This window comes from Brachionichthys hirsutus, chromosome 20 (genome assembly GCF_040956055.1).
Source record: "Brachionichthys hirsutus isolate HB-005 chromosome 20, CSIRO-AGI_Bhir_v1, whole genome shotgun sequence".
In the NCBI taxonomy this organism is placed as follows: Eukaryota; Metazoa; Chordata; class Actinopteri; order Lophiiformes; family Brachionichthyidae; genus Brachionichthys; species Brachionichthys hirsutus.
This window is the reverse complement of record NC_090916.1, coordinates 5,301,478-5,589,835: the sequence shown is the minus strand read 5'-3', so window position 1 is coordinate 5,589,835 and position 288,358 is coordinate 5,301,478. Positions and strand designations below refer to the sequence as shown.

Sequence of the window (288,358 nt, the reverse complement as noted above, 5' to 3'; positions counted from 1 at the left end):
AAAGTAAATGTGTATTTCTAATACCTTTTTATTGGGTATTTACACCTTGCACTCTTCGACCATGATTGTTTTGGCCCTTGAATCCTTCCAGCTGCGACTGTGCTTCTTCTTTTGTCCCCTAGAGTGCAGCAGCCACCGCGGCAACCCTCGCTTTGCCCACGGGGGTCACCCCGTACCAGCAGCTCATCACCGGCCAAGGTAAAAACACAACACTGTCTATTGGACGGTCTGTTGGATATATAATTGCTGAATGATGCGCTCACTCGTCATTTTCCCTGCTGCCTGCTCCCAGGTCAGATCCTCCAGGTGGTGCGTGCGCCCAACGGCGCTCAGTACATCCTCCAGCAGCCCCAGCAGCAGATCCTCCTGCAGCAGCAGATGCAGCCCGGCGGCGTGCAGGCGCCGGTCATTCAGCAGGTGCGCACGTTCAGACGCTCGCTGCGCAGAGGTGGGCTGCTCAGCGTTGTTGTTATTTATCTCGAGCGCGTTGTTGTTGTTGTTCCCCGCCCACAGGTCCTGACTCCTCTGCAGGGAGGCCTGCCCCAGCAGACGGGAGTCATCATCCAGCCGCAGCAGATCGTCTTGGCTCCAGGAAACAAAGTCCAAGCCAATGCGCAGGTGAGCCCTCCCTCACCTCCGCCGTTTACACGTCCGACTGGTCTTTCCCTGCGTTTAACGGATGCGTTATTGAGCGGGCTGCCTGATTTAGAACGGTGTTTCCCCTGCGGCTTGCTTCCCGTCAGGTGATGCAGGCAGCAGCCATGGTGCAGCAGCCCGTACAGACGGGCACGGCTCAGGTGCAGCAGGTGCAGCAGGTGCAGCAGGTCCAGCAGGTCCAGGGCGCGGTCGCACCTCAGGCTGCACCGCAGCAGCAGCCTCCCATGATGCTGCAGGTGGACGGCGCCGGAGACACCTCGTCAGAGGACGACGAGGATGAGGAGGAGGAGTATGACGAGGATGAAGAGGAGGAAAAGGACAAGGACAAGGACGGCGAGGACGGGCAGGTGGAGGAGGTGGGTACCGGTCAGACGCCAGTACATGCCGGGGTCCTCCTCACTGGGAGGTCTGGTTCGTCGCACCGCAGCCAGAACGCCGAACAGAACTTTATTGATCTCGTCTTTGCCGTTTCCTCGCCAGGAGCCGCTGAACAGTGGAGACGACGTCAGTGACGGGGAGGACAAGGAGCTGTTTGACACGGACAACGTCGTGGTGTGCCAGTATGACAAGGTAAGAAACGGATCCGCTCAGGTCGCGTGACGTCGGCACGTTTCTATAGCGACGAGGCCACCAATGACAGAAGAGCCTCTGATCTGGCCACAGCTTTGTTATGCAGACTTTTGAAAAAGGACATAAATATCATTGAAGTAAATTTTCTTTGTTAATCATTTGGGGAACCAGAGATTTCCAGGCGTCCCCTGAAGGACATTATTCTGGACTTTACCTTCCATCAGTGTTTGGCTGGCTCCCCCGGGGTGTATTAATGCCGTGTCATCCGGTCCCTGCTGCATTAAAACACTAATGCAAACTCGGTGCCTATAAAAGGTCCCTGCGGGGAACACCGGCTGATATCACAGCGCTGCATCAGCTATTCGTCTGAGACCGTGTCCACGGCGTCCATTTGTCCCCGACGCCCACAGACATTCATTTCCTCCCTTCCTTCCAGATCCACAGAAGTAAGAACAAATGGAAATTCCACCTGAAGGACGGGATCATGAATCTGAACGGGAAAGACTACGTCTTCTCCAAAGCCATCGGGGATGCCGAATGGTGAAGTCGTACAGAGACGGGCGAAAGCAACAGGAGCAGAGACTGTAACTGCTTCAATCCAGTTAGCAGACACTTCAATATCCTTCCATGATCCTGCGACCGGATTCATTTCAGGAGTCTCCCGAGAACTCTGGGAAACCTAATGGACTGTGAGATACCCGGGCGCAGTCAAAAAAAACACGCGACTAACCACGCTGGATGAGAGACCTGCAGGGGGGGGCGGGGGGCGTCTGTAAACTGAGTGTCCTCCCCCCCCCCCCCCCCCCCCCGCCCCCCAGGCTCCTATTCCTCCTTTCACACACATTTAATGTCCTACAGGTGTAGCGGACCAGAGTTCAGGTTGAACTGACCTGCCCTGCCACGGGAGGTCAGAGGTCATTCATGACAAACACCTTCATGTCGTAGATTGGCTGGATTGACTCGCGTCTACATTTACGTGTAAACTTAGTGCCACTAGTCGAGACCGCTGCCTTTTAGAACGGCCAGAATAACCTTTTTTGGCTCCTCGCTTTTCTTCGTGGATCGTAATTTGTCTCGGACGCTTGTGAAACTGGTGCTCCAGGGTTTTCTATGTCGATGACGACCTGTTGTTTTAATTTAATGAAGGAATACGGCGGAGAAGATCACAAAATGATTAATACGTATCGATTGAAGGGTGTCCCCCCCCCACCCCCATATATTTTACTTACTCAAATGCTCTGTCTTCACTGGAGCTTCATTCCCCAAATGTAAAAAACAAAACAAGAAGGAAGAGCCGATCAACGCTGAGTTAATTTAAGAAGTGTAGCGTCGTCGTCGTGTTCGTGCTCCCTCCTTGCTCTTCCTTTAGTTTCCTGCAGCCGTCTGAAGATTTGCACTGTCAATTTATTGATGTGTTGTGAGGTTAGTCAAGTCAATCAATAGCCACAGCGTGCTCTCGTGTGCGTGTGCGTGTGTGTGTGCGTGTGTGAGAGACAGTCGGTAACTTAGTGGGTCACGTGTGCGTGTGTGTTCAAGATGCGTATATTGTCACCATTTTCTCTGGAATTATGTGGTTTATTTTCCTTTCAGACATTCTCAAAATGTCACCGAGTAAAATGGGTGATTAGATTCCTTTGATGGGGATGGGGGGGGGGGGGGTTGTTTTATTGTTCAGGAAGCATTCTGTTTCCAAAGGTTGGAAAGCCGCGCCAAACTGTGCTCTTATTATCTGTGTCCCTTTTTTTTCTGTCGGCTGGACAAAGCTGCGTCGCGCCGAGCTCCAAACCGTTCTGTTCACCGTACGTTCTGCGATTAATTTTAGCCATGACTTTTAAATGATAATATTTTCTACTGAAGTGAGTTAAACTGTGTGTGTGTAGATGTGTGTGTGTGTGTGTGTGTGTTTGGGGGGGGGGGTTCTCTGCAGCTTGTTTTTAGCGCCCCTGTTGCAGCAATTTGAAATAAAGTTTGTGTCTTTTGGCTGCTGTTGGTTTGCTTTGTGAAACCTCACCAGTGCCTGCAGGTACGAGGCGACTGGTGGAACTGGGAATGAGAAAGAATCAAATCATTTTAATGTCAGATTTTAGTCTTTGTTATTCGCTGAAGCCAACAAAATGCTTCTGTCTACATAGGCATTGGTCCGTCACCTTCAAATCAGAGTCAGACCCGCTTACACGAGCTTCGTTTGTTCGTGTTCATTTTACTGAAGAATGCTGAGTGTGCCTTTTTGAGTTTCCTCCACAGCGCTCCGTTATTTGCAGAAGATCGATGAGCTTTTAAGAGGGCTGTCTGTTATCACGCTTTCTGACTGTTTTTGTCGTGTTCTAGCTGTTGTCCTGATGATTAAGAATCTGTATTTCTATTATTTTAGTTTTTGTTTTTATTAAATCTAGTCAATTGGAAACAAAACTTGAAGGGTTTTGCTTTGAATCCATGAAATGACCTTTTCAGCAAAGAAGGAAGATGTAAACGTCACTTTATTTTCTTCTTCTTTTAGCCCAGATTTAAACCGATGAATTTAAGTGCTCAGATTAATTTATTCAGGTCAAATAGTTTCGGAACACGTTTGTTTAGTAAACTACAAAGTCTGGTTTAAAACTACAACAGCTACCATGCTCTGATTGTGTTTAACATTTACACTGTTGGATGTTGTTGTTACAATTTCTTTATATACAAAGAATGTTTGAATTGGCTCAGGTTTAAGGTTTGACCACTTGGATAGACGCTTCAGCCATTTAGTTAGTTACATTTCATCATTTCATCTTCAATTTTGCCCAATCTCTGTCAATAGGTACATTTTTTTCAGCCATTCATCCCAGTGTCACTTAATTAACGCTATTAATTAATTAATTTTTAACTTTTTTTCAGGTATTTCAACTGTTGAGTCTGGAAAACATCTATTTCAGAATTCATCCTTCCTTTTATGACTTGCTATTACCTCTCCATAGATGAACTCGAGCAGTTTAATCCACAAGTTTTCTCTGCTAAGGCATAAAATTCCCAGACGGGGTTTGTGACAGTCATGCATGTCCTTAAAAACAAAGCAAAGTTAACATTCGGGGACTTTGGATCAGTGGGAAGTAGGATAATTATGCTAATGAAAATTCTGTACCTTCATATCTGCAGTGAGGAAATGGCGGCAAGGGGGGGGGGGCTTGCAAAGAATTCACTGCAAAGCCATAGAGAGTAAAACAGATTCCATCAAGTATCAGGAAATCCTAGAAGAAAACGTAACCATTTATGAGTTTGGATGACATGGAACATTCCAAAAGGACAATGATCCCTCAAAGACCACTAGAGGCTTGATTTCAGGAGAGGTCCAGGATTATTTTTGGAGTGGCCATTATTCTGGCCTGATTGAAATTGCATAGAAAATTTCTGATGATGGGATTTGAAGACGACATTCGCGGTACTTCAACCCAGGTTTATGAGAGGCGTTGCCGCCTTTGCTCGTGAAGAATGGGCCGTTAAGATTCAACAAGAGCGTTAAAGAAAGATGGAGTCTGGCCGTGCATCACATTTGCAGCAGGTCAAAGCGGTTTAAAGGTCTGAATCCAGTCTGGATGTCTCAGGGTAAACGCAGCGTGGGCATTCTCTGTAAGTCCTACCCAAACTGATACAATTCCACACACATTTCCTCGACGCTAAATTATGAGATCTGGTATTAAAGCTGAATCAGAAATAACACGGCCATTTCTTCCCTTGATTGTAAATGGATTTGAGGCAGATGTAGTGGAAGTGGAACGTATCCTGGGGCTGCCTCTGATGAAGTGGGCCCTGAGACAAGAGTCTGAGCTGCTGGCCGATGAGGCTTATAATGAAGCCCTGGAGATGTCTCGTTTAGACTCTGTAGCTTTCTCTGCTTCCCAGCTAACTGGTGGTGACTGCCAATCAGCTGCATGGCAGAACAGAGTTTGGCCTTTTCATTGGAATGTACCGAGCTGGTTTGTTTTCAGTGGCAGGTTGAGTTTGCTCAAGGAATTTCTAGTGGAAACTTCTGCCTTCCTGTTTCAATCGTTTGTCTCCCATCATCAGACACCGTAAAACTCAGAAACATTTTACAAGTCAGCTAAATTTCAAGTGAAATCTTTGGATCTGACTTATAAACCGGGGTCTGAACATGTAGTTAAGCCTCAGACCGAGGCCCTGGATTGGTGTGGGCTAAGCTTTGATACGAAGATGGGACTTGAACTTTGCCAGACCCCTGTTCTCGACGGAATCTTCTGCCAAATTTCATTAATGATTGTTTTTTTAAGGGAAGCAGCTTATTAATGCATCAACTCTGTCATGGCGAGATGTAGCAAAGGGAAATGTAAGGCGTGTGTTTGTGTGTGTTTAAAAACAACAGAGGGACAAATGTTTTTTCCATTGATTTCAACACTGTGATTTGCTCCAGAGGTCATTCAAGAGCTTTCTGTGAGAGAAGCTTGAGTCTTCAAGGACGTCCGTGCCTCCCGGCCCATGAAATGGCCCCATGGTATGACGTCATAAACCCAGGGATCTTCTGCTCGCGAGAACAAAAGCTTGGGTGGACACTTGAAGACATTGACCTCTTCTGACCAGTCAGGTTCGTCTACATTTCCTGACTGAGATCTCTTTCTGTCTGCTCAGTCCTGAATCATAGATTGCTTATTTGAGGAACGGCTCGGTGATCGGGTTTATTTGAAATACCTGGAGTGTAACGATCAGAGAGGCCTGAGAACCAGATTCATGAAGAATTTGAAAATAAATTCAAGTGTCAATCTGATTTTTCGACCCCTTCCTCTGTGTTATTAATTTATGAATGTCAGTACAACCAACAAATTCTTTAATTGTTAATGAAAATGTGATTTTGATTTCCATCAACCAATGCTGTTGCACACACTTGTGAAACAACTATGATATGTGAGTTAACATGAGCTGGCAGTGGAAGGCGGGAGGCCCTCACAAATGCAGCCAGCCACATCATGCTCCAGCTCATGTGTGCGTAGCATTTGAAGGGTCCACACTGGGCTGTTGTCAGTGTGTGATTGGAAGAGATGGAAATGAAGCTGTGGAAAATATTCTGCTGAAAATGATGTCCTGTTAGTTAGTCTGCAAGGAATTTATAGCGCAAGTCAAAACGGGAACACCGGGAGAAGATGCCACTCGTCATTTTTTCATCTTTAATGCTTGAAATCCTTCCAGTTTTGAGGTTTTGACCAATTCAAACTCACCGATGTTTGAGGGTGCATTAGTGTGGGAGTCGGGAATGCTATATTTTTCATACTGAAACAAATTGTCTGCAGTCTGGTCAAATACCTTCACGGCTGCTTTGCAAGAAGAAGAAAAAAAGTCCCTGTAATGATCCTTATTTCCTGGAAAGCCCATTCTGTTCATCTATATACTGTATTTCCTTGAAAAAAAATGTCACCCACCAGATAAAATGCTAACCAGATGTTAAGCGCGCAATTGGAAAAGTGTTTTTTAACTCATAACGGCGCAGTGGTACAGCTCGCACGTGTGTCAACTGGTACTAACCCCCCCCCCCGCACAGGAAACGCTATCGCTGCTGATTACATAAGTCACACGTTACCAAAATAGGATGGAAAAATATCACGATCATGCTGGAAAAACAACCGAGACATTCCAAAGGAGAGCCGGGGCTTTAACAGTATATATTTGTGGTTATCATACCTGTCTGTAATATGTAGAAAATTGGTAATACTCAAAATGCATCCTGTGTTTACTTTAGTAATTGGATCACACCCTCGTGAGAGATGAGGACTCGCCTCTGCGAGGCGTGTTCACGGATCAAGTAACAATACCTGGTTACGTACGGAAAAAAAACTCAGACCGAAAGTAGACAAATATTTTATGAATCTAAGAAAAATATACATCAATTAGGTGCAGGTATATGCCAATAAAAAAAGGACAATTTCAGATTCCAAATTCATTGTAAAAATACTATCCAGTTCTGTAAAGTAATTGTCCACATTTACTTTTCACTTTTAGACAGAGACAACATAACTGCAAGAAAAAACCCCATAAAATATTCAAAAATTATAATGTACTTTAATTTCATGGAGAATTATTGAGGACATATGAGACAATGTAAAAATGTGTTTTTGTGATCTCTTAAACTGGATGAAGTTTACACTGAACCAGCAGGCTGTCATTTCACACAATAGTCGAGTATAAATAAGGTTCCACAGAAAGTGTTATATTTCCTGGGATGTGATAATAATAATAATAATAAGAGATGGAGACAGACCAAATAGACAGAAATATGAGTGAGATTAAGTGTGGCTGATATTTCAGTGACGTGATACGACTGTGATAAAATCATCACAGACGAAACTGTGACAACAGCTGAACTTGGCCCGAGAACCGAAGCGGAATACTGGCGCGTTCTGTTATATTTCCAAACAGATCTGTCCACAAACAATTCAAGGCCTCCCCCACCCGAACCCGTCTTGCTTCATTAGACCTCATGTGTTGAGGCTCCGGTTCTCTTCGGGACTCGTGTGCTGGTTGTAGGTGTGTCCTGAACATTTCTTCAGTTGCATGGGGGCCTCTTTTTGACCTTTCCCCACCTTGTCCTTGTCTCTACGAGCCTGAGACGTCCCACTGCTGCCCTTCAATGAGATGGTCTGGCCTCTGAATTGTTGGGCTCGTTTCTGACAGAGGCCCACCTTGCTAAGGAGAATGAACACGTCCCCCCTGAAGGCTTTGGTGAAGATGGCGTAAAGGAATGGGTTGGCACAGGAATTGAGCGGGTAGAAAAGCACCAACAAAATCTTGGAATTGGAGACTGTGATGAGTGGCCGGTTCAGCGCAGCAGACACGGCGTAGAAGGAGATGGGCGCCATGCACAAGAAGTCAGTGAAGATGAGGACAGCCATGCGCTTGGCGATGTTGGTGTCCTTGGATCCAGAGCGGTAGTGAGGGTTGTGCACTGCACAGTAGATCTTGAAGTAGCAAGCGCAGATGACAAGAAAGGCCAGGATGTTGAGGACCAGGACTGACAATATGTAGGCCTGAGCTGCTGTGGACTGGGTGTCCATTGGGAGACAGATGCTCACCTTCTGGTAACTGCTTACCCCAACCAGCGGAAGCAGACCCAAAAGGGGGCAGAAGATCCAGCCGCCCAGCATCACGGCTGCCGCGTGATGCAGATGCAGCTTACGATCCAGCCGCATAGCAAAGGTGATGGCATACCACCTTTCCAGGGTGATGACCGTCAGCGTGTACACCGACAGCTCGCTGGCGAAAACGGTGAAAAACCCCGCAAGTCCACAGCCAGGGCCCGTCTGCCAGTCTATGGCGTGGTTGAAATATTCCGCTCGTGTGTGGAGGTCCACAGAAGCGATGAGCAGCAGGTAGATCCCCATGCACAGATCTGCAAAGGCCAGGTGACACATGAGGAAGCGGGACACGGAGAGCTTGTAGTGGCTGGTGAGCAGCACCAGGAGCACCACCGCATTTCCCACAACAGCCAGCAGACTCACAAACCACACAGACACTCGCAGGAAGCCAAAGCCCATTATGTCCTCGCAAGGGTTGAACTCATCGGGGACTGGCGAACAAGCCACCTCCTCGCCTTCCTCGCACACCACGTAATCGTAACGGCTGTCAAAGTCCTGGCTTGTGTCCTCCTGGGGGTTCTTGAGGGTCTCTCCGAAGCCCAAGTCCTCATCCGGCTGGCCACCGAAGTAGGCGTGGTAGTGGAGGCTGCCGTGGAAGTCGCCTCTCCTCCAGTCTTGCCGGGACTCTCTGTGATCTCCTTCGTTTGGTTCCAGGTCCGGAACTGCTTCCAGCACGTTGTCCCCTTCGAGGGAAGGCATGCGCAGAGGCCCAACAGACCGCTTGTGATGCTGGTCGTAGAAAGCAGTGAGGTTACAGATGATGTTCTCCAAAAAGCTGGAAAAAGACAGACAACCGGAAGCACATTAGATTCTATTCTAATTCTATTATATATTATCTAATATATATTATCTATATATATCTATATTATATATATCTATATTATAATATATATTATATTATTAATATATATTATCTAATATATATTATAATATATAATATAGATTAGATTCTATTCTATTGAAATAGAAGGGCTGTCGTCCCACTAAGAACATGCCTGGTTTTAAATCCACCAAGTGTCAAGTCAAATCAAATAATTCCCTGTTTTGATAGTGATTATTAGTCTGGGTCAACCTTCCTCCTAAAATAACAGCAATGACTGACGCTAATTATGGAAGCACTGTAAGAAGTAATAAGCAAAGACACCAGATGGCTGATTCAAACCCGGCCAAATTCAGCGTGCGTCGTTCCCTCTGATTGGTCAATCCGGAAAAACCGAAGGCTTGACAGAAGCTTACCCCCGTTTCTTTTTGAGGTTCTTGAAGCCGCAGCAGTGGCTGGGGTAGGTGAGGTTGGCGATGGTGAGGTGCTTGAAGGTTTTAATGGGGGGCAGTTTCTTCAGGGCCCACGTCTCGCGCGCCTTCAGCTCCCGGAGAGATTCCATGCCGGCGGACGGGAGGGATGTGATCCCTGTCATGGACACGTCTCTTTATGACAGAGAGGGAATTAATGAATTTAACAAGATAGGTCAGATTAATTAAGAGCTTCTTTTTTTTTAATGTTGTGATATTGGTGGATGTTGTGATGAAGAGAAAGTGAAGGAGCGGAGTCCTTCCATCTGCTTCCAAGAGTGAGGGCTTCACATCTTCATCATCTTTAAACAATTACACTTGGTATTTCTGGAAATGTCCTGCCAAAGCCAGCTCAAGCTCACTGGGACAAAGACAAGCAGGGGGGGGGGGGGGCGATGCCATTATCAGGACGTTCCGCCGTTCGACACCAGACACTCACCCCCTTCTGCGGGCCGACAGAGGCCGTGATCTCATTTGCTTTCTTTAGTTTCTGAGGTCATTAAACCCTTGTATTGACAAGTTAATATGATTAAATAAAAGAAACACAAGCCAAACAATTCCATATTTAAGAGCTCAATGGCTATTTATTTAGTCCCATATGTTCGTCGTATGCTCTTTTTCCTCTCGTGGGGAGCACCGAGTAAAGGCTGTAACAAAGAAGCAGCACGGACTGATTTTGTCATTTGACAGATGTTTAGCTCGTGACCTCATGGAGGTGACCTCAGTCAGGACAAGCTCCTCAGTGGAGCAGAGGAGGAAGACCTCCACACAAACCCCATTACCAAACCGGACACTGGGTGGCAACCAGAAATCTGTGGACGGGGGGGGGGGGGAGTTTGGAAGCACTTTAAGACTCAAAGACACAGGTTTCAAAGCCTAGAGAGTGACAAAAAATAAGATAGCAGGATCAAATAGAGGTCAGAGGGTTCTCCTTCCCATGTTCTCACACAACGGGGTTCAGAGACACGGCTGCGGAGGAACGGCTTCCACTCTTTGATGGTCTGCCACCACTTTTCACAGACACGCCTCATCTCGTCTGTACTTTATGAATACAAGAGGAAATTGTTGAAATCTTGACATAGTGGGAATAATACAATTACTAAACTAAGCCTATTTGCTTCCTCTTGGTGCAATCTAAAATGCTTTTGAAATAGTATACCATTAAAAGTCTAATAGTTTACTTCTTTAGCTATATGAGAAAATCAACTTGATGCCTCAGAACTGTCTGATAAATATACAAATTACATCCAGTTCATCTTGGCGCCATGTCTGGAAACAGGAAGAAGAACTTGTCTCATTCTGTCCAATGATCTGCCGGGCACGAAGCTCACTGAGACTTGAGTATTACATGTCATTTACCTGATCAATACTCAGATTGGTATATATCTTTATTTTATTCAAGAAAATATTGACCCCCCCACCTTTAAAATTAGGCTATGTAACAGAGGCTACGATAAGCGCAAGTCGAATTGCGATAAATACTATACATCCAAACTGGGTTTTTGGGTGACAGAATAATGGAACCTTCCAGAAGCCGGTTTCATCTGAAGTTTTCCCTCGGGATAGTTGCCAGTCAGATTCGCACAGTTTTATCCAGGAAAAATAATGCTAAGTGGTCGTCTGGCTGAAACCATCTCAACCTGTTCTCAAACATTAAAAACCAGCTCTCTGGCTTGGAGTCGGACATGCTTCAAAATAATAAAAGAAATTAAGAAAGAAATACAAAATGTTCCATACTGTATTTATTCCTTAAACTGAAATCATCATGCCAACCAGCTTCTGCAAAGCTGCCTTCTTTAATAACTCAACCTGTTTTTCCACAAGATAATAATCAAGTAAATATGATGTGAAAAATGCAAATATATTAGCAAAAAAAAATCAATACATTTGTTTGGCTCTGGTAGATTGACTGAAATGTTAATAATAAGTTGATGTCTAAAAACAGGCTACATGTCAACACTGTTTATTGATTACATCTAAGCTACAAATTCACTTTTTCTTTTAACTAAAATAAGACTATAATGACCAGAGTTATAGCAAACTAAAACTCTTAAAGTGAAAAAAGGATAATGTCGAAACATAATAAACATTGGGCACAGGACCAAATCTAAAAATAAAACTAGCTGTGTTAAAAGTTGAATTAACTATTGAACAAAAGGGAAATCAATATGAAATATGACATTATATTGCCAGTGAATAAAAACAGTAACGTGAACGATATCTGACTTACATGTGAATATAAAATATCTTATATACCGTATATATATATCACATTACATTATGGAGCATGTTGGGCTACAGCAATACTTGTAGCTGTCTGTGTATTATTCAAGGCCACATTTAATGCTTTTGAATTCAAAAACTTGTGTAAGATTGAAAGTTTATTTATTAACCCTCTTTCAAAAAGGAGTAATTTTAAACAACAAGCTTTTCAATATTTCACCAAGCAAGATACACTTTACTTATATAAAATTGTGTGTACTAACACGCAGCAGGTACTTACAGAAGCATTGGACCGCTGATGGTGCCAGCAAAAGCCAGATCGTCCATCTCGGTAAGGTAATTATTCCTATGAAGATCACTGGAAAGGAAAGCACAAATTTAAGCTTATTGAAATGAAAGTTCACATTTCAGTCACTGCACATTTCTCCAATTTCGGAGATGAACTGTAACCCAAAAGGCTCTTGCTGATTCAAATTAGACAGTGTGCCGTGCTGGTGTACTCTTGGAACACCCTCATTGCACATCTCCCTGACTCCATTTAATCTAATAAGGATAACAGACCTGCAGAGATTGACCAATGTGTTTGCCTTGGTCAAGCTGCACTCGGATCACTTCTCCCCCCTCAGAGGAGATCAGGCGCCAAAGCAAACACCCATGTGCAAAGAGTCACTAGTGACACCAATGGCTTAATTATCCTCCTATAAGGGCCTGTGATGTCTGCAGGTGTTGTAAGAGAGGAGAGGGCTTGTAAATCAATATTATTCATACCTCATATCCTCAATATGATGGATTCTGGAGTGGTGGGTGAGAACATGTTGCAGCACAAAAGTAAAAAAAGAAGCAAACACATAAGGCCGGTTCATGCTTTTGTTTGTTTGTTTGTTTTTGTTCACTCTTTGGTAAGAAAATACATTTGCCAGAGCTCAGAAATAATTTAGTCCATGCAAAATAGTGAGAAACCCATTTTTTTTTAAAGGATTGTAAGACCTAAAAGTCAAATGACTTTGTTGAACCAGTGCAGATATTGTATCATTTTCTGCAAGGTCCCATATTATGGAAAAACTCACTTTTCCCATGTTTCAACACTATTATGGTGATTTTGGGTCCTTATCGCCCCAAAAACAGCTACGGTAAATAAACCATCCAGTCAATCCTTCGTAGTTTGCGTAGGTCTATTGACTGGGAACAGCAAGGATATGTAGGAGTTAAATAAAACAGCCAAAATATAATAAGAAGAAACCAAATGCACATATTTCATCACAGTGTTCAAGATAATTCAACAAAGCCTTCACAAAAAGAAAATACGCACACTTGATCTAACTTGGTCCCATTGAAGGCATGATGTTGGATTTCTCTGAAGCCATTTCCATACAGCATCCTGGAACAAAAACATAAAGTAAGGTATACTTTTACACGTCGATATAAAGAAAATTCCAACAATTACAGTTTGTCCCGTAAGCGTTGAAAATGTGAATGTGAATGTTTTCCATCTGTTAATGCTTCAGTGTCTCTGAGTAGCAGTGAAGGAGATAAGTAGCTACTTATTTCACATTATCCGGTGAGGTCCGCGTTTCTGCGGGTTTTGGGCCAAAGATTTCTGAAACATGCTGTTTTGTGAATGGAAATTGCTATCCCACTTCCAATGCGCCGAAATCTAACCACATTGATGCGATTGGTTGTTGTGCGTGAGTTCATGCGTAGATGTTTTTGGTATCTTTGTGAGATTTCAGTGAGCACAGAGAGATTCCAACTCTGTCGAGTAGCTATTTTTGGGTTTGGACTGGATTTGTGGGATAAAGGACAATTCCAGTACAGTTATTATAGTACTTATTATTATGTATTTACTACATTTTCTTTGTTGTCACATTTCCCACATTCATTTGGTATAATACAAGTACACACATTATTAGTGGTGGGAAGTTCCTATTTGTGAACTCTACAGAATATGCATGTGTACATTGCTGTGGGGTTGCTATTGCAGGTAGCTCACACTGTCAGCATGTTGTTGGTAATTCCACGGAATGCATTGGCTGGGATTTCAGTGATGAAGGGATGATCAACAATTTCCCTACAAAGTAAGACACCAAACAGAGTGGAAGTGAATATTGCTATTGCTCAGCAGGAAGATTAAATTAGAGATGAGATGTTGAGGCAGAGATGTGAAGATATGTGTACAGATGCAGCACTTTTATATGGAAGATCAGGTACCGGTACTTAACACACAAAGTAAAAACTCATAAAGTTGTCTTCTTATTAGAGCACCAATGCAGGGAAGCCACTTTTCCCAAAATTCCCACAATGTTTCGCCACATTTTTCTTGTATAGGAATGCAAAGGAGAACAAAAATGTAAGAGGTGGAACTCATCCACAATAAACTATAACTGATGAAGAGGCTGCTAACGGCTCATCGTCGTCCTTTATGAAAGAGCGATAGCTCTGAATTAATGTGGCAATGAAAGCGGTGCCATTAAAAACGGTACCAGCGGCAATTTAAATAAGCATAAACTCTGAAATGTGGGCTTTGTGAAAAAAGAGAAAGAAACTTACAGGATGAAATACATGTCATTAGAATGGATGTTGCTCAAGTCAGGAAAGAAAGTGAGGCCGGTGTTGAAAATTCCCCTGAATGGAAAGAATATAGAAATCGTCACGGCCAACAGTGGACACATCAAAGAGCACACATACATAGAGTGGTCTGTTCTTATTAATATAGCAGACAGTAGTGTAATGCTAAGGCAGGCTAAAATGCATACAAGATATTTTGCCAATATCTTGTGTTCAATGAGAAGACAGGGGGATCCGTCTCGGATGAAATAAAATAGAGTGAAAAATACTCACAGGTATTTGAGGCCTGGAAGATTTTTGAAGGCTTCGGGGTCGATGTAGGTCAGACGTTTTGCATTACGTATCTCTCTGATGACAAAGACAAGTTCAGAAAGTATAATGAGAATGTACTTTCGCATTAAAACCAAACTGATTCACAACACAAGTTAAAGACAGGAGCATGCATGGAGGCCACTTTAAAAAATATTTGGAAGCACATAGTGAAAGTCAAACTGCCTTAAAACCCGCTGACAGGAAGAGGAGGGTAGTCGCATGAGACGGGAGTCTCAGTCACTGCCAGGACCAGAAGTAGAGTCCAATTAGTGTTCCATTAGTGTGTTTATTCTGGTCCACCCTGTGCTGGACCGAACACCTCTCTTCTCTTTGAAGCATTCTGCTGCTCTGGAACGTGTGTGTCCTTCTTCACACACCTGGAAAGCTCAGCCCAGCAGACAAAAAGTCACCGGAAAGACGCTTGTCTTCTCAAGGTGAGGAATTCGTAATGATAAAAATGTGCACTTTCCTTCGTGCCACATATGTTTCCCCACAAGTGAGCAAGAACATAGAAGCTTATATTCGGGAAAACAAAAAACGAAATCTTGTCGGTAAAACCGAGAATTCCTAAAACCCGGCTGTTTAACTTAACGGTAGCCAATTTCACCCAACCTTGTTCAATTTCTCAGCCCTGACTGCAGTCCTGGATCCACATCTGCTCTCGACCTCAAGCAGCCAACAGGAAGGGGAGCATTAATTTGCGCCTGACCCTGAAGGAAACCTGAGAGAGATGCCATTATCTGATGTACGGTACGACACCACACCAATCAGCAGAAAATAGGCCCTGGAGATCCAGAATGCCCCTCCGGGAGCACGGATACAACCGAGCTGGCGGCGTGAATTAACCTTTCAGTCTGTGTATAGATTTTTTTATTCAGCGGCTAATTAGAAAAGACCTAAAGGTGCATGTGGTGTGCAGCCAAATGATGCACACCACATGCATCAAGTCATCTCATATTGATTCCCATGGCTTTTTGTCAGTTATTGTCATTGTCACAAAGTCCCGCCCACGCCCACGTTTCATGCAGCGATTTAAACGAATGGCACACAGGCCATTGGCTGTGTTACAAGAAACTGAAAATCAGTCCTCAAAGGCTCAAATTCTCTTTCAACAACATATGAAGTGCAAACTGCCAGTTCTGCAAGCGGTCCGACTGGAGACCGTGCCATAAATCCATCCCATAATTGAGAAAAGAGTGCACCTTGCTAGACTTTCCTCCAAAACTGCCTTAGAAGAGCTGAAGCAGGAAGAGAACGAGAAGAGAAGCCAAATGCTGACTGCTGTTGTTGTTGCCCTAACGTGCTTATTCAGCCTTTTTAAGATCAGGTTGAGCAATAATGGTGAAGGTAGTAATAAGTAATGTCATTAAATTGAATGGCTTCTCATCTAATTTGCATTTAGCACTCTCACAAAAAAAAAAGTGTTCTATTCATTTTCTTTAATTGCCAGTGAGAAATAAGTGCTCTGCGCCTCTGCGCTGGGGGGACAGTAAGTGGTGTGCAGGAGAGGAATAAGCTCCTGATGTATTAGTTCCTTGCTTCCAGATGCTGCAGGCAGGTCCAACATCAAGCATGTTTCTCTCCACAGGCCACAGAAGCAGCCTAATCAATACAGATCAGCGAAGAGCATGGCTTCTTCCTGTAGTTACTCACATGTGGGTGATTTCCCTGAGGCTGTGGAACGAGTGTCTCTCCAGCCTCTGCAGCGTAACGTCCACTGATATATATCTGTAGGAAAAACACAGTGCGTACAGTCATGCTGGAATTATCTTTGTAATATCAAAATGGAGGTGCGTTTTTAACCATCTGCCTTACACTGTGTCAACATGCAAGAGAAATGTAAGGCCTCTACTTTCATAAATGACTTCAGAGTGTGAGGCTCTAAATCTTATCCTAAAGCCTGCAACTCTATCCTGAATTTATCGACCCACCTACCGGTAATCTAAAGTCTCCAAAGTCACGGGTAATTTTACAGGTATGTGCCTCACATATGCATTTACACAGTCATCAATCACACTGCTTCTATTTGTTATTACTTGGTAACAAGTATACTTTAAATAAACCATGACTTCAGCACATGAGCTTACTTTAAAAAAAAAACAACTGAAACAAAAATGCAACACAAGTTTTGCATACTTACAGCTATTACAGGTACTTAATAATACACAATCTTAAGAAAGGAGCTTTTAAGATTCTGGCAGACGTGCAGTCTGTTGTTCTCTTTTTATCTCGACAATAGTCGCGTGAAATAAAGGCCGTCAGCGACGGGGGCTGCTTCAGACTCGCAGAAAACCGCCTCCGGCTGCTCGTTACACATGATTTGGATGCAAATGTTGGACTCAGCAAACCGGGGATTGGGATTCAAGTGTATTTTACCTCTATGCAGAAAATTCACCCCTATTTTGAGTCAAAAATGGCCACACACCTAAAAAGCTGTGCTGAAGTATACCCAGACAGTGTCCAAGCCCCGACTGTGGTTGAAGGACCTGCATTCCTACTGAAGGAATGCATTAGCGCTTCCATTTGTGATTAGGAGGCAGACGTGATACTAAGCAGGGAGCACATCATCTGTTAGGTTGGGAGACAAAATGGAAAAGGGCGGCTAATTTGGAACAGGTTCCCATTTCTAACCCCGACGTATAATGGAGGGGGATATAGCCGTTTCTCTGTCTGCCCATATGTCTGCAAAGAATTTTCAGTTTAACATGAGGAATAACTCAAAAACCATGGAATCGTTTTTCATGACACTTGGCTAAAACATAAACCATCGACAAAGAGAGGCACCTTTTGCTATTTCAGGGATTTTAATGCTTTTATTTCCCACATTTTGGAGAAAAATATTCAACGGTTTATTTAATGTGCATTTGTTTCTTAAGCACATTTTGGTGCATTAGTATGATTTTAATGGATATTTCTAATTGACTGCTTAACTGGGAGAGTTTGTGTTCATGCAACTCACATCTTTGAGATGTTAACCATGCTGGAAAAGGCATCTGCTCCCACGGACGACAGCCGGGTCTCGAACAGCCATCTGGTTCAGAAATAAAAAAAAGTTGTCACATTTTGCTCTCAACATTGCCATGACGATTAATGTGCAACTGTTACCGAGTGTTCGACATGCCACGTGACATGTGGCATGTCGAACAAGCACGACTGTTCTGGTTGGAGCACAACATTCCACTAGCCAGCACCATTAAAAATACCAATAAATGTATCTTATATCAGTAGTTACTATTAAAAAAAAGACATTTTATGGGTGTGTATGAAGCATAATACACCACACTATATTTTTTGGCCAGGAGCTGTAGATTCTTCCATCTCCTATGGTCGCCTGGTCGCCCGATAGCTTGCTCGGCTAAACTTCAGAGCTGCCGCTAAATGGCTTCTGTTAGTCTTGGACTGAACCGTTAGCCCATATTTCCAATCATTGTGCCTACCGAGGCAGCCAGCTGTAGATTCACGATTAGGAATTACGAGTGATCCGCTCCTCGACCTCGAAGCAGAAACTGTGATGCACATACATCCTGTACTGTTGCCTTTTGCGAGTCATTTCTTTGACGGGATTTTGTTGTGGTAGATTTGAGAATCAAATCCTAGTCATGAAAAGAGCTTTAGAGCTTTTGTGGGGGCCACGCGTGCTGATGTCATGTTGTATTCCACGGCCGCCCTGCAGGACATGCGCTCAGTTTGTTCCAATGCATCCTGTCGCCACTGGCAGCAGTGTGCGTGTCCAGGCCTGTCGACAGGGGGGGGGGGCAGCAATCAGGTATGTTGTCCCGGGCCCCAACAAGTCTGTTGACGGCCCTGTGCGTGTCCATTTGGAAAACAGGTACAATAGAGACTCAACTGAAGCCACCATCTTCAGACACCTTTGGTCAATTAGAGGAACAATAGACTAATTCAGAGGCTGAGGCATAACGAATGAGCCGGAATCACACTCGCGTTGAGTTCTTCGTCGCCGTCAACACGGCACCCTGCACACACGTTTGACAAACCAAAACAAATAGAGGGACACAGAGCAGAGCCCGACACCAAACACCAGTGTCAGAACCGCAGTGTTTCTGCGGCCACACTCAAACCAAAATAACCACCATGGATTTTTCCCTCCGGAGAGCAAGGCCGACGCCAACGAGCCAATCACAGATGCAGAGAAGTGCTCGTCCAATTTGCCCTTTTGGATGGAAATCCGAGAAAACAAACAGGTTGAAAATTGAGTTTGAAGCAGCAGAAGCCACATAATTCATAATATTGTCAGGATTGGATTGACAGCGCGCTGTGTTTACTATGGCGCCGTCTCATTTTGAACTGCGGTGGCCTTCAGCGGCAGGCCCAGGGTCAGTTCATTTTCTGATACACATTTGAACCATTTCAGGGACTCTGCAGCTCCTTAGAAGTGCTGACATTCCTAATTCCTCAATGTCTTCTCATTCAGAATGTTTGGGATATGCACCACAGACTCACAATTTCGCTTTGTTTTTCTGTCCTGATCTCATTTTACAATGCGTGTGGAAAGAAAAAAAAAAAAAAAGAACTTGTTCGGAACAAGTGCTTGTGTGCACTGATTTATCCAAGCAATGGTTTTGATGCTTATAAAATATTACATTTCTAATTGTTTTTTCATCAGTTCATGAGGTTATTATTGCAGAATGAGCAGCAACAGTAACAGTTTCCATTACATGACCCATCCGCATAAATTAATGGCTGGGAAAACCATCAGTATTTCCAGTAATCGCTGCTATGGTCAAGATGTTCAAAATTCTCTTATTTTACAATTAATCCCAGTGCTCATCTGTTACCATTCAGGGAACAGCTTTAAAATATAACTCATCAGTCAGTTTTATTAAATAAAAGCAAATATCAGAAGTTATCAAGTTTAAACTCCAGTCCCAAAGATTCTGAGGTTTCTGTGCTTTTCACTCTTGAAGTCCCTTGAAGTCTTTTTTTCTCTTAATTATTCTCAAATGTAAGTTTTTGGGTGTTTGAGAAATGTGCTGCAAAACGTAAATATTGTATTTGAATGCATCGTCCAGACGCAGGCGGGAGTCACGCTACGCAGGCTTTTAAGCATGTGCTTAAAGCGTCTGTGCTTTTCTTTCTACCTCTCTGACTCCCAGTGACACATGAAGACTAAACACACACACACACACACACACGCAATATGCAGACTCAAGCAGAAGCAGACGTCTGCTTTGCATTCACATTTTGTTTTGTAGATTTTTTTTAACCAAATTCTTCTGTTTATAAAAAACTGTAGAGGGTTTTTGGCCAATCTCTTCAGGACAATCTCAGAAATTTCATATCAATAAAGAAATAAAGGTTATTTTTTTATCTTACAAAGGGTTGAATAAGTATCAGTGTAGTGGAGTTTTAAGTTTAAGTCACTGCACAAATAGCATTTATTCTAGACATTAAGAGTGAACTGAACTGTCCCCCCCCCCCCCAGCGCAGTAGAGTCATTTATTCTGGATTGTATGAACGGCTCTATGAGATGTGTGCATAGTTGGAGGCAATATAATTTTGGGAAGGAGGAATGTCCCATATGCAAGGATGCAATGATGCTATCATAACAGATAGCAAGTTTTAAAGCAATCCATTAGTAGAGAAAAGTGACCAATCAGCCAACAAACATAACAACACTAGAGAGGTGCTGCATATGTTTTTGCACGTGTCCCTGAGCTCCTCTTAAGTGCACGTGTTTCCATGTCTCAAGGCTGTGGCAGTCTGGTCGCCCTCTGTTGCATAATCTTCCATCTCGTACGTAACCAATTTAGGAAGCGTGAAAGACATTTCTCAGAGGTCATGTTGGCTGCAAAGAATTTTGACAGTATTTTTTTGGGATCAATGATAACAAAATGACAGATGTGCTCAGATTCAGCTGTTGACACGTGTTGTGTCATGCGTGATGTTCCACTGCTAAATACAATTAGGTTTTCTACACTCTATATATATACTGATAATGGATTTATTTTTTGTTCATAGGCCTATATACATAAAAGGTAAAATGTGCTTTTCTGCTCTTTTACTGCAAATTGATTATTTCAGTGTGTTCATGTTTCAGTATGCTCTCTATGTCATTATGATGGGGAATTATATTTTTTCAGACATCTTATGATTATGCAATTTTTAGAGAAAATAAAATCAGCAGGAAATCAATAATAAAAGAATTGTCTTAAGCTGCAGCACTGCCTGCCAGTAAAAATGATCATAAGCGACTGTGACTCGTGTTCATTGCATGTCTGACTTGTCTGATTAAATATGCTTAATATCCTCTGTGAGTTTCTCCTCATTCTTTTCCTTTTTCTCTGTCAGTATAGCTGCAGCTGTTCTCATATCTAAAATATAGTACATCTACAAATATGCAGTATTTGGAGGAAGATAAAAATGCATTGATGTGAGGTAAATTTGTAATGATAATTAAAATGATGACTCACGAAACACAAGTTTATATCGTCTTTTATAATGGTGGATTAATTGGTTTGGGTTTTAAGTAAATTCAAGTTACCAATTAATTAATCCTTGCAGTATTTAAACCATATTTTTCCAGTTAAACATATCTATTTTATAAAAGTTTGGCATTTAATGATGAATTTCATTAAAGTCACATTGAAAACTGGAATATAGTTTGCTACTAACAGACAAAAAAACAAAACAATAGCCTCCCTCATGATGGAAAAACTACTTCACCTCAAGGTCTCTGTGGGAGCACTTTTGAAGAGAATTCGTGACATGAGCCTATAATGATTTCTCCTCGGGGTTATGAGCACTTTACAATTTTTAAAAATGCATGAAGAATTCTGCAGAATCGTTTTCACAGATGCGCGCTCTGCGCCTACTCACAGTGTCTCCGTGCCCGTTGGAAACTCGGGGAGAATATCAATGTCAAAGCAGGAGATGGTGCGAGTCCTCCACTCGCTGCACTCGCAGACAGCGGGGCAGGAGTCAGCCTCCGACGCGGCGCTGATAGGGAGGGTGACGAGCGTAAACAGCGCGCACGTTATCACCTGCATGCTGGTGCGCTGCTCGTTGTCACTATCGGTGTAAAAAAGTTTCCCAGCTGATAGTCCTCTCGGTGTCCTGGACAACAAATATAGAATACCAATTTATGACAGCCAAATGTAGATAATAGGTTCTGTATAATCTCCGGCTGGAGCCAGTCGGGCTGCAGTGCACTGTTTTTCTCCTCAGGGGCCTCTGGAGCTTCTGTGAAGTTGGGGATGTGGAGGGGATGGAGGTGGTCTTCAACTCTATGGGAGGGTGGACCCTTGTGTTAGGCTCAATAATACAGCTTTTTAGTGTCGTCTGTTCTAAAAAAAAAATAAAAAAATAAAAAGCTAAGATGTAAACTGTCTATTTCTATCTATCTATCTATCTATCTATCTATCTATCTATCTATCTATCTATCTAATGGTTTTTCGACTCTAGACTGAGAGAAAAGTACCTTTTTAGTCTCTTAACTTTTTTTTCGTAAATGTTTTTTTCTGTTTTGTTTGTTCATTTTTATTTTAATTTTTTTTCTCATTTCATATTGCGGCAGTCCTGGCGCAAACGTGTGTACTTCTGGACAATGTAGTTCGCAAAATGCTACATTCCCACACTATTCGGCTGTGGGGAGCATACATTTCCCGTCGTCCTTTGAGCCACTTGGGTCGGGTTGTTTTCCTGCACAGACGCGGCTAGTTCAAGTTGCCATAGCGCGGCGAAGCCGAGTGTTATCTGTCACTTATCGCTCCCACGGCAAAAGAAAACGCGTCTAATTCGCAACATGCTTACTGCGGTAGAATTTATGACCTTTATTCCGTTCGGTTTATGGAGTGTTTTGTAGTTTTAGGGGTTCGTTTGAAGGCTAAAAGAGTTGGCTAACATGGTCTTAGCTAGCTAACTATCCCAGTAGTCACTTGTTGCTAGCCAGGAGGCAGTGGTTGCTTAGGAGGAGTTTGGCTCCTCAGGTAGCGTTCTATCCTCGGAAGTTTTCTAAGTTAACGATGATTCTGCTCGACATGACAAAAATATCGAGTGTAAAAAAAAAAAAAGGTTCATAAACAGTCTAGTTTGTGTGTTAATCAGATTGACGGCGTGGTCCACTAGTCGTCAGATTTGTGTCGTCAAGCCTCTGATCGTCGCATTGTTCCCCGTCTGAAACTATGGATACATCCTCCAGTGAGTCTGACTCGTATGGCAGACGAGTGCAGAGGCCTCGGGGGCGTGAAGCCCACAGCAGACATGGAGGGGACAGAGTCAGATCTCCTGCTAGAGGAGGGAGTGATCGAACAGGAGCCATATCGGAGAAGATCAGCACGCTGGCTAACACTTTACAGGTACTGCAAAACAGAGACGGCTCAGATCTCATCCACCTGCGGATATTGTACACACGCCTGTGCCTGGTTGACGTACAGTCTACATAAACCTAGCATACATCCTCAGTCTATTCGTGTATAGCTTGTATGGATTTCTGAATTTATATCAGTAATTGCTAACAGAGCTTGTTTTTCTTGCAGGACACCAGTAGAAACTTGACTAAAGTAGACTACATGCTGGGCCAATATAGAGACCATACAGATGATCAGGCTGAAACCATGGCAACGGTCAGAATATTATATTAACCACTATGTATCTTTTTTTTTTGTTACATTTTAATTAATTACTTTTAATTTAAACTTTCTCCCACCCCATCTTTTTCCACCTTCTCAAGATCATTTTAAAGAATTGATTTCTCTTTCATGTACTTTTTTCAGCCTCTCCTTGCCAGTTACAATTTTGCTTAAAGCTACCAAACTTTTGTTTTGTTTTGTGAGTTTATAATTTGTCTGCTTTTTCGTACTAGCTCAGGGAGAACCTGGAGGAGTCGATCAGTCAGCTTCAGTCACAAAGGGTGGGCAGATCGAATGGCGCTTCTGCTTCAGCCTCAACTCTGCACTCGAGTGACCTCGATGCAGACTCAGGATCAGGTACGGAGAAAAAAAAAAAAGATCTGGTTCAGCTGTTTTTGCTTTGTAATCTTACTTGTGGTTAGCTTGCAATGAGAATGAATGCTAAAAAAAATTAAAATAAGAAAATGACACAAACTCATGAAGATGTCACTCATAAAGTACTTTGTGCACCTCACTGAGCTTGTACTTGGAAGTAATATTTTTAAAGCTCTCATTTTGTTAAAACGTAAATGTGTAATTTCAGATGGCCAGCGATTCTACCCCACTTCACCACTGAAGGATTACACAAGCACTCCAAGAAGTAGAAGACGGTCTCGGTCTGCCAGTGTTCATTTCAAGGATACCAGCCAGACAGCAGACGATGTAAGAAATGGAGGCGGGCCAGAACTAAATCAGAGCGTCTTGTTACTGTCAGGACGGGGAGTTTCAGAAAGTTTCCTCAAATCGACACACTGTTAGCAACACATCTAAACATTGTTATGCTAGCTGCCAAGAGGTCTTAAAATATTGTTCATGTTAATATTGTCCTTTCCAGATGCCTCTTTTGTTTCAGGAGACCCTTTTATAATTATTTATAATCAATTGTGATTCTACTGTTGCTGCAATAGGCGAGCAGCGTTGTTAAGACAATGTAATTTTGAATCTATATCTGTGTATGTCCGACATAGATTCACTCGATGCATCAATCTCTGAGGGATCTACATTGTGACCAGCAGAGACTGTCTCATGACCTGGGCAGAGAAATCCTCAGACGGAATAGGTACCAGATGTAAACACTGACTTTTCCCTGTAAGACACTGAATAGTACCCACTTTACCAGTCAGTGCCATTTTAAGACACAAGGTGATTGTTAGAGTTGCCAGACTGGTGACAATCAGCCTGCTCTTTCTTGCATCATAACTAGATAGATCAGCAGTGTAGTAATCCACAGAAGGAAATGTACGAAAGGTCCTAGATTAACCTCAGAATGACAGAAATTTGAGGTGGGTGGGGGGGGTCCAAGAGGTAAAAAAAAAGGTCACTACGTCATGTTAATTTTTTTTTCTCTGACTCAGTTGCCTCTTTCTCCTTACAGTGTGTTTTTGTACTTCACTCACTGACTGGGATCATAAGCTTAGTGGTATTATGGTGTGTTTTACAGTACACACAAGTGGTCTGTGAGTTGCCTACAAAGGTTAGGTTTAGGCTGTGAAAAAATAAAAATGCTTTGTTAAAATATACTAAAGAAAATCTCTAATCTCTTCTCATACAAAATGTATCCATATTTCAACATGTGAAGCAATGTTATTTTTTTATTGCCATTTTATGAATTCACATTTTGATAAATGGTGATTATGTAAACATTTTATTCAGCTGCAGTGTTTTTCCTACAGGAATGATATTGAGACCAGACGTGCGATGGAAAGCCTCGCAGGCCACGTGCCGTCGTCCCAGAGAAAGGCCTCAGTGAGTGGCTACTGTGCATTTCACCAATATTTCCTAAATTTATGGTGAATGTGTCCGAAATTTAGAGCAACCTCATTCACAGTCTTTGAAGAACTTCACCCTCTGTGTAAAGCGTCCATCCATCCTCTTGTAGAGCAATATGCATATCTCTTCTCTGTAGAAATTATTCTGTTCTGCAGTGAACGGTGTTCACTGCATCATAATAATTCTAATAATAGAATTAAAAAAAATCATGTCATGTTGGGGACTTTATCAGATTAGGTCATGGCTTATTGATTTGACTGAATTCTCGCATCATGACTTTAATACTTGCAGTCAGTGCTCTCGCTATTATCCTCAGCAACACTTTTCATTTCCTGGTGTCGTATTTATCGCATCTTGCCCCCGTCCTGCCCCAGTGATTTTTGTGTGACCTAAGCGTCCTCCGTCTGACCATCTGCAGGCGTCGTCTCGTGTGGAGCAGCGTCTGCAAGAACTGGAGAGAGAGATGGACACTGAGCAATGTAATATGAGGAGAGCGAGGAGGCCGGATCAGCGGGCGACCATGTCGGATGAGCTGCAGGAGGTGACACTCGTCCTCATCACAAGTCTGATATGTTCACACAACTTCCTGCTGATTTCTTGATAGCACTTTTACTATAGTTATACTCACATATTCACGATATGATCAAGTATCTGATAGTGGTTTGGAGGATGAGGTTTTATTAACATAGATGGCAATTTTCTGCTGATCAGTGCATTGCCGCAGATTTGAACTCATTAATCTTCTTGAAGAGACGAACGTAATCGTCTAATCTTCAGCCGACTATGCTGACTGCACTCCGGATGAGTGTAGTCAGCATAGTTGCCAAACTAGACGTACCAACAGTGACCTATAAATGGTGTAAATATGAATATAACCTAAATAAAGAAAAAGAAAACAGTTCTTGAACAAGTTCAAAGCATTGAAGCAAACGCAATGACTGAAAATATTTTCAAAATTAAGTTAACTTTCATTAAGATGACTTATGACTTATTTTAAGTCTATATATATGTATATTTTGTTTTTTTGTCAATAATTTCACTGAAATGCAGTTACAAAATTCCTACTGCAGTTTGTTAGCAGAACACAGAGGGGCGCTGTGGAGCCACACCCAGGCTTTGTGAGCCGGACCTCAACAGACTGCAATGATTGTAGCTACCAGTTCGTTTGCATGTAGCTCCTCCACGCTGCCCTAATGGGACACTAGCGGGGCCTGGGGAGATGGGAAATAAAGCATTCACCCAAAAATTAAGGGTAAATAAACAAGCAGGAGGAAATGAAGAGGAAAACGATCTCTTTTACTGCAAAAGAGGAGGGCGAGCAGAGAGCACATTTATCCCCTGCTGATGGGGCCGCTGTGATGTGAATCAAATAGCTGATGAGTCACTTGGGTAGATGTTATTGCTGGCAGCCGGTAATCCATCACCACTGCCTGCTCAATGAGTGGGGATCTGAGGTCTTACACAAATCAAAGAGGATGAGAATGGGAGATGACGCGTTGCAATCACAGCTCTCATGTTGCGTTCTTATGCTACTTTAATATGTGTGGTCTTATAATACATGCTGTGGCCTGTATGTTGCATCATGTAGACTTCAGGGAGACGCCTGGTCCAGGATCACCAGGATCATCATCATCATCATCACGGACGACAGGAGGCCATGACAGCCAGGCTACTGACGGCAGAGAGGGAGAAGTCCGAGGTTAATGTATACTGATATAAATAAATAATATATGGCGTTTACGCTTTTAAGGTATTCCATTTATGATTTGTAGCAGGTTAGCTTTGTTAGTTCTTAAACAATTAGAATTTCCTTCCCATACGTCGGCGATGGCGTTTAAGAAAGACCTACAGAAAACTAATTAGCCCACCCATAGAGAGGAAAATCAAACTATTTTCTTATGATAGCGCCCAAGTATATTACATACTTCACATGTTTGTTTGTTTTTTAATTAAAGGAAATAATTGTGCTTCCATAAAGTTTCTATCATAAACATAATAATTTTAGACGGCTGTAGTTTTCAACGATGTATTAAATCAATTGGAGCCGCTGCCCTACTCTTTTATCAGTTATGCCTAAACTCATAGACTTCCTAAACCTAGAATCTATAGACGCAGTATTTGTAAGGATTTACTCTTGACAACGGCACGTACTACTTTATATTCCTACTACTAAATCCAATCCCAGACTGTTTTCCCATTACGCATTTTCCCTGACAATTTTATTTTTCTGCTGTCTTAGATGAATCAGGAACTGGAGAACGCTCGACGATTACTTGAACAGTCCGAGGAAGGCAGAGAGACACTTGTTCAACAGGCAGGTTTGCTTACCGCTGGGTGTGCCGTATGTGCAGAGCTACAGTAAACCTCTTGAGATAAAACAATGATAAAAAAAAAAAGCATCTTCCGAGAGAATGTTAGTTCCAGACAGTCTGAATGGCTTTTGTGTCACGATCCTCAGGTGGAAGGCTTGCGGGGTGATTTGTTGAAGGTGAGGAAGGAGAAGACTCGGCTTCAGAAGGCCCAGTCCGTTGGCCAAACACATGGCAGCCATATTGACAGGGAGGAGGGAAGAGGTGGACAGCAAGGTACTGAACATGGGTTTGGATAAACAGAAGTGGAGAATGCACAGGGAGATTGGAATGTAGGTGATGGGTGATTTGAAATATTTATATTCTAGTACTAAAATAATTGGTGTATATGCCTGTAAAAATGTTTGGGTAGTATTCACATTGGTAGTTTTTTGGTTTTGGATCGGCTCTTGCCAGAATTTGACTATCACAGTAATAATGTGAAATTTATGATTATGTCCCCCTGTGTTGATAATGTTATCGATTGTAAGTCATCAAATACATGGAAAGTTTGACAATGATATTGACCATTAACTGTATTCAGGTCTGTCGTAGTTCAGAAGTTATACTTTGAATTGTTTTAATGTACTGTGTATTAATTTAAGCCGCCTTGTCCCTGTGTTTTCTATCAACATGTTTGTGTACTTGTATTTGTCTATAGATCCTTTGGACCTAGCGAAAGAAGTAGCAGAGCTGCGACTCCAGCTACAGACAGCCTCAGTCCTCAGCGAGGTTGAAGACTTGAAAAAAGCTCTGGATCGCAAGGAGAGGGAGAGAGTTCAACTCAGCATACAGGTAGAGGTGTGTATCAGTGCTTTTAACACACAAGTGGTTACCAGCTCAACGTTACATGTTCAGAGAAGGTGTTTATGGAAGTGCTGCGTATCTGCTACCCGTGAGTTCTCTGTCACCTTCCTACTGTATAATAAACATTGATTTTCTTTATTTTCCTGCTTTCTTTTGCCAAAAAACACATTTCTCTGCATCCAAATATCTCAGTCTTCTGACTTGTCTATATCCATGTCTTAGCCATAGCATACACACACACACACACACACAGTTGCATGCGCTTGACCTTTTAATCTATTTAATATATCAGGAATTGTCATCAGACCGGGCGCGGCGTGAACAGCAGCAGCTACGAATGCTGGAACAGCTGAGGGAAATACAGGTATTGTAGTATTGGTCATTACATCGATTTTTAATTAACCAGCGGATAATAATTATATTCAAGTTTCGTGTCCTTGAAAACATTTGCATAAAGTCACATATCCTCTCAGAGCCGGGGTCAGGCAGAGAGGAGGGAGGCAGATGCGTTACTCCAGGAGAGCACGAGGACAAGAGATGAATTGAAGACCAGGGCCCAGGAGGCCGTTCACCGGTGGAGGACGAGGTGCAGGAGACTGCAGAAGGAGCTGGAGGATGCACAGGCCCGGGCTCAATTCCTTACCGACAAGGGCTTGCAGGTCAGTTGAGGCAGATGCATTCATTACCAGACTTTGACACCCCAGCCTCCAGTAGCAGCTGTGGCTACGTACCATTGATCGCTATAATGCTGGCCATCTTTTTCCATATGAAGTTTTTAGCCCTTATTTTAAATTGGTGTAAATCATGACTGTTTCCCCCCCGATGCTCTCGCTTTCTCTCTCCAGGCGGCCAAGGAAAAGGAGAGCTCTCAGACCCAGCTGAAGGTGCTGAGCCATCAGACCGAGTCGGCCCGCAGGGAGCTCGCTGATATCCTTGGCCGTTTGGCCCACCGAGAAGAAGAGCTTAATCGCAAGGAAGTGGAGCTGTCTGAAATCCGCCAGCGGCAGATGTCAGCGGAGCAGGAAATCCGGGAGGTGTGGAGTTGGACATCCAGGAAATTAAAATCTCTCTCAAATCACTGAACACACCGATTTCTTTTAAAGCTGTAGTTCCATAGAGTGTGGATCAAAATGTCAATGAACTATTGGCTTGATGCATGAATGTTATAAATGCTATCCTGCTGCTAAAGTCATTAAAAGAGATTTGATCAACTTCTAACAGTACGACTTAATTTAGGTAAGAGAGGCCTCAACTGCCCTTGAGGAGGAGAATCGCCGTCGGTTCACCATCCAGACGAGACTGGAGGAAGAGAAGCAGAGGCTGGACCAGAGAGCAGACAACCAGGCCCGGCGCCATCAGAAAGATGAGGACACGCAAGCCGAGCTTCAGGCCACCCTCAAGCAGATGACTTCAGCCCATGCCCAACTAGCTCAACGGTTGGTTGAGGAGGAGAGCTCCAAGAAGACTCATCAAAAGGGCGCCTTGGAGCTACAGGCCAAGCTGGCGGCAGTACAGGAGGAGCGGGCTTTGCTCGGGCAACAGCTGCAGCTTGAGAGGGAGGTGCATCAAAAAGAACTGCACAACATGAAGGTGACGATGGAGGAGAGCAGGACAAAGAAAGACCGCGAGGTGCAGGACATGCTCAATCTCTGCCAACAGGAGCGAGATGAAAGTCAACGGGAGCGCATGAAGGAGGTGGAGGTATGAGAAATTACGATTTGTAGAGGCGAAGGAAAACGATATAGAGCTTGTTGAATAGTACTAAAGTCTGCTAAGCGCTAACCTGCTGCTGGCTGGAGCTACATAGTTATCGCACACACACAAACATTGATCCTCTACCCTTATGTAGATAGAAGGCCCTCTAAATAGCAACGCCGTGCTGTGTATTATGTATCAGACGTGTTACTGTCTTTGATTTTTTTTTAAAGATGTTGAGGTCCGAAGCCAACTTTAACAGACGTTTTCCTCTTTGCACCACGATGTCGATCACACACGTTGATATTTATAGTATCGTTGGGTGACACGCCGGAATATTTCCGACTCAGTGAGACACGGGAAACATTCTCATTCTGTTCCCGGAGTGTGGATGAACCGAGGACAGATGAGCTCTCCAAGCAATGTTGGAGATGGAGGACTCGACCTGAGGGACCCCACAATCAACTGTAAAAGCTGAAAATATTATTTTATTTTGTTTCGCACTTGTCCTCTTGTCTGTTTTCTCCACTCTGTCTTACTGTCTCTGATACACAAACTACACACACTGTGTTTAGTTGATATGTTTTGGACCAGATAACTGGTCAGTCCTGATTCCAAATCATGGCCTTAAGCTTGTCCTCTCACTTTTAGGCAGATGCGGCTTCATCCAAGGAACTGTGCGGCCTGCTGCAAGTGAAGTTGGATCGGATGAAGGATGAGTGTGATAAGCTGGTGGCCCAACTGGGAATGAAAGATGAGGCACACTCGCTTCTCCACAGGAAATACCAACTGCTCAAACAGGAAGTAAGCCCTGAATGGTTCTCTTGATGCCCAGGGTCGTTGTGCATGTTTTATTCAGTAAACTGAATCGATCGCTATATTGATCTTGTAACAAGCAAACCCGGATATTTCTGCTACCTGCATAATGCGCTGCATTTGATATCCTTATACTCGCGTCTGTGTACTAAGTTACTGTCATAACTTAGAAGCAGCTCACAGCAAGCTTTAATTTACGTCCTGCTTGGCTCTCCTCCGCAGGTCATGTCAAGTGAACAGAGACTTTCTTCGCAGTCAGAGCTTGTTAAGCTAGAGGAGAAGGTGTTGAGGATGGAAGCGGAGCAAGAGACTGTCCTTACCTCCATGGGGGAGGAACTAGATGCAGCTTGCCGCCGCCTGGCGAGGAATGGTGAAGACAAACTGCAGGTATTTTATTCCATATATTCATTTCTTTGTTTGTTTGCTTGTTTGTTGAAGTCACGACAGTTTCATGCAGCATCACTATATCGAGCAGCTACACAGACGCTTTACGATCCTCCAAAGGAAAATAACCTGCAGAAGAGCCGAGCCGTGTCGAATGCGGTAACATCAGCTCATTTTCCTGACATGAAATTTGAGAGAGACTAATGTTTTGATCCTCATCCACATGTTCTTGACTACTAGTTGTTTCTCATAGTTACTATAACTCCTTTGATACTTCTGGGTCTGTGGAGGAAGCTAGCTACGCACCCTTCACTACAGAATGTCACGTTTGCATTGATCTCTCTTCTTTGACAGGCAATCTCCCAGAAACCTGGGTTAGTTAAAGACCCTCATCGTTGGCTAGCTGAGACAAAGGTATGGTTATCCCATTCATTACTGCTTTTTCGAGATAATCAGTTATGAAATTGATAAAGCACAATATTTAACCTCTGTAATTGTTACCATGAACACCATGCTCGTCTCCAGGCCAAATGACGAAAAATAACATTCTGGTCCAAACATTGACATTTTTTTATTTGAAATGCAGTTTCATAAAACATTATTATTATTGGTGTAAAAAATTAGTTAAAAAAGTATCTTAAACATATATGGAGGCATTGTTTGTACTTCTGTATTTTACTTGTTTAAACACTTACCATGCTATCATTCTTTTTATAACACACACACAAATATATATATATATATATATATATATATATATGATTTATTGTTGAGGTAACTGCTGCTCACGGTCAAAATGACAGCAGATAAATGGAAAAAGGAATTCATTGTCATCAGCGGCATCTAAAACAATTGTGCATTTATTTTATATAACCAACCAGACCAAGCTCCGCTGGCTGTGTGAGGAGGTGACGGAGAGCAAGAAGAGAGAACAGAGCCTCAGGAAGCAGCATCATCAGACCAGGGACCAGCTGTCGGCTCTCAGACAGAGCCGGGACTCGGAACAGACGGCTCTCCTGCAGCGCCTGGACCAACAAGAAACGCTGCTGCGCTCCGTCAGCACTGAAAAGAGAGGTACACAAATAGTGTTCGTTTAGAAAAATGCGTTTCCTTTGGGTCAGGCACTCTTAAGAACGCATAGAGAATACATTTTGTGGTTTAGGGGCTGTGTGTGTGTGTTTGTGAGTCATAAACAATATAGAATGTGAAAGCACAGCATCATGTGAGATGAATCGGGTTCTCTGGTTTTTATTAGGTTAATACTGAATACTGAAAAGCAGCTTTGATTTCTGCAAACATTACTGATGGACCGCTAATCCTTTTTGTTCGATGCATCCTAGTAAGACATTGCCTTCCTAATTTATTCTTCTCGTATACATCAAGTTAAAGGGTAGTTAAATGGAAGGCACTGCCTGCATGCCACTGAAGCATTGGAGTCATGTCGTGGTTTTTAGGAGTTGCTGTGGAAATGGATTCCTGTATAACTGTATCTAATGTAGTTTTATAGAGCATGCTCACAGACCCGTTTGTTCATGATCACACGAGTTTGAGAAAGCATCCTAATGTGCGTGAACTTTGACGGCTCTGGTGACATCACATTGTTTTTATCCCTCTTAAGTTCCACTTGGACTCAGTTTCTCCTAATGAGCAGTAACTGCCAGGGAAAGCGTGGCAACACAGTGAAAAGGGCCTGTTTCGTTTGTCATTAACACCAATAAAGATTTAAAGAGACTATAATGCCAGACAGAAGGGATAACGCGATAGATCCAGAGAATTCAAACACTTGCACAACACGACAATAAGCTGTCTGTAATTATCTCTGTTGCTGCACTCACTTCTTTTACTACCGGTAACTATTTATCTGTTTGCATCCTCTGTTTCATGAGTGCTTCACGTCGAAAAGCGCATTAAATTTTCAACTGCTATGTATCTTTCAGAACTATTGGAGAGGAGTCGCAGGAGGGAGGAGGAAATGAGGACCCTTCAGGTTAGCATTTAATGTATTTATTTATTCATCCTTATCTATGTGCTTGTCTGTGTCTGTGATGCTGCTAGCATTGCATCTACTTAATTTCAACTGCATTGGAGCCCCTCTTCTTTTATTTGTGCGTGAATCTCAAGCTAAATTGTTCGATCTTCACACGAACGTGCATTAACGGTTGGCTGAAGCTGGAGTAGACGCGTTATTATCAATGCTTATCAATCAAATCATCACATAAATAGACTAACCCTAACCCTCAAACAATGTGAACCTCATGGCTGGTTTTTTATCTTTATATGAAATATGCACATCAAATAATTGTACCGCATTTGTGTGTTTTTGCAGGATCGTATTTTGGATCTGGAGACGGTAAGATTTGATTTCTGATAAAAGATCCCGGTGAGTTTAAGCGTGAACTCCCCCATGAAGGTAAGGGTTTGGTGGGTTTTTCTGGGACAGAACAGTCATTATATTTATTGTATAATATTAAGATAATTTCAACAAACCAAACAAAAATACTTTAGAAAAGCAATAAATGAGCTTTAATGCAACGTATTTGTGTTTTGGACCAAACGCATCCGTCGCCACCACAGAGCAGTTCAGAACCGCCGACCAGCGATCATCGCTTCAGGCCGCCATTTAACGAAATGTATTCCACTGATTACTTTGACCTCATTTCGCTTTCTTCCATTTTTTCCTTAATGTGAATTTAGAAGTGCTGAGGAAATGAGAAAAAGACACTTGGGGGGGTCATTCATGGGATTTGGAATGTAGCCCAAGTCCATTATATGCTAGTGAAACGTTCTGCATAGAGTATTAAGCTGTTTGTTCTTGACAAGATTTTTTTATTTTGTTAATGACATGACTAATAAAAGTCATCGTACATATCACAGCGTCTGTAGTTACGTCTTCCCGAGTTTCTCCTGGTCTCAGGAAAACAATTTGTTTTGTGTTTTGCTTCCAGAACACAAGAGTCGCTCTGGACCACTTGGAGGCCATTCCAGAGAAACAATGTTTGATGGAGAACTTTGAACATTTGGAGGTGAGTTCATTTAACGCGTACCGGTACGTAGATGCAGCAGTCGGTGCAGTAAAACACGACAATGATTTTCATTAAGTGAAGTCATCATCATTGTGATTTTCTGCACCTCCATTTGTTTCCTGCAGGAGTCGCAGCGTCAGAGGGAGACGGTAGAGCAGCGTTACACCAAATACAAAGAGATCGTCTGCGACCTACAGCAGCAGTTGGAGGAGTCCAAGCGTAGAATCCAAGAGTACAGAGTACGACAGTCAGGTTCTTATGAAGCGAGTACATCCCAACAACAACCCACACGTTTGCTATTCCTGCCACTGATTGTGCTTTAATAAGGCTAACCTGACTTCGAGGGCCATTTGTTGTAGCTCGCCCACACTGGTGCTAATGTGCACCTCACCTAATTTGCTGCTTGTAGGCATAAATGAATAATTCCACATGCTGGTGAGGCATCATGGATTGGGAGAGTGGGCCAACCCAACGCAGTGGCACGAAGCAATGCCCACAACAAAAAGCTTCTCCACTGAAACAGTCATTCTGAGTTTAAACCACGAGCGCTTTTACAGATCTATTCAGAGACGACTTCTGGGATGTTGATCTATATATAATGTCTAAGAGACACGGCGGGCCTTACGACAGGATAGCCGAATATCAGGAGATACCTGTTATGGATTTGATATTATTTCCTGCATTCTTACTGGAAAACTGATATCTGGATATGTTGTCCTCTTCTCTTCCAGGAGGAGAAGCTGGAAGCCACTTCCAGGAGTCTGAGACTGGCTGCTCTGTCTTCCTCCATGAAGGACAAAAGCACAATCCTTTGCAGCCCTCTGAGATCTGGCACACTGTGTGAGTACATCACACACACACACACACACTTATCTATTGTCTCATGTGTTTTCTTTTCCATCTATACATTTCTGTTAAACAGTGCAGATTGTGATGATTGGCTACAGTATTTGCTTCCACAGTACATTTTAAGATGATAAAGTTTATGATGTCATATTTAATTAAATACAGATAATTTTGGACATTTGTGATTCACACTGTTTTATTTGGCAAGTTATGAAAATCTCAACCCTTTTATAAGCTCTGACCGGTAATCTAACCGTCTTCTCGCCTTCCCTTCTGTCCTGCCCCAGCTCCTCCGAAACGCCTGACCAGTGCAGATTTGAATGATTCCACATTCAACGGCTACAAACCCCTCCCAGATTAGCTCAACCTGAAGCGACCCAAGTGGGACCGTCTCAAGAAACTTAAAGACACGGTGCTAACAGCTGTTGTACCTGCCTGGCCCTCAGCCAGAACAAAGAACATCTGGACTTCTTCAAGAGGCCCCAATACTCAGCCTCAGCCCCTCTACCTCAAGCAGATCTCTGAAGGTGCTCAAGAGACGGAGGTTTAGACTGAGATTTCACAGCAAACTTTTAAAATACTTTAGGTGTTAACTTAGGTCACTGTGAAGACGAATATACTGTAAGATGTTTGAATGTTATTTATTGAAATCCTGAATTACGTTTTAAGCCAAAAGAATTTGACTGTTTTTGCAATTAAGAAAAATGTAACAAACTGCTTGGATTGATCGAAGAGATTTACTCTGCGATCAATCTGAACTGTTGGTATAAAGAAATGTATTATATATTTGTGATATGATTATATAGTATATATCTACTGGTGCCTTTTGTACAAAATGTACTTTAATCATGGGCGTATTGTTTCATCATAATGTGACATGGGTTTTTTTTTCACATCGTGTATGTACTGACCTTCATATTTTTTTGTTTCATATTTTTAAAACTTAATAAGCACAGATGTCTATTTTTTATTAACTATAAAGTGTATGAATTTATTAATAAATCTTTTTGCATCTAAGGATCTGTTTGGTGAGCGTTTATTACTAAGCTTTAGGCTTTAATCAATCAAATCAATCTCTTTTTAATTAGGTGCTGTTATTATTGAGTGCTTATATTTCAAACTCAGTTCACACAATTGGCCACCAGATGTCGCTAAATAATGCACGAGGCCACATGGTGACTTCCAGAGATCTAAGTGGACTGCGGCTGCGTGTTTCACCACCAGCACTTCATTTAGAATTCAAGGACATCTCATCGCATCTATAGAGCCAGGAAGGCTTCTGTCAAAAACAATATGCAAATATTCATTTTCTCTATAACAATACTTGTCCTCACTTTCAAATGTCTCTGCAGTGAAGTCAGACTTAAGCGAATATTTCACTTCAGTTTCCAGCCTGCTCACTGCACTATCAGCACTGACAAGATACGCTCCGCTTTAATGTCATCCCACATCTTCTAATACCTTTTTTAAAATCTTGTCATGTTGTGGACTTGATCAGATAAAGATGCTGCTTCCGGATTTGTCTGGGAATTAATGCATCATGAATTTAATACTTGCTGTCAGTTCCCAAGATGTTTTCCTCACCGACACTTTTAATTTCCTGGTGTCTGCCACTCCTGCCCCAGTGATGACCTAAGCGTCCTCCGTCTGACCGTCTGCAGGGGTCGTCTTGTGTGGATCAGCGTCTGCAAGAACTGCAGAGAGAGAGAGATACACACAGAAACGTAATATGAACAGAGAGATGAGGCCTGATCAGCGGGCGACCATGTCAGATGAGCTGCAGGAGGTGACGCTCCTCATCACAAGTCTGATATGTTCACACACCTCCCTGCCGATTTCTTGCGTGAAACAGACATAAATAAATAAATACAATTTATACTTGGTTGTATTCAGGACAAGGGAAATGAAAAGAAACTTCACAGAACGAATAAAAGCACATATAATAACAGGAACATCGTGCACCTCGAAAAAAGGAAAACCAAAACAAACGAGACAAACAAGATAATATGAATGTGTATTATAGCATGTAGAACTCAGATATGCTACAAGGAAACAGATATTTAGAGCAAAAGTACTTAATATATATACTACCATTTAAAGTTTGGGGCCACAGAAATGTCCTTATTTTTGAAAGAAAAGCACAGTTTTGTTTTCAATGATAACTTTAAACTAATGAGAAATAAACTATATATATTCCTAATGTGGTAAATGACTGTTCTAGCTGCAAATGTCTGGCTCTGGTGCAACTTCTGATTTCCAGCAACCATCACGCCGGTGTTCTGATGGAACAATGTGTTTGCTCGTTGCGTCAGAAGGCTGATGGATGACTAGAGAACCCTGTGCAATCATGTTGGTACCGCCGAAAACAGTTTAGCTGGTTAGAGGAGCTATGAAACTGACCTGGGTAGATGAAAATTGTTTTTAGTTTTGGTTTTACTTACCGTATATGACATAATGGAAAGTTGGGCTAATGAGCAGAGACCCTTATTTTGATTGCTTGTTAGTAGCTATAGTGTACTTGTATTGTCCCAAACTGAAAATTAGAGTGGTTCTGAGAACCTTTATTCTCATGATATGAAATATGAGCAAGAAGTAACTGCATTTAAAACTCCATCCATGCATGGATGCATTTAAAACTCATTTTACTAAAAAGCTAGGTGGCATTCAGTGATATTTTCTTTCATCAGGATTGTACATTTGGCTGAAAGGAAGTCTTTCTATCCACAATCTACAGCTACATTTCCATATTTCATGACAATAATGTCTGTAGGGTCTACATCTGTGTAAAAGCTGATAGAGCGGTTATTTGGTGCACTTTAGTGATCTATTAAATTAAGTCCGAAATCCTGCTGCAGTTTGTTAGCAGAACACAGAGGGGCGCTGTGGAGCCACACCCAGGCTTTGTGAGCCGGACCTCAACAGACTAAAATGATTGTAGCTACCAGTTCGTTTGCGTGTAGCTCCTCCATACTGCCCTAATGGGACACTAGCGGGGCCTGGGGAGATGGGAAATAAAGCATTCACCCAAAAATTAAGGGTAAATACACAAGCAGGAGGAAATGAAGAGGAAAACGATCTCTTTTACTGCAAAAGAGGAGGGCGAGCAGAGAGCACATTTATCCCCTGCTGATGGGGCCGCTGTGATGTGAATCAAATAGCTGATGAGTCACTTGGGTAGATGTTATTGCTGGCAGCCGGTAATTCATCACCACTGCCTGCTCAATGAGTGGGGATCTGAGGTCTTAGAATGGGAGATGACGTGTTGCAATCACAGCTCTCATGTTGCGTTCTTACGCTACTTTAATATGTGTGGTCTTATAATACATGCTGTGGCCTGTATGTTGCATCATGTAGACTTCAGGGAGACGCCTGGTCCAGGATCACCAGGATCATCATCACGGACGACAGGAGGCCATGACAGCCATGAATTATGTGATGAATGTATTATTTGTCGCAGTTCAGCTTTAAAATTGCGTATACTTTGTTGAGCTTTGTTATCTCAAACAATCCTCAAACCCAAAGAAATCCAAAGACCGGCATTTTCTTTAGATCGACTCCCAGGAGAGCTGTGAATATGATTATATGAAGCCGTAATAAAACTTTAAACCTCACGTCTTTCTGAACATTTCTGCCATCAGACAGTTTCATCTGCACCGGTGGTTCCTGAACAAAATGATGACTACATTTGCGATGATCCCACGCTGCTTCATGAGGCCATTATATTCCCTTTTGTCATCTCCGCCAAGGAAACTACGTTTATGCTTGTGTCCCTTTGTTTTGTTTGTTGGACTGTTGTTTTTTTCTGTCTAATTGGCTGCTCTATTGAATTAGACTTTTGCCAGAACTATCAAAACTTCTCACGTGTGTAGCAGAAATTTCAAATTGAGGACTGCAGGTCAAAAAAGCTCCCGATTAGATATACTTTTTCTCCGATGATTTCTCTAGCCCTTTCTGATTGGTACTGTTTTAGTTTTCATTCTTCACGTTGTCTGCAGAGTCTCCCCTCTCCACAACCAGAGCAATGGTACCAAAATATGTCACTCTATACATGCTATACAGGTAAGATGTAAAACAAAGGTTGCCAATAATATATGTCATTTCTGGGTTGGGCGCAATGGGGGGGTGAAAATGTGACATTCAGATACTCTGCAGTTATTATTTAACCAACTGAAAATACAACGTCCTTATTTATATAGCATATCCGGAAAACTGTTTCAATTCTGATAAAATCAGCTGTCAGGAAAATAAAGGAGAAATATGTTTTTCTTTCCGTCTCAGTCTTCGTTTCCTTTCCGATTCTGCACAATTTCGACTACCTCGGAATGAATACTTGTGATTATGCAAAATATACGCACTATGTAACTTGACCATTAGATGTATACATTAAAGCCTGCAATGCATAGTCTTCAGCACCACTGTCAAAATGCTAATGTTTGCAGCTAGTTTTCCGCTGCTGGACTAGACTAATGAGCACAGGCAGCTCTTATCTGCTCACATGGATTCCCCGAGCAGACGCAGCACAGTGATATTACTAGATATGCCGCGCCTCATCTACAATACGTCATGTTTAAAGGAAGTAAAACTCACTACTGATTGGATTAAAGATAGCCAATCAATCACAGTTTAAGGCTGCATTAGGTTTTTTTTATTTTACCTTCTTGGAATCCGCCATCCTCCTACGCCTCAGTTTCTACCGTCTTTTCTCACTTAAAATTGTTAAATGAAGAGAGATGATAATGTGTACCCCTCCCACCCCCCCACCCCCCCCCACCCCCCCCCACACACACAATCTTTCAAATCAAATTGTTGTGTCCCCTCCTCTTGCTATTAATATTAAGACGTCTTCAAGTTGCTAATCCTTTAAACTCTGCCATGACAGTTTTTCCGAGCAGGAGTTGAACAAATCAAAGACGCAGTCACCGATTTTGCTTGCATTCCAAAAGAGAAATGTAAACCTTGCAGTCACACATGCAAATTAGCAGAGGCACTCTTGGATTCCACGGCAACTGCTGCCACGAAAATGGTGCCGTTTCACTGCCTTCAACCCCACAGATTGCTCTTCCGACTGCCAGCCTACTTGTTTAGTTTCCCCAGAAGTCATTCCTCCTTTTTGTCGAACACTGCACAGAGCTACGTTTGATGGTTTGCAAAGAGGGAAAAAAGAACAAGAGGCATGTTTTTTTCAACCCACACAGTGACACACTGCCAAGTGGGTTGTACACTACCTGAAACAGGGACTTCAGCACAGAAGCTCTCCAATGCAAAGCAGTTTGCGCTTCCATGGCAATGACTAGGGAAACTCGCTTTGCGTGCATGTGGCGTTGAGCGACGACTTGAATAAAATAGCTTTGACAACTGTGCAGTGACGTTGTCGTTTCTTTTCCCCAGGAAAGAAAGAGTCAAAAAAGATCCTGCTGCTTGCTTTCCTTGTCTGTTGATCCTACATAAACACTTCTCCTCTTGGGTCTAGTTGAAAAATGGGTTTACACATGTGAATTTATGTTTTTTTGTGCTTTTACTTGACTTATTTAGCAGGTCGGGAGTTCATCTCTGTGTGTTAGCAATATGGCAGGATGTCCTCTACGGAAGAATTTGTGCCAAAAACCCCCTGCAATGTTAGATTATTTGAGAAGCTAGCATTCATTTACTTTTTATATTCAATACCAGAGAATGACGTGCATCTATTCGGTGTGTAACTTTGTTCATTCATGTTAACAATGCTTAATTTCTAGACGGCTGTAAAACGTTACCCCAACGCTGCGTCCCCAGCCCACAGCAGCAATAAAGAGAGCACTAGTGAGGACTGACAGGGAAAATATCAGCAGCACTTTCTTACAGATGTTAAAGGATGTCAGTGCTCCTGGAAACTAGTGCTGACTCTGCCCTTTCCTGTGAAGAGTGTTCATGTTAGTCGAGTCCAGTCCATCATCGACAACCACGCTTTCCTCCTGGCTTCTCTCCAAGACAAACCGTCTGTTTCATCATGACGCACTGTTTGGTCTTCATAGCTTCTGGTGTACTACTTTTTTCAGAAAAAATCAGAAGAGCTGAGGGATGAAAATACTACATGACACATTGTTACGACGTTAATCTTATCTTTAGGATACTAAATGTATGTCCATAAATCCGCAAAATAAATTGCAGCTTTTTGGTATCCAGCTGGCCTTATTTCAATTTATGTTGCCCAAAAGAGACAGCTGGTCCTACTTTTATTTATTCACTGCACTGCCTTCAAAGCCTTTTTCTGCTTTGCATATCTGTTGTGTTATCTGAGTTCTGACATGCAGTGCTGCAAATATTACCACACAGCCATGGGCATGACAGTCTTTGCAGCCATGCTTGTACAAGTAGCTAATTACTACAGACACAGGCCACAAGGAGTTTATATGCCGCCAGAGACCTCATCTCGGTCTTTCACTACAGCAGCATGCAGGTTTGGCAGGACACCAGCTCACCTCGTCAGGATTGGACCGGCCTCCAACACCCCAGTGGCCCTTTATTCACCATTACACAACCAAACACACACACAAAAGTGTCTGCTAAGCGTTTGTTCTTTTTGTACCACTGTGAGCGTGCATGTGTTTGTATTGGGTGCCGGGATCCCATCTGTGGCTGCAGGATGACACCTGCCAGAGCTTGTGTGCAATTAATCAGGCCTCTCAGACCCAGCAGAGCTTTTAATTATGAGGGATGAGGAGAGAGTGGGACGATGGACAGAGTGAGTAAGAAGCTGGTGGTGGTGGTGGGGGGGGGGGGGGGCAGCCGGTTAGGGAGAAGAGCATGTGTGTGTTTCATTGGTAGATTAGAGGCATAGCATCACTTATGCATCGTCAGAGAGGGAACATCAGGCAGAGTCGGATGAGCGGCGATATGTGTGTGCGATTAGAAGCCCGTTGTGTTCTACAGTCTCTCTACCCCTACCTCCCCCCCCCCCCCCACGGCCCCTCTATTTTACCTATTAGTTGAATAACTTTTCCTCTCCTCTATTCCACATACACTGAGTTTCTGTCTGTTTACCTTCTATTTTAAGCCTCTGTCGCCATTAACTTTAGTTCAATATCTGGTCTTTAGCTTTATATGATATATGCACATTAAATATTTGTACTGTGTTTGTGTATCTTCTTCCAAATGCTCTTAAGATTAAATATTAAAGTTGTTTTGGAGTCGTTAAGTTAGAAATCCTGGTGAGTTTTAGCACCAGTCAACAGTGCAGACAGGTTCAGGTTGCATTTGTTTCGCAACCCAGGAGGCAACAGAGGCTCAGAAATTACTTTAGTCAAGCCTCAGAGATCTGTTAATCATCATAAGTCATTCTAATGGGAGTTAAAAAGCATGATGTACTTTCAATAGAGCATCGACCTCACTAAGCAGACTGTTGAGACTCACCATTAGCATCGTTTATCACCCATTAGATGACAGAATGACATTACTAAGCACCACTGAAGGATCATATTGACCCAACACTTTTTTTTTACTCAGTAGGAAAACATTGATGAAGCTGCCCAGCTTGATCCATCACATTTATGCTGTCTGCTCTCACTGCTGTGAGGAAGAAGAAACACCTCTGAGCTAATTCAAGTCAAATAAAGTCCCTTTACCTTCTCCACCAGTATGCAGCGCCTCCTCCTCCTCCTCCTCCTCCTCCTGTCAGCCTGGGTGGTTGTGAGTTGTGCAGCAATCATTCTGTTGAAGTTAACGCCTACATTTTAAATTATATTCTGCTGGTGACATTCTTCTGAAACCTCTCACTGGGGTTAGTAAACCGGCTTTATTTTTTGTATAAAACTGAATTGACTTACACAATCGATTGAACATTGAACAAATCGTGCGTCACCTATTCCAGCACAGCTTGGCTGTACATGCAGAGTTGCTTCTCAAACTTGTACATAAATTCACAATTAAGCTCAATTGCTTTGCTGGTCAGTCCCTTAATATAGACAGATGACACTTGGTCCAGAAAGTCTCTTGGAGACCCAGAAACTATGAAATAGAAAATTCAGCACTGTCGTCTTTGTAACTCCTATTTTAACTCCCTGCCAGACGGGAGCAGTGCACGCTTCCAGGGTAATATTTGTTCCCCCCCCCCCCCCCCCGTCAGTGCCCAGACATAAATTTAAAGATAATGAGCAATCTCAGAGTGTGGCTTTTTTATCCTGTCATTCATCATACCACAGAAATTCTCCCCATTTGTCTAAATAAATCACTTTTGGCGGGCTCAGTCGCACTCATACTCCCTGATGTACTTCTTTATACACTAACTACGTCCTCGGAAAAGTGCCTGCTTATCTAAGGCATATTAGGTTGCAAAGCGCATGCAAACTTGGAGATAAGTCCTGCTGCTCCCAGCAGACTAGTTTCCCTATTTACAGTCAGCCCCATTATTAGTCCAGCTCGACTGCATTTTGTCAGTTTGAGAGATGTTAATGAAGGCATTCGAAGCTTACCACTGTTTTGTGTTCATTTGTGTTTCCCCACAGAGGAAACTGCTGCTTTTAGATGAAAGAAAAGTTTGCAATCTACATTTGCACATGCATGAGGAATATATCTGAGACTGTCAGAATAAATTGCAGGATGACAGTCGAATGTATTAAAATGTGCAAGCAGTAGACAGAGCTATTTGGAGGGACTCACAGGATATTTCTTTCCATGCCTGTGCGAATGTAGAAAGGCTGATAAATGAGAGCATTACCAGGGCGAGGCATGTTCAGAAAATGAAAACACAAACAATCCATTCACATGCATGCTACGCTCGGTTTCGGCTATTGAATACGTGTGTGGAGTGTTGTGGTTTTTCCATTTTATCCACCAACCATTTTTCTCTGTCATGTGACTATCACCGTGGTTACAAACCTTAAAACACCCTTACATATTACCCTTTTTGTGTGATGGAAATGATCCCAAGCAACAGATGAACTCTTTACGAAAATACTAGGATACATTTATACTCCTTACACGGTCTGTGTAGGTTCTCAGTGCAAAAACGAAGAGTCAACCGGACGTGTGCCAAGTTTGATTGAAGACGTTTCACCTCTCATCCGAGACTCCTGTTTGGAGCAGAAAACAAAGAAACAAAGAAGGGAACGAAACCACCGAGGCAATCAGACTCCCCGGCAGTATTAGCATTGTCTTTATGAAGAGACCCCAGGCAGTCGAGGCTGATGACAACCTAATGGCTATTTGATAGATTAACTATAGGCTTTGTTAAAAAGGAAAATCTTCAGTCTACTCTTTAACTTGGAGATGGGGTCTGCCTTATGAACTGAATCAGGCAGCCGCATCAATAAAGAAGCCTGATAACTGGAAAACTCCACCCACCTCCTGTCTGCTTATTTTCAATTTAATTAACTTACCTAAGATAAATATATATATATATGATTTATTTAATATTACAACACCAAAGGAGCCATTAGCAGCAGCAGTCCCATAGCTTTGCTTCTGCCTCTTAAAGCCACTCAAACAGTGCCGGGGCGTTTGCTACCACTGCTCACTGCTGCTGTAGTGCTGGCGTAAGCCTCTGCAGCAACCACAGACGCAGATTCCCATTAGAGCAAACCTGTTTGGCTTGCATTACAAACCCATTCAATCAGATAACCATGCTCTGCTTTTTGTTTTCCTAAGCCCGGAGGCTGAGAGTGTATCCAAGCACTGTCGTTCAATAAACGAAAGCAGCTGAGGCTCCGTTCCAACCCCAATTTCTCCTGTGCTTTGAAAAAAAAGTATTTTTTGGGGGGTGTAATTGTTGTCCAATAATTTGTTTTATATTGTTTATATACTTTTATACTTTAAGTCCATATGTAAAGTATTGTTCACTGTATTTGCTCATTGAATATGCAAACAGTCGAGTTGAGTGGAGCGATTTCCATTTTGGATCGCAGGCAGGTGCAGAGAACCACCAATCCTGATGATGCCAGAATGACTCGTCCTGGTACTGTGATTGTGTTCAGGGACTCATCATGTCCTTTAAAAGGACTGGAGTGTCATTACTTATGAGATAGAAACACTGTCAGTCACGATACAACACACAGCGATAGATGATATAGATAGATAAATCTCTACTGTTTGAACATAACATAAAATGTATGTTGGCTTAGTTTTTGAACTGCAACCTAAAGTAAACTTAAATAGAAATAAACAAAAGAAAGAGAAGGTCAGCATTGGTGGAATTGGATCATAAAATATCAGTTGAACATGGAATAAGTATCACGTTTACTACAGAGAACCCACATTTCTCAAAATGTTTATTATACCTATGCACCTTTGTGGCTCAGGAATGATTGCGGGTGTCTCAGATATAAATGTGTTTTAATCTCTAAAAGTCAGGAGCCAGTGTGTTTTGATTTGTGAAGCTGTTTCTTTAGAATAATAATACATTAAGATATTTAAGTTTTAATTGTGCAACACAATTTAGCAAAGTACTGCAGGACATTATGCGTGAACTTATTAATAGATTAATGAATAGTTGCCAGAACCTAATCCTGGTGTTGTGTGTTTGTTTTTCTGCACATCTAATATAAATCCTATTTCTTCTGCCAGAACTGAGCAAAGAATCAGTCAAATAAACCAGATGGATGTTTCAGAAGTTTTATAGAACTAGGCAACGCCATGAAAGTAGATTGTTATTTGCTATGAATGGCTGGCTGGAAGAAAAATACCTCAAGTGGACGTGTATTTGGATTATATCATCAGGAGGTGAGTCACCTTTATGAGCAACACTGAACTTTTGGTGTTCTTTTATATATGTTAAAAAATAAATAAAAATAGCTTCACTTTTCTGTAGAATCGTCCATTTTTGACTTTTAGCACTTAATAAATCAAGCGCACCTTAAATGTAGCACATCATTGATGCACCACTATTACTTATGTTCGGCTCTTCTAGTGCTACACTGAGAGTCACCCTCACTGTCGCTGGGATGGCTCCAGATTCACACAAGTCTTTTCCTTTCCCGATCCTGTCCTGCATCACTTCGCATCTGAACAGTCAGGGCTGTGATCGGCCTTCGTGAATATACTGAATGTGGACCGCTGGGAGGACGGCTGCAGCTGATGCTTCATCGCTTCATTGGGATTCTCACTGGTTCCGATCATAATGTCAGCCTTGGATGGGTGGCCTATCTCCCTGCGGTCCGACACACACATTTACTGTTTTTAATACCTTTCACTGAAACGTTGGCGATGGTACGGTATACATGCACTCATGCACCTTCCAGTCCCGTCCATACTGTACATGCTCTGACTCAATCCCCATGCTCCTCGTAATGCTTTAGACTGCAGAGTACTGGTAAAGCAGTGTTTTGGTGTATGGCGTACGCTCCTAAAAACCCCTGCTGAGCTGCCAAGCTATGTCCCTAGATGGCACTGTGTAGGCGAGAGAGCAGCCCTGCTGTTTATCATGCAGCTGTGTCAGCCTGTAAAAGCTTTTGTCAGTGGAACTGAAGATTTAGAGCCCAGATTAGCGTGCTCATATCTCGGCAGTTAATTAGGGCTTTAGAGCTAACTGCAAAGCTTTGGCTTGCTGAGTGATGGAACGTAAGAATAAGAGGTGCGCTCCCTGCAGACACACAAAAGTGAATTAAGTGCAAATATACGTATATACACTTATTATGCTAATGTGTCACTATGTGCAGCCACCGAGACATACAAAGATTAATTCTTAACCCGTGTGCAACCGTCAAGCCACTTCATTTTGTCGGCGCACAAACTTTCATAGACCTAAGCATGTCTAATTGATACACACAAAGATAAGTAGACCCTCTTCTATTCGAGGCTTGTGTGTGTGTGTGTGTGCGTGCCCTTCATAATGGTGGAGTTAAGGTCAGCGCGCTCATATTCTACCTGTCAGGATTGATCATCATCGCCTCCACAGCTGCTTTACTTTGGTCCGGGGAGGGTACAGCATCGCTCTCCAATCTTTAGCAGCAGAAAAAAAAATCTCTTGTCCCTTGCATGTCTACAAGCTCTTCAGGGGAGCCATAACACACTGCAGCTGCTCCCGGCGCTCATGGTGTTTATTCAGCGTCCTTTATAACGTAACAAAAACAGATTTCATTTCACTACCGTTTAGTTGGATGGAAAAAAAAAACAGCATTAAATGCTTACATGGAATTAGACAGTTCATTAGTTGAAAGACATTTCATGATGGGCCAACTGACAACCTTTTAAATATATGGAGGCAGTCGACCTGCTCCCTTCCTGCATGGGCGTTCCCGGAGTCCTTATTTATACGATACAAATACAGCACTAATGCAGTCAAACACACAGAAATCCATTTGGAAAAGTCATTAGCAAATGTAAATTGTTTTTCTGTCAATTAAGATATGAATTATCCAGCTGACGGAGGTGCGATTGGTGTAATCCACTTCTACAAATTTGGCTAAAAGGGAAAGTGGTTGCTGCACATAAAGTCGAATCAATAAACAGTGTCAGCCAAACAACTGCGTTAGCAAATGAGTTGTGAATATCAACTGGATACGTTTCCTCTGCTGCTGGTAGAAATCTGAAAGTGACTAATGAAAGTGAAAACAGGGAGTACCTTTCGGTTTGGATCTCCAAGCTCAGAAGATAATGTAGATTTTGTTTTCTGTCTTCAGCATTATTTATCTTATTTGAAACCTAATTCATAATGATCAAACAATTCCCATTATGTGTTTGTTAATAGAGTGAATATTTAGCTTTTAACTATTGCACATTATGTATTTCCCTTTTAATTCTTCGCTTCTTTCTTTATGCCTTCTAAATTTGAATCATTTTCACTGAAAAAGGCTATTAAAAAAATTGCATCAGGATGTATCAAACAGATTTTCCAATTTACAAATATGCAGCTACATTTCTGGATCGTGATTTTTTGTTTTCTTTTTCTTCTGGCCTTCTTGAATCACAATTAGATGGAGATTACATTTTCTGTGTAATACTATGAATGATATTCATTGACTGACAGATGTTATTGATGTTTAACAAATTGATTGTGACAGCTGAAAGATAATGCTCGGGAAGTTATTTTTCATTAAAAAATAAATAGATACATTGGATTGTTTCAAAAGCAGCAATTAGTTTTGAAAACAACTAAATGCTTCAAATAAATGTGTGCAATCTGTCTATCGTATCACAGGAGCGCATATCGGGGTCAGTTTCAGGTGATTCTGATATACTGAGTTCTACATTATTGTAGAAATTTAAATTTACTGTGTTTATTATACTACTAGATCTTTTTTTTATTTCTTCGTAAAATAAGGGCTTTGCTGCTTGCATTTTTCAGTTATAAAATAAAAATAAAATATTGAGTCTGTCATTGCTTGTTAAATTGCTGTTATCTTACACATTAACATTTTGTATTCATTTATGTGGAACAAATTTCCACTTATTTTATAGCACAAAAAAAAAAAAGGCATTGAAATATGCATCTGCCTCAGAATGTAACAAATATTCTTAGTGGTCGAAATCCCTGCTGGCCACCTTGTTCCCATTGCCTGTGGCAGGATGAATGAGTTAATATGTAGTCATTGTGCGAGCTTGGTATACTCACACAAGCTGCTCTGATATCCCTCATCAATGGGCCATTGCAAGTTAATGGCCAGCTCTGCGAAGGCCCATTTGCACGATATATGAACGGTGTAAAAATGGGCTGAGAAGGCAGGTGCTGCCATTGAGAAGATCATAACCCGACCATATGGTTGAGGAGAATCTCATTTGGCTGTGCATTCTCCGAAAGCCATTCCTCTACCGGCCCTTCTAATAAGAGTTTCACCACCCAGTCCTCTTTCTCCTGTTGCACCGGTGAACAGAGTTTGAATTTGCATAATCATCTATAGGTAAATTATAATGTTGAGCTCCTCTGCTCCGACTTCATTTGAATGGAAATTATACACATTTTCAGTCTAAAAGAAAACCACTGAAGTGAAAATGGATGAGAAATTGTGGTTTGGCAAACATTCTTTGGTGTAGATTGTTTCTGGGGTCCGTGGTTCAATTGCACGACTCCATAATTTACATGTCAGTGTGTCCTTGGTTTGGACGCTTGTCCTGGTGGCTGCAACTACCATGTGAGCGGTCACGTGAAAGGATATTTTTCCCTTAGGGGAGGTCCTGCCTTGCTCCTCCCAGTGCCTTGTTGGTCAAACTAAATCTAAGATCATATGCAGTAAATGATCATAAATACCACATCTCGCCACTATTTCATTTTTTACATGCCTTTACAGCACAACATGGATTGCGACATCAAAAAAAGATTGGGAACAACTTTTTTTTTTATTTCTGGGAATTGTTTGGAGTCAGAAGGAGCATAAGACAGTAATAATTAACTTGTTGAAAAAGCCAAGTACCAACACAAAATTCAAAGTGAACAAACACACTGATTTTGCATGAAAATGAATGAAGACCCTAACTTCAGCAATTAAATTACATTTAAAAACAACATATCAGAATTGAATGTCGTAAAAATGAGACACAAACTCAATGAACGATAACGAAAAAAATAAATAAATAGACAAGCAGACGAGAACATTGACACCAGAGGTTTAAAAAAAAAAAGAAAAGCGAGGAAAAACACCTGTAAGCTAGTAAGGTGCTATCAATAGATCTGAAAACCCATCATACCCTTTTGATTTGCTTCGGTTTTTCTTACAAACGAAAAATAAAGAACATGTCAGAAGTAATTTCGGATTAAGGAGGAGTCCCTAATACAAGATCCGGGGAGGTGTTTTCTATTTGACTGACAGCTACCCATGGCCAGCTACTCATGCGACTTCAGGGAAACACAATCCAGAGACTAGATGTCTAATCTAGCAACATTGGCTCCTGTTCCTCTGCACAGCTTCTTTTTATTTTTTTTAATCTCCAGGCGTTCCTGGTAAAATAATGTAATTTTTCTGTTTGTCATGTTGCTAGAGCAGTAAAATTAAATCCGGCGCTCTGTCTATACAAGTTTTAACAAAACCAAGTGAAACTTGAATCTTATGTACAATATTGACCTGCAAAGCACAACGGTTAGTATCTAATAAATATGTAAACATATTTGCTGTTTTTGACAGTCAAATAGAATGACATTTGTTCACACTGGATGTAATTACGTCTTTAGCTTCGTTTTTTTTTTTCTTTTATAAGATTGTGAGAAATTAAATCTCTGCCAGACATAAATTCAGCATTTAGCAACAGATTCTCAAGAAATGTGATGGAATCAAATTGAATGAAAAACAAAATCAGATTTTTAAAATTCAGAAAATGAAAACGCATTGCGCATTTTGACTGTGGAGCCACTTTTCCATTCTTGAACACCATCCAGAATTTGGATGCCATGCATGGCAGTTCAATCCTTATATATGACATGAGGGAGGAAGAGAATATTGAGACACATTCCTGTATTACATCCTGCTTAAAAGGTCCCTACCTTGTCACACCTGATGGGACGTCAGCCTTAAACAATTTCAATAAATAAATCTGCATAGGAGTAAAAAAACAAAACAGAAAAGAAAACAGAAGTAAAAAGACAGCTTTAAGTACATCTTTGCTCGTACCGTATCCATGAAAGCTACATTTAGCTAAACCACTTTTAACGCGAAATCATGGTTTGACTGCCAACTTTCAACAATCATAGTTTCTCCATGTCCCTCACTTAGACAGATGCCAGCAATACGTCACATACACCTCACATGCATGCTCAGAATGACTGAAATGATAGTGATCATATTTTACAGGGTTACAATGGACAAGGTTATCAGAACTCCAAGGATCACGCACCTCTTGACTGTCACTTGGGTTCATGTGGATGTGAGTGATGTTATTCACACGCTAAACGCCAGAGTGGTGACTCTGTAAAAAGATCCACGCTGAGTCCCAGCAAAGTTTTACTGCATTGTCTCGTAATGCTTACAATAGTAAGTAGGCTTTCATAAGCCAAGGTTCTTTTGTAAAGGTGTCAATGACTCAGTAAGTGTTGAGTTCCCAAGAGATTGTATCCTTTTTAAAATCACAGTTGCCAATATGGTACTGTCAAAATGTTCATAACGTTGTTCCAGTTTATTTACTTTTGCTATGTGTTGGGAAATGACTTGACTTCTATACATAATATTCCTTGTCCTTGTCTTTCGGTCTCTTGCTACTGGCACTGCCTTTGGCGCTACCACTGGACGCTTTATCCTTCACCACAGAGCCATTGGTTTGCGCAGAGTTGCTGATGTAGTTGCGCGTCTCGTCCACCTGGTAGGAACCCTCGTCCCTGTTCCTGTACTTGTACATGGCGTAGAGGAGAATGAGGATGCAGAGTGCGGCAGCCGAGACAATGCCCACCACCATGCCCGTGGTACTGCTGGATTCCCGGATCACCTCTGATGCCCCAGGGGGCACCCGCCGCACCACGCCGGGCACTGTGGGCAAGGCAGCAGGCACCGTACGCAGCATGGGCGACGTGATAAAAGGGTCGCGTGGCTTGGTGCCGTCCAGATCAAAAGACGTGGGTAGGGGCAACAGGACTATGTCCGGCTGTGGAGGCTTGACCTCACGGTTGTTCATTTTCCCGGCGGGCAGCTTGGGTGGTGTGTCTGAGGGAACTGCTGCCGCCGGTGTGCCCCGGGGGTCAGGCAGAGGTGAGGTGGGTGTAGTCCTACCTGCCTCAGAGGCTTTGCTAGGCCTCAAGTCCTTGGCTTCCCACTTGGGTGCGAGCGCTTTGTAGCCACCTTCATAGGCCGATGTGGTCAAGATCTTATCTGTTACCAGGGAGAAGGTGGTGTAAAAATCTTCATCGTCAGTCGGGGGCAGGCTAGAATCGAAAGCTTCGCCAGAGCCAAACCCCGAAATCACCATGCCATCATCATCATCATCATCACCACCACCATCACAATCATCGCTGCCTCTGTCCGACAAGCAAGGTGCCCCCGCCTCAGTGGCCATGGCCAAGGATTCTTTGGTGGTCTCAATAATGGTGAGGACGGGGCGGAGGGTTGGGGGGAGGGGGATGAGGGGAGAACGAGTAGATACAGAAGGGATGTCTATGGGATCCTCGACTAGGATAGGGATGACTAGCTCCCCTCCTAGAAAATGAAAGAGAGATAGAAATGCCAGTCAAAGGGCAGAAAGTCATCCATCACCAAAGCAAGAAGCAGCTCAACACCAAAACAATCGATAAACAAAGAACGTATAAAGCAAAAAACGTAAATATAAACAGAGAAAGAAGGAAAGAATATACTGTACCAGTGCAAAAACAAGGAAACTCAGAACCAAACAAGACTCAAACAGAAAGAAAACAACAGCCATAAATAAAGGAAACGATGCATCAAAAGGCTTTGAGGGATGCACGAGGGTGAGCCACCTTAGACTGACTCCACACATTAACCCTTACACGTCGTCACTAAGCATTACGCTTTATCAGGACTACATTTAGAGTGCACTAGTCATGGGTAATGTCTCTTCTACTTGCTGCATGCATGCACTAAAATGTGTGAATTATGCTGACATTGCTGCATATTCTTCCTCATAAATAACTAGTCCAGGCTTTTAATTGCCGTGTTTTATCCATCATCACGTTCTTCCAAAAACTGAGCACCAAAATGTGTGTTTTGAAGCAAAAGGAAGGGGATCTGTTTGTAAACAAAGTGGAAGTCACTGGACGTGGAAATTACATCTGAACAAATAAGTGCTTAAAACAGCGTTTCACTTTAACTCTATCAGCGAGTCACACACTGCTCGACAAGAGAAGTTGTACCAACGAAAAAAACCAACCACTTTCAAGCCATAAGAAATGAACTTTCCTTTCCTTAGCAATAGTGGGCTCCCCTAGCCTCTTGCCTTTTGAGCCCTAAAGTTACCACAATGGCACAAAGTCGCCCGGCAGTTCAATGACACCTGAATGTTTGCCATGATTTCCGCATTATAGTGGAAGAATCTCACTTTTAAAAGCTTTTGCTCACCATTGGTGAATTTAGTGTGTAATATTCATGAGTGGGTAGAAACATTTCCACATCCACTTGCTTCACGATATAGAGCTGCAGTCTTATTACTACAGAGAGCCTGAAACATTCAGATGTCTATTGAAGCTGCTTATCCTCTTGCCAAAGTGGCTTGTTTTGCAAAGCCTCACAAACAGGGCACTATAAAGAGATGCAAACCTTTTTGGAACAATAAAGAAAAGAGCACAACAGAAACGAAGGAAACTGAAATCATAATTAAGGCATTGCAAAAAGAGATCAGAGTTAGAGCAAACTTTGTAAAAAGAAAAAACATTCACAAAGTAAAGCCACAGACAGAGTTATCCAGAGAGGGATTAGTAATAAGTAGAAAAACAGGAAGAAAACAAAAACAAATTCAGCTTGGAAAATCATAAAAGCCTACAAAAACAGGTTTAAAAGCAAGAAAGCATACCATCAGTTTTGTCAACTTACATCAACAAATTGCCCGCATGATTTTGGCAGGAAGAAAACAAAAAAATGTACAAAAGAAAGTTGTGTAAGAATGCCTTTGGACAAGTTAGGTTAGTTTCTTTTTTTAAGCAATTGCTGATTAATTAGTATATATTTCTCTCTTTAGACAGGATGGCACAGGGAGGCAACAACACACACATCATGACATGAAAAATAATCTTACCAGCCCATTCAGGATATCTTGTTTTAAAATGGTCTTTTTATAAAAAGGAAACAGTATATCTAGAATTCTTAGTTAATTAGATGAGTCTCTCCGTAAATATCTACAGCCCGATTAGATGACTTTTATTTTTATTTTCTTGACTAACTTCATCAGCAGTGAATAAATGGATAAACTGTACATATCTTAGACTCTCTACGTAAAAGGGTTTGGAAGGGTGTGAGACGGGGGTGGGACCTATGAACACACTAGGAAGGAAATGACATAGATGGGGGTGAACGTGTACATCAGTTGCCATGTCCATGTAAAGGCGGCACGAAGCGGTCGGGCGGCATTAGAGCTTTTGGCTGTAAGGAAGGGATGGGGATATACAAACAATGAGCATATACATGCCCATCGACAGAAGAGAACAGCACTCTCAACACTGACAGTTTTACAAACCCTAAGCTGCAACTTCTTTGCCATGCACAAAATTAATTGACTTCCAAATTTCAATCAGAGATATCTATTAGAAACAGGAAAATATGAGAGATCAGCATAGAAACAGCTTGGAACAGTTTTCACACACACAGTGTTCTGCGTTGGAGGCATTTCTCTTTTTTCTCTATGAGGGTGTAAATGTGAAATTGGAATGCAGAGTGTTGGCTTTTGACACCCGAACTTATAAACAATCATGATTGGTTCATAGAGAAAAGAGAAAGTTTCCTCCTAATTCGGGGGCAAAAATCATCAAAACACTGGAAATAGTGATTCTTTGCCAATTAGCAGATTCAATTTTAAAGCAGTTAAAAACATTTTCAGAAAAGAAACAGAGATTCACATATATGTGTGTTAACATATATGTACAAAAAGACAAAATCAAACAGATTAACAAGCAAAAAAAAAGAAGAAACACCGTTGATTTCTCACACTATCAAAGATGAACAACCAGAAAGCACACACTGAGGCAGACAAAGAGAGGAGGGGACAGTTTACGGGAAAAGTGTCACCACCTTCACTTAACTAATAATAAAGACTTTATTATTAGTTACTTCAATACAATCCTCTTGTTAGTTTAAAACACAGGACAGGGCGTGCAATCTGGATGTACGTCAGAGAAAGAGAGGTCAATCCGACATGGTTTGATTTTGGATTTTAGTTCCACTCTAAGAAGTTGGGTTCATGCATGCTTCAGTAAGTTGCATTTAGGGAGAGTAATATACAAGAACAGTACAGCAAGCCATGGGACAGGAAGGGGTTGGGGGCTTTACAGGGTGTCAAAGGTCAATAAACAGTCACTTCTACCAAGGGCTGTAGGATAAAAAATAAAAATCATTTATCAGCAGTTAACAGGGAAGAAGGTGCAGCACGGGTGACATATAGCCACAATTATGTGGCATTTAAATCCACTGCATTAGCTAATTAATCAAGAGTGGGAGCAGAGGGATAATAAACGAGCTGCGTTTTTATTAAACGTTTAGATGTGCATAACCAACAGCCTTTGTTTGACAGATAAACACTGCGTTGGGAAGGAGTTCCACAAGAGGGCACGGAGTGGCCGTTTATTTGTGCCGCTAGTGAGTGAAGGGGGATGCGAGAGGCACATTTGTTTTCACCACTCAGCTTTTTGGGTTGCTTATTAAGTAAAGGTGATGCCGCTGAGGAGATGCGGCATCAGACACGCTGTACCGACCATGAATCGTCGACACCGGTATCTTAAATGTGAATCCGTGTGTGGCAACGGCACAAATCAAGTTGCTCGTTGATTTTTATCTGTGACACAGCTGGGAGAATATTCTAATTACGGAGCCACACTTTTCGTCTTGTTAAACAATACCAGCAGAGGGTACTTGATTTAATCCGAGGCTTTATTTCATTCAACTCTTATTGTTGTCTCGGCCTTGTTTGCACCGTTCCAGTCAGCTTTCAGTGATTGTTAGGTTTGCGCTGTATCAACATAAACAGTCGATTGGGAGAAGGGCCGCTGAAGCTAGGGGCCTCCAGAAAGGTCGGTGCAGAGGACCTTGATGTTTTGGTAAACACTCTAATCCCGTGTAATCTCTTGAGTAAGCTTTGCACATTTGACTGAGTTTCCAAGGCGGGTTTCTCTCGTGGGTTTGCTTCATCAGACTGTTTGTTTTCTGCACTTGTCAAGATGAATAGGAGCTTCTTCCTGGCAAAAAAAACTCTCCTGTCACACTGAATTCACTTGCTGTGTATGTTTTATTTTTATTTTTCTGACCATAACGATGTGAGGATTTCAGATTATTAATCTGTGCCATTATTAGCTGGTCTTGTTAAAGCACAAAATGAAAATCTCTTTCTGCTTCCTTATCCTTCCTGGTAAGTTACGATGTTCCGCATGTCTGTTTTGGCTTTAAAATAGGAATTGGGTAAAAAATTCCCACTTCTACGGCTGATTGAGTGACTGCCTCAGCAGCTGGGAAGCAGATGCAGAAATCACAGTGCAGCACTTTCCCTTCATTTCTCTACGCTCACCCACTCCTTTTCTTCTCCTGTCCTGATCCCCATGTCCATCCGACATTTGCTGAGGCCTTCAAATGTAGATGAATCCCAACAGTGTGTGAGGGATTTGACGATGCTGCGTCATAGAAGCAGAAAGCCAGTGCAGCAGCAGCAGCAACAGCCACGGATGAACAGTCAATGGGATTTCAACACTGCAAATTGTGGGTGAGTCAGTGGTTTGGGTCCCTGAAACCCCATTGTGTCTGTGCGCATTGTGCCCAAAGACCTACTGTAGCAGATTCATTCACTTCCACGGACCGCAGGCGATTAACAGGGAGACAGCGAAATAGAGATTCTCAGCATCAACAAAGTTAAAGGGACATGTGGAAGATTATATTGCTGCCGTATGCATGGCTAAGTTTTCTAATAACACATACTTAAAAAAAAAAAGCTCCTGCCATTAAATGATCTTGTCTAGATTATGTATATCCTCGCCCAGAGGTCAACTTCCTCATGCACTGACGAATTCTTCTATTCTACAAGATGAATAATGTTTCCTTTACAACTCCGGCGAGAGCTGCGCCACCAAAGGATGTATAATATACTGGCAGGAGGAGGAGCTCTTCTGGGGGGAGTCCTGATGCCACAGCTCATGGCAGATAGCTCGTAATCTGTCATCATGAAGCTGGGCACGGTCTGCCGTATTAAATTGGCATCTCTACCAGCCGTGGCGACGCGCCCCCCGTCAGATGCTCGAATTGCTGTACAGCCATTAGGCCGCACCTCTGCACGTGGTCGACAAGTGTCAGCTGAATAACCTTTAGACCGATCTGTAGTGAGGTGACATCCAGCCCAGTGGGGCTTGGCAAAAGCCGTAGCTAACCCCGCAAGTGAACTCAGTGATCCATCCCTACCAGACTTCATTTTATACCCCCATCTGTTGGGGTTGTTCATCAACATAAGACACTTTACATCCATGCCTCATCTAAAATTAATTTGTGCTGGAGTCTGCCAACCAAGGCCAATGAGGTAGGACAGCGTCTATAAACACTCCATAATAATGTTACATCTGAAGCTCCAGTTCTTCAAATGTCCTCACCTTCCTCATTCTATTTGATTGCTCACAATTTCAAAAGTGAGCTCTTTGCAGAGATTTGTGGAAAACAAAATACAGCCGAAAGTTGTCGGCTTGAACACATTGATTTTGTTCATGTTCAGCAGCAATGCATAATCGTCAAGTTATCACATTCCGTTTAATTTAGGTTTTACGCAGCATCCCGTCTGTTTTGGAATCATCTGGTTGAGCTGCTGTCATTGCTCACATGATTTAAATGAACCCTTAAACACTGCATGTGCAAATTTCCAGACATTTGCACCAATTACTAAACTAGAAATACATATTTATCCTAAAAATGCTCTGATTACACGGTGATGACAAGCTGCAACATTTTTAATCTGTTAATCACTGTGAAATTAAATCATAAATTGACTCGCTATTTAATGTTCTCTGAACTAAGCGTTGCATATTTTTTCCCCCAGGAAGTAGTTTTCGCATGCAGTAATGCTGTTATTGCCAGTCTAACTAACTCATGTAAGCGTATGCAGGTTCTTGCTTAAAGGACTGCCATGAATGACCCAGCACACTCCTTGATTGCTCTCTTGTGGAACTCAAAATGGGATTAAGGGGGAAAAGGTCAGGTTCAACAGTTTTATTAAACACACGGACAACACAGCCACGAGACGAACACTGACAGCAGACCGGACAGAGACAGAGCACTGACAGAGACAGCAGGCAGAAGCACCAACACAAGTCGCCAGGGGAGGAACGTCCGCGGGGAGCAACGGCGGCACAGGTCCGCCGCTGCAGCCCGAGACACACATTGACATGTAGTAGAAGCCAGCGGGGGGGATTAGCCAGGGATTTATGGGTGGAGAGGAAGCAGCACACAAAATGGATGCCAGTCATAGTCGTGCAGGTGCAAGTTGGAGACGCAGGATTACTAGTCAGTCTCCAGCGCCGTGTTACAGTCCAGTACAGTTTGCATGCCACAAATGCCTTCTACTGGGAGCAACAGATAGAATAGAAAAACAGATATACTTTGTGGCAATAAGTCTTTTTATGCCATCTGCATTCAAACAGACATGTATATGCAGAAAGGCTAAAAGAAAGGAGGTGGGCGCGTTGGGATGGATGGGGCGGGGGGTGGGGGGAGATGTCTGGGGTAACTCTAGGGAGAGGAAACGGAGTCATTCCTTCACACACAACTTTCTTGAGACAGAATGGGGTTGCCTGCACAAGGCCAAAAAAAGGATGATGGCAAGAAAAGATTTTGTTGCCGTACATTTCCCTATATTGTATTGAACATGAGGGAGGATGTTTCTCCGGGGCGGCCATATGGCGCAAAAAAAACCACAAACTTGATGAGAACTTTCAATTTACCAACCACCAAAAGTTCATGCGGCACAAGATGAGGCAAAATACGGGAGGAGTGGCCCTATCCTTGCTTGGAGGATGGACGGCGGACGATGAGGAAGACGGCAATAAAACAATAAACAAAACGAGAAATTAAAGATCACTCCTCTCAACCCGCCCAGGCCGGAAAAGGTAAATCATAAATTAAAAATCTTAAATCTTATGCAACCCATGTGTGCCCCAAATCCATACAGGAGAGAGAGAGATGGTCATCGCGGGAGAAAAACAACCAAAATGCAACAGAAAATAAACCAACATCATGTCATGCAACATGTTCATACAACTGGAAGCAGGGCGAGGAATGAGGTGAATTTCTGTGTCGACATGGTGAAATGTACAGTATGCATGAGCGTGTACGGCTACATATGTTGCCACTATATGAAGGGAGGGTACCAAGTTGTCTCGACTTGTTTCAGTACGCTCCCCCCCCCCCCCCCCCCCCCAATTTTGAGAATGCTTGGGATTGAGCTTTCAAATTTCCCCGACCGATTAAAAAAATCTCTGTGTGAAGAAAGCGCCTAAATACCGCATGGAGAAAAGAGCTTTCTCTTCACATCAATAAGCTATAAGCGCAAAGACGCGGATGGCGACGTGATTTTCAGGATACAAATATTACTGTGGTGCGACGAGGTCATCCAAGTAAACGAGTTTCTCCCTCAGATTGGAAGGAAACGGTACGATTACCAGCAGAATACCCCTCTGGGTGCACAGAAACACCTCATCTAACGCACAAAATAAATAGACAAGATTTTCTTGTTGTGTTGAGTGGAGATAACAACGTGCTTTGTTTCTTACCGTTAGCAGTGAGAAAGTGGGCATATGCTCGTTCCTAAGCAGAGCCATATTTAGCTCGATTAACGGGGCATCAATTAGCTTGTGTCATGGCGTTTTGAAGGACAGCAAAGCAATCAAATAGCCTGAGCTGTTAATGATTTTCCCCCCCGAGTGCCTGAGGGGAGACTCTTTTTACATTCTGAGCCAATTTTAACAGAGCTCTCTCTGTTCCTCTCCTGGTTTAACTCCATCTAGTTTGGATTCACGCCAACTTGCTCCCGGGTACTCGCGTGATAGACAGCTGCGTGTTCGAAACCCACCCAAACCCAAGTTGCCTCAAAAATAACCGCTCCTTTTAAAACTGCAGTTTTATTTCCAGCTGCTCTTATTTCCAAACTCCGCGGAGTGAATATTGTATCACTTTGATGCAATCACAAAGTGATAAGTGTGTCTGTGTGAGTTCGTGTAAAGGGGAGGAGGGGGAGAGAGACGATGCGCACAGAAATTCGAGGATATCTGTTCTCTATCAGAATGTTTCAGGTAAGGCAAGCCTCCGACGAAACAGAGGCACAAACAAGAGAAGAAGAAGGAGGGAGGAAGAGGCTCTCTTGCAGTTAGTCTGCTACATATCACAGTATCTACGCTGAAAGCATCTTTGTTCTCAAAAAATCTCAAAATGTATCCTCTGTCAAGAAAGACGCACACACAGCAAGAGGAAATCATCCATGTACAGGACAGATACATTTTGAAGCATCAGTGTGGGCGACATGGGGCTTGATGCTAATTTCGCACTTTGTTGAGTAAAGTTTTGCTCTCGACTGAATGCTGAGAGAACAAAAATTAGTATCAATGCGTCGTCATGTCTGCAGCCAGCGGCCCCATAGCAAGTGTAACTTTGAATAGAGGTGGGAGGATTGGGCTTTAACTATCGCAGCTGACTGGCATCATTTACAGTTAAAGTTAAAAACATACTAAGAATTGAGCTTCATTCTCACCGATTCCATCCTTCGCTACGGAATTATTTAACATTTCAATATACACTTTGAAACCTCTTCCACCAGTGTATATTTCTTAGTTTCTACTTTTCCGAGGGCCTTTTTTTTTAAATATTTCTTTTTAAGTTACACTTGAAGCTTTCCATGGGACATGATGCTGAGAGGAGAAGCTCCTCGGTGGCAAATCAAAGGAAGATAAGAAGAAGTAGACCAGGTTCAGAGCAAGCACAGCTCGACACACCTATCCCACCTGCATGTCCGGAGTCGCACTCTTCCAGGTCCTCGTCGTCGCTGGAGCATTCTGCTGAGGAAACGATGTCATCTGTCGTCTGTGGAGAAAGAGACACATTCCACACATGAGCCCAGGACAATGTGCTTAAGGCCGCGATGTGACAGCAAGTCCTCAACTATACTGCCCACAGCCGCTCCATTCAAGGGCATCTTGGCACGAACAGACCTCTCGCCCGTCCTTCAGCTTCCATATATCACTTAGAGTCAGTCATATTTCACAGTGTTTATCATTCCTCACTTCATGTGCTTTCCACCGCTGCAGATAATTGTTTTCCCTCACCCTGCGCACCGCGCCTCTGATTATTTATGGGCCCTTTCCTCCGCTGTCGTCCACAATCAATGGCCCCACCAAGCCCCCACAGATCAACACTGTCCCGGTTCCTGATTTGTGTGCAGGATGGACGGATGGTGCAACGGGCTCGCTAGCTACACCCGCAATGGCGATGGATTATCTGCACCCTCCAGTTCCACACAATTCTGATTTATGCCCTCCTTCCCACTTTCTTCGGGCCGACTCATGGAGGACAGGAAAAGGGAGTTATATTTCAGTGTCGGTGCGCCGGGCAGCTGGCGTTTATTAGAATGAATCAGCAGGGCAATAAAATAAGCCCTGTCACCAAGCAGGGTTATGAAATCAGTGTGCTGATTGAGTTTTCCAGTTCTGGCTGAGGGTGTAGGGCTCTAAATATCATCGGGTTTGACAGACTAATGAAACGCGCCCCCCGTGCTTGAGCTGCCACTTTCAGCAGGGCCAGGAGAAAGACGTCCACCTAGACCATATATGCATCCAGACACATGCTGGTATTAACCATTCCACCCAGTTAGAAGGTGGACGTTCCAATCCACACCCCCAACAGTGGGCTGTACTCTTTTGTGTACCGGTAGATTTGATAATGTAGTGCGTGCTTGTTTTAGTGTGCAGAATGCACCACATTACCTACTGTTCTCCAGTATGTGCAGAAAAAAAAAAAAAAGCAAGGTGAGCAGGCTCTGAACTAAATAGCTTTAAAATAAGGCTCCTTAGAAAACATGACTATTTATCGAAGCCACATTAAGGATATAAAAGTCTCGGCTGTTGCTGAAAGAGGGTTATTGCTTGTTTATTATGATAGCTGCAGATGTAGGAGGCAGGGACACAGAGAGATGAAAATCCCAGAGCCGCTTCAAAGTCTGCGCTCTTGTAATTTTAGCAAAAGACCATCGCAGCACAGCCTGAAAAACACCGCCTTTCTCCGGTCCATTCATGCAGCATCGCTCTGCAGCTGATGCCATCTCAGCAGAGTCAGCACACAGTAAATATTTCCACTGCCTCAGATGCAGCCACTTGGCAGAGGCGTACGCATCCCTCTGAATGGGCAAATAGAGAAATGAGCCGAGTGGGTTCTCCAATCACTAATCCAACTCATTTTTAGAGAAATAAATAATTTGGAAAAGAGTTTCAACTTGCAAAGCACACGAGTTTACTCTGAAGCTCCCACTCGGTCATTCTGTTCATTATATTTAAATGTGACACTTTTATAAGGGATGGATGCTAGCGGTCATGCTAATTTTTCTAGGTTGATTTGAGCACGTTTAGAGTCACATATCGTTAGCCTCATAGCATAATTGGCCGTCATCAATAGGCATTGCCTAAGACTTAGGCAATTATGCTATTAGGCCAATGCTATTTAAAACATATGGCCTCTAGTGGGCTTTCTCCATTAGGCTGATTTGCAAATAATGAAGCTGGTTTCTGCATACAGGGTATGGATTGGACTAACTTGGTCTCTGCAGCTGCATCTTTTCTGTCTGATTGCTCTGCCATTTGTGAAAAGCTTTTACTGCATGCACATGTCAAAGACTGTAGAGCAACTGGATGAAAGGAGAGGTAACTGCATATAGTCAATAGTCTTTACATTTAAAACAATCCCATCCAAAGCCATATAGCTCAAAGAACATAAAGCACAACGACTTAACCAATTGAATTAAAAGCAACAAGCACAGTGCATTATAAACTGTATTTGTCAATACCCGTTCTCAATAACAGCATAATGTGGATTCTCTAAGTACCCTCCTTAAGCACATGGATTTATGCAAAAGCTGAAGCAAAATAAGGTTAAATGTGCAGAGAGAGATATTAAAAGACATCTTCTTGAGAGCACTGTACTAAATTTGTAATTATATTCCTTTCGCATGCATAAAGAAAATAAAATCAGTTGAATAAACCATGAACTCTAATGAGACGCATCTGCAGAGATTCTTCTCGTGTCATCTTCTGCTCAGTGATGGGAAATAGTGAAAGAAAGAAAATTAAATTAAATCCTGATTTATGTCAGGTAACCCTTTTTCCATTGTGTTCCACATGCACCTTCAAATTAAATCATTTAGTAAATGGAAGCGCTTCCACAGCTTCCTAACTTCAAGCCCGTTGTGTCTCATGTTCGCAGCAGACCAGTTACATGTAGACTGACTGTATCTCATAGCTCATAAACCTGCTATTCATCCATTGATAGATTTATTTTTTCAAAGCTCTTCCATGGCTTTTAAAGTTCAAACGCAACATGTCATCAAAAATATTTCTAGTCTCTGCGCTGTCTTGACTTCTGCAGAACATCGGCAGTGAAAAAACACTTCCTGTTTAAGCTTATCCGCACGAAAGAGTAGAAAGGACTCTCTCATCTAGTTTATTGTAAAGGTTACTTTTAAATAGCAGTGTGTGTGTGTGCGCTTTCCCGTCTCATTTGATTGAAAATGGTTTCTCACTCAGTAAGAGACCCTCGCGTCTAAACGATTTTGATTCCACTCTGAGAAATATAAGAGACCTTCTGAAGTGCGTTGTTTGACATTTGTAAGATCCACTAGACACGATTCATTTCCAGAAACATATGAAGTATCTCTGCCAGTCAAAATGGGTTCTGATTGAAGGGCTTCTCGTAAATGGCATAGGATTCCATTTTTGCGCATTCGGACATTTGCAGAGCCGATGAAGCGTCACTCTGCAGCACGCAGTCATCCGTCAGTCGACTACAGACGTTGATATTAACATAGCACAAAGGCAGGATTCTGATGGAGCTGAAAAGGCAGGCACAGCATTGCGTGTGCAGCAATCGAAGCCTTGCGCGAGGGTATAGTAAAATGATGGTCAGAGAGACTACAAAAAGTGGAAATCCAATTCTGTCTAAATCTCCGTAACAGAGTGGGATATATTTTGAAAGCAAAGTGATTTTTTGTGTGTGCGTATGTAATTACTCAAGGAACATTTTCACTGTCATTTTCAAGGGTCTGGTTGGTGGGATTTACAGGCCTGCTTGTTGAGTGTGTGGGAAGCTTTATTATGTGCGTCAATGCCTGATGCTTCCTGTAGGTGAAGAAAGCGCATCATCACACAGGATGATTTCGGGACATAAAAAAAGTCACTATGTTTCACCACTACTGATTATCCGCATCATCCTTCATTTGAGCGACGCTTCCAATTCCTCTCTGGACAAACAAACACCACAGCAGAATCAATAGCCAGACTTCATTAAAACAGCATTTACCGCCGACCACTTCAGCACATCAAATGAAAGGATCGCGCAGGAGATCGATAAAGATAGACAGCCTCCGTGAGAGACAAGTCTCAAAACTCGACACCTTTCGGATTAACGAGCAAAATGGAAAGCGTGCAGAGACTGGCGGATGGACGCGCACGCGCGTCTCCATCTCTGCCGGTCCTTCGGCAAGTCTGGGACTGACTACTGCGATCCAGCCGGCAGCATCGCAGAGGCCATTAACGGATAAAGCAGCAATTACCTTGGCATCTGAATGGAGTGCGTACCACATCACCAGTCGGGTCTGACCTCAGAGTGAACAAAGAGGCTGCACGATTGATTAACAATAAACTTGAGGTTCAAGGAATTGACGTGTCTTTTATTAAGAAAGAAAAACAAACACTGTCAACTTGTCTCGTTGTGATTGCATGTCTTATTTGACAGAGTAATTTTACCACAATTTACAGCGTGATGGAGTCGTGTAGGATGAACATTTAGAAAATAAAGCTTAAATTAAAGCTTAGTCTGTTTTGCGTCAAGTCTGTCTCTAAAGAACACTCGTATGCACAGAGTTGCAGAGTTTGTTTTTTGCATCTGTTCTGAAGAGATCTCACAAACGACATGTTGGTAACAAATCATTTATGTGTATATATATATATATATGCATAATTCTGGAGGTAGCATTTCTTCTATTGTTTGTTGGATTGTTCCTGCTGCTAAAATGTGGGTTACCTTGACTCAGGGCTGCTGCTGATGTGGTAATGTACTGCACTTAGTGCTTTTCTTTCCATTTGACTTGACTCAAACTCAAAGAAATAAATACCATAGTAACGAATTTACCTTTGGAGGACACTGTTAAACTGAGCTGAGCGCAAAGAAAGAGAACTGTGGGTTTTGTCCATCACTAAAGTCTACATTTAGAAAAGTTCTTGGATGGATAGCTACAATAATATATATAGGAGTTTTTTATTTTTATTTTTACAGATAGAACTAAGTCTGAAATTTAATCTGTACATTTAAAACATGAGTTGTCTCTATAGGATAGCACTGACAAACACAACTTCAAATCAGTAGCGGCTGCAGACGCACTGCAGGCTGCAGCGCACTGGAGGCTGCAACGCTCTGCTACTCATGCGGTCATACAACTGACAGATTTGATTTCCATAGCCAAAAAAAATTGGCATTTCCAATTCAACACAGCCTGATCAGGCCTTTTTAAGATTTTGGGCAAAGCAAAGTCTTTAAGTCGCGTCAAGCCACTGAAGCATTGCGTCTACGTGTCTGAAGGAACAGGACTGAAATTAAATCCAGCCTCTTCACACCCGTACCTCATAACAAATGTGATACAACTCTGGATGTGCTCACAATTCTAACTATTGTAAGATCAGCGTCTTCAGACTTCCCTCTACAGTTAGAGAACACAAACAGTAAAAAAAAGAAGAACAACGAAGTCAACTAATCTTTACTGGATGAACAATGCTCTATTTCATCTATGAGAATATGGCACCAAGTAAGCCTCCTTATATAACTGTATTTAGTATTGATCCACTGCATGCCTGATGGCGGCTGTCTGAGGAGAACATTGATCAAACAGAGAATCTATTAACTTTGAATTAAACTTCAAATGCATGGACGGTAACAGGAGCATCTGCCGTGGTAGAATATTCTGCTGAGCTTGACGGTGATTGGGCTGGACACTTCAAAGACTCGGCTCGTGCTCGGCAGGGGGAAACGGAAGACATTATGCACTCGACCACTGTCTATAGATTTCCCCTGGGTCACAAAAAGCCGTGCAAATGCTAAAACAGAGCCATGCCCCCCCAGGGTTACAAACACGGCATTAAATATGAACGTGACCAATGCATTTTGGAGAGGCGTGGGGAATCTAGATACACACACACACTCACACATAAATGCAGCGCACTGACAAATCAGACAGGGAAGTGGCAGGACGCTCTTGAACACACCACCGCCTTTCATAACGAATGACCTTCACATGTTTTCATGGCCAGAGGGGGAAGGAAGCATTGAGAAATGGAGCCTTTTGAGACCCAGCGATATAGATCCCCATTACAACGCCACTATCAAACCCAATTCGGCTTATTTACAACGCCCGGGTGCCCGGTGGCTACAGCTGAGCTGAGTCTTATTTTTTTTTGCACTGATAGGAACGAACCCCCGAAACAAATCAATTTTACTTCAGCACCTCATCCCGGCATGCAGTTACCATGGATATCCAATGCGGTTGCATGATCAGCGATCAAAGTGCTGCCGCAGAGGCAAGGGCAAATCAAGATGCGATTCAAACCAATCGCTTCTTCCCCAAGGAGATCCACGGTCACCTTGGACATGTGTTCTTCATGGCTGCTAGTCAGGGATACACAGGACCGGCTATTTTTCAGGTTGAGAAATGGGCCCTGGAGCCGACAGATATTAGAGGTCAGACCGACTCCTACTTCCATCTCCTCTTCCTCGCTATCGCACCCGTTTTCATTCCTCCGCTCCACTATCCCCCCCGAACCAAAATAAGATAAGCCATCTCTACGGGCGGAAACTTCGCCTTCCTATTGACGGTTGTCTGATGTGGCCGTTATCATGCCAGATCTGGGCTTTGACAGGCCGACAAGGGAGAGGCTTGTATTACAAGGGGAATCAATGGCAGCATGCCATATCTCCATCAATAGTGCTGGCACGCCTCTTTTTTGCTCGTGGTCTCCACTCGGACAGATAAGATGTTTTATCTGGAATAAATAACTGGAGAGGTGGGAGATGGGATTGGCAGCAGAGAAACATGTTAGAAAGAGACACACAGTGCCAAATCTCAGTGTGTATTTTTTATTAGCAGCACTATTCTGGATAGATGACACAAACTCAACAAGAGGAAGGCGATTCCATTAAGACCACATGCCCTCCTTTTTCAATATAGAGGATAAATGACACCAAAACGAGCCACATAATCAACTCGTAGGTCAAATGACAAACGCTAAAGCGGTCTTCCTGTAGGCAGCAATTTCTCTTCCTCCCCCCCCCCCCCCCCCCCCCAAGGACCGGCCTTAGTGCGATGCGCTGAGGGTTTCAGGCTCACTCTCAAACAATGTCGTTCATCTTCCTAAGGAAAAGGAAAATGTGGTCAGGACCCCCCCCCCCACCCCCAACTCAGACTCCTTCAGCATGCAAGGTCATCACTGAAACCATGTCACAAACAGACTCTCATGTGTGTATACAAATGCATGTATATACACAAACACGTGTGACCACAGGTGAGGGTGGGAGGCGTCGCATCATGAGAGACCGGCGCAGAGGTGTGTGTGAGGTAAGCAAGCGACTGAAAGAAATTCCTCCATCCTCAGGTGAAATTGGAGCAGCGATTACAGCTCCGAGATACGGTTTGTGTTTCCGTTTGTGGTTCCCTCTTCAAAGGGGAAGAGAGGAATTCACGTGGCTATGGCGGGGAGCGGCTATGAAAGGCATAACCAAAGAGAGAAGATGAGAGTGTCGGGCGGAGGAGAGGGGGCATGAAGAGGAGGAAGGGTTGAGCCAGGACAGGAATGAAATGAAAAGTCCATTTCAATGAGGATCAAGACATGAACTGGTTTAAGTCAAGGTGCGGGTATTCCTGCTTGTGGCTTCATGGAGCAAAGAAATACTTTATTTAGCATTAGAGACTTTATCTATTCTCACGATGCATCTTCCACATGAAAGGTACTATTAACATTTAGTGCATTTTCCATTGCAGTAATTGAACAATGCACAAAAATCACAACGTGTTTAATTTGCTTTGTCCTCTCTGACCAAAAGCTTCCTGTAAGGAAATATTCGCATTTAAGAGGCTGGAACCAGAAAATCTTTCATACTGGGTTCAAATCAACGTGAGTGATAAACTAATAGGATAGAAGAACAGACTTTGTGTTGATTATAGACTTATAAGTGCTGCTAGATTATTGCTTTGGTGACATTTTGATTTATTGCTACTTCCTTCATGTGCACTTTATTCCTTGTATGTGTGTGCTTTAATATTTTCATATTGATAATCTATATCATCTTGTCTAACATCGATTTCCACATTGTGAATTGATGTGCTCGGAGCTTTCTCTTGAGATCCTCACATATTTGAAGAAGGCTTAAATGAATGTGTCCACATTAATTCTGAGTTGGACGGTGACACAGTTTTTGTTAGACTCTCTGTGAGGCTTTTGAAATAAATGAATTATTCTCCAGCCTCAACCACAAAGTGCTAATACATTACTTTGGGATGCCAGTTACGTTTTTGAATAATTATAATTAATGAAAAAGACCGGCAACAAATGTTCACGTTTAAAAAGCTGGAACTTGAAATGTTTGACATTTGTGCATAAAGCACCTTCAGAAATAATTGATCAATTGACAAACCAGCTCTGGAGGCGACAGACGTAATACATCTAAATCAGAATTGCTCTAAAGGTATTATTTTAAAGGCATATATTATATAGTATTGGAAGCTGTTGATGTCATCTAGGAACGCCCTTGTTTGCTCCATTATAATAAACCTGAGGTGACCTCACTAATTGCAACAATACGATCAATAAGTAAGACAATACGTTCGCTATTGGTTTTCCATTGAGAAAGTGTGAAGTCTGAAACAAACAGCTGAAATTGGATCTTGCACGCCTTCCCCCCCTTGTGGACGAAATCTCGATCCGCCTCAACCCATTCCAGTGTTGCATTAAAAAAGGCTGCTGTAATTTCCACACGAATACCAATCAATATAGACGTTATGTAATGCCCGTTGCTGGCGGCTTTACATCTCTCAAATTAGCCATGGGATGCCATTTAGGTTCACACCTAACGAGCGCAACCCAAATTGAGCATTCGATTTATTCCCTTTTTAGACATTGGAAGCTGAAATGTAATCACACACCAAATGAGGAATTGTTTGATACACAATGAATTAATACATGCTACACATGTGCAGTACAGGCGGTCCCTCACTTACCGACATACAAGACGACTCGGAGTAATGAAAGGCATTCTGACAAGAAATCGCTGTTACGACAAACGGAATGCACATGAGTTATGAGTGAGTACAAAGAGACATGTGACCAAAGAGACATTTAGAAATCTGAGACTATTCTTTCAAGGATTTATTCTCCCTCTCCCTTTCCCTGTCACGTACGCACGTAAATTCACATGCTCAAGTGTGCACATCATGGGATGGCAGCAAATATATTCACAGTGCATCCATGTACAGAGATTCATTACATCTGCTGTAGAATAAGTCACCAGAGCTGAGAGCGCTGCCGGATCCCGGATCTGAAACACAGCCGAGGCCGTGATTCATCATCACTATAGAGAACACAGCTTAGGGAGCTCACTCTGACAGGTCGATGCATCAATAGCTCACATTTTCTGTTTCAGACAGATTAAATAATCTACGTCAATTTCATGTCTGTGTTGTGTTTGGTGCGTAATAAATCTTTGGTGGGTTTAAAATATTGTGGCGAGACGACTAGAACCAATTTGTATTTCCCAAAGGCAAAAGAAATACAGTTTAATAACACAAAAATAAATCGTCATTAATCTCTGGAAGTGTCAGATGCTGTGTCCCGTTTGCAAGATAATTAGCACCATATCCAAAATTCGTCTTGGATTTATTCCAAGTTATAGAAATGCATTCAGATGACCCATCTTTACCAAAGCATCTGAAACAAAATGTATCCCATCATGACATTTGGTTTCTAAAGTTTACAATTGTCAAAGTAATAGACATAAGCCATATAATAAAAATGCTTTTAATCTTGACCAACATGATCTGTTCAAGTTAATTGTATTGAGTTTTAAGATTTACATAGTTGGAGCAGTCCCCCTTTCCCCCCCCTTTTCTTTATAGCGATGATTTTGGACTGAAAATATCCCTCTGTGGTGTCAGCCGTGAATTTAAGTTATTAGTGCATCACATATAACCAGTCAGCCACCTCTAAAGGCAGGAGGCCAGAGGTGAGCGTGGACAACACACTGACGATGTGCTGCCCTGCTGGTCGGCGAAGACGCAAACCGCTGCAGGCTGATCCTGGGTCTGTGTGTTTGCCTGGGCGTGTAACTGATGTTCGTTGCTGGCTTGCCCCTTGGTGCGAGTTCCCCGCTGTGAGAGTGGAGCCTGACAAGATAGCAGATTTACACACACACACACACACACACACACGTGTTTGCATTCTTGGAGGATCTATACAAGCTGTGCTGTAAGGCATGGGGGACAACTATTACAAAAATCCCCAGGGTACAAAACCCCTGGAGTTAGTGAGTGACAAAGTGTCCCAAACACACACACACACACACACACACACACACACACACACACACACACACACACACACACACTATGGAATAGAAGTAGATTGCAAAAATCTTCAAACAAATTCATAGAAGCCTAATGGAAATGCCTTTGTATACATGTTTTTGAGACTGACATGAAAAATTCATAAAGAAGGAAATCATAAGCGAAAGATGGACACATGGACACACACACACACACACACACACAGAATCTTTGCCAGTCCTGGAATAACTTTGCCATGTTGTTGACTAGACGGTTTCAAAATACTTCGGTATTGTCTCTCTGTTCTTGGGTACACACATGTGACTGTGCACACAGATATGTGCAAATAAAGGCACTTTAATTTGGTTGTGCATGTACATATGTGTGAGACAGAGATTAAGAGATCCTTGTGCAAAATGTGTGCATTCATGTGTGTGACCATTTAATGAGCCACACACCAGCAGGGTCTCCATCAGTCTGCTGTCTTCTAATTGGACCTACTGAGCATATAGGAGCCCTCCGATATTCATCTCCCAGAATTCACTTGGAGCTTGGCTGCCTGATAGGGTACCTGGAAAAGCCAGGAAGAGAGATGGTTTCTGATGAAGAGAGGCTGGGATAAAGAAAGAATCCCAAGGAATACCTGCAAAGTAGTTTGACCTTTGCACAATTACTGGCAGGTCTGATTGTGTAGAAAGGAGATCACAGAGACGAATGAACTGAAGAGGAAAGACGACTGACAGCAGGTGAAGAAGCGGAGCAGCCTCCACACAAACACCTGCGCACACAAACGCACACGAGGAGATCAAGACGCAGACGAACACACTCATCAAACACTATCCAGCAGACTACAATGCAGAGACACGCCGTGAGCTGCACAGCGCCTTCCTCGCCACCTCTTGAAGACAGAATAAATCAGCGATTATCATATATCCCCAGGCGTTAAGCAACATCCTTGATGTAGGTAGACGGAGCAAGAGCAGCAAGACAAGGAAAACTGCAAGGAGCTGGCAGCTTAACGTGCAACATGTTATCTTTGAATGATCAGAGTTTTATGACCTTTGCTTTCAGTCTGTCTAAACTGATCACCCCCCCCCCCCACCACACACACACTATTTATGAAGGGTTGAAAATAAAATGAAAATGCACAAATCGTCCTTTCCCATAGAAAAGCCCACCTTGACTCAGTGATTATTGTTACCGTGCACTGGGTATCCAGGTGTATTAATAAATTATTCTTTTTTTTCTCTCAGCAGAAAAAGCCTAATTAACTGCAAACAATTTACCTCTCATTGTCCCGTCTCCCGAGTGCTGGGCTGGCTGAATATGATGGACTTGAGCAATTTCTTTAACATAGCAACATGTAAATCACTCAGTGTCTCTCCCCATGGTGTTCTAGATTGCAGCCTCCTTTCCTAATTTTTCCAAAATATCTCAGGCCAGCAGCTCCAGTTAATTGAGAATGTGAAACATTGATCTCCCATGATAGAGAGCCTTGCATAAATTATTGCTCCCAAAATGACTATCAGCATCAGACCAGAACGTGTAAAATCCATTCTTTGGTTGAGCCAGGGCTTTGGAAGGCGGTGCGGCTCAAGCAGCCCCAAATAAAGCTGCACCTTTTCCCCATCTATTTCTTCCAGGCCGTATAGAACTACTCTTCAGCATCAGTAGTAAGTCACCTATAAGACTAAGCCTGTTGTCCAGATGGACAATTAACAGGACTGAGGAAAATGGGACTAATGAAAGCATTTGCATTGAGGAACTCCAACAAGATAATATCAACCCTCCCAATTTCTTGCAAACACAGAATGGAATCTAAAATAAAAACTTCTGAATTGCTTAAACCAGTTGATTTCATTCGAGGCTGCAGCACTCGAAGGCTTCACAATAAATTGAAGCCATTAGGTGATGACCAGGACCCCCTTGAAAAAGAGGCTCTCAACCTCAACACAATATTTTTCTGGTTAAATAAAGTTTACATAAAAAATGACTAACATGACAAAATGCTGATCTGCTGCACAAAAATATCTTCTCAAATTCTGCCACTTGCTCACTCACATATGTAAAAAAAAAAAAAAGAAGGCAAGGCACTCAAGAGTGTGCTTCTGTTTGAGGGGTGAAGGGGGGTTTTGGTTGCTGCAAAAGTTGTTTTTTGACAACAGATTGATGTAAAATACATCCCCGTCGATGTCACAGTGCACTCCTTTGACACAGATCTATGTTGAAAAACTGGTGCAGGAGTACCTGAGAAAAACTAATATCTTTCCCTGCTCTCCTTTGTCTTCTTGTCAAAACCTACATGATTCAAATCATCCTTTGGAGCTCCAGGTGTGCTCAGAGTGGCTCACGTAACCTGAGTCACTAATTTTGAAAAGTGATCAGGAGTGGGATACAGAGGTCTGGCAAGTTCCCATCTTGCTAGTGCCACGTGAATGATTTTTTTCAAACTTTTAATGTTCTGACCTAAACAGCATTTCCTCAAGTGACATCACTTCAAGTAACTTATCAGTCATTTCACAGCTCCCTGCAGAGAAGCAAAAGGCTTTCTAAAACTCGCTTGAGATATGCAGCAGTATTCCGTGAGACTTGTAAACGGACTTTGATGTACGAAATTGGTGGAGCTACCCTTTAATTTGAGTCCAACTTCTTTCAAACTAACTGTTTTGACATGCATGGAGTTACTTGCAGAATTTTGATTGCTTGATCATTTTTCAGGAAGTTAAGCACAATCGGAAATTGAAGTTTACAACATGAGGACAATATCTATCCCAGTTTTCTGTTTATTCATAATAACCATTGGACCAGTCATTGCTAAGATTAAGTCAATAATTAAAACTAAGAAAATTAGTTTTTAGAGTTTGAAATTTTCAAGTTCGGTTTTGTTCATGTAAATAAAAGTTCAAATTGAATGTTAACAGCTGAGATTCATTCATAGCTACATACAATGACTGTAAAACAAGGAAGCGCTGCTGCAGCTACCGCTATTAGCACCCCCCCCAAAAATGCACACAATTAATATTTCTATAGCTGGTGCTAATGAGAGGCAACACTGGCTAGCTTTCATAGCAATCACTAAATGATGGTAACAGGGAAATCACCAAGGGTGACAATTACAAAATCTAGTCTGTAAAACTGACGACTTCTTAAGTCTCTTAAAGAACAGAGACTTGGCGAGGCAGACAAAGAATGTGTAAGGTGAAACTAAACCACATTCATTTTAATCCACACATACGTTCTTTAACTCTTTGAGTGCCATTCACATCTAAAGACATTATTTGAAACCCAAACATTCACTGCAAACCCTGACATTGAAATCTGCCCCTCCTCAACGGCCAATAACTCCGGAACGAAAAATTGTAGGGACACACTGTTTGTTCTGATGAAAGAAGAGACTTTAATCTTTAATTTGGTTGGTTTGGCGTTTGCATAGTCATAGAAAATAATATTCTGTGGGGCTTGGAAATTCAGGAGAAATGCACAAAAACTGGGGCAGTGAGTTAAAAGGCTGCTCTTACACACGCCCAAGACCTGCACTGTTTCAGATACCTGCAGCTCTTTCAGCACTGCAGTACATCACTAATGATTGCTCAACTCCCCTATGCCACTCTGAAGGGTGGAGAAATCCGCCTGACTGGTGCAGGTCTTCTCCGCACCTCTCACACCACAGCATTTGACAGCCAACAAGAGAGAACTGCAAAATTAAAGGCCTTGGTAAATTAAATTCAGACACAGCGGTGTGAATCAAAGCTGTCATGGGACGTTGTGAAAGAAGATTGAACAAGCTATGTTTTCAGGAAAAAAAAATCAGAAGTTAGTGAGGGCAAAAAACACAACTTTTTCTTTTTTACTGCGTTTCTTTACTTCATATTACACAACTGCATCATTTGTCCTTCACCCACCGCATTCTGGGTTTTGACAATAAAGGTAAAGCTTGCAAAGCATCGTATAAAAGTTCTCCCATTGCATGGAGAACATGATGGACTTCCTTTTGCATTAATAATGTAAGAAAATATAATTTTTCATATCTATGTTACTGTTTTTCCCTCCTGTGCCCTTGTCGATGGCATCTCGACTCAGCCTTTGCCATCAGAGACTGATGACACACAAAGGCAGGAATTGGACTACTGAATATGAAATGCATATAAATCAAGTGACTGTCACTCTTACATGTACAGTAAGAAATAAATGTAAGCACCGATGTGTTGTTTGGGTCTTAAAATGAGGTCAGGCTAGTCAGACACATTGATGCTCATTGCTATAAAGGGGCTGCAAAAAGCCCTTGACCAGCAGAAACCGGGCCTATGCTCAGCGGTGCTGTCCTGCTATTTAAAGAGCAGATAATTAAGATCATGTACCTGCATGGGTGCAGAAGGGAGTTTGACATGCCCTTGTGCCATGCACTTCAAGACCATGCAGCGTAAATGGATTTGAACAGGGTAACGATCTTGCCTGTTGTGTTTGAATCTGAGGTATTTAGTGCCTTCCTAACAGCTCTGGCTCTTGCACCGATAGAGATATGAACATGTCGGCACTGGAAGGGCCATCGCAATTGTGAATAGCATTTTACAGCCGCAAGAGTCACTGGGTTTGACTCGGACGCAGGTCTCTGTTAAGCTCGAGTGTGTGAGTGACAGACGTTGGTGGATAGAGACAGAGAAAAGAAACAAAGGGAATGCGATAAATGTGGATTAAAGGTGCAGCGCTGAGGCCAGCTTTGCACACCCCGATGAACAGCAGCACTTCAGTCCCTGATGAGAAATACAGCATCCTGACCTTGACTGATCAAGCATGGAAAAAAGTATCAGAACGGTAATCTGCCCACGTACTGTCACAGAAAGCCACAGAAAGCATTATGGTGGAGGAGAAATATGAGGATTTTCTATTTTATGTGTCACATTTTTCAACCCAATTACCAAAGAAATAGAAAAACCCACGCACTGAAGTTGTACACTGCACTGATTTATTCTATATCTATTTATCAGTAGTTGATTATGTATATTTACACGACTGGCAAGAGGCGGATGCATGTGTAATGTAAATATGGAGCTCAAGTTAGCATGGCAGCATCTCCGAAGTTAAACATTTGATCTGATCTCGATCTTCAAGAGTAGTATAAAGACTTTCCTTTTGAGCAAAGCTGATCAATATGCTTTCATAGGCCAAGACTGCTGGTATAACCTCCTATGACACACCAAGCTCCTCCCTCTTCACCTGGTTATTAATTACTCAAAATAAAACGTATTGAATTGGATCCTCCTTGTTCAAGCCAAACCAACAAGTATGTATGACAAAATATTATTACTTTCTTCTACATGTCGTTTCTTCCTCTCATCCTTCTTATGTCTTGTCAGTTTGAGATACTATATCGAAATATGCAAACCTGCTACTTACTACTGGCATATTAGTATTACTTCGTGTAGCATGCAAGCAAGCGTTCTTTATATGACTTTTTTACCTGAATAGTGGGTGGTGAGCGCTGTTTCCGGGTGGTCGTGGTGGAGAGTGTGGTGGTAGTCTCGATAAAAGTGGTGGACATCTCTGGTGGGACGGAGGTTGTGGTGCGCGCTGCGCCCCGGCTCGTCGGCACGTCGCCTACGAGCCGCACGCTGCCGTTCACCTTGATGTTGGGATGGCCCTCGGCCGCCATGTTGAGGACTTTGAGGCCGTTGTAGTAGAGACCGGAGAGCTGGCCCTGATAAGGCCGCTTGCGGTCGTTTCCACCGATGGAGATAGTGGCCTGGGTGTTGAAGATTGTCAGCTGCCGGCCTGACATAGGATGCACAGACGCAAGTCTTAATATGATCGTAATGGAGAAAATTATTTAGACATTAAAAGCTGTCATTTTGAGACATGCTGCCCCTTTAAAAGAAATTACACTGTGAAATAAATACACTAATGGGAACTAAACACACTATTATTGACTGCTGTGTCAAATGAACATGGATGGTGCTGTAATGGTGATGGAACATGCTTTTACCATGAATAAAATAGCAACATTTGGTGCAAAAGAAAAAGCAATATAACAGTACGGAGCTATAGCTGTATTATAAGACTGCAACACATGCAGGAGAGGAGAGGCTATTAGAAAAATCGGGTTGAACATATTCCACAGGCAAGGCTTACTATTCCCTGGACTTGTGCAGTAAAATCACTAATAAATATGTACACTGGCTTTGGCATATTGTGATAAAGTAGGCGCATGCACAATCACTAGGTATGATGAATTTCATTAGGACCTCTCCTAAATACAAAAACACACTGCTCATGCAATAATTATAAAATGAAAACTTTCACAATGCAGGAATCACAATTAAACATCAAATGTGTTTAATTTACAGACACGCTGCATTGGAAGCTTGTTATATTTGCTATTATTGCACAATTATGATAAAACATAGGAAGTGTGGAATGACGGGAACAGACGTCCAAATCAGAGAAGCGAAGGTGAAATCAAATGTGGAGTCACGCACGCAGCAGTAATGACATTTATCAGACCCGCCTGTGCTTTAGGAGTTGTTAAAGGGACTTTATAATCAGGTTAAGATGTTTATATGCAACTTTAAAATTTAAATGCAGTTTATAATGATATTAAGTTGACTAAAAATGTAAAACTCAAAGGAAGAGGACTTTTAAATCCCCAAAAATAAATCACAATTTCAGAGTGCAGGCGGGCTCACTGCTATGCTATGGCGTCGAAAAGGCTCCAATTAGCTCTCCATCACCAAAACAAGTGAGTATTTCATCACGTGTGATGCGTTTAGTTACAATCTGATCAATTACATCAGAGAAATGCACCTGCTGGTTGGGAGGTTTTCAGGGGGATATGCCCACTGATTAGTTTGTTCTCAAACATGGCAGAGGATTTGAGCCAAGGGAGCTAATGCTCCTCTCAAAACAATAGGCCTGCTGTTGCAGCACGGCTAAAAGAAAGAAGCACTGCAGTACCTGATGCTTATTGGATCGCATCATTTCACTTCATGAAATGCCTTACTAGTCCCTTTAACTGGACACCAGGATTGAACAAAAATTTGAAAAGATGACAATGATTAAAACGGTAAAGAAAAAGAACAAAGGAAAGAGCAAAAAAAAAGTAAAATACGGATTGCTTTACTTGTATTATAAAGGGTTTAAAGGGAGGTTATTCACTCTCAGAGGCTAGAAGGGAACAAGCCGATGAAATGACAGAAAAAAGAAAAGAAAACATTCCAGAAGTTCGGTAAAGATTTACCTTTCTCCTGAAGCCAATCTTCTACTGGCCGGGTATATTTGAACGGGATTTTCTTATTTGCCATTTGATAGCGCTCAATGTCGCTGTTGCCTTTAAAGTTTGAAAGTTTAACAAACAGCTTGAAACAGTCGGCAACAGCAACAGACATCACACATTTATACAGTGGTTTATGATGACTTTTATCTTTGTTTAGAAATATTTATAAAAGCTTTATGATGATTTTTTTTCAAGTAGCTTTAGTTTCAATTTTTAAAAGTGGTATTTATATAGCATACAGCATACTCCACATCTAAATGTAATAAAACATATCTGGGGTTGAAAGCACAACACATATCCACAGCAGACAGCATAAATAACAGCCTATAAATAAAAAGAACAGGAAATACATCACAGTTTTATAATATATTGATATTAGATTCAAAAAGATGACTATCAAGTGGTTGTAAAGTTACACATGCATTTGTTGCAGTTATGAAGCAAATTGAGGATAATTCAACTCTTCCACTGGACAACACTTGCCTTTATATTACCAAAGGGCCAAATAAGGATTTGGTTTGAGAGCATATTTGGAAGGAATGAGCTGTATGGCAGAAAGGAAGCGAGAGGCTGGCGATGATAGAGAGGGCAGGGATAATTTAACACACTGTGCAGACCTATTGGGAGAGAAGTCCCACAGTGACACAGATTTGAGGAGGAAATGCATACAAATGAGATCATTACTGACATGGACCTTTGGGTACTTATATATATATATATAAAGGTTCTCCACCCCAGCTTCCTGTGGTGTGATACCATGGCTAATATTTTCCAGGAATATGAAAATTTGGTTTGGTTAGACGGTGTATTTGGAATTATTTCTGTCATTGTGCATCCGTATTTTGTGTGGCAACCACAGAGGCATTCCGTCTGAAAGCTTCTGTCTTTAATCACTTTTGAGATATGACAAAAGCAAATGAAATCTGATTTATGAATGACACGGTCAACATCACCGTGGGAAGTGATTTTTTTAGTTTAGTTAGAAAGGTTTGCCTTGTGATGTTCTCTTTTGATTTCATGACTGACAACACCATGCCCCCCCCCCCCCCCCCACACACACACCTGATAGAAGGTATGACCATCAGCTTTCTGCCTTTTATTTAGACGAAAATTGGTCTTATTACCTAATTTTGAACTGCCCCTCATAGCAACTGCTAACTTACATAAAGTAATGAAAGCGCCATATTTGCATTAAACGAAACATTGCGCCACGTAGGCTCAAGTGTAGAAGTAAATCTTTGTTTTTTTTAGCTCCATCTTTGAATCCGTCCTTTTGATCTTTCTTAAGAAAAAAACAGCACGTGTTCAGCTTACAGCCATTTTGGAACCAGCATGTATACATCGCTGCAAGGGGGCTAAAGGAGCTAAAGGACTGTGTCTGCAGCATGCCAGCAGGTTAATCTGCTATGAGCAGAAATTCCCCCCAAAACCTCTGATCTCAAGCAGGTTTGTGCTGGCAGCATGACGTACTTGGATGCACCACAGAAGGAGGCATGATGTATGTGAAGACCAGAGGCAGGAGGAGAGGAGAGGCGAGGAGCTGAACTGGGTTGGTGTGGGAAGATCAGAGGATGGAGGACAGCCAGCATCTCACAAACTGGCGCTCACAACATCACCGAAGCGGAGGTGAAAATATACCTGACACTGAAAGACGGGAGTACAACGCTTGTTGTGAATTACTAATGCCTTTAAAAGGTGATAAATGAGATAGCAGTCCCCTTGTAATGAATATAGCACAAGCTAATTGTCCAACTAATGAGAAAAATGGGTCTAGTTTGTCATTTTGATATTCGGTTCCTAAAGGTGGCTCATTATTGCATAACCTTGCCCGTAAAAGTCCCATTGTTTAGTAGAAAATCACTCTGGCTTAAAGGTTTTTCTTTAAAGCAGCGCCGAAATAATCTTCTCTCAACATATCTTTCATCAAACTCTAAGTGCGGAGCATTAGCTGCAATTTAGCGCCATTCCATATGTGAAATGTCAAAGAGTCAATTTTACTGCAGTCTGAAATCTATATTACGACTTGGAAGTTCGAGATGGAGCCTCACGCCCTTGGAAAAAAATATAATTTGGGTGTTTTAGATGAAGGTTAAACACATTTGTTGAATTTGCAATGAGACTTTAAATCATATGTGTGACACATACTTATTTTCCCTTTTCCTTTTTCTGATCAATGCAAACTGAAAAAGAAGGTAATAAACTTTCACAGTTGCCGCTGTCAGCAAAGCTTACACTCATTAAAAAAAAAATATTGCTTAGTTATGCAGAGAAACACCATTTTATTTGATGTTTGATTACAATAAAAGAACACAAATTCTGTTCCCCATCAATTTTCAAAGGGATCCAATGTAAAACCTAAGCATTTACTTACTTACTTTATGAACACAAATATTATTCATTACATAATCAATACTTAAGATTGGAGGTTTATTCTTCGGCTGCAACCTTTGTTCATGTTTGTAGGTGAAACCTCATTATTCCTAATGTACTGTATTTTTTTTGTCATTAATTTTAAATTCGTAATTTACAGACATATTCTTTATTGTAAAACTTAGAGTATTTCAGGATGTATAATCCATATTTAAGACTATCTAGTTTGATAATCCGTTGCTGTTTTTTTGTGTGCATCTGTTTTGTCTCTAATGAATCACCATCAACCTTCATTTGTTGCTGCAAGCCAACAGTGTCTAAATGTTTCCCCGCTGGTGGCAGTCAGTCAGCCAACACAGACTGGCACACCGACAGTCGGCGGATGCTTGGTTGCTTCGTTCTGTTCAGTCTGCTTGCCAGAACAATCTCTCTGGGATTCCATCACAGGACGGCTGCTGAGACTGCATCAAAACGGTGAAAATGGCTACCATGACAGGCTGCTGACGTGCTCTCTCATCGGGGGATGATGATGATTATATTAAATGTAGCGTGGTACAAATCATCCTTCCACAACTGAACGCCATAGAAAGCTGTTGCAGCCTTTCCTGCATTATTCACCTCCTCTCCAATCTATGCCTGACCTTCACCTCTCCCTCGCCTTCTCATCTGCCCACTTTTTCTTTCTCTTCTCTCACCATCTATCCATCCATCCCCTGCTTCAATATTGCACCACATGATGCTCATACTCTCAACCTCTTTTCGAAGCAATCAGCCTTCTCTCTTTTTGTCCATATCAAGTCTCTTCAGTGGCAGCCACAATTCTCGTATCATTTGTCCCCCTTTCTTCTCATTGCGACCCGCCTCTGTCTGCACGGCAGCTTTTTCTCCCTTTTGTCTGTGCATTCCTGCATCTTCTCCATTAAATGTTTCTGTGCACGCTCTGTGTCGGCATTTCTTCCCTACTCGTTCGTATCGCTCCGTTCCTCCAGCTTGCTTTTGGATCGATCCAACTTCCATTCGCTCTCAAATGTCAAACAAAGCCAGCAAGGAAATTCATCATTTATCAGGTCACTCTGAAATTGATGGTGTTGAAAAGATGAATTAGACTGGCGGCTTCTACATTCAGTGCAGCCTGACTTCTGAGAGCGGCAGAGATTGTGTCTCAGATAGGGCTAATCATGTTTGGCCGCAGGGGCACGTGGGGATTGATCCAGCGCCTGAGGAATTGTCTCTGTATTTCGAAACAAACATTGGCAGACATTTAGAAAAGGCACACTGTGTCCGTTTCATGTTGCAGGTGTTCGATTAAGTGCGGATTAAAGTCTTTCTGTGTTTGAAATGCATCTAAAACTGAACACAATGCCACTCTTGCTATGGCCGCCTCGCTTGTGCGTGACACAAATGATGGAGTGTGCACACAAAGACACACTTCGCCTGAGGCCCACGCAGCGTAGTTAGGCCAATGGTCAGTCAACTGAGATGACGCCTGAACCTCAGCCAGCTTCCACAAAGTGTGATGCACAATTTCCGCCTGGCTCGGTCTAGCAATTCTCTGATTCAAAGACTTAAATTCATGTAAAAAAAATAAATATATAATCCAAAATCAAAGAGTGCAGGGATTCAGAGTGTTATATAAGGAAATTGGAACCCTCTCGCTAAACAAAAACGAGCCCCTGCAGTAATGTTGGCTGCCACAAAAGTACGTACGAGTGTAGGAGACGAGGAGCAGAACAGGAAGGAAGAGGACGAGATGCGGATAACAAGGAATTTGAGGAGAAAAAAAAAAAATGGAAACTGGAGAAGGCACTGTTAGAGGGGGGGGGGGGATAATTAGAGAAAGACAAAGCAGTCAACACACACACACAAACACACATTCGACGCCCACACACAAACACACTGAACACATGTAAGCCGTAGAAGCCTGATGGAAATGCTGCTGTATGGGATCAGTTCTATTGTTACACAAAGAAATTGTGCTGTGACGCACAGAAGCTCCTCTCTGTCCTGCTTTTCATCATTTACAAAAAATGTGAAAACAAATATGATGAAGCTATTGCTAATTCTTTCCAGATTAGCTCAACTAACATCTAATTTTATTTAAAACATACCGTACATGATTGGTATATTTACTTAAATCCGCTGCCCCGTTCCACTGCTTTTGAACGACATTGCCAACTCCCCAAATAGTTTCGTACATTAATACTGGAATAATATTGCATTATAACGTTACCATCAGTTATGGATGATGCGCAAACATGTAAAACGGGGCTTGAATTTTAATGAAACAAAACCGTCTACTTAACGTGACCCAACATCAAGGTCTGCTGCGAAGACCTTCAGATCCCATCACCTCCACCCCTTTGGTCGGCCAACTTTCCAAACACTGTTGTTAAGATGTCCAATTTACCCGTGCAAGCTATTCTGCAAGCGCCTTTGAATGACAAGCAATCCACAAGGACCGTTGTCTTCACCGGGAGAGGGGCCACGGCCAGATCCGGTAACTGTTTATTGAACGACCTGACAGCTTTTCGGCGGCTACTGCCTTCAGGTTAAGCAATAGAAGTGTGAGAAAGCAATCGATGAGTCTGCACCCTAACATGTAATTACTCATGAGATGACAACGCCTCTACAAGGGAGGGCGGGTGAAAGAAAAATCAATCATCGTTGAATTACTATCACTGAGTGCCCTGCAGATTACCTGCATAGAAGAGAGAGAGAAAAAAGAAATTACCGCGCATTCGATCCCCTTGACCTGAACTCCATTCCGAGGCGGTGGCAGGCATACAGAAAGGGCAGCAAACCTTGATGGGATAACTTGGAAGCAATCCAAAGTTAAAAAGCCAGTTGAGCCTGTTGTGCATCGCTCAAAAAAGAGACGCCGTTTAGCGGTGATTTCTGAATGGTTGCTGGCTTTGGCTAACAGACAAAAAAATGTGTGCGAATTCAAATGGTGCATTGAGATAATTATTAAGATGGTGGGGATTCAGCTGTTATCTGAAATTGCCAGCCATTAAAGTTGAAGAATAGTTTAATTATTCCGCAATACAGGCAGGATCAAAGCAGCAGGAGCGGCTCTGCTGTCGCCGCTGCGTCGATGCAACGTAATTAGGCTGGTCTAATTTCTTCAAGGAGTGTTTTTTCTGCTCTCTTAATAGAGATTGCAATCCTTTTGCATGTTGTGCTCCCCACATGGTGCGTTTCTTAATGCTTTTCCTTCGTGCAAATGTGGCTGAAGCGCAGTTATGAAACATGTCTAACTTTATGTGTTCGGAGAGAACCGACGGAGAGCCGACGGCAAAAGGAACCCGGGAGACAGAACGGATTACCGTCACCTGCGCTACAGCATTGAACCGGACCAAATCAACGTACGGGGTCAGAGCAGGAGAGGACGCTGGCCTGTCCTCGGTGAAGGCAAGGCGACCCAGAGCGCGCCGCAGGGCTGCTGAGACATAGAGCTGAGAGGTGAAAAGGAATCAGCTTCTGCCTGTTTGCTGCTTAACAATGAGAAGCATCAGCATTTTTAACTGCTGTTCTTTCCAGGGGAAGAAGCCATTTCTTGACATACTTCTTCACATTAGATCTACAAATTGCCTTTTTATTGTGCGTCTGTATCTAATAGTGTCTCGCTACACAGTTTTCACCTCAAAGGTTGACAGATTTTCTTTTGTCATCCCGGCTTCTCCTTGCGTCAGCTACCGTCTCTGCAAGCCATGTTTCTTCCCCCGTGCATCTGCTCTCTCTGACTAAGTGTGAGAGCGGATTACGGGGATGGGGAAACAAAGGTGGCCTCTCCTAAACTGGCTAGCATTGAGGAACAAGTATCAAACACCAATGGGGCCAAGTTAATTCGATGAATTGTTAAGTAGGAGCAAGAGAAGAATTTTCCCTTTCCTTTCTTCTCCCTCATTTGCTCGCCCGGCTCGCTGTGTGGCACATCTCTGTGCCGGAGCCTCCAAATGGAGCGGGCTCCCTTTTTATGACCCTATTTTTATTCTGCTGCTGTGCTGCCTTTGCTGACCTGGGAGTGAGAGATACAGGCAGGCAGCAGCCTTATCTGGCCAGCAGGCCACCCCCCAGCCTTTACTTCTCTCCCCTGCTTTCTTGCCCAATGACCAAATACCTCCTGGTGCCTTTTAATCCCCCCTCATGAAATTAACTGGCCAGATGTCACAGAGTTAATGGCGCTTATCAGACAAACGATTCTTGCTCAGTGCGCTCTTCTCCTGCGGAGTTGGGTCGGAAGGTGCGAAAGTAGAGTTTGAGTCTTCTGAGGCATTTATTCAGAAGATCAAGCGTGACAACATTTGGCTAAACAAACAGGTGTTGTCCAGTGGAACTATAACATTCCTCAACATTTCAGAAGGCACCAGAATAAGGGTGGAATTACCTGTGGGGAAGTGCTCGTTGATAGGCCAGTTGTCGACGTGCAACGTGGCATTGCCCCCGTTCCTGGTAAACCGGACCAAATGGTATTTGCCGTCATTCACTGCGGTGGTCGTCTCCTTTACGCTGATGTCCACCGTCCCGATGTTGAATGTCACACCTACTTTGCCTTGTTCCTGAATAAATAAAAAAAAACACAAAGAAGAAAGAGTTAGCAGCGAATAGCAACATAACACTGACTGTTATCTAGTAATTCATTAATCATACAAAAAATTAACTGCAAAAAAAAAAGTCCAGCGTAGCTCCTCGGATGAAAGCCATCGGCTGCTGCTAATGGTGATCCTCTCGGAGAACTTTCAGGATGCCATCATGCTATGCTTCATTATACCACTGTAATGTGATGAAAATATGCCGCCAGCAGAGATTGGAATTCAGTCCGTCGCTGCAAAACTGGTGGGACAGACGCCTCGTCTGCTGTGGTCTTCACAAACTGGATGATTACCATAGGCTCTGGGCTAGCTTCTGATGCTAAACCAGTTTTACTGTGTCTGTAAATCATCACTCCCTCCTCATCATTCCGACCCCTCCCTCCTTGACCCCACTAATTTTAATGAGCTGCCGTGTGCATTTTTTTGTGGCTGTTTGCGCCCGTGAAGGCGCCCGGAGCACGAGGTTACAAACACATCTTGATGTTGTGAAGCAGAACTAAATACTCATCAGCACAAAACCATTGCAATGATTCCTGCAACTTGAGTGACCCAACACTTGAACATTGGGATTTCCGTTTAATGATACAGCCTCTAGAAGAGCACTTAACCAGGCTTACCGATACTTACAGTCTCTCATGCTTTTCCATTCGCAAATACTCGCCGAGCCCTATAATATACTATTTTGATACTACACCACCAGATGATTATAGCAAGCTGCAGCGGTCATTAATGAGTGAAGTGTGTGACTTCATGGGTGTCGGCAGACCCTTGGACCTCAAGTTGCGTTCTGAGGTGGCAGGATTATACTTTGAATTCCTGTTGTATTTTTGTACTAGATATGCGAGATCAGTATGAAACAAATATTATATTTTATATGAACCTTCGTTCCACATTCCCACTCTTTAAGTAGAGCACCTAAAAAACTGCATCCATTGCTTTGCTCGCATCTACTAATGTGTCCTTTGTCTCTTTGTATAAAGAGTAAAAGCATGACATTGCATTGTACCATAGACCATAATGCTAGGAATAGGGGGGGGGGGGGGAGGAATAATAATGGAAAAAGAATCCAACCAATGACAAGAGAACGCCATCTCTTGAAAGGAAAGGTAAGGGCCGGGAGCAGAAGCCGTACGGATTTAATATTTAAATGTGCACTTAATGCCTCTGTCAGAGAGACCGTAAATGGGCTCTTAATTTAAGGAGTTGTCATTAAGACTTAGTGCAACAGAAAAAAGCACCACAATAAAGGCGAGTGCACGATCCAGGAGCAAATACACATAATCCGCGCACCTAGACAGGCTGAGATGAAGCACACATACAAACATGTGGATTAAATGTGATGAGGGGTTGTTTGGTAAAAATTCGCAGGGACACTCTGCAGCTCTCCTGACAGAACCTGGTAGGGGAAAAAAACAGACACATTTTGATGGCCTGTGCACATACAAAGCACAGACGGACGCGTCAGCACTGGTACAGCCACCGTGACCGTCAGAGGATCTGGCAACCCAGGTCTTATGTGCAGTCACATCAAAGCCTCGTAACGAAGCCACTAATACCTACAAGCGAAGACAGAGCCTCGCCCCTTGGCCCCGGTACACACAAACAACAATCATAACGATTGTACACCTCTGTAACCGTTGCACTGCCTCCAGGCAGTGTGCACAGTAGGAAGTGTTTGTCGTGGTGCCTTGCAAACGGCACAGCTCCCCCCTCCCTTCCCTCCTTAATCTTTCTGCTCCACCCGTGTCCAAGCCAGCATCATGGCTCAGCCACCTCCACCCACCCACCTGTCAGCCCACCCTCGCACTGCAGCAATGTTTGATTGACAGATCCAATTACGGTTTTTTATTGGCCTGTCTGTCGCGAGGCGGGAAGGCACTTCATTGTCTCCTGAGTAAAGGGGAAAAACGGCGATTCTTCTCTTAGTGGGAAAAGATGATGGCCACTGTTACAGGCGTAAACAAATAATGTGCGGAGAATCACTTCTAAGCATCTACACACACACACACACACACACACACATCCACATAAAGTCATGGAACGTAACCTTGTGCAAAAGACTTTGCTTCAGAGGTGGCAGATGGTAAAAAATGCAAAGCAGAAAATTCAATCAGTCGCCCCCAACTGACTCTCAAAGCAAACACTTTAAATATTACATTACAGTAAAGTGCTTATTTAGTGGTATGATGTATAAAAGCTCTTTTATAGCCTTAGATGTTTCCACACTTCATTTAATGCCGGTAACCAAAGCAGACTGCTTAACCGCTGTCGGATTAGAACTAAATTACTTTGGCAGTTTGTTTGTGCATCACTTAAGTGTACAGTATGTGTGGGCTCTCCATTCACGCTTCATGTATCAAAGACCAATGAATGGAATTCTGGCAAGTGGCGCAGACTTCCTCCTCACTCACTGCGAACCGGGCCAGGCTTGCTCCAGCGGTCCCACGTGATCCGGCACACACCGACATCAGTAATCAGGCCCGGCGCAATCCAATTCAGGGCCGATCAATGCCTCCAAACACAAGCAATGCCCCAGGCACAGGGAAAGGGAGAATCACTCAAAGGCAGGGGTGGCTCAGGCTGCTGACAGCCATCACAGATGACGACCCATAGCAGACGGCTGCTGCGTCGGGGACGATAAGCTCACGATGGACCCCATCACCTGCTGACTGATGGTGACTCTGCCACGCCATAGGCCGCAGACAGACGCATACGACTGAAAGCCATTTCATTGAGTTTAGATGGTAGAATTAGCACATTTAGCTCAGCTGGGAAGAAATGTTATTTTTGTGGTTATGTGCAGGACATTTTCTGTATTACATTCTATAGGATATTGTGCATTGACAGCATTAAGTTAGAGAATGATATTGAAGTCTGAGTTTTTTTTGTCTCCACAAATGGTATTACATTGTGATCAAACCGTGACTGAAACCTGGTACGGATACAGGGTGGTGGTAGTGGAATGACTCCAGTGCATCTATATAAAGGCTCAGTTGGGAGACAGGAAGATCTGATATCAAGAATGCGAACATGTCCCAGGGTGGGAGTTTAGGTTACATAGCCACCCTTTCATCTGACATCAGCGCTCGACTTAGCTGTTGTGGTGAGGGGCCATCAAAATCGGATCACGGAAGCAGTGGAAGAAGAATCAATAGAGTGGAGACGGCGGGATATCTTGAGACGCGGCGGACCGATGCACCTGGCCTTTGCTGTGCCAAAGCCATTTATTGTGAGTAATTGACAGAGATAACTCATAGATGGAGCGCTGATTTGTAGCTGTCTGTTCTCGTGAGAATCATGCAACAGAGTTGGAGATTTGCCAAAGGGTAGGATGTTAGGGGCTGTTGAGGAGGGGGTTTGTATGTGTGTGTGTATCATTTCTTCATGTACATAATGTACTGACGTCCGAGAAGCCATCATATTTACAGTGGTGGTGAAACTGCGTAATGATATTACCGGTAGTAAAACTGAAAGCTGTAATTACAGGAATAATTTTTTTATTTAATATATGTATATATAAAAACACTGTGTCCTCAAAATTAACCTTTGGTTCACCCAAGATAAAGGGTACCTTGTTTCAAGCAGTAACCAAATAGGTTGCTTTGATTTTCACGAACTTTGGTCAACATCCCAATGAATCTGAAATCGTTTTAAACATGAATCTCATGATAATTTATAGTTGAAAGGAAAAAAAAAACTAGCAGTGAACTGACTTCCTTTCCAAATGTTCCTGTGTATCCAAAGGCAGATACTCTTATCTATCTGTGCCGCAGAGCTGAACCGTTGTCAAAAGCTAATAAAGCTAGATAATGCAACGATTCTGTCTTAGTGACAGACACAGTCCATCACTGCAAAAAAGATAGGCACACATCTAATATATTAAATCCCAGACAGACCATCCTACTAATGAAAACATATATATATATACACAGTATAACAAATAGGGCTACTACTAAAAGCAGTCCCAAATTGTTGACTGCACAAACAGACAAGGTTAAAGATCCTTAGAAGGTTAAATTAGAAATGCCACCCTTATTATGCAGGTTTCCTGTCATATGGGTATAATGAATAAAATACAGTTTATTGCACGCACAGAAGCTCACACCAGTGATGCATGCAAAGTTCTGCTGATGGATCAAGCCCACAAAAAGCCTCTAATTTTGCAGCGGATCTGAATAAAACACAGCAGACACGGTTTTACTTTCTCACATTAGAAGCCAAGGCTGCAAGGTTCTGGGCTTCTAGCTCTTTACAATGGCAGACATAATGCACTGTTCGAATAAACATTCCTATGAAAACTGTGAAATTCCATGAATCATTAATTGTCTCAGAGGTTCATTCAGACATTCATAATCGGCTGCAGAGTTGTTGTGAGAGGTGATGTTGGAGGATACGAGGCGCTAAGGCCTGGTGCCTCTGAAATATTGATCACACCTAAAAGAGCCCAGAGGTCTAACACGGGCAGGATTTCACACCTGAGCGAGCCCGGAACCGCTTCATCATGAGGACGGGAACAGAATGGCTTCCACCGTGCGACTGTGCGTAATTGCTAGTGTAACGCTAGTGAGTCCATCAGCCATTTGGTTAATGCCCAGGAGTGCCAGTTTGTGTTAGCCTCGAATGAAGAGGAAGAGTCATTGCATTTTTAATCTAAACACGAGCGGCAGCGTTGCTCGGGAAGGTAATGGGTTTGACTCCGGCGCTCAGGCTCAATGTCAAACTAAGCCTCACTCTTTGATCCGCCGCCACAGAATATGAATCGCGCAGGGTCAGCCTTATCAATTATTTACACCCGCTCTTTTTCTATTTCCTGTTTGTCCGCTCTTGTGGCTGTAACTTGCCCTGACACTAATGTGATAAATGTTACCGCAGCCTCTTCCAGCTCTATACTATCACTTACAGCCTCATGTCTAGGTTTTATTCATTTCATTTGAGCTATAAGTGTTCTGTTTGATTGCTGCTCAAATGAAATGAAATTTAATGCATTTTCAAAGGCCTAATAATGATATCAGGAAAAAACAGAGCTGATTAACAGATCAATTTTAAATTCTGCCAAAAAATAAGCATCAGAAAATAAACTGTGAAAATAGAGATATATTTCTAAACAAGTAAATTAATAATTCATTAATATATATAGCTAAAAATAGTTAATAAACAAGCATTAAATACTTTTAGCTTTGCAATAGGTACTTTGTGATTAGAATGTATTGAAGTTATTTCTATTCATTGCAATTCATCGTTAACAGCACATCTACAATATATCAATTGTTAAAAATAAAACTAAAATTCCCAAATGCTTAAAATGCACTTCGCCAGTTCATGGGAGAGGTGTTTGTTAACACTCATCTCATGCAAATAAAACTGTAACCATGGAAACAAAACATACAAATGATAAAGGTTCCTGATTAGCAAAAGGCACCACTTCAGTACTTGATTGTTGTTCATGTTGTGATACACTATCAGTTATGCTGATGGGCAGAAGGAGCCTCTTGCTGTGGCCTCCTCCTCACGCTGTTCACAGCAGAGCATAATAAATATGGAAATGATTCGACAGACTGTAAAAGGCTGCACGCTTTTTTTTTTTTTAAGCACAGCCAAATCTCTAATTATGGCCAGAATACTACACAGCTGAAGTGATTATACTGTATAATTACTAGCTTGGTATCCATAGAAGCAAAACCTCAGCCATTACTTTTCATCTGCATGGCTGACCTGCTGCTTCACTACATTTGCACTGTTGCTGTTGATCAGCAACACAATGCAATCAGCTGTATGCAAAAGAAAGAGCTTCAGTGCCCCCCCCCCCACACACACAGATGATATTAATACTCTGCTTGGACTGATGTTTTGCAGCAGCTGTTAGAAGCTGCTTAATTGGCATAAATCTTGATTGCATTTCCTCAGTGCCAATTCAGATTTGATTTCTTCCACCAATCGCAGGTCTGGATCGGCATCGATTGAAGAAAGGAGGTTCTGTGTGTCCTCACTCTCCACCGTGTTGGACCACATGCTCCCTGAACGCCGGGGTACTCATTAAGGAAAAAAAAGGAGCCAATGAATCGGATTTGTGCTCAATCGAATAATATGCTGTGAAAGTCCATTAGGGACTAGGCTAATGAAATTGAAACAGCTTGGTGATCAAATTAGAATCTGTTCGGCAGATATTTAATTTAATGTGCTGCTGAGTTTCAGCACTTTCTATTTGGTTGCCCCAGAATGAAACCAGTGCGTAATAAATCAAGCAGCGACCCAATTCATCCAACACTCATTCCTCCTTTTCATTTTTCTGAAATGAACAACTTTATAATGTCTATAGTAACAAAGTGTACCAGAATTACTGGAAAGAAATGACTGAAGGTTTTAAGTAAAAGTTAAAGAAAAAAAAAAAAGAAAGCAAAACAAAACAGACTTTGACCTTTCAATGGCGTTTTGCATAAAAAAACTTTCAGTCACAATCATATGCATCGCTGCAGCTGCTCAGTAAGGCGTCATGAGGTAAAATGATTTGAATAGACACACAAAAGATTTATCTTTGTTTGAAGAGCTGCCCTCTGCATTTTGCATGCTCTGCCTAGCTTGTCTGGTCTAACATGCAAAGCAAAACCACACGGGGAGACGGGGAAACCCTCACGATACATTTCAGACACATGCTCATCATCCTATTAACAACAACGACGCTAATTATTGGACCAAGATGTATAAAGTCTGACCGAGGCGAGGTTGTAGAATTTATTTTATGTGTGGTGGCCATAAAACATGTTTTTTGAAGGATGAACTAAGCCTGGACCACATTTCACTGAGTGAAAGAGGGAGACGGCGATGCAGAAATAGAAAGACGCAGCTTCTGATCCATCTGTTTATGCACACACACACACAATTATTTTTTATTTTGTCTCAGCCTTTGCTTTGCCAATGTTTTCTCTGCATGTTCCACAAAAAATATAAGTGCTAACACCCACATGCCTCGGAACAGGTGTTAAAATGCTAATGCTAATGGCTGGCGTCCACAGCAGATAATGCTCTGATCCCTCACTGGTAATGTCAGGTCTAGATTGTGGTGAGCAAAATGAAGTAGGAGCGGGAGTGTTGCTTTTTCCAAATCACAGGAGATGATGAGGCAGAAAAAAGGGTTTCATCTGTCTTCTGCCAAGAGGAAGCGTGTGTGTGTGTGTGTGTGTGTGTGTGTGGGGGGGGGGGGGGGGGGGTTGCCAAGTTGCCAAAACTACTTGGCTCGCTCTGAAACACGCTTGCCGCAGCGATGTGTGGTTTTTTGCAAAACCTGTTTGGGTTCAAGACCATACTATCCACGTTGACTGATGTCAGAGATGAAGAAAGAAAATAAGCGAAAGATTCAGGTGTGTGTGTGTGTGTGTGTGTGCGCAAGTAAAGCCAGATGAAGAGGTGCTACAATGTGAGATGGAAGGAGCGAGTTCCAGAGACATGATCATTAACTGAACAGAGTAGATTAGGCACCTCGCTCTTCACCGCACTCATTTATTCTTATGTCAATTTATCTCTGTCTTTTATAGTCGACTGAAAAGAAGATTCCTTTTAGTTCGATTTGAGATTAATGTGGTTTCAAGTCCACCTCGTCTCTCTGTGATAATATCAATTTATGGGTCGCTGCCTCCAGCCGAGCGCTGAAGATGTCAGTTCGATGAATTCACGCCGCTTGAAGTGAAATTGCTCCAGTTTGGAGAGATTTGATTGGGTGAGAGTAAAGGGTTATAACGGTGAGGCTGGGGATATTTGGATGTATAAAACCTGTACCATTATCATCGCACGTCTTAAACCAAACATGGAATATTGACCTCCTTTCAGCAGCGGTGAAAAACAACAATGTTATTCTGTCCAAGAGTAATTCAATCTCATAGTTCTTAAAATAAAAAAAGACAGAATGAGTTGAGTTTCAAGTGTTTCGCTTATTCTCATTGCTACCTTCTGTATTTAATTAAGGCCTGCCCTACAACTAGGCTTGTAATTGCACCTGCTTGACACCATTATCATCTGGTAATAGTAGGTGCTGTTTTGATAGGCCAACTTGACGCCACTTCATATCAGCTCACTGGCTGTTGAGAAGCCCAAAATGCATTATTTTTTTTGTTACCTTCATGAAACATCCCTCTGACAAAAATAAAATAAAATGTCAAAAATAGGCAGGTATAATCAGGGATTTATGCATCTACGTGTGGAGGAATTCCTGAATGGGCGTAATGTAGCGGCGAAGTCAAAGCTCTCCTGCGGCGATGGCTCTGAGGCCACGCTGGGCAACATGCGGCATCGCTGCGTGCACTGCTGTCATGTCAGCTTGACGCCAGTCACCGATCCAAGCCTCATTCTAAATTAATTCATATCCAATTCATGACAACGTCGGCTGCATTAGAGCTGTGTCAGTTCAACCAGGACTGCACTGAACTCTGAATGCATAAAGAGATGCCAAGCTTGCATACGTTTGTGATTGTAAAGCTTCGCCCCAAGTTATCCGACTTAAGATGATGATTTCATAGTCAAACGAGAGCGAGAGATCTTCGGAGATGGTTACATCCGGGATCAGTCAAGCCATCAGAGCCCGTGTTTGCGAGCGGTATGGGGTATTTCAGCTGCTGCCTGAGTCACACAGACATGGCACACAGGGGTGAAAAAAAAAAAGATAGCAAAAATGAACAAATAACCAAAAGTCACCATGTCAGGGAGTAGTAAAGTGAGAGGGATGGTAAGCAGAGCACTGAGATGTGGATTTATAGTATGCAGCTAAATGGATGAATCTAGGTCAGTCTGTCGCCCCCACTTCAAGGAATGTTTAAGCAAATGTCCTACTTTTTGTTAAGGTTGGACACTTTCAGGCCAAGCTGCTGTACCCTGTGTGTCTGATGTGTTGGAGCTGCCAGACCTGTCTGATTCAGATCATGTAGTTTTATTCAACAGATAAACCACATTATAATATATTCCAGTCAGGCCTACTTGAATACATCTCGCATGCTTTTCCATGCCTGTCAGTTACTTTCTAATAATTTTTCTCTTTATATTCGAAAAGGCATTGTTCATTAAATTAATTTGGCCAAAAAGTAATAAAGTACCAGTCCATTTTAACGATTTTCTCCTCCATAATATGAAACAGCGAAAAGATAAGTGCATATCAAAATGCTGGGCAGATAGCGCTCATCGCTACTCCCTCATAATTACCACCAGCACTGCCTACAGAATGGAGGCATGTAATCTAGGTGATTGGAAAGCAAAGACGTGCCAGTGTAATTCAGAGAAACACCATTAATGCTGGTGCTGGTATCTGAGTGGAATAAGTGGCTACTGATAAATGCAACGAATGCAAGTGTGCAAACTTGAGCAATGCAATGGCAAAACTTTTACATTTATTTCCTTAATTACATTAATTTTTTTCAGGTCATAACGGTCAGAATGTTTAAAAAATCAAAATAAAGATAGAGATACGAGTACTCGTATATATTTGTCTTTTCTCACATAGAGATAACAAAGAGGGCAACCAGAGAAAGTGACAAATATATTGCCTATCTTGGGAGACAGTGGGAGGTTGTTCTTAAATGTCACATTGACTCTCAAGGTCAGTCCCAGGTGACTGCTTCCAAACAGGAAAATAACACACACTCACATAATTGGCATCTGAAACCCTGACACCCAGAACATCTCCAGGAGTGCCGACTTCATGCTGAATGCTATGGGACTGCAGGAGAGGGCTATCCTGGTGTGGCTATGTGTTCCTTTTAACTCCAAAATCTGATTTTCCTGAAGCTTTCCTTCAACAGCACCATTGCTGTCTGACCAACGCTCACTTTATGTCTAAGGATTAACATGTTACTGCAAAGGCTTTAAGTACGTTGCATACTTCTTAAGTATGCAACGTTTGGTATGTTCCAATTCAAATCAAACAAACAAAATCGGAAAAAGCGTGGAGATGGTTGGTCCAGCTCTTCCTTTTCAACAAAACTATCTTCTAAAAGATAATTTACACATCGTACTGCTTCCTTCTCCACACAGGGTACATTACAGTACTCAGTTTTTTTTTTTTTTTTTTTTTTTATCTCAACCTCTCAGCTCAACATCGACTTCTTTCACCAAAGGCGTTTCCTCTTTAGCGCTGCTCGATGCTACAAACACTCTGGACCCATGCAAATACTGTGAGTTTCTTAAGAGCTGTGACAATAATAAATAGTAGAAATATTAGTAAAAAAACAAACCTTTCACCAATTCAAGGATTAGCAGCTTTAAAATATGGTCCTTATCGTCCTTATCATTTTGATAACGTTGAGCAGAAAATACAGTCAGTACTTCAGAATTCTACTTTATGCTGTACTTAACGACATGCACCGAGTTACTCTCCGTTGCTGGTTTGTGATTCTGGGCTCTCTGATGGAGGGGGGGGGGGGGGTAATCTGTCTCAGAAGGTGTCCTTACACCCCCACCCCTGAGGGGAGATCAGACATGCTGCAACAACTCTCCACCTCTATACCATTCCTCATGTTCCCCTTCAACGCATCACTGTCTCCATCGTTCCCCTCCCCATCCCCATCCCTCCCTCCATACAGTAGTCGGGAGGGGAGGACCACAGGATCAGCCATGCGAGGAACAGGTGGGCTGTCCTTTCAGCACATCTGTTGACATGTCTTTTAGCATGAAAATAAATGTTGAATGTCCATCTCCTCTACAGATGCAGCTGACAGTGAAATTATTTCAGATAATGATGGCTTTTGACAAATGTCAGAAATGCACGTCTGTCACTGTTAAATTAATTATTTTGTAAAATGATAAAGTGTAGAGTCTGTATATGAGAATCTAAAATAAAGCAAACATATGTTTTAATCTCATCCCTCCCAGCTCTGCAGAAGACATTTCTCAGTGAATTTTATAATTAGTGTTATCCAACTTGTGCCATCCCTAAAGTTGCAGCAGTGGCACACGAGAGCAGAAAGCACCTCGGAGGCTTTTGCAAGCAACTAGTCATGAGGTCTCTCTCTGCTCCAAATGACATTAATTGCCATCCAGGCAGAAGCCTGCTGGAAAACAGCCAATACACATCATGCACGTTCGGGCAGTTCAACGCTGGCCACACTGCAAAACAGGCTGATCTTTTTTTATTTATTTATTTTAAAATGTGTGTAATTACACAATGTGCCATTAAACAAACAACATGGAAATCTTGTTACACTGAGAAAAAAAAATTGGTTGAATTTTGTACCCATAAGTGAATCTCGCATTGAAGGAAGTAGCACATTTTTCTTCTTTGGCAAGTCAGGCATGTTAAAGCAAGATGTGAGTAAATCAAAGGTAGTGTGAACGGAATGAATTAACCATATGCCTTCGGCCTTCGTATAAAACTAAAGCGGTCTTGTGAGAGAAGGGAGGGTACGGTCCAGTAGGTCACCCATATCGCCTATCGCCTTTACGCTGACTCATACTGTCACAGCCAATTAGATCTCTCCGCCAGACAAAGACAAATCTCGCACACAACGTCCAATGACTAAATTTACCTAATGAGCCCTGAACATTATCTCGCTCCCGATGTATACGGTACTGCATATATTGGACTCCATCGCACAGCATCAGATGCATAGAGGGATATTTGACCGGTTTTCGCTCATGCTGCATCTTTTGGTAATCGTCTATTTTGTAGGGACAAAAGGTCCCTACAAAAAAAACAGTATAGTAATGCATTTCCATAACATTGGGGACAAGCAGGAGACAGGAACGAAACTAAAACCACCTGATCTCTAGCCACGGACACTTGGAAAAAGTATGAAGTAACGAGAAAACCCTTCGACCCACCGACTGACATCAAAGAATTCCAGAATATATGGCATCAGGATGAAAAGGTCATCCCCTTATTGGTTGACTTGGACACCCAATCCGACTCAATCAGGCTCCGTGACCTCTGTGGAGCCAGCTGTGACCTGACAGGAAGTATGAGTCGTATGTGTGTGTGCGTGTGTGTGTGTGCGGGGGGGGGGGGGGGTTGCACAGAAAAATCATGCTCTGCAGAAATGGAGCTCCCATTAAAAATCGAAAAAAAACAGCTATTTTTTTTTCATCATAAAGAGACAGAAATGGAGAAGATGGAAGGCGCCGTGTCCTTGGTCATTTGCCCAAGTGGCTGCCCACAGCGTTTGAGGATCAATAAAGATCTGAGATACATTCTAACCTTCAGTGAGTCAGTGCTTATAATAATTCTGTATAGGAGCCCTCCAGTAGGAAATATATTTTATCCCCAGAGATTGGTTTTCTGATGATCCCAGCTTCTTAAAAAAGTGATATAGTCCTTTTTGTCTCTTTGTCAATAGAGCTTTGTCACGGTGAGAGTCAATAATGGGAGGATTAAATAAATACAAACTCACGCTCGGTAAAATGCACAGGTACTCACATTTTCACTCCGTCTGTGAAGGAGCTTTGCTCTCAGATTTGATCCCTCTCTTTATCAGCAAGAGGAAAAAAAAACTAAACTTCTCACTTAATCCTCCGTGAATGCATTTGCAGCGAGTACACATGTGTATGTATGAGCGTGTTTGTGTGCGCGTGTGTGTGAGAGTCAATCTGCCACACCGTCACTAGTATCGAAAGTAGATTTTTTTTCCCCTTCGTCTTTCTGCTAGATTTATTTTCTAATGTTGTCATTTATCTCCTGAGCAGGCCCGCAATTCTTCATTCCCTCTTCTCGCCGATAATCGGAAAGGTATTCAATTTGCTAAAATCTCTTTAATTGACCTTCTATCTCTCTCTCTCTCTCTCTCTCTCCTCTTCCTTTCTCTCCAACGCTGTCCCCCATCTCTTTTTCCTCTGGTGGCTCAGATTAGAAATGACAGTGAGACCACAGGGAAACTGGAACTGAGTAACGTGTGGAACCTTGCAGAAGGAATGACAAGTGTCTGAGATGCCATCTATCGATTCCAAATCTTTCATTAGGTGCTCGACACAAGCTGTCGCACTCATCACACACAGGGTAGCGTTTGGAGCTGGATAAAAAGAGGAAGTGTTAAAGCTGCCGATTGAAAGTGAGCTGATGTGATCCCAGAGAACATCTGCATCTATTTATGACACTGTAGTGACTGGAAAGGTTAAAATATGTGCCGTTTGGCCCAGTGGGGTTTAGTGCTTGCTTGATAACCAGTGCATTCTGGAGTAACTGGTATCAGATGTTAGTGATGTGCAGGGGCCGCACATGGATAGAGGAAGCACGGAAACCCAAAGCCCAGATGTCATTGCCAGCTAGTTGCCATTCTGCTAGCTTCTCACATTAGGAGATTCTTTCATCGGTGTTTCAGACAAAGTGAAATTTCTGTTATGTACAATACGTTCTAAGAAAACTAAAGTGCTCTAGAAAGTCACTGAAACTGAGAGCGAGTCCTGCACGGCCTCTGCAGCTCTTCCATTCTTGCGGATTATAAGATGAAGCTGGCTTCAGTGTGAACAGATGGAGCTGTGGGCAGTGTCGGAATTTGAAAAGGGTTTTCCCAGACTCTGCGAAATGATGGCAATTGGGATTTCTGTGTGTACTGCCCACATTCTTGAAAACGGTGCCAAGTCACCTGATCGTGTGGGTATTTTCTCCATTATAAAGTTCACATGCTTCTATTCACAGGAAACGTTGCAAAAAGAACAGAATCAATAATAGATGCCTTAACTCACGCGGACATGGCCATAACATACAAACAGGATTCGAAACCCATAAGGCGACAGTGCTTACCATTACGCCACCGTGTTGCCTCATCCAACACTCATGAGGACTAATGATCTCCCATATGTAGATGCAACTAATATAGTTTTGACTGACAATAATAAAAAGCAATAGCAGCAATATTTTGAATGTCTCTCATCACCCGATCTACATTGTGAATAGTGCTCTGGCACTGTAGCATCAAAAGATGGAAGAGACGGAGTGCAACATAAAGGGGGGCTGTTGGTAGCAAGAGGTGGAGGCAGGGGAGAGGAGTAAAGCAACACATCATTTGGAATTCACAGGCAATATGTCGAGACGTATCTGAGCCACGTTCTCTTCTGACGCCGGCCAGAATTATAAAATACCCACATCTCTCCATCTCCAACCTCTTATTATTCCTGTTCTCCTCTCTCCGTTCCATTCAGCCTCTTGTATTTGTTCTACTTTTGGATGTACACGATGCTCCGCTCTCTGTCTCTTTCATCTTCTCCCTCTGTCTCTTCATCACTGTGAGAATGAGATTCATATCCGACCACGAAGCTGCGGTAATGCGAGCATCCCCCACAGAGGGGTGGTTGTCAGAGAGTAAAGTTAGGAGAGAAGGAGGTGCACTGTTGTTTCTCATTGAAATTTTCATCCTAACCCACGCAATACACATCCCTGAGGCCAGGGCGAAGGCCACGGGCCGCGTTCTCAATGTAATAATGTAGCATGGCTTGTCCAACTTATGGAGTGAATGCTTGCTCATGTTTTTAAAAATATGGGAAGGAGTCCTTCACATGTATGTGCCTGTGTGTGTGTGTGGTCTGCTGTAGCCTCCCCTTCCCCTGTGTGCCTTTGGATGACATGGATCACTGACAGGTAGATCTCCCTGAAGAGAGTCAGAGCCAGTGTAGCATGGTGTGAGCATTTGTTGGAGGAGCCTGTGTGAAATGTCTGTGTGTTTATATACAGCATGTACATAGTCGCAGAGAGGAGTGAGAAAATGAGTGTGCAAGTGTGTGGGTGTGAGCACCAGTGAGGGAGACATAAAAACACAGAGGGCTAGTGTGACTTGTGTTTTTTTTGTGTAGCCATGCATGCGCTGCTTGAGAAGACACAACACGCAAAAAGGCTTTTGGTGTAATGTGCATTTAAATTTAGCCGTGCATCATTTTCTGTGTTTTCAGCAGCTGCTGCTGCTGTTAATTATTAATCACTACATGCGCTTTAGCCTCTATGATGATTACTCTGCATCAACTCAACATCACTGACCATCAGGACACTCATTTCATATTCAGCATTGTATGGGTGTTCTAAAAACAAAAGAGTGAAAAAAAATTAAAAATACTTAGTGAGTCCTGTATTAGTTTTGCTTGTTCAAAGTCTATATAAAGATTAATTCATCTTTATTTCACATATCAATATTTTCAGTAGAATAAAATTCCAAAAGTATAAATGCTAATCTTTGAATCCTCCATTTGATGTAAGTATGTATTAAAATATATGTTGCTTAACATAATGCACAACTAATGAAATGACGTCAGTGTGTCGGCAATGAATCACATTTACAGATGATCCTCACTTACCAACGATTTTATTTTTACCTCTGGAAAGGAGGTCGTATGATTGGTTCAGTTTGTTTGACTGTTTTTAAGCAGGTTTATTCAAAAACTATTGGATGGATTTGGATGAAATCATCATCCAAGAAAATATCTAACTTGCTTAGCTAAACCTGCACAATTTGTAAAGAATCAAATCACTGACCCCACAAAAACAACCACAAAGTAACAAATAAAACTAAAAGGGGAACGATACAATCTGGTCGTAAGATTTCACAGCTGCTTATGCAGGCACCTACAGTAGCATGTAAAGGTTTATCTGCCATTCACATGCACCATCTGGTAGCTAGTACGCAAGTTAAGCTGGGCCTGCCGTGGAAAGCCCTTATGTCAACAGCATCATCCCCGGGAAAGATCTCGTGCCAATAAATCGACATTATATATTGACCTCATAAGAAAACGGCCTGTAAAAGTGCCAATAATGCTCTTGTAATGATAGCATTTAGTTGTTTATTAATTTAAATAACCGTCGCAGGGTCTGCTGTCGCTCATGGAAAATTATTATAATAAAGCAGGAGTAATAAAAAATGGCTCCTCTGTGCAGTTTCAGAGAAATGCTTATTTATCAGTGAAATTGCAACAATGCCGACTGTGTATATTACATTAAACTCGTCATGAAAACAGCTGCGAGGTACATTTTCACAACTCTTTATTTCTGTGGGGAGAATCAAACGTGGGAGGTAAGGAAATACAAATAAGAAGCTGCAATGTTATCAGAGGCCATGAGCCATAACCATGAAAATATCCATCTTTCCCTGCCGTGGTAGGGTGACTTGATAGCGTCAATACATTGTTGGCCATACACGCGCTGATGCACACAGGTACACATCCAACATCTTATATTGGGGCTGTCAAAGGGACTGGGGGGAGGAGGAGGGAGGGACTGTGATGAGGAAACAAGGCAATAATATTAGACTCAAACACATTCAGAAAGAGAAGGTGGTGATGGAATGATGGAGTGAGCAAAGTGCTGAATGAATTTGGCATGTCTTTCTGAAATAATTCATTGCAATATATATGACCCGCATATGAACTAGTGCACTTATGCATGCTGCATGTGTAAAAGTAATGGGAAGCTGGGTACAGCGCCATCTGTGCAATATAATATTTACCATCCACAGATGTCTATCGCATACGAGAGTCAAATGCACACTTTCAATTTTTCCATGCCAAAAATTAGCACAAGTGACTAATGGAATATTCAGAGCTGTCATCATTTGAGAGGGGATGAAGATCTAAAATATCTCCAGGGATTTAGATGAAAGTCTGAATGTGTAATCCATGCGCCCTTGGGTGGGATCAGACAGCAAAGTGTGTGAGAGAGACATCTGGAGCATCTGTTTGGTGAAGTTTTATGAAGACCATTACTAATCCCTGGATAAATGGCCTTTTATTCGGTGTTAAACAGTAAAGTGCAAACCGTAAAACACATCCCTCGTACCACAATTTATGAGGGGAACCTGTTTAATACCTGAACGACATCAAATTCAAATTAAATTAAAGCCGCAAGCGGCGTTGTAGGCCCTCGCCGGCCGACAGGCCGTTGAGCTGACCCGCCGACGCACGCCGCTTTTGTCCTGAGTGCTTCGCAAGTGTTTAGATTTGAGCTGCATGAGTAGCTCACAGTTTAGTCAAATCGTTATTTGGATTATATGGCCATCTGCCATCAGGAGATTCAATCCAATATGGCCGCCTTCCTGTGTGTCTGGGGGCGTGGCCACAATACATTTTTTTTTGCCCTGACATGACGCATGTCTGTACCGAATTTCGTGGCTGTCCGACAAAGTTGGCGTCGGATCCCTCCCCATAGGAGGGGTTGCCATCGCCACGGCAACACCGTAAAAACAACAACGTGGTTACGATTGTGTTTTTTGATCGGGACCACATGAGGGACTTTTCTGGTAAGTTTCAATCATTTCTGGCAAAGTATTTTTTTAATTCCCATTCAATTTTTGTTATTGTTCTCTAGGGGGCGCTGTAAGGCTGATTGTCAAAGTTTCACTTTTAAAATGTCCAGGTAGGAAGGGTCAATAAGTGTTTAAAATCTGGTTTGGATTGGATTGTGTGTGTGTGCAAACGCTGACTCTGCAGTTTTTAAAATTATATCCAATATGGCCGCCTTCCTGTGTGTCTGGGGGCGTGGCCATAATACTTTTTTTTTTTTGCCTTGACTTGACGCATGTGTGTACCGAATTTCGTGGCTGTCCGACAAAGTTGGCGTCGGACCCCCCATAGGCACAATGCATTGTGATTTTTGTAGGTGGCGCTAGCGCGCCACTTTTTCATGCCCAATTTTAAAACACATAAAATAATTAATTTTTCGCCGGTTCTGAGCTTGGTTCAAAGTTTGGTGAGTTTTCGAGCATGTTCAGGGGGTCAAATTGCCGTTTAAACAGCAGAACAAAGAAGAATTAAAGCCGCAAGCGGCGTTGTAGGCCCTCGCCGGCCGACAGGCCGTTGAGCTGACCCGCCGACGCACGCCGCTTTTGTCCTGAGTGCTTCGCAAGTGTTTAGATTTGAGCGGCATTAGTAGCTCACAGTTTAGTCAAATCGTTATTTGGATTATATGGCCATCTGCCATCAGGAGTTTCAATCCAATATGGCCGCCTTCCTGTGTGTCTGGGGGCGTGGCCACAATACATTTTTTTTTTGCCCTGACATGACGCATGTCTGTACCGAATTTCGTGGCTGTCCGACAAAGTTGGCGTCGGACCCCTCCCCATAGGAGGGGTTGCCATCGCCACGGCAACAGCGTAAAAACAACAGCGTGGTTACGATTGTGTTTTTTGATCGGGACCACATGAGGGACTTTTCTGGTAAGTTTCAATCATTTCTGGCAAAGTGTTTTTTTAATTCCCATTCAATTTTTGTTATCGTTCTCTAGGGGGCGCTGTAAGGCTGATTGTCAAAGTTTCCCTTTTAAAGTGTCCAGGTAGGAAGGGTCAATAAGTGTTTAAAATTTGGTTTGGATTGGAGTGTATGTGTGTGCAAACGCTGACTCTGCAGTTTTTAAAATTATATCCAATATGGCCGCCTCCCTGTGTGTCTGGGGGCGTGGCCATAATACTTTTTTTTTTTTGCCCTGACTTGACGCATGTGTGTAACGAATTTCGTGGCTGTCCGACAAAGTTGGCGTCGGACCCCCCATAGGCACAATGCATTGTGATTTTTGTAGGTGGCGCTAGCGCGCCACTTTTTCATGCCCAATTTTAAAACACATAAAATAATTAATTTTTCGCCGGTTCTGAGCTTGGTTCAAAGTTTGGTGAGTTTTCGAGCATGTTCAGGGGGTCAAATTGCCGTTTAAACAGCAGAACAAAGAAGAATTAAAGCCGCAAGCGGCGTTGTAGGCCCTCGCCGGCCGACAGGCCGTTGAGCTGACCCGCCGACGCACGCCGCTTTTGTCCTGAGTGCTTCGCAAGTGTTCAGATTTGAGCTGCCTGAGTAGCTCACAGTTTAGTCAAATCGTTATTTGGATTATATGGCCATCTGCCATCAGGAGTTTCAATCCAATATGGCCGCCTTCCTGTGTGTCTGGGGGCGTGGCCACAATACATTTTTTTTTGCCCTGACATGACGCATGTCTGTACCGAATTTCGTGGCTGTCCGACAAAGTTGACGTCGGACCCTTCCCCGTAGGAGGGGTTGCCATCGCCACGGCAACACCGTAAAACCAACAACATGGTTACGATTGTGTTTTTTGATCGGGACCACATGAGGGACTTTTCTGGTAAGTTTCAATCATTTCTGGCAAAGTATTTTTTTAATTCCCATTCAATTTTTGTTATCGTTCTCTAGGGGGCGCTGTAAGGCTGATTGTCAAAGTTTCCCTTTTAATGTGTCCAGGTAGGAAGGGTCAATAAGTGTTTAAAATTTGGTTTGGATTGGAGTGTGTGTGTGTGCAAACGCTGACTCAGCAGTTTTTAAAATTCAATCCAATATGGCCGCCTTCCTGTGTGTCTGGGGGCGTGGCCTTAATTTTTTTTTTTTTTTGCCCTGACTTGACGCATGTGTGTACCGAATTTCGTGGCTGTCCGACAAAGTTGGCGTCGGACCCCCCATAGGCACAATGCATTGTGATTTTTGTAGGTGGCGCTGGCGCGCCACTTTTTCATGCCCAATTTCAAAACACATAAAATAATTAATTTTTCGCCGGTTCTGAGCTTGGTTCAAAGTTTGGTGAGTTTTCGAGCATGTTCAGGGGGTCAAATTGCCGTTTAAACAGCAGAACAAAGAAGAAAATTAAAGCCGCAAGCGGCGTTGTAGGCCCTCGCCGGCCGACAGGCCGTTGAGCTGACCCGCCGACGCACGCCGCTTTTGTCCTGAGTGCTTCGCAAGTGTTTAGATTTGAGCTGCATTGGTAGCTCACAGTTTAGTCAAATCGTTACTTGGATTATATGGCCATCTGCCATCGGGAGTTTCAATCCAATATGGCCGCCTTCCTGTGTGTCTGGGGGCGTGGCCATAATACATTTTTTTTTTGCCCTGACATGACGCATGTCTGTACCGAATTTCGTGGCTGTCCGACAAAGTTGGCGTCGGACCCCTCCCCATAGGAGGGGTTGCCATCGCCATGGCAACAGCGTAAAAACAACAACGTGGTTACAATTGTGTTTTTTGATCGGGACCACGTGAGGGACTTTTCTGGTAAGTTTCAATCATTTCTGGCAAAGTATTCTTTTAATTCCCATTCAATTTTTGTTATTGTTCTCTAGGGGGCGCTGTAAGGCTGATTGTCAAAGTGTCCCTTTTAAAGTGTCCAGGTAGGAAGGGTCAATAAGTGTTTAAAATTTGGTTTGGATTGGAGTGTGTGTGTGTGCAAACGCTGACTCTGCAGTTTTTAAAATTATATCCAATATGGCCGCCTTCCTGTGTGTTTGGGGGCGTGGCCATAAATTTTTTTTTTTTTTGCCCTGACTTGACGCATGTGTGTACCGAATTTCGTGGCTGTCCGACAAAGTTGGCGTCGGACCCCCCATAGGCACAATGCATTGTGATTTTTGTAGGTGGCGCTGGCGCGCCACTTTTTCATGCCCAATTTCAAAACACATAAAATAATTAATTTTTCGCCGGTTCTGAGCTTGGTTCAAAGTTTGGTGAGTTTTCGAGCATGTTCAGGGGGTCAAATTGCCGTTTAAACAGCAGAACAAAGAAGAAAATTAAAGCCGCAAGCGGCGTTGTAGGCCCTCGCCGGCCGACAGGCCGTTGAGCTGACCCGCCGACGCACGCCGCTTTTGTCCTGAGTGCTTCGCAAGTGTTTAGATTTGAGCTGCATTGGTAGCTCACAGTTTAGTCAAATCGTTACTTGGATTATATGGCCATCTGCCATCGGGAGTTTCAATCCAATATGGCCGCCTTCCTGTGTGTCTGGGGGCGTGGCCATAATACATTTTTTTTTTGCCCTGACATGACGCATGTCTGTACCGAATTTCGTGGCTGTCCGACAAAGTTGGCGTCGGACCCCTCCCCATAGGAGGGGTTGCCATCGCCATGGCAACAGCGTAAAAACAACAACGTGGTTACAATTGTGTTTTTTGATCGGGACCACGTGAGGGACTTTTCTGGTAAGTTTCAATCATTTCTGGCAAAGTATTCTTTTAATTCCCATTCAATTTTTGTTATTGTTCTCTAGGGGGCGCTGTAAGGCTGATTGTCAAAGTGTCCCTTTTAAAGTGTCCAGGTAGGAAGGGTCAATAAGTGTTTAAAATTTGGTTTGGATTGGAGTGTGTGTGTGTGCAAACGCTGACTCTGCAGTTTTTAAAATTATATCCAATATGGCCGCCTTCCTGTGTGTTTGGGGGCGTGGCCATAATGTTTTTTTTTTTTTGCCCTGACTTGACGCATGTGTGTACCGAATTTCGTGGCTGTCCGACAAAGTTGGCGTCGGACCCCCCATAGGCACAATGCATTGTGATTTTTGTAGGTGGCGCTAGCGCGCCACTTTTTCATGCCCAATTTTAAAACACATAAAATAATTAATTTTTCGCCGGTTCTGAGCTTGGTTCAAAGTTTGGTGAGTTTTCGAGTATGTTCAGGGGGTCAAATTGCCGTTTAAACAGCAGAATAAAGAATAAAGAAGAAGAAGAATTAAAGCCGCAAGCGGCGTTGTAGGCCCTCGCCGGCCGACAGGCCGTTGAGCTGACCCGCCGACGCACGCCGCTTTTGTCCTGAGTGCTTCGCAAGTGTTTAGATTTGAGCTGCATGAGTAGCTCACAGTTTAGTCAAAGCGTTATTTGGATTATATGGCCATCTGCCGTCAGGAGTTTCAATCCAATATGGCCGCCTTCCTGTGTGTCTGGGGGCGTGGCCACAATACATTTTTTTTTTGCCCTGACATGACGCATGTCTGTACCGAATTTCGTGGCTGTCCGACAAAGTTGGCGTCGGACCCCTCCCCATAGGAGGGGTTGCCATCGCCATGGCAACAGCGTAAAAACAACATGGTTACGATTGTGTTTTTTGATCGGGACCACATGAGGGACTTTTCTGGTAAGTTTCAATCATTTCTGGCAAAGTATTTTTTTAATTCCCATTCAATTTTTGTTATCGTTCTCTAGGGGGCGCTGTAAGGCTGATTGTCAAAGTTTCCATTTTAAAGTGTCCAGGTAGGAAGGGTCAATAAGTGTTTAAAATTTGGTTTGGATTGGAGTGTGTGTGTGTGCAAACGCTGACTCAGCAGTTTTTAAAATTATATCCAATATGGCCGCCTTCCTGTGTGTTTGGGGGCGTGGCCATAATTTTTTTTTTTTTTTGCCCTGACTTGACGCATGTGTGTACCGAATTTCGTGGCTGTCCGACAAAGTTGGCGTCGGACCCCCCATAGGCACAATGCATTGTGATTTTTGTAGGTGGCGCTAGCGCGCCACTTTTTCATTCCCAATTTTGAAACACATAAAATAATTAATTTTTCGCCGGTTCTGAGCTTGGTTCAAAGTTTGGTGAGTTTTCGAGCATGTTCAGGGGGTCAAATTGCCGTTTAAACAGCAGAACAAAGAAGAAAAAGAAAAAGAAAAAGAAAAAGAATTAAAGCCGCAAGCGGCGTTGTAGGCCCTCGCCGGCCGACAGGCCGTTGAGCTGACCCGCCGACGCACGCCGCTTTTGTCCTGAGTGCTTCGCAAGTGTTTAGATTTGAGCTGCATGAGTAGCTCACAGTTTAGTCAAATCGTTACTTGGATTATATGGCCATCTGCCGTCAGGAGTTTCAATCCAATATGGCCGCCTTCCTGTGTGTCTGGGGGCGTGGCCACAATACATTTTTTTTTTTGCCCTGACATGACGCACGTCTGTACCGAATTTCGTGGCTATCTGACAAAGTTGGCGTCGGACCCCTCCCCATAGGAGGGGTTGCCATCGCCATGGCAACAGCGTAAAAACAACATGGTTACAATTGTGTTTTTTGATCGGGACCACACGAGGGACTTTTCTGGTAAGTTTCAATCATTTCTGGCAAAGTATTTTTTTAATTCCCATTCAATTTTTGTTATCGTTCTCTAGGGGGCGCTGTAAGGCTGATTGTCAAAGTTTCCCTTTTAAAGTGTCCAGGTAGGAAGGGTCAATAAGTGTTTAAAATTTGGTTTGGATTGGAGTGTGTGTGTGAAAACGCTGACTCAGCAGTTTTTAAGTTTCAATCCAATATGGCCGCCTTCCTGTGTGTCTGGGGGCGTGGCCATAATACTTTTTTTTTTTTGCCCTGACTTGACACATGTGTGTACCGAATTTCGTGGCTGTCCGACAAAGTTGGCGTCGGACCCCCCATAGGCACAATGCATTGTGATTTTTGTAGGTGGCGCTGACGCGCCACTTTTTCATGCCCAATTTTAAAACACATAAAATAATTAATTTTTCGCCGGTTCTGAGCTTGGTTCAAAGTTTGGTGAGTTTTCGAGCATGTTCAGGGGGTCAAATTGCCGTTTAAACAGCAGAACAAAGAAGAATAAAGAAGAAGAAAGAAGAAGAAAGAATAAAGAAGAATAAAGAATTTTTGCAAAAACAATATAACTTTTTTTCTGAGTATGCAATTTTTACACAAAATACATTTTCGGAATGGTCTCGACGAGGGCTACGCGTCTGTGGGGGCACACAGACACACACAAACACGAGTTGACTCGCTGCGCTCGTCAACTCGTGTTTGTGTGTGTCTGTATGTGTGTGTTGTTTAGTGTCGGGGTGTGTGTGTGTGCTGTTAAGTGTCGTGGGTGTGGGCGTGGGTGTGTTGGTCGCCCGATGGTTGACTCGCTGCGCTCGTCAACCATCGGAAGACAGTTACAAACACAGTTGACTCGCTGCGCTCGTCAACTGTGTTTGTCGATGTCTGTGTATGTGCGTGTGTGTTGAGTGTCGGTGTGTGTGTGTGTGCTGTTGAGTGTCGTGGGTGTGTTGGTCGCCCGATGGTTGACTCGCTGCGCTCGTCAACCATCGGAAGACAGTTACAAACACAGTTGACTCGCTGCGCTCGTCAACTGTGTTTGTCGATGTCTGTGTGTGTGCGTGTGTGTTGTTGAGTGTCGGTGTGTGTGTGTGTGTGCTGTTGAGTGTCGGTGTGTGTGTGCGTGAGTGTGTTGGATGCCGAGGGTTGACGAGCTGCGCTCGTCAACTTTGTCGAGGGTTGACGAGCTGCGCTCGTCAACTTTGTCGAGAGTTGACGAGCTGCGCTCGTCAACTTGTCGTCTTCTGCGTTGCAAAAGCAATAGCCCCTTACGCCTAGTATAGGCGCTCGGGCCTAATTAAAGCCGCAAGCGGCGTTGTAGGCCCTCGCCGGCCGACAGGCCGTTGAGCTGACCCGCCGACGCACGCCGCTTTTGTCCTGAGTGCTTCGCAAGTGTTTAGATTTGAGCTGCATGAGTAGCTCACAGTTTAGTCAAATCGTTATTTGGATTATATGGCCATCTGCCATCAGGAGATTCAATCCAATATGGCCGCCTTCCTGTGTGTCTGGGGGCGTGGCCACAAGACATTTTTTTTTGCCCTGACATGACGCATGTCTGTACCGAATTTCGTGGCTGTCCGACAAAGTTGGCGTCGGATCCCTCCCCATAGGAGGGGTTGCCATCGCCACGGCAACACTGTAAAAACAACAACGTGGTTACGATTGTGTTTTTTGATCGGGACCACATGAGGGACTTTTCTGGTAAGTTTCAATCATTTCTGGCAAAGTATTTTTTTAATTCCCATTCAATTTTTGTTATTGTTCTCTAGGGGGCGCTGTAAGGCTGATTGTCAAAGTTTCACTTTTAAAATGTCCAGGTAGGAAGGGTCAATAAGTGTTTAAAATCTGGTTTGGATTGGATTGTGTGTGTGTGCAAACGCTGACTCTGCAGTTTTTAAAATTATATCCAATATGGCCGCCTTCCTGTGTGTCTGGGGGCGTGGCCATAATACTTTTTTTTTTTTGCCCTGACTTGACGCATGTGTGTACCGAATTTCGTGGCTGTCCGACAAAGTTGGCGTCGGACCCCCCATAGGCACAATGCATTGTGATTTTTGTAGGTGGCGCTAGCGCGCCACTTTTTCATGCCCAATTTTAAAACACATAAAATAATTAATTTTTCGCCGGTTCTGAGCTTGGTTCAAAGTTTGGTGAGTTTTCGAGCATGTTCAGGGGGTCAAATTGCCGTTTAAACAGCAGAACAAAGAAAAAGAAAAAGAATTAAAGCCGCAAGCGGCGTTGTAGGCCCTCGCCGGCCGACAGGCCGTTGAGCTGACCCGCCGACGCACGCCGCTTTTGTCCTGAGTGCTTCGCAAGTGTTTAGATTTTAGCTGCATGAGTAGCTCACAGTTTAGTCAAATCGTTATTTGGATTATATGGCCATCTGCCGTCAGGAGTTTCAATCCAATATGGCCGCCTTCCTGTGTGTCTGGGGGCGTGGCCACAATACATTTTTTTTTTGCCCTGACATGACGCATGTCTGTACCGAATTTCGTGGCTGTCCGACAAAGTTGGCGTCGGACCCCTCCCCATAGGAGGGGTTGCCATCGCCATGGCAACAGCGTAAAAACAACATGGTTACGATTGTGTTTTTTGATCGGGACCACATGAGGGACTTTTCTGGTAAGTTTCAATCATTTCTGGCAAAGTATTTTTTTAATTCCCATTCAATTTTTGTTATCGTTCTCTAGGGGGCGCTGTAAGGCTGATTGTCAAAGTGTCCCTTTTAAAGTGTCCAGGTAGGAAGGGTCAATAAGTGTTTAAAATTTGGTTTGGATTGGAGTGTGTGTGTGTGCAAACGCTGACTCTGCAGTTTTTAAAATTATATCCAATATGGCCGCCTTCCTGTGTGTTTGGGGGCGTGGCCATAATTATTATTTTTTTTTGCCCTGACTTGACGCATGTCTGTACCGAATTTCGTGGCTGTCCGACAAAGTTGGCGTCGGACCCCCCATAGGCACAATGCATTGTGACTTTTGTAGGTGGCGCTAGCGCGCCACTTTTTCATTCCCAATTTTGAAACACATAAAATAATTAATTTTTCGCCGGTTCTGAGCTTGGTTCAAAGTTTGGTGAGTTTTCGAGCATGTTCAGGGGGTCAAATTGCCGTTTAAACAGCAGAACAAAGAAGAATAAAGAAGAATAAAGAATTAAAGCCGCAAGCGGCGTTGTAGGCCCTCGCCGGCCGACAGGCCGTTGAGCTGACCCGCCGACGCACGCCGCTTTTGTCCTGAGTGCTTCGCAAGTGTTTAGATTTGAGCTGCATGAGTAGCTCACAGTTTAGTCAAATCGTTATTTGGATTATATGGCCATCTGCCGTCAGGAGTTTCAATCCAATATGGCCGCCTTCCTGTGTGTCTGGGGGCGTGGCCACAATACATTTTTTTTTTGCCCTGACATGACGCATGTCTGTACCGAATTTCGTGGCTGTCCGACAAAGTTGGCGTCGGACCCCTCCCCATAGGAGGGGTTGCCATCGCCATGGCAACAGCGTAAAAACAACATGGTTACGATTGTGTTTTTTGATCGGGACCACATGAGGGACTTTTCTGGTAAGTTTCAATCATTTCTGGCAAAGTGTTTTTTTAATTCCCATTAAATTTTTGTTATCGTTCTCTAGGGGGCGCTGTAAGGCTGATTGTCAAAGTTTCTCTTTTAAAGTGTCCAGGTAGGAAGGGTCAATCAGTGTTTAAAATTTGGTTTGGATTGGATTGTGTGTGTGTGCAAACGCTGACTCAGCAGTTTTTAAAATTATATCCAATATGGCCGCCTTCCTGTGTGTCTGGGGGCGTGGCCATAATACTTTTTTTTTTTTGCCTTGACTTGACGCATGTGTGTACCGAATTTCGTGGCTGTCCGACAAAGTTGGCGTCGGACCCCCCATAGGCACAATGCATTGTGATTTTTGTAGGTGGCGCTGACGCGCCACTTTTTCATGCCCAATTTTAAAACACATAAAATAATTAATTTTTCGCCGGTTCTGAGCTTGGTTCAAAGTTTGGTGAGTTTTCGAGCATGTTCAGGGGGTCAAATTGCCGTTTAAACAGCAGAACAAAGAAGAAGAATAAAGAAGAATAAAGAAGAAAGAATTTTTGCAAAAACAATATAACTTTTTTTCTGAGTATGCGATTTTTACACAAAATACATTTTCGGAATGGTCTCGACGAAGGCCACGCGTCTGTGGGGGCACACAGACACACACAAACACGAGTTGACTCGCTGCGCTCGTCAACTCGTGTTTGTGTGTGTCTGTATGTGTGTGTTGTTTAGTGTCGGGGTGTGTGTGTGTGCTGTTAAGTGTCGTGGGTGTGGGCGTGGGTGTGTTGGTCGCCCGATGGTTGACTCGCTGCGCTCGTCAACCATCGGAAGACAGTTACAAACACAGTTGACTCGCTGCGCTCGTCAACTGTGTTTGTCGATGTCTGTGTGTGTGCGTGTGTGTTGTTGAGTGTCGGTGTGTGTGTGTGTGTGCTGTTGAGTGTCGGTGTGTGTGTGCGTGAGTGTGTTGGATGCCGAGGGTTGACGAGCTGCGCTCGTCAACTTTGTCGAGGGTTGACGAGCTGCGCTCGTCAACTTTGTCGAGAGTTGACGAGCTGCGCTCGTCAACTTGTCGTCTTCTGCGTTGCAAAAGCAATAGCCCCTTACGCCTAGAATAGGCGCTCGGGCCTAATAAAGAATAAAGAAGAATAAAGAATTTTTGCAAAAACAATATAACTTTTTTTCTGAGTATGCGATTTTTACACAAAATACATTTTCGGAATGGTCTCGACGAAGGCCACGCGTCTGTGGGGGCACACAGACACACACAAACACGAGTTGACGAGCGCAGCGAGTCAACTCGTGTTTGTGTGTGTCTGTATGTGTGTGTTGTTTAGTGTCGGGGTGTGTGTGTGTGCTGTTAAGTGTCGTGGGTGTGGGCGTGGGTGTGTTGGTCGCCCGATGGTTGACTCGCTGCGCTCGTCAACCATCGGAAGACAGTTACAAACACAGTTGACTCGCTGCGCTCGTCAACTGTGTTTGTCGATGTCTGTGTATGTGCGTGTGTGTTGAGTGTCGGTGTGTGTGTGTGTGCTGTTGAGTGTCGTGGGTGTGGGCGTGGGTGTGTTGGTCGCCCGATGGTTGACTCGCTGCGCTCGTCAACCATCGGAAGACAGTTACAAACACAGTTGACTCGCTGCGCTCGTCAACTGTGTTTGTCGATGTCTGTGTATGTGCGTGTGTGTTGAGTGTCGGTGTGTGTGTGTGTGCTGTTGAGTGTCGTGGGTGTGGGCGTGGGTGTGTTGGTCGCCCGATGGTTGACTCGCTGCGCTCGTCAACCATCGGAAGACAGTTACAAACACAGTTGACTCGCTGCGCTCGTCAACTGTGTTTGTCGATGTCTGTGTGTGTGCGTGTGTGTTGTTGAGTGTCGGTGTGTGTGTGTGTGTGCTGTTGAGTGTCGGTGTGTGTGTGCGTGAGTGTGTTGGATGCCGAGGGTTGACGAGCTGCGCTCGTCAACTTGTCGTCTTCTGCGTTGCAAAAGCAATAGCCCCTTACGCCTAGAATAGGCGCTCGGGCCTAAATAAAGAATAAAGAAGAATAAAGAATTTTTGCAAAAACAATATAACTTTTATTCTGAGTGTGCGATTTCTACACAAAATACATTTTTGGAATGGTCTCGACGAGGGCTACGCGTCTGTGGGGGCACACAAACACGAGTTGACGAGCGAAGCTCGTCAACTCGTGTTTGTGTGTGTGTCTGTGTGTCTGTGTTGTTTAGTGTCGGGGTGTGTGTGCTGTTGAGTGTCGTGGGTCTGGGCGTGGGTGTGTTGGTCGCCCGATGGTTGACTCGCTGCGCTCGTCAACCATCGGAAGACAGTTACAAACACGAGTTGACTCGCTGCGCTCGTCAACTCGTGTTTGTGGACCTCTGTGTGTGTGCATTTGTGTTGTTTAGTGTCGGGGTGTGTGTGTGTGCTGTTGAGTGTCGGTGTGTGTGTGCATGGGTGTGTTGGTCGTCCTCAACAGCATGGCAAAGTTGGATGTCGAGGGTTGACTCGCTACGCTCGTCAACTTGTCTTCTGCGTTGCAAAAGCAATAGCCCCTTACGCCTAGAATAGGCGCTCGGGCCTAATAAAGAATTTTTGCAAAAACAATATAACTTTTTTTCTGAGTGTGCGATTTCTACACAAAATACATTTTCGGAATGGTCTCGACGAAGGCCACGCGTCTGTGGGGGCACACAGACACACACAAACACGAGTTGACGAGCGCAGCGAGTCAACTCGTGTTTGTGTGTGTCTGTATGTGTGTGTTGTTTAGTGTCGGGGTGTGTGTGTGTGCTGTTAAGTGTCGTGGGTGTGGGCGTGGGTGTGTTGGTCGCCCGATGGTTGACTCGCTGCGCTCGTCAACCATCGGAAGACAGTTACAAACACAGTTGACTCGCTGCGCTCGTCAACTGTGTTTGTCGATGTCTGTGTGTGTGCGTGTGTGTTGTTGAGTGTCGGTGTGTGTGTGTGTGTGCTGTTGAGTGTCGGTGTGTGTGTGCGTGAGTGTGTTGGATGCCGAGGGTTGACGAGCTGCGCTCGTCAACTTTGTCGAGGGTTGACGAGCTGCGCTCGTCAACTTTGTCGAGAGTTGACGAGCTGCGCTCGTCAACTTGTCGTCTTCTGCGTTGCAAAAGCAATAGCCCCTTACGCCTAGAATAGGCGCTCGGGCCTAATAAAGAATAAAGAATAAAGAATTTTTGCAAAAACAATATAACTTTTTTTCTGAGTGTGCGATTTCTACACAAAATACATTTTCGGAATGGTCTCGACGAGGGCTACGCGTCTGTGGGGGCACACAAACACGAGTTGACGAGCTTCGCTCGTCAACTCGTGTTTGTGTGTGTGTGTGTGTGTGTGTGTGTCTGTGTGTCTGTGTTGTTCAGTGTCGGGGTGTGTGTGTGTGTGCTGTTGAGTGTCGTGGGTGTGGGCGTGGGTGTGTTGGTCGCCCGATGGTTGACTCGCTGCGCTCGTCAACCATCGGAAGACAGTTACAAACACAGTTGACTCGCTGCGCTCGTCAACTGTGTTTGTCGATGTCTGTGTGTGTGCGTGTGTGTTGTTGAGTGTCGGTGTGTGTGTGTGTGTGCTGTTGAGTGTCGGTGTGTGTGTGCGTGAGTGTGTTGGATGCCGAGGGTTGACGAGCTGCGCTCGTCAACCCTCGGCATCCAACACACTCACGCATCCAACACACTGCGCTCGTCAACTTGTCGTCTTCTGCGTTGCAAAAGCAATAGCCCCTTACGCCTAGAATAGGCGCTCGGGCCTAATAATCCCATCTAATCATGAAATAGTAACAGAAAATATATAATAAACTAGACTTTACAGCAAGAAGAGCCATTTGAAGGTGATATAAAAAACTGTGTAGAGCTTAAATGTCACATTTATCCATGCAGGACAAACGGGAGTTGTCTTTGCAGCGAGTGACCATTTTTTGGTTACTTTTCATAGAAATGGCGTAACAATGCTCATAGAGACTTAACATTCTCAATATCAGTGTCTCCTGAGTTTTATTCATCACCTGTAAAGTCTGCACAAGCTGGAATTTCACATGTAAAAATAAATATAGCTCCTGTGTGTAACCTGGAAGAAATATTTATGAGCACAGTGTGCAAGTAAAAAATGACAAGTAGCAAATTGTTAATTTACCAGTAAAAGTACAGTACAGGTACATGAAGGATTGTTTGAGGTATTTATTTTTGGCGTAACATGGAAACCATTCAGGTTTTAGTGACAGTGTGTTTAGGGGAGGTTCCTCCTTGCTGAATTCTTTCTAGTCCATCTCAGATGTATTTTTTTTATTTCACAATTTTTTGTGTGTGCATTTCACAACATGCAGAGTTAAAGACACATTTTTACAGTTCTTACATACATAGTAAACCTGGCGAGAGACTCCGTGCAATCATGTTCTATTTCCTGAGGCGTAGTTGTGTTAAATGATACAAACCTGACATCCGAGCTCATTATCCTTTTCAATGAAGCAATCATTTGCCTTGGTACCCCCTGCAGCAGTCAGGTGCACTGTGCTAGCGCTGTGTGTGTCGCCTCTGTAGGTGGCAGGCGATGGGGAAGGCAGGTGTTTGTGGGTGCAACGATTCCAACAGGCTCCGAGTCATTTGCACTGCAGCTGTTTGGAGGCCCCCGTTTATTTCTTTTGCTGTTTTTCATCCGTTTTAACAAGGACATTTGCAGTGCCGCTCTCTTAAACTACCAAAGACACATTTAGGACATGGCATGCCAGATGGTTCCATCCAATCCAACTGCCATGCAAAACAATACGGTTGTTTAGGTGTATAGGGGAGGGTCTCTTGACTAACAGAGGGGTGGCGGTACCCAATCAGAGGTAAGGGTGCTCATGTGGATAAAAATAAGAGGCGCTACAACTCACTCAGCGCAAATTACAAGAAGGCACTATTGTGGCGACCAATATTCCAACAATTTTAAAACTGGAGAGTGACTGAGCTTAATGTGAGGCAAAACATATCATCAAATTAACAAAGGGGAGGGGAGGCAGTGTCCCTTAAGATGAAACCAGATCCAGTGGTCTCACAGCTCCATAGCCAGCCAAGGTCCAATTAATTATTTACAGGCTAGTTTGTGTTCAATATCAGTGTAATTGTGAGGAAAAGGGAACATTGGAGTGTTTCGCAAAGTGCTTTTGCAGTTTGAGGGTACAATCACTGTCCATATTAAATGAAACCCATTTTGTTTGTACACCGTTGGCTGTCAATAAGTTATTAGCATATTCAGTGTGCAGGTTTACGCAGACAGCACAAAACTAGGTTGTGTACAGAAGTCGATGCATCTCCTATTAATATATTCATTAGTGCCATGAGACCAGAGGGAAAGGAGACGCTCACCTCCTAATGACTCTCAGAGTATAAGTGATGCCCTGCCTGGCTAGCTGAGCTGTGATAACTGGAAAACAAAGTTATAAATGCATTCCACCTCTCTCCTTTAGGGGTTCCAGCAATTACTCAATCTTTTTGAGAGACGCTGGGAGGCATTTCCCCGTACTGCCCTCACAAGCTAATGTGCACCTTTGGCGTTTTTGTTCTTCTTCGACCCATGCCATATCACTTCCTCTTACCTATGCATGAACACACACCGATTAACTTTATCTCCCTATACTGTCAAAGCAGCTCCACAGTGCTTCCATTGGCCCTCATCTATGCAGAGCAGATGGCTGCTTTTCTGCACCACACGGCCAACACTAAAGAGATGAGGGGAGCTCTTTAGGAAGAAAAAGACTTTCAATCTGCTTTTGCAACTGTAGTTCCTCCTCATCATCACATCTTTTTTTTTCTGGATGGCGTCAGCAGCAACACTCTTCCAACACACCACCTCTACAAATCTGTTGCACTGAATCGATGCTCTGCAGCTAGCAGCTGTTGACGATTATGTAAATAGTTAATGCATATGCAAGCAAGTTAAACACAAGGTCACACAGTGACATTATTAACATGCAGCTAAGGGTGTACAGTCGACTGGCCAAGAATTCCAAACTCGTAGGCTCCCCTGGTCTCTACCTTCTCACTCTGACACGTGGGAATGCACTGCATATATATGGGGAGATGCATTCATTATTCATGCGGAGAGTCAGTTTGAATGGTGGAGTAGTGGTGCTATTCTTGAAGAGGATGGTGAGCAGAGTCTTCGAGAAGGTGAGTGATTTATAATTTTGTTTTTTCTTGTGTGGAACCGCAGCGTTTGTATAATTCAGGATTGTAATAAGTAAACCTTGAGGAATAAATCAAAGATTTGTTTTGTGGCCGTCGTCATGGCCGACGGTGCTTATGGTTCTAATGCTAGAAACACATCAATGCTTGAGGCTAAAAGAACAGGTGAATGATTAGGCACTAAAATCGCTAATAAACGGTTCATGATAGGCTACAACAAGCTGTATAGTCTCATTCTAATTTAATAATTTACTTTATTGAGTAAATACGGTAAAAGGCTGTCAAGGGACAAGGGTTCCTGAAAGAGAACAGCAGTACTTACGATGTGGAGCATGATGTAATCGCCCAGTCGTGGGGCGCTGTCGATGCGGACGAGGATCCCGTCTTTGATGGTCGTGCTAAACCCCACTGCCAGCCGATCCGTCCGTGTGCTTGGTCGTTCATTATTGGGCCATGTGTATGTAATCAGACCCCCCCCTTTACCAAAGATATATGTGGTGCCAGCTGTGGAAACACAAGTTGAAAATGGAAGCAATTAGATTCGTTCTATTAGAAACAGACAAAAAAAAAGAGATACAGTGTAAGTCTGTGGTGAACAAAGATGGCTAACTGGACATTAAGGAGCACAACGCTTCCTGACTGTTTCCTGACAAAACAAGACACAAACTACGGCCATCAATAGCTAAATCCTTTAACTGTATATTGCTGCTGCTACAATGTAACTGTGTCAACTTCTATTTTAGGTTTTCTAATGTTATTCAGCCACCAGCAACTTTTAGGTGGAAGTAAGCAGTTCCTCCGACGCCATCTATGACCTATGCATGTCTTAAATATTGCCCCTTTCCTGGGAATAAAAGTCAGTAAGACCAGAACCGGATAAGTCTCCCAATCCTCACGTATTATATATGAGACCTGCAACTAAAGAACAAAGGATAGCACAAGAAAGGAGAGGGGATCGAAGAACCTTCATCTGGTTTAATTTGACAAATGCTGTGAAGAGAAAAAAAGAGGGGCAGGGAAGGCGTCCAAAATTACATGTTGTTATTAATCCATCAGCCACTATGCAGATCTGTGTCAGATTAGGAGCTCTGATTGGATCACGCTAAGCCCTGAGCCACGAAATCTGTGAAACCTGCTTGTGGATTGTCTTTTTTAATTCTCATTACATGGAACAGAGGAAAAGAGAAGTGCTATTTGTTCACAACATTGTACTCAATTCTAACTTCTAGAGCATTCTCTAGAATGAAAGCAGTGAATTCTTGAGCCGCTCAGCCATCTCATCCACATTTAGGCAAAGATAATCAAGAGATCAAAGGCATTAGAGCTACAGCGGGTAGATGTGTGGGTGAATCAATATGGAAAATGAAACAGAGCCTGTGGCCTTAGGATACGGGAAAGCATTCGGCCCACCTCAGAGGCTGACACAGGACTGGTAATGAAGTCTTGCATCAATGTATTCATTTTTATATATATAAAAAAATCTGCAGCCTTCATTATCCCTCTGCATCCCTTTCTTCTTTATCATCTCCATCTCCCCCGTCTATCCTCACAATTTCCAATCACATCCTCTCCAAATCACCTAAACATGTGTTTGGCCTGGCGATGGGTGCCCAGCTGTTTCAGTGTTTCCCCTGTGAAGCAGCCAACAATCTGCTCTGTGGTCCATAATACCCCGGGGACTGCAAGAACATATGGATGCGATGGAGGAAAAGCTGCAGAGAGACTCTATTGGCCAGATTAGCATCTCTGTTAGCCTTTATACCAGAGGTGGGCAAACTTTTTGACTTGCGGGCCACAACGGGTTCTAAAATTTGACAGAGGGGCCGGGCCAGGAACAGATGAATGGAGTGTTTGTGTGAACTAATATAAATGACATTCAAAAGCCATCACATGAAAGGATTTGGCCTTTTACAAGTAGCATTACAGGGAAAAGGTCAAATGAATGAGATTTAATTATAATACAATTTAATTTAATGATATCATTTGGACAAGTTCGGCGGGCCGGATTAAATAGCCCAACGGGCCGCATTTGGCCCCCGGGCCTTGGTTTGCCCATGCCTGCTTTAGACACACAAACGGCTCTGTAATTTACACATCTCAGGCGCCAGCAATGAAAACCTTGAACTAAAGACATGCACCTACTGCGTGGTAGCACCTCTACTCGACGCTATTGCCCGATTTTGGTTTTCCAACTGGTGAAAGTATTTGATATTTACTTTTTTTAAGGCTCAAGTAGAAACAGCAAAGACTGACTGATCAGGAAGAGGCATCATAAAAAGAAAACAGGTTCACCATGCTAGTAGCAAAGCTGCTTTAGTGTGCAGCTTCCATATGATGAGATTGAAAAGGCGAGCGTGTCACCATGACAGTTTTCCATGGCGTTGCTATGACATCTACAAAACATGGTGCCTGATCCCAAAGCCGCGTTTTGTTGAGTTAAGCCTTGTCCCAGGGGAAACATGACTTTAGGTTGTTTGATGTGATGAAATATGTCTTGAATGGCTTCCTCCTTGTAAACACTGTTGGGTTAGTTGCAGTACACTAAAAAAAAGCAACTTTATGATTACAGCCATTTAAAGGCAACAGACATCTTCAGTCACAGCAAAACCTTTTTTTGTATCTTCAATGGTATCATTATGGCTGAAAACAAGGCCCTGATCCCATGAAGGCACTTTGCACCACATCTGGAAGCCCTGTCTCATTGCCTCAAAGTTTCTTCACGCCAAGAGTTCATGCAGACTCGGGATCAGTTTTTTTTTGGCAAACTTAGTCTATCACATCTATCACACATTCTTTTTTTTTGCAAGGGATGACAATGATGGGTGGAAAGGTGCAAGCACTCCAGGGAGCCAATTATCGCATTGAGGAGATTTGTGTTGTCCATGAAAAACACACACAAACACACACACACACACACTGACAGAGGAACAAATGCAAATGATATGGCCTAAATATATAAAGACGTGTGCAAACCTATTTACACACACGCAAACACTGAATGAGTTCACACGTTCACACAGTGAGTGACAATCTGCATGTATAGAGATGAGACAGAGGGAGGTCTCAAGCGTGGTCCAGTCAAGTGTGGATATATCACTGCATTGCAGCAAGATTGTAAGGAGAGTAATATAAAAGTGAAAATAATTAATTGTGTGTTTAAAATGTTCAACCGCTTTTAGCAAAACTGTTAATTCCAACGTTTTTTTCTCCAGTATCGAAAATGAGACAGACCAAGAGCAAAATGCAAAGACCAATAATCTACTGGGCTTTTTATTTATTGAATAAAGTAAATCAACATGCAAAAATAGCTTTCACTGATTTGCAGAGCGTAGTCTATCGGTATGACGATCACACATTAGCGCTCAGGCAAAAACCTTTTAAAATGTGCATTTAATTAAAAGTGCACCAACACATAAGAATGACATTCACTGTCTGGAAAAACAACTTGGTTCATTAACAAGACAGCCTTTAAAGGAAATCCGTGCTGAAGTGATGGGCTCAAGCACCTGAACCTTTTAAAAGTCCTTTGGGTAAGTGAACTATAGAGTCGACATTTAGAATGTTAATCCAGTCAAAAAAAATTAAACAAATGCAGTCATAATTATGATCTTTTTTTGGAAAATTCTTCCTCAAAAAGTGACTTTTCCTGTTTTGTTTTTTTTACAGTTACTCCAGACATGGTCATTTGCTATTGTTGCATTTTCCAGCAGTATTTCACCATCTTTTGAAACATGCAACCTTGCTATGGACTCCAGGCATTAAAAAAAAGGCTGTTTAAGTTGTTGGTAGCTTTAGCCTATGGGTACTCTTTTGAGCAGTGATAGAAAAAGCTAATTACCAATGAAATCAAATTAATTATCTCAATAAAAGAGCGTTAAAAATCTAGGTTTTACTCTCCAAAATTGTGATTCATTGCTTCGGCAGTGAGCCTCCGTTTAGAGACAAACTGTAGATGAGAGATTAGGTCAAAGCCTTGGCCCCTATTTCACGGTGGTCCCCCGAGGCGTGGGAGCACAGACAGAAGGTCAGGACACCTGTCTGCAGAACAGAACCATGCCCTGTCCTTCAGGCAGCAAAAATGAAGAAACAGAAAAGGAGGATGTGGTAATTTCATGCTGAGACAAAAATGACAGAAGGTCACCAGAGTTGATGCGCTTGACCAGCGGGACAAATCTGGGCGGAGCAGACAAGAAGATATAGTGGCTCCAACTCGATCAGGTGAGTGAAAAAAATGTATGTTTATGACATTCTACATAGAAAACTTACATTTCTGCATGCCTGCCTCTCTCTCTGCCTCCCACATGCTGATGAATACCGGAACTATGCAAGGCAAACATATTATCAATAGAAGACCTGAGAACTCCGGTGTGTGATGCTCAATTCCATGCCATTGTGATGTTTTATAAATGCATGTGCATCGCTAATCTAATAGTAGATTAAACAGGAAATCATGTACGTTTCCTGCCGTACGCTGGTTCATCTCGTCGTCTCGAGGTAAAGAGGCTTTGCACTCATTTCCAAATTTACAGTTACTGCCACTTTTATTCCACTTTGTGTTAGCTGCAATAGCTACTTTTAAAATCTCCCAGTTGTGGACTGCACACTGCGTTAAAATTTCTTATCGTAGCCCTTGCAATTACACTGATTCTGTGCCGTTACTACCCAGACCTCCAACATGCCTTCATTACACTGCTGATTGGAGGGGTGACGCAAAGGTACAGCAGCGGTGGTCAATACAGTCTCATTTATAAATGAAGCGTTCTTATGCACATACTGGACACACACACACAACCCATCTCTCTCTCCTTCATGTTTGTTATTTGTCCTTTTATGCCTTCCCCCTTGTTTTCTCTTGGGCTCTCTGCAGCGCTGGCACCCCAGGGGATGGAAAGAGAAGACAAACATGGTTTGATGTGGTGGCGTTTTCTGCCATCAGAGAACGAGGAAAAGAGAGCCTTAAAAAAAACATCCCGACAGAAGCAGAATGTAATTGCCTCCTCAATCACGTTCAAAAGAACTTTCTCATTGTCATGCTTCCTACATAGGGAAATTATTAGGCTTGCTGTCCTTCACGTGACTACAATAAGGAATCATTGGCAGAGGAATTGAATTGTGAGACACTGAGCTGTGTAATCACCAGGATTTATCTCCGTTTTACAAGCTCTTATCATGCCATAATTCATACTTCCAACTGTTGCCTCTCCCCTCTGGGATGGGGTGAGGAATGAGAGAGATGATTGGATTCTCTCTTTCTTGCTCAATCAGCCAACAGATGCAAGTTTACAGCCAATGCATGCGTGTTAATGCTAGTGCTGTTGGACGTTTAATGTTTTTTTTACAGTGCGTGATTTTCTCCTCATCTTCACCAAACATGGCAACCGTGCATCCCATCATCCACCAGAGACAATGAACAAAATGTGGAATATGATTGATGAGCAGGCAGGCGCGTGGCGCAGAATGGCCGTGCAAAGAAAACAGCCAGCCTTAAATGATTTACACTGTCTGTTCCCCCGGTATAATAGACTGTATCTTTATCACACAATATTGATTCATGCATGATAGAAGTTGCAGAAAAACAAGGGAAAAACAAACAAAATGGGCAGAGTGAAAAGAATGAAAAATGGAAGCTTAGATCAGCGTTATCTTATCTGAGCAGAAAGCATGCTATAAAATACAGACAGAACTGGGATTGAGAATTCGATTTTAATGATTAAACATTAAATGCATGTAAATATTTAGCATTTGTTGCAATCAGTGGAAGGGGACTTATGTTAATAACACCCTCGAAACACATTTTCTCACCCATACAGTCCATACAGACCATTGTATGTATAATGTACATCCATGTTGTATGGATTTTATTCTGTCTTTAAGAACCAGAGCCCACTCCCAACTGCAAAAAAGCACAGGCTCGGGCTGCTTTCTGCTGCAGTACCAGTAGCCACGATGATAAACTGTGATCGGCTGGGCAGAAGCTTCACCCGCTGGGATTGAGCAGCCATATACTACAGTGACTGTATTTGTTGCTCAATAATGCCAAAAGACGCTAAGGCCTCTCTGCTGCGTGAGATTTAGTGCTCAGGGTTTGGCCAATCCAGAGGGAGCAGGGGTCAGGAGGTGCAGTGACTCCTGATGAAGATGGGTGAGACTACTCAATCACACAGTTTACATCGTTCAGTCACTCCTCTTAGGCGGAGGGGGGGGGGGGACATGGATGGATTTCCATGATGAGCAGCTTTATTTGCCATCTGCATCATGTTGCACGGGCAGAGGTGGAGAATGGAGGAGAGCAATGGAAAAGTCACTCCTTGCAGGCATAAGACCAAAAGCCTGGAAGAACAGGAAACAGATGGAGAGAGCATCAAGTGATGCAACCCCCCTCCTCCGCCTCCTGTACAACATCCTAGAGCAACGGGGAAAGACATTGGTTTCGTTACTCACAGGAGTGTCAGGCCGTCCTCAGATCACTACAGAGGAGCAGGAAGCTCCACTCACAGCCACCCATTAAGTCATGTATCGTCACTCCGGCAAATGTGAGTACACAGAAGCAAACATACCCTCACACACAGCTGAGCAGCAGAGGGTGAGCCATCGCAAGTCTTCCTTCGTTACTGTGAAGTTCGGATAGCAAGTCTAACCCCCACACTCCTCTCTCTCTTTCTCTCCCTTTCTCCTGTCTCGCCTCGCACCGCATTACTGACACCCCCTTTTTGTTATTGTGGCAACCGGACAGAGAGGAAAGGTTTTCAACGATTTTTGTTTCTCTCCGTTCTCTGGAGATGTCAGTTCCTATTATCTGCAGCTGGAAAAGGAAGAGGAAGAAGGAAGGGGTCTGTGGAGGACTTCAGAAGCTGGGGGATGAGGGGAGGACAGCACTCTAGGCTACAAATAAGACCCGTCTGCTGACTTTAATGCTGCACGCTGCCACTAGTGGAATCTTTAGAAGAGGAGGAGGCATTTCTAGGAGATGAAAGGGAAGATCGTACAAGGTAAGAAAGATGCAGAAGGATGCTGGATGAAAGAGGAGAGGCAGACGGGCAACGGTGGGCAGTGAAGGTGGAGAAAAGTCAACTTGAGGTGGCATAAACACACACAGATTAAAAATAAATAAATGTCAGGACATTTGCACACCAAAGCTATTTAAGACCAGACTCAATTCTGCTCCTTTCTACAGCAAAAATTAGCATTCTGTCAGCTCTAGAGTTGATGTTCACACTGCTCTCAGCAAAATTAGGACACGAGTGTCTCCTTCGAATCATTCATAATGCATGACGCACAATGTGTGTGAGGCATATAACTTCAGAGGCAGGCCACACCGAACCCTGCTGAGGATTAGGTGAAGAAGATCTCCTAAAGAATAAGGGATTCCAAGATGGCTCCGAGTGGAAGCGTCATTTATAATTGAATCTTCCCCGGAGGATAGTGCAGCCTGCCTGCCTGCCTTTGCCAAAGCTTTGTGGAGAGCCCAGAACACTCTCTCTATCTCTCTCTCTCTGCAATAATAACAGAGAAGCCCTCAGACACAAATACAACACTGCAACCTCAGCCACTCATCTTATCCCAAGGCCTTTATGAGTCAAACCCCAGTTGGACCCATTTACTCAGTCTGAACTTTGTGCAAACTTGCCTTCTTTTGGATCAGGAGTCAGAAAAGTAGATCGCACAAACTGCACTGCAAAGTTGGTCCTGCATTGTTTGTATGAATGGTGATCAAATGAAAAAATGTGCATCACACTGTAAGCAAATATACATTTGAAAAAAAAAGATTTACCAGGCCCCTCACCCTCTGAGAAATGAAGATATGATTTTTCCACTGCTGACTTGATCATTAGTCAGATCAATAAGAGCTGCAATAGTAGTCTATTTCTCGGCCATTTTTCATTTTATTTAAAAATAATTTATTAGATTACCTTTTTGTTGAGTTCATTGAGAAAGCTAACATGATTTAAACCCTTATTTCATGTGTGATACTATAGAGAAGGTGCATCTCAGATGCTCCCGTGCCTCTGAGGAATATAAATGAGCGCGCTGGATGGAGGGATTCTAAAAAGGTATCAGACTCAGGGAGGAAGGCTAATCTTCCCTTTGATAGCGACATCATCAAATCTGATAAACTGAAATGCCATAGAGGGTAAACAATCGAGCAACCAAGTTGACAATACAGATCTTAGTTTTTGAGATACAAATCAAAATGTGAATAAACACTGATGACCCTTTTTTTTTTTTTTTTTTTGCTCTGCGCTTCCTTTTGTTTCGACGTAATGACTACCCGCCGAAACACAGGCTCATTGTCTTCTCCAACGCTAGACCAGCTGTGATGTGGTTGGCATGTCAACCCCGCTTCCTCGCCACCAAAGTCTGCAGCAACCAAGATTTCATCCCCAACACTACCTGTACAAACGGCTCGCTGATTAACTCACAAGCAGTTCCTCGCCACTACTTCTGAATAGGAGTGCTTTAAAGTGCACATCAGTGCAACGCCCACGGCTATGATGTGAGTCTCTCCATAGAAAAAAAAAAAAAACTAAAAAAACAAAATGCTAGTTTGAGTGTGAGGCTTAAAAAACATTTCTATACTTTGTTGCTTTCAGAAGTTGACGCAGTCAGCGCCCCCCCCCCACTCCCCCTCAAGCTGAGGTCTTTCATTCCACAGTAATATTTAACTTGATGCCCACTGTGACCCTGCTTTGCTCAACAGGCAACACATAAGAATACATATACTGAGGGATGCCATTAACCAGAACCTTGATTAGATGATTTGTTTGGTCATTCTGTCATGGAAGCAATCAAAGGTAATGGTCTTTTCGCAAAAGGACTCAGAATCCCTCTCTCTGGGGCTTCTACCGCTGGCCATTGAATGCCTGACATAATCAATCCAAGCACCAGGAAAGACCGAGTGTTGGTAAGAAACTTCAATCAATGAGCATGAAGTCCAATACATTCTGCAATATGTGGGCTTAGGTTAGCTAATACAGTAGGCACCCCAATCCACTCAAATTCCAAGCAATTATCATAAACTGCTTTCTATTAGATCATTAAGGCAATGGTATCTCGGAAATATTATCATTGCAGTTCCATTGTAATTGTTTTGACCAAAAAATCCAGTATTTTAGGCGGTTGGGATCGTCTCCATCAACATAGTGCATTCCGACATTGGAATGGTGCTCGATAGATGTTGTTTTCCAATTCCTTCCGGCAGGTGGTTTGACTTCAGCCCTATATTGAATGCGTCAACCTCATAATTAATGTCTGTCCTCTCCCCTCTCTCCTCCTCCTCCTCCTCCACCATTGATTAGATGGCTTACGTGAGCTCTGCCCCCTGCTCCAAGGACATTCAGCCACAGACAAAACAAAGCACTGACTAAAGCCATCGGAGGAAAACCTGGCAAAGGAGTCACAATCCATCTCCTTTTAGCCATTTGGCCACAAAGCCATAGAGACGTCAATCCTGCACCACTTCCAATGTTTTCCATTTCTAATCGTCTATTAATAAAGCGAGAAGGGGTTTAGGAGAAAGAGGAAGGTGGCAACAGTCTTGATCAAAAGGCCAGACTACAATCTGCAAATAATCAAGAGGAGTAGCAATCAATTGGTGGTGTTGGAGGGGGGGGGGGGGGGGGGGGGTAGTAAAGGGTACTTCTTGAAAGCTGTAATTATTGCAATAATTGGAAATTATAGATTGGCAAAAGCCAAGAGGGCCCACTCTCACTCTCACTAAAGACAACCTGATGATGAGATGATGTGAACAAGCATTTAAAGCGATTGTAAACATCTGCGTGCGCAGACAGCATGAAACGGCTCGTGTGAAAGTGTGTGCATTAGTTGATCAGCGGCCAGGACTTAGCTGAATTTGCCTTGGGGGAATATGGAGGGCAGTGGGACAGAACATGCCGGCCTCTCACAGTGTCTTAGTGTCAGCCTAATTAAAGCCTAAGTCAAACAGCTCTCAATGTTGCTGCTGGTTTGTTTGTGTGGGCCAGTGAATGCACTCACAATCCCAAAGTGTGTATGTGGATGATCAAGTGTTCAAAAAGCATGTTCTTGCATTACCGTGTGTTCCTAAACGGACTATTGCAAGTCATCCCAGTGTTGCATGGCCAGTGGCTTGCATTGCACGACTGAGAACTCTCATCATGACAGACAAGAAAAGATTCCTACTGAATGAAGGGATTCCCTGAGAAGGAGAAGGAACAAGTTGGCGGCACGACAAAAACCTTTGAGGAACTTAAGCCGTCAATACAATTTTACCTTTTTTTTTTTTTTAAAGTGATTTGCCCTGCTTCCAACGACTCTGCGCTGCTTCAGAAATTCAATTTCAATAAGAAAACTGTGTCACTCTGAAGCTGAGGCATGCATCTTAAAATTAGAATTCATTTATTTTCAAATCTATTCTATTTATTTCATGTGTATAAAATGATTGACAACACTGATGTGTGACTGGGTTTGTGAACCTACAGCTGGAAAACTCTGCTCTATTTATTTCATTGATAAGAGAAGTAAATTGTCTGTCAAGCTTTTGAGCATGCTTGGAAGTGAAGCAATCAAGTGTTTCTATCCCCTCTTTTTTCTATCAGATTTCTCTTTCTTCCTTTTCAGTCTTTCATTCCTATACCTAAACCCCACCCGTACGAGGCGGCACAGTTGCGGCCTTTTGAAGATGTACTTGGTGCAAGTGACGAGAAATTCAAAGTGAGTGACGGCGGCTTTCAACAGCTCATGAAAGGCAAAAGAAATCTGTCGCTCTGTGTGAGTCAAATGGATGCGGGAATTGTTGCAATGGCCATGGGTAGCGGGGACAGGGACTATAGGCAAAACCTCTGCTCAAAGCTTACTTCAGTCCCTCAGCCCAGGCTCACACATCTTGGCTCATATATAGCATGCATGAGAATGAGCAAATGCATGAGAAATCCAACGAAAGCATCGCACAGTGGAACCCTGAGCTAGCTTTGACAAAACAGGAACTTTAACTATCATCAAAGGCAAGACATCAATCTGTGTGAGCCAATAGGGCAACAGGTGCCACAGTAACGCACAGCCTATCACGATCCGACTTCATATTGTTGCAGCGTGGGACATGAATACTGATGGGGATGTGCTGGACTGTGTGAAGGGAGACATGAATAGCACTGCAGGAAGTGCACGAGGAGCAATACATATATTTGAACTTTAATGTTGTTGGGGTTTTTTGGGACGTATATGTACATAAAACATCAATTGTAATGCTTTCTATGCAGGTGGCCGAGATCTCCAGAGTTTCAATAATATGCTAAAAGTTTCCTGTTTGGTGTCATGGACAAAAGTCTTACAGTATATTCTGTATTAAATTTGCTGGCAGAGCCATTCACCTTGAGGTAACACAGCAGGCTAGGTGTAGAATAGTAATATCCTGGATATGATCTGCAGACAGAACATTTGCTTGTTGAAAACACACACACAAAAAAGATAAAAATACTGGAAAACAGTAGCTGAATCATTTCCCCTCACCAACTCGTACACAACCCGACTCACTTTTACTGCTACACTTGACCTTAAGCTCTATGGAGGAGGTGGCAGATCCATGGAGAGAGGCTGAAGGCGGACTCTGGCAATGATGAGCTGAACGCCAGAGAAGCTGACGAAGCAGATTGGCAGAGTGAGAAGAAGCGTTGGTCAGGCCTGCAGTTAAATTTATTTTTTTATCGCATCTTTTAAATGAAGGCTGAGCTAAACTTATGTCATGTTGGTACGCTTACACCATAGTTTATAACTCATATCATGCTGTCATTCACTCTCACACATGCTCAGTCTTAATTTCCTCCTGTCATCTGGGACTATTCATTGAGATCTGATCTGTTCTCATCAGCTGGTCACATCGATCCAGAAGCACGGTGACACATTTCAGTGTCAGCCAATGAGCTGGTTGCTGCCTTTTAAAATCTGATTGACTCTTTACCTTTAGTTCATTAATGCCGCTGTGATATGTACCCACCATTTTCCAATCCCGCCATCGCAGATTCACCCTCTTCCAACATTTCATTAGCATCTTCAGACTAATGATTCAGCAGAATCATCGGCCACCGTCACCACCAGCAGCAGTGTCTATTGACAGTGGGGAATTTATCAGGTGCTCAGAACAAATGCCCCTTCAATTACAACATTACTGAAGAGTTTGAACAGACTATGATTAATTATTAATTACATCATCTGACGCAGCAATGATCATGTCTACATTCATTCCCACAATCCTGATTGGACTAAGTATAGAGGTGGTAGTAAGAGGATTAAAAGATTCCGTTGAACGAGCGGTCAATGGTATATTAAACAAATTAATTAATACTTGTCAGACCTGAAGAAAAAGGCTTGCTACACTACCCTCTCACTATAGTCCATGCTATTTCATGCTAACAAGGAGGAAGTAACCATTAATGCACCCTTGGGTGTAGCCTGTGTTGAAGCTTAATGCTGACAGAGTGTCAACTTATGCAGAACAGCATTATCTCAGAATCCCTGCCATTGAGACTCTGACTACTTCCTCACTTAGAACCACTTACAGCAGTCAAATTGAATCAGCCTGCGGAGAGTTCGGGACCAATTTTCACCCAAAGAAAAGTCTTCCTCCGACTATATGTATCCCAAGTACACATTTTCCTTTGCATTGCCTTCACCACCTCCACCTCTTCCACAGCCCAAGGGTGCTTTTGACTTCAACTGCAAGATTTTAATTCTCTTTGATGGTTGGCATCTAACACAGTGGCTTTATCCTTAATCTCTCTCTCTGCCTCCTCCTCCTTTTCTCTTTGCTGTGGCATTGAGGCGATCATTACTATGCAGGACATGATCAGGAATTCGGGGATGGGCTGCAGTTGATTCTTTCTGTGAGCAGATCTATATACAGAATATGTGTGGCCATATAAGAAAAATTAAAAAGGCATGCATATCCATGAAATGATGAAATCCATTATTTTGGCAAAACGCCCGAGAAAATGATGCGCTGTGGTGATTGCAGTCACGACTTTCGCCTCATAACACCCCCATCCGTCTTTTTAGTACTTCTCATTGCTTTAGCTGTCCTCATTTGCATTGGCAATCAATGCCACCAGAGTAGTGCCAGACAGGACAGCAGCTTCCACCACATTCTTGCAAGCACTTGATAAAACAATGTCATTTATGAAATAGGATAATTCCATGCTTGATGAATTGCCCTCCGTTTTTACAGAACTTTTAGATTTCATCTAGATTTCATCTAAAAGTGCACACATTAGGGTTTTTCTGGTTATTGGACCACTCTCGAGCATCGATATTCTGTTGAAACGTTGGGCTAATAGAGGCGGCACAAGAGAGAGAGAAAAGAAAAGACTCAGCCGCATTAAACTTTCAATGATGGCAGTGAAATATTGCTGAGGGAGGAACCTCAAATGTTGATTTTGTGAAGCAACGGGGGACAATGGATAGACAAAAAGTATGGAAGGATGGCGGTATTTAAATAATAGTAGATATAATAATAGCGATGTAGAGAAGTAAAAAATGGAAAATAATGCAAGTTAAAGTGAAAGAACCATAAAAAAATCGTCATCAGGACTTTTACTTACACCCCCCCCGGTTCCTCTTTTAGTTACAACAGGGCACTATTTCCTACTTTTGTGTGTGTGGACTGGCTCTCAGGTTAGCCAATTACATTCTTGAGCGAGAGCCATCTCCCCATCCCTGACCTTTAGTCCCAACTCCCAACAGGCTGCCCACTACTCCGCCGCTTCGTCTTAATGCCTGTCCCCCACTAATGTTCTGCGCTGGTTGACTTAAAGTAAGAAAATGGACGTGTGCTTCCTTGCCTTCGTTTTATGGGAAAGAGGAGTCAAGTTTCTCCTACAATGAATCTGTGCTTGCCAAGGTTTAGAAATACATGTATTCTGCATTGTAGTGCACGTCCCCATCCATCGAGCTCTTGCTCACTGTTGAAAGTCGAATCTGAAGCAACTGAAGCCATCGAGTGTTTGATGTTCTTACACTTCTGAATGACCAGAATGCACAAACTCTTCATGCTTTATCGGCATGGCAGTCTTGAATTTCGTCGCAGGGATCAACGTTATTAAAAGCTGTGAATATGATCTGCTTTTATAGGTGAATTTCTATCCAGACCAGCAGACCAGTAATAATACAACTAGATTTTCCCATTACTTCCTGATGGCATACCGCAACAGGGCTCCGCAATCCAATCAACGGCAGATAATGAGAGCAAGGAAGCAATTTAAAACCTAGAGGGTCTTTCAAAAGCGAAAAGGCAGCACACCAAATATCAGATAATATTTTGGCAGATAATATCACATGCCCCGCCTTTATTGTCCTCCTTTCTTTGTCTCTCGTGATGTGTATCTTTCTGTCCTGCCTCTCAGTGCAGGACAGGATAATTAAAGTTCTTTGATGCTCTACCTCTCCAACTATTTCACAGGGATAGAGTTAATAGAAGTCACTGGGTCCTAACAGACCTTAGACTTTAAATTGAATATCTCCACTCCATTTGAGAGGTGCAGGAAGATAAGCGGACATCGTGGTAGACTCTTTACTTCTATTCAAAGAGCTCTAACTAGACAACTGGATATATTTTAATGGTCACTGCATTAGTTGTGATCACCAATAAAACAAAACAAAAGGGTGATTCTCAGATGGATAGCTGTGAAAGGGTGCATTTATGGTTCGAGTACTGGAATGTGAAAGAGCGCTGAGGGTGAAAATGGCTCAACTGTGATTGGAGGAAGAATTTTTGAGGAAGAAACCTATCATTCTCTTGTTTCTTGTTATCAAAAACATTTCTGAGGCTGCAAAGTTGGCAACAGGAAAACAAACTAAAAATAAATATAAAAGCATGTCCTGGTTGCTCAAAGACTGTCCCTTTTTTGCTAGTCCTGTACCACCAGAGACATTTCTCTGCTCTGTTCCTCCTCCTCGAGCCGTCTCCCGTCACAGTATGCTATTAACAAAAGCAGAGGGATGAGGCGTCAAACTGCACACAAATCATGTGTGTGTTATTGTCTCTAAAATAATACTCCTTTTGTACACATGAAAGGTGCTTTGTGACAAAACAAATAGAAACAAACAAGGCTCGGCTGTGGTAATGCATTATGTGGCTTTTGCATAACCTCAGTATAAAGTGGAATGAGACACGAGTTTATATATTCTGTATATATGCAATATTATTATTCATCCATTCATTTCAGATGTGTACATAGCAGCCAGATGGCCATCACAGATGCCTCACATATGTTTACTAAAGTTCGCTTCTAATATAGAAATATATGTACTTTTGATTCTATTTTTATTGCCTGTGATATGATTTATGTTTAGTAATCTACAGCATCAGAGTAGAACATGGCCCAATGCCCAGCCTATTAACACAAGGCTTATTCTACTGGAAAATGCTCCCCGTCCGATGGACCTATTATCGCCTCATTCCCCAAATCAATGGCATTGTAATGACGCAGGTTATATCACTACTTTAATTTGGTATATTTGATTTAAGAGTATCGTCTAAATATCACAGAACAAGCAAAGGGCTTTCTTTCTTTTACGTGCTGTCTGTATATGTAAAAGCCCCCCCCCCCCACCCCACAGGTGCATCCATACTGCTGAAGAGCGTGCATCTGGGAGGACGTAAATGTGGAGAGGCTTTGAAGCGGAGCCATGCTGGGGTTGTATTCTCCATGGCAGGAGAATTGCTCCCAGTGATGCCACGGCTACGTTGCACGCTGAAGACATGTACGCAAGGAGCACGCATACACGGGGACACACAGTTGGAGGCAGTCTGGAACAGAGGAGCGACAGTATTTCATGAGACAGAAGAGTGGGCTGCAAAGCACCGCACCTGCCAGCTCAGATCTAGTTGCCAGAATCCTGGAAACCAGACCTAACCAGGCTCGCCAAGATTTCTCTTAAAAGCATAGGATTTTTGATTCGTCATGCATTCGCTCATCATTCTGTCGCATTATGAAACAATGTATTCCTTTATGCATTATAGCTTTATTTCATCATCTGCATAAAATTGAATATTTCAAATATACATATATTGTATGTCATAATATTAAAATACTATGCAGCATGCGCACACACGTTCTCGCAAAGGTCAATATCATAATACCAGTCAATGATCCTGACCATTGTGATCCAAATCAAAAGTAAAGGTCCGAAATGTAACATTGGCTGTTAAACAGTCTGAACCAATAAAAAAGAAAAAGAAAAATCATCTGCTAACTGAATTACCGCACGGCACGACACACTAAGCCTCCTCACTTCATCAACAACCACCATATGGATCAATAAAGCATATCTCTATTGATTCTGCATTCTGTGGTCAATGCAAATTCCAATAATCACCTTTGTATGCTCATCTATGTCTCTTCCACAGCTAAGGGTTAGAATATAAATATATGTTTTCCACAAGGAATCACCGTTCAGGACTTCTCACTATAACTAAATGGCTCTTACAGAAGATCATGATCAATATCTCCATCCTAGTAAGTCTATTGGTGATGGATGGTGGGTGTGGTTGGGATGTAGAAAATGATCTTTAGAAGAACACTAATGAAGCATTAAGTAGGTACGTCTCAGCTTTGTGTCAGGTCTGGCCGTGACGCAGGCCATCCTTCTAAACTAACCGCATTAAGGCTAACAAAAACATTAATTCACTCAGAATAACTCAGTTGAGTTTTAAAGCCAAACACACGCACACATACATAAGTATTTGACATTTGAAATCAGCGACTAATTTGCCTGAACTGGCAACATATACCATGACTTTGCAGTGACTATCTTTTTTTCCCCTTCCTCTTCCCAAGTAGAGCCTGATAAACTTGGCTCTGGCTCAGCCAGATAGAGGAAAGAAAAAGAAAACAGTCCCCATTCTGTCTGTGTCCTAGATTTCTGCCCATAGTGGCGGTACTGTGTTAATTCACTCAGACACTGTCACGAATGCGGCTCAAAGTAGCCACAGCCTGCAACTTGGCATCAGGGCAAAGAACGAGGGAGAGTATTTGGATGAAGGGCAGAATAGAGGGAATGCAGAGATGAAACAACTGAATTAGACGAGAGATAAAGGAGAAAGAACAAACATGATGGAAACAAGGAGTAGAGATAAAAAACTTAACAGAGGCTATTTATGAGAATGAATGGCTTGGGATGTGGGCTTGTGGAATTAACACTGGTGACAAATCATGCGCGGGCGTCAGTGTTGAATTCCATTCAGGCGGCAAGTGGCTCCCCCCACATATGTCTGTGGATTTGGTGACACGGTATCAGGATAAACCCGTCTCTGTTCGCTGCATTCAAAGATGTAATCTGCACTGTATGCTACCAATTCTGAGGCCAGGCCCGCTCCGCTCCTAAAACGCAAATCAGCACTAGCTAAATACAGACAGCTAGTTAGAAATAACTAGTTAGGTAGCTACAGATATCCATCTGTATGGTTAGATAACCAGGTAGAAGCTAAAGACCAGCATCAGTCGGCTTGTTTGCATCCGGTGTATGGAATTCACAGGACACGTACTTCCATCAGATCAAAGCTGAAAGGACTAACACACAAACCTACACACACACACATACAGTACAAAACACAGGATAAACTCAGATTGGCTTTCATAGGCAGAAATACACACACATACACACAAACTCAGTATCAACAGTCAGCATCTTTTAGATAAAGACATCATCGCTGTGAATAAACCATCTTACTGTTAACCACTTGATAAATCAAATGAAAGAACCCCCCACTCTCACCCATATAGATACTGGCATGCACAGAGTAACGGGTGCCTAATCAATCTCAGTCAGGCGGGGTGAGTGCAGTTTTATCCTGCAAGGTAGGCTGAATTGTTCCTTGCCCTCTTCATTCTGACAAAGATGGGAAATATATTGTTTACATCTACGGTGCCCTGGGGTGCGTTTGGGATCCATGTGAATTATCCATATCCAGTAAAGTGCCCTGTAAACAGGATGAATCACAGGGTAAGGCTCGCTTTAAAGTCTCATGGGGTTATGTAAGATGTGAGGGTGAGATGAGCGTCTTTCCTTTTGGTTTCATGCATAGATGGTTGGGGGGGGGGGGGTCTGAACCTCTCAAACATCCTACCATGACAGAATATTGGCCTTTAGAAGGTCACAACAATCCTCAAAGAGCTACTGTTGTACAAGTACATGGTGTGTGTGCAGCATGGAGCGTCGTGTTCCATCTCATGTGGCTACAGTTGATTTATAAGGTTTGTGTGCATGTGCTTGTGCATCGCCTCTCTATGTCATTGTAAGCTCTTTTTTTTTTTTTTTTAAACAAAGCCCATTACACATAAAGTTACTATCTGGTAGAGTTGGCACTCAATACCTGCAGGTTGGAACACTTTCAATGACCCGTCAGACCAGCCAAATAACCCTTCTTCAGGTTTTCCCCTCATAGGTTCCTTCAAAGGTCGGTAAAAGCTGACGGGATGCTTACACGCATTTCACTCATTCTGGTTTTCTGTGCTCGGCAGATGATATCGTGTTTCCAGCTGGCCAGCGAGCCTCATAGACAACCCTGGCTGTCTGTTTGCTCAGGGATTGTTGAAAGTCCCAATGCAATATCCACTGAGTGTGTCTGGGCAAGCCCATTAGCTACTTTTGCTTGGACTGGAATGGGCTGGACAGACTATCCCATCCTCTACTTTTCAGTTTTGCCTTTCTGCTGCTCCTCAAATGTCCACTCTTTGTCTTCTTCTCAAATTATACGCATGCTCTCCACCACCTTGCCTCCTCTACAAAGTTGTCTTTTCACCTTTTACATCCCAGGGCTTGGTTTTCTTGCCGCAAAGCTTTCTCTCTAGCTTCCAACATGAATCATAATTAACGAGAAATACTACACTTTAGACTTGGCAAAGCAAAAATATATTAATTCAGTCCTTGTAGGGGAAGATTAAGGGAATTATAGATATGTTCGCGTGGTCGCAAACATATTTACCAGGAGAAGAATCACCCGTGCTCCTGAGTGCATCAAATCATATTTGTCTCGACACTGGGTCCTTTGGACTCCTGAACAATAACAGAAATCACCTCTGGTAATGTTTAAGCTCAAAGTACAACCTCTTTTGTTTGACCGTCACAAAATGTAGAGCAAACACAGGTTAATTACGACTCAGATACACGCTTGTTGAGAGGAAGCCATTCATTTTGCTTCATCTAAAATAATTCATTTTCACTATGCCAATAAAGTATTAAATCAGGCCATTAACCCTCAGGCAAAAAATAAAAATAGGCAACATTACAAATCATTGAACATAAAGGTGCCCCATCTTGCTGCCAATTGCAACAACAGCCTCTCTCTGAAAATCAAGAATCAATCAGCAGGGAGCTAGTTATTGCCATGAGACACATTCTGAAGAGCGATGTCTATGTCTATGACATTGGTATTTTATACGCTGTGTATGAATCATTCAGATAGTCTCCTCAAGGTCAGACTTGTCACAAATGCACGTAATAACATCCCGGCGGTTTCAGTCAAGCGAGCCGACCTGGGTGACTGACAACACTTTAGGATGAGCGGCAGATTTGAAAGGGATATCGGAGCACTTGGAATGTGTTCTCGCATCTCACCACGTGTTGAGATGGAGACTGCAAGGAGCTCAGGAGGAAGTCAATAAAAAAGGTTGCTAGGGGCAGGAGAAGCCCGTTAGTTTACGCTTATGCCACCGCAGTTCACGTCCAATAGGATTCATGACATCCACAGGAAATCCTCATCTCTGGAGGATCTATGCCCATCTCCGTGGAGACAGACATGCCATGAGCTGTGTTCTAGAAGGGAAGCATTTGCCAACATCCACATTGTGAAGTTAGGAAAAATTGAAAATTGAAAGAGATGAAATGCCTATAGGATTGGCTCAAATCCAACTTGTCAGATTATTCTACAGTTCTTGTTTTTTTTTCCAAATTAATAATGATTTGATGGATAATTATGAGATCTGTCCAGCAACTTTCAATTAGAGACACTGTCATAATTATAAGAAGTATATATATAATGAATAAGCTGGCGTGAATGACTGGAGATGAAAAAAAAACAAGCTCTGAGTTTCTTATGGATGATTTAGTGAGGACAGACTTCCCTGGCTAATTTGCAGAGCAAGCATATTCAGGAGAGAAAAATACAGTGAAGCAAAAATTTGGGTAGAATGTTTTTCATCTCAAAGTTGTGAAAAAAGGATAAATATGAGTGAAGAGGAAAAAGTCAGGGAAACAGATAACATAGGAGTGAAGAGTTAAAAACTGAGGCTAAGAGCTGAGCAGGCATAAAATAAATGTCAAGGCCAGGATGGGAGGGGAAATGGAGAAGAGTAGGCATTGTGATGTCACCATCACCTCATTAAAGTTTTCAACTTTTAGTTTCATTCTCGTCTCTCCTCATTTTGCCTCTCCGCCTCCTCCCTCCGTCTCTCTGCCCTGTCTGGCAGGCTGACAAATAGTCCTGTCTTCTCAAAGATAAAACGTCGGAGCTCACGAGGGCAAAAAGAGGGGCAAGGAAGGTGAAAAACCTGAATTCAACTCACATAATTAAGCACCCAAAACAGCTCTCCTATCGATTTCCTGTCCAGAGTCTGAAAACGTAGGGTCAAGAAAAGTGGGAAGAGGGTCAGAAGTTGAATGAGGGAGAGCTGGAAAAAGAGATGGAAAACAGGCATGCGGAGAAATATTTTGGAATAAGAATGCAGCTCTCTTTTCCTGAGACACTGACAAAAATGGGATTGTCACTTATTTTAATTTATTTCATCATCTTACCGCTTCCTTTTTCACTTACTGTTTTCATTTATCTGTACCTGCCATGAACAGACTGGGGGCAACACCATTTAAAGGTACCAGGATGGTGTGTAAAATCTGCACACGCACACAAACACACTCACAGCCCTCATCAAGGTGGACTGTGTCAGAAAGCGTATAGTGCTCCCGGTTGATTGGAATAATTCATGTCCTGCACGTGGGAGAAGTTATTATGCAGCCACTGCAGCTGCACCAGTACATTTTACAGGAGACAGAGGGGTCAAATACATTTTTCATAACTTCAGCTGTGACAACAAAAACCGTTCCAGTATATTACCATGCCACAACCCACCTAGAAGGAAAACGAATACTTTGGCCTTTTGAATTTGTAGCTATTTCTTTGTCCTTGCAAAAGTATGAAAAATATGTTCCAGAGATTGCCCTTTGTAAAAATATACTCTGGGTTAATAGTCCCAGTGTCCCAGCTGGATTTGTCATTAGAGCCATTTTGCACTCAGGTATAGCCAAAGAGCTTTAGGGCAGTCATTTGTACCTTTTTTTGGTGAATAAATAGGAATATTTTCTCAAATAATCAGAAACAGAGGAAGATAGAACCTACATGATGAAAAGCCATTTAATGCTCCTATTGATTTATCAACATTCAGTAAGAGTTTGAAAGAGAGGACATCAATTGCTGCAGTATTAGAGTGCCAATCTTTTTAACCCTTGACATGCTGATTCATTCCTATTTCCTCCCACTCTCTGAACTGGAAACTCTAAATGGCCTCTGGATGAGAGTGGTTGTTTTTCCCTTTGATGAATATATGCTTATATATGTGTAGCCCGCCCCTTGTCAAACATCAGACAAGATAGGCCAAGTCCAACGTGACCCTTTGCAGGATAAGTGGTTAGAGAAAATGGATGATTCAGTCAGCATTCCACAAACGTCAACTCGGACAGCCTTTTCTTTGCTCCTGCCTCCACTTTTCCCACAATCTCCTTTTCCATAATATTTAAATGAGCACACATTTGTTAAAATCGATAAAGCTGACAACGGCAATGTCAGATATCTTGCCTTTGCTCTTATTTCCATTGAACTGAATACCAAAAAGGATTAGTAGACTTTCACATCACTGTTTTATTTATGTTTCACATAGCTTTCCAACTTTTTGAGACTCAAAGTTGTATCTTTAAAGGTTATACAGCTCCCCCAAGGCACGAATACTAATTTTTGTAACAGACACATCTGACATTTGTGGGGGCATGTGTGGATACTTGGCAACAGCATTGTTTCACTTGATAAAAATAAAAAATAAAAATACAAACAATTCTCAATGCCATGCTTGAGGGCTGTCGCTATCATTGGTAACATCACTAATATTAGTGTAATTAAGTATAGATTAAGGCATTTATTGACATGCCTGCTTTAATCACCCGACATCTAATACGTTAAATCCATGCCGCTCTCAACGCGAGTCATTAATGAACTGATGTGTTCCCTTAGAATTATGCACATGTTGCATGTTTAGCTGCTGGAATAGCTGGAAGTTTTCTTATCGAGTTGAATAAATGAAATGCTTTTTGTTCATACCAAGTTTGCCTTAATGCCAGTATGTTTTTCTCCCCACAACAGACCAAAGTAGCGGACTGAGCAAGAGACCAGTCATTGGATAGAGACCATAGCTTCAACATAAATAACCCAACATATTCCCACTGTCAGCAAGGTAGCGTACCCAGTTCGTACAAAATTTCCATAGAGCGGTCATGATATATTTATGAAATTATTTACCACTCCAAAGGCTTCACTATCGTTTTTTTTATTACCCATTGTTTGTTTTCTTTTCAATTATTGTTCCAGCACTGAAAATAATCAATTCTTCAGTTCAAAAGTATCAGCACCGACACTCTTCCCTCACACCGTCAACAGCCCAAGGAAGAAAAATGCTCGACTCAAAATGTCAATCCTTTCATAATTTGCAAGGAGGAAAGACGGATTTGATGCAGCATTCATTTAAATCAGAGCTGAAGCTTACCGCAAAGAGGAATACTGTTGTTTCTTTGTCTTCCCTCCCTCCCATCATCAGGGCCGAAAAAGCAACACAGGGCCTATCCTATTTGGGAACTGGTGTTGCCATAGCTACTCTCTTCAAGGTGATCACATCCTAAACAACCGCCATACACAAACACAAGAAGGCAGCGCAAGGCGTCGGGGCAGGTCAAATCCAACTGTCGCCAATCCTTCAACTTTTAAACAAGGTCTCCTCATGCAAGGTTGCTTTGACTATCAATTGCAGAGCAGCTTCTGTCCATATGTTGCAGGCACAGTAACGCGTAATACACAATAATTGTTTTATGGTTATTCACTTTTTACTTCACTGTTTACTTCACTGTTTACTAAAGCAGTGGTGCATTATGGAAATACTCTGATCCTGCTTTCAGTGATTGCATGTTGTATGGCACAGCACGGTTATGATTACAAATATAGCAGATAGCTTCAAGCTGCTAAGAGGAATATAATTATTGTTAACGTGATTAAAGTTTAACTCCTAATTCCACAATTAAAAATACACAACACAAGGAATATGGACACTTTGGTGCATGTTGAATTACAATTTTTGGGATGGTCTTCCAAAGGGAGAAAAACAATTGGATTGTGTGTGATATACATATATACACACACACACACACACACACACACATATATTCAGACAGAGCAGTATGCCTTAATCATGAGCCTCTGCTCTATCATGCTTAGAAATAGATCATTCCTCATCACTGCCACAAATTAATTAAACTTATGATGCTGGTTTAAGCGTTTAGAAAACGAATATGTAGGCATGTACGTTCAGGTATTTGAACATTAACTACCCGTAGATGTAGATGAATCCTGCAACCGTGCATGGCGTGTGTGAGCATTCTGTGCGGTGTTTAAAGAAGTGAGCATTATCATGTTGCATCTGCATGTTTTCTTACAAGGTCTCCTCTGAATCTGTAATTACACACAAACCAAAGGCCAATGCCAGTAGGCTACTGCTGAATTGTAAATGAACAGACACAAACAGGCATACACACACATGCACACAATAATAAGCCCTCAAGACAACTGATTTTATCCTCTCTTATCTCCATTGGATCCCCACATTCGGTATGCAAATTTACAAAGACGCCAACCGACACCAACCTTGAACGAATACACAGTAAAGCTCTGGACAGAAGCTCTTTCATCCACCGGCCAGGTTTAGGAGGTACATCACACAACGTTAGAATGAATCGAACCAAAACGAAACGACAGTATTGAGAAAAGGGTAGCGCATCAGCCCACAAGCTGAAGCCCAGGAAGTGAGAATCCGTCTGTCACACCTGACTGTTAAGATTCAGCACACAATGAAGGCAGACAAACCTGTTATTGCATAAATCAATACTCCTATTGCTTTTTGACATACAAGAGCATGCAGCTTACCTACAAATGATTTTAAATGGCTGCCACCAGGGCCCTGCCCACTCCTGCACTTTGTATGGTTTGCACATTCCGCATTAGTAATGCCGATCCTCTCTCTCCCCTCATTTGCCTGTCAGGATCTTCTGCTCCAACAGCCCTCAACATGCCAACAATGAGCCCTCGATGTGTTTAAAGTATCAAGAACAGACCTCATATTTACTTTTCAAACAGACTCGATGCCCCTGCAGGAATAGATTGATTTACTGTGACAAAGGTATAGACTGGATTGTCCTAAATGCCGCAACAGTGAAACGGAGCGAGGGCCCCTTAAATTCCAACCGCTGTCAGTTCTTCACTGGGGAATTTTAGAATTATGTTAAAATATTCTGGAGTGGTATTTCATTTCAATTTTCATCCCTCTGCCACACAAAGATAGGCCACCTTCTGAAATAGTAACAACCTTGATTTCCATGTGGTATTTTGCAAATAATTACTTTTCTTGGGTCTCTTTTCTACATAATACCAAAAACAGAAAAAAAAAAAGTTTTTCAATTCCTAAAAGACATTCCACCAAAAAGGTACTAGTAGAAAAAACGAATCACATACTGGAATACATAATTTATAAAAACATGCATACATACATGTGTGTTTTGCTCGACACACACACACTCCTTAATGAAGACCATCATCCTGTTCTTCGGTCTCTATCGATCATTAAATTACAGGAGCAGTGAGGCGGGTGGGATAATAGTAATTTGGATTTGCAACTTGATCCCGAGTTGATAGAATCACGGTGGGTATTTTGCTTGTCAGTGCCTTTCATTAAATCTATAATCTCATAAAGGACACGCATCTCCATGATGCAGAGCTGCTGTCAACCACACTTATCTCTTCGCGTTGTAGCAGAGGCAAGAGTGAGATGAAGAATGGAAGACGAAGGCAGAGCGACGGCGTTCAGGGTGAGCACGGCGAGTTACAAAGATTTCGAACACAATGATAGTGAGGTGGCTGCAGATGGCTCCTTTTCACTCTGGTCATTCATGATGATAAATGACAGAATGATGGGAAGACAACCAGCAAGAGAGAAAGAAACACGAGGCGGTGACGGGACTCACCGTGGCCAGCTCGTAGTGAGGCCGGAGAGCGGTATACGGGTACAGGTGGCTGGTGCTGCCTGGGCCCCTGAGGGCCCTGTGGGTGATCGGGCCGGGGCAGGGAAGGGGGCAAGGGGGCTCCAGGGGTGGGAGACAGGAGATGGAGGTCTGAAGATGAAGAGGAAGAAGGAGAGCCCCAAGCAGAGCCAAGTATCATCCCTCCAACTGCCAGAAGCAGCATCCAGAACAGTTGACCCTCCCGGGGCTTTTCGTTGGGGAGCATGACTCACGGCCCCCGCCACCCCACCCCCCACCCTTACTAGATATTTAAAGGAGCGCAAGGCGGATGAGCGACGATCTCAGAAAAAGTGACCTTCGTGTAGCCGGCATTCAGCGGCAAACTCCATAGCAGGAAGAAATCAACACCAGCTCCTCGTCAGTGTAGACTCCAGCTCCGAGCCGGACGCAGCCGGGGCTCGTCTGTTGGTCTGCGCTCGTCAGAAGGCTGCAGATATCCCGCCTGCTCACTGGCGCTTTGAACCAGAATCCAATACGTCTTCACTTTCTGTTCTTCACCCCGTGGCTGCTCCTTTGATGACCAAGTCACGCGCTTGTGTGTATGTGCGTGCGTGCGTGCGTGCGCTTGCGAGCGAGCAACCCTGTCAGCTTGTGCACGTGCGCTTTCGACACCTGGAATGTGTCCCTGTGCTCCCGTCTTCACCTGCAGGCGCAGGAACTGAATGGCAGGAGGCGGGAGAGACCTGCGCTGCAGCCTTCTGCCTGCTCCCTCCGCTGCGTTCTGCTCCGCACAGCGCTGCTCTGCCAAGCCTCAGCTATGAGACCGAGGAGGAGGGAGGGAATGGCGGAGACAAGGAGCTTTACACACTTTGGTATGGACAAACTGTTAGCTTTCTGTCTCTCCACCGGCTCAGGAGAAACACACTCCCGTCACCTCAGTTCCACCACAGGAGTGAAGATCCCAACCCGGGCTTTATCTCCGTATTTAAGTTTGGATCCAATATTTGTGTGACTTTTTTGTATTCGTTTCTTTCTTCTTCTTTTTTGTGTCCCTGGAGAAGTGAAGTGGCTTGGCTTGTTAACCTAGGGAGACCCCAGACTGATAGCTCTTTGTATAACTCCAATGGGAGAAAGAGACATATTTGCAGTCAGATAAAGAAAGAAAAAGGAGAAAAGCCAGGGAGAAAGAAGAGAAGGAGAAAATGAAAAACTGCTGGGAGGGAGCGAGATGGAGGAGTGGTGGTGACGGGGCAGAGGAGCGGGCGAGAGAAGGCAACAGCGAAGCAAAGCGAGGATGGAGAGAGAGAAAGAGAGAGAGAGAACAGGATGAGAGCGGATTCAGGTGAAAATAAATGAAGATGATGGGACAGAGGAAAAGAGGCGAGGGGAGGGGAGGTGGGAGGGGAGAAGCAGCATGTGGGCCAGACTATGCAAATCTTCCCTGAGCAGCGAACAAATCAGGGAGGCAGGCAGCCACTGCAGAGGAGTGGGCTGCCTTTGGTCGCAGGCAGAAGTGATGTGGGGGGGAGGGCATGGAGGGGCGAGCGAGGGAAAGAAAAAGGGGAGAAGAGCGGAGGAGAATAATTCTGAAATATAAAGGATTGTATAATAGTGGTGGTACAAAAGGAGCTCGTATTGTTTCAATCACATTTTGTAACTTGGCTCGAGGTAACGCAGCACGTCGCCTCCCTCTTCTTCTATCGCTCTGCTGCTTCCCGGTTCTGAAAGCCTATTGTAGAAATAATAAGACTAAGAATAAAAACTTGCATTATACACGTGGTAATAGATTTTGTGAATTTGAGAAGGTTAAACATGTCTCCCCTTGACATAGAAACCACAGCAAAGACATCAAGCCGTCACGCCGCAGACGAGTTCCCCGACGGAGAAACGGTCTGCAGGACTTGGGAGAAACGAACAGTAAAAATCGAATTACATTTTAATCATGTTTCATCGCAGAACATAATTTGATTGGACAAAAGCTCTCAGTCCTTGGCTGCTGACCTTCTGGATCAATGCAGAGCTCTTCCAAAATGACAAGCGGCATTCGTGTAATCTGGGAGGTGCAGAACTCTATCGGTGTCTAAACTTCACCAGATGTGTGACTCATCGTGCACGACCACTTCACAGCTCACGATTCACTCTGTTCAGCCGCATTTGTCAAACTGCCCCTTCCTATTTATTTCATTCAGACAGACAAGTCACAATCTGAGGCACCCCCGGGAGCAGGGTCGAGGGGGGGGGGGGGGGCACAATTATTGCGCTGCTTGTTGTTAGCACACAACAGAGCGAGATAATGTTTCATGGACAAGTGAATGCCAGAGGCGAGGACATCTCAACGTTCATTATGCTGCGGGGGAATGGAGGACGCATTTGGTGTCTTTCACGCAGCTTACAAATTCTTAGGTTTCATTGCTTTAATATGTTTGAGGCTGTTTAGAGTTGAAATCTAGAAATTCAGCTGTAAATGTCAATTTTATTAATTGAATACAGTTAAACATCAAATTACTAGACACCAAACAATCAGCAAGAATAAAAAAAACCAACAACATAAGGTATTCCTTTGTTTGACATGGAATATCTTGGTATTTAATTAACAACAGCAGTAGTTTGGACTACTATACGTACAATATAAGTATAACAGTCCATAGCAGACCTGAGCATTGTACATCAATGACGTATTTTGTTTTGGACATGTGATGAAAGCGTTTGGTAATTTTTGTTTTTAGAAAACTACTTTCATATTCTGCAAACCATGTTTTCACACATTCAATGTGTCACTCAGCCATAATTAAAACCAAGATCTCGCTGATTTTTAGAACAAATAGAACTCATTCCCAGTTCCATTAAATATCTAAAAATGACTCGCCGCCTCTTACGCAGTGATTGACTCGCACAAATGTATCTTACCATTTATGTGGAATAATAAGCTGCACTGCTTGTCTGGAAAGACGCTATTTCTGGTTCACTTTAGAGGAGAATAGTCAAACATGAGCTGGAAATGGCAAAAGATAAAAGCAAAAGAAAGTTTCAATGAGCGATGGCACTGGCTCATATGGCGGATTCATGAATAATACATCAGGCCGCGGTTAACATCAATTAAACTTAAATTTCCTTCCAGCACTTTAAATGCACATGTGTCATTTCGGTGTCTAGTCAAGTTAATGTTATTTATATAGCTCTGAATCCCCATTTGCCTTGAAGGGCTTTAGAGCAAACGACACCATCTGTCCCTTAAACCCTCGATCCAGATGAACAAAAACGCCCCTCAAAGCCCTTTAATGGGGGTAAGAGAGGAATCAAGCCCAGTCCAGAAGACAGCAATACGTCGCCTTGATCGTCGCCCGCCCTTCCCTACAGCAACTGTGGACCATCCAGAAAGCAGTTATTCTCTTTATAGAGCAGTACAAGAGAGCGAGCAGTTGATTCACAATCTTGCTCAGGGTGTTCAGCCTTTCAAAAGAGGAATCAGAGGTATTTACGCCTGCAGATGGAGGCGCTCGCTTGCGTGAACGGCAGCCACAGCGGCCGGTCCGCTTCCATTTGCATACATACACACTCATGCATACTCAAGCAAGCCACCTGCACAGGATGCACACAAACGGTTCAGCCGCCGCCCAACCCGGTCTGATAATGCGTAGCAGTGCACAGCGGAGATTGCTGATGAGAATGCGGCATGTTTTGCTACAAACCAGTGAACCAATAATAATCTTGGGAGCGACGAGTCTCCCGCTGACTCTGTAATGAAGCCGCGTCGGGATCAGTGCTAATTAGTGTTTCACATTCCGCTATCTCCGTGGTGTCGCTCTGTGACAAATGAAGGTCGCTCTGCCTGACATACACACACATGCAGATGGAGCGTAAAACATCATGTCACAGAAGAGTTGGGACACAGCAGAATAGAACTCTGAAACTCTATTAACCCCGCCTCCCAACTTGCAACCAAAGAGCAACAGTCCCAAACAAAAAAATCAAAACCGTTTATGATTTAATGAATGGCATCGTCCTCGGCCAGATCAAAACTCAGGTGAGATCCTTGGAAGCCAGGTTGAAGCGATTATCATTCATTATCAGCTAACTTGCTTTTGATGACACAGATTGATATGTGGATGGTTATTGAAATAAAAAAAACTTTTTCCAGAGCATTTTGTCCAACCAGGGATCAGAAATAAGTAGATTGTGAATTTACAACAATAATAAACTGAGACAAATCCTCCTAGTTTACAAGCCTGAACTCGTAAATCGTTGATCAACCAAGTATTTTAGCAGCTGCTGTTAGTTTAGTGAAAATAAACAGTGTTGTGAAGAGACGTCAGGCCGATGGGAGGGGCACAGAGTTCAGGACCCGCGTATTAGAGGACAGGGTTAGATTCTGTCTGGGTTCCATGTTGCAACCCAAAAGCAGTTAGAAGAGATTTTGGAAGTGGAAAAAAAAGAGTTGCAATCTATTGAATTCATTTTGGTTATTGTCATGGTGAAGAACTGGCCACACTTCTTGTGTATTTAACTGGAAGTGAATCATTTCATTGTGTCACTACTTGACAAACAACAACTGCCCGATGGATAATAAACACATTCATTCCTACTTTCCTAGGTGCTTATTGAAAGATTGCCGTTTCTTAAAATACTTCTGATAAGGAAGACAAACCCTGAAGTCAATCTGTGTTGTTATTTCCACCGTTGAATCTAAAATAACTATTCTCCTGCTTATTTGATGTGGCTGACTTTAAAGGAGGTCAAGCAGAAGACAAACACCGTTTTGCTGAGTATTTGGAGTATTCGCAGCCCGTCACAGGAGCGCCGACAAAATCGACAGAAATGCAGCAAACTGCATTTGAAGCTCTCTTTAGTCACGTGTTTGATTTCCCATTTTATGTGATACTCAGCAATTCACACGCACCGCTGCTGTTAATCCTCTGTGTATCCAAGTTAGAGGGATTTAGCTGCTTCATTTCCAATTATTACCCTTTTATATATATATAAAAAAAACAAAATGCTTATTTTTTATTAAATTTTTTATTATCTGGTTAACAAAAACAATTACAGATTTCATTCCAAGTGCCCATTGAAAATGTACAATAAAATAATAAACTAAATTTGATAAGAAAAAAAAAACGAGGATACTGTGAGTTGAGCTTTTGGTTTCTTTTTTTGGCATTGATCAAAATCGTCACAGGGGGTCTGCTTTTCCAATTATTAGAATTCATTTCATCTTCAGGCTCTGCTGAAAACAGTAGAATTTCATTATTAAACCTCCGAGAATTTAGAAAAGCGCTTTTTACTCTCACCTGGACTGATTGGGACTCTGAAACGACTACGCAAAAGTGAGACCCCCCCCCCCCCCGCACCACCCACCCACATACAGTTGAGTCATATCCTGCCCATGGCTGACGTGCACTAACCCATCCGTTGCACTGCACTGCAGCCGAACACGCTTAATAATGTATGAATCATAGAATCAAATCTGACAAGTAGCAATTGAAACGTGGACGTTTGTTTGAAAAGATTAAAAATGCAGAGACACCCGAATGACTTATGAATGACGCCTGAAACCTAAATTGGAGGACAACTGTTCAGGGGTGAGACGAGCACAAGGGAGTCAAACCGAGATGAAAAATAGAAGAGATATAAAGTAGAAGCGCACCAAATGTGAAATAAAAAAAAAGACCTTCAAAAGAATAAACACATAAAGGTGAACGCAATGGGAACATTTCTAATACAAATTAAAATAAGCATTTAATGCATCAGAATAACCTGTTCACTCATTTCACAGTTGATGGTTGAGTCCATTACAAATTAATGAAACTGCCCAAGTGTATTTATGTTTTTTATATAAAGCGTGAATCAAGAAAAGACCCATATCACATTTGCTCCCTTGGGTGCAGTTTCTGTAGAAAGACGTACTTTCCTCAGAATTTGCAAATGCAGATTCCCATCTCCCTTTTTATTTCGTCACAAATAAAGATCTGTGCAAGGGATTAGGCTTTTATTGCGAAGGATTTCTGCACGGGAACGTTCATCAGCGATTGAAGTTAGACAGAATTTTTAGAATGCCTTTGGAGAGGAGATTTTCGTAGTTTACTGTGCCACCTGTGGTCTTTAAAAAAAAAGAAAACAGGACGGTAGCAAAATAAGTACTGAGCAGATGGTACTTGATGTACGGCTTCTCAAGACACCGAGAAAACCATTCGGTTTAAACCACTGAGAAACAGTCATACCTGAGCTTACTACATATCAGACAAATGCAGGGAATGGATCCATGTGGGGTTAAACCACGCATGAATTAGTGCGATGCATCTACTAATATTGTGTGACAAAGTAATATTCCATAACTGACGTACTGTAAGCATGGCCTTTGGCTAGTGGACATGGGTTTAAACACCGCGTCAGAGCTGCAACTCTGTGAAGAGCTCTTGAGCAATCAACACCGTTTCTGCAGCAGAGCTGGGAAAGCTTTCACCACAGGATCAGATGGAGTGATAACAGAATTTCATGAAGTTTTCTGTCTCTGTCTCTTACACACACACACACACACACACACACACACAAACTCATGTGTAACATGCCACCTCTGGCATCAACAGTGTCTGACTTGACTGAGCACTGAGGGGGGGCTATAGAGGGGACTTGAAGTACGATTTAATATAAAAGTTCGTCAGATTTCACAATGGCTTTTTCTTTTACATGGTGTCATTCAGGTGGCGTAGTGGTTAGCGCAAATAGGTTCACGTCCTATTAGTGCGGAGGTTGTATGTTCGCCCAGTGTCTGCGTGGACTTTTTTTCCGGGTTCTCCCAACACCAAAAACATGCAATTTAGGTGAATTGAATATGAGAAATTGTCCATAGTGTGAGTGCGTGAGTCTGTCTCCATGTGGCCCCACAATGCATGAGTCTGTCTCCGTGCGGCCCCACAATGCACAGGCAACAAATTTGGGGTGTACCCCGCCTCTCGCCCATAGCGCAAAGCGGAAGAAAACGGATGATGTCATTCAAAGTCCACGTTAAAACAGGCACCATCTTGAACAATCTATGAAATTAGTGCTGGCTGTACAATTACCTCACACGCCTCAGATATCACACCCTGTACTTGCACCCTGTCATACATTTACTCAACACAGAGATAAGTGACAAGGCGATATTATCATGTGGCACATGTGCTCTGTTAAAAAGGCCACTTGGTTATTCTACACATGCAGAAGGCCTTGAGCTTTCATCTGACTGTTCAACTTTGACCATAGATGTGCTGCGTATCGATAAATCCATGGCTGTCTGTGGTGCTGAAGGTTGAGACTGGGGTGCAATTATCCTGGTTTCTCTCTTTCCGCAGATCTGCAATGTTCTCAAAACTCTATAAGAGAAATCTCCAGTTCTCTGCAAGTGCAGATACAGAGCAGGGCCACCTTCATGATCCAAATGAGAAACAGCGACAGATAATGGGGGGGGGGGGGGGGGGGTTGAGATGATCAGACATTCCGCTGCCTGTAATAGTCCTATAATGTACTTATAATATTACTGTGATCACTCAGTCGAATCTGTGCTGCTGAAATTCACCAGACCGAGTCATCTCTATTACGGAATATTTCAGAGGAGACACGGCTTCAGCTGCAGGGTTTGCTGCAGATGATTGGTGTGAGGTGTCCTGTGACAATTTTGTGAAATTTGAAGGTGCTGGCAGGTGGATATGTTCCCTTCGCATAAAACCTTTCCACCCCATTTTGTTCCGTCTCAGAATGGACACAGGAGTCGTGATCTGATTTAACACTCAGTCAGTGCGATGGAAAATAGTGTCAAATGATGCTTTAAAATAATAAATAGTGCGCTGCAATCCAACATAATAACCCAGAAGTCAGTATTTGGTGAAGGTTAAAGTGTTGGAGAAGTGTTGATTCCACTCTTTCGAAATTCTGCAGGCCCCAATTTATAGATGTGTGCTGACTATTGTTTCCAGTGGCCGGGTGCTCCAAATGCATTATGTATGCAAGCATGTACTGGAAATGCAGAAAAAACTAGTGCCGACATTTTTTCAGAGTGAATCTTTATCTCTGGAAATTCCTGACAGAAAAAATGTCACATGATAACCATCAGCTTGCCGTTTATCTCTCCTCGGAAAAGACGCAGCATGCAGGTAAGGGGCGGAAGATCACAAGATCTAAGTTAGCAACGGAGCTCGGCTGCCGCTCTTCTGTTCGGTCACTATTAACATTCTGCAGGCATTTTCTGGTAGAGTACACATCCATTTCTTTTTTTCCTCCCGTGTGGCGTTGCCTGAGCCGCCATCTTCAAGGCGCTGCAGGATCATAGGCTCAGCTACAAACACGGTGAGACTCATGCGCTCACACGTGCACCGATACGCAGCCCCGCCCCCCCACCAAAGGAGACAGAGTGATAAAATCTGGATCAAACTCGAACACTTGGAGAGCATTACATTTTTAAAATAGTGTGCCGACATGCTGCAAATTTCTGTTTTTGGCCTCGCTCTGTAGGTTCTTGCTGCACGGAGGCTGCGTTATTTGATCTAAGACGGAGGGAGGGGTGGGCTCGTGGAATCAGCACTACTTTAGAGCAAAATGGGACTTTGATTGCGATATTTCATAACGGCTGATGATGCCGTTTTCCATTTCTCAACATTTTAATCCCCTTCTCAATGTACTCGGGCAAATTGGTTCCAATGATTACACACTGGTTTGTGAGTGTGATGATAAACCTGTACAACGCACTGAACCGCTAAAGAAATGGTAATAAAGAGCATTTCAGCCTTGAAAACTGACAGTAAAAAATACTCACGTAAAGCATTTTACAGTTTCTGTAAGTGCTTGTTTGTATTCCAGGTACAGTAACCGTCAGGCAGAGCCAATCTGCCCCCCCCCCCCCCACACACACACATACACACGCCACTTCCAGGACTTTGTCAAAACAGTTTTGGCCAAATGATTTACAGGCGATATATGAAATATGGATCATACCCCGTGGAGGGAGAACGCACACAGATTTAATGCTGTGCATGTGATGCTTGTGATGACTGAGTGGGCGATGGTTCATGTTGCCTGAGCCCCTCTGTACACTCACATGCCACATTTTCACGTGTCGAAGCATTTAGAAGCACGTTTGAATCCATGCGTCCAAAATAAATAAAAAAAAGTGCCTACAACTAAAGGTTAAAGACTTGCATGACTTTTGTCACCCAACACCTCTGTAGTTGGGGTCTGGTAAGGTGCATAACGCTACACCTTCATTGACACAAAAGGCGGTTCATCAGAAGTATTTTAAGAAACCACTGATGCCATTTTTCTCTAGATGAGAGCTCAAGCGGTTCCCAGTGGTTTGGGTGTGTTGCCTGTGAGACGATTAATTAATTATCTACTCTAAACACCTCCCACAAGCCAATACCCATGGCAGGATTGTCAACTCTCAGAAGCTTGTGCAGCTGCACAAAGGTTTTTTTTTTTTTTTATTAAACTTGCAAGGTAAGCAGTTGGATCAGTGCACCGCTACGGTGCAGATGGTACATGACACTCTAGTTGTATTCGTAATAGCTCATTCCCTGATGACGTTTTATTCCAGGTGACATCTTTGTTTTTATGCTGGAGTGTTCCAAAAATAATTAAAAACGGTGAAGCTTCAGTTTTAGATGCACAGCTCAGCTCAAAATGCATGATAATAGTTGATTATATCTAATGTATTCAATACATCCAGAAGGCAATAAAGACTTAGCCAACAAATCATCAGTGAGGGACGGCGTGAAATTAAATCGTTGATCTTCACCTTTAAAAGCCCAGACGTCACGGGCTGAGCTCCGCTTGTGGCTGAATGACAATACAAGTCAGACCCAAAAACATTTCCATTGTGCGCTCAAGAGCTTTGCTGAGTGAAATCAAAAACAATCCTCCGCCTCCAGTGTCATTCAAAACCTCAACTTAGTTTGGTCGGACAAACGCGACGTGGCGCTTCAACAAGGCCTTACGCCCATGTGTGTCGCCTACAGGCCAGCGAGAGGTTGGCTGTAATTTGTAGAGGAGACACTTGCCTGCTATTTCACACTAACCCTGACCCTAAGCATGAGCTTTGAAGGCATCTGTGCTGCTTCTGAATGTAAAAGCAGGTCAGGTTTTTTTTTCGCGGCGTTACGTAACATAAAGCTCAAAAATCATCACTTTGGCCAGAGTTTTCATAAACCTTCGTTTTTAGAGACAGAAATATGCGGTTTTGTGTGGATGATAGGTCAAACTGTAGAAACATATTTGTTTTTGGAGATACCTGGCTACGTGTGGACATGGCGGCGTATGCATCAAAACACACTTAATCGGACCCATGTAACCGACGCTGGTGTGCAGTAGCTCTGCAAAGCTCTGCACCAGGTGTGGCTCCGCAGCACTGCTGTCACTGCAAAATTGTCAGCATTCTGGAGCTCATGATGTGTAGCGATGTTTTAGGTCACATCCCGGGGGGGGGCACGGATAACATAACGTACAGAGGAACACAGCACCTTCCTGTTGGTTGGAATGAAATAGTTTTGTGTCGCAGCACCCCAACGGGGTTCTAGCATCTTGAGTTCAGCCATTATAAGACACGGCAGACCTATAATAACCTTGAATTATAATGCATTCCAATAATGATATCATGCTCCACCAGGCCGGTGTAAATTGAATAGAGGATGCTTTTAATTACCCCAGGGTAGGTGACTATTGGCCCATCCTGCTATGGTGAGAGTCTGCGCTGATACTGTGGTGGGGTGATACAATTCAACCAAAGGCCCTTTGACCACAATCCAGGTTGGCTTCCATCTCAACCCTCACTTGGGGTACCTGTGCCAGGGCCAATTAGAGTTGGCTGAGGATGGAACAAAGCATAGTGGGAGCTCACATGAATATGGAACAGAGTAATTATGGCTGCTAAGCAGGTACTTTCACCCCCAACTGAGGAAGCACATATTTGAAGTCACTTTCAGAGGAGGTGAATGGCATGACTCTGTTGCAACGATTAGTCGATGATGAGTTTGTGATCAAAGGAACAGTAAATGCTTACTAGTTTGAATATATTTTAATTCATTTCGTTTCCGTTTAGGTAAATATATGTTAGCTATATTTTTGACGTCCAAACTGTTGAAAGATCATTCCATTCATGAAATTAATCAGAAGCTAACTGCATTGCTGTTCAGTGGAAAAAGGATTTTCAATGTAGCATAGTTATGAGTATAACTAGTTATGAGTAGATAACACAATTGCGTATTATTAAAATTGGACTGAATTTACATAGGGCATGTCAGACATGAAAAATATGTATTTTAAAATGAGGCTTAAGTGAAACATCTGGGACTCTATTTGGAAGCAGTGTCACCATAGCATCACCAGAGTGTGCACCTGTTACACAGTTCATCACGGTTTACATCTGAAATATAAGATAAGACCGCCAGTCTCTCAAACTGAACCTTTAAGGGAGGTGGGGTGTTCGCTTCCCAGAAGGCAAGTGACGACAGGCGTCTGATACGAGCAGATAAAATGACGTTTTCTTCCGAATTTGTTGACAGGTAGATAAACAAGATAAGCTCATAAACACTCACACACACAAACAATTTTCTGTGGTAGAAGTAAAACTCTGGCAAAGTTCAACACACTTTTTCTTATCAAAGGAATTGTACTTATACAAGAATCAGAAGTGTGTCTAAAGCTCTAATTTTCAGAATCAATTATTTGTTTTTCACGTGCTGTGATAGTCAAGAAAGAATAAACTATTAAACTATTAATTCTGATATTATGCTGTGTATGCACATACACACACACAAGTATACACGCATTTACCTGTAATTTATTTCAATACTTTTGCATCATATGTATAACCTAATGCACAATATGCATACAAAATAAGGAAATTAAAAGATGTGTGAAATGAGGGATCATGGGAGTCGTTTTCATTGTTAAACAATCAATTAATGAAAAAAGAAACATGCAAGTCATTTTTCACCTTGTATCAGTGAGTACCGAGTACTGAGCTGAACTATGGCAGCCCATGACAGTTCCATAATAAAGCAAAACTATTTACCAATCATTAAAGATAATTAACATCAGCACTAAAGGAGATTTCAGATCTTGAACGTCATGTTTTGTGCCGCAGCTTCAGCAAAGTATTTCTCACTCCCAGTCAGCCATCCCACAATTTATCAGCTCAAATGTGAAGTATCATGGCATTCATCCCAAATGTTCTCCTGGTCACAAAGGAAAATAGAAAAAATAAATGAGTTGAAATGTAAGTACTGGTTCTACTTTACTCGACTCGTGTCAGCTTTGTATTGGGAACTTTTTGTTGCTGGTGGTTGGTTTTCCATTACAGGACAGTCCCCCCCCCCCCCCCCCCCCGTGGCGTCGTCTTCAGCGAGACGCACACCTCCCGTGATCATCAGCTGCTTCAGACAGGAATATGTGTGCTTCTCTTCATACCAGCTTCAATAAAAACGTCACGTCTGTTAAAACAGCTCCGGGCGCCTGCAAATGGCAGCCATCGATTGAGCCAATATGTTCCATGCACGCTGAAATGATGCTATAATAATTCAGAAACGATTCTCTGACCAATCCAGTGGTCTGTAATGTTTCATGTGACCTTTTAGTACCTGCTCAACCCCTTGGAAATTGCAGTGGGACGTGATAAAAATAAAGTGGGACCAGGTAACAATACTAGGTAGCAGTAATTACTAGGCATCGGAGAAAAAAACGAACTATTTTATTTCCTACATAATATATTTTCTGCAATTTCCTCGTTTATTCTTCTTAATGTTATTTAGGACCTGTCCTACCAAAGTGCTGAGAAATTTAACTTTAAAATATTCGTCCGAAACCGGCCTGATGTTGGAGCACCACATTCTCAGAAATTCCTGTGGGAAACACAGTTGATGCACAAGATACACAGAGGCAAGCAGTGGGAAGACCGAGCAGCGTCAATATTTCAGTTGTACCTTACAGCAAAAAATAACTCCAGACTCCTTTTTCTGCAATCTCTAACTGGGCTAAGTGCAATCCGTGATGGGCCTTGGTGAAAGCAATCAAGCCTGTGCAGGAACATCTGCCTGAATGATTCTGAACGTTGTGGATGCTGACGACAGCTTTAGGCTTTTAAAAAGACACAGAATTCCAGATACTAACATGTTAGCCTGCCTCACACCAGAGTCCTGCCAGGCCCTGCCTCTCTTTACCGTCTTTCAGAGGGAGGATAATGGCAGGCACTTCATGCAGAAACATTTTGGAAACCTGTGAGGGAGCAATCTTGTATGAAAATGTGGAACTTGGTCATTTAAAAGCCTGGATTGTAATAAAATGTAGAAAAAAAAACTGTTGAAATTATGCATATAAAAAAAATGTTGAATAAGAATATTAAATGCTTGAATTAAAGTAGTATGACTATGAATGGCTTCTTTTTATCTAAACTCTAAAAAAGGTAGCTTTGGAAAAACAAATTTGCTGTAAGTTTTCTTTTTTGCTGCAAGATTATTTATCTTGCAGACTGGTATCTCATCTAGCAGCACCTTCATGCTTCATAAAATAGCTAACAGGATTCCACTGCTTATTCTCTCATTTCCTAATCTCCAATAATCCTCAACGGAATAGCACGCGTGTGCTAAAATAAGACTGTTTATTTCCATCTCACACCGATTGTTCTCCCCTCCCCCCCTCTCACTTCTTAGTACAGATTTTGGACTTCCTCTGAAGATAGAAACCCCGTCAGCAATCTGAAAAAATACAAACATCTTGGTGAAATCACAATCGCTTAGTTAATATTTGTACCATAGAGTTCAGATTTCAACATCTGACATTTTGGGGCACCTCAGAAGTTCATCAATAAAAGCTGGACCTCTAAAATGATGGACATTTTTTACTGGTTACTTTATTCATATCTGATGAGCTTCTTAGTTAGGCATGACGATTATAGAGAAACTGAACAGCCCCAATAATCAGGACATTCTCAGTCAAGGTGACATCTATTTTACCCCATCCCATCTCCCATTTACTTCCGTATCAAAGAGCAATGAGACGAGTGCCAGTTCCCTACTTAATTATCACTAATGGAGGAAGAGAATGGCATTTAATTACTCGGGCCCGGATTTAGACTCGTGGCATGCGAGAGGTAAATGGATTTAATGTTGCGAGGATAAATGAACGGTACGGCGAGGAAATGCAGATGTTCGCACATGTGCGGCAGGCATAACAAACTAGCACAGGGCACTTGATATGTTGGTACAGCCTTACATCTGACTGTGTTCGACGCTATAAGAGCTGTAATCAAGATTCAAAATTCAAGATACTTTATTATCATTATGCAAACATAATAAAATCGTGTGATCATACGCCGTTAAAAGACCAGACCGTAAATAATGACACGTGTCTGAGCTGCGGAGCAATGATCTATTTAAAAGCGTGTTTTTCCCGTGCAGTGAAGATTGGAGGTAAACCTTCTTTACATAAATGGTGGGCACTATCCTGTAGTCATCAGCATGATGGGAACTTTGATTGAATGTCTTTTAGACAGTGGAGCATCAGTTCCACTAAAGTGGAAACTGCACAGCTGAACAGTTCAAAGAATTAGTTTTGGTATTTCAACACTGCTTCTCTTTAAGCACTGCAATTTTTCCACTTGATTTTGTGGTTTAAGTGAGGCGAAGGAGCCTTTTCACACAATTCAATTTTATGTTTTCCAATTATATCAGGCCTTGAGACTCAAATCCACTTCTATGGATGAAAATAATAATACTTTTTCCCAATTTTAAACAATGTATTGCATCTCACAAACCAGATCCAGCCATAGCCGTGCCGTTTCTGGATTTCTACACATAATTGGACCGAAGAAGCAGCAACGGGAAGCGCTAGCACGGTTATAACAGCACGGATTTATGTCACTAACTGGTGCTCTGGGCTCTGCAACATGTGGCTTGTCTTTGGTATGCAAATTGGGTGTGAATGTATAGTGGACTGGCCGGCCGAACAACATGTGGAATCCTCAGTTCATCACGTCTGTGTCATTCTGATTCCGTGGCCAGTACCAATAGAAAGAACATTAAATGCGTACGTCGGTAAGTGAGGACCACCTGTAGTTGAAAGTGCGACTCAATGCGACCCTCACAAACATCACTTCACGGACATTTTGGGCCTTTTTCTATCAAAGGGTGCATCATAGATTTTTACTCTGATAACGGCATTTGTCCACAGTAATCCGTCCTTAAACTGTGGCTGCAACCTTTGGAAAACAGCACAAAGCTCAATTGTGGACAATCACTGCCCCACAGTTGCAGTTGCTTCTTGCGGAATAAATAACAGGCAGATATTTCTGCACCTTGCTTTGATTCCTTCTGGTAAAACAAACTGTTTGTAATCTGCATGACCCGTCGTTGCAGACAGTTTAAACTGGTCAAAACAAAACAGATACTATACATCCATATGCTGCCAAAAGTCATCCATTTATAGTCCCACCCCCCCCTCCATTATCATGAAGAAATAAATAAGCTCATGCACACATTAATGTGCATGCATAATGTCCCACAGCACGGGGACAGCGAGCGTCAGCAGAAACAGAGACAAGCAGCTTCTAAATAGCTCAGACTATACCTTGAAGCTGCTGCGGGATCAGGCTACTGGAGTGTAATCAAAAGCCCTGGCCCGCCTCAAGGTCAATTCATCAGCGAAGTTATCACGCCTGAATAATACATGACAGCTTCTGTAAACCATAAATGTTGAATATCCAGTTTGCACACGAGAAAGGACGAAGAGAAAAACGGAAAATGAGAGCAAAGGATGAAAGCGCGGGGAAAGATTGCAGAGAATCCTGGCTCGGCAGCCCGTTACTTAAAACAAAATATCAGTAGGATGAAAAAACATTTTTTTTTATATGCCAAGACAGATGGATTTAAACAACGTATATATATATATCATGTTCTTCTACACTGAAGGCTTCCACACCCAGAGATGGAAAATAAATTATGCACAGTGTAAACAAACACCAACAAAAAGTACGCGCACAGTTCGATGCAAGCTGCAATGAGGAGTTTCACTGGGTCATCGTAGAGTTCACCCTCTCTTGCCTTTTCGTTTTTTTTCTTTTACCACGGGGCGAGGGGCGATAGCGTGATTGAAGTTGATCTTCTTCATATCTGCTACTTGAGATGGAGCCTTCAGCTGTTAAGTCCCAGTGTCAGGCTCTTGCTGTGAACTGGAGCGAGCAGATCAATAGCGTATCGAGTGAGGTCAGCCTCCTTGAACCGTCTCGCGCTCTGCTTCAGTCGTTCGCTTTGCCCGTCTGTGCCGCTCCGCCCCCCCCTCTCTCACATGGGCTTTTAATCTCGTCTTAGAAAGTAGGAAAGATCTTGAGGAAACGCTACCAGAAATGTGTCCGATTCTATAAACACACACACACACACACACACACACGCTACAATGGAGACAAAATGGATTTCAAAGACAACAAAAGTGAAGAATAGATTGGCCGAACACGAATATCAGTTATCAATAATTGTTTTGAGTTGATGATATGGGTAAACAAAAAAGATAAATACAATTGTCAAGAATTTAAGGTCAAGAAACGAGAATGGGTAATGAAGGACGTATATAGAAAGTGAATACATGCATTTAATTGATATTTTGGGATTGAACTCTCGCATCTCTCTGTGACGCTTGCAGGTATAATATCTCATTTCATTCCTATGGGCCATCATTCACAGCATGGGACAAGTGCCACACTGGTGGAGATTAAAACAAAATGCGGCACCCTTAGTAGCCAATCAATGATCGATTTTACCTTGGCAGTGGGTGGGTGGGGGGCTGTGCAGAGTGATGGTGACGGGGGGGGGACTGGTTGACAGCAAGCGAGGCTCAAATCAAAGATTTCCCGTCCATGAAATGAAAAAAAGACCAGCAGGGCCAATAAAGTGGCTCCTGTTGAGTGGGTGCGCGCGTCCACACACACACACACACACACACACACACACACACACACACACACACACACACACACACACACACACACACACACACACACACACACACACACACACACCTCATTCCACATTACATCCACTCACCTCACACACTCCAGCCTCCATTGGCACAGAATCCCACCCCTGCCCCTGCTATAGCCTTGTGTGGAGACATGAGGAGTTATGCCACTCCCATGGGGGGAGGGAATAACAGACAGTGATGACATTATCCCTGGCCCGCTTTTGCTAGGAATCCACGGCGCATTGTCTCATAAATAAAGGCGAGGCTCCATTAAGCCCAACGACTGTATCCATCCTCCCCCGTCTCTCATTATAAGGCCATCTGCGTCCATCGACACACACATCCCTCCTGGCAAGGCCATGCACAACCCCATAAGAGAGGAGACCTGCCAATAGCTTGTCTCACTTTGATGAGGTCATCAGCATAGCAATAGCGTGCGCATTGACACATGGCTGGATGGGAAGCGCACGCTTACATTTGGGACTGTGGCGTATTTTGTACCGGAGCTGAGTGGATGAGCACTCAAACCTCCATTATTGTTTACCCGCCCTGATTTTTAAAGCAGCTTTTCTGCCCAGTGCCTCATCAGTGCCACAAACCAGTGCCTCATCAGCTGGAAACGCATACAAACACCCACACACACACACACACACACACACACACACACACACACACAGGCCACAACTAGCCTTATTGCACTGCTCCAAGCCTGTCAGATTATTGCTCATCTTTGTGTGCAATCCCACGTTCAATCACTGACGAGGATAGGCTCTCTGATTTCAAATGAAAGGACCGGGCAAAGCGTGCAATCACCATCATTTTGCATTTGAACCCAGTGTTAGGGAAGCTACTATAAACCGGAAACCGGTGAACAACATCAGGGAGACATCTGGTTTAATGTGAAAAAGTACAGGGAGTCTTGTAGACTGTAGTTTGAAAGTTCAGGCCACGGATGTGTTTGCTGCGGGATTGTAATCAGCAGGGTTGTATTATGTCGCTGCAGACACACAAGTGACATGGAACGGTTGTAGCTGTTACCATTCATATCCTCTATGAACTCTAGTTTTCCAACGCTTATTGCATCTCCTGCCCATTTCCCCTTATTCCCACCAGGATCCCGAGTACTGAGGGACAGGAACGCCAACGCAGAGCTAGGACGCTTGCACACTGCACTTTTAGCTCTCCTGGTCTGCCCTAGTTTAAATAATCAACCCCCATCCCAACGTCAAACCCTTGTTGATTTCCGAGTCCCACCGATTTCATGCCTCAACATTTTTTCAACCTCAGAATATCTCTATTATATATGTGTGTGGCTATGCAGGGATGGGGGTGGGTGCAGGTGGTGTTGCACGTGCAGATGGGCTCAGCCGTTCATTGCTGAGCTATCTGAAGGCCTGTGTGTACACTATTCGTATTATTGGACCAGAAGCGACTCTCAGGCTGCTGAGTGAACTCTTCAACTCCTTGGCAGGCAGGCAGAGGCCTCCCGAGCTCGAGCTGCAGCCCTGAGATAGGTCCTATTTCTCCACGCAAACACACACAAAGGCAATCTGGAGGAGGGGAGCTGCACTCGGCTGATAAAGCGATACCCTAAGTGAACCGCTACATCTTCTCACTCGAGTTATTTCGCTTCCTTCCACTCGGCTTCGCCTCTTTGGCCCACTCTTCACCTCACGGCGATGTTAGCTGTTAAGACGGGTGCAAGGTTGGTCACAATTTGCAGTTTAACAGAGTCGAGGTTTCAAAAGCACAGACTACCCTGAGTGAATGAGCAGCTGACGAATGTTAAAACGTACAATGTACAAGTAACATCAAGATGGGACTCATCCAGTAGACCTCAAGATAGTCGGACCTGTCAGGAGGACCGAGACCGGTGTGTGTTCACAGTCACACGGTGACCTGTAAAGGCCATCTAAGCTCAAACACTTACCCTTCAGGTGAACCTTCCCATCTGGTGCGAAAGCAGCTACACAGAAGCAGAAGGTGAAACACGGAAAATCCAAATAAAATATGCCGTGAGCACACTGAGAATGAGGTTGTGCCAATGTGCCACATTGCGATCGCATGAATCCTTTTACACGGCTAAGAGTCGCTGCTCCCTAATACAGTTTTAAATAGACGTCAAATAAGTCACTGCTTTTTCAGTTGCCAAGGCTTCCCTGTCAAGATACATGCCCGAGACCTTTCAGTTATAATAATTAAGAATTATTATTATTATCTTCAGGGAACTTTGGCTGCATCCTCATCCAACCACAGCTCATAAGCTCCATCTGGTGTGGATGTCATTAATGAACAGATCTCCAGTTCCATCGACTGACGTTTTGCTCGCCAAGCCATTATTATGGAGCCTTGAGTGTTTGGACTAACAGCCTGAGGGAGCCGAGCATTCCGGCAGCCACAGCCAGCCAAAGAACAGTGTTTTGCTTCTTGTGTGGCTCACCAGAGCTTATTATTTCACTGACTTGAAATAAATGCTTCGCACAGGATCATCTGGGCTATTTTCCATATAAAACACACATATTCAAAGATTAAAACGGTTGGTTCGACACCTTCAAAAAAGAAATCTGATTGGCTGGTTCACATTATTAATGTCAAGCCAGCTCTATTTTTGTGTTGCTTTTTTTTTTTTTTTTTTTACAGGCACAATTGTCACCTTAGGGCTTTTAGTTCCGCTCTACTGGTAATCTTTCAGATCATGAGGGGTGTGTTTAAACCTCTGATCTTAATGTCGGTGCAGGAACAAACCATTATTGAGAGTGGCTAATCACCTCGCTGCCGTTTGTTGAATTGTTTGAAAGCAGCTAGCAGTTTGAAGAAAGAAAGAAAGCTTTATTAATGTCATTGATACACTGCAAGCACACAATGACATTTTATTTACACACTCGGACACAAACTCAAGGCCAAATGGGTAGCCGGCTACATATGGAGCTGTCTAGTGCTGATCCTGAAAGTGCCGTCGTTTCCGCGGCATCGACTCTGGCTTTTTGGTTTTGCTTTGATTTTGTATCAATTATCATTGTTCCTGTGTGATGATTGCATTTGAATGCAACTTTTCCAACATTAGAAGTTTATTCCCATCACAAACTTTGGTTCATACTTATGATTTCTCATTTACAGTATGGCTTTATCTCTAATAATTTTTAAGCTACAACCTTTTCAAAAAGATATCAAATCTGAATACATTCTTGTAATTACTGTGGTGGCCAAAGAGTTAAATAAAAAATAAATAGTTATTTAACAGCATATTAAGGGATAGTTATTCATTTTACATTAAATTACATTACATTTAGTTAATTTTTTTTACTGTTATGGTTTACATTTGGCCTTTGGAGGGCAAAGATAATGCTAATGTGGCCCTCGGAGAAAATGAGTTTGACACCCCATGCACTAGGACAACGGGCCCCTAGAAACAACCACACATTCAGTGTCCCTAGCATGCGGAGAGGGGATAGGGCGAAGACGCCGCTATGATTGGCACACCCGGAGAATTTCGGGGGGTGCCATGCTCAAGGGCAGTGGCTTCCTCTGAGCCACTGCCGCATTTGCACCAGTGGCTCCTTGGACATTTTTTTATCACAATAAAGAGTTGTGCGGGAGGAAACTATGCCATGATGGATTAATGGGTAACAGAATTACTGATGATCGCTTTGCACAAAAAGGACTTCGTAATGAGATTAGAATTCCTAAGCTTAGTTTTATTTTACATATATTTAAAAGCCTGTTTGCGCTTTAGAAGATAACAATGCTCAGCATTCTATCGTCTTGGCATCATACAGGCACATGTCTTCGCTGTCAGTGATTATGTCAGTGAATGCATCAGCCCGTCCTGCGCAAGAGACCGAGAGTATCACTAAATAATAAAAGCAGTCCAGATTTAGCAAGGTTGCCGCTTTACTTAAAATCTTCTCAGGCAAAATGAGAGCAATGTGAAGAAAGTCTGCCTCCAATGCGTTTATCTTGCAGAATGGTGAGGGGGAGCGGGCGGCAGAACGGAGGAGAGAATGGAGGAGAGAAGACTCTGTATAAAGTTGCTCAACTTCGGCCAAAGGATGCTTTGTAATCGCAGCCCTCCTTTCAACTGTGGCTGAGCAAAATCGATCCCTGCGATTTGTGTGCCCGGCAGACTTCTAAGAGTAGCCAGCTGGAAAATAGGTCCACGGTTACCCCACAACAGCTGGCTGGTCCAGAAACCGCATGAAATCTTCCTTTGAAAAGCCACATGTAAGCACAGACACACACACTCACACATATACCTGTGACAGTCCACGGGGACAGATTTAGGCTTTGCATTCTTAATGACAGGGATGCACAAGCTGAAAGACAGCATGAAGCGGGCCAAACTGGAGATGAATAAGACGCAGCTGAAGCTAGCTGGCAACTGGCAGTGCACTTTTACATCCTGCTGAACTGTGCAGCAAAACATATATATATCCATCTATAGAGATAGATAGATATAGTTAGAAAGGTCGATAGAGACCTATACACAAGGCATGGAAAAAAAAAAACAAGCAAACAAAAATTAAACAGCAGCATTGCCCACCCAGCCATTATTTGGGCATATTGTCCATCGAATTCAATATGTCTGTGCAAAAAAAAAGACATGCTGTGTCATAAACATAATGGCTCTTTGAAACATTTCCCACTGATCAATACGGACGTCCACTTTCACAGGCAGTCTAAGAGCCGTCGTCGTTAAAACAGCATATTGAATGACCGTCTACACCACAGGATGACCCTTTCAGCATCACGAGTATTCATGTGTGATCTTCCAGCTGGTTTGGCTACAAATGTCTCTACTTTCCTATTCAAATAGAACATCTTGTGTGACGATAATGAAGATGCTAATGATGATTATTGCCATTAGGATTTCACACTAAATTTGCCAGAAGCTAGTCGGTGTGTACAATCACGCAGCTTTTTTGGCTGATCCCACACCCTGCCTGTTTGTCTTTCTCTTTATCCATCAGCAGGGTGCACAGGCACTATCATTTTGTCCATCCGACTGCAGCCAAACGAACGGGGAAATCTGGCTCACAATATAATGCATCACCGGTCCCATCTGAGCCCGTATCACAGAACACTAACTGTAACTGAAGCACCTGGCCAACAGGACAGAACTGTGCAATGAAGGAGAGGAGCGGGGAGAGGAAACCATTATATATTGTGAATCATGTGTTTGTCAGCACCGAGCGTGCAGTGGGATGCGACTAAAGTTTCAAATCGTTAAATCGAGATGGATAAGTGAAAGAATTCATGAAGAAAAAGTGGAATCCTGCCACGTTCAAGCACATCAAAGAAATACATTTCTCTTGAGCAGCAGGGGGTGAATTCACAAGGAAAATTCCGCTCGTGGTTCACTTTCTCCCCTCGCATGAGAGATTTAATGAGCCGATAATCAGCAGGGTTTCTGAGGGTAAGCAGTGACTGAAACATAATTTGCTACTGAAATAACTGGAGCCAGCCAAAGCCGACTCGGCTTGGGGAAAAAAATACAAAATACATGGAGAGCAAAGAGTGATAGAGTACTAAACTCGCGTAAAGCTGTCTCGCTTCAGAAGTTTAAATCAAGTCAGTGTAAATATGCTTTGAGTAACCATCACCATATTACTTGATTTATTTTGGAGGGGAGGGGGGGTTGGAAGGTTATACCATGCCATTTTTTAATTAAAGAATTTAAGCACTTAAATATAAACACTTTACTTAATTTACAAAGCAAATTTGCACCGCAGATCATCAACGATAACCAAGTGTGTCATGTAAAGTTTGTAATTAGAAATACTTGAGAACAAAACTCAGAAAAAAATAAATAAATGTAGATTTAATTAAAATGAGCTATGAGCACTTTCACTGAGCTGCAAAGACATGCAAAACACAGAATGCTGCAGTGGATGTATTTACACTGTCTGAACCAGCTACCACACTCAGCCTCTGTCCCTCTGACAAATTATTGCATAGACAACAAAACAAAAAATTGTAACTGGTCAATTTAGAATTAATTGTCTATGGACAGATAAAAAGAGTCAAATGGACAATTTAACAATGGGAAAATCTCTAATTCCCCACTGCTACAGGGAGATGAGGTTAAACCATTAGCCTTCATATTCAACAGCACTATCTTACAGTGAGAGTCACAAATACCACATTTAGCTTTAAATTAATTTCTCCATTTTAAAGTGCATAAAATCTAGGGCACGATGAGGAATAACCGTGCTCAAAAAATGACCAAAGCGCACCTATGCAAATTCAAGCCAACCATCAAGATATATGTTCTGACATCTCCAGGGAGCATGTGAAGCCTAATTTGCAACACGGTGAGGTGACACATGGATGTGAGTGGGGAGGGAGAGTCGCTGTGGCCCGTGGCACAGCTACCTCCCTCTCCCCCAGCCTCTCCCTACGCTTCTGTCTCTCGTGATCTCTCTCAAGACCTTTCCCTGTCCTCTGTTCCCCTTTAACTTTTCTCTTCTGTCTCTGGTGTCCCTTACCTTCCCCCCCTCTGCCTACTTTTTGTGAGCGAGGCAGGAGATGCTGCAAGGTAAACTGATGACGATGCTGATAATACACCAGTAATTGAAAGTGAAGAAGTGGCTCCACGGAAAGCGCTACGCTGCTCTGCCATGTGGCTCACTTCCCCGACAGCCTCCATTAATGTGGGCGACTGACGTATTTTACCGATGCTATGAATTTGAATTTCAATGAATGACCAACCTTGAATACAGTAAATACCGATAAATAAATTGAGGTGTAATGTGTTGTTTTGTGTTCGACCAAATAAGAATAATTGCATCAAAAATCGCCTTTGAATTCCCATCAGCTATTTGATGTAATTTCAAGCGCTTTCCTTTGTTTTTCTTCTTTGTTCTCTTTCTTCCTGCTTTGTTCTCTTTTTTTTTTAAGTAGCCTAAAAGCACAGATTGAAAATGAAAACAAAACCCTTTCCGACCAACCAGCATCTCCCTCTTCTCCTCCAGTATTTATCTCGTTCCAAACATGGCTGGGAGAGGGCAGCATTCATCACTTGCCAGTGACATGTCCTAATGAAGCCGTCATTTGTCTGCCTAATGGCACCTGTGCTCCATCTGTCATTGGCACACCACAGCAGATACACGCGGCGTTCACCTTGCCAGCTCTTGTTCGCTGACAGGGATCCAGTCTGACCTTACCCTGTGTGCGTGTTTTTGCATGCTGCGAACACTACTGTGCGGCGCTGCTCCTCGCACCAGTTGAGTGCATTTGTTTTTTCCTGAAAGGTAAGCGTGCCACTGCCTTCTTACTACAGCTCCCCAACGTGGCTGTAAGGGGGGGGGGGAGGGGGTTGACATATGTCTGTGTTGTCAGGAATGTAGGGTGGGTGTGCATCTTTGCTGCTCAACAGCTGGAACTGGGCTCAGCAGCCTCTCTTAGGGGAGCACTTCATGGCTCCTGTGTCGAGTACACTGCCATGGCCTGAAGGCCGGTTTGACAACAGTTAACCTTGGATTTATCTAGCCCGCTGCCTGGCTCCAGAGCACAGAAACACACAAGCATACACAAACATCAACACAATGTACAGTGTTCACACTTATGCATGTAGAAAGACTTCAAAGGAAACATTTCATCATTATGCTCTGCACAGATTTGTCACGCATGCAAACACACGCACGAAGCTCATCATGCAGAAGCTTCACTTTTAAGAAACGCATTATCTACAAATAGTCATCCAAAAAAGTGCATAGATCCATTTTCGCATTCATTCTCCCGGTTTGTCATCACTTAGCCAGGCTTATTCACATGCATTCACACCAGGGAGCGTGTGTGTGGGGGCGAGGGGAAGAAATCCATTACATTACTTTAAAATGCTACATCTGTTCAGCCATCCTTGCAAATTAAATCGCCTAAGCAGGCTCATCGTTCAGCGCGCTCAATTAAAATGACTCTGCCTTGCACATAGATACGCTTCCGAGACCCCTTTTTTATTCTCTCTCTGAGTCTGCCGTTGGAGTGCAGCAGAGAAGGACCGAGATGAAGTAAAGATAACCAAGCATGGAGAAGAGGGGGCTTGTCACGCCGGAAGGTAAATTACTGTTCTGTCTTGTGCACGTGCTTAAATCCAGAGTGTGAATGTGCAGACGAAACCAAGCGCCTGTGTGTGTACTTGTTAATCAAGTGAAATCAAGAGAAAACTCAGATAATTTATTTTACAGTCTACGCCGAGGAGCAGCACAAGCCTTGATATTTTGACTGTACTTGGTTAATTGGGTCAGTAAATCTGAACTGGTATAATTAGTTCCACAAACCCTTCCGAAGCTTAATCCGCTGCTGGACATTTCATCAAATCCTGCTCTGGTGAAAATATTTGAACAAGCAAAGAGAGAGGGAAAAAAAAAGCATATGGAGATATCTCAGTGTAGAACTGGGTTAAATTTGAAAAGCCACGCTCCGCGGGCTTCATCTCTGCCTCCAGGTCTCGCTCTGTCTCGCTCCTCGACAGACCTCCACCCTAACTGAGGCCGACAATGGAGACGAGTGGCCTGGTGAAAAGTAATAATGAGAAAAAACGGCATAGCTGCCCACGCAATCATCTGTGTCAGAGGCCACACAATGAAACACTGGGCTTTCTTAAATGAGCCTGACAAGCTGGGAGAATATTAATCTCATTTCCCTTGATTTTATCTCCTCAAACATACATTATTAAAACCTCTCTCATCAAGGCCATAATATGGAAATGATGAATAGTCAGCCAGATGGGCGGTGTGTTTCCTACAGGTGTGAGGCGGCGGTAGAAGGGGGGGGGTCAGACACACACATATATGAACTCGCTCAGAGTGCAGTTACACAGCCATACACGCACCTCTAGGGCAGATAGCTCTGCTGGAGACGGCTCAAGTGCCCTGATTGGGGTAGTTGAGCAAAATGAGATACCAAACACCCAAGTTCAGGCGGCCGTGCAGGTCCACCCGGTGTCAGCACACACTGCTCAGGCCCAATCACTTAAAATGTGTGGTGTGGGAGAGAATCACATCAGGTGGATCGTTTCAAAAGAAATCCCAAGCTGTTAAGTTGCATGTGAATCGGCTCCATGTTGTGGTTTGTTTTCCAGAAGCAGAAGACGGTTTATACGCAAGTGGTGTCATCTTTCATAAAGTCGTTACCAGAAAATATGACGTGCCACTCAATTCAAGCAATTACAGGTAGTGTACACACTGGCACAACACAAATTAAACTGAAATGCAGTGACATAGTAAAGTGTAAATAAATTGTATGTGGTGTTAATGTTATGATTATCCCTTTAAATTACAGAAAGCCAACGGCAGACCGGCGGTGTGAAATCAGAACGTATTCTGTTACACAGAGAAATAAAGATGTCATATAATGTACAGTATCTCCGTGTTTTAAACACATCCTTCCCCCGCTGCGACTCGCATCCCTGTGCGATTATCCAATGCTGTCAAGCTGCACCGCTGGAGTTTACACGAGCAAAACAAGACACAAGCAGCAACACAAAAGTATGCAGTGAAGAGAGGCTTCCAAAAAATAAAACTAAGGGGGGGGGGGGGGGGGGTTGTAGCAGATGCAGGATGGCTGAAAAGATAGGGGTGGATGTGTAAGACTTCAATGGGTTTCGCCCTACTGAGGCCTCACAGGGATCTGACAAGTAACGCCAGACTAAATATAAAAATATTACAGGCCATTGAAAATATGTATCATCCCTTTATGAATGCAAGACATACTGAACATTATAATGAACCCACAAATGGATTGAAATCTAACCACGAAACTTTATATTTAGGGTTAAACAATTATTAAACCAATATCTTTACTCACCATAAGTTGCGGCTTCAATATTTACTTCTGTCCTTCCTGTTCACCGTTTTTTCCTTTGATAAAATTCCAACTTCTTGTCTTTTAATCCAGGGTTCTTGGTCTTTACGGCGTTATTTTGTGTGTGTCACGTGACCAAGAAGATTCACAGGCGATTGTTACGATGGAGAAAACCCGGTCGTTTTTTCAAAATAAAAAACTTACTTAACACTACACTTTTATTATTGATACAATGGAAATTGTATGAATTAGTTATTCTTTCTCAGCGGCCGGGTGATAAATGCCTCGTGGACCAGTCCGGTGGTCGTAAATGTCACAGCTTCAGGCGGGCCTGTGCTTTTCCATGCACTAACTTCTCATGTCTTCCAGATCCTGCAATCAGCTCATTCCGGTCACCTGTGCTCCCAGGCTCACCTGAAGCTCCTCCCACATCAGCCCTCAGCTCAGACACAACACCCTTGCCAGATTCATAAGCTGATTTAAGATACAGGGTTGCAACAATTTAAAAAAAAAACCATCACCATAACGTGAAGTATTTTCACTGTATTATGCTGCATGTAGTAAAAAAACAAACTATGAAATAGATTTTAATACATTTTCAAAAAGGACCATTGTATTGTTTTCAAATAAAGCTGCTCATTCATAGGCTATTTATTGAACACTAATTGTGTAGAGGACGTTGTGCTGTAGAATATTATTGCATTCATTCCATGCTGCTATTATTCTCCGAACTGCCTATTTGTGCTCAAACAAACAGTCTGTTTCATGTGATATATCAGTCGCTATCACAGAACAATCTCTTCCACAGCGTTATCTACCCCCCAGCTTCTCCACAGTCAATAAACCCCTCGATGAGGCTCGGCATTCACTTACTCCCTATCTTTTCGCACCATATTTTCATTTCAGCGATTTACAAGTAAATCTCATTATTGCTTTGACGTGTTTTCAACCAACCAAGGCAGGATTTACTCTATTTTATTTATTTGCCTACACAGATCGAGAAACATGAGGAAACAGACAAGTGAAATGGCGATCCTCTCAACTTCTTACCTGCAGGAAAATGTTTTAAAAAAAATCCCATTTAGCCTCGTTGCCAAGAGAATGTGAATGAACCAGACTTTTGAACCCCAATAGCTTTTGTGGATCCATTAATATTCACATGAAGTACACACACTGCATTAGCATACAGCATTCATTTTGAGTTAAGAGGCCAGTAAGATGCAGTCAACCTTTGGGAAATGAAACACACCGACTCATAACAGCCCCCCTCATTCATTTAATCCTCACACAGAGAGATTATATGATCAAATATTTGCACACATCAAACCTGTCTCTCTAGAATCTCATGTGGATGCATGTAGATACAAACACACACACACACACGTGGGTTAAAGTGTGCTGGGGGGCTACAGAAGAGCCAAAAGAATAGCGTCACTGCTGAGCCCAAACAAAATCAGCCGGCCCGTTAAATGAGGCATGCCTCAAGAATCGTTGGTAATTTATCTTGATAGTGTCTCAACATGATTTCAATTCATTTATATATAATGATGCCGATGATTCAGAGAGGAGACAAACAGAAATGGAGCAGAAAAAGAGGATACCGACTCTGCTGAGCAGAAGCACGTGAGCTCTAAAGTTCACTGCTGTGACGCAGCACCAGCAAAGTCAAAGGTATTGTCTTTCAATTCAATTTATTTAGCTTTAAGTTGGCAGGAGACGGTTCTAAAAAAACGCCTAAATATCCTTCTGACATTACTGCCAACATTTCAACTGCCTGAAGCCTGTTAAAAAGCCCTTCTGTGAAAACAGAGACATAATTAATGAACCTCGGATGAAGACGCCACGTTTGGGCGCATTGACAAACAAAATGAAAATCCTCTGTTTATCTTAATCCAACTACTGTGACACCTTGAGGTGACAGACGGTGAACAAACATACAGTGTTGTCCCCAACGTCTTATTTACGCGAGATGAAAACGAACACGAGATCAATAAACTGGGACGGTAGAATAGGTAGGTCACTTTACCAGGGGCTTTGGAGGAAACTTCTTGTCTGGGAGTCTCCAAACAGGAGCTCATAGAAAACTGGGTGTGGTTTTGCTCAAACCATAGAAATCCCTGAGATGGAGATTAAGGAATTGCGGGAATCCTGAGAAGGTCGAGGATGTCCCCGTGATTAGAGGAGCTTATATAACTGCTACTGGGGATACTAAATCATCACTTTTTACACCATTCACCGGATAACTTCATTTAAATTGACTTACATGAGCATGTAGGACGATTATTTTAGTACTGCTTGCCTCAGTGGGACATTCAGACATTCAAAAATTGGTCCCGTCTTAGAAAGGACTATATCCAGAAATCTGACTCTCAGATTCTGGATTCTCAGACAGCCACTTTTCACTGCTGAAACATGTCAGGGTAAATGTAGAAGTTAGTTTACAAGTTAGAAGGTCGAAATACCTTAGGTGATGAGGCTATTTATACGTGACAGCAGGCATTTGTAATTATAATGTCAATATTCAGGATTTAGCAGAAACTTTGAAACTCTCTCCGTTGAGAACTTTAAAAGTAGCATTTTAAATGATGTGAGATCTGAGATCTGATGTGAGATTATCTGCTGGTAAAAAAAAAAAACACAAAAAAAACCCAACAACATAAATTAGCCAACGATAGTCAATAATGGGAAAGCGTTTTTCAACTCTGCTGCATAAACCTGTCAGCAGAGTTGTAATAGCAGCCTGGCTGGTTTACACTTGGACATAAAACTATCAACTATCAGATACATTGTAGTAATAAAAATTATTTACAGGGGGCAGCCACTTAAACCTCAGAGTGGATAGATGAGTCATTGTCCTATTAGCACAAATAAAACATGAAAAAAAACCTATAATTAAACCACTATGTTCAATAATTGCTGCATTTATAGGTTACCCCCACCTATCTCCCCCTCCAGCCAGCCACTATGTCTGACCGATATCCCGGCAACCTGTTGGATACTGTACAATACAGTGCCTGCAATAATAAATTGTGACTTAGAATGCATAAATAACTCCGCCCCCTTTCCATGATTACTCATCCGATTTCGAGGGTGTGAGCTGAGGCGGATAAAAGTGGATGTTGGGAAAGCAAGCAGAAATGCTGGAGGGGTTGTATCTTTGCAAATGAAGGGAGAAAAAAAAAGCCCCCCGGGTGAAGCCAAATCACTTTCATTTTGCATCTCAGAAGAATTGGAACAATTTAACAGGGCAACACCACCAGGAAAGTGATGCCGAGCTGGAGAAGGTTTTCCCCTTGAGCTCATTAAATAATTATCTCATCCCGGGTCTAAAATCTCATGCTTCCAAAAGGATCTACGAACGCCACTCCAGGATAAGGGTTCTCACACGGAAATGCTTTTGGAGACTCATTCACATATACTCACTCCCGTGTATATGTGAAAGCACATTTTTCCATTTTGGATCTATTATTCATGCATGTGTTTTTGTCTAAGATTTTGAAAGTGGGTAAACTATATTTTTTTACAGTGTGTGTTTTATTGAAGGGTTACACAGACTTTAAGGATTGTAGGATTACAAAGTAATAACATATAACATAAAGCTGATTATTTTCTAAATATTGGATAAGTTCATATTTGCCCGTCTCCGTAAAAAAAGAGAGCAAAAAGTTCTGTTTTCCATTTTCTGCGATAGAAGTCTTCCAATCTAACCTCTTCTTCATTTTGCCCTTTCCTCGCACTGGGCTTTACTAGAACAAACCATTAGTAACACACACTGCTGTTTTTCGCTTGGTGAGATGGCCTAATTTTGACACACAATTATGCCTTATCTTTCTCTCGCTGTGCCCTTTTCCTCCTCCTTGTAGGCTTTCTCTCTCTTTAAGCCCTGACCTCGCTCCTTCACTAGGCACTGCTCACTGGTCCTTGCAATACATCACTGTAAAATATGCCTCTCTTTAGGGCCATGCTGGAGGGTGAAGGCTGCAGGACAGGGTTCAAACCAGGACCAAACAGTGAACTCTGAGCCTGATTCTGATTCTGCTTTCCAGAGGGCATCGCAGCTACGCTCCATGTCATGTTGGTGCATAGCGAGCTTCTGGAGATAGATGCTTGTGACAATGTCGGGGCAGTAATGAGGGTCCTTACAAGGGACAAATAATCAGCAAGGCCCAAACACGCAGCCCTTTTACACACGCTCTCACAAAACAGCTATGGAGAAATGGGCTGGCAAAGGCCCCGAGCCAGTCTCGCTGATGCACACACGTTCAGCGCATGGTGAATAATGAAGAGAGAGTCCATCACCATAAATGTCGAACACTCACTGAGGAGAATAAAAAACAGGCAAAAAATATATTTCCTATGTCATTTTTCAAATATCCCATTTACGGTAAAACAAATAAACACCCAGCCTGGATCAGGTGCATCAGCTCGGTGTTACAGTGAAGTGAAGGGAAGGCGGGAAATATTTCCGTGCAACTCATGAGCCATTCTGCCTCATGCCTGGATGGCACAGATGACATTCCAGTGTGTTCCCCCAAGCCCGCCTCTAACAAGCACGCAAAGCCTTTCAAAAGCATTACCCAGCCAAAGGGAGATACTTTTATTGCGGCCGACATTTCAATGAGGAGGAGGTTCGATTCGCCAAAGCGAGGGCGCTGAGCAGGGAAAACAAACCGTCCTCCGAGTGAGGGGGTTCACGTTGTCGCGGAGACATTTCGAGAATTGGGGCCAGCGGCTGGCGCACGTGTTGAAGTGAATGGGGTTTGAAAATAGCCTGAGATAATACAGAAGGCGCAGCTGCTGACTTGCAACGCGGTGCGCTGCACAAAGGACAATGGGCTGAAGCATAAATACGAAGACGTAAACGTAGAAGAATATGCACAGCACACACACACACACAGCAGCCCGATAAGAACACCTTATTCTACAGTCAGGGGCATTATGGATGCGTTCAGCCCATAGGGATCGATTCAAATTGATCATGTCACCACAGGCAGTGCTGAGTCTTTATCTGTTTTGCCTACAGATCAGTCTGTGAGTTTGATTCGGTTAAGACGGCTGCTAGGCGGAGGAGAGACTCACAGCGCCGGAGATGTTAAATAAAATAACATGCACAGAAGCCCTCTAATGCGTCTGAGGTTATTCATCACTTGTTCAAACCGCACCGCCTCATTGTGACCTTTGGAAATTGCTCATTAAACTGAGGCTGTGTTTTTTTTTAGATATAAGGATTAACATTATAAATTTTAATCAAAGCCACACTTTTTGAGAGTCTGCTGATGCAAATATGTCTGTAAGCAACTTAAACATAGCTTTACTTCCTTTCTAAAAATGTATTTCTTAAACCGTAGCCTCGCTAAAGCAACATGCACACACCATAGTACCCTGCTCGTCTATTTGTATGTGTGCGCAGACATGCAAGTGTCAGCTCATGACTTGCACAAGGCATCTCAACAGCAATCAGTCTGCATTATGGAATATGCATGTTACAGTAGTGATGTGCTTGACCCTGGTGTTTATCCTGGCCTCTCCTGCTCAGAAGCAATCAGACAGCGACACACTTAGGGCTGTAGATACACCCTTACAGGCACAAAACAAGGCGCCCCTCTACGACGCATTTCCCTGTTCCTTGTTTGGGAGGCACATTCGAAATGGTGGGTTCACGTATTGGGTCCCTTGTCACTCAGAAAATTAATGTCAGCATTGGTCACATGGGATAATCTAAATTGCATTAGTGTCCCACTTTGCGTGTGTATGTGTGTGTGAAAGGAGAAAAGGTGTAAGTCTGAGGAGCAACGTGGGAAGCTGCTTGTAAATTATGTACAGGGCTGTCACTGTGCAACGAAGCAACAGCTGTATTCCAGCTGTTTAAAATGACAACTGAACATGCAGTCTGGTTCAGTTTGATATCTTTCGTGTGAAATGGTGTGTTCACACCAAATGCAAAGCAACATTCTTGATCCAGCCTGAATACCCGTCAAGTCATTGCACAAATCAAAAAATTACAATTTATTTTGTGTCATTTGTGAGAAGGAGTGGTGTTTGTTGGCAGAGTGGTGTGGAGAAAGTAAAAATCAATGCTCTGCTGTGAAGAAAAGAGCCGGATTCAAAGCTGGACATGGACTAAACACTGGATCAGATCCGATTCCCCTCCAATCTAAAGCCATTTAATTGTGGGAAGCAATCTCAGAGCAGACCTTTTTAAACGTTTTGGATTAAAAGAGTGAACACTCCCACTTGATGAATTTCAAAGCAATTTATTACCTCCTATGTGGTGTTTTAATTCCATCAAACTTGCATGTTTAGAAAAATTAAAAAGCTCTCTCTGGGTAACAGTTAGTTTTTACATTAACAAAACAACAACTGTTACAACAACCATCTTGTGAGTAGAATCTCTGGACATTATAGTATCTCTCCAAAAAATGCCTGAACAAGATGTTGCATTTATAATAGAAAGGGAAAGAGAAACAGTGTCTTAATAAAGTATGTCAGAGTGCTATTATGTGAAATTAATGAACAACCCTTGAGCAAGAATTACATACTTACATATTCATGCAGGCCATTAATGTAATGAATAAAAATGATGACCTTATGAGAGCTCACTTTTCATATCATGTTTCCTCAAGTAGGTTTGAAGATGAGCCACTTTGGTGGCAATGGAAGCTCATACTAGCGAATTGTATTTTTAAATGTTAAGGCCCATGTACAATAAGAATTATTGCAGAGACATTGCAACAGAGATTAGAAAGGAGGTAGAAATGATGACGATGCAGTGTGGCTTATGTTGTGATCACTGTTCTCTGAGTGAATAGATTTGGTGAGCACCGCAAAATGTTTCACTGGTCAGGTTTGCACAGTGACAATAAAGGATATTCATATTCGTATTATCTGACCACCCAGCTATACTGTATAATTTCTGGACTATAAGCTTCACAGGACATTGCTGGGGCAGCCTTCCCCTCACTGCAGGACATTTACACACACACAAAAAAGGTTAGCAGAGTAAGAAATCCAGCCGACTCATAGACACGTCTCCAACTGTGATGCATGGTGGATAAAGATTAAGAATCTGAATGCACTAGTCTGCGTTTTAGACAACAGTCAAGCAATCAAAGTTGTTTCTTTGATAACTCCTACTAGACGAGAGTCGGAAATCTGTACGCAACGGCTGAGAACTCTTGGAGAAAGTTAGGACAATCTCCCGTGAAAATCTGTGAAGGGCATCTGTGAAGGCCATCTGTGGGGGGGGATGACACGGCTGACAAAATAATTGCAGGCAACTAGCAATGAAGCTGAGACAAACAACTAGCAGGGAGGGGTGTCAAGCCAAGTGGGAGAATGACAGAATGAACGGGGAGAGAGAGCCATTGATAATTTGATAATTATCATGGAGGTGAACATTGAGCACTGAAAAAGTGATTTTTCCTGGCTTTAAACATTGTTGAACAACAGTTTTTCGGTCAGATTGCAAGTATCACAAAATGAGTGATTACCAGCTTGCGAGTGTCTGAACTGCTAAGTTGGGATAAACACCCTCAGTAAAATTAGCACCAGAAAATGATGCAGACTGGATAGAAAAATTTATCAATTTACCTTCCATACAAAAAACTTGGATTTTCACCAGGTGCATTTATCATTTTTTCCTGACCTCATTCTGGATCAGATCCAGAGGACATTTTGCATGTTAGTGCATCAGACCCCTTTATGATTGATTTTTGGTGAGTGAATTGAATGCATATTTTACAAGATATGATTTTTTTGAAAAAGCCCCCATTATAAGTAAATGGAAAAATCCAGATTTGTTTTGTATCCCGACAGATATCCAGATCGCTCTCAAAATTTGATGGGATCTAAGTTAGATCAAGACACATCTTCAGATTTAAAGAACCATCCAGCAGGTTTTCCGTAATCCTGCTAAATGCAATATGTACCCCTATTTCTGGAAAAATAGCGACAGCATCCACAATCCAGATCCAATCTCCAATGAAATTCAGTGCTCAGATAGAAGTCCTGACCCTACATGACTGAGTCAAATTCCATAAGTATCGGTCAATAACCAACTGAGATATTAAGGAACAAATTCTGAAGCTCCATTGACTGCAAAGTTATTGAAACATTTAAAGTGATCCAGAATCCAGGATCTCTTCTGGATTATCACCATAATGTGTTCATCTGTTCCTGGTAACATTCAGGACATTTCCTGAACATTTTATCAAGATCGCTCCTTATCATTTTGAGTTATGTTGCTAACAGACAGACAAATACACCAACATTGGTGATTACGTAGCCTCCACCTTGGCGGAGGTGACAACCTGCATACTAAACACAGTCGGTGAGACCAACTCTCCTTCCTCTTAAACCATGTGGGAGATGATGTTATGTTACCTTAATTACTGCTCAAACAAAGCCATGGAGTTAAACATTTCGCCTAATTTACATAATTCAAGGGTATGTCACATGCATGAATGCCACCGGCAGAGGGCTAACACGCACAAAACAGCAGGGAACGAGGCCCTTCATTGCTCAGCAGTGAAAGTGGACTGCCTGCTGATGGAAATTAAAATGTCAGAGGCAATTGCCTTAAAATGCCTCCACCTGACAAAAAAAAACATCAGGGATGTTCGATGGCTGGATGTCTCAACCTGCCCATCACAAAGCGCCTTCAAGAAACCAATGTTGTTTCAGGGTTCAGGCCTGAAATGTCCTCCTGCTGTCATAGTTAACAACTGTAAGCTTTTTTTGTTTAAACTCTTGACTATGCTCGCTATGGCAACGAAAAGACATGACTGTTCTGTGTGAAGCTAAAAACATTCTGCATGCAAGGATGGATGCTGACAGTTGTGTGACTTATGTGAAGCATATAGCTCTAAGGTATATAAGAGTACATGAACTCTCAGGCATACAGTATAAGCTATTAATTAGCCTACTAATTATGCATGTTACAGTTACTGTTTGTCGTCCGTCTTCATTTGATATTGCTCCATCTCTTTGTCTTGACCTGCTGAGGGACTACATATGCAAATAAGCTGTTATCTATAATGTGGTACAGTGCATCAAATGGTGACATCTATGTTTGGGGTTCATAGCGTGCCTTTTAAATGAATTACTTAAATAACTTTACTATAAAACAATGAACGGGTCTCCCATTTTTCACTCACGCAAATGCACGTGGAAATGACAAATGCCTTGTATTTGCCTCACCTACAATAACCCAGATATGGATTCAAAAACGTATTTACCGACGCATTTGTATTTATTTTCACAATGTGACAACAGATAGCAGTAGGAGAAATGGCTGAAAGAAAAGACGATTTCATCTTCTTTGCAGAAAGACCAGAAAAATCAGTGACAGGAAACAATGATAAGTGAGACAAGCAAAATAAATGCAGCAAAAGAAAACGGCATTTACTCAAGACATATTCCTGCCCAAAACCCTGAAATCCAGGCGAGGTCTTAGAGGTATTGTTTGGGTGATTTGTATGTGTTGCCTGCACTCCTGAAATGTGTCTAAGAGCATGAGTTGATGGATGTGTCTGTGGCTCTCAGGCTGGAAGGGCCAGGGTGGGTGCTGGGAAAGCTCTGACAGCCTCAAGGTTGCCCGCCTGGCACCGAAACAGATGGATGGTCCTCACCGTAACTGTCTGTAATGTGCTCAACTCAATCATTCCCTCCCTCCCTCATTCAATACAACAGCTCTCTTGTGCCCTCGCTGAGGCAGCTTGTAGGTTCTGGGACAAGTTGTATCCACAGACAACAGCGGAAGTCGTGATTGTATTTATCGCAGCGAGAGAACGTCCAACATTCTCCCCAGTGCCGCAGCACTGATGTAACTCTGGTGCAGTAGAGCCACGTCCGAATATGTGTTCACGGCGCAGGCAGCAACTTCTGGAAACCTTGATGTCTACACAGAGACGCATAAACAGACTTTCCCCAAGTCTTCACTTTGGGCGGAGGTTTTAGAAACCATCATTTTCAATGACTGAAATCTGTGGTTTTGTGTGAATGAGAGGCCAAATCGTAGAAAAACTTCTTTTTTTTTTTCATATCCAGCTACGTGCGGACCCGGCCTGAGATAATACATAACGTTGCCCCAGGCCCAGTAGAGCTGGGCACCACCACCAGTGTTTCCGTCTGTTTTACACTTTCTCACGTCGCATTTATGCTGCATGGACTCTGCAGCCTGACAAATAGTCCAATAATGCACTAGGACATGTAGCAACAAAGATCATGAAGAAAATGAGCTCGTAAAAAAGGGAAGGTAAACTCAATTAAAACATTCACTTGTAATTCAAGCTATTTTTATGACGAGGGGAAATGTTTGAGTTTACACACAGTGAGTCCTGTTGAGTGAAACAATGAAAATGTACACACTGCACTTAATAAAAATAATAATAAGGTAATCAGTTGAAATGTAATATTTTATTCATTAATTATATGACAATAATAAAAAGTGAAGCTTTAAGTTAGCGAATAGGAAATATGCTGCATTATATTAGCATATTAAAACAAAAATAAATGAGTCCAAATGATTAAAAACCTCCCACTGTTCTCCTTCATCCTTATACCTGCTTTTCATCCTTTTTCTTCTGGCCCTGGGGCATTCAGGCTTCACAACATTATATATATCCCATCATGCAGCAGCTCCAGAGCGCGGCTGTAATACATCGATTGACGCAACTATTAGAGACAGGTAAGCATCATTAGCCTGATCGGCCCATAGCTGGGCAGCTTGTTAGACCCCCCCCCCCCCCCCTCCTTCAAGGGCTGGAGGTCCAGCTCTTGTTCCAATACAGATATCACAAAAAAAAAAACAAGGAAGGGAGTGATAAAGCGATAAAGAAGAAGAAAGATTAGAAACCTTGCAGGGACACCTTTATGCTTGTGGCTTCTTGTGCATGGGTGTGTTTCGGCCAGTTCCACTTCGTTGATGGGAGGCAATTACACTTTCCCCCCCGGAGCGACAGCTACACAGTTTCCTCAAAGCGGAAATCCTCCATCTTTTAAGACATATTCCTTTGTGATAATACATCAGGTGGCTGTCAGATCTTTACGATCACTGGCTTCTTGGCCAGGCAATGTTTTAGCTGCATGGGTATTTACTAGTTAACTAACATAATCCTCTCTTTTTTTACTACAAGGACAGGTCAGATCATTTCAAAGTAATATTTTGGGATAAATTGTGCCCAGAGGACAAATAATTCTCTTGGCCCAGTTTTGGTCCATTTCTGATCTACCTGTGGTATTTATAGTCAAATGCTCTCATATTTCTATGCTCTACTTATAAAGCCCTCTTTAGCCAAAAGGTAGTTTCACAGACTGAGTGAAAGGTCTTTTTTGCAGGCTTTTGAAAAATGAAAAATAAATACCATGAGGATGCTTTGTCTACTTCTTCCCATTTGGAGCTCACCTTTCCAAATTCATTTTGCCATTTACCAACTAAGTGGGCTGACAGAGCGCTATTACGATGTGGAGTGGCCGCATCCTCATCTGTCCAAGCCGGATTCAGTTTGTTAATCCATTTGTTAGATATCAGCAGCATGTGTGACTTTTAGCATCTGATTTTGTTTTACCCAAAAAAACCTCCATTCATCCCCGTTCCCATCTAATTTGTGTGGATTTAATCCTGTGGAACCGACACATCGACCAATAAAGGGCAGCATTCCTTCTCACTAGCTTCTTTCTCTTCTTTTGCATTTTCCCCATCACTCCTTCATTCCTCGATTAGTTGAAGAAAATGTCTTCAATGCCATGATAAAAAAAAAGAAAACATACAGGAAGCAGTGAAGCAATTGAGCCTGTCATTTGCGGACCCAGCGAGCATTGCTAGACATTCCTAAATAACCCTCTATGAGGGGCGACTGACATCAGCATCTCACTCGTCCACTCCATCTCTCCTTTTGCTCTCCATGTCCCCGCTGTGGAACAATGACCTTTGCAGAGATAATTCTATTATGTAAGTTGAGTAATTGTTCTGGATGTGGAAGAGGAGTGGCTGCTGTTCACTACAGCTCCCATGTCCTTGGATAAAAGTGAAACCCTGCCATATGCATGGAGCCTGACAGGGAGGCTCTGCTAAAAAGGGAGGAGAGGAAAGGAGGAGAAAAGGGAGAGGGATAGAGAGGGGGGGAATTGGGATGGATGCAAGACGACAGGGAGATGAAAATGTGCATGACAAAAGCGGTGAGCTAAAACAGAGCGGGATAAAAATGCTATAAAAAGAGTCCGCTCTCCCCTCTTCTTTTTATTTAGAGAGAGGCACAACATGTACCGCCAGATTGTCCGAGTGGCTCCAGAAATGTTCTTTGGTGCAAAGCGGCACGCAAAAATAAATGGAAGGAGCACGGATCGTTCTTGCCTGCTGAGTTTTTCCTTTGCCACCGAGAGCCCTATTTGCAGCAATGGAGGAACACAAAGAGGGCAGGGAGGCGCTACGCTAACAATCAGCACTGATGGCACAGCAAGAAGCTTCGCTGGCAGAAATGTTCTCTGCACTTTGTTCATTTTTTATTTTTTTCCCCCCATTCGGACAGCGAGTCTATACGGAGTCACAGAAACAGACAATTACTGATATTTGCTGCCAGCTAAAAGAGAGGGAGTGTCTGAGAGAAATAGAGGGTAAAGCTCCACTCCCCCATTGTTAATTAGAAAGTCTTTCTCAGCATCGTGCTGGCAAGGATCGCACACACTCAGAGGCAAAGTCTGTGCTCGTCATCGTCATCTTCATCTTCATCTTCATCTCCACTCCAAACAAACCAAAGATTTGTCAATATGAATGCATTTCGCTATGTTTGATTGTATATTGTGTAGGCGATGGCAGAGTATTCTCTCTAAGATCCCATGACTATGGAAATTGGATGGGTGGTGGGTCTGTAGGGGGCGTGGCTGATGAGAATAAAAGAGGAACAGGGAAGGCAGTGCAGGGAAATAACGGGAAAGCTGATTTCATGCTCCGGGGGATTGCATCTCATTTTCTCTGAGCTAAAAGATGGAGCAGAGTCCTGCATTAGGATTTACCGCCACCTGGTGGCGGGTGAAATGACGGTGTGACCGCCCTCGGACAGGTGCACATGACGTCATCATTGTCAGCATCACACTTACCTCATTCAGTCACGTCTTCCCAAACCAAACTTGACTCGTTTGACTTGAGTTTATTGAATCCATGTAACATAGTAAATAAAACTAAAGAAAGAAAATCGACAAGAAAATCAACAAAGACCTTCTCATTACGGGTAATAGCGCTCAGTTAAGGATGCTATTATACGCTTGGACAGTCCGGTCAATACCAGTGAATATCTATCTGCAAAAGCAGGAATAGTACTGCAGTGTCACACGTTTCTATCCGAGCTCTTGTCCTTCGAGACAAAATATGTCTGTGGCGATTGGAAATCAATGAAAGCTCCATCAAATCCTCCCAGGCGGCACCGGAAGGTGAATCAACAAGGGGCTTCTCATCTCTAATTAGCACATAAACACACATCTTCCATTAGCAGTCGAGAAGCAAAGTGGATTGCATGACCTGCGTCACGTCATTTTTGGGCAGAGAGAGAGAGAAAAAAAGAGGAGGGTGAGAGGAAAGGGTGATAAAAGGAAGAAAGAGGAAGCATTTCAGAGATATAAAGTCGTACACGGCGCTCGTAGCAAGCAGCTCTGCGAACAGCCTCCATCACCTCATTAGTCTGGCCCTGCAGCAGAATGCCCCTCCTATTAACCGCTAAATGAAAGACCGCCAACCGTGATTTCTGAGGGGAAATCCCCTAGTGTCATGGGGATAAGAGAGCCCTACACACACACACACGCGCAAGCTCACACTTTGACTCCTATGATAGCTATTTGAAGGGCGTTAATGAAAAGGCCATTGAGGCAGAAGTGGATATTTTACACATCATCGGTCACGGCCGTTCGAAGGAGCCATAAACGTGGATTCTTAGGACATCAAGCGAGCCTGTTACAACAAACTGCCGACACTGCTGCAAAAAAAGGGAATAAAAATGCTCTAAAACTGACAGCAGCGTCTCTTTTTCTTCATTTCAGAGATTCCATTAATCTCTCAGCTCCACTTTCATGCCACAAATCTCACAGACGCTTATTAAGAACGTGATTGAAACAGCCTTGGAGTCCTTGAGTCAAGGACGTACCACTCACTTGCGGGACGGGATGGGCTGGCTCCATTCGGATTGTTCTGCATTTACAGAATGTGTGTTTGTAGTTGCGACGTTGCTGCATGTTACAATGTCTTTTCAGGGACTTCTGCATGCAGGCTATGGCTGCGTAATGCACACTAATGCAGAGGTTTAGTGGAGTTGCGTGTTGACTGGATGTCTTTAAGAAGCACTCCCAGCTACAAGAACTTGCAATGAACCACACTAGTGCAGCAGCAGCAGCTCAGATGTCCTCAATTCTACTTCTTAGAGCAGCTAAAAGGTACACTCCATAAAAATAATCCAAAATGGCACTTAACTATTCAAAGACCCGTCATGTCTTCCAAACTCTGTTCGCACAGTTTGTAACAAAAGCTGTCTGCTAAAAGAACATCAAGTCTACAAGTTGACATCAATCCCACTCAAGCAATTTCCTCCCATTAGAGTCACAGGATCATTAATACCGTATCGCTCTTCCACCCGCTGTTTGGCACTCCCTACAACAGACAGTATTCTGTGTTCACAGGTTTAAAAAAGGAAAAGAAAATCAGCGTAGTGCTCCTTTAGTGGACACACGAGCCCAGCGGCAAACTCACGGTCATTGCAGTGCGTCCCCGTGTAAGACGTCATAGAGCAATCGCAGGTGAAGTTCTCCCACTGCTGAATGCACACACCCATGTTGGCACAAGAGTCCTCCTGGCAGGTTGTGCTCGGGCCTGAGAAAAAGGCAAGGAGGGGGAGAGAGAGAGAGAGATGCGGCAGGAGAGAGGCGTTAGTGACAGCAAGAGCTACTCCTGAGCCTTAACAATGCAGGATTCATGCAGAAGAAGTGCACGTCTAGAGAGAGAGAGAGCGAGAGAGCATGTGGGCCTAGAAGAAAGAACGAGAGGAGCAGACAGTGTCGCCGCAGGGAGCCTGACCCGGAGTACAATTCACTTAAACAGCGGTGGAGGGAATCCTGTTTGCTGCTGGTTAAAGCTAGTGCCAGGCCTTCACAGGATCAACAGAACACTTCTCCAAGCAGTGACAGCTTAGGACTTTACTTTGGGCAATGACTGTAAAAGTACTGCATGCTAGTTTTCCTTAAGACACAAGCTGAATTGGACCCCAGCTCGGGCCGATGCGACGGCACCGTCAACCTCCCTGCAAACGTCTTCTTCTCATGTGCCCGTGGGCATGCACGATGCGTCTTAGACATCCCGACAGGTAATTCGGATCATTTCGTCACATTAAATAAAACCCTGCATTCCCTCGGTGAACAAGCAGGACAAGACGTGAAGAGAAGAGCCTTTTAGACAAATGACAACGATTCTATCAAACGTCACTCGTTTAAAAGAAATGGCATTGTTGCTGCGGACCGGGACACTTGTGAATATGCAGCGAACACCAGACACGTGAGACAAGCAGATTGTTTTTGAAGAGCGGAGGAGAGAAGGAACATAAAGAACTACATGAACTTGAACATGTAGTGCATATCCTCGCGAATGCACCTCAGTCAGACGGCAGTCGAGGAGGGTATTCAAAGTGAAACGGGAATGTGTGTTTTCCATTCCTCCACACCACACATAGATCTTACCTTTGAATACACACACAGAGAGGGAATGCAGATAAGGACGAGTGCACAGCAGAGATAATGAGATAAACAATTCCTCCATCGGGGTCGAGGCGGGAGTGCGAGGGAACCTTCTAATAACCCCAAACAAAAGTATGGAACACACGCAAAAAAGAAAAAAAAACTGAAATCAACAAATCCATGTAAATGACAGACAAACGCGAGTAAACCATGTTGAAGAAGGTCGTCTTGTGCAAAACAAAGTGGAGACAGAGATGGTGGCGTTCGTGGTGGACAGCAGAGCAAGTTTGCAGGCTGAAAGTGCATTTACTGTGCAATGTAAGGTAACGGTCGTCAACCAGGCGTCCCGTGAGGCATACATGTTGGTGAGTCTTTTGTTTGCGTGCACAAATCAATTCTCCTTCGTCACTGTGAGATACACAACGTCCGGTTGTTTGAGCGTTGCAGCAGGAGGTTGCTCGATCTCTGAAAAACTCAACGCAGAACGAGGTCCGATGCGTGAGACATTTAGACGGTGCGGTGACAGCCTGTTCTTGCTGCCTGTGCCGGTCTGTAATGTAACATAACAAACACAGTCTCGGATCTGCACTGTTTCTCTATCAGTTCATTGGCATTGAGCACTCTCTTGACCTTAGACCTTTAAGCACATGTAGCAGGGAAACGGATGAATGTTAAGACAATTTATATAATAAGTGTTACCTGCAGCTTAAAGATATATAATTCAACATAAGGCTTCTGACGCCGCAGCTGTATAATAAGCATTCTTTTTCCAGTATGTTACTGCATCTCTCTCTCTTTTTATTTTGGTCTCTATGTTAACTTTTGTTTTCAGAGAACGGGTCACCTCTGCAGCGCCAAGGGGTACATTATCGCCATGGTGACACCCACGATCGCATTGCACACAGCAGACTTTCATGCGAGCAGGCCTCCGAGAGGCTGTGTTTTTAACTGTCTACCTTGCAGGTCGGCTTTGGTGAAACCAACTTTGTTAGCGCAGAAAAGAAAACAACAAACAGAACAGAGCAGAACGGAAAAGAGGAGCAAAGGTTAGTGAGGGACCAGCATCATTAGTGTTTGTTAAGCTTGCATGTGTTTGTCACTTTGGCATCAGGTCAATGGGAAAGGATATTGATTTGTTCCCGAGGGGATTCACTCGTGAATAAATCTTCTACATAATCATAATTGTTTTTCGTACTAAAGAGTTTGCATTTTTCCAAATATTCTTCTCTTGAGAGAAAAAAAGCTCATGTTTCAGTCTTATGCTGCCCTCTAGAGGTCATCTGTAGAACTGTGTACCAAATGTCATACTGTATAGGAAATTGAGCATATTAATGAAAGATGGAATAAATCAGGATTTATCAAGCTCCATCAGTTCCCTACACAGACTACTGATGACAAGAGCCTCATGATGATGATGGAAAGGAGGAGGCACAGTCAGTGTATTAAAACCACTTCATCAGCAGCTTGGCTTTTTTTTTTTTAGGTTTGCAACAGAAAAAAGAAAGAAAAGAAAAGAGGAAGTGGTTGAGCTCTATTTTCTTGAAATGGCTCACTTTATAATTTGAAATATAAAAGAAAAACTAAAAATTCTGGGTGGATTTAAATCCTTCAAAGTAAGATGTTCCTGAATTTCCCATTTAGCACTTAAAATATAGTGACGCCACATAAAAAGTTAACAAGCAATTATTACAGAACAGGAAAGACAAATTATTTCTCATGAAGCGGCGCCTGATGCCTGGTGATGAAAAAGAAGATAAGTGGAAGTACCACTGCCAGCAAAAGTGGCTTCAAGGGCTCCCGAAGAGCCTTCTAATTAGACTAATAAATCTCAGAGGCTGGTCATGATTCTTAAACGCTACGGGCCATCTGTACCTTCACAGCCGCGCTCAATCTGCCCACTGCGGAAAAGGGCGTCGTTGATGAGGTCCGGCAGGCGGCCGTTGAGGTCAACCGAGGCCAGGCAGCCCTGAAAGCCTTCCCGCGAGACCACAAGCTTGGGCAGGTTCTGGTACATGTTGGGTCCCAGACCTCCGATAAACAGGTCGCCTGAAGGAGGAGGAGGAGAAGCGGACAGAGACGTCGGCGTGTTGACATGATAACACAACTCTTTTTTGATGGTGACAGTATTGTAGTTCATTTACGGATATAATGATCATATGGGGGGAGAACTTTTTTTTTTTTGCATTTTTGGTGAGGGGAAGATGAGAATATTGATATGACTTTAGTGACAAGCACGCAGCACATCAACTTAGCTTAGCATCTGGCTAATGCTATTTTGGTGGTGGGTTGGATACTATGCCATGTCCTGTACATATACAGTAAATTGCATTACCCCTCCTACTAAAGCTAATACATTTACTGTGACTTAATTATACTAAATTGGCATCTCTGAGGTAAAATGCTTCATAAATTTTCCTTATCAGTTCCTCCAGAAGATAAGATTCGCTGGCAAATTTCTGGAAACAGGGAATATGGAGTCAAAAAAAAACCCTTTCACATCCAAAGATACAGAGTCCTTAAAAGTTGAGGTCAAAGTCAAGCTGTGCATTTGTTTAATGGCTTATTTACATAGCGCTGCAGATGAGCATATGCTCGGTGATATTCTTTAACCTTCAACGTGAGAGAAATGACTGGCTCATTCCAGCAGCATGAATGCGCTACCTTTCAGGTCAAGGTTCTTGGCCCCGTTGACGTTCTGAGTGACGGACTTTGTGTCCACCTTGAGGGTGTGGGTGTTGGAGGCATCCCGGGTGATGACCACGTTGTGCCACTGGTTGTCGTTCAGTGGGTTGTCGCTGTTCCCCTTCAGCAGACTGGGCCCATTCCCCAAGTCAAACACGTAGTGGATAAACCTGGCAGGGAGGAAGCACGGGGTTCCTTAGTGTGTGTATTTGTGCGTGCTGACGCATCGTCACACGCTGATTAAGACAATTCTGTGATTGCTCGTATTGGTCTGAAGCTGATGAGGCTTAAACTGAAAAGAGTCTTTGTTTGTAGCGTAATGGTGCTAATTCAATCAGCCGCTTCGTCCAGGTAGCCTTCAGCGACTAACTACCCCGACAACAACCCGCCGACATCACCACCTACCCTTTGACCAGCTCCACGGCGATGAAGTCATTCCCGTCTCCGCTGTTGAAGATGATGAAACCGTCGGTTGATGTGGTTTTGAACTGAAAGAAGAGATGCATCGTGGTGTAGGCTTGCAGAGTTGCCAAGCCCAAATAACTGCCCTTGGTCTTGAAGGTCACGGGGTCAGCGATGATGAAGCGCATGCCGAAGTGGGCGTTAAGCTCGCAGAAGTCGATGTCCCCGTTCTTGCACATGTCGATGTACTGCATGCCGTTGAACTTCAGGCTCTGCAGGGAGAAAAATGTAAATATATTCCCATGATTCAACCTTAGCTTGGAGCCACCAGGGTCAAGGTTACTGCACAATGCTAACAACCTTTAAGCCTTCACATCCTCGACAACATGAGACATCTGGGAGTGATTTGTGGCTGAGATGATGAATGAGGATGAGAAACAGTTGAACTAATGCATCTGGATGTATTGCTTCGTATACCTGAAGATGACCAATGAAAGACGAGGGTGCAGACGAGAGAAACCGCCTCTCGGTCAAGATGCCCGTCTCCACGTTGTTGAACTCCAGACGGGTGTGGTCGCCCGCCATCTGACCTGAGGAGCAGAATGGACAGATGAAGGGTAAAAGAGGAGGAAGGATACCGTTCTAATCCTGAACACAGCGAAAGTGATGTATTAACCCCGTGAGTTCACCATCAGGAACCGTGAGAGACTGGCGACAAAGAAATGTTGGCAAATATTCAAACAAGAAACCAAAGACTTGGAAGATGATATTATTTCTGCATCGTTACTTCTCACGAAGGAAATGTTCAAAATAATGACATTAGCAATACTATATAGCAGACACTAAGTTAATTCATGAAGCATAACACAACACCTACATCTCTTTGATTTATATGAGAAGATTCTTTATCTGAAATGTATCATCAATGAATACTAAAACAGCATCAGAGACTCGCATTAAAGAGAGAAATAGGAAATCAATTAAATCAATGAAAAAAACATCATGCGTATTGAACACATTATAAATTCACAATTGCATGGGTCACAAGAGAAATACCTTCAGCCATGTCTTCGTCCACAATGAGTTTGAGGTTTTTACCGCGGCGGGACACTCGCACTGAGTGCCACTCATTGTCGTTGAGCTTTGATCCAGCATAAAGAACCTCAGGGCCCTTGCCTGAAGAGGAGGGTTAGTTAGTCAAGGGATGGGGGCGGGGGTGAAAGCACAAACGCACACTAAACCTCACACAATAAACGCAATAGAATCCTAAAAATATTGTTATTAATTTAATCTAATTTGTCATAAATTGCTAAATTATGTTTCAATAATTTAGAAGCTTACTTCTTAAACAAAAACTTGACTTAGGTTTTCCAAACGAGGACAAAGATGTTAAATTATAGTAAATAATTTACTCTTACTCATGAAATTACTCAAAAACAGAGACAGCGACTGTCTCTATCTTGCATATGTGAACTTCATTTGTTTGGTTATACTTTCAATGTGTTATTTATTTTTGTTAGTATCTCAAATCAGTTGCAGAGAAGTTGCTTTTTATTGTGTTTTTTGTTTTTTTTCATTATTCTGAGCGACCACTTGAGGGCACCACAGCCCTATATGCCAACGCCGCTCTCTCAAAATTCCAGATCTAAATGCGAATTGTTCTTTATTAAGTGAACATAATTTGAATACAGGATGTAGAATCTTAATCTGAACTCATGACTCAACAATAAACTGTACTGTACTGCAAGTATATACAAGAAGTTAACATGACTAAGGTTGATTCGAAAGGGATCAAAAACACGAGCAAAAATTAAAGTCTTCGTTTTTGTGTTTTTTGGAAAAAAGAAATTCATCTACCTAAACTGAAAAAAAGACTTTCCATAAAATATTCTGAAACACTTCAGGAATGAATATACATGATCTCGCCAACATCTGAATGCATTTTAACTGTATGACTAATCAATGAGGATGCAATCAGCTAATCAATGATGATTGTATCTATACTTAGTCCACAGGCAGGAAGTGATAGCGTTTTTTTTTTTAGTCAGTCTCACTCACTGAGTGTTTTTAGGAACTAATGAGAAATAAGAGTCCCATTCATGAGTCAGAGCATCCTGGCTGGCATCATCTATGTCTCCTGAGAGGCCCGTATGCAGCAGCCATTAAAGGTGTTCAAATAAAGTCTTTAAAAAAAGAGAGTGCGATTCAGAGCAATATATAAGAGTATAATTGGAAAAACAATATAGCTTATAAAGTAAAAATGCTACTGTTCAGGGAGTAGCTACAGGCATGAGGCTTAATTTGAAAAATGGGCCATTTTAAAACATATTGTACATTAAGTCTGATTTGCATAACTTTGATGTCAGGCTATTACTTATTTCTGTCTTATCTGAGAAATCCCCTTATCAGTTCGCTGCATGCTCCCATCTCTGCCCCCGACATCCAAAACACAAGCTCTAATCAGACACTGAAGGAAGAAGGCTGCAAAGACAAGAATGTTGACTTACTGGTGTTACAGTTTATCCTGACACAGTCTAGATGGGGAGGGGAGAATAAGTGACAGATGAAATCGCATCCTTCAAGGTTACAGCTGCAGACATCCAAGAGCAAAAAAAACCACCTTCCGGGGACGGTCACATGACCCCGGCAGCCATTTCAGCCTGGTAGGGGACTGATGATCAATATATAATACTGATGCCGGAAGTCCAATTTAATCTCAGTCCTGATCTTTTCATTAATCACTTTGAATGTTGTATGTGCTGAAAATGTTTATCTACTTTGTGAGCTGCTTATAAAAAGGGAGAAGGGAGCTTGCCGCTTTTTCAGTGGCCAAATTTAAAAATTCACCTGTGCGAGAGGAGAAATTTATTTTCCCAATAGTTTTCTGTGAAGTCAGTCGACTTTAATTTATTTGTTTTACATGCTGATCTGAGACGGAGTAGCGCCCCTGTGTTTTGGGAAGTGCAGGTTGAAATCCATGTGACCTGGAGGGTCATGTGCCGTCAACCGCAACAGAATAGTGGTAACAAACAGCACCGAGCCACGGAGCACCAACACCGTACAGAGGCTTCTATGTCAGTTACTAGAAATAGGATCAACGTTGTTTAAAAGCGAAACTGACCAAAGTGCACATAAAAAAAAAAAAAACATTAAATTTAAAGGAGCAATGTCCTAAGTTTTCATCTGCCGTGGTTAAGAGCGCCTTTCATTCTGCAGGGGGCCAGAATCTGATAGTTTGCATTTGAACATGTGCTTCGTGTCCAGAGTATCTAGTCTTGGCTGTCTGCTATAAAGGCCTGCAATCTATTTAACCGTAGCACGTGTGCCACCATCTGCAGGCGCGCTGGGTGCTGTGGCATCGGGCTGTTTGCCAGGCAGGCTGCAGGCTCGGAGGGGGGGCCTTTGAAGGGGTGAGTGCCATCTTTGAACAAGGCATGGAAGATGCCAGCTATAGACAATCGGCTACTGATGGAAAGAGAGAGAGAGAAAAAAAACATGAGCCAAAAGAAAAAAAATGAAAAAGACAACAGGAGTAGATGCAGTGCAGCAGTAAGACACTCACCTGCAGCTCTGAATAGATGGCAGGAGATAATCTACAGATGTTATTCATTTGAATTGATGCGTGTCTGTGGACCGAGCCATCAATTGGTGCCATTCATGAAGCAAACTATGACTTTGGAGAAGTCTATTTGTAGCAATGACGAGCAATGATCAATGATGTGTTCGCAAGATGTGCAGCGGAGCAGGAATAACTTTGTTTAGTGTTAGATTTAATACATCTAAAAATCTACAGTGAGCATCAAGGCAGTAAAAAAAAAAAACAGCCAGGCCAATCGACGCATAACATGCAGCTATAAAGCTATAAAAAATGCAAAAAAAAAAAAAAGTCCTCCTCTCAAGGTCGAGGAGGAGGAGGAGGATGGAGGCGTCATCGGAGACGGTTTATATACGATACCTAGGTTGACCGTCAGCTTCACTCTGCCGCTGTCCAGCTCGAGTCTCAGCGTGTCCGCTGACTCGCGGGACGTGGCGGCCATGAGGAGGCCAAACGCGCGCTGGGACGCGAAGCGGAGGGACGCGTCCTCCGCCTCGGTGTGCGCGACGGCCGGGATCACAACCTTCATGTACATGCTGCCATCGTAGGAAAGGATCGATGCCTCTGGAAAAGAAAGGGAGGAAGGAGAAGGTTCAAAGGTTGATGCCCGCATTTTTATTATTTAGGAGGACAGGGTGTCCAGAGTCAGACACCGTAACAGCAGTGAAATCAAACACACGCACACACGCGCGTGAAAGATGAACCCAATTGAAAGCTTTGACATGCACACACACGTTCCATTTTTACATCCCGCGTGCCCGCGGCGGCAGCCGGATTTCTCTCATCCGCTAACAGGCGGAGGCGCGCACGCTGCTCAGTGTGCAGAAAATTAAATCATCATGCTAATTCCTCCGCTGCCTGGCAAGTCCCGCTTATAAATGTCAGCTGGCGTCTTTAATCGTTTCTGTGAAAATGTATATAAATATAAAAAAGAGGAGTATTTACAACGACGGTGTAATTCAAACAACGGCGGTTCTCAGGCGGCGGGAATCTGCGCGGGAAAATGGAGAGAGAGAGCGAGAGGAGAGGACTGAAGGAGGAGGAAATCTGTCAGTCGACTGCGGGCCTCGCGGAGGAGAGAGGGCAACGTATTAAAAAGGGTATCCAACCATGACATACCTGTTTTGACACCTCGGCTTTCTGAAAGAAACGGCGCTCTCAGAAATGCGCCACCGTTTTGCTGCGTCTGGGGAATTGCTGGGACTATATAGCATTCATGTTTTGGAGCGTCACACAGAAGGAGCCGTGCACCTGTAAATGGTGCCGTGCTGCGTGTAGCATCCAGTGTGCTCATATTGTTGTAATCGTTTTTACACGAGGTCCACAGAAAGATGGTGTCACTTTGGAGCAGCTTTGCGCAGATGCCGGCTCTGCGCCACCCGTCACGGTTTGTGTGTTATAGTGCACAAAAACGCGCATAAGCAGCGTGAGATCGGCTGAACCGCCTTGCCGAACAGCTTTTAATAAATCCTCTATTTATCTGTGCCGCTTTTAGGACCGTAGGAAAAACCCAATCCTCCGACAAGCTGTTGTGTACGGCAGCCTGGAGGACAATGAAACCGCGGCTCCGCGGCTCTACTGAAATTTAAATTGCACAGCCTCTATTCCTCTTTGTGTTTCCTTTACACACTGACAGAGAAGCGCGCACGCACACACACACTCGCGTGTCCGCAGAGAGATCCCCAGAGGGAGCCAGGTCAACACAAGAAGAAGAAGAAAGCCACATAAGCATGGTCAGAGTCAGTCTGCAGCTTGGAAAACACAAACAAGCAATGATGATGGAGGGATTTAAGAGTAAAAAAAAGAGCCTGAGCTGTCCAGTGTGGCGTTTCGGTGCCTCTGGGATGGAAACATTGCTGAAAGGAGTCACTCAATGATAATGATGAAAGACTAGAGCAGATCACCACAGTTAGCATCATGCATTCTCAGAGGGACGGAGTTATCTGTCCAGTCCAGGGTCGCCACAGCAAACCAACCTTCTCCACTTCACCCTGCCCTTTTGCATCATCCTCCCAAACACCAGTTGACCTCTCTCGGAGCATTTGCACACCGGTCGACGCTGCACTGCACTGCTTTGCAAGGTATTTTAACTTACAATTCACGTAATAAAAGGCCTTTGAAGTCACACATTCTGTCTTTACAACACGTAGCAACTAAGGCATCCAGTTTCATCGTATTCATGTTGCTCTGACATATATTCATATCAATTATAATAATGACTCATTCTATTTCAGTTGGCGTTAATTCAATTTCTTGCCGCCTCGCTCCGACTCTGATGTCATGGTAACTGAGAACATGTTGCCGCATCATGTAAAGCTCATTCCCTGAGCCGTGGAGATGCGTAAGAAGACAGCTGAAGTGAAATACACTTAACATTTTTGTAGGGAATTAATGAACACGCCCCGAGTAAATGAAGACTGCTGCTGCGATTCCAGTCCTCTATAGCAGCTATCGGGCTAATAACAGGCCTCGTGAAGATGCAGCAGGTGATTAACTCCATCCGGAGAGGGTGTTTGTGCGCGTTCAGGCCCGTGTGCGTCGATGCAGCCGCAGCGTGAGCTGCATTTCCAGAGGAATATATCACGGATGTCATTTCAGATGGTAATTAAGATGCCGCCTTCCATTCTGTGCATGTGCGTGCCTTTTCTAGTGAGGCCAGCACTTTACATAATTAGCAGGTCAATTGAAGCAGAAGATGGAGGAGGAGGTAAGCTTCTGAGTGAGAGGCTTCACGTTTGCTCAGGTTTATAAGGAGAGAAAGGGGGAGTACGCCAGACAAATCTCTTCAGCGCGCGCACACACACCCACACACACACACAACAGAGGTCCTGTTCAAACTGAAATCTGCTTTCTTTCTCTCTCCATGCTCCCATTATTTACTTGCCTTGGCTCTAACTGTGTAGAATCACCTAATCTTTTTTCTTCTTCTTCTTCCCGCAAACAGAATGACAAGTCTTTGTTCTGATAAACAAACCAAAAATGGTTCTGACAGTCATTGTGCCTGTCTAATCATTCTCCCCACACTCCCACTCCCACACACACACACACACACACACACACACACACGTGGTGAAAAACACACACATTTCCTGCTGTCAAAAATCTTTAAAGTTTAAAATTCATATCCTCTTCCCGGCAGCAAGGATAAGGACATCGATAAAGAACCTCACAGGCACTAAGTGTGTCGTCCTCTACTTTTTGTGCGTCTATATATAGCGTGTTTATGTGCAGTGTGTGTGCAGTGTTTGTGTACTACGCCGGAGTAGTAGAAAATGCCTGCACTCAACAGAAGATGCTCCTGGCTGTGGACGGCGTCCGCAGTGCACCTCCCCACGATTCAGTCTGGAGTCACACACACATACACATGATGAAAAATATCCCATTGATCTGTCAAGCACATACTGCAGTTGAATCAAAGCTAATTCATCAGCAGTGTCATAAATTAGCTAATGTAAAGAATGACATTTCACATTCAGGAAGTAGTTTACACCAAGCGCTGCGAAGAATAAAATCCGCTCCAGACAGCAAAACTCGGAAGGTCGGCACCCTCACAGGGATTATCAAATACTCCTCTGTGTTCAACCCAAGCAGGCCCACATGAATTTAGGAATGTTTCAGAGGTCAAGGGTCATGTGGCATCAATATGAAGCAGTAAGCGGTTTTGTGCATCAGACCCATTGAACAGGCTTAACACGAGGATGAGATAAACCCACACAGCGTGACGGACATGTGACAGATAGAAATGGGTCTGTGCGCATTCATCTTTAAGCACGGTTTTATTCCGGGCATCATACGGTGCCGTTTATTCTCTCTGCATCCCGGGTCAAGAACAACCAAGTGATTGAATCATTCCCATTGGTTTCGTGTCACCATATTCCCAAAGAAAGTCACGGAACAATATTGCATAAAGAAGGTCACACTAAGATGGATTATTCAAAGCTTTGCTGCATTCCCCCCCCCCCCCCCCCCACCTACTGGAGGTGTGATTAATAACAGACTGAGATGATTTATGAGAGTAAAACTCCTGCTGAGTCAGTTGTTGCACTCATGACCACACAAGGGTAACTCCATGTGGAAAGGCTCATGCCCCCTGCATAGCAACCTTCACCACTGTATAGTAGCACAAACACCCCCAAGATGCAAATGTGGAAAAATGAAATAGGGTCAGCATGAGAGTTGGAGCTTGGTTTAAGAGTATGTTTTGCTCTCTAGTGACACTGGATGCCATTTTGGCTGAAGAGTAAAGGGTATTTTGAGCTTCTTATTTGGTCCAAACTAGTCATTTGGGAGGGGTCGGTGGTCCCTGCAGTATTTTTCTGGATTCTGCATGAAGACTTAATCAGTTAATGTATTTATGCTCCATGTTTAAACAGATCTGTGTGGATTTTAAGGCCTCAAATGACAAGAATTGGGGGCAAAAAAAGGGTATTGAGAGAAATAAAGGTCAACGGCTGGTATGCATCTCGGAGACTTAACAGCTCGAGTTTGATCCAATAACCCCTAAAAATATGTGAAAAATACCCGATGAGATAATCAGGCAATCAGACTGTGGCGGACCGGATGAATCTAGGATACCAGTTCATTAACTACGGCCTCTACTTCTAACATTATTCTTGCAATTTGGATAAAATATATGTATTAGCAGGAAGTATGAGGGGAGACCCGACTGTTCTCCCGTGGGTGTCATTTGCCAGATGTTCAGAGTTCTCGTGCCAAAGAGACTTAGATCTGCCATATTTCCAGCAACTCCAGCAATATGTTGGACAAACTCAGCAGCCTTGCACTGCTGTAAAAGTCTTCCACATCTGGTGTTCTGGAATCTACCTATTGTTTAGTGTTCGAGCAACCTGAGGTCGTGAAATACAGTAGCTACATTTACGGGACTGCGGAGCGCTGCAAATTATTCATGCAGGAATTTAGTGCAATCAAATCTTTTCGGTGACGTAATGGTGCACTGGGAACTGCACATTCAAATCCACCCGAGGACCTGGCGCCGTTCCGCATGCTTCCTCTCACTACCAAAAAAACATACGATTATAGGTGAGGACTCTGCATTGTCCTTTGGTCTGACAGAACTTTTGTGATCTTGTCGGTTTTTAACAAATCCAACTTTGTCCCTGAAAAGAAAACTCTCTGTGTCAGTGATTCTCATCACCAGCAGGGGGCAGTGAAGTCAAACACAGCCGCGCGCTGTCCACAGACTCCTCGTTTGACTTGCTGTGAATGGGATGATGAATGGGGCAGGGATGAGAAGGGTGGTAACAGGAGCAAGGGATGGAAATAGAAGAGAGAAGAAGACATTTAAAGGCGAGTAAATTGAGTAAGGAATGAACTGAAGTCGGAGGAATACAAGACCAAACAAACTAAACTTGTTTTGGCTTTTCCTTTTACTATCAAAGCAAATGAGTGTTTCTTGATTTGTGAAAATGGTAGAAGAAGACATGAATGTGGATCATTCAGTTTAATGATTGCATGTGCATTATGATGTGTGTTCTACACCAGTTGCCGTAGTTCCCACTGCGCACGCTTCATATCCTGGTCCCAGTCTACGGTCTTGCTGTATAAAGCCACGCACGAGAGTTATTGTTAATAAAGAACGTACGAAATCAGTTTCAGCTCTCCTCACACGAACTTCCACAATGAAGTCGTGCTTTTAATAAAACATGCGTTCCCAGGTACTGCGGCAAACCCAGTAAAGGGTGGGATTCTTCCGTAAGGAAAAGCCTAATTCTGTTTTTCCCTCTTTTATCCTAGGAGTCAGATTGATTCTCTGGGAACCTGCTGCCCTGAGAGGTCTGTAGATGGGCTTGATGCCCACTTAGTGTTCCCTAAGAGAGAGTGTGGAAAGAATCCACCATAATAGAGAGAACAGGGAGTGTTTGTGAGTGAGTGTGTGATGCAGGGAACAACAAGAGAATGCAATGAGACACAGAAAGCATGGGAAGATGGATTCAGCCCATTCTCATCCTCTCCGGGCTGCATAGTGTGCCACAATCAGAGTCAAGGATTACATAACCCGGCGCAGCTCCGAAGAACACATTTAATTACAAATGGAGATTAGGGGGCAACGGCATAATGCTCCAAGCAGCAAGAGAGTGGAAATGAACAGACAGTTTCAGGGTGCGGGAGGATCTGCACTTCTCCTGGGTAAACACTGTCAAACAAATCTCTGTCACTCTGCCGCTGTTTCTCTGGCCTTTTAAGCAATTCAGTCAACAGTCTGTTCCTCTCTGTCCTTCTCTTGCTCCATCTATCATCTCTCTGTGAGCCTTTTCTTCTCACTGTTAGAATGTGCGGCGCTGAGTGGCATCAGGCACTTCTGGCATGCGGTTCCAGCTCAGCAGGGACGACTGTCGCCTCGCCGTGAGGATTTCTTTTGGCGCCGGAGGCACGAGACGCCGGCTTTAATGGTAGGCAATTCAAATACCCTTGGTAGGAGAGGAGAGGAGAGGAGACGTTGTATTTCCTCTTCTGTATGCGCTCAGGGAAATGATCACATCTGGCATTGATTATAATTAAAATTCAATCGAGGTGACCTCCAATCACGTGAGACCTCTTCTGTAGAAAAACATTATCTCAGCAAAATGGAGAGGGTAAAGAATTAAGATGGTCAAATTGGGATGAAGTCCTTTCTCATATAGCTGAATGCCAGAACTCATCTCAACAACCGTGCGGCACGCTCGCTAATGCAGAAGATACCAAACTCATTATTCGGCTAAATTGTCCAACAACAGCTGGGGGAACAGATAAGTGTCAAAAGAAGAATGGAGGGAAGCTGCGATGATTAGGGAATATAGAGGGGACCTTTTTGTTGTTGTTGTTTTCTCAACTAGGAAATTAAAAGAAATACTCAGGCCCCAGGAATTTTCCACACTTAGCACCACGCATGTTTCCCTTGAGTGCAAAACGAAGGAAAACATGCACACACAGTTCTACAGCTACAGTATGTGTGCAGCCATGCGTCATCAATGGAGGAAAAACATCTCAAATGCATTGATTTATTTGACACAACGCCAGCATTTTATTGCTTTGGATATTTATTTTATTCTAACACTTTACTTTGACACCAGCTGTTGTGCAAGTCCTGTGAATTTGTCATTATGCGAGGATATTCACATGGAGGATCAGATTAGCATGTTCAGCGTGCATGAAAAATGTCGAGAGGCGTGTCAGAGCACAGCGACAAGTCTATTCTTAACTCAGAGTTAGAGCAGCTGCTTACACCTTCATCAAGACATACAGCCTTAATTCTGTTTCCCTCATGAGGAAATACACTATATTTATCATTCACTGTGACATACGGTGATTAAAGTTGACCTGTATGGAGAAATGCGCCACATCTTTTTTTCCTCTGATGTCTTATGGTTCACTGGTTACACCCCAAAAGAAAAAGCAATCATTTGTCGTGTGGAGAAAGACACTCCCGTGCTGAGTACATCAAATATGATTTCTCAAAGTCCAGGATGTTTTGTCATCAATATATAATGAGCACGATACAGTGGCAGTATAGCGATGGCGGTGAGCGGCAGGTGCAAGCCGCCAGTGATGCTTCAAATTCAACCACCTGCAGCGACACACACACAAATGCATCACAACGGTGCTACGTGCTAAATGGACCGAGTTCAGAACCAGCAAGCTTCTGCTGTCGGCGCGCGCGTGTGGCTAAAAGCCTCGTTGTAAATGTCGTAAAGGGAGAAAAACCGAGGAAGAAAGTCAAAGTCAATTTATGACATGCATTTCCTCTACTTAAAAAGGCGAACATCTACACTTCATCGTGGCTGTAAGTTTGCAGATGAAACGGAGAGTAAAACAAACGTGCTCTGAATGGTGTCAACATGCGACTGTCTGGCTAATCAATAAATCACATGCTTTACAAGGTTGATTGCTCGTCCATCCTTCTCCAGCTCACTCTTTGCCCTCCATTAACAGTGTGTCAATCTTTCTATAAACACTTTCATGCATTCCCTCGCTTTTGCTTTCACATCCTTCCTCCCCTTAACCCCCCTCCCCCAGATGTCCTTATCACCTGTTCTTGGTAAGAAGGGGGGGGGAGGGCAAAGAGAGGAAGGATGTGAAAGGCTGGATGAGTGGAGGCTTTTTAAAGTGGTTATCCTTTCTTAAAAAGAAAAGGAAGCAAAGATTGAAACATGGAGGTCGATTGCCATCTACGAGTTGAGGTGACAGGCGGCGAGGGAAGAAGCTGAGAAAACCGTTTTCCCTCGCTGTGATGGAGGGCAACGCTGAAAGCCTAATCATGATTCCTCAGCCTTTAAAGTCTCTCACCCTCCCTCCTAACTATTTCATGCTAACGCAGGAAAAGCATCCTGAAGACTCCAGTCGCACATCTCATTCTATCTCACTCAGCCACAATGACTCTCTTCAACCGGCTGGGCGACTGTGCAGCGTGGATGGAAACGGCTGCATGGCCGATGTGATTTTCATTCATTCCAAACAAATTTTTCAACGGATAGACGGGAGCTTCAGAATGCGTGCGTCAACTCGCTCTGCCTTCCAGAAACAAGACCTTGGAGATGAAGACAGAGACATTAAAGAGCATTACTGGCTCGAGTTTTCACATAACTTAAACCCTTTTTCAGGTTAAAGCCGAATGGATGATCACTGTAATGTGAGCCATCTTGCTTAAGGTTGACTAAAATAACCGTAAGACTGAAGATGTGAAAACAACAAACTGGTTTCAAGGATACATCACTGAGAGCAGCCATTATTTGAAATGATTGATTTACATTTTACTAACAGGTACTGCAGTTTTAGGATAATGATAATGGGACACTTATGTCACAGTAAATGTTAAGGAGAGCACCACTCTAATGTGTGTTCAGGATCCAGGGAGGGTCTAAATTATGACACAAATGAATTGAAGCATGGGACATGTGGACTGAGCCTTACCAGGGACTGAAGTCAGGACACTAATCCAATGGAGAGTCACTATTAAACCATCAGTTCTAATGTAAAAATGGCCGTCGGGCAAACTAAAATCATTCAGCTTCACGTGGAGGAGCTACATATGTGAACTTTGGGACACATAAATGGGAATGATGGAACTCGCTCATGTGTTAATTATAAAGAAGTGCAGCCGTAGGCTTCAGCAAAGCTTTAGAACGTAGCTTCAGGTGCAAAAGCTTTCTTTTAAAAAAAACAAAAAAGTTAAAACGTGTGTTTGGAATCAAACTGAGCTAAAAATGCAAAAACAAAATGCTAATCCAATCAATCTAGGCATGAAACTACACAGCAGTGTGTGCGTGTGTGTTAAACATAAAAATATACACATGATGTCTTTCACCACTTTCGCTCAAGTGGTGAAAAGTTACGTCATTATTTCTATTTCCCATCCTTACACTGAGCTTGGCTTTCTACTCTTATTTCAAATCAAGTCTTGTTTAAAATGCAGCCAACAGAAACAAGAACAGCGCCATGGATCTGCAGCTGCAGCGGACTGAAGAAGGTCTGCGAATAAACACATGAAACACACAATCTGGTGCGCAGTGTGGACTCACAATGGAAATTGGCAGTAATTGTTGCCTGGCAGCAGTGCAGGGGCTGTCATCGGACTATAAGGTCACGGAAGGCCCCTCCCCCTCCACCCTTCCAGCCACTCTGACACTCTCTTTTGTTTTCTCAATATCTGAGGAGCAGACCTCATTTAAATATGAATGAGTTTGGAAAATTGCTGTGATTAATATGTTATCAAATTGGGTACAAAAAAAGCTCTATGAAGACCCCAAGGATTTGGAGCCCCTCTACTTACCAGCCACATTAAGTATTGACTACTCACTGTCAAACGCAACAGCACAACAACAATGGCAGCCAAATTAAGAGTTAATTATAGACTGCATTCAAAAGAGGGATTGCAGCACTAGTAGAAGCAGCAGGAGGGTGCTGTAGGAGCCTCCGTGTTATCTTGCTCCTACTTTGAAATTAATCACTTGATTTTAAATATAACTTATCGTGACTCAAGCTTGAGCAAGATTAAATGAATCAAACAATCAGTCTTGTATTTGGTGCACGGCCTCCAGGGAAAATGTGTATCGTCACTGCCGTCGACACACTTCTAGCCTTCGTCTCAGACCCGGAGTCTTTACCGCTCCTCGTCAGAGTCACTAAGGGGAAAACACAAGCACTTACTGTATTTGGGCGGCGGCATCTTGTCAGAGAAAATGCAATATGCATTAGACACAATCCAATCTGTCTCCAGTCGATTGATGTGTGTGTGTGTGTGTGTGCGTTCCTGTCTATCCGAGTCTGATTGTGTTTATCTGCGAGTGTGTGAGGATGCTGCGGAAAAACAGAAAGTGGAGAGTCTCGGTGGGAGCCCCTGGCGCTGGCCCAGGACCGTCAGACAAGCGCACTTCATTACAGGCCTATTTGCCTGATTAACTTGGCTACTAGCTGTACAGCTAGCTGTCAGCAACACCCGGCTCCCGAAGAAGAGTCCCCAACAGCGACACACGAACAGACCGACAAGTGGTTTAAAACACACAAACCTCAACTTGGTGGCTGATCCGTACAAAGGAGAGACTCGATTACTGAATCAAAGCAGCGTGTTAAAGAATCCCCGTCATTTGACGGTTGGCAGGTGGCATCAAATGCACCTCCTGGTAGGCTGGAATTAATGTCACCTCCTATGAGTGAGGCTCAAATACAGCCTGAATAATCTCTTGCGCTTGGGTTTTCCTTGTGGGGAAGAACATTTGGCTAACCTTTTTCACATAATGGGATGTAACAATCTAAATGAAATAAGGCCCTGAGCTGCCTTGCAAAGACTAGAGAGAGGACAAAGCCCGTTGAGAAACATTATCGTTACAGCGGGGTAATGATTTCCTCTCTCTTTGCTTTCTGTGGATCTGACTGCAGGCTATTGAAGGAGTAAATCTTCAGCCAGCATCCCCTCTTTTTAAAGTGCTACACTGAACTAAACCTTCGTGTCTGATTTAACCCAATTAGACACATCCCACACGGCTGGAGTGCTGACACAAGCAACCTTTCCACCCTTCAAACGGCAGAAGACAATAAAACATAGTTTCACAAACCGTTGCCAGTGTGCCAGGACACGCACGCTTACCTTTCTTAAAACATGCTAATACATGTGCACACAGTTGCATTTGAAGCAGTCAGCGTCTCACTTCTCTCTGCCACACGAGCCTGTCGGGGCCACGGCGAGCCAAGCTGCCCCGTTTGAATTCAGATCACAGGCAGACAGGTTTTTGGCAGAGCTATACTCCCGGTCACAGCCCAGACCAGGGGGATCTATCAGGGCCAGAGCCCCGGTATTATATGCCTGCACGACACATTGGCACAGCCTCAGTGGGTTGGCGGACACACAGACAAACACACACACACACCATCTTGTTCATTTTGACGATCTGTGACCAATGTGACAAAAAGTCCAGGACCCAGTTCCAGAAGGAAGGTGTTCCTCCAGGCAGCAGTACAGTTTGTTAGCCAGAGTCCGTGGGATGATTTAAAAAGACAAAACTAAAGGTCAGGAAGAGCAGCCAGCCAGGAGAGTCCTCACTCTCGAGGTGGGAGTGGACGGTGTCTGGCTCCCATGCTGCCCCTACTGTTTGTCTGTTTGTGTGATATCACAGTAGACCTCTGATCACAGGCGCTGTCATGTCTCATGGTCTGGGTTAAAGCAGCAATGCAACACAGTGTGTGTGTGTGTGTGTGCAGGCGACAGATTTTGAAGAGCAGCGAGTGAAAGCCGGATTTATAGTAGTAAAATAAGAGGAGTCACAAACACAAGATTAAGAGCCGTCATCTTCTCACTGAACCTGCCACAAGCACAAAAGAACGGTGGTGTCTGTTAGTTGTCGCCTGCCGCACGGTTTGATCTCCTCAAACAGACTAAAATATCTGTCAGGATGTATTTTTACACTCTTAAACAGGGGAAGAACATTCCGCTCCTTGTGAAGATGAGGGAACCACACAGAGCAATGTGCTTCGTTCAACAAAAAACACAGAGCGATCGTCTCGAGACACTCGTTCCTGATCATTCCGGTGTTTCAGCGATAAAATGTCACGAGAGGGAAATGTGCTCAAACAACTGAACACTGCCGGGAGACCAGGGAAAGAGAAAAGAGAGAAACAATTATTGGGTTTAAACTATTTTCAAAACATTATCTGTGCAGGCCAGGAATATAAATGCAACGGAGAACTTGGATTTGGTTGCATTTCTGTTAGCATTTTTCTGAGACCTCAGCCAGTTCGAGCCTTATTTCGTTTAGTACAGTGATTTTGCGTTTTCTGATTTATGTTCTTCTGTGTTCACCGTTTAGATATATATTAGTAAAGTGGTTTTGTTAAACTTTTACTCCTGCATCTGTCTCTGCATTCTGGGATCCACCAGGTTGATCATGATCGTGATAGAAATGACAAAACAGCAGAATATGAATGTTCGCCATGTCATAAATTAACATCTGAATGTCTATAAAGTGAGGAACTGTATCCAACTTGTTTTGTGGTAACGGTGGTATCACCAGCGTAAGTTGTTAAACACCTGTAGAAATGTGGTGACATTTCCTTTTTATTGATAAAGGACAGATTTGGCTTTGCTGAAATGGAAAATCTATTTAGTCTGCAGTTGAAAGCTGAAAATATTTGATTTGATGCAAAGAAAACGTCCCAGCACCTCGTTAGGAAATCAATTTGAATCAAACAATGTCACACAAAAAAGGCGTCGACTGATTCCAACAATCTGTTTTAAGTTAAAACAGACAAACAAACAAAAAATGTATTTACAATCGAGAAGAGTCGCCAGCAAAGGTCAGTGATTGTAATGTAAATTAATCACCTTTGTGGCTCTCCCTGGGAGAGGCCTGATCTCTATCATCACACCCCTTGTTTCATCATGGGAGTGAAATCCTCTCCTGCAGCATATAGAGTGTTGGAGATCAATAGCTAACCCCATGTGTGAATACATCCCACTGGCTGTTTGATATTGTCACAGGGGAGCTCCGGGGGTTGCTTAAAAGCATGGAGGAGATGGAAAATAAACTCCTCTAGCAGCATGATGAATAATATTCCATTCATTCCAAAGTGGTGAACATTCATTTTGAGAAAAGGAAATACCATGCGTCATTTTGAGCCCAAAATGTCTCATGGGTTGCTTTGTTCGATGCAGGAGACTTAGCTACAGAATTAATTCACATGTGTAATATCATTGGAGATTACAGCAGTGAAAATCACAGTAATTTATCAAGTTTGCAAATATCCAGATAATATCCACTGATATATCTGTCTCTTTTTCTCAACCAAACTGGTCCAGACAAATGGCTGCCCTCTATGAGCCTTAGGTTCTGTTCAAGGTTTCTGACTGTTACATGGATGTTTTTCCTTGCCTCCACCGCCAAAGTGCCTGCTCTTGTGAGGACTTGTTGGGTTCTGTCTTTCCCTGCTACACCTGTAAAGTGCCTTGAGATAACTCTCCGTTATGATCTGGCGCTATGGAAATAAAAATGAATTGAACTGAATAATGAGGTGTGGCATCAGCAGCAGCAGAGAGAATAGAGCTCCAAATTAAATTACCACTCTGTCTTCCATCTGTAGCGTCATTCTTTCAATGGTGGCTGGCCCTGTTGATGTGAGCTACGTCTGAGGAGGCTCAGGCTGCTCAGGCCTTGACCACGGATCAAGCCCGGGACACATCGGAGGGGTTACAGATTCTGAGATGGAGGAAGATGGAGGAGAGAACTGGTCTGTCTACTCCTTTATCACTAAGACCCTGGCCTTCCGAAGTGCATTGAAAAGGAAAGATAATAGATGATGGATGGATGTTGGAAGCTGACTTTAGTCCGAGGGGAACTGTACTTTATGGATGGCTCCTGGATCTTCTTGCTCACTTTTAAGTCAGCAAATGTACGGCTACCAAGGTGGAGCATCGGCGTTCCCAGAGGGGCTTCATTTTAAAACCAAAGCATTAAGTGGCAAAACACAACACAGGATTTGAAATGTTCAGCTTGCAGCAACATACCTCCAAACCGCCTAGCTGACCGGGACCTATTCAACTCACGTTTGAACCAAGACTCTTAAAGGTAGAGGCATTCAGTCGCGACAGCATCAGCACACCTCGCGTTTCATTGTGGGAAATCATCGGAATGCTGAACAGACCGAGGCTTTGTTCTGCAGCTCCAGAACTGGAGGCCAGACTTCCAGTCTCTAGGGTTGTCAACCAGTAGCTCAGCGCAGTGCAGAGGTATTCGCATTCAGAGGTGCATGTGTAGGAGGAAGAAGAATAGGAAAGAGGAAGAGGATGACGTGAGTGTTTCTTAGCATGTAGACCTCTGCCTCAACCTCTTATGTTGATACAACATAGTGGGAGTGCTATGAAAATAGATGAAAACAGTCCAGCAAAGGTGAGGTTAACTCGATCCGACAGTACCGGCGTCCATACAGTTCAACAGCACAGGAAATAAGCTCAACATTGTTACAACTTAAAGCCAACTTTTCTTTCATGCCATGAGCATTTAAGTATCTATGTTCTACTTCCTCTGAATCTCATCTTTCTTCAATAAGGTTTAAAAAAATAAAACATTAAATACTGATCTAGATCTTAATTATTTACTGACAACACAGGAAGGACATGTTTCAGTTCCCATAATGCCTGTAGTCTCAAACGCAGAGCTTGAATCACATTTTATCCTTGTTCTTCTTTCGCATTTTAATCATTAACAATAGCCAGCGTTACTTCTGGTGCTCGACGTGACAGCCATCTCTCCTGATACTCATTATTCCGGTGACAAGTACTTCAGTTCCTCACACTCACACCTCAGTTTCTTTGGAAAGGACTCAAAGACCAGAACTGAACCCCTAAAATCACGATAAAATAAGTAGAAAAAGTAGAGTACAATTTGAACAATGGTCCCAGAATGCAATCTCCCACAGCTTAGACTGTTCCTATCTTTGTCGTCTCATAAAAACTTAATCTATCCAGCCTTAGCTCTTAAAACCCAGACAAGGAGAGCTTTTCCTGCAACAGTGCGAGGTTTAATTCCAGAACGGAAACAGCTGAAAAGGCCACGATATCCCAAAGCAACTTGGCGGAAAAGTGAATTGCTCCAAATTTTTCAGGAAACATCTATGAATATTGTACATGAAGTGTCCCAAGTCCCATTTCTTGCCTGTCTTTTAATACTGCCCACTTTCTTGAAAAAAACGCTATTGTTCGCAGATAGGAGCGACATCCCAATTGTTAACACAACAGAACAGAAAACCTTCCTAAACTAAACTATTGCAGGTTTTTCCTAAACCTTCAACTGACATGAGTTAGAATATAACACTATTCCACGAGTGTGCCGACACAAACTTAATTCCTTCGACGTAGAAAGGGCAGAGCTGCTTTTACTCGCAAATCAATAAGGCTCCTGACAAGCCCAGATACGTTTTAAAAAGATCACTTAAAGAGGGAAAACACATTCGCCGCACGGGGGACGGCTGATTGGAAGAAAAACTCACCCCTTTCACAGGTGCTATCCCAGAAGCCTGTTCCGGTGCAGTCACAGACGAAGCGGTTCCACCCCTCCTTGCACGCTCCGTTGTTCTTGCAGGGGTTGCTGTCGCACTGTTTTCCAGTCACCTTACTACATGAATACTTGATGCTGGTCATATTCTGGGCCTGAGCCATCTGTCGAATGTCCTTGCTGCGTCCGTCGATGAACAGATCCCGCACACAGCCCACGTAGCCATAGTTAAGCATAGCGGTCCAGAGCTCGGTGGGGAGCACCAGGCCTACTCGGTTGTCAGGCAGACCTCCCAGGTAAAGATCCCCCTCCAGGTCCAATATCTCATTTTCCCCACTGGCTGTGAATGGAGTCCTGCGGCTGTTTACTGAGATGATGCCTGGAGCGAGAGGTAAAATCATTATTGAATACCAGCCAGACGCACGGCACTGCAAATATGTTCACGTCAGCGTGTTGCATGCTTTTAGAAAACACATGTTATTGTTAGGTTGTCTATTACACTTTGTCAATTGGTAGAGGAAAGCATTTTGCTTCATTCCTGAAATAACAGGAAATCTTCTTCACACAAACTGTTATAGGACAAAAATAATATTTTCAAGAAGAATGCACTTAGATTGACAGTTCTTTGTTTGTTCATCAAAGCGTAGACAGAGGCAAGTTTTTTTTGTTATTTAAAACTTCTACAACAATAAAAAAGAGATGGATGTGGTCAAATGAAGTAGGCGGATAAACAAAGCAAGCATTTGCACAGTGTTTCTGTGTAAAATATACATCAACACAAAGGTGATGCCAAACACTTTTACACATCAATAAAATCCCAAATCAATGTAGATCCACAAATGGATGAAAGTTCAAATGTAACGATGCAATACTTTAGTTTGCAAATGTCTCATCAGCAGAATGGAAGCCAACTCTACATCTAGATTTGCAAAGCAACGATGGTAACAGAATCTTCTCTCGTTTAAGTTGTAAACAAATGTAGTTATACTACAGGCATAATAAATAGCTGTTAATTATTCATGTGATCTTAGATCTCACATTCATTCAAAGGAAAAACCTGTATGCTCAAGTTTTTTTTTATGATCAAGATTATTAAACTTGTAATTAAAGAGAGATGTTAAATCCAAATTAATATTAAATGATGAGAATCTGTTGTGAATCCCAAACTGTTAGCACTGGTTTGCTGATAAATAAGTGAACAATGATAAAACGAATCGTTTTCATTTAACAATGTTGGACCTTTGAAGAAAATCATTGTATCTATTATTAATGTGGCCTAATAAGCACAAATTACTCTTTACAAAATAGGAAAAGAAGTGAGTTAAACTTAAAAATAGAAAAGCAAGAAATTTAATTCACTTGCAACTCCTATTAACATTTCAGTCAAGTCACAAATGTGATTATACCTGATCTTAAGCAACCCATCAGTCTGGTGCACATATATCTGCCTCATTCCTCATTTTCCATGTTAAAACAAAACCCCTTTCTGCTCTGCTATCACACCAGGGGCTGCACTGGTGATTAATCAAAGCAGCGGGCTCTGGCATACAGCTCAATTGGCTGCTCTAACCTGATATATAACACAGGCTGTAGTGTGAACACACCCTGGTCCTCTAGAGAATCACACCTAATGCGGAGATGGTGTGTGGCTGAAGGCAACAGAAGTTTCTAACCCTGTTCTCTAATGCAATCTTTTTCCAATATCTTCTCTGTATCCGGCCATGTTTTGAGGTCAGAGGACATTCAGATGGAAGGAAGTGAAGGGAAATAGAGTCATTGGCTACCTGGAGGAAGTGTGACTTTATTCCTGCAATAAATCATGCTGAAATGAGGATATTGAGGAAATGTGCGCCATTCTGTGTTTGTAAAGTGGATGAATGCCGAAATAAGGACAGCTACAGTAGGTAACAATGTCAAACTAATATCAAGGGATTTATTAGTTTATATAACTTTACCCTAAACAACCTCAACATTCTAAAACAGTCAAACAGTTACTAATTAAATTTGGAAAACGTTCTCAACATCTTTTGTGCAAAGAAAAATTGCATAGAAATGTAAATGATAGAGAAAAGAATTTCCATAATTCCAAATTTCTTTGTGGAACTGATAAGTATTACATTTTGCTGATATAAAATGTCAATATAGATTCTGAACATATATTTATCCCTTAAGGCAGTTAGGATGCAAAACACATGAGCTGAAAATTGGGATATGTTGGAAAGTATCGAAACCTTTATTTTTGTGTGCTTGTTCGATTATTGAACTGACAATAGAGATAGAGAAATAAAAAAATAATCAGTGCTGTGATGAAAACACTTTGCCCTGCCAACATACCAACCTGAGCACAGTTCATTTCAGCAATTATAACTGCAACTCTCACTAGAGCTAATGCTGCTAATGCTAACGCTGCTTTAGTAGACAGTTCAGTGTATCACAGGATGTTTGTCTCCTCCTTCCTTACCTGAACGGCCATCTCTCTGGATGTCCACATGGTGCCAGGCGCCATCATTGACCTTGGCATGTGTGGCCTTGACCTTGATGGTTCCGGAGCCCATGTCCAGCAGCAGGTACAGCCCTCCATCCAGCAGCTCCACTGCAAAGAAGTCCACCTTGTTGTTTTTCTGGCCCTTGGAATCCCGACGGTCCTGTGCCTTGCCGTGGGTGAAGAGTATCAATCCATTTGGCTCAGAGGTGCGGAAGTCAAAGGAGATGGAGCCGACGCGCTTGGTGTTCCATTTCGGCAGGGCCAGGTAGGAATCTGGGTTCTCGAAGTTGATGGGGTCAAGCGTGGGAACATTTTCACATTTAAAGACCACATCTCCCTGGAGTTTCATTTTAGGGTCTACGATGCGGGCAAGGCGGGACAGCTCCAGGCGGATGTCGTTATTTTTGTACACCACCTGGGGAAGAGATACAAGCATTTGTGTGTTTTTCACCAAAGCACAGGGTCCAGTATTAGATGCATTTTTTTTATTTCAATTAATTACACTCCAATCCATCGCGCCTTCCTCTAGTTATATCACAGATTGTCGATTCGCAGACAGCTGGATCGATAAAACTAATATCTCCAAAGACGTGTGCGGTTCAATTTGTTTCTCAATCATTTTCCACTAAAGCTTCAATTCATTCAAGAGGAGAACGAGATCACCCTCAAGCCCATGACTGTGTTTTGGTTGGATTGAACACCTGCCAGCTGAGTGAATAGTGGGAAATGATGGTCAAATCATTAGTGAGTCATTTCTGTCTAACGTTCCAACAGAGCAGTCTTTAAAAACATGTGGCGAAAAATAATAAGTCACACAAAAATGACACAATAATCCACCAAACTAGGGTGCAGCCCCACATTATGGTCAATTACATAAAGCAGAATTTTGCAAATTGGAATCCACTACGGTGAAAAATTAGTCTTTCCCCCATCATTCTTCTTTCTGTGGAGGAAGATAGGCCTTTCTATGTAGGGCAGTGTATGTGCAGGAAGCAGCAACACTGTCAGAGGGAGCACAGATGTCAGCAAACAGATATTACTGATGTGGGATTACAGATAATCCTGGAAGATTTGACAGTAAATCAACACAGGTGACCCGAATGCTGAGGACCGACAAGAAAGGGGCACAGATGCCAGGGCGAGAGAAAGACACTGGCGTGAATAAGACGGTGACAAAGAGAGATGTTGAAGATTAGATGCTGCCAGGCCACGAAAAAAAAAAAAACATGCTCCACCATTGGAGAATTATTTTCTAGCATCACTAAAATGGAAATCAATCAAACTTGCCAGTTCCATGGCACCCACCTCCATCACCGAAACCTTGGTCTCAATTGGATTTTGTTTGACAGGCAAAAGTCTTTAAAATCTCTTCCAGGCACAGCGTGTTTATATGAACATGCACTAAACTCACAGTCAACAAGCTCCTGCTCTGTTTTCAGGTTATGATTCTGTCCGTTCGGCCGCAGGCCAATCGATAGAGGAATCCAAAATGATGTTATAAAAGAGGAAGTGACTACTGTGGCTCTGTGCACCTCATCTACTTCTTTCTTATGGCTGTGTTTTGCTACGCTATCCTTCTCCCTATCAACATTCTTATGGGTCCCATTCATAACGCAGACACAAGGGACTGTAGACGACTCTATAAAGTCCTCTGCAGGATGGTGTATTGATTGGGCCCTGGCAAGGGCAGGCTGATGGAGGCATGGAGGTGTGCATGCAAAATCAAGCACACACACATACACACACACGGTTTCCTCCCTAATCTACTTCAGATCAGTGCTCATGACCTCTTGGTTCTGGCCACATCTGCTGTCAGCTCATGATTTAGCTCCAGTGTTAATGAAGAAGCAGGGTAATTCCACCAAACGACTGATACACACACACACACAGATCAATATTGAGGAAAATAATGGATGAAGGAAATAAAAGTTTATAGAATAGACAGAAGATTAAATAATAATTACTTGACTGTATTTGCTACATCACAATTACTTAAATAATGCATTAATAAGAAAATGTTATTTCATCCCAAACAAAGAAGGGTGTGCAGTATTCCGGTCTGGTCTGCTGGTCTAGTCTATCGCTAGTGGCCAGACAGTTCTGATTTTATGAGTCTTAGAAGCTTAACTCTAAGACTGGCCCCAGACATAATAAAATAGAGGATGATGGGATTTTGTTTATAATGCTCCTAAAAAGTGCCCAAAAGATTTGTGTCCAAGGGCAAAGATGCCTCCGTAACGGGAATAAAAGTGAAATTGTGCTCACATGGATGGAACAGAATCTCTACAAATAGCCAAAGTGCTACAGTGCTGTAATTTCAGGTTTCACTTCATACAAGGATAAACAAAAAAACAGTAAATAATATGTCAGTAAATAAAACATTCAGCTGATTGTTCCAGACCTTTCACCCGTGAGTGGAGCCCAGCTCACAGTGTCCCCCCTATTCTTCGACAACATGCTCATGGCTATAGCTTCACGTTTAGCAGACAAGTGGATCAGAAATATGTCATTAAAAGGAACAACAGCAAACAGGTTCGCACAACGTAAGCGAGTCACTTCCAGGAACATTTTGGGTTTCTGGCAAACATAGTCCAATCGTGTGACTATTTTGTGAATGGGACTAGCATTCTCGAGCATTCGAGTAGGCAATTACTTGCTGAGTAATAAAGTGATCATCTGTTAAGCACCACAAGTATAATCTTGCAGTTTTATTGCACAAGGCCATTTAGTCAGAGGCGAGGAGACGTGAACTTCTGCACAAAAGGCAAATATATGATTTCCTTTGTTTTTTTTCTCTGCGCTGCACAGAAAATTATTTGACAACAGCAAAAAGAGCATTCATCTGATATGCTATCATTGGGCTGAATTTAAAAACATCTTTATTTTTGTAATAACATTTGTTTCTTTGGAGTTACCACACTTCCAGACATAAAGAGATAATGCCGCAATCTGTAAACAATGTTTACTGTTTTAGAATAAAGGGATGTAACAGTGAAAGGTGTTTCATTAAAGTCTGAGGTTACCCATCCATCACTGACAGGCTCATTAAGGGGGCGTAAAAACAAATGCATGCATGCACTTAAAAGGGCAGGGTGAAATTTACACCAACACAACAGTAACAACAATGTTCCAGAAATATCCCAAATCTTCTTCTTCTTCTCACTTACTTATTATTCTCTTGTCATTCTTCTGTCTACGTCTCCCTGACATTCACCTCTCCTTTACCTCCCATCATTTTACAGCCCTTATGCCTCCAGGTGCCCTGCGACACTGGGAGGAAGGTTTGCCGTGGCAGGACGGTTAATCGATAGGGGAGGGTTTGCAGAAGGAAATGGATGCCTGGCACTGCAAGCAAATGGGCTAACCATGGAGTAACTAGGCAGCTAACCGCTCTCCCTCAGACACATGACTTGCTGCGGCCCAAATGACGAAACACAAGCATAGGCAGGACATGCATGTGTTGTGGATTAAAAGGCATATAAAGTTGTGGGAGCAGGGAACAACAAAAACTGAATTTATTTTACCTAGTAGACGAGTTGAGGTAATAAATAATCTTGGACAAAAGGTGAAATATATGAAGAAAATGCTTAAAACTGACATGCTGAAAGTACAGGATGCTAATTACTGATCAAAAATAATGATTCCTTCTTCCATAGATTGTCCAGTCGGTTCCGAGATTAACATTTCTAGAACATTTCAAACAATGACTCCCGTCATGAAAGCCTGGCGCTGGATAATTGAGTATGCTAAGCACGCGAGTGAAAACGACACACTCTGTTTGTTCTCTTTGTCTGCATGTTATTATCAGATACCACCAAGATTTGAGCGCAAATGTGGCTCTGTGATATTTTCCATTTTGCATTTTGAGTCGAAAGCACGCAAACAGCTTTACAGTCTGTACTTAAAAATGAAAAACAGAAATGATTTTCGGATGATCTTCAGAGACACGTCTGCAATCCGAACCAGAATTCTTACATTGTGAATTATGACAGCTGGAGTCCCTGAAAACGCAAAAAGGAACCCAATATGCATTTGCTTTAGAGCATTTGGACAACTCAAGAGAACAAATGGAATATCACTAAACATGCTCCACATTTGGATAATTATTAATTAGTTATTAATGAAAGGTGTTCACATATAGAAAATGCTTCCTATAAATCAATCCGGACCTCGCCAACTGCTTGGAGACCTCACCCATGTGCTCATTCATGTTTCATGCATTGTGCTGGGCTGCTTCCCATCGCTTTCAAAAAACTTTGAGTCCACTAATCCTTCCACACAAACACGTTTCCCACCCATATACCGGTACCCAGATTTGTGTCACTATCTGCCCCGTCAGTGTTCGTTTTGGCAAAAGTACAAATGTCGAATGGCTTGAAGCGATGCCCTGAGGACAGTGTTCATCAGAAGTTGTCTGCTATATGATCAGTTTCCGATAACACACACATTTATCACGGCCATTAGACAGCTTGGTCGTCAATGAGCGACAGACTGGGATGTGTTATCTATTCATAGCTTCAGGTAACAATCCGGTTTTACGCTAGAAATGTGTGCATCACATCTGCAGCATGTCATGTCAGCTGTGAGAGACGGCCCACGAATGCAGTAACAAGGCAAGGTGACTTTCACTTCACAGGTGTGGCTTTGTTTGTGTGTCGGACTGTAGTGAAGAAGAAGAAAGCAAGATTATTTCAACCAGACTTCAAACGTATCTGAAGGTGCTCGGCAGAGTTTGGCAGGACATCACTTTGCCTGCGTTTGTCAAAATTGAAAAGATTGTAATGAAAGGACCAGCTTCTGAAAGGAATATGTTGTAGAGTGGACTCCGCTATTGTTACTTTCGACTATTGGGTTAATTGCTATTCATTTTTATAATGAGTTTTAAAAAAGAATTATCCACAAGGGAAAATAACTGTCATGGATATTTTGTTTTACATGCCACACATTTGTTTGATTGTGTGCTCATTAAACCAGAAAGCCGATGTCAAGGAAGTATTTTGGAAGCAAAGAAGAGCTCGTTAAATCGTGTTGGAACCGATCGAGGAATGTCTTTTGCATAACTGAACAAAGTAACCAACAATCAAGCAGTGTTAAAATATGCGCAGTGCTTTGTGGAGCTTAGCTGTGACGGACGTGTGCAGGCGTTGATCGAACTCAACGGGTTTAAAAGGTTTTTCATTTGCAACTGTTTTGTCTTTTAATTAACACACGTTGAAGAGCAAACACCATCTGTAGAATAAGAAATTTAGTGATTAAAATCTCGTATTACTTTCCTAATTTAAGCACTTTAAGTTCATTTCTGTGAAGATTTATAGCAGAAAATTACTCTTTATCAGGTCCAATTTACTCATTATTTGAGTTATCTTGCGAACAGACAAACAAAAACTCTAGAAAATGATCTTGTTAATTTTAGTATATTAGCATTAAATTAATAGTACAACTCTGCTTTACGTTTGTGAATGAGAGAACTTTTCTTAGTGTGGCATCTGTGCCATTCTCAAACCTTACACCATTTACGTTAAAGGATTAAAAACATCCATTCATTCATTCGGATTTCACTGTTTGTGGTATAGAAAGCTGAGAAGCTGTCAGACTCAATCGCAGCTGTTGCACAAATACCACCTTCACCCCTGATTGAGATACAGCCCACCTCCTCGTGATCGTCACAGCTGCAGCAGATTGCTTTCCCCGTTTTCAGCTCGCGTCGCTCCAGCAGCCATGCATCGCCGTGGCTTTTTATCCTAGCCTAAAGTATGATGCATTTCTCAACCATATCGCCATTTCAACAAATATAACTGCATCTGCAATAAGAGGAAAATTCTGCATTTTCCAACAGCATTCGAATCATCTAAGGATGATTGTGTTAAATTAATAGGGGTGTGGGTTTTTTTTATACACTGAGATATGTCAAAGACACAGTCCAAATTGTCTCACAGAGGATGGCATATATGATCAAACAAAAAAGATGCTCTCTACACAGTCGGATAAAATTGCCTATAATAACAATGTTGAATGGACTTTCTGCCGCCCCCTTCACAAACACATTAAAAATACTGCGAGACTGCTGCTTAAATGCAGAAATCAATGTGAGGACACCCATTCCTCTTTTTATTATAATTACTAGCTACCAAATAAGTAATGGTGAGAAAATGTAAACAATGTGGCATTTAATATATTATTTGAGCTGGCAAGTGCATTATTGATGTCCCAAAACAACACTTTTTTTTTGCATTTCATCATAGGCGAATATTTCATTCGGGCCGCTACACCCATAGGGAAGCGTTTTAGCGGCACTCTCAAGCTGATGCTGCAAATTGCATGTGACAGAAGCAATGTTGGGGTATTTTGTCACACACAGGATGCAGTCAGTATTATGAATTAGATTTAAAGTCGGATGCTTTCTCGGCCAACTCGGCAGCTTTAATTGATGATACAATTTTACTTTTTGTCTCCCTTTTTTCCCTTCCTGATGCTTGTTATTATATTTGTCCATGTTAGGACACCTACTCTGGCTAAGTAAACACCAGCTAAGCATTTGCACAAGTATTAAAGACAACAACACCGCAAAAATGCCCTAAAATGCTAATTGAGATATCTGTCCGTAATTAGGTTCCTCTTACCTCTCGGAGGCATCCCATGAAATTGTTGCTAACTGGAGATCCAGGTAGGTCAGCAGTGCTGGGGCTCCCACCCACATAGAAAAAATCATCAGAGCCCAGCATGGTGTAGTCTTCCTGGGTGTAGCCAGTAGTGGTCAGGATCCCATCAACGGAGATAGTCACCTGTTGCAGGGGTAACACATAGCCAAAGCCAACCCATTACAGTCTAGGATTGGATGGAAAGCCGTGTATGAAACACATGTCCTTCCGTGGTCTGCAAATGAGCCAGTTGAGCTTTTATTTAGGTTTTACAGTGCATGTTGCTTTCTCATTTAGCCTATTTTAAAGAATAATTTGGTACCTTGAGGTGATCGTTTTGGACCAGACAGCATTTGGAATTTGATGATGGAATTTCTTTGTTACCATAGGATTCACAGGACAGGTAAAGAAATTATGGCAGAGGCATATTTTCTTTATCTTTGATGGGGATAAGAGAATGAATTCTAGGTTTGGTTCTGAAACTTCAGGTTGGGGGAGGGTTAGTACAAAGTTCAAACCAAGGACAAATTGGTTGCACTTGTCTTAGGTTTCGGGATTTATCTGGTAACTGCAGACACACACATATACGGTACACATTTATGTGACCACACACACCTACACACACACAAACAAGACACGATCACACAGAGTCACACTTTTCCCAAAACATTCGGTCCAACTCCATCAGTCGCGCGTCGTCCACTCGCTTTCACATATCTGCATTTATATATCCACGTACATGCAAAACAAAGGGAGTCTTTCCACACAACATCAATGTGCAAACAAAGGTCATCACTGTCATAAGGCAAACAAAGCACAAGTAATTAGACATGTAAGGGAGAAAGTGGATCAATGGTGCCATACAAAGCCAAAGCAGGCCACACAGGGTGCAGAGGCTCATGCACAATCATGACGAGAGCCCATATTCAACTACATTCTCAGAAAAGCTGATGGTGATCTCCGATCAGGTTTAGCTCAGGCGTCACGACTGTATTTTAATGTCGCTGAACCAGACCTGAATCAGTAACCATAGACCAGAATGCTTATTCTTAGAGATGGTATGAATAGGGGCCCAGAGGTAAAGGTGATCAAGGTAAGGCCAAGACACACAAACAACACGTCAACCAGCATGCCATAAACACACACAGAGGGCAAGTTGAGTGATACGGTGATCGGTGGAAGGTGAGCCAGGAGAATTAGAGTGTTAGTGGTTATTTTGGGTGATAAGTTTGAGGTTCTATGAGTTTGAATGGAAAGAAGTCAATGAGGTGTGGGCATGCCATGCGCCATTGTGAGTTTGAAACAACTGTCAGAGCTCCCGCAATAAATGTTGAGGGTTGCCACTTTGTGGTATTTTCTCTTTTAGGGCTTGGTGTTGAGGTCACCATCTTTGGGATTGTGGTAAGCTTCTGTCAGTTCTGAACGACAGTCCTCACAAAAAATGGGGACCTTCAGTGTGGAAAAACAAAATAAAAAAGTACATTGCCCTGACAAAGGCAAAGGAATATTTTTTTTCTTAACTTGTTGGAAATCTACAATAATGTGGAAAAAACAAAGATTAAAAAAAAAATTCAAAGCCAAAGTGAAAAAACAGGATGGGGGATTGTGGGGTAAAGAAGGAGGTTGTTGCAGGTCAAGGAAGAAATTGAGAAGAAGCGAAGAAAGAATTGCCTGGTAATACAAACCCATCTCCTCATTTTTTGATAAGAGTGTCTAGGATGGAACTCAAAGAACGAATAAAAGAAGAAAGGGGGAGGGGACACACGGCAAACCCAAAAAAAAGACAATAAGAATGATATCTACCAGACAATGTAGTTTGTTTACCATAGCGTGTCCAATGCCTGATTGCTTTCCAGAAAAAGGGGAAGAAAGGAAATCAAAAGAATAGTGAACGAAAAAGGTTGTTAATAAGGATGGACAGAAAAAAAAACGATGAAGAATTAGGATGTTAGTTAGTACATTAGTTGGTTAGATACTGGTTAGTAGTAAAAATGGGTTTTTATCATGGATGAGTTAGCGCTTCAGTGAAAAAACACTACATCAGAGATTCTCGGCAGCAATGAAGTGTCTCATTGTCATCCTAGTCAAATTTTCTACATCAAAGTCCTGCAGGAAAAAAAAACAGGAAAAATAAAATAAAGACTACTTAAACACGAAGGACTTTTCGTACAAATATTTGTGTAGGATGGCTGCAAACCCAACAAAACGTGTAGTGTTTTTTGCAAGCCTGGTCGAACAAAGTGTGACTTTCATAGAGGAAATAAAAAGTGAAAGAAAGACAGAGCTGTAAAAAGAAAGAAATATTGAAGGAAAGAAAGAAAGCAGCTCTTGACTCTTAGCTCATAAACCCCTAAACTATGTGCTATCCTGCTGGGATTTTCAGCTTCAACTAATTACTAACCTGTGGTTTGATAGATTTCTGCCAGAGATGGTCAGGGAATCAGCACTTACTTGTTTTGCTGCTCTAACAGCACTGCTAAATGACTTCTCACCTGTCTGCAGACAAACTAAAGGTCGACCAAAGCATAACAACTCTACTTGTTGCAGCTAGCACTACATCAATACATCCACGGGTGTCAATCTGTTGTTTCTCTTCCTACCGACCCCTGCAGACAGTGCTGGGCTCAATACATTTTACGCCACATTAAGAAAATAGTCAAGTTACAAATCTAACAAAAGTTTTTGATCTCGGATGCAAATCTTTGAATCGGTCATCTAAGTTATAAATCGCACCACCTTTATAGTGTAAGTATATAACGCTATGCATGCATCAAAACTATTCCTAGCAAGGAGATAAGAGTTAGCTGAAGGAAAAGGGAATCAGCAGAAAATTGAAATCAGGTTGCATAAGTTGAAAAGCAGAGAATTAATGACACATCCTGAGCTTTTAATGACAGCTGAACTGCTTTTTCCTGTGATTGTTTGTTCGCTGAGGAGAAAAGACATTAAACAATGAAGTAAAATTAAAAGAATTCATGTAACTGCAAAATACATCTAAAGGCACAATGACATCTGTCTGAATAATGGAACTTAACTGCGGCAATGGAATGAAAACCAATCAGAAAATGGCAAGAATCTTTACGGCGTTCTCTCAATGCTCTCCAAAGCAACTAATATAAAGCAAAAAAAAAATAAAAAATCCACCTGTCTCCAAACTCCGTCCATCACTGCTACCCGGATTACCTGTCTCAGGTTGCGTGTCACTTTGATGTCGTGCCAGGTGTTGTCATTGAATTTTCCGTTGACTGGCTCGACGATGGCCTCAAAGGCCCCTGAACCCAGATTGATGACGAGGGAGACGGCCCCATCCTTTAGCGCCAGGTTGACATAGTCGGCAGACTTCCCTGTGTGGAGGAGGAGGCCGTTGCGCTGCCAGGTCTTGAAGGACAGTGTGATCTCATCGCTGCTGCTCTGGATGGGGTTCTGCGACAGGTCGTAGCAGAAGTACTCCGAGCCACGGAAGGTTGCCACATTCTCCTCCCTCGCTAAAAAAACAAAGGAGAAGAAAAAAAAAAAGAAATTGTAGAAGGTTTAAAAACATGAAACAAGCCTGGAATTCATTGGTCCTCGCATCAATCATTGAATATCTGCAGTAAATATGAGAACTAGGGTGTAGGTTAGGTTACACAAAGCACACGCACACACACAAAAGGCATTGCTGATGATAACTCCAGCTAAAATAATCTCATCATTCATTTCAGACCATATAATCCATCCATATAACTGATATGAGTGCGAGTTTAGGTTTCACATGCAGCACCTAGAAAGACTACTTATGATGGAACACTATTCCTTACTAATGGTGCGCATAAATCAAGCTTGGTCTGATTTTACATTTTTTTTTATCATTCCGATGTGGAAAAGCGACCACCTGAGCCCATTCTCCAGACGGAAAAACAGTAAAGTGAGCCAGAAAGTGAGGAAGATGGATTGAAAGCGTGGGAGAGCAAAAATAAAATTGCTTTTGCTGCAGAAGGTTTCTCGAAGGTAGGAATTTTAAACCAGCGGATTAGTGTTTCTTTATGATGTGTGATGAAATAATCGACATTTCAGCCGTCTCTAACAAGGTGATTCGATACAATTTGATCAGCAAGGTCAGACTCAAAGTCAATTTGGGCAAAATGATTTCGCCACATAGGACAAAGAGCCCAACCTTTGAGCCAACTTATAAAACCAGTACACTAATTACTGTGGTGCCTGGTGACCTGACAACAATACCTGTTTACACAGCTCAGTTTATTTCACCTGCACGATCCAGCATTTTCTTTTGCGCTAATGGAGAAGTCACGAAGGGCCGAAAAAAGACGGGAGGAAAAAGAGCCTGTTAAAGCAAGAAAACAGATGGGAGCTATGAGAAATAAAAGCAGTGCTGGCTGCAGGCTGTAAGGCTTCAGTTTGTTATTTTGGATCAGACCGTGTGTAAACATGAGGCAGCAGTGCTGTGGAGCTGCCAGAAAGATACAGAAAAAAAACATTTGAATGTGAATATTGAGAAAGAAACTTAACGGAAACTGGATAGGGACTGTGGGGATGATGGGCCACTGATTCCGGTCATTGAGAAATTCTCCTGTCGGAGCCAAACTAATGTCTGGGCTCATCGCAGAGACAAGAAGAAATGGTAGGAGAGGCAACAAAGGCTCTGTGAAAGCCCTCATCCATGTGCCAGAGGAATAAATAGAAACCCATTATTAACTCTGAGACAGCGCAAGACAGAGGTAGCAGAAAGTACATTGCAGAATCAACCCCCCCCATCTCCAGTTATTTCTTGCATCTAATCTAGGAAATTGCAAAGGCACTGCAAGAAGGAGCTGCTACAGTTTATATCAGCATAATGCTTTTTTGCTGCACAATTATCGAAAACATCAAACGCAAAATGGAAATGTTGTCAATATCATAAGAAAAGAAGTAAGAGGCATTTCCAGGCCATCTATGCTGCAAATACGATTTTTCTCCATAGCTTTTTGCATAAATCAGCCAACACTTTCTGAGGCTTATTGAAACACAGATGTATAACCAAGATAATAACGTTGGTTACAATGACATCGCAACCCGGCCCCGAATAAGCGGATGAAAATGGATGGACAATGACATCAGTGTGTTCAGTTAAATGGGTCCCATTGCTCCGTTGCCAAACACCTAGAGCTGTGGAGACAATGAACTTTTACACTCCACATAGACATTGGCAGATCTTAAATAATTCAGTTTCTTATTTTTACATTTGGCCGAGCTAAAAATATGATTTGATTCTGCAAAAGCCCAGGAAACTCTTGAAATTATGTAACCAACTTCCAACTTTCCTGCAAAACTTGATATTTCTAATATTTTCATGTCTTCATATCATATTTTCATATTCATTTCATATTTTGCCTATAAATGCCTCCACAAATACTAACAATAAACATTTCCAGCCTATGGTTTCACTCTCAAATGTGTATTAATTGGAGTGATGTAATTAAAAAGCAGCTATAGAGCAGTAAAGACTATCAATATAACGTTGTTGCTATGAATAATAGAGAGAGCAAATTGATATAATGCAACATTTGTGCACCTCAGCAATATTAAACCCTTGGTAAGTGTATACGGGTCCATACAAACCAGGCGAAATGTATTGCCTGTTGAGACATGTTCTGCACGGATCTGTGGCTTTCCGATCGATCATATAGCAGGGTCATTTTCCCTTATTTTCGCCAAAGTCATCAATATTCCATTTGCGTGCTGCCAGGCCCATGCACCGGGGGGGCAGGGGTTCGATTTCAACATCCACTGCAAGCAATTAGCTCCTTCATTACCATCTCCCATATTCTTCCGCTCACCCTAGCCATGCACACCATGCTGTCTGAGCTGGCTATGACCTCGAGGGCCGTCTATAGCAGAGAGCACTTTCACCTTACAAGGATCCAACCTGCAGCGTTCAACCTGTTTAAGATCACTACAGGATGTCAAACTGTTCCTAATCGCTGTGGGGAGACTTAAGACACATCAAAGAAATGGAGATGAATTTAATGATAGGATTAGACACAGGAGGCTTTCTATTTATTGTGGTAAAATATTGACTGCCAAGCCCGTAAGCCTCGCTGCACACAGATGCTATAGTTGGGCAACTCACACTTGTCTTAGAGACACTTTTTTTTTCTCTTTGAGATGAACTCAGTCTGTGCCGACAGCCAACATATCACGTGCATGTTTACACAATTTGCAGATAAACAAGCCGGAAGCTCCAGATATTAGGATAGAAAGTTCTCCCTTTAGTTATTCATCTTTTTGTGACACCCACAAGAATTTCACGTCATTCAAAGAGGTGGCTTCATCCTGCACGATGCATTCCTCCAACATCTGCAAATATGTGCCTCTTCAGATCCTTTATCTGCTTCAATTCATTACTTCCTTTTATGCCAAACATGTAAGAGACTGTTCGCTACTAACAGTTAAAGCAGGATGGATAGCCAAATGCTATGACACAAGCCGTGCTTTCTAACACGAGGCTAATACTAGCCATGCGACTAGCAATTTAAGGATGCACCAGTACAAACATTAGCAGCTAGAGGCTTACAAGGCTTGTAATGGATTCATGTCCCAGTCAAAAACTATTTACGGCCGACTCCTGTGCACCGTCAGTATTGCACACATGATCTATCTGAGAGGTTGAAGTGAATTGTCACCATGACACTTCTTTTCCCATCTTGTGTTTCACCTAACCTTGTGAAACTGAGGGTGACGTCTGCACGCACAGACTGAGGGGAAGTGGCCAAGACAGGCACGGAGAGAGGGATAAACATAAACAGAAGTGACACCAAGGAAGAGTGTGCAACAAAAGGAACTGAGGAGATGGAGGGGAAGCAGAAGGTAGACATGTGGAAGAGAGAGAGGAGCCTTTCCAGTGGGTTCTCAGATAAACTAGGTGACAATGTGTGTTAATGCTGGCATTGAAGCGCTGTCGTTTGTGATTCCAGCATTGACAAGCCTTGTTACCGCACCAAAAACCACACAGCGACCACAAACGCTCCATCTCCCACTGTGCCGCCCTCAAAGCAGACGTGTACTGTAAAGCCACTGTAACGATGAAAAATCTTTTTGATTTTTGTCTCCAAGAATTGCTAATTCAGACACCTTTTCAAAGAGCCCCTGCTGAGAAGAAACAACCACGGGGTTGCAAAGAAACCGCAATGCAATAAAATGTGCAGACGGAGGGGGGAGCATGGCTGGTCAGCTCATGTGACACACTTCCAAATCACTGTGATTATCCTCAGTGGGCTGGTAATTTTATTAATAGACCTACAGAGAGACCAGGCCTCTGGGTTAATGTGTTTCTGTCTTCTTATTGGCTGAGGAAGTGAACTTGGAGAAACTTGGTGTAGAACGGGGTCATGTCTGTGCCCATAGGCACCGGCTTTGTGCATCCTCCGGTCACACTTGACTTCTGCATGCGATGGAAACCGACAAACTTTGATATAGGCTTCGTCTGATGATTATCACATATTTGATTCTTAAAATTCTCTCTTAATGAGATGCTGTGAAAAGTGTGAGGTGGATTTACATAAAATTAGTTATTGAAAATCAGACCACAGAGGACAGAGCCCAATTAATTTCATGACCTTTATGCTCTTTCCCTTTCATGGTTCATTGGGATTGGAGTGTGAATTATGGATTTTTTTTGACATTTAAAAATTACTGTTGGGTTGTTGAAGCCTTTAAACGCCCCTTCTGTGTATCTTGTACATTCTGAGGCCAAAGACGTCTTATGCTCATTTAAAAGCTGCACAATCATCTCTTTAAGCTGGAACAGAACTGTAATTAGAAACATGCGTGATTCCTCTCATGCTTGTTCTGCAAGCAACATACATCATCTTCACGCATCTTCATTAGCAACGGCACGTCCACACTAATGTCAGGGTGCTATTTTTTTTCAGTGTTCAGTTTGCGTGTGTGTGTGTGTGTTACTGAAGCTCCTCATGGGCTGCTGATGGTCTCCGTGGAGTGAGAGATGAGGTTTAGAGTGACAACGGGGGGGGGGGTGACTAGCAGGAGTGAAAGATGGAGGGATGAAGGGTGTCTGGAAAATGGAGGCAGGCGCCTGAGGTCCAATCCCATCAACTGAGGCAATTGTGCGGATCGAACGCTGCAGTGAGGAGGTGTGTGGGTGTGGGGGGGGGGTGGAGATGGAAGAGAGGGAGTGGGGCAGCAACGTGGTGACTGGACCTCATCCGCATACTCAACAATTAAGTGCAGAGGAGGTGCTGAGAAACAAATTGGAGGTGAAGAGCTGAAGGAGAACATCTTAGCGGCATTCTAAATGCAAAGTAAGGGAACACTGAAAAATGAAATTGCATAAAGAGGGATGTATGTGAAAACTTGAAATGTGAATTTAAAGCTTTCATTAATTAATTAAATGAAAAATAAAATATCAACCAAGAGACAAATCCACTAGTTACTATAATAATACAGTTGTATTCATTAACTTGCATGTAGTGGCAAAATCATGCACTGTAGACTCTAGTTTAAATGCAAAAGATTATTAGACAAAAAATAATAATATTTGCCTAACATTAATATAGATTTTAGATAAAAGAGTAAAAAACTATAAGTGCAACAATGAACCCTGCAGCCTTAATGCACTTTGACTGGAGCTTAAATGATGCAGTTTAGGAAAGGAACGCTATTAAAGGTTGTGTGAAGAATTCTAAATATGGCATAATACTAAAAAATAAATAATCTAGACAATCAGTCAATAATTGACAATTTATTGAAACTCAAATATGATTTTTACTTACATCAATTACAAGTCAAAACTTACTACCTGCTCTGGAGCCTCTGTGAAAGTCATTTACCTTTTAACTTTCCCAGTAAGTGCATCAACAAACCGGCACTAAATTCCGATTTGCTTTCCAGTTTGCCGCTCATTCGCCATCCTCAAACACACAAGCTGCTACACTCATCACCCTCTGGAGGAAGGCTGGGTTCATTTTCTTGCTCAATGACACTTTCTCAACTGTGGAAGCAGCTAATGATCAGTCTCTGCCCCTACCTACGACAACATCCACCCTTAGGTCTCTTGCAAACTTCAGAAAAACACCATTTAACAAATCTGCTCTCCTCTGATCATGAATTCAAAGCAGAAATGTTCAACTTAGCCAGATGGTTACATTTCAAAGATTACAATTTAAAACTCATGGAGGCCAAAAGTCAAAATTCATAAAATTCATAATTCAAAACAGAGACGTGTCAATCAGCAAATGTATCCTATTACACCTTTAAAATAAGAACATGGTTCAGTTTCCTGAGCATCAAAAAACGTCATGTTTTAATGACTTCACCGATTCTTTTATTTTGAGTTTTCATGTATAAATTGAATTACTGCAGGTGCTTCAGCTCATTAATTCCAGCATGGCTTTTTTTTTTTTTTGTAATAGCTCTGTTGCTAAATCACAGAACTATGGAGACATCCACAGTCTGTTTTACTTTCCTCAACAATCTCACAGTCTCTGACAGTGCGTGGCCTGAATGCCATCATCAGCCTGGCAGCCGCAACTCTGAACCAGAATGGGAAGTCACTCTGCACCGGATTCATGCAATTGACAGAAAATGCAATTTCCTGTTCATGACCAAATGATTACCACAATAAGAATCCGGTATATATATACACTAACATTGCAATTATCTGCATTCATTCATTAAGAACCTGTCAGTAATGTGAATGTTATTTACGCATGTGTTTATTAGTATGACTGCACCTTATACATGCATCTATGTCGAAGCGCATCTACACATGTGAGTGGTCTATTGTGCTGGTTTTTTGCACCATGTAGTGAGCCCGTCAGTCATACCGAGTGGCGTTACCTTATTGGCTATTATCTGTTCTGTCAGAAGCTCGGCTGGGCCTCCACCTCATCCCATCAGTCTCTGTCGGAACTCATGCTGCCTGTAGATGAACCGTGAAGCGGCACGCTACCGCTGTTATTAGCTTTGGTGACAGAAGCTGTCGCCACCCATAGCTACACCTAAGTCACCTCCTACTGTGGTACTTCTGGTAAAAAAAAAAATACCTTTACCTTACCTTAAGAAACATTTCAGGTTATATCAATTCAAATTTTACCATTTGTCTCCTGAGACTGAACACATCATTTCACACGGTAAAATCGCACTGCGATAACAAATACTGTACTTTACACAGCTTGTTCCTCTTTTCTATTATTTCCTGTTACTGACCCAGTTAATAATGAGGCATGGTAGATATGAACTTTATATCCATGATTACTGCTATGAGGTAAAGTGAAGGCCTTTCAGGAGGCCTGACATTCAGAACAGCCAATAGTCTCTGCAGCAAGATTCCATGAGATATCGTATTCCAGTTAAAACAAAAAACTCAATACCAAAAAGACACACATCATGGAGTAATTTTACATTTCTTGATTCTTTAGATGCTGCAGTTAAACTGTGATCCTTAAATTACACAAAGTCCCGTGCAGCTGAATGCATGAGCGATGAGGCGTTCTGAACTGGGTTATTTGGTGTATTTATTCACATATGTGATTGTGATTAATTTGAAACTCTCTGCACACATTGAAACAAGAATGCTGCATTCAGCCAAGAGAGCTACCAGTCCGCTTTTAAACCTGCACATTTTCTAAACGTACAAAAAATAAATGTAGCGTTGTTTTTCTTCATTGTCAATGAACTAGTGCAGAATAGAGGCAAAGTCCCTTTCCTCCAATTGAAACAGTTTAACACACTTTCCTAGTCAAAGCTTAGGCCATCAAATATTTATTACCTCTATAACTTGCCCTCCTGCGGACCGCCGGAACATTTAGCTGCACACAGGGAGGCGAGGGGTTAAGAGGCGAATGGTGGTGCCATAAAAGTGACAATGAAAAACACACACACACACGGCTCGCTGTGAAAGAGCCCTTAAAGCCAATATAATCTGGATGGCGGGGCAGAGGAGGTTGCCAAAGACGGTTAATGGCGAGCGGCCCGTCAGGCCGTGACCTCGTATCTCCAGCTAAACACATTGAGCGCTGCTTTAAGGCGTGGAGGCGAACATTAGCCCACTTAGACATGGCGGAAAATAATTTATGCATTGGATTAACGTAGGAAATAAGAGGACAATACACATAGAGCGTCCCGTTGCTTTTGGGCGGCTGTGGCTCCGTTGGTAGAGCGGGACGTCAGCGGAGCAGCGGCTTGCATGGCAGCAGTCGCCCACTGGAGTGGGAATGTGCATGTCAATAGGTGAGTGTGAGGCCAAACTGTAAAGAGCTTTGGGCACTGCATCTCTCTCTCTCTCTCTCTCTCTCTCTCTCTCTCTCTCTCTCTCTCTCTCTCTCTTTCTCTAGTATAACTTATAATATTACTGTCCGGGAACATGCAGGAAGCAAGGACAATGATTATTTCCTGGATAGCTGAGTATGCATTGAAACCGCCGACAAAAAAAGGAAGCATGTCAAACACAGCTCAGTGAAAATGAAGGAAACGACACTGCTGTAGCTCTAAATCCAGCTGGAACCAGTTGTAGCCTGTATCCAAAACAATACGTGAATCTCACTGTGTGTGTCTCAAACTGCGTGCTTGTATTAGGAGTGTGTAGAGGCATTTGCAACCGTGTGTTCCCTCAAGTGATTGAAAGAAAAAAGGTTAATCTTTAGCTTTCTCTCCCTTTTAACAGCAGAGATGATTAAACACGACACACAAGGAACCATTTCTGTTATCACAACCACGTGTCTGTGTTACAGCAGTTTGTCACATAAAAGACAGACACAGACACCAGCTCGGACATAAATGGGTGAATGGTGAGCTTAGAATACCTTAGAATACCTTGGCAACAATCACTAATCACACCGTGCGAACAATCACTAATCACACCGTGCGAACAATCACACACTCCCATGGGAGTCCTCCATCACGTGGCCGGAACGCTGATGGTGGAGGTCAAGCCACCATGTGCCTGGATGCTGTTTTATGCTTTTATCTTTCCACTGGATCCCACGCAATCCAACCATATGTTTCTCTTTCTTTCCATTCCTGCACCACATGCTTTCTAGGATGAGAGGGAAGGAGTTGTAGCCTCATCCTCACTGCACAACCTGAGCTTGGTTGGACCAAGCTCAGCAGCTTCAGCAATCCCCCAGGCTCCTCACAGCTTTCTAAAAATAGCAGAGGGGATCCACAGCCTCACTGCAGATAAGCAATTGCCAAAGCTGCAGTTTCCTGAAATAATGCGGACAATTAGGTCTCGGTTGTGTCCAAGCTTTTGTTTGTGTTTTTTTTATTGTGGTAAAATATTGACTGCCAAGCCCGTAAGCCTCGCCGCACACAGATGCTATAGTTGGGCAGCTCACACTTGTCTTCGGGACACTTTTTTTTCCTCTTTAAGATTAACTGTGCCGACATCCAACATATCACGTGCATGCTGAAATCCAGTGTTGATGTAAAATTGTTCTATTTAATTTAGTTGGGTGAGCACTTTTACCTCTTTTTCAACAATTTGTAAATTTCTTAATCAGGACAAGAATTCTAAAAAAACAAAACAAAACCATTTATCTGCATTTCTACAAATGTTTTCACATTTGCTTTCTTTAACGTGTTAAAAACATTTATTGGAATTGACAAAAATATATTTTTTAAAAATTGTATATTGTTAAGTAACTTATTATTTGCAACATATTTCATTTTAAAAGCTGCAGATTGTGAAAATGAATACACATTTTTTGTGTAAATATTTGTGTGTGTCTTTTCTAAATTTAGTTATTTTTCCAAATTTGGAATCCTATCCACTGATCCTAACACAATGAAGTGGAATAAATGTCACCGGGGTATTTTGCAGAAATACCCCCATATTTACAATTCTACTTATATTTATGATAATTGCGTATGCTATGCATACATTTGGATATTCTGTGCATTCACGTAAATAATGTGTCCTCAGAAAGAGATTCCAGCATTTTGATGTAGTAAAACACTCACTCATCACAATCCAACTGACTAATAAGCACATTCATGAAAAGAAAAACACATATGTGGACGTGGATATTAAAAGATGTCTGAGATAAAATGACAGCAGTTAATAAAATCAAGTTACACAAGTAAAATACATGCAGATTGTACAATGATGTCACACACACACACACACGGTGTGACAGTCAGCTGTCTAACTTGGAAGTCAATAACATTATCCCCTCTCCATCTCAATGACGGTTATTAGTCTGGAGAGCCAAACGACTCTCTTCAATGACACTCTGGGGATGAAGGGATAAATCACCACACTGGGAGTATGGGCGTGAAATTGCAAGAGAGAGCCAGAAAGACAGGCACCGATGGAAATATATGCTCAGGTAAAGACTCAAATGTAAGCGCAGTTAAGTCTGGGAGGTAGCACTTTTTATTTTTTGTAAACGACAGACAACGAAAGCGACCTTTGAATCATTCTCTCCCTCCCCTTTCATTCCCTCTGTCGCCCTCACCCTCACCCTCCTGCCGCTTTCTTTATCACATAGAAAAGCAGCTCTACTTGGCCTGGTTCTCTAAAAAGCATCCCCTTTGTTACCACCGCCTCCCAACTCCCCTCTCAATTTCTCTCAGTCCTCGCTCCGTTGAGTCCCTTCAAAATACAAGCAGGGAAGAACAAATGCCAGAAGGCTGACTGCAAGTGAACGCCTCACGGACTGTGCTACAAGCATTACGTTCAGTTTATAGGCCTTTATGTATGTAACAAGTTATTTTATTGCCTTGTGCACATTTACTGATCCACATAAGGCACTAAATAAAGGTACACGAAGAAACTATTTCAAGAGGAACAGCTTTAAATCAATGATAATTACTATGTTTTTGATTTTTATATCAAAATAGTTTAAGGATCAGAGAGAGCTGGTATTTCAGATCAGAACTTTGACTAGTGACAAATCTTCTCAAATTGAAGTTAAAAATAATAGTCATATTGTTGTGAGCGATCTACACAAAGAGACACTGTTTTCCAACTTTCAATATAAACAGCTAAAAAAGCACAGATGCCCAGATATTGGTGACCCCAATGTTCCCATGGTGCCATAGGATTTAACAAAAGTTATATTAGCTCACACACTGAACTATTGGCTCTCATGAAAGCAAAAGAAAACAAAAAACACACATACACTAATGTTTATTTTAGTGACATCCAAACCTATTTGAATGTATCATTCATCTCATACTGATAAACAGCAAAACACAAAAAGTATATCTTGTGGCATTAATGTCTGTTTAGAGTGTGTGTGTGTGTGTGTGTGTGTGTGTGTGTGTGTGTGTGCGGGCGTGCGTGTGCAATGTGTGTACCAATTGAAGTAAATGTTGATTCCTGTCGGACAGCTGGCTGCATGCTAGAGTGCTTAGCTCCAGCCCGCAGGCTATCACTCCAAATGCCTATTTCCAGAGCCTGTGTGTGTGTGTGTGTTTGCGTTTGACCAGTTAGTGCTGGTGAAGAGTGCAACAATTGCACCACGCCAGAGGCTGCTCCATATGGATGAGGTGCTGACGACCAGGTGGAGAGTAAAAAGATGTGAGTGGTGCCAGAGACAAACCAAAAAATGATGCAGACCAAGAAGTAAAAACTATCCATCCATCCATCCATCCATCATCCATCCATTTTCTTGTGGGACAACATGGGTTTTGCTGGAGCCTAAGCCAGCTGCATATGGCTGAGAGGCAGGGTACATCCCAGATGTGTCGCCAGCACATCGCAGTGCCCACACATAGACAAAGTAAAAACAAAATAATGTTAAAATAATGGCAATCCATTCCATTTCTATTCCATTTTAGTATACAGGTCGAGATGATGATGATGATGATGATTGCTAAACTGTCTCTGTGAAACCATGTGAGAGATCCAGAGAAGAGGACGCTGGCCAAGGAGGTGGAAAACAATAACAGAAGGAACAAAGACATGAAGCAAAAAGCTCAGAGGGGCCACTGTGGCTATAGCAATGAAGTTTTCAAGCCACCATTATAACACAAACTCGCTGAGCGATGCATGCTTATTGTGCATTTATATATTTGTTGTGTCATTTGCTATTTATGACACCATTTTGTTCACACAATACCACGTCGGAAACTTTAATGAGAAGCACTGGGACGAAAAGAGGGACATTTGCTGAATTGCCATGATAAACATTGCCTATTTGTAATTATTCACGTTGACACATTTAAACTGATGCGGCTCGACAACGGGAGATACTGTCGCCCAAATGGGAACGGCTATTTCTACTTCAGCTTTAATGTTCCCCTGGACTGCACCGAGATAAACCATCTGGAAATGAGAAGTGTTGAAATATTCATATTCTGGCCATGCAAGCAGCCAAGAGAGTGTGCGCTCAACAATCTCTCGTGGTGTGGGTGTGTCATTCACACACACAAAAAAAAAAGATGTCCTCATCACAGATGGACTCTCACAAACCGCACCAAGGATGAACTCACCAGCACGGAGACTGAACGGATGTCTGACATCCATTAAGTAAAACTCCAGAGACTCCTCTTTCACAGAGGAGGTAATGCAGGGCTGAACCCCAAACCCCCCCAAAATATATTAGACCATGAATTTAGTCCAATATTCATAGAACACTACCTCAAGCCAGACAGAGGCTGGCCATTACCAGTGAGAGATGCCGAGGTCAGGAGCGCTGACCGCGTGTGCAGTGTGCACATGCATGTTTGCATAATAATGGAGCGCTTCCACAGAACTTTCACTTACTATTTGTAATCCATTAGGCTGCAATAAGCATCATAGATTTCCTCTTGTGACACAAATCAAAAGAGGCGAGTGAGAGAGAGAGAGAGAGAGACGGGAAAGGGCATTTAAAAGTCGGCCACAGAGCTAAACAAAGAAGTGATGAGTGCAGTTCCGGTCTATGATGTGGTATTTAATGGACACACGTTGAAGTATGGAGCCGAAGAGGTGCATCCGGTAGTTGTCATGCTTGACTCATGCTCAAACCTCCCCCCTGGGTTTGGATTGCCACATGTATGGACTCCCTCTAAACAAAGGCTTTTCCTCCTTTGTTCATTGCATGGGGGCCTTTTAAGTTGCAAAAATGGGTTTACCCAATCAGAATGACACTGCGATAACAAGCAGCCCACACACATCCACAATAAAACAAATAAAAACACACGATAAATTAGGTGTAAAATATATCTTAAGCATGTTTCAGAAAAAAATATCATAAAACATTCAGATGTAGACAACTATAGGTGTAGACCTAGATATACTAGTCCATTTAAAGACATCAGATCAACAATTTGTTCAAATGAAAAATAATACGTACAAGCATCAGTGTGTATAAGCCTGCAATCTAGAGAGAGAGAGGATTTTACATTTATGTGCATGTACTATATGCAAGACTTTAGTCTGAAATAACTGTAGCACACATTTTGTATGTAACAGTAAAAATGCTTGTATGTTTTTTTTCTCTTATTGTTAGAATACCACCTGTTCTTGCAGGACGATTACCCGACAGCAGCAGGAATACGAAGCAAAATGGTTAAAGTGTTGTAATTCAGAATGATTCTTGCAAATGTGGTAGTGTAAACGGGAGGGGGGGGGGGGGGTATTCAGGGATAAACAGGTAATCACAGCATTTTCTTGAGCAAACTCAAACAGTGAAAAAAAGAAGAGAAACGCAAAGACAAAAAATCAAATAGCGGCTAAATCAACAAACTTGAAACTATCCATCGGCCCCTGAAGGCAGTACTACTTTCTGCATATAGTGGTCTTTTTTTTTCCTGCTCTCCTCTTTTCTTATCTTCAGTTGTACTTCAAAGACTAACACTCGCAGAATTCAAGTCAGGTGGATTTGGTGGTGGCGCTGGTGATGGGGGGGGGGGGGGGGGTAAAGCACACAATATGCTGAGTGAATACCACATCGCACATCTCTCCCTCTTTTATGTGCTAATCATCATCAGCGCAGCGGCAGATGGAAGACGGATGGGAATATAATGGAGGTTTAGGACGTGGGAAGTGACTGGCGTGGACTGTCTGCCCTCCTCAGCCTCGCCAAAGACTCCTTGACATCTGCTTCCTCCTTAATTTGTATCCACTCCTGCTACTATATCACAGGAAGTCGGCACACGGCACAAGAAAGCAAAATATTGCGAGCTTTCAAGCTCAATTACAAAATGCTACCCCCCCCTCCTTCCACCACCACCACTGCCAAAATCTCAACAAGTGATCATTTTCAGCATCTGAGAAGAGCAGTTTAGTGGGACGCCTTCATTAGCCCTCATCTTAATCATTAGAATCAAATAAGGCAGTGTAACCTGTGACGACTATGAGGTGTCACCAGGCAGCCAGGAGAAAGAGGTGAAGACCAGACCTCTCAGAAAGCTTTGATTTACAGTAGCAGGATGGGCCTCGCTCTTAAAAAATAAATGAAAAGCCAGGATTGATTCTGGTAGACAGAGAACTCTATCAAGACCAACCACACATCTATCAGGGAAAGGCAGGAAGGCTGTTGGGGATAAGGCATGGAAGCATGAAGAGAGGCTATTTCCACGGGGATTCCTTGGAGAGGCCAGGCCCAACCTGCCAGCAAAGCCCAGCAATAAGAGGTCTCTCTGAGGACTGCAGAGGATAAGAGGCCCCGGCGGAAGAACTCTCACGTCAGCACTTCAATCACTCTTAATCCCTGCTTAGTACACCCACTGCTATGGTAAGAAGAGAGGGGGAGTGCAGCGTGGAAATGCCAAGTGGGGAGGCTAAGAGGAGGAAAGATGAAGCGAAACAGAGGAAAGATAAAAGCTACAAGAATGGAGAAAAAAACAGATTAGGAGAAGAAGGGCGATGAGAAACAAAGGGCGAAATTGCCAAAGGAATCAACGAAGGTGAGCAAGCGGTGATGGCGTTTGAAATTGAAAGCGAGGATGCAAACTCTAGCACTTTATAAGCAGCAGCGCAGCGCCTGCCAACAAATATATATTTTTGTCTTCGCAAATCCAGATCAGAAGAACTCACAGCAAACGGGAATGACGCATGGAATATCAATTATCACGAACGTACGTGCCTGCACGAGAAGAAATTAATCTCACGGCTGAGATTGAAATTAAAAACTTCAAAAGGAAATAGCTCTTTTGCGAAAATGTACTGTAAATTATTCAAATCCAGGCATTTTTGGAAAAAGGTGGTTGTCATATTCATTTCTGTGAGACGTATGTATGACAAAAGACCATTTGTTTCAAGAAAGATAATCGGTTCTGCTTTCTTCTGGGAAGGGAAAGTCCCTGCAACACCACCAGAAATAGGACCGGAAAACCAATCGTCCCCCTTGTGAGACAAATTACATGTTCGCACTGTCCTGAACGCTTGTGTTGAAAAAGGATTGGATTATCTGACAAAAGGGCAAAGGGATGGAATATCTAGGGGCTGTAAATAAATAAATAAAAAGGTAGCACGCAACTATAGAGACACAGCACATCTATTTTTGAATGGCAACTCTGGCAGGCGATATGGAGGGAAAATCTGTTCTGTTGACCTGCGGTTACTTTACAGAGAGGCCTCATGACAACAGTGAAACCTAATCGGATCAATGCTACACATATATAAAGCTAGTGTGTATTAGTGTGTTTATGGCTTTGCCTGCGTGTACAGTATGTGTGTTTGTGTCCATGTGAGTCTGGATGGAGAGATAGACCAGAGAGAAGAGGAGAGAAGGATGGAGATGGAGCAGATGGATGAGGGGAGATCAGTAAAAGAGGATTACGGCACGTCAAACCATCATCGCACTCATAAAATCAGTCCACCCACACCGCCTCAGAGGCTCCATGGCCAATGTAGAGCAGGGATAATTCAGGGCCCGCAGACAATCTCCTTCTTTCACCCCTGACAGCAAACCGCTGCTGAGAGGGAGTGGACAGAAGAGACCGTTTAAATGAAGAGCAGGGGATTCTACAAGAGAGGGACGGTTGAGAGGGCATCAAGATCAATTGTAACGGGTGATTTTGCTGGAAAGCTTAAAGGCGATTTCTCTCCAAGAGGTTAAGGAATGTAAATGCATTAGTGACTGGGGGAAGAAAACACACTGGGACCAGAAGGAAGTGTTGTGTCAGCTCAAGAGAGTCGTCACCTGGCATTCGATTTTCACTGCAAACCACAGCGAGGTTATTAGCCTCCAGCAAAGCAGTCACTAGCGTGTAAATTAGCTTTACCACACAGTAAAAATGAAAAGAATCGAAGCTGCTTTCCATATCTTGCCTGGGATAGCATCTGGCAACACCCCCCTGTTTTCCCACCAGCTCTTTTTCCAGGTTTAGGATATTTGGACGAGAAACATAAAGTAACATCGTCAGAGCTTTGAACAGTAAGACAGAAATGATGTTAAAAGGGCCAAACATAAAAATAAAAATGAAAGCCTTCAACATGCTCTGGATACTGGTGATGTTCTGAAACACGGACAAGCTGAAGTGTGTACAAGTTGCAGAATAACCTCTGTTTTGTTTCTGCTTTGCAGGAATCCCATGTGCCTGCTTGGCTTAACCATGAACTGTTTTACATGTCTGCCCAGGAATGCAGGATCTAGATGTCCTTTTACGAAGAGGGTCCACATTTGAAGGATGCCTTTAACTGGCATTGTGTTTATTCTTGAGTAAATAACATTTAAAGGCTGTGAGTTGAACAGCTGAATTATTATAAATTATTGACTGGAAAAGTAATGAGGGGGGCATCAATTGATGATGATACACTGAATGTGCCACATGCTGTCTGACTGCCATGCCGAGAAAGCTGAAAAACCTTCTCAGGGCATTTGTTGTTTACTTTCATCGCCCTGTTAACTTTTAATTACTAGACCAAAAACACAATAGTCACCTATATAGTAGCATTATTAGTATTATTATTAGTAATAGTAGTAGTCTCACTTAACTCTGACAATAACATGCAAAATTCCTCACTGTGACCAGCAGCACTCTGCTTGAGTGCACGTGATGTATAGGTGAGACGGTGGCTTTTTCTTCCGGTGTGGCATAAAGACACGACGGCTGGAGTCCTGACAGCCCCATGAGACGGGATGTCATCGCTTATGAAAGTGGCCTTGAAGAAATACTCCAAGCTCATGAGTCAATTATATAAACACTCTCTTCGCCTTGCTCCTCCTCACCTAACCCGGACCCCTTGAGAGAGTAAAACTGGGTAAATGATCTTCAACAAGGGGACTGATGAGCATTATTTTCTTCCGATGTGTCAGACACGTTTCTGTAATCCCCATCGCTGGTTCTAGCCCATGCGACAACACCCACTGATTTCCCACATAGCAGCTGTTTCAATGCCAGCACAGAATGACCGTCAGCGTCGCTGTTGGCAGTTTCCATGCTAACATCCTGGAACGGGATGAATGGGCTGTTCTGGGCCAATGTGTGCCAGTAAATACAGATATGTGCACAGGGGGAGTTGTGTACTCTCATGTACTGCATCTATTCATGAAAACGCACTCAGGCACCAGAAAATGGAGACAGGACGCGAGACAAGATGCGAAACACCAGCTGCTCTATCCCCCCCCCCTTTTGATGGCAAAGTAGCTTGAAGTCCCTTTTTCAATAAACCAACACTTCATGTCCCTGGCACCGTCTCTCTCTCTCTCTGCAGATACGCTCTGCAGCATCCTCCAAACAGCGAGAGAGCAGGAAGATATTAATTAGCACAGCGTGAGATGGGTCTGCTTAAAGCGGCACGAGTTTGCCCGGTGTTTAATGAGCTGTCATCGGGTCGGCAAAAATAAAAATGTTATATAGGGAAAGAAAAGTCAGAAAAGTCACATCGCTTCACTAGAGCAGAAAAGGAAGTACACGCCGCGAGTAATATGTCCCGGAGTTTCTTTCGAAATGTCATTATGGGTTTTGTGACTCATTCGGCTGATCTGAGTCACAATTATATGACACTGAGGGTAATAAGTTGCCTTTAAAGAGGCACACTGAGCGTCTGACAAATGAGCTAATGAGTATTATGTCATCTTGGAGGAAAGGAAGCAGGTAGTACAAGCAGAATATACTTACAGCCCTTTGTAAACTCCTGCCCATTTCCACCTCTCCTTTCATTATGTCCTTCTTGAAAGTTTTTTTATGAACAAGGGTTGAGAAGCTGGGAGATGTTATATCGGAGTGAAATTATGGCTCCCAGGCAAAGAGGAATGGGAGAATTATGCAGCTTCCAAGAGAGCCATTTGTCATCATCTTTTTTTTTTCATTTTCTTTGGCCTTCTCTTTTGTATATCTTTGTTTGTTTTCGATTGTTTTGCTGCCCTCTGCTAAAAGGAGATTAATATGTTTTGTGCTTTACTGTGTGGGAAAAATTCCAACAGCAAAACGTTTTGCGACCCTCCGACTACATGGGAGCCGAGAGGAGCGCGGCTATTTATTTTTGCTGCGGAGGAGACGAAAGTAAGCAAATGGAAGTAAGTGTGAGCTCGCTGACTGCCTGCCCGTCGGATGGAGATGGGAAAAGATAAATTGCTTTGTTGTAAAAAGATTTGTGGTCAAATATCGACCTAAAAAGGGGAAAAATGACATAATTTCTGTACAGCATGCTTGCCATGACAGTGTATGTAAATGCAGGTGAGGCTTTGTTGAAGCCCCCTTAACACAAACACACATGACAGAAGGAGCGAGGGCTATCCATGAAATGGAAAAAGGGGGGGAGCGTGAAACAGGTGATGGAACTCATTTACGAACAAAATGACAAGTGGCTCCATTTGAGCGGGAGCTGGCAGAGAGCTCAGGAGGGAGGGCTTGGAGGTGAGGCTGAGATTGGAGAGGGACTGTGCGTTTCTGGGAGGCTGTGGCTTCCCTTAGCATCTGTGTGAAGTTCATTAAGCAGCGGGTCTGTTGTACAGAGACTTCATTATGAAACCCAGCCAGAGTGTGAGAGTGTCTGAGGACGGCGTTCCAAGGTCGCTGTTCGTCCCCGAGGTTATAGACTTTAAAAAGAGGATGGAGGTGATAATGACGATGGCAATGATGACAGATGAGGCAGAGACATCTTTTTTTCTGCTTCACACTGTATTTCCCATGACCATACAGAGCCAATGGCCAGTAACAAAATGGAACTAAAATGTTCCCTGTGACAGGCCACACGTACAGGAGGATGTTTCATATCTCATTGACCACATGTACTATTATCTAGCACAGCAACCAGGTGTGACATTAAACCTCAGTGAATTTGTCTCACATATAATATAAATGACAGCTGAGGAGCAGGAAGAAGCAATAACCTTTGGAAATAATGTCTATCTACTACTAATCTGTAAAGGCAAATATGGATGACAGAACATTTTTTTTATGTGCATACTGTGGGTTTGTCCGAATTAATGGCTACCTCTCTAAATAATTCTGACAATATATATATATACATTTCAAACCGATCCATCATCCAGGATCTCTTCTGGACCATCACCAAAATGTAATAATCTTTTCCTGGTAACATTTCCAAAATCTTCCTAAAAATTTCATCAAGATACGTCCAGAACCTTTTGAGGTATCTTGCCAACAGATGGACGGACGGACAAACAAACTCCGTCTCGGCAAAGGGAAACATCCAACACATTCAGATGTAAAATTGGGAGTCTGGTATCTCCAAATAGTGGAGACCTTGCAATTATCACATTTATCAAATCAATACATCGCGCTCTGGATAGACTTTCACCAGAGCTGGTAAACATTACTCGGGCTTCTGTTGGCTCTAATAATGTGGTTTCCCTTTCTGTCTTCACTGACTTTGGGTCTCTGTGTCCAATTTGCTCTCCTTTTCCCCCTCCAGGTTCACTATCTCGCCGTGTGATCTATACATGTGTACAGGATGATTTATAAAGTCAGAGAGAAATAATGTTCCTTCTAATCGTTAATCTTTGGTTTTTAACAATCTGTGACATGCAGGGTAAATGAAAGAGTTAGAGTATATAATACAGTGTGGCGCCAGTCCTTGAATGAGAGTGTCCATAAAGGACTGTCAGATTATGTGTGCCGATTCTTCAGTCTGGATTTATTATTATTATGGGCTGCGGAATGCTGGTAATACTGCCTGCATGCAGATGAGGGGCTCGACACCGGGAAGTCAGACCAGATCAGACTCCATTAAGTTCCACCCTGGAGTGTGTGCGTGTGGGTGTGTGTGTGTGTGTGATGGGGGGGGGAGGACATCATTTCATCTGGTCACGTATTTGTCGGCTAAAATGTCATGTTGGTGAGCAGACTGCATTTAAAAAACATGTCTATATGTGTTCTTGTTCTCGTTTGGCTGAAACAGAGCGCAAAAGGAATCTATCACAGATATCCTGCTCAGAAATGAAAGGCATCATAAAGACACTTTGAATAATCTTCGTCTTCAGCACGGGGGGGAACTGCAGAGTAATTTGCAGTCATAACCAAGTGCCCAATCCTCCCCCAGATGTTGACACGAGGTAATATAAAGCTGCGAATGTTGGTTATCCCAGACTTGATCATTGCTGTCACTCAGTGCATGACCTTGAATGCGCCACCGGCGTGCACAACCATCTGCAGAGTGGATGATGGTCCGGAGCTACTAAAATGCAACTCGCTCTTATCATCTCTTGGTCTTCATCCCAACTGTTTACTTTCATTTCTCTCTTCTTCTCCTTTCTGTCTTTCCGCTCTTCTAGCATGCTTTACGTTTCCCTTTGTTCCTCCTTATCTCTAGTTCTACTTTGTGCAGCTTTCAAGAGACACCTGTGGTGACTGTGTGAACATCCTTACTCCCAAGATTGACAAAAGGCAAAGCTGCATGGCAAAACCGCCGATCTTTAAATAATTAAAGAGTGACCAAAAGACAGATAAGAGGGGAGGGGAGGGAAGTCTGGAGGTGAGGGGGAAATATTGACTTTAACTGATCAGCGCTGAGTCAATGTTTGATGTCTGAAGGAAGTTTTTGCCTCAGATGTTCAGAGGTATTGACTGCGGAGAGTAATGGCTGAGAGGACTACAAATGAGGGATGAGACTTCTGCCTCAGTGGGTGGGGCTGTAATATAAGAGATGAATACACAAAATACGCAGTGCTATGCCATGACTAGAATGTACTGCAAGATATTATTAAGCATTTGGTATGGCCTGGAAACAATTAATATGTCAGATGGTTTGGAATCATAGATGTATATAAACGCTTTTTCGTCCAGCTGCTGGTGCATTTAGGTACGCTGCATCCTTCACTTCACTCAACATGAAATATAAAGAAGAGGCTCCGTCAACGTTCAGCTGACAAAAATTGATAAATGAGGAAGCAGCACAGGAAATGAAATCAAAGATGAAAGTGTGTTAGTTTATGATCCAACCTGTCTTTTAACATTAGATCTACAGTAGCCTCTGCAGCCAGCTGAGCAGGCCAAGTAGCATCGATGACATCTTCATTCATTCATCTAAATATCAGCAAAGCTTACAACATCGACTCCACTTTGCTGTTGTGCTGTATCAACTCGTCTCTCTGCGGTTCTGGCAGGACACGGATGAGATAAGGACTTAGCATTCTGCCACACCAAGTGTTTCCACCAAATTCACAATGTCTGAAAGCCTGGCTGTCAACAGTAGTTGGTGTCGAAGCAAGAACCATTTTACGGGCAGCAGAGCTTATCGCTGAGGGATATTCGTCAGCTGAGTCACATTAACTGCAGCGTTCAATGGAACCTGACCTCAAACCTAACTCCCTCGTAGCTGCACAGTCTGTGGCTTTTTGCAAATATGACCACATCTACAAGCCCCTAGCAATATGTTCCAGCAATATTTTTAGGGAGGACTTGCAAGAACAAAAACTTGTGAAATGTGATATTTATGTAATGATCAACAAAGAGAAGGCAGGATTGAAAGGAATAAATAAATATAGGTAAAGCACCAAGAAGAAGGAGCAGCTGCAGCAAAAAAAAAAGAGAAAATTTATAATTATGAAAAAGAAAAACAGAGAAGAAAGGTGACAGCAACAAACACATCCCTCTTGTATCTGGAGAAGGAAAGATGAATGACAGAAACTAAATGAAATGCCACTCTGGGTAAAAGGAAAGAGGCAGCATCAGGAAAGCAGGTTACTTGACTTGCAGGGGATGTTCTTGAGTGGATTTGCCCTCAGGCATTATGTATTCAAGCTTCCTCCTCAGGAGTCGATAATATTAGCTCTAACACACACACACACACTCACATGCAGGCAGGGCCAGTGCAGTCACCACTGCAGGCTACTTGCTTTAAACTCTCTCCTGCTCTGTGGTTTCATGAGATATTCTAATGTATGAAGCAGGGCCACAGTGATGCTAATGATACAGGTGATGATGTGTCCTCTCATACATCCTGCATTCCAGTCTTTTCAAGACTCAATCTCTGGCCTCTACTTTTTCCCCTTCCACCTTCATCCCTCTCCACCTCCCCTCTGACCTGGATTATTCTTTTCTTCAACTTCCTGAGCTGAGCAATAGATTCCAGCATAATAGCATGCAGCCCAACCAAAAATAAATACATGAATATAAAGAGAAACCTTGCCCATCTCCTCCTCTATGTCCCCACCTTCACGTTTTTCTCCTCAGCCTTCCATCTTACTTAAGACTCTTTCTGCTGCTTTCTCTTGCTCTTCATCTTCCACTTATCTCATCATTTCTTATTGTCTTGAAGTCGTGCATCTCTTCCTTCCTCCTCTGTACTCTTCTTTTGTTAGCCCCACCTCATCTTTGTCGATTTCAACCCGACATCCACTCGTTTTTCCAATCATTCCCCCATTTTCCCGTCGCTTCCCACACTTCACTGCTCCGCCGCGGTGGCGGCGGGGCTTTGAAAGAGGAGGCGGGCATGGGAGCAGCAGAGGCAACATGCCTCATTTAATGACAATAATTAACTTGCCGTCTCTCAATCTTGATGAACCAAATCGTTCACAAAAGACACGAAAGACAGAGGGAGATGGGAGCAAAAGAAAGATGGGAGGGAAGGCGTGAAACAAGCGCTTCTCATCTTTAATGCCTCTAAACACAGCGCTGACAGCCTCCTGCAACTCAAGGTTTTCACCAGACAGCTTACCGGTACTCACCTGCTGATAAGATGTCTCTGCCAGCCTCTGAAGCCAAATCAGAATGATAGATGATTTAATAGAATGAAATGCGGCCAGGGCATGATTCACGCTCTCTACCACTGACTTCAGTTAAAAACTCCCCATCTCCTCTGTCAGGCGATTTAAACCGCTACGCCAACAACTACAGGCACTAGTGGATTTAAGTGCCGTGTCTTTCTCCTTACAAGAGCTCATTAGTGGTGAACTTTAGCATTGTTCTGTGTAGCATTTTATAAAATAAAAGGAATGAATGTTTTGCATCCTTGGCTGCTGCTGTGATAATAATGGACGTTGCCAGAGTAATTAGTCCTCCAGTGCAACGTGGAATATAACCATTATTCACAAATTAGCTGTTTCATGACACCATTTAATCGAGACAGCCTGTTCTTGCAGTATATTTCCTCTCCTGCATCTCTAGCATAATTTGGCATCACTCTATTTTGTTTATGAACCATATGTGTTGCATCTTAAGTTTACTTTCGCCATCACCTAGATAACCAATGTGTATGTGGCTGCTAAAATATTGCTCTCTACATCTGTACCTGCAGGTAATTCATTTAGATCTTGCTTTGTACAAAATCAATATAGTGCAGTAAACACATTACGAATATAGAAAATTAAGGTTGCATTGTGTATCGGGAGATATTACAGACTACAAACGAGTCTGGACTTAGGACTTGGAAAACATTTTGACAACTGTGCAGCTGACGACGCAGCTCAGAAAACAGCATGTTTCATTACATTCATGAATACCAATGACAGCAGACACAGCCGACATGGTAAAAATGCACACAAGTGACACCATGACATGTTTACTGTATGGTGCTTACAAAAATATCTTGTCTTGCTTCCCCTTTAGGTTGACTGACATGTCAGATGTTTCACAGTTTGGTCTCAAGGCTCCTGACACTCTCAAATTCTTTGCTCCCTGGAAAGCCTTGATTTTAGATCAAATCATGCTCATATTTAGTAACTGATTAACACATGAAAAGATAGAAATGTCAGGTACCATCCATTGCCAGGGAAATAACTTTTTTTTTTTTTTATGGGAGAAGAGCTTTTTTTTTATGGGAGATTTCTATGAGTCTCTGTAACAACAATTGCAATTTTAGCTGTGCAAAAAATTAAAAATAAGTGGAGCAAGATGTTGTAACAACTCAGCTATACTTTAAGCACTTTAACGTTTTGACCCAATTTCCTCAAATTAATTTTAAAAGGAGGACCTGCAGATACTGTGCAGTGGATGATTGCAGTGTGAATGCTGGCATGGCCTATCTGGTATGTTGCTGTCCTCTGAACCTTAGAGCTTGTCAACTGACAGCTTTCATTCGCCTCGCAGATGAAGCAGGTGATGTCTGCCCGAGTCACAAGCTCCTGTGCAAATCCGGCTTATTTAAAATTTAAAACAGAAAGTTGTGTCATTAAAACTTTGTTTTGTTGAAATGCTATGTGGAAGAAGGTGAAATAGCAGTCAAATCAATGTAATCACTCTGCCCGTCCAGCCTGTCTGCTCTTAATAGACAGGGATTGACACATGAATTAGTGCTTTAAGTGAACAGAGAGATTATTCCTCGGAGCAGCTTGGCTATAAGGAGAAGAGAGGAGGTTCTTCACGACGGATCCCTGTTAAACCTTCAGCTGTTTTCAAGATAGACATGCTGAGCGAATCAGCCCAGAATCAGGCAGAGCGAGTGCTCCGAGGGAGACAGGCTTAAGGAGGCCAAGGGTTGACTGCAATTTTATATCGATACATTCATCGTCATGGTTTCTTGTGCTGCACGCTGACACTTCCAACTGTGAACAACGCATCAAGAATGAATGTGTCACCATTAAAGTGCTTGAAAGACAGCGATTATTTCCGAGAGCCAGCAGGACAGCAACTCAGACGCCCAAACAATAGCAGGAGGTCACCTTGATTCTGCTACCTGCCGGAGATGGAGCTCAAATGAGGGGAAAATGACTCAATTACAGCCAGGCTCACAGCGGAGTGCTGGGAGAAAGAGAGCAGGAATGTTCGCTTATAGGCAGACGAGAAAAGGGAAAACGAAAATTCCGATGGAGAAATTGTGAAGCTCACATTTTATGTACATTAAACTCACCTGCTGGTTAAAATCCACTGATGAGATGAGAATCAAAATGCATCAGTTGAAGGGAAAATGTGCTGAAATTTCTATTTTGCATGTTTATAGTTTAGTGAGACAAGGATTTAGCAGGCTGGTGTCCTGATATTGTGAAGTTTGCACTGGCCCTAAGCTACTGTACAGTCGTGGCCCCATTCTGCCAGGAAAACCAATTATTTAGTGTTTCAAGAACTCCTTAAAGCCCAAAAGGGGCACATCATTTAACCATGAGACACTCCAACTTCACTCACTGCCGGCCTTCAGCCCTAGGTCATGCTGACACACAAATTCACTGTTCACACACACACACACACACACATCAAATGAGAAAGAAAGAAATCATATGAACCCACATAATAATTAAAAATGCACACAAAAAACAATTGATATGTGCAAACAACTTAGAATGACATCACTAGTGGTGTGACACAAAGACAGGAAATGATAAATATATATGGAAGCATTAGTCAAACATGTCCGTACAGAAAGCTGCAGCATTCTCTGAACTGTTTTCCAATTAATATTAGCCAGAGTCAGACAGTGAGTCAGCAGCCAGCACTCGGCACCAAAGACAGGGTAAGTCTGCAACTCCTCAGTGTCTCATTACAACCATGACCCCCCCCCCCCCCCCCCCCCCCACACACACACACACACACACACACAGCAGCAGGTGAAGTTGTGGAAACAAACACTGGTGCACGCTTACATAGACACACACTCCCACATGCGGACACACGTCAGGTTTGTTGCACCAGACATGGAATTCTAAGTTTTCAGTGACATATTGATCTGTGGCTTGTCGCATATGCTGTGAACTCACCCCATCTGTCTATGTGGGATATGATAATGATGATCTCTAATGAGGAAAAAGCAAAAAAGAGAGAGAGAGAGAGAGAGAGAGAGCAGACAATGGAGGAAATGAAAATGGAGTTAAGAGGAAGAAGGAATCACAACTGGCTCTGGCCAGCCTTTGGCAATGACAAAGTGGAGTAATTATGCATGCAGGCTGTGACATTGACGATGACTTCACCTCTTCCGTTGCTCTTTTCAAAAGCAAACATAGTCTACAACTCATTATGGCACTCACACACACACACATTATCTCACCAAACATGCTCACGGACACAAATGATCCCTCTTTGACCAGTTAACAGAGCTGCTTCAGTGACCAGTGTGGAAGTCGGGTCAGCAGGTCAGATCTGCTCTGCAGTCCGGAGTTCATCGCCCACTTTTAGCCTCTCGTCACTCTCCACACACGTACACATGCAGAAGGAAGACTCACACACATCATACCACCACAATGCACCACTGGAAACCTGGGAGACTGTCTTTAAAGATACTGAAGAGTTAGAGTGAGAATTTAGCGGCTTCGGTATATGCGTCCGTGAGCATCAAGCAGACATCATCACATGTCAGAGTGAAGAGCCATTCAAGAGGGGAGAGTCTATACCAGCCGTAGGTGGAGGTAGAAATGGATGTGGCATCACCAACCACATTTAAGTTATTGTGGAAACGCAGATTTTTGCTGCACAATATAAAAATGATAGTTTAATCTCAGAGTTCCACTTGAGGAGGATCGCCTGAGAGGATGCAGAAGGACTACAGAATGGCTAAAAAATAAAATCCAAGATGTAATTATTAACTGGATTTATCATTGCAATGTTGTCAATGTCATTTCTTTGTACTGCTATTTTTTTTTTATGTTAAACAGCCTGTTATATCAGAAGCCCTGGAAATCAAACAGTCTTAATGATACTGAAGCACAAACAACAGTAAAACCCATGAGGACGTTCAAATTAATTAGAATTGCTAAATCTTCTAATAGTCAGCGATGGAAGCCTTGGAAAAGGTTTTAGTCCTCATTTGGTCAATATATCCTTGAATCGAATGACAAGCATGAAAAGAGATATTTGGTGTGGAAAAAACCTCGAAATTTTATGTTCCTTTCATCCACAAGACTATATTGCGTGTATGAATATCAAATCACATATACACACAACAAAATGTGGCATGAATAATTATGAATGTAAGTCAATCAGCGCCTCTCAGTGGGATCACACTTTTACATTTCTAATCGTGCACAAATTGCCAACATTTGCATAATTACAAATTTGCAAAGATGCAAACCTAAAGAAATCCATTTATGGGTCAAGACAAGCTGCAACAATGGTATGTCAACATATTTCTGTGACAACGAACAGCTGATTACCCAACTAATGAATGCCTTTTTCGAGATCTGCCAGGCTCTGTAAATGCAGGGGCAGTGGAGATCAATAAAGTGTGTTAATTTGAGGGGCACGCATACACACACAAACGCCGCTGAAAGGGAAGGCGATCAAACAAATGCCTTTGTGAGTCTCTCAGAGGAGCCCCAGCTGGGCACTCACACAACAGGGGTTAATGGATGTGCTGCAGCGCGTTGAAATACGCTGATAAGAACAACAGAGCTGAATCGGTTTTCTGCTCAGCTTCACTCAAAAAATGCAATTAAAAAATAAATAAATGCATGTGAAAGGGCAGGACTCAGTACTAGTACACGGGCCTTCCGTTTCAAAATAAAAATGTGCAGGTCTTGGTTTGGGAGCAGGGTAAAGGAAGCACATATTTGTCAAACTTGAACATCCATCCTTCAACAAAGGAGGAGGTCTTCGCCACCGGCTGACCTCTATATGCAATGCGGGTTCGGGTTCCCTCCCCAGGAAGCTCAAATCTCATTTGGATGACTGTGGGGAGTAAATGACTCAATCATCACACCCAATGGACGGCCAGGTGACCGCATCCTCCTGGTGGTCGGAGTCTGCAGCTCAAAGGTGTAACCTGTAGAGTTAACAGCATCAACGACTCCCACTAGGTTAAATCTAGAACTCTCCAAAGCACAAACAAGTTTACGAGGTATCAGGCAAACACGATTTAAAAAAAAAAGAACAACAACAAACAACCTCAACGCAGCAGAGGTAACAAATAGAGAGAGACAGTGAGACGGCTAGAAGGACAAAGAGCGAGAGAGAGAGAGGCAATGCACTCCAGCAGAGGTTGATTCTTACCATTCTGCTGCCATGTTTGTTTACTTTCTCTCTGGTGTGAACATCTATGCATGGCTGCAGCCATCACATCTACACATGTCACCCCACTGCACAAGAACGCACACACACACACACACGCACACACACACATTCTTCAGCCCCCCTGCTCTCAAACTTAGACTCTCACAATACAGCCCTTCAAGCCACAACTTAACCTAGTTCTTTGCACAAATCCAGCTCATAAGGTCTGAGGCACAAACAATACACAACATCCCCGTTTTCAAACTAAACGTGTTCGCTCAGAACCGCTGCGCCCAAACTGAACCGTGTTCTCCAAATTCTGAACAGGTTTTATTCATTTTGGCTTTAGATTAGAGATTTGAGGGCATTTATTGCAGGTTTCCTGCAGTCAAACATTCTTGTTTAACATCTCTATTTGTCACCAAGATGTGCTTATGTGTATTTTTAATATTTGTCGCTGCGTATGAGCAGTGCACTTTATTGTATTTGCCAACAGTGAAGCTGGTGCTGATAGTCCAGATATCTTACAGGCAAACATTTAATAATCTGTTGGTGAAGTGCTTAATCAAGAGCAGTATTCTTTCGGTAATAACCAGCAGTGCAAACAATGATAGCCTCTCTCTCTCTCCCTCTCTCTCAGACTCTATTGCGTAACCACTGACGCACTCGTGATCCGTGAAAAAGTGAGAATCAGTTTTGCTCGGTTGATCCCATAGGTCAGCGAGGGGGGGATGGGGGGGGGGGGTAGATGGGATAGCGAGAGAGAGAGAGAAAGAGAGTGAACAATGCCAGAATAGAGCAAAGAGAAAATGGAGGGAAGGATAACCGATTGCCAGGTTGGATCTGGGAGTTGGTGTCAGAGATGTGTGCAGCAGCTGAAGCTGCTTTCTGAGACTCTGCCCTGTTGGCTGGGAGAAGCAGAGATGCAGGAAATAGCACAGAGGGAAAAAAGACAAGGCCGAACTGATCATGACATGACAGAGAATAATAGAACCAAAACCAAAATAACGGAGAGGAGCATGAAGTTGGAGAAAAAGATGTGAAATGAATGCAAAAATCCACATACTATTTATATAAAATAAAAGGAGAATGTGTTAGTAAATACATTGGAGGATAAGAGACAATCAGCAGAACTATACGTCCTTCAGATTCTTGTAAGAAGTGAATACAATTTTGCTTTATTCAGCGTTTCACCAAAATCAGAATTAGTTCTTGATTTCCCTTTCACTTCTGAACAACTGCAGACCTTGGTTGGGATTTAAACAGCAAACTGCCAATAACGTTTTCTGTGGGTTATTTGTGTGCATATTCAGTGTAACTTGAATGCAAAGACATATACATATATTTACATACACTTTATTTGAGCAGTCTGAGAATAATGAAATACATGAACTCTATAGTTCAGTGGTAGGATTCTGAGAGCTAATGCTAGTGCGGTAGTGTGTATGCTACCAAGAATTACTGAGAGCAAACACTAGCCCGAAGTACTCATGTCACAATCAGAATTCCTTCAGAAACAATCATGTGCAAGAGAAAGGTCTCGGTCAAACACAATTACGACTCGTATTTTTTCTCAATACTTAAGTAGCAGCCGGTCAGTGTTGGAATCAATTTGACCAATGCCCTCAATCTTTTGCACCTTTGCAATCCGCCTCGGATGTTCTGGTGCAGTTTCAGACTGATTAATGAGGAGTGGCAAAGTTTAACTCAGTTCCAGGGTGAGCGTCTGGCCGTTAATAGCCGGCATATCAACAGCATGACCAGCATGCGCCAAGGCCGATAAATGCCAGCTGGTGCTCTGAGACCAACATCTGAAGGATGAGAGGAAAACCCATTTCCATTCTATTTCTGATACAGCATGGATAATAACTACCCCCTAACTCTAATGACATATAGTAGTGTGCCTGTCTTAGGCAATACAGGGGCAGGGAAGGGAAAATTCCCAATTTCGCAACATGCACTAAAGGGTCAGAAGGGTAAGAGCGAAGCAGCAAATACTGGAAGCAACAAATCTTTGCAGCAGCAGTTTGCTTGATTCAGTTATGTAGAAAAAATCTTTACAACTTGCAGTCTAGAGGGCAGTCCCAAAAGCATTTCCATGGGCAGCAACATTCAAATTTTTTAATGAAAGTAATATATTTTGGCCGACTTTTGAGAATTCTATTGTAAAAATTGAGACCAGAACAGAAGCAAAGGCTTTAATGTACCTTAAAAGCCATTGAAACCTAAACAAGGACCTTTCCATTTTGATCTATGCCTCTGTTGTGCCTCATTCATTTGTTATTTTCTTAACATAATCATGATCCCAATTTTGTACAATCTCAGCTAAAAATATGGTACTCAAACCTTTAAAATGTCATATTTTGTCTTGTTAAAAACAAGGTAAACAATAACAAGAATAAGAGAATGTCAACACAGAAAGATTCACACATTCGTTTGGGATGTGCTTTAAGTGTCTAGTTTTATCTGTTCATGAATAATGTTCATTATTCTTATGGGACTGGGGAGTCGCCTATGAGACTAGGACCTATTATTATCAAAGGGATTTTTTTGTATTTTTAGACCATTGCCTGAAACCTTTTCCTGAAAGCTGTAAACTGCACAGAAGTAACTGTCTCCGGTTTGAAAAAAAATCCAGCTACTATATTAAAGCGGTGAAGGTGATGGACAGAAAGCTGGCAGAATGTGGACAGGCGGTGAGCACCAGTGCGATACCCTCATCATGAGACTCAGTGTGTTGCAAGGCTCAGCTCTTTGAACCAGTGAAACACAATAAAAAGTAGGGAGGAGGTAGAGGGAGGAAGTGAGAAAGTCTAACCAGGAAACTGAGGCCGACAGAGATGAATAGGCGAGAGAGAAGGAGGTGGGGGGGGGGGGCAGAACACATATAACAGAGAGAAGGAGGCAGTGCGAGAGAAACAGAGAGGGTGTGACAAAGGCGAAAAGCTAATTCTTGTGAACTTATTGGCAAGACTTTGAGGGGATAATTTTGGAGAGTGACTCCAGAAGCAGAGAATAAATTCTCAATTCTAAACCTCCCTGTGGGGGATTAGACTCAGACAGAACTCCTCCCACCGTCCCTCCCTCCCTATCTTGCTGCTCACTAAAGTGGGCAGTGCCAATTTCGGTCCAAAGCAACTAGAGCGGCACTTTTTCCTCCGTCCACCCCTGGGGGTCCAAACCGCTTCATTGCAGAATAGGACTCCATTGTGTATTATCTGCAGGAAGGAGGCGTGAGTACACTTATAGGAAACAACCCATGCAACAACCAGCTTATTCTCTCTTCCATTTGTGTGCGTGAAGTCATCTAGCATGTTTTATGTCGTTGGCAGAAATCCATTAGGTACCTGCAGCATGTGGTATAGAGTCTGGCCGAAGAAGATGATTCACTGATCACGAACCGATGAGAGATCAGAGAGAAAATATTGTCACAAGTAAACGAGTGCAAAATAGACCTACATGATCAGGAGGAACTGACAAGCAATTAAAATATAACATGCCCTTAATGTTCAGAGATAAAGACTACACAAAAAATACAACCTGGAAGTTGGCAGAGGACTGACTGGCGTCACGGAGCAGAACAGGAATAATCAAAGTAGCACAGCAAAGAGGAGGCATGAAAGACAAATGCATAAACCTGATTGAACAGGTAAGCAGTAATTTAAACAGTCTGGAGTTGGGAAGGTGGGTCACAGGTGTGTCTGCCCCGCTCTGCCAATCCGTCCCCTGCCACGCCCACTGCCAAGAGAGGAAAACAAAAATGAATGTAAGGAAACACAAGGACATATCAAGTCATTGCAAGTAAAAATTGTGAAAACACAAGATGGCTCAACCGAAGTCTGAAAATAGAGGTGCTGCATGTCCCTGGTGGAGTCCAGTACCCTGTCCATCAGCAGGACGAGGAGCATCGTGTCAATAACTGGAGCAGCTATTTGGAGCAGAGTTTCTGGCGCTCTGCCATGGCTTGTAAAAAAGTTTACTTTGCTCTCTAACTTCTACATCGTGCTGCATGTCTGAGCCAAGAACAAGTTGATCTTTGCAGAATTTAAGGGACTAACTTTCTCTATAGATTTGTACATACGGGGTCAGAGGTAACATGGTGCTGCTAATTTCTCATGGGAAATGTGTGACCTCTCAATGGTGATGCGCTCCCCAGGCTTTATCCACTACATCTCCAGCACTGTCTGTTTTTAGCTTCCTCTTACGCCTTCTCCTCCTCCTCCTCCTCCTCTCCAACTCTCCCTAGTTACTTCTCCTGGGTCTCCACCGCCTCCCAATGCGCTCTGACCACTGTTTCACTTACAGCACACACACACACATCTCTATAATATATACAAGCCCAGATTTTAGCACGTCATGTTCCAAGACTTTCGCTCTAAAATACCTATTACGTTATGAAACTGCAATTTTGCCTTAATTGTATGTCGAATCATCTCCTTTTATAGCTCTAGTAATTCTAAAGTAATGTTGGATTAAGTGGGGCTAAATTCTAAACTATAACTCACTCATTTTCCTAACAAAATTATTCCTTCCCAGTGCCACAGGAGGGTGGACTCTATCCAGGGATCACTGTAGGGGTAAGATCCAATCATTCCCCATATGATGTCCATATGATTTGCATGTCCGTCGACAGTTAGGGAGAACTATAACAGTGAGAAGAATCGCCAATGGTGCTATGCTTCATTCTAAAAAATATATCTTTCTTCATTTATTATATGCAACATTGGCAACAACTGAATATCCTGTTTGCCCAAATATAATATGAAACTTTTTAAATATATGGCTAACCTTGCTTTCTACTAGCATCACTTCCAACATACAAATTGACTTTCATACAAATTGACTTTCAACGGAAACAAGACCGCAAGGGCTTTTTTGAAATGCTCCTCTTAGACAGGATGTTTGACTGTATTTGTACTGTAATACATGCTACTGTGTGGCTGTACGTGTACTCTCACATTATATCTAATAAATATATTCATCATCATCACGACCTTCAGCCAGTTGTGAGAATGCAGGTTATATTAAAATAAAAGCATATACCACAAACAAATCCAAATGCAAACACACAAGTAGAACACCCTTCGTGCAGAAGGCGCCATTATTTAAGCATTACATTAGCAACGTGCTATAGCATCACGTTTAATGGTTTCATTAGACCTCATTTGAAACAGGTTTTTCCTCTTAATACTTATTAGGTCCAACAATAATGCCATAAAATAAAAACGCTATCACTTTATATCCATGTCATCTGCATGGATCATCAACTGGATTCAAGGTTTCCATAGTTAACCAGAGACATGCAACGTTCACCTCAGTTTCTGAACATCCAATGATATAACAAGCTATCACATGAATATTTAAAATACACTCACTTAATTAAGTCACGTGGAAACATTAAAGCGCTAATGATAGCCTTCCAATAAAACCAGCAGCTAAAAATAGCTAAAGCATATCATCCGTCAGTCACTGTGTCCATCTCGCAAAAAGGGGAATACACACACACACATATACACAGTATATAGAACATGCATGGCCTTACACACACCACAGTGTATCGTGTTGATCGATATAGGAATAATGAGATAATTCTCATTGCACCACAAGTGCCACTAACATGACCTCAGACACAGAACTCCAGTCACATCTAGTTAAGCATTTAAACATATAAATGTATGTATGCTGAATAATCCATCACAGAGCGGCATCATTTTGAATATAACTGTTATTAGCACAAAATCAATCCATATTTCTTCCCATTTTCACTCGTCTGCCCTCAATCATTTGCCTTTCGTGCGGCACCAAATCTCATTACTCATTAACTGCAAAGGATCAAGTACCTTGATTTTTTGCTTTTCTCTCCTAAATCCACAGACGAGCATATGCGTGTATCTAACGAACACACACACAGCTCATGAAGCACAGATAACAGTACAGTAGGGAAGAAATTGAATGCTGTACCTTTGTTTCTACCTACAGTTTTTGCAGAGGAGAAAGGATCCGAGGAGATAAAAGAGGGAAGAGTGTCATCCCACACGGAGCGCCAGAGAAAGACAGCAAAAAGTGATGAGAAGTTATTGTTAGTCTGCAGATAGCCAGTACACTGCTGCACAAAATGCTGACAATCATGCAAATCATAATGAAATGGGAGCAGCACACATGTAAGAAGCAACCAAGTTGAAGTTTTAGCATTTTTTTTCTTAGTATTTGGATGAGTTGCATCATTGCACTGAATCTTAAAGGCAGAAATACATTTCTGATCACAGATTATACAATCAATAAAACCAGGGTTGAATCGGAAGGGGAGGAAGTTGCAGTTACCACATGGAAAAGACTTTATAACACCACCATATTGGTCACATTGTCATATTTGTAGATTTATAAAGGCAACAATGATCCCACATTAGGTACGCTTTCTGTTTAGTTTCAGAAGCAGCACATTGTGCTTTTATTGTTCATGGTAAGTGTGATCTAAAAATTGCAATTAAGAATTCCAATGCAAAACATTAAATGCTATAATGCGACATCCACCCACCATCCCCACAGTTGATTTGCATATGATACTTGTAAGAAACACTAGCCTGTTTCCACTAACCATGACACTGATTGTTCCTTATTGTCCTTCTCCTTGCACTAAGCCGTCTCCTCTAATCCCAGTTATTTTCTTATCCACCCATCTGATGCCGCACTTTTAATACCTCCTCCTCCCTCCCACTCCAACCCAGATGCTGCAGAGGTCGAGTGGATACGCGTGAAGTGTGTCACTGCATGTTAGCTGCAGAGCTGCGAATGGTACACAATTATGTAATACACAGAAACCTGGGTGAAACAAGGGTGAGGTGACACAGAAGCATAGAGAGCGAGGCGAAGGTGAGATAAGGAACATGCCACACTGCCATGAATCCTACCACCATCCTTCTAGACACACACACACAAAAACACAACCCCCCCCCCCCCCCCCCCCCCACTTCTCTGCAGCAAAATGGGAACACTGCAACACGTAAATGCACCCAGACAGGTAGGGAAGGCAGGCATGCAACTTAAATGTATGCCTAACAACCAAGCCAGGCGGTAAAGAAAGAAATCTTTACAAAGAAGAGAGTACCTTGTTCTGCCTTCAGGTGTGCGAGGCCTTGAGGAGAGAAATCAAACAGAAGAAGGCAGGAAGAGAATTTGAGAACAGCACACCAATACTTGATCTGTATTGTACATTATACATGATTTGAATGAGGGCAAATCATGGCCGTCATGCAAAAAAGCAAAGCTTCCCCAATGCATTTGAAAGCTTTCTGTCGAAACAGACAAGTAACTGCCAAAGAGAGGTGCACAAATAGGCTTGCAAATATTAAGTCTCTCTGTTCAGTTGTTCACTGAGCAACTGGAACTTGACTACTGTTATATATATATTTTTTTTAATCAACAATTAAAATAGAATGCTTAAAGATTTTTATTTTACAGAAGTACACCATTTAGATAAAAGGTCCTTCTTGTGACTCACCTGGTTGTCTCTGGACTGCTGAGGGGTCATGACAGGAAAGAGAGAGAAAGCAAAGACAAATCCCGCATTAACAACACGCTGAAGCTGCTTTTGCATGTGCTCTTAACATGCAAAACGTAACACACACGCCTAAGCATGATGTCTCCATGTAAGGAGCAAGAATCTGCTCCTTGACATGCCAGATCTAAAGAAGAACCCCAGTATTACCTGTGGAGAGAAACACATGGCATTTCATCTGTCCCGTGTATTCAGGGAATCAGATCAGTGTTACACCTTTGCAAGCAACTCTTTCACATTTAGAATATTGTCACAGTAATATATAATATTCTGCACCTTGTATCACACAGAGAGCCTCACACACGGCAGAAGAAACATGAATCCGTGGGGATTCACGGTGATGTGAGGATTGTGGATGCTAGGATGCTCTTTTTCAGACCAACTATCTTTCTCCTCCACCTCAACTTCTGCCACTTTAATCCACACCCGCCCATCTTTGGCTTTACCTCTGACCCAAATTCAACTACACCCCTTGTTGTTTCTCAGGGGAACGCTCACCGTGAATTTTCTGCAATCGCCAGCACAATGCGACAAAAACAGCCACACATTAGTCTGTGTGTCTCTCGGCAAACGTCCTCATCAGGATCTCACCCATGGATGATGTCGCGTGGGTATCAGACATGTCAGTCTGATTTAGGGCACATGCAAGATCACTGAAATGGATTCAGTCTCTACCATGTCTGTCTGCTTGGTGCTACTTGCAGCCTGAAAAGGCTATTGAGAGAGTTCTCAAAGCCCCTCAAAAGCACCAAGGACAGAAACACAAAAGCAACATGGAGCAAATGTGAACTGAGACAGACTGCGCCAGTTCTCAGAGAATATAATTGATATCCGATTCAGCGCTTTGCCTTGATCTCTGCTCACAGAGGCCTGGGCTGTTTCCCACCACTGGATATAACCAGGGAGATTTGTGCTGTATCTTTGTCTCTGAATAGAATTAAGTCATTTTACAAATCTCAGCAAAGGACGTAAAATTTGTTTGTGAGGAGTCGCAGTGAGTAAAATACAGCCGAAGGAGCCGGTGGAGCTTCTTTTTTTTTTACCCCAGTCTGTCTTTAGGGAGTCCAAAATGGCTGCTGCTTCTCCTCCCACACAAGAAGGATGACATTGGTGGAGGAAAGGGAAGGACGAAGTAGCCAATCGGGCGGGGGGGGGGGGGTGTTGGCCAGCTGATGGACAGCAGCACAGCACAGTGGGGGGGCTTAAGACCCATGAAAATATTAGCTTGAATGAACAAGGACGCGTTTTTTTTTTATCTCTGACTGTGGAAATGCTGATGCTCAATAAGTGTGCATATGCCCTGTGTGTGTGTCTGAGTGTTAAACGCTCAGTTTCCCATGTAGATAAAGCCTTTTCTCTTGATGTGACAGTACCCAGAACAAGCCAATGTGCGGTGACGGACACGTGGTCTGAGTGTAATCCTGTGCTCTAGTTTTTTTTCCAGCAGATTCACTATACTCAAAAACATAATTTTAAGCTCGGGCACTAGATATAAATGCCCTCTGCACTGGAATCAGGCAGGTCCCTGCAACATTTTTTTCCTCTGCTTTTTTCCCCCCCTGACCTACTTTTTATAGTAAGATTATTGTAACTGTCATTTTTTTTCATGTCTGTTTATTAATCCCCAAAGCTAAGCCTGAAGGCGCCATTTTAGCACTTGCTTAACAGTTTGCATGTCCTTGCCTTCAATTTCCAGCTTTCAATCAAACCAGTGCATTTTGTTTTTTCAAGGCAAAAGGGTGCCTTAAACCATTCATTCCAAATGCAGGATGTGGTTTGCAGCGGTGTGTGGGGGAAATCATTTTACATATTCATTAAACAGTCCATTGTAGCTCTTAATAACCTTGACCTTATGCATATCTCATTGCAGCTGCGTGGAAAACCCTGAGGTATTCAAGAGACTTCATCATGTCAAGCCCATTCATTTAATTAAGCCTAACGAGGGCCAATATCAAGATCATTACAATAAAATATATTGATTTTTGCATAGCCTGGAATGACCTTTATCTCAAGTCGGGAAAAGACATGGTAAAATATTTTAAATTTCACGACAAAGGCACCTGCCTGTCTGAGTCGACACGTGTGGAAAGCAAATGATGGTTGGTGTTTAACTTCAGCTTCCTGCCCTGACACAGTTAGCCCCACTGGTGCATCCTGATCCACAGAGAAGAGGCCGAACACGTGCCGCATCGGACCATCTGTTTGTGGCGCTAAGCTCCTAGCCATGCTGGATGGTTCGGAGAAGAGCTGCAGGAAATGCACACCAAACAGTGTGTGGCGATATGGGTGCATATTCACAAGTGTCACAGACAGGCTGCACCCTATACTTCTCTATTTTCACATTTGTCTTTGCACATGTTAATTCTGCCCACTCTTAGCAGTTTTCCTCTAAGCCAGTGGGCTAAGAGGCTACCATTAGGAATACAGCTGGCAAAATGCTTCCGAGGCCCAGTCGGCTCAGTCAGCCAGCCATCTGGCCGTTTTAACGAAGAGCTCCGGGGGGCTTGTTGCTCCATGTCTACGTGCCCATGTGTACATGTTAGCAGTTAAAGCCATGTGTCTGGGAGCTAGCACCATGCAGCTCCATATTTCAAAGTATAACTTTGACAGAAGGATTTCACTTCAGCCTCATCAACAGGGCGCCGAAAAAGACGGGTGTGATGAGCGAGTGTTCACGTCCAAAGCCATCCGAAAGGGGGCAAAGCCTGGCTTGCTTGAATGACCCCTGAAAAAGATGAGGTGCTCGAGGGTCACTTGAAGTGTGAAGACACTTGTAGATATATATATAAAAGATCTGTGGCCATTTGGCAGGAGACAGTTTAAACTGACAGCGGTGTTTGTGCAAGCATTTTCCAAGCAAATGAGCCATTTCTGTCCTCATTATCCTCCTAATTATGGCTCCCTGTCTCTGTGGCATAATGAACAATCAGTTAATGGGAAGGCGTAAAAAGGCAGCAGTCAGATCAGCTGGGGAGCTAACATGACTACCCTTTCAGCTCGGCTTTCTCATTGCTTCAAAACAGAAGTAGACAAAGAAAAGGTTGGCTGAGAGAGGCTGATGGAGAGGAAGGGAGCAGGAGTCAGGGCTTTATTCCCCCCCCCCCCTCGCCCACCCACAGCTAACCTCCTCATATAAATTTGGGTACAACTCGCCTGTGGTGAATTCAGTCATCACCCTTGCTGTGCCCCAGGGCTGAGATGTGACCGTCTGTGTCCCCGACCAAGCTGTCTGACAGAATCGTGGGCACACTTTTAAAATTGCGGTAGTCTTAACACGACTCCCTCTATCAGCTCTCGGACCAACAGGGCTCATCCTCCCCCTCCCCCATTGGCTCTTCCTCGGAGGTAACGTACAAATGGACTGAAGCGAAAAGTGGGCAAGTCCAGCCCGTCCGCTTGAATGCTCTGCAACCAGTACATCGCGTGATGTCCTGAGCGACGCCACGGGCTAACGCTGGAGGTTTAAACCCCGGGCGGCTTTGTTCGAGCAGCAAATGGTAGAGCATCATATGCTTTCAAATGCTTATTCTAAATCCAGGCTGCAGTGGCAACATATTACTACATCTTCACTGTACTAGACACAGTTTAAAATAGCACGTCCGTCACGTTCAGTGAGCATTCCCCTGATTTCTTTTACAAAATGGAGTCATCCCCAAAGCACATCGGTGTGATTTCGACTGGCGGGAAGTGGGTCAGCAGTGGAGGAGATTTGACATGGGTCTGTTCACACAAGATCATCAGGTACAGTCAGCACATTATCAGAAAAGAGATAGGAAAAAAGGAAATTCTCTGTATTGATGTTATTCTTGACACCAGCTGGGATGGCTCTTAAGGCTGTGGTAAGTTTAAAAAGACACATGTTTGCACTCAAACGGAAGCAGCAGCAGAACATAAAAGTGGTTCAAGGAAAAAATATATCTTTGTATTTCCTCGAGAAGTAAGGGAGGACCAGTGGAGAACTGTGTCCGGCTTGATATGATCATCTTAAAATAATAACTGAGTACGCCCACATCCTAAAAGGTGTGGCAATGAAATAGGGAGAAGAAGAATAGAGAGGACAATAATGTCAAAGTGCTGCATCTCATTACACTCCACCGAAAATAGAGATGCCCTTGGCACAGAAGCAGAGGAAAAACAGATAAGGCTGTTTTATTTAGTCCAAACAATGTACCTTCAGGTCCCTGCACCACCAAGCAAATGCTGAATCCAATCCAATGGAGAAAAGAGAACCGAGCATTGTCATTTTAGTCATGTCAGCTAATACCAAATCCAATGCTTCCTTATCAAAAGAAATAACTTTGAAGGAAGCGGAACCGCTGAGCACATCACGTCCAATTTAACTCCCGCGTGAAAAAGAAGCTGTAATATTAACAAACCACTAAAAATATATTGTGATTCTGTCAGTTTAAAGCCAAACAACATGAGCTGTTCCAACCGAGTCTATGCAAAACAATGAGAAACTGTAGACCTGCAGGCTGAAGGCAAACCTCCTGGTTGGTTCATTTTGAAGGAGTCCCTCTGAATTCTGGACAAAGATGTTAATCAGTATTCAGCACTTGGCACAAAAAGCTCTGAGCACTCTTACCTTCTGTACAGTATCGACCTACATATCCCGTTTTGGAGCAGTCACAGTAGGCTTCTCCGTCCGCCAGCGAGCAGATTCCGCCATTCTCACAAGGATTCTCTGTGCAAAGGCCCATCATCTCTAGGCGAACTTTCTGGCTATTGATGAGTGTAGGCTGCCTCTTTCTCCCGTAACTGAGGTCCGTGATAATCCCTTTGAATGGCGGCAGCTCGCGGACAGAGGGCAGAGTGAGGGCAGATGTGCGGATGTCCCCCGGGAGTCCCCCGAGGAAGAGGTCGCTGACTATCTTCATGAACTGTCGCTGGGGTCGCACCTCCTCCATATTGGTCTGGCCGTCCACGGCCAAGCCAGTCCGCAGATTGTGCCTGTTGACGGCGGCAAAGTGCCAGCGGCTGTCGTTGACCGTCTTGTCAGAGGTGATGGTGGTCTCGGCGCAGTCGATGCTGATGCGAAGCTGCAGCTTGCCCGATGACATGGTAAGAAGAAGAAAGTCGCAATAGCCGCCGTCGTCAAAGTAGAGGAGCAGGCCTTCTGATTTGGAAGTCTTGAACTGAAATGTCAGGTCGCTTCGGGAGCTGGCGTCCCAGCGCTGGTAACGAGCCCACTGACCTTCAGAGCCAGTAAACTCCATGCCTACGCTCAGGCCCAGAACGGTGCTGAGCAGCAGGAGGGCATGTCCAGGTAGGTTGTTGGGCTTCATTGTCGAGGGCAAAAAAAAAAAAAAAAAAAAGACGCACCAGTGGAGGGTTAGAGTGGGAGATATATCCTCAACGCGACGATGGCATCTGATTATGGCTGCGCTCCAGGATTTATCTGCTGAACGTTATAGTGCAGAGATAATTTTACAGGCGAGCAGAGAACGCAATATCCGTTAAATGTTTATTCTAAGGCAGCTCTAATGGCCTAAATGGATGGAATCAAATCTTCTCAGCCAACGGCAAAACAGAGATAAAGATGTAGCGAGAAATATCCAATTTCCACACCGCGTGGATGAGTGGAAGTGTTCAGATGAAGGTGACGCTCAGCGCTTTGTCAGTGATTCAGTGCTACTTTTTGGGATTTCTCTTTGAGGCGACTTCCTGGATTGAAGCACATGAACTTCATTGTTGGTTCACTCTTGCGGCCCATGGTTTGATCTTGAGCTTCAGAGACACTTTTGTCGGAGCTGCAGAAAATAAAAAAAGCAGATCACTTTAAACAAAAAATCCTCTTCAGAGGTTCCATCTGCAAATAGAATAAGTGATGGATGACACTGCTAATGAATGCAGAAATTTGTAAGAACATTGTCTCTGAATAAATGTATCAGTTTCGAATACATAAAACATGTTCCGTTTTTTAACTGACAATCTATGAGACATAAGCAATTATATTATGGGTTAGCTATTTGAAAGAGTTTTAAAGTGTTAGAATTAAAAAATAATAATAAATCAAGCATATTGCAGTTGCTTTTTGGATGCGGAATAAAGATCCACTGAGGTGAGCCAGAACATGTGTTAAGCCTCAAACGTTAGCCTGCTATCTGGAAGGGCCTGCAGGGATCCTTATAAATATGACTAATTATCCGAAGCCACTCTCAAACACATTTGCATTTCTTTGGGGGATTACAACCATAAACAGCTTTTCAGAAAGATGTTGGAATGGCGACACTTTATATCCGGATCTCACTTCATCTCACTTATTAACTGTGTTTTAAATTTCCTTCCAGTGAATAAATTGTCCGATTTGTTTCTATCCCAGAAGCCTGGATGATGCTGGTTCAGAATATTAGCATACTAGTCTCTGTGTGTTGCACCTGTACTCCGTCACTTCTGTTTAAATTTGCTCAGCAGAGGTAGAAGTGATTCACGTGGTGAAACCGTATATGTGTGTGTACTCTTCCAGCCATTTGCCCCTGCAGTTGTTTTGGCAGCGGGCTGCCCACCAGCCATTGTCCGATCATGACAGCAGCACAGAACCGTGCAACACAATAGGGCCTTTAACCACATGCCTTGAATAGTTAATCTCGTGGCAGCAGGCGAGATATTGAATTCTAGTAACCGATACCGATGCTAATGCACAGTGTGTACGCAGGTGTGTGTCTGCCTGCAGGAGTGTGTGTCTATCTGACAGCACTGGGTTGCCTGGATGGACCATTGTCTTTAAAAGGACTTGTAGGGACAGAAGAGAAGTTAAATGGTTGCGTGTGGTTGAAATCACCTTGAACACAACCATGTACAGTACATCCGACCTCGCCAGCATTAGCGATGCAACTCGAGTCCCTTTGATAAGACAGGCAGGACATGTCCATGAAACCTGAGGTCTCTTGTATAGCTGGCCCTGGCCTCTATTAAATTAAAACGACTTATTGTGTGTATGTGAGTGAAGTATCAGGTATCCCTGTCAGCCAGTGATGTGACAGGGAGCACTAACAAAGCCAGCAGCGGCTCTGTCAGTTTATCAAAGCTCTTATGGGAACCATTATGCCGTACGATACAGGAAGTCACGCGGCAGCGTAATTGTTTTTTTTTTGTTGTTGTCATTTGATGAAGCCAAGAAGAAAGCAATAGTAAAAGCAGGCACAAATGGTGCTTGCTTAATGTTTGGTCTGACGACAGAAGTGAAATGTGAAATATGGAACTATCCTGTGTTGTTGCTTGGTGTGTCAATCATTTCAAGGCAGGATCTGGGTCTCAATTTCATCGGACACTCTAAAAAAACAACAACAAAAACCCTGGTGACAGAAACGGCTTCCAGCCATCAATCAGAAAAGATTGGATCCCAGACTGATGTGGTCGTGTTTGTGGAGGTCATCTTCTAGCAAGTTTCAAAAACACCAAATTACTTTGTCCTCAAAAACGGTAGCGTTACATTGAATCAATAAGATCAATCGACTCAGTTCTTCATCAATCTTCTAATTGTGACTACCTTTAACATATTTCTAGGCCTTTAAAGATGTGTACATTCTCACATAGACTAAAGGGGAAACTGAACCAGGGTGTCATTCAGAAGGAAATAAATGTTTGTGTCGGCTATTTCAGAGTATATTCACGCCATTGGACCGTTTGCCTACATCTGCGAGTGACAACACTTCCTGAACACACGGCATCTTCTACAAGAAATGTTGGCTACAATGACATCACTCGCCTTTAGGTGCGTGCGACATTTGAAGGAGGCGAGCTTGACATTTGACACTTTTATCTCTATCAGACATCCAATTTCTCTAATAGTTCACTTAAAAACTCTCTGCACGCCAGCTAGCCTCTTGGCGGAGCTAAATCAGGCTAAAATATATATATATATAATTCACAAGGAATGTTTTACTCACACTTTTCTTCCATAACAGGCTTGTTATGAAAGATTCCCTGTAGCTAGCCCACGCCTGACAGGACCCTCGGTACAGGCCTCAGTCTGGAGGGCAATAAACCCATAATTAAGAAAGTATTTTTAGCATGTTAAAGGAGCACATGTGTGTTTTTACTAGCATAAGCAAACCTTTCTTTCTATGCTAATAAAATATTTTATTCCAGACACAGTAAAATAAGTATACAATATCTGATTAGCTTAGGTCACATTGGCTAACTATATATGGAATATACATGTATGCTAAAAGGATTGATGCTCCTGAATAAAAAGCTTGAATATAAATAACAGCTACAGCAGGACAGGAGACCTGCAAGTATCTCTAGGCATAAATGATGCATTCGGCTTCAGTGCTGTAGACTTATTGACATGTTTTGTAATACAGCCTGGCCTCTCCATCACACACCGGAGACCCCCCCCCCCAGTCCCCTCCTGTGATCCCTGTCCATCACCAGCTGCAGACAGGGGGGCCACAACGCTTTCTAAATAACCTCCTATATACGTGATCACTTCGGCCCTTTCATTCAGTGACAAAGTGCGTTTAGATCCGTAAAGCTATTAACCACAAAATTACAAAAGCAAATGGCTCCTCTATACATTTATAAAACTTATAGAATGGTCTACACAGACTTCATCACAGCACCAGAACACCAAAGATGAATGGACACGTTTGCAGACTGTCTTGTGCTTCTGTGCAGAAAAAAGCTGCTGTTACTGTCACTCAGCATCATTGATGCATTCAGGGGTGAATGCAAAGCGTAGCTCACGACATGCTGTTCTTTTTATGTTAAATATTATATATATATATGTATATATTAATCAAAAACCACGAAGAAGAAAATACCATGTAGCCAAAAAGTCATGGATGAAATGAAAGTGCAAATGATTTAAAATAATGTAGCCACAAATACGGGGATTAATTTATCTCTTGCAAAAATGAGCGCAATAACTGAAGGCATCGCAGATCAGTTGTTCATTTTGATTTAGATGCAGTCAGATGGTAACATATTTGTCATCGTAAAGAACCCCGATGTGTTTAATACCGGAGCAGAAATCCAACCCGCAGCTCTGCGTCGCTGAATAACCCAGCGGGCTTTCCCCCCGCTCCTCGCACGGTGGCAGCAGTCTGACTGTTGCTCAAGGACGGGAAGCTTTTAAATAAAAAAAAAAAACACGAAGCCGGATTTGATCAGATGGTCGTTGCTATATTTGTAGTGAATCGTAAGAAGTTCTGTGGGTTTAGTCGTGTCGTGTTTAAAGTGTGACGTGCTGCGCAGTTCGCGCTGAGACGCGACTCAATGAGCTGAAACTTTGCGTTTCACTCATCCGCCACAAATATACATGTCAAATATTCAACGCCAATAAGTCGACGCAGTCCTTTCAGGTGATGCTTTCCGTTAAAAGAAAAAAAAACTATATCGTGTGCTTAAACTGCGCGTCAGAGTAAACCATCCCCATTGCGCTGGAATTCCCCATCTCAGTCCAAACTCAAAAATCCCACATTCCCAGAAAAGGGACTTTAAAGAAAAATAACTTCAGGCTAAATACCTTCCCGTAACATTTAAAGAGCGAGCAAGTATTAATATATATATATATATATATATATATACGCGTAGCCCAGTTTTAATTTGCGCTCACCTTTTCGAAGAAGCGAAACTGGACGGGTCGAGCCTCTGCGTAAAAAAAAGGCAAATAATAATAATCCAGACCTAAATCCCATGCAGAAGTAGATGGGATTTTTAGTGAGAGATGCTGATGATGCTGAAGCTCCGTGGGGGGGGGGAAAGGCAGCTCTCCTTCTTCCTTCGGCTCAGGGAGCGCGCATCTCTCTGCTCAGCTCACAGCGCAAATGATGATCGGCCCCTGAAATTCTCCCACACAGACGCTCTGACCCGCCTTCTGCACAGCGAGCTCCATGCACGGTATAGGGGGGGGGGGGGGGGGGGGCATTCAAATTGGAGAGGAAAAATAGCCCCTCAGGACAAATGACCAAATAATGAAAACTCCATGTTCCTTGTTATTATATGGCCTTTTATGTGTAGTTTCCAGTAACATAATGCTATTTTGTGGGCTGAAATTGCTAAAAAGGACAGGACGTAGAAACCTCATTCACATTATGTTCCCTCTGTGTGACACCCAAGTTCTTTTCGCCTGACTTTGAACATCCATTAGTATCCTTGATGACTTATGGTTGAGTGTGGTCTGCTGCTTTTTTTTTAAATACATACAGGATGGGTCAGACATTGTGGTTTGCTTGTTCTCCCTTTGAGTTAAATAGTGGTTGCCGTGGTGCTCACCTTCCAGTAGTTTGATATTCACTATAAATTGCTACACTATAGATGACAGCGTGAAAAGGTGACTTGTTTGATTGTGAATTAATGGTGCCGCTATTGGGCTTTGGACAGCACCCCAGCATTATGTGTCTATGTGCATTCAGTCCTGCAGCGCCATCGAGGTTTCAGCACCTTGGACAGCGGCCAGTGTCCTCGCATTTTGCCCCCAGCGGCCCTAAATGCAGGGGCGTATCTAGAGCACTGGGGCCCGGCAGGAGCGGAAAACTCACATCGATAGGTTGTAATGATTGTAATAATCTTATGCTGATCTAGAAAAGTGATTATGACATGAATATGTATACATTCATGGGTTGCCTTGTCTGGTCAGCTGGAAAACAGAGGAAGATATCGTATTCTTAAAAAACAATGGCACCCAATTTAAAGACCTCTGCATTATTTCATGTTAATGTTTTGCGATAGAGCATGAAAGGTTACACTCTTACCGTCAGACATTCTTCACCATGTATCATGACTTTTATTCTGTCTTTGCCAGAGGCAACCTTCTTCTGACGATGATGATTATGCTGATTCCCGTTGTTACGTAATGCTAATTTAAAAAGAGAATTTACAAAGTGATACAAGGAGGAAGGACAAAACAAGAACACAAAAATAATGCATCGCGAGAGAATTAAAAGAACAAGAAAAATATCAAAAGAGTGCACAGATTTGTAATATCCAAAAATGGATTACACAGCATTGAAACAGAACAGAGCTGAAAACTGCCTGTTAGGAAGAGCAGCATCAAAGCAAAGTTGGATCTTGAAGAACTTCAAGTTTTACTGTAAACTCTAGACCGCAGGTGAGTCAGTGAGGTCCATCCTGTGTGTGTTTGTGTGTGTGTGTGGGGGGGGGGGGGGGGGGGGTCTGATCTTTGACTTTTGAGGACCCAGCAGGTTGTGCTCACAAACAATAGCTAGATGCTGGAGATCCACTGACTTTCTCTCTTTGGCACCAGTTCAAAGCTGAGAAATAGGCTTTAGAGTGACTTCTGACTGTGGCGGGGTGAGGAAGAGATTAGAAGAAAGTCATTAATGATTTTCTCTTCTGCTGCGGAAAGTCAAACTTGGACAGCAATTGAAGAGCTGAATCATTCTGGAGGAAGATTGAATGTTAAATGACTGGAGATGGACAAAGTAAGTATGAATGTAATGCAGAACAATTTGCACCCAATTAGTATTTTGGTTGATATGACGAGAATATTTCCTCCCATCCTGAAGGATGTCAAAGGACAGTTATCCATTCTTTAAATCTATTTAAACTAAATCTTTGAAATAACACAACCATAGTCCACCCAAAGTAAATCATCTAAAGTAACTAAATGTATTCATATATTTTGGTGGCATTTCCAAAAGATGAATCATGCGAGCAAAAAGAAAATGTGTCAAAATCCTGACCATGAGAGGATCCTGTAGTTGAAGCCTGTCGATGTAATCTGTCAAAGTAACAAAAAACAATCAAACAGAAAACAATGGATCAGATCCAAGAGAACCGAAAACTAAAGATACTGCCCAATTGCTGGAGGAGGCAAATTAAAACAGTGTGATGAACAGTGTTAAATGAGGCACTGAGGTCTAATAAGAATCCAAAGAAACAAGTTCCTGCATCTGCTGTAAAATTGAGTCCATTTGTTTCTGAGAATAGGGCTGCAGGGCTAAACACACGGGTTTCACTGAAGCTCTGACCCTGATTGATGAATGTTTTGCTTCTATTTGCCGTTAAATTCCTGATAGGATTTAAAAAAAAGACATATCTTATGATTAAGAATCATGGAATTCTAGATGAATTGCTGAATGAATCCGTAAATATTTTACTTCTTGTTGTGATCATTTTTCATCTTTACGGAATCGTTTTTTACCCTTCCATTAACGCAGTCGTCTCTCTCTGTTCACCTATTTCTTCCCCGTGTTAAAGACACACTCAGCAATGTGGAACAATTGGCTTTTATTATACTCAAATTGACATCATACTTGACTTTGTAATGCTGCCTATTTCAGTCTGCTGGTGCCTCTGTGGGCTCAATATTAGCACTAATCCAGTGACATATTTGTCAGGCAGATCAGGCAGCATCTCTCTAAATAGCAAAGACAGACAGTCGAGGTACGGAGTGGGTTAGAGTAAGTCCATGGAAGCCAAAAGTGAGAAAGGGTTAGATGGTGAAATTAGTTACCCCGCTACACATAGCTCATTTGCATGCTTGACAAATAAAATGATTTCTCTGTCAGATGAATTAAAATCAAATATATAACGTCTGGTGCGCCCATCCTCCCTCTAACGCAAGCTTTTATACTCTCCTCTCCTCTGTACTGAAATGCATAATAAATGAATTGTAACCCTTTTATGAAATCTTCAAACTGAATTCAACACACGCCTCTGGTTTGATTGCAGCCGAGCTGCTGCTTCTGTAATCATGAAATGAATTTCAAGCCGTCACAACAAGTGTTGTAATATTAACCATGTATTAGATGTGAAACGCTGCAAAATAAATAAATAAATGAAATAAAATATGAATCACGGATGAAGCACATTTCTCCTGAATCTTGATGAGTGTGTGAGGCTTTGCTTAGTCATCATAGTAAGAAACTGGGTGTAGCGCTTGTGTCGTATATTGCTATGATGACTGAACAGGGTCCAAAACCAAGGACACGACATGTTGACCGATCTGTCCGGTGAGACGTTTCTCACTGGCGACATGTCTCCTCACGTGTCTTTCATTTGATCTCTCTGAGGTTGCTTTAGTGTAGCTGAGAAAACCGCAGCAACTAGATGATGAGTATTGATAAGAGCTTTTACCAGCTAAATAACTCATGTTACGGTAGAGAAATTAACAAAATTCCAAATGAAATATCCACATGAATTATATATTATTAACAGCATGTTCACAACTTCTTTATGTTGCTAATGAACTTAGGCAGTAATAGCTGGTTGGTTAAAAATATAAAGACAAACAAGCTACACTGGCACTGTGGGTATTTTGCCCAGGAGACTGAGCTGCAGCCTCAGTGTCAAAGCATGATTTTTTTATTTATATATATTTGTAAATCAACATCATGGTCACATTTAAAATAAATTTGACTGAAATATTTTTCTGACACAATTTAAAGAACATCTGAAAATCCCAAGCAGCTTTTGCAGTTTGCTATGTTCTCCCAGACTTATTTTGTCGACACTGAACCCTGCTCCGGGACACACAAAACACACGCGACACTGAACCCTCTTTCGGGACACACGCAATCACTTATTTTCAAAGAAAAGATGAACTAATAACGTCATGGATTTTCACCATCTACCACTCTTGAGATCGCCGCCCTCCACGGCTCCACGTCCTGCCCTGATAGTGGGAGGTTTGGAGTGAGTGAACTTCAGCAGACTCCTCTCTGCATGATACTAACTGCAGTCCTGCACTAAGGTGTGTGTAAAGCTTGCACTTACTCACATATAGAGCAGATGAGCTATCAGCCTATTAGCCTTCGGTTTGAACAAGGCTTAAACTAAAACCCACAGATAAATGACTCTTCACCACTATTGTCCATATGTGCGCACTTAGTATGCATGCACTATTCATTATCCTCTGATTGTCTCCGTTCCACACATTCAATGGTCTTGGCTCTGCATTGAAATTCATGTTTCTGGGGGAACGCGTGCATATTCCACAGTATGTGTGCATCTTTTTTTTTTTTAAAGAAAGCTGGTGCTTTCAAAGACTTGAAAATAAAGCAGAAGATTGGCATTATGGATGGCTGAAAGACATAAAGTAAAAAAGCAGTAATTGTTCTTTTACCGCTTTACAGGCTTCTTGAGTTTGTTTTTTATCAAGTCTTTGAACCTGCTCTCACGGGGAAGTTCAGCAAGTCGCAGATTGTGCTAAAGATTTTTCTATGTCTCTGGTACAAAAGAAATAGAAGGCTGCTTCTGTCTAAAGTAAAACCTTGTTACCAACCATGAAGTTAAATGAGAGATAAAACTGAGAAAGCTGCTTCACACCTAAAGGATCCACTGTGGAGACATGGTGAATTTTATCCAGTTTGGTTTTGTGAATACAATTGCATCCATTATTTAGTCCACATGTAGTGAGGAGTGTTCTACAAACTGAATGGGAGTTGCTCATGCATCAAATTCTGTATTGATGCATACACATACAAAGGACAAAAAAAACTAATGTTTTAAATGCTAAGCACTCATTTGCTAATTTGTGACTTTACAGTATATTAAAATGACTATTTTATAATTAGATATGAAGTCACATCCAGGAGACAATTTCCAGTAGCTTAATTTAGCATGAGGACTGAAAGGTTTGTCTACCTTTTACTAAACATATCAAAGTCAAACTTCCAGCAATAAAGATACTTTGCAAACAAATTATAGCATTGCACATCATTTGAACAAAAAGTTCAAGTTTGGTTTTGTGCTTGTGACTGTCTTTTTTTTTTAACTTTCAGCGAGACCCAAGCCAGCTGCTTTACCCTGCTTCTGTCTTTATGCTAAGCTACCCTAACCATCACACCCTTAACTAGGTGTCGCTTTCTTACATCTCCAATGTTGTGCGTGCAATCATTATCAGATCCCACGACTGTCAGCCCAAACAATGCACTTGTACAATTCTTCCTCTAGAGGGGCACAACCTGCTGCGGTGCAATCAATAATCTGTCAGGATTTAACAATGCATCATGGATGGTTTAGCACCTCCACACTCAAGGTCACATGTGTGCACCCACATACATATACACGACGACACTGACGGATCACAATTGCACCCATTTCAGCCCAAAATTTGAGCTTCCTAGGTGACTGGCTGGCCGGTCACTTCAGGGACCCTAAATGGGCCAAAGTGATTACACTATCAAGGGCATCTATTAGGATCCGATTTGGCCAGGTTGGGTCCTCAAACAGGCCCAGCTAACCTCCTTAATGGGCATTCATTTATCTCCTGTTGTTTGGGAGTAGCTGAGTGTGAGGTGCGCAGCTTTGGTGCTAAGTAGAATGGATGTGATATTAAGATCAATAAGCTCGGCTTATGGGGAAAATGCGATGGTATACAGACGATAAGAGGGTAATATTTCATTGTAAATGTGATATAACCGTCTATGCCAAGGGTGGGAGGCTGCACATACACACCTTAATGCTCGCTGTAAGACGAGGTAGGGTATATGGAGCACCAGTATATAGCAACAGCAGCTCTTCCATTGCCCCGTCTCACACTGGTGAGAATCGGTTTGAATAATGAGAAGAAGCACCTGTCAGACTTGGTTTCCTTGACACACAGACTGTAGTCCTAACACCTCCAACCATCTGAAAGGAGACAGAGAGAGAGAGAGACAAAGAGCACACAAGCTGCACTGCAGGGCACTTACTTGTTTTTTATTGGGTAAGGGAATACCTCAGAGCTTCAATTGACAATGGCTAAAAAGGTGTAGGCACAGTAATCCTGCATCAAGAGATCCAACCTCACTCTGGCAAGGTCACAGACTCAAAATATGTCATTTTAAAATCATGAAACATATTATGTTTCGATGCCGAGTGCTTTTATTGAAAACCATTTCATTTTGAAGTGAGCACATTTCCAGGATTGGGGAGGTGTTTTTTTCGAGAACCTTTTGCTGAACCCAGTGAACATCAAGCTGTGGATTGTTATCTCAGTCTGCCCACCAAGGTCTATGGGTGTCTTTTGCTTAGTGCGTTCTTTACATCCGACAAGCACTCTGCATTTCAGTTAACCAGCTGTAAAGCACATACATCCCCCCAAAGTAGAGCACTATAAAGTTGAAGAGACTTGCGACTCACAAAACTGTGGATTTAACTCCCATTTGTACACTGAAATGAAATTATTGCATTTAGACTTTGAGACTAAAATCAGACCTGCAATACAGAGAATACAGCTGATATTTATTTCATCATCTCCAAGATAGATATCAGTGGCATTGTTGGAAGATGGATGTGAGTATCCTGGTGATTCAGGCTGCAAAGATTGGATCTTTTGCATTGGTATCAGCTGGCGTCAATACATTCCACGAAACGTCTCAGACTTTCTTCTGACAGAAATATAGCTTGCATTAAAATGGGTGGTTTAATTATTTAGTCACTTCTAAGGTCGCAATAAATAAATGCATGATGGTCAGTCCACCTTAAAAATAGAGAATGCTAACATTTCAAATTTTTACACAGTAAAAAGAACATTTTAAAAACGACAGCAGAGGTTAACTTTTCCTTTCAAATTGAGTGTAACCAAATTAACCAGCTTGATATCAAGGTGATTTATTGCTCCTAAGAGCAGCGTCTAATGCTAGACTGAGAGAAGGTCTTGGCGAGACACCCCAGCCACCTTGGCACCCGCACGCCTCTACACCTGCCGGCTGTGTGATACATAAGTGTTACAGACTCTGGCCATATGGTTGCGCAAGGACAGATCAGATATATGGACAAAGTCGTACTACCCAGAAGTATACAGTTCAGCATGCCGTCACAATAAACAAATAATTAATGTGAGCACAGATGCACTGCAGAGCCACAGTTTTAAACACGTATATAGAAATGGACGCTTCTCACATTTCTTAAGCGTGTCGTGTTCTTTTGAAGGATTTTGCACGAGATTACCAGAAAAAACAAATGAAACAACCACAAAAAGAATAAATGAATGAAAGATGTTTCATCTCAGTTATGCAAACTTTTTGCGTGGGGGTAAAAGGAGGCAAAGGCAGATACAAAAAAAAAAAAAAAAAAAAATACAATGAAGCCCTCTGCTCCTCACAAACTACTTCAGAGCCAGTGAGTGAAACAAAAGCAGCTGCAGAGGGACCCAAAAAAAGTGATGAAAGCTTGGAGATTTCTGAAAGACATGACGTATTTCTTTCATTTGCAGAGAGAATGACTGCTTAACAATGCCGTGTAGAATATAATGCTGAAGCAAGTCTTTTTTTTTGTCTTATGTTCTTGCCGTAATTGTACTAAAATCATATGGCACATAAATCATACGGACGTTCCTTTATTTCCCCCATGCACGCACTACTGCCATATGCTTTCAAGAGGGAAACCATTTGTTTTTCAGGAGTCCTTGGAAAAGGCGCTTTGATGTCACCAAGAGAAGGGGGGAAAAAGGGCGACAGGCACATTTCATTGAAGTCGCTCCCCTTTATGTGTATCATAAAGAGAGGCCATTTTTGCCCCACTGTTAGAAACCCTAGTTATTTGGCAGTGTAGTGAGATATGGAGAGAGAAATCCCACAGCTCCCAGTCTAGAACTGAGGTTTTCTCCCAACCAAACCAACACCATCCTGTCCCAATACTCGCCGAGATTGGTTGTTTCATATTTCACATTTTCGTGGCAATCGCTCATGTCTCAGTCATAACGGAAGGTATAGCAAGTTACTTCGACCCAGGGAAAAGGAGCTCCTATTATTCCCTCATTCTGTTGACGGATGATTCCTGGATGCGATAGCAAGAGATGGAGAGAAATTCACAGAGAGAGAAAGAGGTAGAATACAGGGGAGAAGGGTGATGTTTAGGCAGATAATGTTTGCATTTCAGATTTGAAATGAAGCTGCTGCGTGAAGGAGGAGACCGATCAATCACGTCGTGGAGTACAGGGTTAGTATTCTGGCCTGAGCAGGTGATTTGTCTACGAGATGAAATGGAATTGGGCGTTCATATAGGATTGCTTATGGATATGAAGCCACGGAGTGACTTTGAAAATGGGACGTTCAGAATGGGGCGCTTCAGTAAGCCATAGAGACCACAGTGTTTTAGTCTGGGAGGCAGCCATTATTCATAAGCAGCATCTAAATTCCCCAATGAGGGCCTGGGTTCACATCCTTCGATATTTTATGTGCTGTGATTCGTCTTGTTCCGCAACACTGGCTCACTTATCAGCATTTCAGCGGCGAGGACGCAAAGAAAGAAAGACAACTTTTATCCCATAGCCTGTGAAAAGGAAGGTGGAATATTTTAGGCTGTATTAATACATTACTCAGATGTTCTATCTGTGTCAGAAGACTTATTTGTGGCTCTAGGCCTTCCCTTTTTTCCATATCAAGTACGCTGACAATACCATGTGTGTTCAGAAATGCATTTAACGCTGCGACAAGGTGATATTTCCCAGTTGGTAAGTGCTGGAGTGTTGCTTGGACACAGCGGCAGCTGTAAACCTAAAAAAGACTAAAAAGCCCACTCGATTTGGCTACATCCGATTGTGAACTTTTAAATATATGCGCAGAACATGTGACTCAAAATGTTTCAGGGCCCATATAGAGAGCAGGACTGACAATAGAGATTATCTCAGTATGCATGTTACATAAATTCATTAAGATAAGTCTGAGTGAACAGACTATAGTAAAATATATGTGTCGAGTAGACCAACAGTAGAGAAAAGTGATGAAGTTGGAAAACTGACAAAAAATATAACTAATATGCAGTCAAAGTGTATTTGGATTGGAGTGGAAACACTCGTCATCAAGTGCTTGACATGAAAGGGAATAAACAAGAACTATTGCTTTAAAAGCAACAAAAACAAATTGAGAATCAGGAGAGATCATGAACAGGAAACCAAGTCTGATACCGCTGGACAACAATTCCACTGAGACACATTGATAAATCAGAGCGAGAGAATGGTCGGCTTGCTCTAAAAACGTCTTTATCGCAGATAGTCGAGCGAGGAAGAGCAAGAACAAAAGGAAAAACCAGAGGAAATCTGGTGGGCAGACAAAGAATGAGAAGGTCTGGAAAGTTCCTCTATGAAAGGCCCCGGGCGGGACTCGAGACATGAGAGGACCTGCAAGAGACATGGCGCAGGTGTGAGCTTGATTAGTACAGAGTATTAGCTTGGAAATGTCATGTCTATTCGGTATAGATATAGTGGATACACTTTGCAGTACCACGTAGTGATTTCCCACGACATGCCATGTGAGACTCCGGTTCGGTCTGAGCTGTGGGACCCACGTGCCATAAAATGTGCAAATAACAGCAGAGCTTGAATACATTAATAAATGTCAGAAGCAAAAAAAAGGATGTTTTAGTTTGGAACGAAAAGCCATTTAGTGCAGCCAGTTTGCTGTTGAATCACACCTACTGAGCCCTAAATAAGCCATGCCCTATGAATCAGTAGCGCCCTTATGATTCATTGGAGATGATTTGGATCTAAAATGTCCCTTTCCTGCCACTTACACTATCTGATTGGCTTCGGGATGTCGCTTCCTCCCATCTCCTTCCATTTGTCTAATGAAGAGACTATTGATTAGTCATGCAGACAGATGCACGGACAGATGGACACAGAAACAGTGACAGTGACAGAGAGAGAATGCAAACAGGGAAGTGATGCCGAGTGAGGGGACAGGCTGGTGGACAGCCGCGAGTCAATGTTTATGTATGAGGGAAGACTCAGTCCATATTTCATGAGGGCTTATCGGTAGCGACTGAGATACGTACTTGCTCAGTGTACAAATAGCATTTCTCATTCATTCAGAACCACAAACTATTAACAATTTCATTACCACATTTGTAAAAGAACCAAAGCAATAAATCATCTATATGAAGGTTTGAAACAAGGTAAACACCATATTGCACGTGTGCATTAAAGTAAAATATATGGAATAAGATTATTTGTTTTCCTACCTCACCTTTAAGATGAATAAATGTACTCAAGGAATTTCCTTGCATCTCAAAGAATCATTCAAACATCCTGTCACAGTGAATAAAGACATACAAATTTAGCCTCTTCCTGATTGTGTTTCTAATTTAAAATACAAATTAGAAAGTTGAAACAGAATTAATTTAATTCTCATTACATTCACCCACTGTTCTTTGTGTTGCCCTCTGGGTTACTTCTATCAGATCAGTACCCACCTCACCTTCCTCTGTAGTCAAACCCCTTTAAGACAAGGCTGTAAGGAAGCTGATCTCCTTTGATTCTAAGAGACAGACAGGGAGAGAGAGACGGATGCAGGAAGTAAAGGATTCACTCAGAAATAGCCCCGGTCCTTTTGCCTTGCTGTCCTGGCGCTTACTTCCCTTAAAATTTCTGTATTCTTCCCATGGAAGAAGGACGAAATGGGTGGATTGGGGGTGGAGGACGAGAGGAGAACATGTTCTGCATTCAGGCAATTCAGAAAGTGGGGGAAAGAAAGGGGTGGAAAAGTCAGGGATTAAATACAAAAAGCGATTTTAATGGTGTAAGTATAGTAGCTGAGCCTTTGGTTGCTCTATGGCAATATTTAAAAATATTTTAAATATCTAGTGGGAAAGTGGTTCCAATCACAAAGCTGCTATTAATCACTATGAGAAGTCAGTGAGCACTAGTGCTATATATATAATGCACTTAAGCGTGTTCCGTTTGTGGCTGCACACACGGAGAGAAAGGGAAGCGACGGCACGAGATTTCTGCATCTTAGCCGCAGCTTCTAATTGATTCAGTTGCCTAATCCCTCTTGGACTTGAGCTAAGGGGGGATTGTAGTGTGATTGAAGCATTTGAATTCCCTCTGCGAGAACCGAACGAAAGCATTGAGGTCAATTAAATTGAATGTGGATCAGTCACTGCTCATGTGTACCCTGAAGATTTGGCTCCAGGCGCCTCGGTCTGTCAGGATAGGTTTTCACAGGGCCATCAATGTCAATCCTTTTGTCTGTTCACACTTTGCTGCTTCACTTGGGTTTTTTTGCTGCATATATTGACCAGTTGTGGCTCAACATACCCATAAAAATGCGTTCCTCTTTGCTATACATTGCCCCCCCCCCCCCTTTAAATGAGTGGAGCAGCAGAGAACATTCATGGCAGAAGTGACTATGGGTCTCTTGACATTATGAGGTTAAGCACAAAAGAAACTCATATTACGGCTTAGCTCTGGACTAATATTGGAATGCGACCATGAAAGACATTTCTAATCTACTCAGCCAAAATCACATTAACTCTCCTCGTGTATTTTCTCCACGCGAATATTCCCAGAGCCGGCCGGGTCTGGGAATATTTTTAACAGGAAACCTTTTTTTTCCTTTTTACTGAAGCTGGTGAGGAAGCGGTGGGAAATTATACAAGAAATTCTTCTGTTGCAACTATTCTATACTACATTTTGGAAGGAGGTGATGATCGTTGTACGTTTGAGCATCCGTACATGGCTGGACAAAGCCCTGTGGATCATCTATCAGAGGAAATCTCTGCATCATGTCAGGGCAAGGGATACAAGAAATGGCGTCCTGCTGAAATGTGCAACCGAGCAGGGGGCCACACCAAGACAAATGGTTGGCAGGATCTCTCTCTCAGACTTGCTGATCATCACACGTAGCATGCAGAATCTCTCTTAGCTTCCCGGTGGGGATTGTGAGAGCACATTCTACAACAGCAAGGGAAGGAGAGAGGAGCTGGAGTGATGAGAAAGCCATTAGGAGCTACTTTATTGAGGAGGAGGAGAGGGCAGCACTGCAGTCCCACTCCTGCGTTGGTGTTATGACTAATAGAAGTGTTTGTGTGTGGATTCAGGAGCAGATTTGGCAGGGGTGTTTTAAAAAATAGTCATCACAATCAGAAGTAGGGAAGTCACTGGCAGGATAGGGAATAGAGGACTGATCCTGGACTACAAGGGAACACACCTTAGGGAGAAGGAGTGACAGACAATGGAGGGATACATGAATTGAGAACCAGGGTTTAAATAATGCAGGATGATGACTTGATGAGTAATAGGCGAGAAGGCTGATGCACTCAGAGGCAGAGGTGAGAAGAGCAGAATGAAGAGTAAGAGGATCACAACTTACACAGAGATAGAGAAGTAACTTCAAGTGCTCTCGATAAATAATCTCTGTGATTAACACTGTCACAGTAGGACAATTAATTAGGTACATTTTGCAGCTGGTGGAAAAAAGAAAATCATCTCCTTCTAAAAGTTGATTCCAGCCTCAGTGTTCCAGATTAGTGTGACGACAGTTTCCTGCAACTTCTTTTGTGTCAGTTTGTCTTGTCTCCAGATCAAAACAGGAAACAAGTGGTGAGTCTACAATGTAAAATATTGCATCTATGGGCATCTATGAGTAAAGTCATTTTATATTCTTCTGGGAAGGACATGAAATTAAAAACGACAAATGCACTGGGCTGCACAGGAGAAATTGGATTTTCAAGATACCGGCGGAGAAAATTGAGTTGTGAGGGATTTGCGCTTACAGTTTCTGCTTCACTGCAGATTCTCAGCAACATAACGCTGGTCACTTCGGCATGCATAAAGAGGGACAAATTGAAATGCAGACTCCATAAACAACAAGAAGACGGGGTTTTCTGGCTGCTTCCAATTTCCGCAGTTCATTTACAAAACGCTGCCCGATAAGTGGAAATTTTAAATAGTCATTTTGCAAAGTTACAAAGTGCAGCTCGAGTTGAATTCGTCCTGGCTCTATACAAGCCAACTGTCAGGCAGAGAAACAACACATGGTGCAGCTCCAAATGTTAAACAGTGGTTTTATAGGTAGCAATATAAGATGTAGATATTATGGCTGTGATAACAGCAGTTGGAATACAGCAGCAGTGAGCCTCCAGATTAGTCTGTGTGAGCTATTCCACAACACAAAAAAACCAGATAAGGCTATAATCTCAGTAAAGGTAGAAATGCCCTGTGGAAATAGATGAAGGTCAGAAAGCTACAATTTTCCTAATGTGAGCCAAAACAACAGAATGCATGAGAGGCAGGAAATGTGGTTCTCTGACAATGTTATTTATCATTTCTTTTTTTTCTACAGTATCTCCAATTTTTCCCAGAGGGCCTGAATTGCACCATTTGGGTTTTTTCCATGATTTAAAATGTTTAGCTTCATCACACATGCTTATTTTTCACTGCATGAGAAAAGACAAATGCAATTACCTGGAACAATGGGACGGATTCCGCCAAATATGGTTTTTGTTTTTGACTTGTCAGACAGGTGTGTAAGCAATTGCACCAATGCGCCCACAACGCTGTGCGCCCAACAGCTTTTGTTTGAGTTATCTAAAAACAGTCAGCAATGATTACAGTAAATGTGTCGTACAGCAGGGCTGGTTGTAACAATGTTGTCATCAGCACCCTCAGGAAAAGGTGTACAGGGACCTGCCCCACAAGTAAGGTCCAATACCGGAAAAAAAACTGAGGCCATTTAAAAATTACAAGCATAAAAAAAGTATATTCAAGCAATAAAATGGTATTAAAAGACAGTGGTAGGTAGCGTTTAGGCAGAAGCTGCTTCACAGCAACTCACATCCGTCAACCGACATTGTGGTGAGTCAAAAGGGAAAGTTATTTGAATGCAGAACTGAAGGATCCAATTATGTTTCAGCCTCGACTACCTCAATACTTCAGTCATTCAGAGAGCAGACAGAAAGGGAGAGACACTGGGAGGACAAAGAAAGACAGAATGATGGAGTTACAAGGACAGTGTGAAAGAAAAATGGAAAGAAAGGAATGTTTTCACGGCAGCCAGAGAACATTGCACATATTATCTTTGACCGGGAATTAAAGCTAGCTGCTATTTATTTTTGATTGACTGCAGTTTATCATATTTTCGTTGTTAGCTCATGCCCACCACCTTAATTATAGCTGTATTCATTCAACAGACTCCACTTCAGTCACAAGATTTACTTTTCACAGACAGATTTGATCAAGGATAGCTCTAAGCTTTAACTGGGTAAACATTCAAAGCCAGGAGTACACACAAATCGCCTTTGTGAATCCTCTCATTAACCTACTCTAGTGGGCAGGGGTCAATCTCATTTTGCCACTCAAAGGACACAATAAGTAGATACACAGTGAATTAAGATATTGAGGAACAAATTTTGAAACCCCCCCCATTGATTGCAATGCTACCGAAAATTTCAAAGTAATCCAGAATCCAGGATCTCTTCTGGATCATCACAAAAATGTAATTATCAGTTTCTGGTAACATTCCCAACAAGTTCTGTTCAGTACATTTGGAGTTATCCTGCTAACAGACGGACAGACAGACACAACCGATTAAATCACCTAATCTCGTTGTATATCCACTATGCAATGACAATAAAGGCTTTCTATTTTCTATAACCTCCACCTCGCCTCGGCGGCGGTAATAATACACAGTCTAGTAAAAACGAATGAGGGTGGGGGGGGGGGGGGGCGACGACAGGTGTGTCTTGCAATGCTCTGCCAGTCCATCGTTAGCTGCCCTCACACTGCAATCAGGAAACAGAAACGGCAGTGAGAGAGGAGAGGCTGAGGAACGCTCCTAACCATGACAGTGGACAATCAGGCACCTTCAAAAACAGAGCAAATAGTTATCCTTCATCATCTATCTATGAACTTGAAATACACTCCGAAAAATACTCCAACAATCTGACTTACGACAACTGCATGTCTTTATTTTGGCCTTAACTTTGTTTCTTAAAAGCTTAGTTTCGGGTATCCTAATGTCCACTGGGCTCCCTCACTTGTGCCACAAGCTGGATGAGAATCGGATGCAACATTACTGCAGATAAGGCACAAAGGAGACATGAGTAATCAGACTGGAGAAATGTCACTTTGGCTCCTGACGCCTTCTGCATTGATCGGATGGTGACATAATTAAAAGTGACAGCTGTGCAATCAATAGCACTCCCCCCAGCTCACCCTTGGGCAGGACTGCAGACCATCCTCTCAGCATCGTCTCTGTCTCTGTATGCACTTATTGGTTGAGGACCGTGGAGTGATGATTCAGAGAATGACCAAATGTGTTGCGAAGACAGTAGCTGGTTTCTCATCTCACTCTCAATTATTGGCTCTTACCTCAAAACGGTGGGAGAGAAGACTCGGCAAATTTTGGAACTGGAAGCCTCCCACATCCTCTCATCTCCTCATGCGCTTGTATAGTATATCATCAGGGCTCATAGCAACACCTTGGCCCATTCCCCTCAGTGAGGAGAAGAAGCAGAGGTTGCCAGGTAGAAGGCACAACAACAGACATGGTCTTATCACGTTTGTACGCCACAAGTTCTACAAGTTCTTGCTTTGCTTTTGCTGTCTGAGAAATTCACAATGTTTTTTTTTATGAAAGATGTAGTTACATAAAAATAAACATCAGCGAAAGACAATCACAGAATTCATCTATTTTTTTTATTAATCCATATTTATTGCTGTTCAGTGTTCTTTAAGTCACCGTGGCAACACACAGGGCAAACAGAGTGAGGATCAGCACTGTGCCCAGTGCTTTCACAAGCTTATTGCATTACCACCATCCCAGCTCACAAAGCAGGACAGAAAATACATTTAGGGATCATCTGTCTACAAGTCCACAATGCATTAAAAACCCCAGCATTGAGGAGAGGGCCGGGTGTTTGCGGTGTAGGGACTGTAACAGTTGGACTATAACTTTACAATATCTCCATGAGATAATGCATTTAAAGAGGATGAGCGGCACTTGTGCGGGTTTCCCCCGGTGCTTCGTGCCATGTGCTGTTCTTGTTAGAGGCATGAAATAGGATCAGATTTTTCTTCTTCAAATTCTCTTATATTGTTACGGTATCATAGCCTATAATTACAGGAGGAAGTGAAATCGGACTGTGTACATCTTGTGTGTGTGTGTGTGTGTAGTTTAAAGGACGGTGGATCTAGGGTAGCCCCCTGGAGTGGGCAGTTGCTCCGTAAGCTCCTTTAGCAGGAGATCACTCAGTGAGTAGATTAGCTGGGGGTTTAATTCCTGTTACACCCTCTGTCCTGTCTGTGTGCCGGATGGTCACTCACTGTGGAACAAAAACCCACTAAATCCTTCGTTTTGTCCAGGCTGTGAGGTCAAAATTGACACACAGATGTCATCCCCCCCCCACCATAGTGGCCAATGTGCACATGCAGGAGGAGTCAAAATTCCGTCAGGAAGTCACATAGGTTTCATCCTCTGGAGGATTTGCAGCACCTTGCTCCTCTTCACTGCCACTGTTTCACCCAATGAAGAGTAGAAATCTCCTCTTCCTCATTTTCTTTCGAAGCAGTCCTCTTGGCTTTATCCATGTTACCCAATGCAAACCTTATGCTCCTGCACAGGGCACCAAACGGTAAAACAAAACGGCTTACTGTGAGTGTCAGTGGGAGGAATTCCAACACAGCCGGAAATCGGACTCATCTGGTCCATTTGAACGCAAACAGTAAGAATTATTCTCAAGTCAGGCCAACCATAAAGACTCCAACTGAGCCCCGGCTGAAAGTGGATTTGTGTGATTGGCTGTGTGCACAGCCAAAACATTCAATAAGTACTCCCAGGCAGAGGATTAGCATCACTAGAGAAATGTCTTGGAAATTCATCCAGAGTTACTTGCCAAAAAACTTGTGCCCCTCCCAAGCGCAGCACTGGTAGTCTGTCTCATCCTGTCGATTCGTTCCCCAACTCAGAACTTTACCACAAGAGCAGCGATAGCAGGAAAAGGGTAAAGGAGAGGAAAACACAGATGTGTGCCAGAGCATCTGCTGTGAAAGGGTTTGAAGAATAGCCTTGGACAAGTGTGTGAGTGCTCGGAGAGTTCTGCAGACACGAGTAGATTCAGTTAAAAGGAAGGAAGGTGAGGGAGCACCGAGTGGAGCAGAGATTGTGCTAAAGTCGGAGGGAAGATGAAAGAGGTTTGCTTCTATCCCTCCAGAGACCCTGGGGCTGGATTGATAGCTCTCACCTGCTGAGATCGGTCTCCTCCTCAAGGGCTGCAGTTAAATGTATGACTACTAACAAGTGTGTGTGAAAGATAATCGAAGAAAACTGGATGAGCAGCTCATGTTATCAGCATGATGTGACCTTGGGAACTTTCATTTCAGCGTCATCTTCGGATTAATTGTTGCCTAGTGATGTGATTATGCACGAACCCAACCAGGAAAGCATTCGAGCTACAACACAAAGCTGCACATTAATGGAGACGCTGACAGAAAACCTTTCTTAGGGTAATGCAATGTTTGTCCTTCCTAGCATGAATGGAGAAACTGCACTTATTGTGTGTGTATCATACTACTGTGCGTGTGTGCGTGTCTCTAGAAAAGAGCATTAAGCCACAGAATTAACTGCGCTTCGACATACCTGGAAGCTGCTACTTTCACAGTTGGGAAGAAGACAACAGCAGGTCTTTATGCGTCTAATGAAAACAGAAACCCAGCGGAAACATACACTAATACGCTAATGCTGTGCACACAAGACATTATCTCCACACCTCAAACACAGAAGTGAAAACATTCATTTCCAGGTTATTGCATTAAAGGAATAGTTGCAGCTTCTTTCCAGTTAACTGCAGATTTCGTTAGATAATTGCATCCTCAGCCTTTGGAGAAATGGATTCTGCAAGCACCATCTTTTATCTGCACCAGTGAAATGTTTGCATCTGCATGATGAACATACAGGTGTGAAAAACCTGGTGTCTGGTGCATCTTGGGCCTGCGTTAGGATGAAACTAAATGGAAATCAAAGGTAAGCTCAGGTAAGAAATGCCGACCTCCTTTATGGTGTTGCTCCAGTAATTGAATCAAAAACCTGAACTCCATGTTTGTCCTGTAAATCATGGGTTTACAATGTATTAGAACATTTTAACCTTTCTCAAAATAGTTTTTATAAAGGTTCTATGCATCTTATACGTAAACCTGCACCATTAACCATTTCTGTAGCTACTTTTCAAATGACCTCGCAAAATGTTCATTCATGAAAATATCTATAAGTCCACATAAAATGACCACTTAGCTGCGCGCTTCAGCTCTATGATACATTTGAGCATCTTTGAGCTTAAAATCCTAATGCCGTTTCTTTAAAAAAAATATTATAATAATTTCACCTGCTATGGTGAATTTACGATTTAAAAAAAAATATTTTGCCATCAGCAGCAGATAGCTGTATTCAGCATGCTCAAGCTTCAATAAACCCATTACACACCACCTGCCAAGCACTCAGAGGGTGATGGGAGATGTTGGCAGCTTCCTGGTAATGGAGCATTTAACGGCTAGGACAAGCTTTCCTCAATTAAGGAAGTAGAGGAAGAAGGTGGAACTAAATCCCGCTGAATGAAGTACAGAGCAGTCAAAATAGTGATACGAGTATCTTGGTAATACGCAGATACAGTAGCCCCAGCCAGTTAGTTGTACCAACAGTTACAGGCAGTGATCAAATGTGTGTGTTTCATTCTTTTTTTGTGCCATTCAAACAGGCCAGATGAGTGGGATTTCCAGCTGTGTTGGAATTCCTCCCGCTGACGCTCACGGGAAGCCGTTTCGTTTAAAAGCCATGCTCTCGTGTTCTGTTATATTCGATTTGTTTTTATTCAGCTTTTGATCCATTTTCTTTTTGTTTCTTTTATCCCTCCTCCTGCAACTTCCCCCAGTTCCTCCCATCATCTCGGCTCCCCTCGTCTTCCCTCTCTGTGATGCTGATGGTTCATGTCTGTTTTCTGATGCATAAACACTCTTCATGGTTCCCCCCCTAAACAATTTAGCTCTAATGGAAATCTTCAATATTGCATGTTGAAGCCCTCTGGGTGCTGTTGATGGCCTGTTGTTGGAGATTGGCATATATGAGAGTTGTTCAGGTGCAGCAGAGGGAAGAGCTTGCTGTGGTGTAAATAAATGAAAAACCTAGTTGGAAAAAGGACTGAAAAAGCAGTAAATGTTCACTTTAATGGCGCTATAAAAAAAATCTAAGCTACCATTTTGGAAAGAATAGAAGAAATAAGGTAGAATTTTCATCTGTATCCAACAAATGCGTAGGCAGTTGTGGTGTAATTTATTTAGGCATTTAGACATCCATAAAAAAAATCAGTTCGATGAAGTTACAAAAAATAAAAACTGAAATGTTCTGCAGACACAGCGGCGCGGTTGTTATTGCTGTTGCCTCACAGCAAGAAGGTTCCGGGTTTGATTCCTTTCAGTGGGAAGTTTGTTTCCGGCGTCCTCCCACCTCCAAAATACATGCAATTTAGGTGAATTGATGGCTACAAATTGTCCACTCACTCGAGTGGTTGTCCGTCTATGTGTGGACCTGCAATGCTTCCAGGGTTGTACCCCTCCTCTTGTAAGTCGGTGACCCGCAAGGTGGATGAGTAGTTGTCGACGAGACAATTGCCATCATTTAGTCTTCAAGAAAATGGATGGATGGATGTTTTGCAGATGTTGCACAAATAGCTTTGTGGTATTCATTTGCACATTTCAATTGTCAGGATAGACATTTTTCAGCTGAGCACAATCCTTTGTATGAACAATCCTTCGGCTGTGTGAGTGTGGCCTTGGGTTTGCTGTCCACCTTCAGCAGGTTAAAGCAGCAGCCGGAAGGAGTGGCGTTCGACTCCCACCCAGTCTCCATACAGCTCGTTGCATGCAAATGTCTTTGCATGCATCTCTTAAAGGAGAGCGAGAGTAATTGAGGTATTTGGCGTGAAAAGTCTTTTTCTTTGTTTGCGACTCTGGTGTGAAGGCTACTGTACGTGCCGCATTGTTTTGTGGCCCTACATTTTAGGCAACACTTTCCTTCCCTCAGAATGCGGATGTCACAGGTGATGGAGGAACCTTGACCCGCATGCCACATTGGATGGAAAAAGTAAATGGGATTCTGTGACATTTGAACACAGAGTTTCCGCTAACACAATAGCTACTGCCTTTGCCTGTCCTGAAAGCTTTGATAGCAGACCTTGGACAACAAAGCTCTTATTTTCTCCGTCACTCTGCAATTGCTCTTTTGCCAACTCATCCTCCTCTCGTATCACCCACCTCTCCCGTAATATCATCCTTCCATCCATGCCAACCGTGTTCTGGCCCTCCTTCCGCAACCTTTGGCCTCATTATGGGAATGCTTTAGCGTGCACAGGGGGTGCTTGTTCACCAACGTTGAGTGTAAGCATCAAACAGAGAGACAAAACTGGAAATTTAGAGTGAGTGAATGAGCAAGAAAGGGAGGTCTGAAGCACTGGGGCTGCCCCATTAAGCCCTAGGGGGACACAACTATTTCCTCCCATTAAAGACTACTTACTGTGATCCAATATTTGAAAGGTCGTACAGGAAGAAAAATCATCTCCTGTAATACAACTCAGCATTCCTTTAAATGTGTTTTGCAGCAATTTTTTGTCAAAACAGAAGTTAATGGCAATATAAATGGGATGCATTAAAGAAATAGATTTAGGGAGGCTGGCTACACAAACACAATATATTAGGCAATTAGAGGAAAAATTGCCTTTAATAATAATGCATCGATTTTATATAGCGCTTTTCTGGGTACTCAAAGACGCTTTACATGGTATGTGCATTATTCAATCACTCCATACGTGGTAAGGTGACAGGGGCAAGGCCGCCAATCTCAGTCCTCCCGACCCCACCGACACTCAATCACACAGGCAATGTGGGTGAAGTGTCTTGCCTAAGGACACAACGACAGTGTACGCACGGGACCGAGCCGGGAATCGAACCGCCAACCTCTCGATTATAGGACAACCCGCTTAGCCACCTGCGCCACCGTTGCCCCTTGTTTTTTCTCTTTTCAAAATCTGCCTGAGCAGTCGCTGTCAGTATTTCAGATCATCGAATAGGTTTTGGCTTTGTGAATTTAGACTCATTTCAGGGGGTGATGATAAATGAAATGATTTAGAGAGGTGAGCATGCATAGGGTTAAACAGCCTTAACAGGGTAATGCACTCAGTGTTCTCACTTGTTCTGTTTGAGAGATAGTATAGAGAGCCTTGCTCTGTATTTTTAAAGTTTTTCAGTTTATGTACACGGTGACCCTGGAGAAATGCTTTTTTTTCCACCTCAGAAAAGCAGGTTTTCCTGTTATCTCTGCATAACTTTGCGTTTTACTTGGAAGAGGAAAAGAGAATGATAAAGTGTAGGATGGGTCTACAGAGTATCATGCTATCTCTTCAGCCTCCTCTTATATTTATTTACACTAGAAATATTCTCTTGGCTCTGCATTGTGATTGCTGGTACAAAAAGGATGAGAGGAAGGCGGACAAAAGGGCCATGAAGATTTTAAAAGTTGCAAAACACAAACTCTGTTCAAACACTATTGTTTGTAACGCTTATTGTCTGAGAATATGTGAAGGACACAGCGTTTAAAATTGGTCTATCTGATCGCGTTGCAAAGCCTGCAAGCCTGAGACCATGTTAGTTGAAATAAAGACGATGCCATGGATGGCATGGGAAGAGGCTTCTACCATCAGCATGCTAGTGCCAGTGCTGATGTCAACATGCTAATGCTTAGCCAGTGTAACATTGACTCCTCATGACTCCTGTTTTAATATCGAATGTTAGTATGCTAATGTAGCCTAATCAGCCGGTAGTAGCTCATAAGCATTAGAATAATTTATTTCATAGCTTTCTTTCAAATAGTTGAAATATTTAACTCCAAATAAATCAACTAAATATAAGATGATTAAATGATCTGTAACTATTTCTAATTAGTATACCTAATTGCTTGCCCATGGGGTAATTGTTGGGGCTCTGTGTATTTTAAAAAAAAGCTCTAAATTTGCTCTACAAATGAAACCATTTTGATTTTTACCTCCGAAACCTAAAGAGAATACAACGGAATGAGCATTTACTTCTCGTTAAACGTTGACAGACGGAGTCGCTGACCCAAACACACCGTCTGTGGAACTGGCAGAACCGTAACTGACCAACAAATCCAGATGAGCGCACGGACCGCCATTTAGCCACACAGCAAAGCGGGCAGGCTTCCATTATGTTCTGGGCTGTGAGTGCTGAATGCTGGCCACTGCTACCTGGATCAGGATTAGCCATTGTGGCCAAAGCAGGGAGGAACGGCTCGGAGCCCGTGATGACGATGACGACGATGAAAACCCTCCCTGTAAGCAGTGAGACTCTGGAGTGGATTCACTGCCGACTGAATAAATGTTTACAGTGGAAATGCACCAACATCCAGGCTGGCATGCAACCACACAGGCAAGCACTTGAAATCACACACAATGACAATCAGCACAGCCATGTATACAGGCGTGCATACACACCCACAGGAAAACAAGCGAGCCACGACAGAGGAAAGCAAACAAGCCTCTCTCTCTCTCTCTCTCTCTCGCTCTGCCTTTCTGACTCTGCTCATTTCCCCCCACATCTCTCCTTCCCCAGAAAAGTGTCAGGCGGCGGGGCTGGACTCACGCCCTGTCAGAGTGGTCAGCAGTAACGGGATTAGCTGGGGGAGAGAGCGTGACGACAAGCCAGTTTGCCGCCACACACTGTCATTATTGAAATACATTACGCAGTTAAAATGGAGCTGCCGGAGCCAAACTGCTGTCGACTTAATTACTGCAAGAGCACTTCGTGGCTGTGGCACATTTTAATAATTTGTTTCCCTTCTCACTCCCCCCCCCCCCCCCCCCCTTCCACCCGCGGGTTTACGAGATGGTCAGAGAGCGCCATGCCCTCCCCGGAGCTGCCCACTCTTTATTCAGCATGTACATCCCATGTTGCACTCCGTATTGATGGTGCGCTTTTGTTCCCTGGAGAAGAAGAAGTTGCATCGTGGAAGCATTTGCGGTCAAAGTCAAACAATCATGTGCGTGGATTATGTGAGCAGAAGCCAAATCTAGTTCTGCTAATATGTTTCCGAGGACACCAGAAATCCCTGAAGGCAGCCATTTTTTTTAAAAGCCCTTTTTAGGAACATCAAGCTCAAACCGGTGCAATCCTGCAGCTTTTTAGTGCACATCATGATGCACTTTCCTTCGACTCCCATCAAGTTCAATTATCGGCAACATCAACTTTCATGATGGGCAAACTGTGGAGCTGACAGCTGCACACAGACCTCCTCCTGGTTGGCTGCGTACTACGCTTAACTTTGTCAGCAACACTGCTCAAGGCCATATGACCCGACTCTATGAATTATGCATAGGCTCATATTCCAGTACAGAGTACGGGCTAGAAGTGTTGTGAACATCTGTGGCCACCCGTGACCAAAGAGGCTTTTGACTGGTTTTGCAGTACATCGACGTCCCGAGGGGTCGCAGAGGATCAAGTCCAGTTAGATAATATTTCCGATACATGTTTGCTACATGCGAGATGCGAGGCATCAGAGAGGAGCAGGAAACGGGACATCCTGGTGAGGAGCACTGGCAGCCCTGCAGGGAAGGTACAAAAGCGGATAAAAGCAATAGATTTCTGAAAAGAGGAAAAAGTGGGAGTCACGAATTAAGACAAAATAAATTATGACGAGGGAGCAACGGCTCCCTTAGTGCAGTCACGCAAGCATGAATTAAAATGCCAAGTCTGAGCAGGAGAAACACCAGGGGGCGCAGTCCAGGGCATCATTGCTGCAGAATCACATGCACATGCAAACACATCTGAACATGCACACATTGCCATGTTATGTTAACTGTATTGCTGCATTTTTTTC

The 288,358-nt window shown here is 42.8% G+C and overlaps 4 protein-coding genes across 4 annotated transcripts in view; 2 read left to right on the top strand and 2 right to left on the bottom strand.

Moving 5' to 3' along the window:
* gtf2a1 (general transcription factor IIA, 1) overlaps positions 1-1,802 on the top strand; it is a 4,741-nt gene extending 2,939 nt beyond the window's left edge. The window contains exons 5-10 of the mRNA XM_068753867.1: positions 123-198; positions 293-417; positions 514-618; positions 744-1,013; positions 1,138-1,227; positions 1,664-1,802. Of these exons, the coding sequence (XP_068609968.1) occupies positions 123-198; positions 293-417; positions 514-618; positions 744-1,013; positions 1,138-1,227; positions 1,664-1,771 (774 nt within the window). The 3' untranslated portion in view covers positions 1,772-1,802. The remainder of the gene's footprint in view (positions 1-122; positions 199-292; positions 418-513; positions 619-743; positions 1,014-1,137; positions 1,228-1,663) is intronic.
* Positions 1,803-7,676: 5,874 nt separating this feature from the next.
* On the bottom strand, positions 7,677-21,730 carry tshr (thyroid stimulating hormone receptor). Its single transcript, XM_068753725.1, has 10 exons — positions 21,561-21,730; positions 17,683-17,754; positions 16,377-16,451; positions 14,685-14,759; positions 14,394-14,468; positions 13,837-13,914; positions 13,156-13,224; positions 12,127-12,204; positions 9,570-9,758; positions 7,677-9,108 (listed from the first exon to the last, which is right to left on the bottom strand). Exons 1-10 carry the CDS (start codon positions 21,728-21,730, stop codon positions 7,677-7,679), a joined length of 2,313 nt encoding a protein of 770 aa, XP_068609826.1.
* Positions 21,731-22,864: 1,134 nt separating this feature from the next.
* Positions 22,865-35,859, top strand: LOC137909431 (centrosomal protein of 128 kDa). The gene is made up of 25 exons (XM_068753891.1): positions 22,865-23,038; positions 23,219-23,305; positions 23,545-23,668; positions 23,895-24,013; positions 24,319-24,410; positions 25,024-25,096; positions 25,539-25,661; positions 26,709-26,819; positions 27,360-27,434; positions 27,579-27,705; positions 28,118-28,269; positions 28,568-28,639; positions 28,749-28,934; positions 29,121-29,309; positions 29,512-29,976; positions 30,622-30,774; positions 31,009-31,173; positions 31,525-31,584; positions 32,052-32,244; positions 33,108-33,157; positions 33,497-33,520; positions 34,116-34,193; positions 34,319-34,432; positions 34,925-35,033; positions 35,327-35,859. The coding sequence occupies exons 1-25, from the start codon at positions 22,865-22,867 to the stop codon at positions 35,398-35,400; spliced, it is 3,189 nt and encodes a 1,062-aa protein (XP_068609992.1). The 3' UTR covers positions 35,401-35,859.
* Positions 35,860-51,086: 15,227 nt separating this feature from the next.
* On the bottom strand, positions 51,087-260,098 carry nrxn3b (neurexin 3b). Its single transcript, XM_068753834.1, has 24 exons — positions 259,399-260,098; positions 254,757-254,774; positions 254,364-254,390; positions 253,220-253,231; positions 219,251-219,552; positions 217,871-217,915; positions 216,050-216,211; positions 209,406-209,844; positions 206,940-207,323; positions 191,829-192,032; positions 190,381-190,407; positions 188,930-189,049; positions 188,351-188,463; positions 187,877-188,145; positions 187,451-187,641; positions 186,662-186,835; positions 185,746-185,772; positions 183,813-183,932; positions 117,345-117,526; positions 84,407-84,578; positions 77,614-77,703; positions 75,841-76,151; positions 60,541-60,619; positions 51,087-52,057 (listed from the first exon to the last, which is right to left on the bottom strand). Exons 1-24 carry the CDS (start codon positions 260,096-260,098, stop codon positions 51,087-51,089), a joined length of 5,139 nt encoding a protein of 1,712 aa, XP_068609935.1.
* Between the last annotated feature and the right edge of the window lie 28,260 nt (positions 260,099-288,358).

What these genes read in the sequence shown, in the direction of transcription:
- tshr (XM_068753725.1), bottom strand. Translation starts at nt 21,730, where the DNA reads ATGCAGGTGATAACGTGCGCGCTGTTTACGCTCGTCACCCTCCCTATC. An exon ending in ATGGTTAACATCTCAAAGAT is followed by an intron (nt 16,452 to 17,682) that starts GTGAGTTGCATG and finishes TTTTTCCTACAG; the next exon opens with ATATATATCAGTGGACGTTA. An exon ending in AACCTCAAAAAGAAACGGGG is followed by an intron (nt 9,109 to 9,569) that starts GTAAGCTTCTGT and finishes GTCTTTTTCCAG; the next exon opens with CTTTTTGGAGAACATCATCT.
- nrxn3b (XM_068753834.1), bottom strand. Translation starts at nt 260,098, where the DNA reads ATGAAGCCCAACAACCTACCTGGACATGCCCTCCTGCTGCTCAGCACC. An exon ending in CCAGAGAGATGGCCGTTCAG is followed by an intron (nt 207,324 to 209,405) that starts GTAAGGAAGGAG and finishes CTCTCGCTCCAG; the next exon opens with GCATCATCTCAGTAAACAGC. An exon ending in AGATTGGCTTCAGGAGAAAG is followed by an intron (nt 76,152 to 77,613) that starts GTAAATCTTTAC and finishes ATCCTATGTCAG; the next exon opens with GCCGGCAGCTGACAATCTTC.
- LOC137909431 (XM_068753891.1), top strand. Translation starts at nt 22,865, where the DNA reads ATGGATACATCCTCCAGTGAGTCTGACTCGTATGGCAGACGAGTGCAG. An exon ending in AGGAAATGAGGACCCTTCAG is followed by an intron (nt 33,158 to 33,496) that starts GTTAGCATTTAA and finishes GTGTTTTTGCAG; the next exon opens with GATCGTATTTTGGATCTGGA. An exon ending in GTATTTTGGATCTGGAGACG is followed by an intron (nt 33,521 to 34,115) that starts GTAAGATTTGAT and finishes TTTTGCTTCCAG; the next exon opens with AACACAAGAGTCGCTCTGGA.